At 45.4% G+C, this 281099-nt stretch overlaps 24 protein-coding genes, 1 long non-coding RNA gene and 1 pseudogene across 37 annotated transcripts; 10 read left to right on the forward strand and 16 right to left on the reverse strand.

Annotated features, from left to right (window-relative positions):
- The first annotated feature begins 594 nt into the window (after positions 1–594).
- LOC114785758 (B-cell receptor CD22-like) lies at positions 595–5090 on the forward strand. The gene is made up of 8 exons (XM_028972328.1): positions 595–704; positions 791–1126; positions 1722–1973; positions 2523–2792; positions 2866–2950; positions 3025–3067; positions 3140–3354; positions 3428–5090. Exons 1-8 carry the CDS (start codon positions 650–652, stop codon positions 3477–3479), a joined length of 1308 nt encoding a protein of 435 aa, XP_028828161.1. The 5' UTR covers positions 595–649; the 3' UTR covers positions 3480–5090.
- Positions 4991–7861, reverse strand: LOC114785473 (CMRF35-like molecule 4). Its single transcript, XM_028971751.1, has 6 exons — positions 7258–7861; positions 6114–6443; positions 5933–6049; positions 5350–5517; positions 5232–5266; positions 4991–5161 (listed from the first exon to the last, which is right to left on the reverse strand). The coding sequence occupies exons 1-6, from the start codon at positions 7295–7297 to the stop codon at positions 4991–4993; spliced, it is 861 nt and encodes a 286-aa protein (XP_028827584.1). The 5' UTR covers positions 7298–7861.
- A 3269-nt stretch (positions 7862–11130) lies between these two features.
- Positions 11131–15472, reverse strand: LOC114785474 (polymeric immunoglobulin receptor-like). The gene is made up of 7 exons (XM_028971752.1): positions 15376–15472; positions 14943–15248; positions 14061–14402; positions 12791–13114; positions 12621–12713; positions 11305–11342; positions 11131–11235 (listed from the first exon to the last, which is right to left on the reverse strand). Exons 1-7 carry the CDS (start codon positions 15413–15415, stop codon positions 11131–11133), a joined length of 1248 nt encoding a protein of 415 aa, XP_028827585.1. The 5' UTR covers positions 15416–15472.
- Positions 15473–18664: 3192 nt separating this feature from the next.
- LOC114785778 (polymeric immunoglobulin receptor-like) lies at positions 18665–22711 on the reverse strand. Its single transcript, XM_028972361.1, has 7 exons — positions 22574–22711; positions 22227–22502; positions 21836–22147; positions 19652–19750; positions 19468–19545; positions 19323–19381; positions 18665–19196 (listed from the first exon to the last, which is right to left on the reverse strand). The coding sequence occupies exons 1-7, from the start codon at positions 22611–22613 to the stop codon at positions 18894–18896; spliced, it is 1167 nt and encodes a 388-aa protein (XP_028828194.1). The 5' UTR covers positions 22614–22711; the 3' UTR covers positions 18665–18893.
- A 24563-nt stretch (positions 22712–47274) lies between these two features.
- On the reverse strand, positions 47275–59439 carry LOC114785613 (zinc finger protein 658B-like; annotated as a pseudogene).
- An 8876-nt stretch (positions 59440–68315) lies between these two features.
- Positions 68316–84434, reverse strand: LOC114785475 (zinc finger protein 883-like). Its single transcript, XM_028971753.1, has 10 exons — positions 84399–84434; positions 83258–83389; positions 78646–79404; positions 78138–78317; positions 77397–77972; positions 71924–72181; positions 71648–71827; positions 69115–69156; positions 68577–68631; positions 68316–68322 (listed from the first exon to the last, which is right to left on the reverse strand). The coding sequence occupies exons 2-10, from the start codon at positions 83379–83381 to the stop codon at positions 68316–68318; spliced, it is 2181 nt and encodes a 726-aa protein (XP_028827586.1). The 5' UTR covers positions 83382–83389; positions 84399–84434.
- A 2364-nt stretch (positions 84435–86798) lies between these two features.
- LOC114785931 (uncharacterized) lies at positions 86799–88213 on the reverse strand. Its single transcript, XR_003749133.1, has 2 exons — positions 88173–88213; positions 86799–87763 (listed from the first exon to the last, which is right to left on the reverse strand). It is a non-coding gene; the product is annotated as an uncharacterized LOC114785931 (long non-coding RNA).
- A 1890-nt stretch (positions 88214–90103) lies between these two features.
- On the reverse strand, positions 90104–93560 carry LOC114785477 (zinc finger protein 501-like). Its single transcript, XM_028971754.1, has 4 exons — positions 93509–93560; positions 92044–93297; positions 91459–91638; positions 90104–90189 (listed from the first exon to the last, which is right to left on the reverse strand). Exons 2-4 carry the CDS (start codon positions 93278–93280, stop codon positions 90104–90106), a joined length of 1503 nt encoding a protein of 500 aa, XP_028827587.1. The 5' UTR covers positions 93281–93297; positions 93509–93560.
- A 2698-nt stretch (positions 93561–96258) lies between these two features.
- LOC114785671 (gastrula zinc finger protein XlCGF26.1-like) lies at positions 96259–116621 on the reverse strand. 2 transcript variants are annotated; one of them, XM_028972176.1, is made up of 5 exons: positions 106057–106113; positions 102584–103939; positions 98494–98835; positions 98224–98382; positions 96259–97720 (listed from the first exon to the last, which is right to left on the reverse strand). In XM_028972176.1, the coding sequence occupies exons 2-5, from the start codon at positions 103920–103922 to the stop codon at positions 97623–97625; spliced, it is 1938 nt and encodes a 645-aa protein (XP_028828009.1). In that variant the 5' UTR covers positions 103923–103939; positions 106057–106113; the 3' UTR covers positions 96259–97622. The 2 variants fall into 2 exon arrangements, with proteins under 2 accessions (XP_028828009.1, XP_028828007.1); XM_028972174.1 differs by lacking the exons at positions 96259–97720; positions 98224–98382; positions 98494–98835; positions 102584–103939; positions 106057–106113 and adding exons at positions 107073–108332; positions 108916–109074; positions 109185–109526; positions 111381–113057; positions 116568–116621.
- Positions 116622–118855: 2234 nt separating this feature from the next.
- LOC114785690 (zinc finger protein 883-like) lies at positions 118856–136731 on the reverse strand. Its single transcript, XM_028972206.1, has 4 exons — positions 136675–136731; positions 133469–134947; positions 132722–132892; positions 118856–122699 (listed from the first exon to the last, which is right to left on the reverse strand). The coding sequence occupies exons 2-4, from the start codon at positions 134928–134930 to the stop codon at positions 122311–122313; spliced, it is 2022 nt and encodes a 673-aa protein (XP_028828039.1). The 5' UTR covers positions 134931–134947; positions 136675–136731; the 3' UTR covers positions 118856–122310.
- A 3819-nt stretch (positions 136732–140550) lies between these two features.
- LOC114785775 (B-cell receptor CD22-like) lies at positions 140551–142776 on the reverse strand. The gene is made up of 7 exons (XM_028972357.1): positions 142756–142776; positions 142086–142427; positions 141713–141964; positions 141354–141623; positions 141175–141279; positions 141019–141071; positions 140551–140940 (listed from the first exon to the last, which is right to left on the reverse strand). The coding sequence occupies exons 2-7, from the start codon at positions 142351–142353 to the stop codon at positions 140713–140715; spliced, it is 1176 nt and encodes a 391-aa protein (XP_028828190.1). The 5' UTR covers positions 142354–142427; positions 142756–142776; the 3' UTR covers positions 140551–140712.
- Positions 142777–146260: 3484 nt separating this feature from the next.
- Positions 146261–148014, forward strand: LOC114785898 (guanine nucleotide-binding protein G(I)/G(S)/G(O) subunit gamma-10). 2 transcript variants are annotated; one of them, XM_028972555.1, is made up of 3 exons: positions 146261–146451; positions 147318–147444; positions 147532–148014. In XM_028972555.1, exons 1-2 carry the CDS (start codon positions 146362–146364, stop codon positions 147441–147443), a joined length of 216 nt encoding a protein of 71 aa, XP_028828388.1. In that variant the 5' UTR covers positions 146261–146361; the 3' UTR covers position 147444; positions 147532–148014. The 2 variants fall into 2 exon arrangements, with proteins under 2 accessions (XP_028828388.1, XP_028828387.1); XM_028972554.1 differs by having other exon boundaries at positions 146262–146451; positions 147535–148014.
- Positions 148015–148760: 746 nt separating this feature from the next.
- LOC114785704 (histone-arginine methyltransferase CARM1-like) lies at positions 148761–156252 on the forward strand. Of its 2 annotated transcripts, XM_028972226.1 has the most exons (16): positions 148761–149293; positions 150024–150149; positions 150233–150339; positions 150943–151047; positions 152026–152136; positions 152213–152390; positions 152470–152560; positions 152634–152715; positions 153419–153504; positions 153600–153689; positions 153791–153928; positions 154517–154606; positions 154715–154821; positions 154918–154995; positions 155079–155138; positions 155227–156252. In XM_028972226.1, exons 1-16 carry the CDS (start codon positions 149149–149151, stop codon positions 155364–155366), a joined length of 1734 nt encoding a protein of 577 aa, XP_028828059.1. In that variant the 5' UTR covers positions 148761–149148; the 3' UTR covers positions 155367–156252. The 2 variants fall into 2 exon arrangements, with proteins under 2 accessions (XP_028828059.1, XP_028828058.1); XM_028972225.1 differs by having other exon boundaries at positions 148762–149293; positions 154715–154995.
- Positions 156253–157055: 803 nt separating this feature from the next.
- Positions 157056–161695, forward strand: LOC114785757 (afadin- and alpha-actinin-binding protein). 4 transcript variants are annotated; one of them, XM_028972326.1, is made up of 10 exons: positions 157056–157581; positions 157782–157850; positions 158688–158805; positions 158890–158968; positions 159088–159208; positions 159290–159437; positions 159542–159645; positions 160376–160537; positions 160631–160715; positions 161123–161695. In XM_028972326.1, the coding sequence occupies exons 1-10, from the start codon at positions 157408–157410 to the stop codon at positions 161296–161298; spliced, it is 1236 nt and encodes a 411-aa protein (XP_028828159.1). In that variant the 5' UTR covers positions 157056–157407; the 3' UTR covers positions 161299–161695. The 4 variants fall into 4 exon arrangements, with proteins under 4 accessions (XP_028828159.1, XP_028828158.1, XP_028828157.1 ...); XM_028972325.1 differs by having other exon boundaries at positions 157056–157199; positions 157467–157581; positions 159088–159437; XM_028972324.1 differs by having other exon boundaries at positions 159088–159437.
- Positions 161696–163263: 1568 nt separating this feature from the next.
- Positions 163264–163753, forward strand: nanos3 (nanos homolog 3). The gene has a single exon (XM_028972541.1). The coding sequence runs from the start codon at positions 163332–163334 to the stop codon at positions 163710–163712; it is 381 nt and encodes a 126-aa protein (XP_028828374.1). The 5' UTR covers positions 163264–163331; the 3' UTR covers positions 163713–163753.
- A 580-nt stretch (positions 163754–164333) lies between these two features.
- Positions 164334–169594, reverse strand: LOC114785771 (uncharacterized). The gene is made up of 7 exons (XM_028972352.1): positions 169344–169594; positions 168790–168858; positions 168468–168556; positions 167605–168378; positions 167132–167235; positions 166955–167050; positions 164334–164451 (listed from the first exon to the last, which is right to left on the reverse strand). Exons 2-7 carry the CDS (start codon positions 168815–168817, stop codon positions 164340–164342), a joined length of 1203 nt encoding a protein of 400 aa, XP_028828185.1. The 5' UTR covers positions 168818–168858; positions 169344–169594; the 3' UTR covers positions 164334–164339.
- Positions 169418–184822, forward strand: cc2d1a (coiled-coil and C2 domain containing 1A). Of its 2 annotated transcripts, none has more exons than XM_028972073.1 (29): positions 169418–169609; positions 169789–169877; positions 169957–170092; positions 170795–170901; positions 171033–171245; positions 171877–172153; positions 173200–173309; positions 173403–173475; positions 173561–173641; positions 173710–173828; positions 174151–174223; positions 174322–174449; positions 175296–175410; positions 175500–175672; positions 177156–177278; positions 178626–178684; positions 178798–178914; positions 179127–179200; positions 180764–180822; positions 180911–180962; positions 181053–181152; positions 181237–181327; positions 181406–181558; positions 181642–181697; positions 182526–182595; positions 182673–182799; positions 182869–182945; positions 183612–183659; positions 183736–184822. In XM_028972073.1, exons 2-29 carry the CDS (start codon positions 169821–169823, stop codon positions 183763–183765), a joined length of 2898 nt encoding a protein of 965 aa, XP_028827906.1. In that variant the 5' UTR covers positions 169418–169609; positions 169789–169820; the 3' UTR covers positions 183766–184822. The 2 variants fall into 2 exon arrangements, with proteins under 2 accessions (XP_028827906.1, XP_028827905.1); XM_028972072.1 differs by having other exon boundaries at positions 169818–169877.
- A 713-nt stretch (positions 184823–185535) lies between these two features.
- mri1 (methylthioribose-1-phosphate isomerase 1) lies at positions 185536–193016 on the forward strand. The gene is made up of 6 exons (XM_028972412.1): positions 185536–185801; positions 186076–186299; positions 186731–186900; positions 188067–188243; positions 188309–188533; positions 191127–193016. Exons 1-6 carry the CDS (start codon positions 185670–185672, stop codon positions 191258–191260), a joined length of 1062 nt encoding a protein of 353 aa, XP_028828245.1. The 5' UTR covers positions 185536–185669; the 3' UTR covers positions 191261–193016.
- A 1599-nt stretch (positions 193017–194615) lies between these two features.
- c3h19orf53 (chromosome 3 C19orf53 homolog) lies at positions 194616–196071 on the forward strand. The gene is made up of 3 exons (XM_028972547.1): positions 194616–194770; positions 195217–195272; positions 195655–196071. Exons 1-3 carry the CDS (start codon positions 194683–194685, stop codon positions 195802–195804), a joined length of 294 nt encoding a protein of 97 aa, XP_028828380.1. The 5' UTR covers positions 194616–194682; the 3' UTR covers positions 195805–196071.
- LOC114785878 (regulator of G-protein signaling 5) lies at positions 196009–202394 on the reverse strand. 2 transcript variants are annotated; one of them, XM_028972525.1, is made up of 6 exons: positions 202348–202394; positions 198595–198717; positions 198447–198512; positions 197153–197205; positions 196896–197059; positions 196009–196511 (listed from the first exon to the last, which is right to left on the reverse strand). In XM_028972525.1, the coding sequence occupies exons 2-6, from the start codon at positions 198636–198638 to the stop codon at positions 196344–196346; spliced, it is 495 nt and encodes a 164-aa protein (XP_028828358.1). In that variant the 5' UTR covers positions 198639–198717; positions 202348–202394; the 3' UTR covers positions 196009–196343. The 2 variants fall into 2 exon arrangements, with proteins under 2 accessions (XP_028828358.1, XP_028828357.1); XM_028972524.1 differs by lacking the exon at positions 202348–202394 and adding an exon at positions 201903–201930.
- A 142-nt stretch (positions 202395–202536) lies between these two features.
- Positions 202537–208143, forward strand: slc25a23a (solute carrier family 25 member 23a). 5 transcript variants are annotated; one of them, XM_028972293.1, is made up of 12 exons: positions 202628–202906; positions 204676–204802; positions 204894–204981; positions 205060–205171; positions 205245–205403; positions 205522–205674; positions 206367–206480; positions 206690–206857; positions 206945–207095; positions 207171–207327; positions 207618–207645; positions 207846–208143. In XM_028972293.1, exons 1-11 carry the CDS (start codon positions 202757–202759, stop codon positions 207643–207645), a joined length of 1407 nt encoding a protein of 468 aa, XP_028828126.1. In that variant the 5' UTR covers positions 202628–202756; the 3' UTR covers positions 207846–208143. The 5 variants fall into 5 exon arrangements, 4 of the variants coding, with proteins under 4 accessions (XP_028828129.1, XP_028828126.1, XP_028828128.1 ...); XM_028972295.1 differs by having other exon boundaries at positions 207171–207303; XM_028972296.1 differs by having other exon boundaries at positions 202537–202906; positions 207618–208143.
- Positions 208144–210956: 2813 nt separating this feature from the next.
- Positions 210957–216455, forward strand: khsrp (KH-type splicing regulatory protein). Its single transcript, XM_028972214.1, has 16 exons — positions 210957–211162; positions 211642–211744; positions 212428–212529; positions 212676–212712; positions 212801–212856; positions 213020–213091; positions 213167–213224; positions 213316–213583; positions 213904–214002; positions 214083–214307; positions 214386–214685; positions 214766–214875; positions 214967–215052; positions 215137–215325; positions 215821–215993; positions 216072–216455. The coding sequence occupies exons 1-16, from the start codon at positions 211058–211060 to the stop codon at positions 216078–216080; spliced, it is 1992 nt and encodes a 663-aa protein (XP_028828047.1). The 5' UTR covers positions 210957–211057; the 3' UTR covers positions 216081–216455.
- Positions 216456–221805: 5350 nt separating this feature from the next.
- Positions 221806–226499, reverse strand: LOC114785723 (zinc finger protein 271-like). The gene is made up of 3 exons (XM_028972258.1): positions 226331–226499; positions 225733–225901; positions 221806–223823 (listed from the first exon to the last, which is right to left on the reverse strand). Exons 2-3 carry the CDS (start codon positions 225890–225892, stop codon positions 222373–222375), a joined length of 1611 nt encoding a protein of 536 aa, XP_028828091.1. The 5' UTR covers positions 225893–225901; positions 226331–226499; the 3' UTR covers positions 221806–222372.
- Positions 226500–231350: 4851 nt separating this feature from the next.
- Positions 231351–236372, reverse strand: eif4a3 (eukaryotic translation initiation factor 4A3). Its single transcript, XM_028972343.1, has 12 exons — positions 236095–236372; positions 235277–235349; positions 235130–235196; positions 234971–235033; positions 234768–234900; positions 234608–234688; positions 233307–233448; positions 233085–233223; positions 232287–232402; positions 232080–232187; positions 231649–231776; positions 231351–231566 (listed from the first exon to the last, which is right to left on the reverse strand). Exons 1-12 carry the CDS (start codon positions 236246–236248, stop codon positions 231550–231552), a joined length of 1221 nt encoding a protein of 406 aa, XP_028828176.1. The 5' UTR covers positions 236249–236372; the 3' UTR covers positions 231351–231549.
- A 1794-nt stretch (positions 236373–238166) lies between these two features.
- Positions 238167–258500, reverse strand: LOC114785770 (serum response factor-like). The gene is given in 8 exon segments (XM_028972351.1): positions 238167–239098; positions 241196–241239; positions 241242–241259; positions 241343–241531; positions 246324–246422; positions 249677–249803; positions 252491–252757; positions 257770–258500. Coding segments are annotated over 8 exon segments (1209 nt in total). The 5' UTR covers positions 258154–258500; the 3' UTR covers positions 238167–239017.
- Positions 258501–260021: 1521 nt separating this feature from the next.
- On the reverse strand, positions 260022–269746 carry LOC114785796 (EGF-containing fibulin-like extracellular matrix protein 2). Its single transcript, XM_028972411.1, has 9 exons — positions 269730–269746; positions 268748–268833; positions 268616–268661; positions 268276–268491; positions 263256–263375; positions 262600–262719; positions 262399–262522; positions 261607–261799; positions 260022–261534 (listed from the first exon to the last, which is right to left on the reverse strand). The coding sequence occupies exons 2-9, from the start codon at positions 268829–268831 to the stop codon at positions 261373–261375; spliced, it is 1065 nt and encodes a 354-aa protein (XP_028828244.1). The 5' UTR covers positions 268832–268833; positions 269730–269746; the 3' UTR covers positions 260022–261372.
- Between the last annotated feature and the right edge of the window lie 11353 nt (positions 269747–281099).

Consider the following 281099-nt stretch of genomic DNA (forward strand, 5'->3'; position numbering starts at 1 on the left):
TAATATAAAAAGTTCAACGTACAAACAAGCAAATAAATAGTCCTAGAGAAAGAGAAAAACTGCTAAAAAATTTTATATGGATACATATCATTATACACATAAGAAAAGTTTCACGAAACAGAAACGAACTTTCACAAGATCTGTAATGAAACGTCAAAGTGTCGTTTTCTAATGTTAGAGACTGGACTCAACAGCCTCTATCTCCATTTTATACGTGTAATCTGGCTGTGGCTGGAGTGTATGGACTTTCCCAGCATGCTCTCCTCCACCTGCCTGGTCCTGACAGGGTCTCCAGAGTAGACCGGACCTCCATTGTCACTGTTTCATGGTTCATATAATTTGATGTTTGAACAGATGTGAATAATCTGCTGCGGATGAGTAACATTTGGAGACAAAAAAACAAATACACACACACACACACACACACACATCTCAAAGGTCACTGAGGTAGAGTGTCAGCGCAGGACATAATGGGGGGAAATAAGCAGGAGGGAACCGATTCAAATAAGCCGTTGACAGAATTCAACGGCTGAATAGAAATATGGAGAAGTGAAAAAAAAAAATTAAAATTCCCTCTCGGCAGAGCAGGTGAGCGCGCGACCTTCTGAAAACGAGCGTACGGAGCTGCTGCAGTCAATAGTCCAAAACCATGGTCCAGCCAGGAGGCACCTTCTACTCCGCGTTGTTCCTGCTCACCCTCAAAGGTCTCCTTTCTTCACTTTGAAAAAAGTGACGCCAGGTACGAAACACCTTGAAGGTTCTCAGGTCCGAGCGTATCTCTCGGTTTCAGGTGCCGTCGGAGATACCTGGGGCGTGGCGTACAGCCTTCCGTCCCTCTGCGTGCTACGGGGCTCGTCGGCCGCGATGTCCTGCAACTACACGTACCCCAGCCAGCACGTGGTGACCCGGGCGTTCTGGTGCAACTACCCCATGGACACCGACCTCACCCAGCAGCCCAGATACGCAGGCCGCGCCCGGGCGGCCTGCAACACGACCGAGCAGCGCTGTTCTCTGATCATAGACGGGCCGAACGCCGGCGACGACGATCAGTACAACTGCAGAATCCTGGCGGACCAAACGCTGAACAAATGGACCGGAAGACCTGGAATCATGCTGTCCACGACAGGTGAGGCTCGGATTCCCGTTCACTGGGCGCCATTTATCGTACGACCTCCTGAAGGTAAAAGAAAGACGCTCATCTAGACTCTTCTCCGCCTTGGCACCTCGGTGGTGGAATGAACTTCCAGCTCAGTCACTGAGCACCTTCACACGGCAGCTCAAGACCTTCCTCTTTAGAGAAGATTTAGATGAACTTGTAACCTTCTTCTCATCTGACTTCTGTATAGAAACTAGAACAGAGTGAATAAAAAGATTGTATTCCTAGTTTGGGGTTCTAGTGAACCAGAACTGATCACTTCATCCATGGTGACATGGAAGCACGTTGTAAGTCGCTCTGGATCAGGGCGTCTGGTAAATACCGTAAATGTAAATGAATAAGATGTCGGTTTTTGCTCCAGTTGCTCTTTGCCACCGTCCGTTTCTTCATGCCGTAAAGTATTTGCGGGGGCAGATTCAGGGATCGGTACAGGTACCCCTGTAAAACCTGCTGGACGGTGCTGTTATAGACACGCTCGTATTGATGAATGAGGCCCACTGGGTGAACGTCCAGAAGAAGACAGTATTATTAATATTACAGAAGACCATTTTATTTTCTTTCTTAGATCTGCAGGTGGAAATTGTTGGTGCAGCAACAGAAGGAAATGATGTAAGACTTGTGTGTAAAACCTCCTGCTATCTGAGCAGCAGCCCTACATACTCATGGAAGAAGAACGGAGAACCTTTAGAGATGGAACCCACCAAGAACAATGAACTGCTGCTCCACCCAGTCAGCAGGGAGGATGGGGGCAGATACTCCTGTGCAGTTAAAGGCCATGAGGACCTGTCTTCTGCTGAAGTGGACCTCAATGTTACATGTAAGTACCAGGATGTCCTTTTGCGTGTCTTGCATTTTAAATACTGAATTCAGGTTGTGTTCAGGAAAGACAGATTAACTGGTTCACCAGTCATAATAACTAGTTCATCATGTATGGATCATATTTTTTCTTTACTTTACTTGACAGACGCTTTTGTCCAAAGCAACTTACAAGAGGACGACACCAGCAATTCTCGATTTCTGTAGATTTTGAGTTACAAAACTAAGAGTCCTGATAAGGCCGAACTTGTCAGGAATAGAACATACCAGGGAACTGTTAGGTGCTGGACGTATCATCTGTCTGTATGTTTGGTCTGGAGTGGACGTGGTCCTGAGATGATTTTAACAGTTGGCACCATTAAAGACTTTTATTATGAAAGGTTTTTATTGGCGGGGAATTGTCGAGCTCGGCATTACGCTAGTTTCAGATGCACATTATAACCCAGTAATATTCCTTTTAAAAGGGTGTTTCATGTGTATATTTCACGAGATCCAAGTTACACGTTCATAGAAACGTGTCTTTGTTCTTTATTTTACATTCTGGTTTCAGATTCGCCAAAGAACACCACGGCATTGGTCAGCATGCCTGCTGAGATACCTGAAGGAGGTTCGGTGACTCTGAGCTGCAGCAGTGATGCCAACCCTCCAGTGCAGAACTACACCTGGTTTAAGGAGAACGTAACATCTCCAGTAGCAGCAGGACAGAACTTCACCATCACTAACTTCACCTCCGCCGAGAACGGGCTGTATTACTGCCAGGCAGCGAACCCCCTCGGGTCCCAGAACTCCTCCGCCGTCCCGCTCAGAGTCTCCAGCCCAGGTCTCTTCACCCCAGAAGCTTTTGCTGTCGTGGCTTCGGATCTTGTGAACAAGCTGTTGTTGTATCTCCACAGCGGCCGTGACCCTCATCTCCATGTACGTTGGGGTCGCAGCGGCAGCGTTGGTGACCTTATCTGCTCTCTCGTGGTTCTTCGTATGGTGAGTAAGGATGGAACGGAATTCGAGCACGATGGTGGAGCTCCTCAGCCACGTCTGGCCTTTTTTAAATATAGGTTCTGTAGGAGGAACCGGGAGATGAAGAAAGATGGTTCCAAGGTGACGTTTTTTTTCTTTTGTTTTAAACAGCAGTTGAGTTTTTGCCGCGTAATTATCGTCTGCTCTCGACAGGACGTTCTGCCGAACTTCGCCGAAAAGGACGCTTCTGTAGATAACGTCCCTCAGGACGACGTCCAGTACAGCACCATCAGCGTCCAGCAGCCGAACGGGCGCCTGGACGCCGGGCCGAGCACCGTGGACGCCGTGCATTACTCCACCCTCAAGTTCGGCAGGGCCGCGCCGGGGGACGCCGCTCAGTACGCCAGCGTACACTTCCCGCAGACGGGGTGCGTGCGGGCGCCTTGAGGACGTAAGACGCGGCCGGACGCGCCCGGTAACGGTGTCTCCTCTCCACTGCAGGCCGGGGGACGGGTGCGGCGTGGTCTACAGCAACGTGGCGCACCGGAAATGAGCACCGGAAACGATCCTGTACGTATGAGGGCCGACCGGATCCCGGCTCAGAGCTTATTGGACCATTTGGACCGTCATCCGACGACTGGGCTGTCCGGGACCAGTTTGCCGGGTCGTATTAGGCCCGAATTTTATATCTCCGGTGTTGGTTTTGTTCAGGCGCTTTTGCTCTCTCGCGCCTTGACCGGTTTAAACTCTACGAACTTTATTCCGGCATCAGCAAAGCTCTCGTCTCTCGGCGGCTGACTGTTTAAATACGATGTTTTGGGGGTTTTCTTCTGTTCTAATCGTTGCTGGGCGATAATGGCTCTGATACAGACACAGTTCTTACAAATCTTTGGAAGAATATTTCCAAGACTTTTCGGTTACTCTACGGGCGCTCAGTACTTCGTTGTACTTTCATGTGTCAGTCAGACTTTTCCAGAACTTTATTTCGTGTTCCAGGGCCTGTAAGATTCTCTTTTCAAATTCCATGACTTTTCCAGGTTTTTCATGACTGTAGGAACCCTGTATAGATGCTCTTCAGGGGCAGTGGTGACCTGGCGGGTAAGCAAGTGGACTCGTAATCGGAAGGATTTCAGGTTCAAATATCGTTGATGAAGGTCCCGTCCCCACACGCTGGTCCCCGGGCGCCTGTCTTGGTGCCCACCGCTCACCGAGGGTGATGGTTATATGCAGAGGACACGTTTCGCCGTGTCACCGATGACAATCACTTTTTTTTCCTGGCGTTTTTAAAACGCTTCCAGGCATTGTGGACGAAGACAACTTCCCCTGTCCCACTTCGTGATTTACATTGATATTACATTATCCTATTATCCCCCGTAGTTCCACCTTCCGTACTCAATGCCGTGTCAATGCCGGGTGGTAGTGGCCAAGCGGTTAACACACTCGCCCCACTTACTACCATCGTGTCCCTGAGCAAGACACTTAACCCTGAGTGTCTCCAGGGGGGGACTGTCCCTGTAACTACTGATTGTAAGTCGCTCTGGATAAGGGCGTCTGGTAAATGCCGTAAATGTAAATGTGTATTTGTGGTGTCTGGGGTGAATAGATCCATGGCAACAGGAAGAACTGTTTTATATTCCAGCTGTGACTCTTAATAAAGTGTAATAAAGTCCCACAGTGAAAGGTGTTCACACACGTGGGTGTGTATCAAGGTGCAACGCAGGTTATCAGTCCTTCATTCCAACAGTGACTGCGTGTCGTTTTAATGTCTTAGAAACCTAGAATTACTTTTTCACGAATAAATACATTTTGTAAAAAAAACACCCACCATGTAAATTCTGTCAGTTGTTTATTTTAAGATGCTCCATCTACAGGTCATTTGGGGCAGTAAGGAAGCGGCCCCCGTAATCAGAAGGTCGAGGTGCCACTGAGGTCCCACTTGATGAAGGTCCCGTCCCCTGTCATGGTGCCCGCTGCTCACCAAGGGTCCAATGCAGAGACCACATTTCTCTGGGTGCACTGGGTGCTGGGCTGTGGTGTTATTTCATCGGTTTTCGACCTTGTGGTTCACATTAGCATAAATGTCGCTGGAACCGTGGTGCAGCTTCGCACCGATGGTGGTGTACACCGAGAGTAACGGTGGCACTCGCGCCGGAGACTCGGGCGGTCCCTCCCGTCCCCCGGGTTCCCGTAACGGTGGCCTTCCTGCGGCTGCGGGACGGCGGGGTGACTGGTGTCCTGCGTGTGTCCAGAACCGGATTACTACTCAATTCTAAAAATATCCTGTACTTAATAAGACAAGTCTTACCTCATTATTCTGAACGTGCTGTCCCGCACTGGAAACTGGATCGTTCAGAGGGGACAGTCAGAAGCACTGCATTGCTGCATGGTGTGTGTGTGTGTGTGTGTGCATGTGTGTGTCCTACCCCATTTCCTTTTGGGCCTCCTTTTACGTTTTAGGAGCACGGCCAAAGTCGACCCAAAAACCGCAGCCAGGACGGTCAAGCCGAGCGCCCAGTAAATCAGCAGCTCAGGAAGTGTGGACAGATGGGCTGTTTCACCTCGGGGTTCTTCCGTCCAAGATGTTCGGTTGGCTGGTGAGAATGCAGGTCAGGAAGGCCAGGAGGAGACGAACTCTTTTATCATCAGCATTGTGCGCACAAAATGTATTCACCCATAATTCCTTTTCTAACAATAAAGTACAGGGTGGGCCATTTATATGGATCCACCTTAATAAAATGGGAATGGTTGGTGATATTAACGTCCTGTTTGGGGCACATTAGTATATGTGAGAGGGCAAACTTTTCAAGATGGGTGGTGACCGTAGTGGCCATTTTGAAGTCGGTCATCTTGGATCCAACTTTTTTCAATAGGAAGATGGTCATGTGACACATCACATTTATTGGTAATTTCACAAGAAAAACATTGGTGTGCTTGGTTTTAACGTAACTTTATCACACTTTTATGTCTTTAACATGAAATATCAGCTACGTTGTTTTAACATTTCACCTGTTTGGGGTCGAGCACTCTGAGGAAGCAGCTCCGACGAACGAGCCGAAATGGAAGAAGTAAAAAAAGTGGCCGTTTCGGTGAAGAGTTGCGCTTCTGACGTGGCAGGAAGCTGACCTGCGGGGAGACGGGAACTGAGGAACAGTCCCGAGACCGGGAGACGGGATTCAGCCTCGCTTACCCCATGTAACGGTCAGCCGACCTTGCGAATAGATGTCTGGCGCTGCGATGTGTGTCCTAACCGCACACCAGTACTTTCCGGAATCTGCCGGAGTCAGGTTCCGGATGGTCACCGTGAAGACCCTGGCTGTGGCGTTGTCATACAGGAGGTACCTCTCTTTTTCGGCCCTGGCCTGACCCCCTTCCGTCTGGATCGGGATGTCTTTATTGCCGTAAGAGCACTCCCCGCGGCAGAGATATTTCCTCTTCCCTTCGTACCCAGCGTCATAAGAGCACCGGATCTCCGCCGTTCCTCCAGCCGGCGCCGTCACGGACCATTCTGGATCGACTCCTGCCGGGAAAACAGGACGAGAGTCTCATTGAAAGTCAGAGCCGTAGCCAAAGTCATCACCGTACTGGAACACAGAGACGTGGGGGATTCACGGCGTCCAAAATGCCAATGGACACGCAACACAAAACCCCCCACCCATAATACAGTGCAGGTTGAGTAAAGTATCAGCAACGTGGTACAATATCAGTGTATACAGCATAATACGATATAATAGTAATACTAATATGACATGAAAGTGTAATAATGATATTAATAATAATGTGAGGTGGAGAGAGAGGAGGCGCACAAACAGTCACGGACACGATGGGCAAAATCTGAATTCGATCTTTTTGTTTCGTCTTGTCTTTTAAAAAAAAAGAACAGAAAAAATTCAAACATGCAGCGGCTGAAACTGAAAGAACAAATGGCGCCCATTTCCTTTCAGGCATGAATTCAACCATGTCAACACTCAGCTGGGGCAACGCAATGAAGATTAAGCACTTTAATAATTCCATAAACGTCATAATAATATGTTAATTTAATAAATGTCCCTTTAAAGCATGTCGGTCCCAGGACGAGTGTGCTTTTTTCCAACGTTCTTCTCGGAACCACAGACACTTGGTGATAAAGAAGAGTGGTAGTAGCCTAGCACACTCGTCTAAGAACCAGAAGACCCAGGTTCAAATCCCACATCGTGTCCCTGAGCAAAGACACTTAACCCTGAGTGTCTCCAGGGGGGGGGACTGTCCCTGTAACTACTGACTGTAAGTCGCTCTGGATAAGGCCGTCTGGTAAATGCCGTAAATGTACGAGTGAAGAGCGTGGAGATACTCACCCGACAGCAGACTGCATAATATCAGCAAGCTGCCTCTCATGATTCTCACTACGACTCGGCCATTTTCTCTCTCCCAGTCCCTCCCGGTCTCTGTCTGTCTGTCTCGCTCGCTGTTACACTCAGAGGAAGGACGGCTCCACCCCTCAGCCCCGCGTCCAACCACAGGCTCGATGGAGCTTTCAGACTGAGGCCGACGTACATGTACAGGACGAGGGGGCCCTCACGCCTCTGTGGGTCTCGTGTTCGCCATGATAATAAAAAGGGACCCCGGAAACTCTGCTCCACTTCAATTTGACCCTCTAATCCCAATGCAGGGGAAATAATGAACCCTGACATGAAGGAAAAAGAGACACTGCAGGTTCGGCTGAGATAACCACTTCCTCTCTGGTGGTTAGAAGAGGGTGATTTCATCATCTTCAATTCAATTCCGTCTCTCAAGCACCACAGTACATAAAACAACAAAAATATCCAACACGGTCTAATACTTTACAGAAAATACAAAATACCACAATCTACAGTACAGGTCATTCAATGTGTTTTCTTTATCTCCATGACCATTTACGTTGGTAGATTCTCACTGAAGGCATCTAAACCATGAATGACCACATGAGGAGTTACGTACTTACAAGCTCGACTTGATCTTGAACACTTGAAGGTTGAAAGGGGTGCGGTTATTACAGGAAGTCACCATCGTGTCCACAGCGGTGTTGGTTTGGGCTGCTAAACCGCAGGCCTTTAACCTACAACCTACGAGATATTTCTGGAATATAATACAGTACACAGGTGTAAAAACCTCATGACCAACCACCCTCAATATATAATCAAACCTGCTCATACTCATGATTATAACTGAACATTCAGCTAAAAATTTACCGCATTTTTATCAGAAATATGCAAATCTGTTTTTGTAAATGAGGAGCAGGACCCTTAGAGACAACTTGTTATTTCGAGCTACTTGAATGGAAAATTTGCATGAACGTCACCCAAATCAAATAGTTTAACAAGCATTAGTCTTACGATTTAATCATGACGAGTTGTTTTTAAGACATTTTTGCAGTTTTGAACGGCTCAACATGCATATTCTGATTCCGAGCTGCCATCGACATGGACTGAATAAATCTTCAGACCAGATATAGTTTGGTTGGTGCTTTGAAAGTGAAGTGATTGTCATTGTGAAGTATGGCTGCAGTACGGTGACACGGTGAAACGTGTCCTCTGTATTTAACCGTCACCCTTGGTGACAGTGGGCACCATGACAGGCGCCCGGGGAGCAGTGTCTGGGGACGGGACCTTCATCAAGGGGACCTCAGTGGCATCTCGGCGGTTCGGGGTTCGAACCGGCAACCTTTCGATTGTGCTTATTACCTGTTAGGGCGCCACTGCCCTGTTTTCCGGGGTGCTGGCTGTAGGATGCAGTGTGCTTCAACTTTTTGCCATTTTCACTGAAAAAAATAAAACATCTACTCTGTCTTATTGTCTGACTTCTGTATAGAAACTAGAACAGAGTGAATAAAAAGATTGTATTCATAGTTGGGGGTCCTAGTGAACCAGAACTGATCACTTCATCCATGGTGACATGGAAGCACGTTGTAAGTCGCTCTGGATACGGTCGTCTGGTAAATGCCGTAAAATGTAAAATGTAGAATGTAAAATGTAAAATGTAAAATGTAAAATGTAAAATGTAAAATGTAGAATGCAATGTACTCTGTCACAGCTAATATTTTATAATATAGTGACAGCAGGTTTAGGTGTGGCGGATCACGTCAATTCTTCTAAGTTGAGCCGGTGTTCTCTATTCTCCTGTTTTCAACACGATGCGCTTCGCTGACGTGAGGGTGGGAGCAACATCTCAGCTGCTCTGGCTTCTCACCGCTAGACACAGCTGATCTGCTGTTGCAGATTAGAATCTTGTTCTCCGCTCATCGTTTGCACCCCGGTGTCGTTTCGGTGTCGTTTCCAGTACGGTGAAAGTGTTTCTTCATATAAAAAAGTGGCCAGTTGACATCTGAACGGACAAACATGACGCTACGGCTGCAGAGAAATGTGACGCTTTTAATGGTCCAGACAGCAGACTGACGATGATGACGATTTAATAATGATGCTGATGTTCTCATACAAAGGGGGACAGTGGTGGCCTAGCGGTTAAGGAAGTGGCGCCGTAATCAGAAGGTTGCCATTTCGAATCCCGATCCACCAAGGATCCACTGAGGTGCCACTGAGCAAAGCACCGTCCCCACACACTGCTCCCCGGGCGCCTGTCATGGTGCCCACTGCTCACACAGGGTGATGGGTTAAATGCAGAGGACAACTTTCACTGTGTGCACCGTGTGCTGTGCTGCTGTGTATCATAAGTGACAATCAAAAACATTTTTTAAAAATGCCATAATAAGTTGCCAGATTATACAGGCTTCCTTTTAATAACTTTATAGTCAGTCAGGCAATGTCTATATTTTCCAAAAAACGAATCATATTAATTCTCACTTTATTTAGTTATCATTCTTTTGGGGTAACATGATATAAAAATAAAAATGTCGGGGCTAGGGGTGTAAATCTATACCAAACTCAAAATATATCTTATTCTTCTAGATCATACAGGCTTAATGTTTTGTGTGTGATTCTGTCCCTGCATTGTCCCTGTCTTTTACACAGTAAATTATCGCCACTGACACTGGCAGGATCACCTCTCTGACCCATTTCATCTCATGGCGGCTGCCATCAGATGAGGACAGGCTAGTTGTCATATTTCATATTTTCAATTCGATTCAAATTTTATTTGTCACCTCAATATTGCAAATATTCCAGTGTTTCAAATATGCAAATATAAACAAATATTATCATACAATTATGTTCTGTCACAATGTCTTATTGCCTGTTGTTGTGTCCTATTGTCCCGCAGCTACGAGTCAAGGAAGAAAATAAGAATAAGATCCTCGCACAAGCCCCATCAGCCTTTAAAGTAGCATCACATGCATCACACAGCGTCTCTGAACTTCACGTCCTCCTGTCTTCTTCACTCTTTAAGGTTAAAGAACGGTCCTGTTTGTGTGGGTGCGGGCAGGAATGGCCCAGGCTCAAGCGTCCATCCTTTATTTTTTACCACCATTTTGACCTTTTTTAAAATGACTTTCATAGCATCGATGTCTCAGCCGATAATTTTTTTTTTTTTTTTTTTTTTACTTTTCCTTTCATGTCTGACGACTTCAGCGATGTGCGGTGCAGGTCGAGCGTCCTGTGGAGCTGCATCACGTCTCTGGCCTACTTTCACTCCACCATCCCACCATGGCAGTGGCAGGGGACCGTTGCCCGAGTAACGCCACCTCACCGCACAACAATTCTGTGATCAAGAAATATTATTGGGCCTGTCTCCCTGGAGATCATTCGGGCATGAAAAATCATCCAGCACGATTACACAAATAAATTCATTAATAACGCTCGCACACCCAAAATAACACGCACTCTCTGTTCTATGCCACACTTCCCAACATTTATTAACTTTCCGCTCAAACAAAATATGACCAAATCAAGACAGAGTAAATCTTTTATTTTCGTACCTTTTATGTTCATGCATACAGGGACAGGCTCAGGCGCTGAGGGGACGTTCAGGACGGTGCTTTTGTTTTACGTCGCTTACACACAAACGACACTTTTTTTTCTCCACTGCGTTTTGCTACTAAGCGGCATTAAAAAATCTATTTTTGGCCCGGTTGGCTTGCCATAGGTGGGGTTACTACCAGTCACCATTACTACTAATACTACTACTACTTAATAGGCTTTGCTAAGCAGATAAATTCATGCGAGCTCGTTCTTTTCTAATTAAGAGTCATTAATAAAAATCACTGGATGGATGCCGTCCTCAGAATTTGCTAATGTTGCCTACGTCACGGGCCAGCCGTGTCCAGGGACGGAACTTCGCCGTGTTTTTATATTTGAGCTTCTGGTGAAGCTTGGTGAGTTTTTTCCTCCATCGGTCAACTGGATCTAAGAACACAAACGAGGACATTCAGTATTCAGGAGACATTATGACGCATTCTTATACATCTTACTCACCTTTTCAGGGGTGTAAGGCTCAAGGGATGCAGCTCTGCCTGGAAAAAAGGCAACTCTTCATGAACAAGTTGGACAGTGTGTGTGGCCTTCATGAATAAGATGGACAGTGTGTGTGTCCTTCGTAAATGAGTTGGACAGTGTGTGTGATCCTTCATGAACAAGTTGGACAGAGTGTGTGTCCTTCATGAACAAGTTGGTCAGTGCGTGTGTCCTTCATGAACAAGTTGGTCTGTGTGTGTGTCCTTCATGAACAAGTTGGTTTGTGTGTGTGTCCTTTGTGAACAAGTTGGCCAGTGTGTGTGTCCTTCATGAACAAGTTGGACAGTGTGTGTGGCCTTCATGAATAAGTTGGACAGTGTGTGTGGCCTTCATGAATAAGTTGGACAGTGTGTGTGTCCTTCGTAAATGAGTTGGACAGTGTGTGTGATCCTTCATGAACAAGTTGGACAGAGTGTGTGTCCTTCATGAACAAGTTGGACAGTGCGTGTTGTCCTTCATGAACAAGTTGGTCTGTGTGTGTGTCCTTCATGAACAAGTTGGTTTGTGTGTGTGTCCTTTGTGAACAAGTTGGCCAGTGTGTGTGTCCTTCATGAACAAGTTGGACAGTGTGTGTGGCCTTCATGAATAAGTTGGACAGTGTGTGTGGCCTTCATGAATAAGTTGGACAGTGTGTGTGTCCTTCGTAAATGAGTTGGACAGTGTGTGTGATCCTTCATGAACAAGTTGGACAGAGTGTGTGTCCTTCATGAACAAGTTGGTCAGTGCGTGTGTCCTTCATGAACAAGTTGGTCTGTGTGTGTGTCCTTCATGAACAAGTTGGTTTGTGTGTGTGTCCTTTGTGAACAAGTTGGCCAGTGTGTGTGTCCTTCATGAACAAGTTGGACAGTGTGTGTGGCCTTCATGAATAAGTTGGACAGTGTGTGTGGCCTTCATGAACAAGTTGGTCAGTGCGTGTGTCCTTCATGAACAAGTTGGTCTGTGTGTGTGTCCTTCATGAACAAGTTGGTTGTGTGTGTGTCCTTTGTGAACAAGTTGGCCAGTGTGTGTGTCCTTCATGAACAAGTTGGCCAGTGTGTGTGTCCTTCATGAACAAGTTGGACAGTGTGTGTGGCCTTCATGAATAGGTTGGACAGTGTGTGTGTCCTTCGTAAATGAGTTGGACAGTGTGTGTGATCCTTCATGAACAAGTTGGACAGAGTGTGTGTCCTTCATGAACAAGTTGGTCTGTGTGTGTCCTTCATGAACAAGTTGGTTTGTGTGTGTGTCCTTCATGAACAAGTTGGACAGTGTGCGTGTCCAACGCGTCATGTTCATACCTCCAGATTTTTTTCTCTTCACAATCCCCAGCGTGACCAGAAGCATCGTCGATATGATCAACAGGACCAGCAGACCCACGAAGACTCGAAGAGCTGTCACATGGAAATAAAGATGTTCTGCTGACAGAGAACTCTGCAGAAGCACGTGGGCCATGAGGGTCTCGCGCTACCTGTGGAGTGGTGGCCGCCACTCTCAGGCGCAGAGGACGCGGTGGGGTCCACGCCGACAACCGCTGTCAGAGAAGTAGAGGGTCGGGGGGCGGCATGGCCGGGGTGAGACCAGGTTTTACCTGCAGAGGTGAGGAGACGCGTCTCGGTGGGTTGAGTCTGGTCACCTGCACGACAAACAGGGATCTTCAGAGGTCCATATGGAACGAGTAAATTTGACCTACAGGTTTCTCGCTCAGCAAAGTGACCACCTGCTTCTCCCAGAGAGCTTCGTGATGGTTTTGTTAACAGGTAACTGGTAACCGTCGGAGGGGAGACTGTAGGCTCTGAAAATCAGAATGAAAAGGTCAGATATTCGTAATCAACTTTGATCTCGTTTAGAAAGACAGTGAAAGCGAAAGTGAAAGTGAAGCGATTTTCATTGTGAAACACTGCGGCACAGCACACGGTGACACGGTGAAACGTGTCCTCTGCATTTGACCGTCACCCTTGGACAGGCTACTGAAAACGCACTTGTTACGGGTGTGAAATAGGATGTGTAGAAATAGCATTGTTCACGTCCACGAGCTGACGGGGGAAGGAAGGAGGCGGGACATTCTTTAGACTTTAGCTAATGAGCTAATTTCATCGTCATCGTGCTCTCTAAAGTCTATCACACCCATATATGTGGGATGTGAGTACGAGGTCCTCGGTGCGCCTGCTTGCCGCTGCTGTGTAAAGGGGAGGGAGGCGGGCCTAGCGGTTAAGGAAGCCGCCCCGCAATCAGAAGGTTGCCGGTTCGAATCCCGATCTGTCAAGGTGCCACTGAGGTGCCACTGAGCAAAGCACCGTCCCCACACACTGCTCCCCGGGCGCCTGTCATGGCCGCCCACTGCTCACTCAGGGTGATGGGTTAAATTCAGAGGACAAATTTCACTGTGTGCACCGTGTGCTGTGCTGCTGTGTATCACAAGTGACAATCACTTCACTTTACTTTACTTTACTTAAATAAAGCACATTTAATTCATAACTAATTCACGGTGGGCCGGTGGTGGCCTAGCGGTTTAAGGAAACGGCCCCCGTAATCAGAAGGTCGCCGGTTCGAATCCACACTGGGTGGTGACTGTAAAATACAGAGGACATCGTTGTGTCACCGTGTGCTGCGCTGCAGTGTTTCAGTGACAATCCTTTCACTTTCACTTCAGTTCATTTTGTCAATACAAGCTCATCGTGTCACAATAATTTTTTCCTGGGTTGTGCAAAATCGCAGAAAATAATACAAACACGACTGACCTGTCACTGTAAGGTGAACCTTCGTAATCAGTGACCTGTAACCCCCCGACTCCCAGTCCGAAGCCACGCCGCACCAGTATGTCCCAGTATCGAAGCGGCTCAGGTTGTTCATGGTCACGGTGAAGGTCCGCTGGTGCCTGCTGTCGTGGAGAGCCAGCTTCTCCGACTGGACCCAGGCGCCGTCGTCGGACGTGGATAATTTATACTCGCAGGTGCTGCTCCTGTAATACTTGCAGAGATATTTAGCTGTCCCCTGGTGGACGTCCATGTAGTGGCAGCTGATGTTCAATGTTTCGCCCAGATGGGTGGAGACGTAGATGGACATCTCACAGCAATCTGTCACTAGGAGGGAGCAATTTTTAAAAATTCCAAATGTAATGTACAAATTCCAGCAAATTCCAGCACAAATCTGAATAGTCACATGACTATTCATTTGCATATGGACCACCCCTGTTTACTCTCTAATTAACGTCATTTAGCCAACATAAATCAACACAAATAATATGAAATTAATAACTAATTATGCTCGGCATTCCTGTTGAACTGCTTTAAATGTACACAATTATAAAACAAACACCGAAATTAGTCATGTTAGTCTACGCAATAAAACCGCTATGGTCATTTGTATAATTGCCTAAATGACGTGAGATCTTTCTTCTGACCTTCACAATTTATTGGACATTTTCATGTATGGGTTGGACTGGTTTTGGTTCCCGTTTTCTCTACCTTCTGCTTAGTTTGCATCCTGGTGACCCCACAGGATGACCTCTGACCGGGTCTTTAATCGGTGGTGCCCTTGTTTTCAACATTCGCCCACGTTGCTACGGGGAAGGGACTTTTTCGGATGTCCACGTCACCCTCCATCAGTAGAGGAGGACTCACCCTCCATCACACGGAGCGACACCTCGGCGTCGTCCCCAGCGTCCGAGCAGCGGTAGGTCCCGGCGTCCTCCGGCCGCAGCTGGTCGATGGTCACCATGAAGAACCGACCCGTGGAGTTGTTGTACAGCGAGAACCTCCCTCGTCTCTCCCACTGGTTCCGAGTCCTGCCGCTAATTTTACTCGCACATTCGCCACGCCGGCCCTTGCAGAAGGACCTCTCCGCATTCTTCAGCTCGTCGTTGTAGTCACACTTTACGGTGACCGTTCCTCCTGAGTACCCCGCCACCACCGCCGCCTGAACCCCACCTGTCCATCAAATCCAGCTGTCACTTCTCACATAGATTCCCACTGTGACTATATTACAACCTCAACAATGATGTTTTGTGATTGTAATTTTTTATTCTAATTTTTGCTGTTATGTGTGGACACTCACCTACAAACAGACAGAGAGTAGAAACGATGAAGGTCTTCATCTTCACTCGACCCTTCTTCTGGCGATGCTGCTCTCCGTCTCCTCCTCTCGTTGGACCTTTTATGACGTTTCCTGTTTTTTTGTTGTTGTCAACTTGTATTGTTGCAATTTCCTTTGGAAAAATGATTAAATCATCTTCCCTTTTCTCACATGTGCTGACACTGGAGTTAAGAAATGTCACTTGTTTTTTAGCGCCGGGCCAGTGTCACTGCTCCGGGGATTCCTGCGTGTCTCAACCGTGAGCATTTTGCCACCAATTTCATTTACTTCACCGTCGGAAGAAGATGTGTCTGCAGGTTCATATTCATTTGTGCTCGGATTTCAGGGGTTAATCCTCCACGGCCGCTTCATTGCTTCATGCAGTACCTCAGCTCACGTGCTTTTATCCACAAGTAATGATCAGAGCTTTAAATTTGCTACTTATTACAGTCATTTTCATTTACGGCATTTACCAGTAGTTACAGGGACAGTCCCCCCCGGAGACACTCAGGGTTAAGTGTCTTGCTCAGGGACACAATGGTAGTAAGTGGGATTTGAACCTGGGTCTTCTGGTTCATAGACGAGTGTGTTACACCACTAGGCTACTACCAACCAGTAGTTACAGGGACAGTCCCCCCGGAGACACTCAGGGTTAAGTGTCTTGCTCAGGGATACAATGGTAGTAAGTGGGATTTGAACCTGGGTCTTCTGGTTCACAGGCGAGTGTGTTACCCACTAGCTACTACCACCCTACCACCACTGTCCTCGCAGAGACACTTACACAGTGGGATACACTCGAGTTACACTCGCGAGTTAAATCCTTTATATCCAGCTTGTGAAGGATGGGCATCAACACCCCACCTGTAGCCATACTCACACCAGCACGTAACGTAAATCATCATCGTCCTTGTACGATTGATTATTATTTTTTTTTAATATATTTTATTCCTTTTACATATTCTTCATAAATGTGTTTATTTCTGAGCTATAAAACATCCATGCAATGAAAAAAAATATCCTGGAAGATGTGAAGAGCGAAAGAGAGTTTGAGGACCTTGTAATGGACGGATAACGCTTGCAGGAAGCCAGCATGTCACACAGGAAGCGTGGGGAGAAGATTCTAGTTTTGATCAGGTGGGGTCCTCAGAACGTCGGACCGGAGGCCTGCGGCGTGGTGAACATTGATATTAAAATTTACTTTACTTAACTTTACTTTGCAGACGCTTTTATTCAAAGTGACTTACAGGAGGAAGACACCAGGAATTCTCGTTCGATTTCTATAGATTTTGAGTTTACAAAACTAAGAGCCCTGATAAGACCTAACTTGTCAGCGAAGACCATACTCGGAGATTGTTAAGTTCTAGACGAAGAAAAATTTTTAATTTGTGAGTGTGTGAGTATTAGATTTGTCTGAAATACTTTTTGAACAAGTGGGTTTTCAGCTGCTTCTTAAAGGTGGTCGTAGTCTCGGCTAGTCGAATGGAGCAGGACAAGTTGTCCCACCAGCCAGGGAGGACAAAGGAGAACAGAGTCGATTGGAAACGGAGACCCCGTGAAGAGGGGATTTTCCGTCTTGTTTCGTGTGCGGACCTGAGAGGGCGTGCAGGAGTGTATCTGGCTAGTAGTGTGTTGGTGTAAGAGGGAGAACTTCCATTTACAGCCCTGTAGGCAGCATCAAGGACTTAAACTCGATGCGAGCAGCTACCGGGAGCCGGTGGAGGGACGTGGGTGTATTTTGTCTGGTTGAAGATGAGACGGGCTGACACATTTTGACTGCAGAAAAAATGTATTATTGTACAGTACTGTACAACACAAACCCACCATCTATCTGAACTGCAAGCAAGCAATTTCCGTTGTTCTCCGGTTGCTCCTTGAGCAGCAGAAGTTAGTAGAAGATCACGCACTAGTTTGCAGAGTTGGGAGAGACCGACCGACACCCAGCTCCATCTAGTACATTGCTATATACCAACATTATCAACATCTTTTTCACCATTAATACCCAACAGGAGACAGAAAGAGTCCAAACTCCATCTGTTAGTCTGTGTAACCATGAGAAACTGTGACATTTGCACAGTTGGGAAGACTTTTGAAGATCTTGTAAAGTTTGATACTGAACAGAACCAGAACCCCAGCCCAGAATCTGTCCAGAACACAGCAGCTGATTTCTCCTACCCAGTGTACCAAAAAAAATTAATCAACGATCCGATGCTGCGCTGCCTTTTGCGTACATTTTCATAGTCATGCATGAACGTCGCTCCACGTCTCAGCCCAGGGACCCTGGGGACGGGACTATTTCTGTTCAGAGTGTTCTACGGAATTTTCTGTTCTCTTTTTTTCTACCCTTTTGAGAATTTTGATAAGCCATCACATAACCCAGTGGAGGTGGTGAGTGTCAGGAGAACGGTGGCTAAGCTGTGATTCCTGCTGGACAACATCTCCAACCCCATGCAGGAGACCCTGACAGGACTGAGCAGCTCCTTCAGTGGCAGGCTGCTGCACCACGATGTGGATGGAGATTCAGAAGGTCTTTCCTGCCAACCGCTGTCAGGTTCTACAACAGATGACCACACAAACACACACATCCAGTACACCATCTACATTTCTCATAAGTGTAATAGGTGTGTATATCTACCCATTCTGTACATATGTAAAATCTCACAAATCTATCTTTTATATATACATACCGATAGATTTTTTATTTTTAAAATTCACATTTACTGTTTTATTTTATACATATATTAAAATGTATATTAAATCTATACAGTTGACATAGTGTCTGTGATATTGTTTTTTGCTGCTCTAATCTTGTAAATTTCCCACTTCTAATAAAGGACCATCGCATCTTATCTTATCTTATCTTATAGACACTGGCGAACCAAAAAGAAATGTCTTTATTTGAACAATTAATGCAATTTATACAAACTGAGCAAAGATCATTTAACAACATACATTTGACTAATATAATCAAAGATTATTTAAAAAATGAAATCAGAATCTATATGATGAAACTATAGATAAAGCACACAAGCAGACCCAGATTCAAACCCCACTTACTACCATCGAGTCCCCGAGCAGGACACTTAACCCTGAGTGTCTCCAGGGGGGGACTGTCCCTGTAACTACTGATTATAAGTCGCTCTGGATAAGGGCGTCTGGTAAATGCCGTAAATGTACTGTGGCAATCATCCAAAATGAAAAAAAAAAACACAACGCTTTTAACGCCAAGAGTAGACCTGCGATGCGTTGTAGAGGAATATCATCAGCGTTTCTCATACGTGTTCGCAATAACATCAGTAAAGAAAGACAAATGTTATTTGTCACACACATACACACACACACACACACACACACACACACACTCAAACGTTTAAAAGATCCAGGCGCTTGTGCAGACCTGGTTGGTGGTCCTCCAGGCACACGGTTAGAAAAGAAACGGAGACCATTATATCTCAACTTCTCTGGTTTAGTAGCAATGTGTGAGAATGGGAAATGTGACATTTTTACTGAGGTTCTCCTGGTCTCCAGATCCTTGCATGGGTGCAAACATCTTCATTTTCCTCCACAGTGGCAGGCTGATCTGCCTTCCTTCGGAAATGTACCCTGGCATAGTGAACGTGAGCTCCGCCGGGACAGGGTCCTGTTGGCGATGGCGGCGAATCCAGCGGTGCCGCGGTGCCATTCGGGGAGGAAGCGAGAATTGTGGGTAATTTAATGGTATCGTAGATAGTGGTGATTGTGACTGGTGTCCTGCCAGGATCACTGGTGACTTTAATTTCCTCATAGTCACTGTCCGCACAAAGAACCTGATGGACAGAAGGAACAGTATTATGGGATGGAAACAGGGACAGGTGTATTGTAATCTGTAGAGAATCATTTACATTTTACTTTATAGACTTTGATCAATTTTAGATAACAGAGCAGTTCATAACCTGTCTGTGTCCTGTCTCGTGTGATGATGATGATGATGATGATGGGGACTTTACGCAAGCTTTAGGGTCACCGAAACATAGGACATTTATTTATACGGTTTACATTTCTAGACGATGAACGTTGTGTAAGAGACGTAAGACCTACCCTGCACCCGTCTCTTTCTGCACCAGTGAAATATAACGAATGCGGTTCCCAGCATGAACGCTGCAGCAGCAGCGGACGCTGACAGTACCAACACACACACACACACACACACACACACACACACACAGTAACCAGTCTGGCCGAGCACTGCTGATGCATGCGTTACGTCTGCAGTTCCTCCTACCTGGAAACAGTGCTGCTGAACCTGAAGGTGGTGGTGGTGGTGGTGGTGGTGCCGTTGACAATGATGAAACGCTCTGAGATGTTGCACGTCCATTTGGGTCTACATGTAAAAAATTATATTCTGTAATGTTATATGAATAAATATTGAATACTTTCACACTGCACTAGATGGGAGGATGCGGTTTGTGTTTGTTAAGCTAGGTTGTGCAAGATGCGCTGTTGTCCCGCCCCTGGTCTTACTCTCTTGGTGAGGTACAAATCTAGGGATGGTTACAGAAAAAACATTCTGCTGCTTTGAAGGTCCCACACAGTGGCCTCCATCAGTTCAATACCACCAGGACTCTTCCTAGAGCTGCTGGAGACCTAAACTGAACGATGGAGGGGAAAGGCCTGCCTGGAGTTTGCCAAAAGGCACCTGAAGGACTCTCAGACCAAAATTCTCTGGTTTGACAAAAATTGAAGTCTTTGGTGTGAATTCCAGGCATCACGTTTTGATGAAACCAGGCACTACTCATCACCAGGCCAATACCATCCCGTGGAGATGTTTTTCAGCTGCAGGACCTGGGAGACTAGTCAGGATAGAGGGGAAGATGACTGCAGCAATGTACAGAGACCTCTTGAACTTGGGTGATGGTTCATCTTTCAGCAGGACAACGACCCTAAGCACATAGCCAATATATCAAAGGAGGAGGCTTCAGGACAACTCTGAATGTCCTTGAGTGGCCCAGCCAGAGCCCAGACTTCAATCTGATTGAACATCTCTGGTGATAATTTAAAATGTCTGTGCACCGACACTTCCCATCCAACCTGATGGAGCCTGAGAGGTGCCACAAAGAGGAATGAGTGAAACTGGCCAAGCTTGTGGAATCATATTCAAAAAAACTTGAGGCTGTAATTGATGCCAAGTATTGAGCAAAGCCTGTTAATATGTACATGTGATTTTTTTTCTTCTTCTCTCAATTAAACCATTTTTAGGGGTCAGCGGTGGCCTAGGGGTGCCACTGAGCAAAGCACCGTCCCCACACATTGCTGCCCACTGTTCACTCAGAGTGATGGGTTAAATGCAGAGGACAAATTTCACTGTGTGCACCGTGTGCTGTGCTGCTGTGTATCACAAGTGACAATCACTGTAACATAACAAAATGTGATGCATTGTGAATACTTTCTGGATGCACTGTACATGTGTTTGCCAAGATCTCTGCTAGCCCATCATCTGAAACTCAAACCCAGCAAAACTTCCTCCCCGTAACAGGATCTTAAACTCTCCCTGGACAAATCTCCAATTTCTCTTACTGTCACTGCATGCCACCTTGAGGTAGCCTCACATTCTTTCTTGCTCATGTATATTAATGCTCTACAACATTAGAAAGATTCAACCATTTTCATCAACACATGCTGCACTGATTCCTGTCCAATCACTACTCACCTCCAAACTGGACTAATGTAACTCGCTCCTGGCTGGTCTACCCTTCACTGCTACTCGACCTCTACAGCTTTCTCCACCCAGAATGCTGCCTCTGGGACATATGGTTTCTGTGTCTCAGTTAACGCTTGGGAGGACTCGAGATCTCGCCCTTGTGCTCGCAATCACTTAATGTGCCCCTGTGTGTGTTTCAGCAACATTTTCATGTTTTTCCATAGCCCTTGGACGAGGGGTCTCGTCCTGATTCATTTTGATAAGTGTACTGTCCCCTCAATATAACTAAACACACAAACATCAATGTCTAAACTGCTGGTAACAAAAGTACACCCCTAAGTGAAGATGTCCAAATTATGTCATTTTTATAAAGTGTATGCACTTTTGTAAGATACAGTACATAGACAGATAATGTGGGTGAGACAAGGGACGTCTATATAGGATGAAGAGGAAAAATTCACAAGAGACACGAGGTGCCAAACCACAGTCAGTTCTGGGGTTCTGGCTCCATCGGCACCCCCTAGTGGCTAAGGCCTGCCAGGGACACAATGTGGACACAATGTTACGCTCAGTGTTCCAGTAGAGACATATTGGTTAAATCTGAGGCCGTCCGAGCTAAGGGATAAACCGAAGAAAAATAAAGCTTGACATGTGAAGGCAAAAAAGAAAAAAAAATTGCATAAATAATTTCACTTCTCTAAAAGTCTAGGACCATGAGAAAACAAGTTAACTGATCGGTTTTCTACATTTCTTACGTGTGAAACTCACCGCTGACTTGAAGTTGTACTTCTGTTAGGAGAGCAATATTCCCTCCAGATGTCCTTACTCCACACCAGTACCTGCCAGCATCACCACTGACCAGCTCATTAATCGTCACGTTGAAGATTCGTGCACTTTTGACAACTGTGATGGAAAATCGGCTGTTGCTCGTCATCGTTTTGGTTGTAATAATATAGGAAAAATTCCGGTATTTGACAAGATGCTTGCAGTTATTCTCCGATTCTTTGGGGTATTTGCATGTGATGATAAGACTGCTCCCCAGAGAACCAGTCATTGTGATGGGTTGACTGCAACATGGCTCTGTAAAGCAAATGAATAGTCTTTAATTCAAAAAAATGAAAAAACATCCGTTCATATTCTTTAATTCTTCTTTTCCCACCCTGTTTCACATTCAGCTTTACAGACAGGACGGAGGACTTGTTGACCGTACAGGAATAATTCCCAGCATCCGCAGTCGTAAGGTTAGTCATGAGCACCATGAAAAATCCATCAGTGACATAGTCATGCAGAGCAAATCTGCTTCTTTCACATGATGAAGTCCCCATCTTGCAGAAGTTGATCTGATTTTCTTTGCTTCTGTTTTTGTCGGTGTACGGGCATTTAATGAGGAGACCTCCTCCGGAGAATCCTTTCAGCTGAGGCAAGCTCAAGGCACCTGCATCACAAGAGAAGCATCACATCACATACAGTGAGGCCTGTTCAGGGCAGCAGATATTAATGTCTTACCAGAGATCTGGAGAAGGGCAAAAGTTAGAAGCTTCTCCATTTGTTTGTTCACCGTAAATGAAGAAAAGCCTTCTGCTTGAGAATGTCTTTATAATCTCCAGTTCTCCTTTTTAGTTTCTCTGCTACACACCAACGGTTACAGCTGGAGACACACACATGCTTGGCCTGGGAGAGATATTCAGTGCTGGAGATGTTATACTCTCCTCAAACACCAGGGAGATGTACACTTGGGTTACTGATGCAGATCCACTGTATATGATTAAGAATAAAGACTTAACTGTCATTGCTCAATCATACTTCCAATTGTGACCTTGACTGTGGTGTTGCTATGTCAATACACACACAAGGAAAGGCACTCGGAAACGGTAGGCCTGTATAGTAAAATGCAGGGCTGACAGTGAGCTGAGCAGGGGTGGGGGTCCTATGTATGCAACACACTTTTAACACATAACTTGTAGGCCCCTGGGCCCAGATATACAGTACAGGCCAAAGGTTTGGACACATCTTCTCATTCAATGTGTTTTCTTTATTTTCATTGGTAGATTCTCACTCAAGGCATCAAAACTATGAATGAACACATGTGGAGTTACGTACTGGAGTTATTTGATCATTTATACCCCCATTTTGTGATTTATCTTACATCCCCTTTTCTGCCATATACATGTGATAAACGAGGCTCTATGTGTATATGAAGATGAGGAGCTGTGGGCGTGTGTGTATGTATAGTATATATGGCTAACTTTCATTTATATACAGATCACTTTAAACATTAATACTGGTATATTACAATTACATTACAGTAACATGGACAACAATAACAACAACCCACACTGTAACAGCTATTGTGAAACTATACAGATTTAACAGACAGAAAACATTCTAGCTTTTGCATTCTTTTAACAATTTATGTGTAATTTTTATATAGCCAATTTATTTGTCAATATGCATTTCAGATTTTTTATAAGATTTGGGGTATTGTGTATTCTTGCATGTTTATCGTGTGGTAAATTGTTTGAGTTGGCCTAATTTTGTAAAGCATTCAAAGCAAAAAGTGCACAGGTAGAGCGTCCATTATGTGTCCTCTTGTGTGTTTCATCCGAAAAATTCCTCCCACGTCCTTCACACTGATAGAGCTTCTCTCCAAAATGTTTTCTCCATCGTGTTTCAAGGTTTTTTACTTTTCTTAAAGCCATTGTCACACGTCTTAAAGCGCTGAATTTTAGACTCTTTTTCATATTTGATCAGTGAACGAGTTTCCATTTTCTGTAAAAATAAAAATAAAAAAAACAATTTAAAGCAATCAACACATGTCTGAATCGCACTCATCGCACTCAGATATTATAGCGGTAGCATTAAGGAGAGTTAATATTTAATACCCTCAAAATTCCCGATTGCTCAATGTACCAAATAATTGGATTTACCCAGAGGCGTGTAAAATAATTGTCTTATTTTATTTTCACAACATTGATCTTTTTTTAGACTGAATCTATATAATACAAAGCAGTTTGTTCACAAATGTTAGATTGAATATTTTACCCATCGAAATTGTGTCATTGCACCAATGGTGAAAAAGAATAAAACTTTACAGAATGTTCCAGGTAACTACTGCCTGGTCTGATGGCAGCATTGTGTTAATGTATCTTGCAAAAATTTCATTGTGATAAACACCAAGCACAGCACATGGTGCGCACAATGAAATGGTGTCCTCTCCAGTGAAAACATGCCCCACTAGGGGCAGTGGTGGCCTAGCGGGTAAGGAAGCGGACCCGTAATCGAAAGGTGGCCAGGTTGAATCACACACTGCTCCCCACCACTAACTAAGGGTGATGGTTAAAAGCAGAGGACACATTTCATTGTGTCACCGTGTGCTTGCTGCAGTGTTTCACAATGACAATCACTCCACTTTCATCGTAGTGAGCAGTGGGGAGCCATGAAAGGTGATACCTTGCACAAAAGACACTTTGACTGGTCTAAACCATGTTGTCAGTGGGGTCCAATTTAGCAAACTTGATCAAAATAACATAAAATACCAAAAATGCCAATAACTGGCAGACTGACCCAAAAAGACTTCACTGTCACCCAGAAAACAGTCACTTCTAATATCCAGATCACTATATGTTAGTTCTCCACTCACCTGAATATTCTTCATCATTCATCTCTTCCTTCACATTAATTCCTGTTGGTTCCAGCATTTTACTGCAGTTCAGAGATGTGATGGTATCTGATGATATTTCTGGTTTAACATGTGTGCTGCTCCGGTCTAAACTCCTCAGATCAGCAGGTAACAGAGACAGACTGTGGTCCATCATGGGATCTTGGAATGAAGCAGTAGTTATTTTAACAAATAGCAATTTAAACAATTATCATTCAATAAATATTTTTAATCCTAAATGAGATCTGAAATGATCAAATTTTACTTTTACTCACCGTAAGCGATCACATCTTGCTTCTCATCCTGCCTGGTTGGTATCAGAGTTTTTTCACAATACATAGGTGTGATGATATCTGATTTCTTCAGTTCAACGACTGCTATACACTTGTAGAGCTTTTCATCAGTATGTTCACATTGATGACATTTAAATGGACCCAATGTTGTTAAGTATTTAGAGCAAAGCGTGCACTGGTAGGGCTTCTCTCCAGTATGTATCCTCTGGTGTATTTTAAGATATGCGGCATCTGAAAAACTCGTCCCACACTGTCCACACCGGTAGGACTTCCCTCGAGAATAGTTTCGTATTTCATGTAACTTCATTACTCTTAAACTGTTGGTACATTTGCTGAACTGGTGCAGCTTTTCTTCAGATCCCCTTAGAAATCTTTCATCAGATAATTTCTTTTCACTTTCTGTAAAAACAAACAATTTGAAGCCATCAAAGACATGTTTAAACCCGACTCATTTAGTAACAAGTCACACGTGTGCTGTTCCATTTTATGAATCAGTAGGTAACAAAAAAGACTGGGATCATCTGGGGCAGTTGACCCTTAGTATCCCACAAGACTGAACTGGACTTAATCCTTTAGAGATTCTTTATTCTAACATAACCTATGTTATCTCACAAAATAAAAATCCAAAAATGATTATTTACAGAGCCTCTAGACCAGGAGTGGGTCAGGGGTCACAAACGAGTGTAATCCCTTTGTTCAGGCCTAGCGGTTAAGGAAGTGGCCCCATAATCAGAAGGTTACCGGTTTGAATCCCAATCTGCCAAGGTGGCTCTGAGGTGCCACTGAGCAAGGCACCGTCCCCACACACTGCTCCCCAGGTGCCTGTCATGGCTGCCCACTGCTCACTCAGGGTGATGGGTTAAATGCAGAGGACAAATTTCACTGTGTATCACAATGACAATCACTTCACTCACTTCACTTCATCATTGGCAGCGTAGGAGATCGGTCCTTCACTGGTCTGGTCTGACTTGTTGCATTACTGATTGAGTCCTGACCATTCAACTTTATTTGTTGTGAAGCGCACAGACCGTCCTGGGTAACGTGCGTTGGCGTAAAAAGCACTCTTGAGGGAGTGTTCACTACGACACTTTCACATGAACGGCATATTATCATCTCCTCTTTGAACCGTCACCTTATTGTGGTGGAGGAGTTTAAGAGCCCTAATGATCCTAGGAGCTATGTTGTCTGGGGCACTTGGTGTGCCTGGTAGGGTCTCCCATGACAAAATTGTCTTAGGTAAAGGGCGAGACAAAGAACGGTTCAGAAGACCTTTCATGAAAGGAAAAACTTGGCCTGGAGGGTTACCAGGGTCCCACCCTGGAGCCAGGACTGACCCGGATACATGGGCTCATCCAACTGTGGCCCCACCACCATCAGGAGGATCATGAAGGATACGGTGCAATGTGGATCAGGTGGCAGACCAAGGTGGGAGCTTTGGCGGTCCGATCCCCGGACAAGGAAACTGGCTATTGGGACATGGAATGTCACCTCTCAGGCAGAGAAGGAGCTGGAGCTTGTGGAAGAGGTTGAGCAGTAACTGCTAGATATAGTTGGACTCACCTCAACACATAGGATTGACTCTGGAACCCAAGTCCTTGAGAGTGTAAGAATGGACATCGCGGGAGCCTGCTTTGTCTTGCATAACAGATGTCTGCAGGGGGAGGTGTAACATTCCTGTGTCGACAGTTGTGGGTGAAGATTCGACACCCCGGTTTTTACATGTCTTTTGTCCGACATCAACGTGCGAAGTATCAGCCGTCAGGACCGCCCACCCTCTTTGTCTTCACCAAATGGGAGGCACCGGGGGCGTGACATCAGAAACAACAGGTTCTGATTGGTCAGTGACAACTTCCTGTAGGCCAGTGACAACTTCCTGTAGGCCAGTGACAACTTCCTGTAGGCCAGGGGTATAAAAGTCTGCGCACATGTGGAAAATGGGTCTCTGAGCTATCTTGCTCAGGGGGGTTTTCCCTCAGAAGCCGGAAGGCTTCTGGGACTTTTATCTTCCCTTCTCTTTCTCTTCTCCCTCTTTACTCTTTCTTCTCATGTTTACTTTCTCTATAACCTTGGTACCTTTTTACATTCAATATTCACATGTAACTACAACAATTATTTACCGGTGTTAATAAATTAGAAACTGTTCATTTTTAACCTCTATTGTGCCATGCCTCTTTCTGCCAGGTAACATCAAATTGGAGTGGTTGAATACAGTGCTTTGTGTGGAGGGAGAAAGAGTTTTTTCTACACACTCTATTCTCTTCTCCAACACCACATGGTCTTCATGTGTGCTTTTTTACAAATGGTGATCCCGACGTGATACCTTTGCTTGGATGTGGATCTGTGACCGTAAGTCTCTTTTATCTGAATTTTACAGCATAGGGAAGAATAGAATCTATGTGCTTTAATTTAAATAAAAAGGATCTACATATCCTAAAAGCCCAGGACCGTAGAAACCGAGGCATTTCTAAATCCAGATCCACTCCGACAAGGTATAAAATGAACATAGACTAATTACTGTATCACTTACAGTGTGGCATGTAGATATGGCTGGCACAATAGATGAACCCACAAACCAAACTGTAACCAGTAATAACCAGGATTTGTGACATTTTAGATTACTGGTATTACATTGAACATCATAAACCATGTCCCACGGTGAACAATTTGATAATAACTGATCAGGGATTGGAAATTGCACTGTTAAAATTCATTGTTTTTATTTTAAATTCATGTTCAGTATGATCAACATGTTTAGGATCAGAATTTAAATTTATGTGAAACTGTTTCTCTCTCTGAACACCTCAACAATGCCATAATCTCAAATAATAGCTTTTAGTGATAAAGGTGTAATTCTCTAATCACATGGCAACAAGCGGGATTTTATTTGTGTTTATTTTTCCCGCCACTGTTGTTGATTGAACTTCGTTAGCCGATGCAAATTCGCAGAGTTATGAATTCCCTAATAAAGGTGTAATTCTCCAATCACATGGCAACAAGCGGGATATTATTTGTGTTTATTTTTCCGGCCACTGTTGTTGATTGAACTTCGTTAGCCGATGCAAATTCGCAGAGTTATGAATTCCCTAATAAAGGTGTAATTCTCCAATCACATGGCAACAAGCGGGACTTTTTTTATTTATTTATTTGTATTTATTTTTCCGGCCACTGTTGTTGATTAGACTTGATAAGCCAGTGCAAATCTGCGGAGTTATGAATTCCCTGATATCATTTTAAGCCTCCCACTATATTTACATGTTTTTTTGCATTACAGTATCTGATCATTGTTGTCATTTGTTTTTCTGGTTTGGTTTTGATGTACGATGAACACTGTTTTTCTACATGCACAATCTGTATGCAAACCTCATCACACTCCAGACAAAGAACCCAACCAAGTGTGAAAAGCCCTGGATCAAGTTGAATATTCTATGTATGCTGCTGTGTTTGATCTATGTCAAGAAGGCAGGTTTCCCTACAAGGGTGACCTCAGATGCCTGAGGATCGCAAAGGACACAAAACCACAACTATCGGCTACATTGGAATTCCCGACTGACCAGGAAGCAAGCAGATACACAATCATGACCCAATTGTGATCCCCATGGACCCTGAATACTCGAGTGCCCCAGGGGATCAACCGGCCGTCTGTAAGAATGGACATCGTGGGAGCCTGCTTTGTCTTGCATAACAGATGTCTGCAGGGGGAGGTGTAACATTCCTGTGTCGACAGTTGTGGGTGAAGATTCGACACCCCGGTTTTTACATGTCTTTTGTCCGACATCAACGTGCGAAGTATCAGCCGTCAGGACCGCCCACCCTCTTTGTCTTCACCAAATGGGAGGCACCGGGGGCGTGACATCAGAAACAACAGGTTCTGATTGGTCAGTGACAACTTCCTGTAGGCCAGTGACAACTTCCTGTAGGCCAGGGGTATAAAAGTCTGCGCACATGTGGAAAATGGGTCTCTGAGCTATCTTGCTCAGGGGGGTTTTCCCTCAGAAGCCGGAAGGCTTCTGGGACTTTTATCTTCCCTTCTCTTTCTCTTCTCCCTCTTTACTCTTTCTTCTCATGTTTACTTTCTCTATAACCTTGGTACCTTTTTACATTCAATATTCACATGTAACTACAACAATTATTTACCGGTGTTAATAAATTAGAAACTGTTCATTTTTAACCTCTATTGTGCCATGCCTCTTTCTGCCAGGTAACATCAAATTGGAGTGGTTGAATACAGTGCTTTGTGTGGAGGGAGAAAGAGTTTTTTCTACACACTCTATTCTCTTCTCCAACACCACATGGTCTTCATGCGTTTTTTACAAGAGGTTGGACACTCTCCTTTGCTGGAGTTGCTCCGTGTGAGAGGCGGAAAGCTGGGGTTGGCTTTTTGTTAGCCCCAAGACTCTCAGCCTGTTTGTTTGGGTTTACCCCGGGGGATGAGAGGGTAGCTTCCCTGCGCCTTTGGGTCGTGGAAAGGGTCCTGACTGTTGTTTGCGCTTATGCTCCCTTTTCCTGCTGGGGGACTTTAGCGCTCATGTGGGCAATGACAGCATGACCTGGAGGGGCTTGATTGGGAGGAACGGCCCACCAGATCTGAACTCGAGTGGTCTTTCATTATTGGACTTCTGTGCAAGCCACAGTTTGGCCATAACGAACACCATGTTCACTTGGTACACTTGGTACCAGGGCAGCCTAGGTCGCAGGTCGATTGTTGACTTTGTAGCCGTATCATCTGATCTGTGACCATATGTTTTGGACACTCGAGTGAAGAGAGGAGCGGAGCTGTCAACTGATCACCACCTGGTGGTGAGTTGGATCAGGTGGCAGGGGAAAATGCCACGGAGACCTGGCAGACCCAAACTTATATTGAGGGAACACCTGGCAGAAGAATATGTCAATATGGTCTTCAATTCCCTCCTCTGGCAGAGCTTTGACCGCATCCCGAGAACAGAGGGGGACATTGAGTCAGAATGGACCTTGTTCTGCTCTGCAATTGTTGAGGTGGCTGTTGCTAGCTGTGGTCGCAAGGTGGCCGTCATGACGGTAACCCCCGTACCCACTGGTGGACACCATAGGTTAGGGGAGCACTCAGGCTGAAGAAGAAGGCCTACAGGGCATGACTGGTCTGTGGGTCTCCAGAAGCAGTAGACAGGTACCGGCCGGCCAAACAGGTTGCAGCAGTGGCAGTCTCGGGCATGGGAGGAGTTCGGTGAGGCCATGGAGAAAGTCTACCGATCGGCTCCAAAGAGGTTCTGGCAAACCATCTGACGCCTCAGGAGAGGAAGGCAGCAACTCACTCACACTGTTTACAGTGGGGATGCGGAGCTGCTGACATCGAATGGGGCTATAGTCTGGCGGTGGAAGGAATACTTTGAGCTCCTCATTCCCACATTCCCACCCCGGACAGTACTTAGAGGTAGACCAGCTAGAAGGGAGTTGCAGTAGTCCAGTCATGAGATTACTAAGTACTTAACCAGTATCTGGGTGGCCTGTGTTGACAGATAAGGGCAAATTCGTCTGATATTGTAGAGAAGGAATCTACATGAGGTGGAAAGATTGCTGGTGTGAGTCGAGAAGGAGAGTTGGTTGTCTATTGTTACTCCAAGGTTGAGGGCTGTAAAAAGAAAGACACTCATCTAGACTCTTCTCTGTCTTGGCCCCTCTGTGATGGAATGAACTTCCCCTTGCGGTCAGAACAGCTCAGTCACTGAGCACTTTCAAACAGCAGCTCAAGACCTTCCTCTTTAGAGAATATTTAGATGAACTTGTAACCTTCTTATTGTCTAACTTATGTATAGAACCTACAACAGAATGAAAAGTCGTTCTGGATAAAGGCGTCTGCCAAATGCCTTAAATGTAAATGCAAATGTAAATGCAAATGTACTGTCTAACATGTATGTAACTAAAATGACAATAAAGCTCAACTTGAACTTAAACACTTGAACTAACACAGTTACATGTAACTCATTAGTCCCCAAAACTGGGATTGGCCCATCCCGAATGAACTTCATTACAACGAAGAATCTCTAGACTACGGAATGAGGCCTGCATATAGAGGACCTTTTGTGACAATCTTACTGTAATAATCTTATTCACTTACCTAAAGACATCACCTCATTGAAGTCTTGCTTCTCATCATTCACCGGTGATTTCACTATTTCACAACAATTCAAAGGTGTGATGATGTCTGATTTTTTCATTCCATTTATGTCTGTAGACCTGTAAGTCTCTTCTCCAGTATGTATCCTCTGGTGTTGTCTAAGTATTGATTTTCTTGTAAAGCTCTTCCCACATTGCACGCAATGGTAAGGCTTTTCTCCAGTATGTCTCCTCTGATGTTTTTTAAGGTTTGACATTACTGTAAAACTCTTTCCACATTGAATACACTGGTAAAGCTTTTCTCCAGTATGTATCCTCTGGTGAAATTTAAAGTATGATCCTGATGTAAACCTCTTTCCACATTGTGCACACTGGTAAGGCTTTTCTCCAGTATGTACCCTCTGGTGATTTTTAAGGTCTGGTCCTGTTATAAAACTCTTCCCACATTGCACACAATGGTAGGGCTTTTCTCCAGTATGAATCCTCTGGTGAATTTTAAAGTATGATCCTGATGTAAAACTCTTCCCACATTGCACACAATGGTAGGGCTTTTCTCCAGTATGTATCCTCTGGTGATTTTTAAGGTCAGATGCATGTACAAATCTCTTCCCACATTGCAGACATTGGTAAGGCTTTTCTCCAGTATGTGTCCTCTGGTGCTTTTTAAGGTCTGATGATTGTATAAAACTCTTTCCACATTGTACACACTGGTATGGCTTTACTCCAGTATGTATCTTCTGGTGCTTTTTAAAGCTTGATTTTTCTGTATAACTCTTCCCGCATTGTACACACTGGAAAGGCTTCTCCTTAGAATTGACTCTCTTTTGTATTTCATGATTCTCCTCTTTTTTTAAACTGTAGACACACTTGTTGAGCTGATCCAATTTGTCTTCTGTTTTTGTATTGCATATTTCATCCATATTTCCATATTCTGTAAAAATAAAAACCTGTTTATAAAAGGCTGTTCAAGTCAAATTTTGTAAGCAATTTCACAAGTTAAAGATGCAATGATCAGATAATGTGACATTTTGCGTAAGTCACATCCTAGTGGAATTTTGGAAGGACAGTTTTCAGTTTGCATGAGTTATGGAACCCTCACGCCAATCCACTCACCTGAAGATTCATCATCATCCAACTCTTTCTTCACATCAATTCCTGTTGTTTCCAGTGTTTTAGCACAGTTCAGAGATGCGACTGTATTTGATGATATCTCTGGTTTAATACTCCTCAGATCAGTAGATAAGAGATACAGGCTGGGATCCATCTTGGGACCTTGCAACAAAGTGACAGTTAATTATTTCAACCCAAATTAGATTAAACTAGAACTGACAGGAATAGGTGCAGAGGACACAATTTCCAATATTAGTATGCTACACTAACTAGACACAGTAGTTGAATACTTAATTGTTTTTGCAGTATTGTGGGTATTTTGGATGATTTACAGTTTAGCCACTCATACATCAGGCAACACTGCAGTAGTAAATGTTTAATAATTAAGCTATGGTCAAATATTATTTCACTTACCTAAAGACATCACATCGTCCATGTCTTGCTTCTTATCATTCACCGGTGATTCCAGTGTTCCACCACAATTCACAGGTGTGATGATATCTGATTTCTTCAGTTCAACTCCCTCTGTAGACGTGTAGGCCTTTTCATCAGCATGTATCCTCTGGTGTTGTCTGAAACTTGATATTCTTGTAAAACTCTTCCTACATTGTACACATTGGTAAGGCCTTTCTCCAGTATGAACCTTTTGGTGATTTGTAAGGTCTGATCTTTGCGTAAAACTCTTCCCACATTGTACACACTGGTAGGGCTTCTCTCCAGTATGTATCCTCTGGTGCTTTTTAAGGTTTGATTTTTCTGTAAAAGTCTTCTCACATTGTACACACTGGTAAGGTTTTACTCCAGTATGTGTTGTCTGGTGCTTTTTAAGGTTTGATTTTTCTGTAAAACTCCTCCCACATTGTACACACTGATGAGGCTTTTCTCCAGTATGCTTCCTGTGGTGCTTTCTAAGGCCAGATTTTTCGGTATAACCCTTCCCACATTGCATACACTGGTAAGGCTTATCTCCAGTATGTATCCTCTGGTGCTTTTTAAGGTCTGATGCTTGTATAAATCTTTTCCCACACTGTACACACTGATAAGGTTTTTCTCCAGTATGTATCTTCTGGTGTTTTCGAAGGTATGGTTTTTCTGTAAAACTCTTCCCACATTGTGCACACTGGTAAGGCTTCTCTTTAGAATGGATTCTCTGTCGGACTTTATGGTTCTTCTCTTTTATTAAACTGTAGACACACTTGTTGAGCTCGTGCATTTTCCCTTCTGTTTTCCTTTTACATTTTTCATCCATGGATATCGTTCCATTTTCTGTAATTATAAACACCATTTGAAGCTGTTCAAGTTTGAAAGAAATCCCCCACCCCCATCAAAAATATACACAATACTTTTTGGAAACAAACATTTCATAAATTAAAGATACAATAATCAGATAACGTGTTTACGTAGGTCACATGCTGGTGGAATTTTGGAAGTTTGCATTTCTCACTCCAATCCACTCACCTGAACAACATTCATCATCTGACTCTTTCTTCACATTAATTCCTGCTGGTTCCAGTATTTTACCGCAGTTCAGAGATGTGATGGTATCTGGTGATATTTCTGGTTTAACATGTGTGCTGCTCTGGTCTACACTCCTCAGATCAGCAGGTAACAGAGACAGACTGGGATCCATCTTGGGACCTTGCAACAAGACGAAAGTTAATTATTTCAACCCAGATCAAATTTTACTAGAATTGGTATTTTACTAGAATTCATTGGTATGAATACCAATACAATATTACCAATAACCAATATTAGTTTGCTAGCCTAACTAGACATGGCAGTTGAATACTTACTCATTTGTGCAGTATTGTGGGCATTTTGGATGAATCAATCATGAATCTGGCAACATTTCATTTAAGGCATTTGGCAGACGTCCTTATCCAGAGTGACTTACAACGTGCTTCCAAGTTACAATCAATGAAGTGATCAGTTCTGGTTCACTAGGACCCCCAACTATGAATACAATCATTTAATTCACTCTGTTGTAGTTTCTATACAGAGGTCAGACAATAAGAAGGTTATTCTAAATATTCTCTAAAGAGGAAGGTCTTGAGATGTATTAGAAAATGTGTAATTATGACGTAGGGCTCAACGATACATCAAAATCGAACCAAAATTGGGATTTGAAAAAAATGACAATAAATCACAACGACTGTGATTTTGCATCTCCTGACTCTGCTGCATCGGTTAATTTCAGGGCTGCTGTGGGATGACACATGCGCAAACATGCTGGGTTGGCTGGAGACAGACTGCGAGCGACTAGCGCATTGGTGACGCCCTGGGTTGTTGGGGATGCAGGCAGAAGAGCGACAGCTTCAGCGCCGCCCTGGTGGGGAGAACGAGAACGAGGCGAATGTCCCATGTTTTTGCATTTTGTGTAGCCCAGTATATCAAACATGTGCACTTTATGTCAGTATGTGACTTTATACAAATGTTACACGTACAGTAGCACCAGGTTCCGGAGAAACGTTTCGTTTCACTATGCGCGGTCTAATACATATGTAGCTGAAATGACAGTAAAGCTCAACTTGACTCGACTTGAATGGGCTCAACGCAAAAAGACTGCCGTGTCCTGGCCAAGTGTCCCCTATCCCCGCTGTATTTCGGCAGATCATCAGGCCAAGATGATAATTCAAGCCTGTAAAAACTACATTTCAGCTCAGTAAAATACTGTAAGCACCAACAAATTCTCATTAAGTTACATCTCTTGTAGAATTGCGCTTCAAATAAAGAACTTTATGTTAACCGGAATGTTAGGTAATCATTTACAAGTCAAAATCGGCTATATGGACAGTGAACCTGTAAAACTACGTTGTTAAATGCGATACGTCACAGATTTGGTGCGTCAAACTCTATAGCTGGTCAGGGGTCCTCTGCCCTTCCTCACCTCAGAACCAAGAATACCAGCAACCGTTCACTGTCAAACCAGCCCTGGCAGGCCTGCGGCATCCATGGTCACGGCGTACCGCCTGCCTCGGGATGTCGTCGTAAGAAGGTGTGGTTGAGTTAAATCGCTGTAATCAACTTCTCGTCCATCTCGCTTTCTGAGGCCGCTTCACTGCTAGTTTCTATTGGTCACACTACAACGCATCGCGGTGTACGGAGGTCAAGGTTCAACGAAACGTAGCTTTGTGCGCTGTATACCGATTATTCAACAATTATTTATTTCGTCGTCTATTTTTGTAATGCTGAATAAGACAATAAATACTATTCCCTGTCCCCTAACTTTAATATTGCAGACACTGACTGAACAGAGAGACGGGTTCGATGTCAGGACCGGTGACACATCACACTCAACTAGTGTCCCCTTCACAGAGGCTCTGAGCCTTGACTGGTGGACACAAATACTACTCTCACTCCCAACACTGCTCCCTATTATTTAACACAAAAAAAGTCATTTATTGTAGTTATTGGAGCAAAGGTTGTAATTAAATTACACAACTCTGCTACATGTAATTTGTTGGTCCCCAACACTGGGATTGGCCCATACCTAATAAAAAAACCTGGACTGGGGAACATAAGGCCAGTAAATAGAGGACCTTTTGTGAAAATAGTCCTGAGCTCCAATATTACAATGTGAAAAAAATGTGTGTTTGCGGGTAGGAAATACACATATTTAAAGAAATACTTGGACTATTTGAAATGCTGATATACTATTTCACTTACCCAAGAGCATCACATCATCCAAGTCTTGCTTTTCCTTATTCACCAGTAATTCCAGTGCTCCACCACAATTCAAAGGTGTGATGATATCCGATTTACTCAGTTCAGCTCTCTCTGTAGACTTTTCTCCAGTGTGTCTCTTCTGGTGTTGTCCAAGTATTGATTTTCTGGTAAAACACTTCCCACACACGTCACACTGGTAGGGCTTCTCTCCAGTATGTGTCCTCTGGTGCCTTTTAAAGTCAGACGCTCGTCTAAAACTCTTCCCACATTGTGCACACTGGTAAGGCTTCTCTTTAGAATGGATTCTCTGTCGGATTTTATGGCTCTTTGCTTTTATTAAACTGTAGACACACTTGTTAAGCTGGTGAATTTTCTCTTTGGTTTGCTTATTACATCTTTCCTCCAATAATTTCTTTCCATTTTCTGTAATTAAAAACACCATTTAAAGCTGTTCAAGTAAAATTCTGTATCAAATTTCCCCCTATATTTTATACACGTGACATATTACGCAGGTCACTTGCTAGAGGAATTTTGGAAGGACTGTTTTTGGTTTGCATTGGGTTATGAATCCCTCACGCCAAATCACTCACCTTCATCATCTGACTCTTTCTTCACAACAATTCCTGTTGGTTCCAGTATTTTACCGCAGTTCAGAGATGTGATGGTATCTGGTGATATTTCTGGTTTAACATGTGTGCTGCTCTGGTCTACACTCCTCAGATCAGCAGGTAACAGAGACAGACTGGGATCCATCTTGGGACCTTGGAATGAAGCAGAAGGTTATTTCAACAAGGATCCTAATTATTCAAGAATTATTTTCTTCAGGACACAACATTCACAGTATTTTTAACAGTGGTTGGCCTAGCAGGTAAGGAAATGCACTGAGGTCCCCTTGATGAAGGCATCATCAAGCACACTGTTCCCCGGGCGCCTGTCATGGTGCCCACTGCTCACCAAGAGTGATGGTTAAATACAGAGGACACATTTCACCGTGTCACCGTGTGCTGTGCTACAGCTCACTTTCTTTTTCACATTTATTACAATGTGTTCAATTAAACCATATGGAAATACACATAAATAAACATAAAGCAAATATCTGATATTACATAAAGACACACAGTCACCTTTATAAATGATTCCCAGGAGATTCCTCAGTTGCAGCTAATTCTACAGCGAACACAACCAACTCCAGCTTCTCTCTATTCACATAAAAAGGCTTGTAGCTCATGTGAGCTGCTGCAGTCTTTTACAGACAATCACAGCAGAGTGTTTTCTTGTTTAAACGTGATTGGGGATGTTTTAGGGCCGCTGATAAGAAATATTGGAGATGTGCAATTACGAGATTATAGCGTTGCGCCTGCGCAGTCCGAACCAGGTAGTTGCCGTGTGCGCCGGGTGTGTGTGTGTGTGTGTGTGTGTGGGTCGGGGGGCGTGGCTCCAGCCGCGTCATTTCTGACAGCTTCATGAACCTTCTTGATTATACTTGTAAACGACCCCTGCTTGCAAGTTCCTTTCCAACAAAGCCGAAAATTTCTCCCCAAATTTCTTCCACACTCGCTTCAGGGTCCCCATTTTTATCAGTGGCCCTTAAAAGGCGTCGTACTTAAATGTGTTGGATAAAGAACAGTGAAGGGCATTAAGTAAAATACGTTTAAATAAATAAAAAAAGGAACATTTTAAATTCTCACCCGAGTCTGTGAGTATAGTTTAAATCTCCCCGCTCCTCCCTCGCCAGACCAGAACAGTCGAAATTACACCTCGAATAAAATTACACGTCGAATAAAATATCATCACAAGCATAAAACATATAAACCGGTAACCACGTCAGCAGGGTGACTTGTTTCTGTTTTACCTGCTTTTCCTGCAGATGTAAACAGAAGCAGATTCGTCACACGGCAGCAGATTCGTCAATTTCAGAAAGCGACTCCAAGTGGTACAGGAACCTCTGGATAATCATCAAATAAAACGAAACGAAACAAGCGGCTGTCTTAATTTTAATAACACTATTTATATAATGGCACGTCAGGTAAACGTGTAAAATAGTCAATTATACGTTTTAAGAACGTAATAAGAATATTGAAATACTAACCTGATTAATCAGACCTTAGATATTTAGAGCTAGCTTATATTTAAGTCTTACATTTTAATCGAGTAACATCGATGTTCTTCTTCTTATAATAATAATTAAACTAAAATAATACAATAATTTTGTCCAGTCACAAACCGCCCTTGTTGGAGTGATGGATGTTTAGTTGAGAGGTCAGGTAGAGCTTCTAATGTCCGCTTTTACCTTTTCTGGTTTATTATGTTGTTTCTTTTAAGAAGTAAACTAGTGCAGAGGTAGAAAAGAACAATTTCTAGATTTTGATTTCAGTCATTCTGCAGTGATTGGACTTGATTGGAAAAGTAATGTGTACTTCTGCAACTATATATATATCTCAATAAATAATGTACATATACACATACGTATTTATTTTTACATATAAACCCAGACACGCTTCGCTCCAATAATGCTGTCCAGGCATGGCTCTTCTGCTCAAGGTACATTATTTATTGTTCTAAGTGCACAAAGTGTCCAGTCTACAAATAATAAACACAAAAAAAGCGTGCAACCATCAGCAATAGTGGTCAAAACCAGTATAATGGTCCATCCAGCAGCACCTGCCACCTGCCTGATGCTTCTACGTATATATATTACTTCCACCTAGTGGACCCAGTGAATCAGTAACCCTAGAATGGCTCTTACTGCCCATGATGCGAGAAGAAGCCAGAGGTTTCTTCCTGTTTGTTCCCTCCTTTGAAACATTTCAATATACAGTACAGGCTAACAGTTTGGACACCGCTTTTCATTCAATTTTTTTCTTTATCTCCATGACCATTTACGTTGGTAGATTCTCACTGAAGGCATCAAAACTATGAATGAACACATGTGGAGTTATGTACTTAACAAAAAGTGGAGACCTGGCCTCCACAGTCACCGGACCTGAACCCAATCAAGATGTTTTGGTGTGAGCTGGACTGCAGAGTGAAGGCAAAGGGGCCAACAAGTGCTAAACAACTCTGGGAACCGGTGACAACCTCTTGAAGCTCATCAAGAGAATGCCAAGAGTAATCAGAGCAAAGAAACTAGAATATAAAACATGTTTTCACTTATTTCACTTTTTTTGTTACGTACATAACTCCACACATGTTCCCCGCCTCCTCTGGAACAGGAGCTGGATCCCTCCCGTCCTTGGGGTTGGAGTGTGGGGGGCTGTTTTAGGGGCCTTAATCCTGGCTGATTTACATCATTTCAGCCATGGATTTCTGCACATCATAATTTTTGATAAATCACAAAATGGGGGTAGAAGTGATTGTACACCCACTATTCTGCCATACACAATTGTGATAAACGAGGCTCTATGTGTATATGAAGATGAGGAGCTGTGGGCGTGTGTGTATGTATAGTATATATGGCTAATTTCATTTATATACAGATCACATATAAACATTAAAACCGGTATATTACAGTTACATTACAGTAACATGGACAACAATAACAACAACCACCACTGTAACAGCTATTGTGAAACTATACGGATTTAACAGGCAGAAAACATTCAAGCATTTGCAGTCCTTTAACAAAGCCGTTCATGTGTCAACTATGCACTTCGGCAGATTTTTTACAAGATTTGGGGTATTGTGTATTCTTGCATATTCCTCATGTAGTAAATAGTTTGACTTGACCTAATGTTGTAAAGCATTTAGAGTAAAAAGTGCACAGGTAGAGTGTCTCTCCATTATGTGTCCTCTTGTGTGTTTCACTGTATGTTGCATCTGAAAAACTCTTCCCACACTGACAGAGCTTCTCTCCAGAGTTTTCTTAACCAAGTGCTGTATTTTATCTTCAGTTTTCAGTTTTACATCTTTAACCAGTGAATGTTTCCATGTTCTGTAAACGTAAAAACAATTTAAAGTCAATGCATGTTTGAAAGCGGATCATTTAGTAGTCAATTTATACTATTTAAAATATGTGAAACTAGTTGGAACTGGTATTTCTCCCATAGCATAGACAATTGAAAATGGATTAAAACATTTAAGAGAATGCAATCAGGTGACATGACATTTAAAGCAAGAGTTTTGGATAAAAACAAGAATTTAACATCTCCAAATAAGCAAAATGAAGAAAGACTAAGCGGTGAATATAGTGGGTATTAAAGTAGTGAGTATTTAACACACCTAATGTACCTATTTAATGTGCCAAATAATTGCCTTTATCCAGAGGCGTGTCAAATGATTGTCTTATTTTATTTTCACAACATGAATATTTCTTAGACTTAAAATTCTTCTTAGACTCTGGAGGATTTTTTAGATGAACTATATAATACAAAGCAGTTTTCGTTAAATGTAATATTTTACTGATCAAAATGGTGTCATTGCACCAATGGTGAAAAAAAAAAACCTGATAGAATGTTTACATTTACATTTGCATTTACAGCATTTATCAGACGCCCTTATCCAGAGCGACTTACAATCAGTATTTACAGGGACAGTCTCCCTGGAGCAACTTAGGGTTAAGTGTCTTGCTCAGGGACACAATGGTAGTAAGTGGGATTCAAACCCGGGTCTTCTGGTTCATAGGCGAGTGTGTTACCCACTAGGCTACTACCTCCTAGTAACTATTGCCTGGCCTGATGGCTGCATTGTTTCTCTGTATTCGATGAAAGTGATTGTTATTGTCATCACGCCAAGCACAGCACACGGTGCACACAATGAAATGAGTCCTCTGCATTTAAACAAACGCCCTTAGTGCGCAGTGCGGACCCATGAAAGGGGATACCTAGCTCAAATGGCACATTGACTGGTTTAAACCAGTCTTTGGTTAAGCCTTGGTTACGAGTGCTCTTCCTTAACCACAAGGCCACCCCTGCCAACAGTGTGTGTCAGCGTTGAGTGAATGGTTAAGGGTCAAGTTTTATCAGAACTTGATCAAAATGGCATACCTACACGTGGCATGATATTCTAATTAAAATATTAGGATATTTCTGTAGTACATCTGCATTGCTAAAAGTTTGTCATTCTGATATATATGTTGTTATGTCAGATCAAAGACACCACTGTCACCCAGAAAATATGGTCACTTCTAATATCCAGATCACTATAAACTCCTCCATTTTAGTTCTCCACTCACCTGAATATTCTTCATCATCCAACTCTTCCTTCACAACAATTCCTGTTGGTTCGTGTACACTCCTCAGATCAGCAGGTAACAGAGACAGACTGGGATCCATCTTGGGACCTTGGAATGAAGAATCTATCTCAACAAATATATTTGAAAAATTAGTATTCAAAAATTCTTTTAACCTAAATGAGATCTGAAATATTCAAATTTGACTCACCATAAGCGATCACATCTTGCTTGTCATCCTGCCTGGTTGATATCAGTGTTTTTTCACAATTCATAGGTGTAATGATATCTGATTTCTTCAGTTCAACAACTGCTATACACTTGTAGAGCTTTTCATCAGTACGTTCACATTGATGACATTTAAATGGACCCAATGTTGTTAAGTATTTAGAGCAAAGCGTGCACTGGTAGGACTTCTCTCCAGTATGTATCCTCTGGTGTATTTTAAGATATGCTGCATTTGAAAAACTCGTCCCACACTGTCCACACCGGTAGGACTTCCCTGGAGAATGGTGTTGTATTTCATTAATCTTCACATCTCTTAAACCGCTGGCACATTTGTTGAACTGGTGCAGCTTTTCTTCTTCATTTTCTGAAAAACAAACAATTTGAATCCATTGAAGACCTTTTTAAATCTGACTCATTGTGTGCTGTTTTGTTCTATGGATCAGTAGGCAACAGAAAAAGACTGGGATCATCTAGGGCAGTTAGCAGCTGAACCGTGGTATTGCATAAATGTAATTTATTTCAGATTCTTTGTACTATTAGAATATGTGTATACACACAAATAAAAATCGATGTATGCATCTCTCCTCCCTAATAGACAAGAACAAAAATAATCCCAGATTACAGTTAAATAGCATAGCCAAACTAACCAGGAATAAGAACAAAATGGATACTGTTACACAATATGACCCTAGTAGTGATGACTTTATGATCTTCTTTAATGCTAAAATTGTTACAATCAGAGACAAAACCCAAAACAATAACTATGGAAAATAATCTTCAGCCTCATTAAAAAGCCTGAATTCATTCAAATATATGATCATTATATCAATGATATCAAACCTACCGTTTATATCGAAAAGGTTTAGAAATGGTTGCAGCTCAGTAGTTGTGTGCATACCTATACGGCAACAACATTCATGAAGTATATCAGTTGGGATTTAGACATCATAGTACAGAGACGGCGTAGTTGTATTCTGATCAGGGCCACATTTCCCTGCTCGTTCTGCTTGACTTTAGGGCAGGTTTTGGTACTATTCATCACATTAATCTCCTTGACAGGTGAGAAAATATTGTTGGTTTAGGTAATTATTGACAGATTGGTGTCAGTTTGAAACCTCACCACCCTTTTAAATAAAAACACCCACTAAACATATCACCTATCACAACCATTGTCCTGCTTGATCTGAGTGCAGCGTTTCACACTATTGATCACGCTATTCTCCTTGCCAGGTTAGAGAATGTTGTTGGGATTAAGGGAACAGCCCTTGTATGGTTCAGATCATATCGTATCAGTTTGTGGACATCAATGGTGATTTGTCTTCATATAGTAAAGTAGAGTTTGGTGTTCCACAAGGTTCTGTCCTAGGTCTGTTACTGTTTTCCTCATACATGTTTAGGTGACGTCATTCGCAGACACGGTATTAACTTTCATTGCTACGCTGATGACACACAGTTGTATCTGTCAGCAATGCCAGATCAGAGGCAGGAGCTGAACAGAATAGAGAATTGTCTGGAGATTAGACAGTCGATGCTCACCAACTTCCTTCTGTTAAACCCTGATAAGACGAAAGCTCTTGTACTTGGGTCTCAAGAAGCCAGACATAAGCTGGCTGAATACATCTGGATAGCCTTTCTATCTCACCAAGTACTGAAGTAAAGAATCTAGGTGTCCTCATTGATGCAGGTCTCTCATTCGATCCGCATGTAGATAATATCACTAGGATAGCATTCTCTCTCCTTAGAAATATTGCAAAAATAACTCAATGCATGATGCAGAAAAGTTGGTCCATGCCTTTCTTTTATCAAGGTTTGATTAATTACTGTCTGGATGTTCTAGTAGGTGCATGAGTAAACTCCAGCTAGTACAGAATGCTGCAGCCAGAGTTCTAACTAGAACTAGGAAATTTGACCACATCACCCCAGTCTTACAATCACTGCACTGGCTACCCATTAAATTTAGGATTGACTACAAAATCCTACTTTTGACCTATAAAGCTCTAAATTGTCTTGCCCCACAATACCTGAGTGAACTTATTTATGACCCGCACCACCCCCTGCGATCAACGGTCACTACTGGTACCCAAAGTACAGAAGGTCACAGCTGGGAGCAGATCCTTCTCATATAGAGCTCCGCAGTTGTGGAACGGCCAGACTCCAGTGAAGAGACCAGCAGATAAATCCTGGTTCCTGGCAACTGCTAAACGAGGACATAGCATGAAACGAACCAGCCGCCACCACCGTAACAACTAAAGTTACAGGGATTTTTCAATGGACCTTCCCAAGGTTTCTTCCTTTATTTTTAACACTCTCCTAGAGTTTTTTTGTGTGGAGTTTTTCCTTGTGCGCAGAAGGGTCAAGTGTGGGGGTGTCAAAGCCCATTGAGACATACTGTATGTGATTTTGGGCTATATAAGAAATAAATGTTGTTGTTGTTGATGTTCCATTGGGTTCAGATCAGGAGACATACTTGGCCATTCAATCACCTTCACCCTGTTCTTCATCAGAAATGCAACAGTAGCTTTAGATATGTGTTTTGGATCATTGTTGTGTTGCACGACGACCATGTGCACAGAGTAATGCCAGCATCTTTTCCTTCAGTATAGAGCAGTACATTGTTCAGTTCATGATACAATCAATGAAATGCAGCTCCCCAACACCAGCAGCACTCATGCAGCCCCACACAAGGACACCGCCATCACCATGTTTCACTGTAGGCACCATGAACTTCTCTTTGAAATCCTCACCTTTATGACGGCATACAGTTTTGAAACAATTAGTTCCAAAAACATTGATCTTTGTCTCTTGAATTCAGAGTATAGAGTCCCAGTAGTCTTTACCTCTTTTTAGGCGGGCTTTTATGTGCACAGGCTTTAGGAGAGGCTTCCTTCGTGAATGATGCCCACTCATGCCATTCCTCTACACTGTGCGCTGTATGGTGTCACAAGAAACGGTCTCTCCAGTTTGGCTTTCTACTGCTTTAGCTAACTGCAGTGAACTTGCATGCCGATTTTCTTCAACTCCTCTCATCAGAAGACACTCCTGTGGAGATGTTAACTTCCGTGGATGGCCTGGACGTCTCCGTAAGATGGTGGCATTTCCATCATTCTTAAATTTTTGGATCACTTTTGATATGTAAAGCTTTGCTGATCTTCTTGTAGCCCTCACATGAAATGATTTCCTTTCTCAGATTTTGTGACATTTCTCTTCCGCGTGGAGCCATTGCTGACATCATGAAATGTTGAGTAATGCTCTTTTTATAGTCAACTGCCTGCTGGACACCTCTTAAATGAATCATTAGACTCACCTGTGGTTGAAATCCTGTTCATTCGAATTTTGTACTCTTTAAGTGTGGCTTTTCTCCAAAGACTAAAATTGGGGGGGTACTCATTTTTGCAACATGGGCTTGAATGGATCTTTTAGGAAAATCTATTTTTTGGTGTGTGCAAATGAACAAATCTTCTTTGCAATCAATGTCCCATATTTGTGGGAGTATTTTGAAGTATGCTATATCATAGAAAATTATGATTCTGAAAGGAAACTATAATTGTTCTGATAAATGTAGTGGGGTGTACTCATTTATGCTGAGCACTGTATGTAATAACGCTACTAACAAAGTGACCCACAATTTCACAATTAGACAAGTCGATAATGAAAGCTACAAAAAACGTATTGTTTGTAATTCTGAATCACAATAGGAAATATGTATTTACAGAAATTCTGCCACTATTTGAAATGCTCAATTATTACTTCACTTACCTAAGGGCATCACATTATCAAAGTTTTGCTTCTCATCATTCATCAGTAATTCCAGTGTTTCACCACAATTCATAGGTGTGGTATTTGATTTCTTCATTTCAACTCTCCCTGTAGACCTGTAGGCCTTTTCCCCAGTATGTCTCATCTGGTGTTGTCTATGACTTGATTTTCTTGTAAAACACTTCCCACACTCATCACACTGGTAGGGCTTCTCTCCAGTATGTGTCTTCTGGTGCATTCTAAGGCATGACTTTGCTCTAAAAATCTTGCCACATTGTACACACTGGTAGGGCTTCTCTCCAGTATGTTCCCACTGGTGTTCTCTAAAGATGGATTTTTCAATGAAACCCTTTCCACACTGCACACAGTGGTAAGGCTTCTCTTCAGTATGAATCCACTGGTGTTTTCTAAGGTTTGGTTTTTGACTAAAACTCTTCCCACATTGTACACACTTGTAGGGCTTTTCTCCAGTATGAATCCTCAGGTGGTTTTTAAGCTCTGTTCCTGTTGTAAAACTCTTCGCACATTGAACACAATGGTAAGGCTTTTCTCCAGTATGAGTCCACTGGTGAATTTTAAGTGATGATGCTCGTGTAAAATTCTTCCCACATTGTACACACTGGTAAGGCTTTTCTCCAGTATGTATCCTCTGATGATTTTTAAGCTCTGTTCCTGTTGTAAAACTCTTTGCACATTGCACACAATGATAGGGCTTCTCTCCAGTATGTGTCCTCTGGTGACTTCTAAGGTGTGATGCTCGTATAAAACTCTTCCCACATTGTACACACTGGTAAGGCATCTCTCCAGTATGTATCCTCTGGTGATATTTAAGCTCAGATCCTGTTGTAAAACTCTTCCCACATTGTGCACACTGGAAAGGCTTCTCTCCAGTATGAGTCCACTGGTGACTTTTAAGAGATGATGCTCGTGTAAAACTTTTCCCACATTGTACACAATGGTAGGGTTTCTCTCCAGTATGTTCCCACTGGTGCTTTCTAAGGTTTGATTTTTCTATGAAACCCTTTCCACATTGTGCACAGTGGTAAGGCTTCTCTTCAGTATGTATCCACTGGTGCTTTTTGAGGTTTGCGTTTTCTCTAAAACTCTTCCCACATTGTACACATTGGTAGGGCTTTTCTCCAGTATGTCTCCTCTGGTGACTTTTAAGGTCCGATGCTTGTATAAAGCTCTTCCCACATTGCACACAATGGTAGGGCTTTTCTCCAGTATGTCTCCTCTGGTGATTTTTAAGGTCTGATGCTTGTATAAAGCTCTTTCCACATTGCACACAATGGTAAGGCTTCTCTGCATTATGTTTCCTCTGGTGCTTTCTAAGATATGATGCATGAATAAAACTCTTACCACATTGAACACACTGGTAAGGTTTTTCTCCAGTATGTATCTTCTGGTGACTTTTAAGCCCTGGTCCTGTTGTAAAACTCTTCCCACATTGTACACAATGGTAGGGCTTCTCTCCAGTATGTGTCCTCTGGTGCTTTTTAAGATATGATGCTTGGATGAAACTCTTACCACATTGTACACACTGGTGAGGCTTTACGCCAGTATGTATCTTCTGGTGGTTTTTAAGCTCTGATCCTGTTGTAAAACTCTTCCCACACTGTGCACACTGGTAAGGCTTTTCTCCAGTATGTGTCCTCTTGTGCACCTTAAGATGTGATGCTTGTGTAAAACGCTTCCCACATTGCATACAATGGTAGGGCTTATCTCCAGTATGTGTTCTCTGGTGACTTTTAAGGTATGATGCTAGTGTGAATCTCTTCCCACATTGTACACAGTGGTAAGGCTTTTCAATGGTAGGGCTTTTCTCCAGTATGTTTCCTCTGGTGCTTTCTGTAAAACTTTCTGTTGCTTTTTCTGTAAAACTCTTCCCACAGTTTACACACTGGTGAGGCTTCTCTTTAGAATGTATTCTCTGTTGGATTTCATGGTCCTCCTCTTTTTTAAAACTGTAGAAACACTTGAGCTGGTGCATATTGTCTTCTGTTTGTTCATTAAAGCTTTCATCCAAGCATTTGTTTCCATTTTCTGTAAATATAAATAACTGTTCATGTTACATTGTGTAACTACACCCCCAATCAATATATAATAAATACTGTTGGAAACAAACATTTCACAAGTTAAATATACACTTTACAGACAGTTTTCAGTTTGCATTAGGTTAGGAATCCACTCACCTAAACTGACTTCATCCAACTCTTCTTTAACATCAATTCCTGTTGGTTCCGGTGTTTTATCGCAGTTCAGAGATGTGAAGGTATCTGATGCTATTGCTGGTTCAACATGTGTGTTGCTCTGGTCTACATTTCTCAGATCAGAAGATAACAGAGACAGACTGGGATCCATCTTGGGACCTTGTAACAAATTGAAAGTTAATCACTTAAATCCGGATGAGATCAAAGTGGAATTGGTAGAAAAGTGTGCTGAAGAATCAATTTCCAATTTTAGTATGCTACCCTAACTAGACACAGAAGATGAATAATTATTAGTTTTAGCAGTATTGTTTGCATTATGGGTACTTTGGATTGAACATTTGGCAACATTGCAGTAGAAAATGTTTAATAATTAAGTCTTTCCTGCATCAGAAATTTTCACCGTATGAGCCCTGCAAATAATGTGGCTCATAACATGAGTAAGAATTACATTCAAGCCAGTCAAATGCAGGTTACTGGTAGTGAGGAAGGCAAGAGTGGATGGCAAGTGTAGAATGTGCAAAGAAAACTGTGAGAGACTGCCCCCACTGCGATATCCTCCGAGCTTGAAGCCAGTGGGCCGCAGCACCACCAAGACCATGTGGCCGCCAAAAGCGCGGCAAGCGTGCCAGGACCCATGCTAGGCTAAAAGCTAGCCAACCCGCGGTTTCGTCGCTGCTCCTCTCCAATGTGCAACTCTTTGGACAATAAACTGAACTGCCAAACACTACTTCTAACCTCCCGGGAAGAGATAAGACATTGCTGTATTCTTATCTTCACCGAAACTTTGGCTGCACAATGGCATTGCTGACTCCGCTATCCAGCTGGACACGCTGACCTGCTTCCGTGGCAAAAGAGATTCCTGCTCATCAGTGTACATCCCGCCTAGCGCTAGCAATAATGGTAAAGATAGTGGTGCACTCGGTGAACTCTACATCAGCAGCAGCCTGCAGACAGTCTACCCTAATGGTTTCTTCATCTGCAAACCTCTAAACAGTACAGGCAAAATTCCACAAGAACATTAACTTTACAACACAAGGGGACAGCATGTTAGATCTTGTTTACACAAACCTCCAGCGTGCATACAAGGCTACACCCCTCCTCCATGTCGGACAATCAGACCATATCTCCATACTTCTCACCCCAGCCTACAGACCCATTATCAAGAAGTTCAGACCAGCCATCAGAGAGGCGAGAACGTGGCCCCAGAGGGCCATCTCCGCCCTCCAGTAGACTGTGTCAATCCAATTTCAATGACTTTTCCATGACTTTATATGTTTATTTAAAAATTCTCTTTTCAAATTCCACAACTTTTCCAGGCTTTTAATGACTATAGGAATTCTGCATTTTAGTCTTGCCAAGTTTCAGAACAAAACATTTTCTTTTAGTCAAACCAATTTCCCATTTAAACAAGGAAGATGCCAGTTCCATGAAGATATTTGTTCCATGTTTTTCAGCCACACATTTGGTTTTCTTTTTCACTACTTTGTAAAGAAAGTATGACCAAAGATCGCTTTGTAATTTTCTTCCAGCAATCTGCTTGTTTTCATCAATAAAAATCAAGAGACATTTCAGTATAGTTTTTTTTTTTGTAAACCACATTTACTGTCATTTTTATCAACAATATTACGATATATTTCATTAAAGCTATCATCACATGACAAGAACTTACATCTTGTCTCATTTCTGCCACGCCATAAAGGGTTGTTGCTAAAGATATTTTGATATAAATTTGGTTGACAAAAGGAACACTAGTGGCTCAGACTTTGGTTTTATGATTATGGTCTATTTCATGTTGGACAGCGATTTTTTACGGCTAGTTCCACGTAGCAGCTTCCTTGCGCACAAAGTGCAGAAGCATGCTCCTGGTTGCTGGAGCTTTTGGCACCAGCTTACAAAGGGCTGTTTATTCATTATGCTTTTATTGACATCTTTGAAAGTGAAGTGACTGTCATTGTGAAACACTGCAGCACAGCACACAGTGAAACAATGAAATGTGTACTCTGCTTTTAACCATCACCCTTGGTGAGCAGTGGGCAGCCATGACAAGATCTGTATATGTCTGTTTGGCCATGAATCAAGGCCCACACCCTAGTATGCCTATCATTGGTGTGGTTGAGTGTGAAATGTGTGCTCTGAGCAAATCTGATTTTTATTTTTTCACAGCCACATCGGTACACAGGAGATCCGGTGTGACACCTGAATGCTATCAACCCTGTTTAATGGTAGACACTGACGTTAACTATTTAGTGAACAGACAGATGGGTTCAGTGTCCGTACTGACGACACGTCACATTCAACCTCCATTTCACAGCGATTTTTATAGCCACTGAAAACTGTTTGGCTGACACAAATACCACTTCCATGATTCCGCTACAACATAATTATTAAGCATATCAACATATTAAGATGTAACAAAAATATTATCTTTACGTGTGTTTTTGTTTTTCTGCCACTATTTGAAATGCTCAAGTATTAATTCACTCACCTAAGGTCATCACATCATCTTGCTTCTCATCATTCACTAGTGATTCCATTTTTTCACAAATGAAAGGTGGGATGATATATTCTTCAGTATGTATCCTCTGGTGCTTTTTAAGGTCTGGTGCATTTCTAAAATTTTTTCCACATTGTACACACTGGAATGGCTTTTCACCAGTGTGTATCCTCTTGTGTGCTTTAACATGGAATGCTCTTGTAAAACACTTCCCACACTCATCACACTGGTAGGGCTTCTCTCCAGTATGTGTCCTCTGGTGGACTCTAAGGCATGATTTTGCTCTGAAAATCTTGCCACATTGTACACACTGGTAGGGCTTCTCTCCAGTATGTTCCCGCTGGTGTTCTCTAAGAACTGATCTTTCTATAAAACCCTTCCCACACTGTACACAGTGGTAAGGCTTCTCTCCAGTATGTATCCACTGGTGCTTTCTAAGGTTAGATTTTTGATTAAAACTCTTCCCACATTGTACACACTCGTAAGGCTTTTCTCCAGTATGAATCCTCTGGTGGTTTTTAAGCTCTGTTCCTGTTGTAAAACTCTTCCCACATTGCACACAATGGTAGGGCTTCTCTCCAGTATGTGTCCTCTGGTGTCTTTTAAGGTATGATGCTTGTATAAAACGTTTACCACATTGTACACAATGAAAAGGCTTCTCTCCAGTATGTATCTTTAGGTGATTTTTAAGCTCTGCTCCTTTTGTAAAACCCTTCCCACATTGCACACAATGGTAGGGCTTCTTTCCAGTATGTATCCACTGGTGCTTTCTAAGGCTTGATTTTTCTATAAAACCCTTCCCACATTGTACACAGTGGTAGGGCTTCTCTCCAGTATGTATCCAGTGGTGCTTTCTAAGGTTTGAATTTTGATTAAATCTCTTCCCACATTGAACACACTGGTAGGGCTTTTCTCCTGTATGAATCCTCTGGTGATTTTTTAGCTCTGTTCCTGTTGTGAAACTCTTCCCACATTGCACACACTGGTAGGGCTTCTCTCCAGTATGTGTCCTCTGGTGCTTTTTAAGGTCTGATGCTTGTATAAAACTCTTCTCACATTGTACACACTGGTGAGGCTTTACTCCAATATGTATCCTCTGGTGATTTTTAAGTTCTGTTCCTGTTGTGAAACTTTTCCCACATTCCTCACACTGGTAGGGCTTCTTTCCGGTATGTATCCTCTGGTGTCTTTTAAGGTATGATGATTGTGTAAAACTCTTCCCACATTGTACACACTGGTAAGGCTTTTCTCCAGTATGTATCCTCTGGTGCTTTTTAACTTCTGATCCTCTGGTAAAACTCTTTCCACATTGCACACAATGGTATGGTTTCTCTCCAGTATGTGTCCTCTGGTGTACTTTAAGATGTGATGGTTTTGCAAAACTCTTCCCACACTCTACACACTGGTAAGGCTTCTCTTTAGAATAGATTCTCTTTCGGATTGTAGAGTTCTTTTTTTTTAAACTGTAGACACACTTGTTGAGCTGGTGCATTTTTTCATTTGTTTTCTCATTACATTTTTCATCCAAGTATTTGTTTCCATTTTCTGTAATTATAAACACCATTTAAAGCTGTAAATATGTTTTTCTTCAATATATGCACGATTCTTGTCGGAATCAAGCATTTCACAAATTAAAGATACAATGATAATGTGACGTTTTACAAATTCCTCACTCCAATCCACTTACCTGAATAGTCTCCATCATCTGACTCTTTCTTCACATCAATTCCTGTTGGTTCTAGTGTTTTATCGCAGTTCAGAGATGTGATAGAATCTGATGCTATTTCTGGTTCAACATGTGTGCTGTTCTGGTCTACATTCCTCAGATCAGTAGATAACAGAGACAGACTGGGATCCATCTTGGGACCTTGAAACAAAGTGAAAGTTAATTATTTCAACCCAGATGAGATTATACTAGAATTGGCAGGAATTGGTGCAGAGGAAACACTAAGCAGAGACAGAAGTTGAATACTAATTTTTGAAGTATTGTGGGAATTTTGGATTTAGAGTTGAACCAATCACACATCTGGCAACATTGCCATAGAAAGTGCTTATTAATTAAGGATATGCTGCATCAGACACTTTTGCTGTGTGAGCCCTGCAAGTAACATGGCTGAAGTGGTCAAAACAGTGACCATGTGCTGAAGTGCAGCAACTGATACCAACAGGACAGGAATCCCGCAGAGAAAACGTTGACCCCAAGAAAAACAGATCACCAAAGGGGAAAACCTGAGGCAAGGAGCAAGGTTTCCAGTGATCTGTTGATCAGGTTGTTCCAAGCAGCTATATGTCACTCAGGCCATTTGTGGTCCTAAAATCAGACTATAAAGCAAGTGGTGCTAGCTTTATGGTAGGTCAGGGGTCCTCCACCCTTCCTCAGTCCCAGAATACCAGATCCTGTTCACTGTTAAATTAACTCTGGCAGGCCTGCTGCATCCACGGGATGGCCTAGTGGTTTAGAAAGCGAGTGACGTGGCCCCGTAATCAGAATCGAGGTTGTTTTGAGGTTGGCCAGGCAGCAGACTCTACCTACAGCATGGTGATGGAGGACAGTGACATCATCAGCAACCAATGTGTCATTAGCATACACCTGTACACCAAGTAAGCAGGATGTCCAGACGGCACTTCCGAACACCTGCTGCCCTGCTTTCAGGTGCGTTGACCACCATCTGTGTCCCTGGCACATTCCATGGTGCCACATGCTTTAAACTGTCCACCATCATCCCCATACCCAAGAACAATAAATGCTTGTACCTGAATGACTACATTGGCGGTCATGAAGGTGTTCAATACACTCATAAAGTCCATCATCTCCATCCCTCCATCCCTCTGCAGACCCTCTGCAGTTCACCTATCGACCCAACAGGTCTACAGAGATCGCCATCTTCCACATCCTGATCTCCACCCTCAACCATGTAGATAAGAAGGAGGGAAACTATGCAAGATTGTTGACTACAGTTCAGCATTCTACCCTATAGTTCCCAGCAGACTGTTCACTAAGCTGAAGGAGAAAGGACTCAACAGCTGATTGTGCGTGTGGGCATGGACCACAGACCACAGGTAGTGAGAGTTAGAAACTCCATTTGAAGCATCACTTCCCTAAATGGTGAGTTGGATCAGATGTCAGGGGAAGATACCATGGAGTTCTGGCAGACCCAAACGTATAGTGAGTAGAACCTATCAAGATTGTCTTTGATTCCCACCTCCGGCGGAGCTTTGACCGTGTCCCGAAAGCAGTGGGGGACATTGAGTCCGAATGGACCTTGTTCCGCTCTGCGATTGTTGAGGCGGCTGTTGCTAGCTGTGGTCGCAAGGTGGCTGGTACCAGTCATGGCGGTAACCCCCGTACCCGCTGGTGGATACCAAAGGTAAGGGGAGCTGTCAGGAATAAGAAGGAGGCCTGTGGGTCTCCAGAAGCAGTAGACAGGTCCCGGACGGCTAAGCGAGGTGCAGCTGTTGCAATCACTGAGGCAAAATGTGGGGCATGGGAGGAGTTCGGTGAGGCCATGGAGAAAGACTACCGATCGGCTCCGACGAGGTTATGGCAAACAATCAGGTGCCTCAGGAGAGGAAGCAACTAAGTCACATTGATTACAGAGTGGATGGGGACCTGCTGACGTCGACTGGGGATATAGTTAGGCAGTGGAAGGAATAATTTGAGGAGATCTTCAATCCCACAGAGGCGCATTTCGATGAGGAACCAGAGCTGGGATGCCTGGGTATGGACTGTCCAATCCCAGGGGCAGAAGTTGCTGAGGTAGTCAAACCGCTACACAGTCTGGGGGTGGATGAGATTCTTGACAAGAAAAGTGTGGCTTGCAAACTCCGGGTCAGGAGAGAAGTCCTGCCTCAGGTGGAGTATCTCGGGGTCTTGTTCACGAGTGAGAGAAGATACACGGAGATCGGCAGGAGATTGGCAATCTGTCATAGCGAAGAGGGACCTGAGCCCAAAAGAAAGGCTCTCGATTTACCATGTCCGGCCGTCAGGAGGCCCCAGGACTCGCTGGAGAAATTATATCTCCAGTCTGGTCTGGGAACGCCTTGGGGTCCTGCCGGAGGAGCTGGTGGAGGTGGCTGGGGAGAGGGCTGTCTGGGATTCCCTACTTGGGATGCTACCCCCACGACCCGGACCCGGATAAGCCGAGGAAGACGAGGACTTTATTTAATTACAGGTTTTGCTTCAGTAACTTCAAAGGATTAAAAAAAAATAAACTAACAAATTCATGTAATTTGTTAGTCCCTAATACTGAGGTTGGCCCATCCCTAATGAACTTACAATTAACATAACCGAGGAGATTTTGGAGACTAAAGAACGTGTCTATAAAGTATACAGAAGAAAATGAAAGCAAAAAAAAAAAAGTCAAAATAAAGTGATTGTCATTGTGATACACAGCAGACAGTGACACAACGAAATGTGTCCTCTGTATTTAGCCATCACCCTTAGTGACCAGTGGGCAGCCAAGACAGGTGCCCGGGGAGCAGTGTGTGGTGACGGTGATTTGCTTAGTGACACTTTAGCAGACCGGGATTAATACATGCAACCTTCTGATTACGGGGCTACTTCCTTAACAACTAGGCCACCACTGCCCAGAGAAAATAATCCCGAATTACAATATCACAGTGTGGAAAAAAATTAGAGGTGGTCATAGATTCATTTTCTTAATCTGGATTAATCTCACTGTAATCTTGGAATTAATCTAGATTAATCTAGAGTAAGAAAAAATAATCTAGATTCTATCTTAATCTACATTAATCTAGATTAAAATGGCTCATTTGAATTCTGCCGAAGGCATTCAGAATATGTGTGCTACCCAAATAATGACTAAAAGTAAGTCTTTGAGAACGGATTTCTCAAGCCAGGTGGCGCATTAGACCAGGGGCTCATCTCCTGTTTCCAAAATGCATCACAAACTGCTTGAGAAAGCTGTTCTACTATGATAATTGGTGATGAAAATAAATTATGTTCAATAATATGTACTTGTGTTTACCAACTGTTTATTCAGTTAAATAGCTGCATCCATGTTACCACGTCACGTTTGATGTGGTAATTTCACAGTTCGAAGACTCGTTCTCGCCCCCTACAGTGCAATTCGGCTAGGTATACATCCGCGCTAAAAAATCAAGGTGAAAGTCATCATAGTGTAGTGCTTCTTCTTCTGCGTTGTGTAACTTTTTGATTTCGTTTCTTGAACCACAAATGATGAGCTGACACCCAAGAGATTTTCTGTGCAAAGTGTTTTCTGTACAAAAAGCAACCTCACGTCAGAACATCGCGTCAGAACATCGCGTCTTTCTGCACCTCTCTCTACAATTTACAGTATTAAAAGAACATAAAAAATATTCACAAAATAACACACATGCAAAATATTCCTAATATGTACATAAATTAAAATGAAAGAAATAACTTTTTCCACACAAACCCCACGCACCCCTCACAGCTCACGCCATGTGTCCAAGAGACCAGAACCGGGTCTCAAAAACAAAATAAAAGTCTTTATGAAATAAGAAACTAAAAGCACAAGAAAGAAGAAATATACTTATAAATCTAGTGTAACCATTTAACTCTGGCACAATAGCTTGCGTAGTATAGACCCAGCTCCCAACCCAACTTTGTAAAAAGATTAACGACAATATTTTTTTATCGCCCAATAAGAGTCTCACGTTAACACAGCACGTTAACGCCGATAACGGCCCACCACTAAAAAAATGTATGTTAGTGAAAAGGAAATACATATTTACAGGTATTCTGCCACTATTTAGATGCTCAAATACTACTTCACTTACCTAAGGACATCACATCATCCATGTCTTGCTTCTCATCATCTACTGGTGATTCCAGTATACCACCACAAATCGAAGGTGTGATGATATCTGATTTCTTCAGTCCATCTCTGTCTGTAAACTTGCAGGTCTTTTCTCCAGCATGTATCATCTGGTGCTTCTTAAGATCTGATCCTGTTCTAAAACTGTTCCCACATTGCACACAATGGTAGGGCTTTTCTCTAGAATGTATCCGTTGGTGCTTTTTAAGCTCTGATCCAGTTGTAAAACTCTTCCCACATTGTACACACTGGTAGGGCTTTTCTCCAGTATGTATTCTCTGGTGCTTTTTAAGGTCTGATGCTTGAATAAAGCTCTTTCCACATTGTACACACTGATGAGGCTTTACTCCAGTATGTATCTTCTGGTGCTTTCTAAGGTACGGTTTTTCTGCAAAACTCTTTCCACACTCTACACACTGGTAAGGCTTCTCTTTAGAATAGATTTTCTGTTGGATTTCATGAATCTTCTCTTTATTAAAACTGTAGACACACTTGTTGAGCTGGTGCATTTTCTCTTCTGTTTTCTCATTACATCTTTCATCCAATGATTTGTTTCCATTTTCTGTAATTATAAACACCATTTAAACATGCACATGTAAAATGTTGTAACTATTTTCCCCCTCAATATATATTTGCTGAAAAAAAAATACAACGATAATGTGACATTTTGCGTAGGTCACTTGCTGGTGGAATTTTAGAAGTTTTCAGTTTTTTTTGATTATGAATCGACTCACCTGAATAGACTTCATCATCCAACTCTTTCTTCACATCAATTCCTGTTGGTTCCAGTGTTTTATCACAGTTCAGAGGTGTGATGGCATCTGGTGATATTTCTGGCTCAATATGTGTGCCGCTCTGGTCTACAATCCTCAGATCAGTAGATAACAGAGACAGACTGGAATCCATCTTGGGACCTTGCAACAAAGTGAAAGTTAATTATTTCACCCCAGATTACATTTTTCTAGAATTAACAGGAATAGTGCAGGTCAAGACAACTAAACAAACCATGTGGACAAGTAGCAACAAAATGATAAGTGCAGTTCGCAAAAAACTTTGTGGGAGTTCTGAGATGAATGTGGCTGCTACTTATGTTTAAAGTCCCATCGTGGAGTCTAAAAATGAACCATGAGCTAGTTTCTGCTCAGTAGGCTGGGCCTGCTGAAGAGCATTAGTAGTAGGGCTGCAGTTTTGATTAATCTGAGAAAATCTTATTTTTTTTTTAAAAAGCATTAATAAATCTTTATGGTTCAGTTGCCTGTCTATGCAACCTGGACGGTAAAGCTAATGTGAACATGGCCTTCATCTTAGCCAAGTCCCGTGTGGCACCAAAGAAGTGCCTTTCCATGCCCCACTTGGAGCGGAGAACAACACTTACCGGAGCTCAGCTAGCCAAAATGGTCTGGACAGAGCTGACAATTCCTATTAGATCATCTGTTGGTCAGACTCTACTACCATGCTAAATTTGCTAAATTCAGAGTCCTGCCGCTACAAGGTCTTTGTGGGGACACAAATGGCCGATATCCAGAGCCTAACCAACGTGGCTTTTATTACTCAAGTCACCTGCCCAGTGGCCTCGCGAGACAGGGGCCTACCATGATAGGCACCAGACCAAGGTGAGATTCGGAACCTTTGTTTCCAACCTTTGTTGGAACTACTTCAGTAGACAGCACGAACAAGGCTTCTTACTACATTGCTGCCGAAAGGAGCCTCTTAGCACAAGCTCAAGAGGATTCATTCCCACATGAAGTCAAAGCCCTCAAGGCCAACCACAAGGTCAAAATTCACTTTCAGTTGAATTGCCCAGATATTACTTTATCTGGTATACGGTTACGCTATATGTTGTAGTATCTATAAAAAGTTTATCATACAACTTCCTGCTGCAGTGCCTTTACTATGGACATGTTACCCTTTAAAAAAAGTTACAATTAAATTTACTTATCAGATTATATACCAGCTTCGATGTCAGAATTCACATTCAACTAATGTCCACTTCAAAGCAAATTTTATTGCCACTGAGCACTGATTGGCTGACACAAATGCTACTCCCAAGATATTATACCAATATTAAGATGCAAAGAACAAATTAAATAATTAATCTTTTTCAGTTTTAAACATGATTTGTAAATAAATTATGTAAGAATGTTACATGTAATTTGCTAGTCCCCAACACTGGGACTGGCCCATCCTTAATGAACTTCATTGCAATTACCATACCCTGGACGCAGCATATAGTGTACCTGAATATAGTCTGGATGATACAAATAATAAAGGTATTACTAAAGTATGTGAAAAAAAATCTGTGTGTTTGTTGTTAAAAAAATACTTGTGCCACTATTTGAAATATAACTTCACTTACCTAAAGACATGACATCATCCAAATCTAGCTTCTCATCATTCACCGGTAATTCCAGTGTTTCACCACAGTTCAAAGGTGTGATGATATCTGATTTCTTCTGTCCAACTATGTCTGAAGACCTGTGGGCCTTTTCTCGAGTATGAATCCTTTGGTGTGTTCTAAGGCTTGATTTTTCTGTAAAATTCTTCCCGCATTGTACACACTGGTGAGGCTTTTCTCCAGTATGTGTCCTCTGGTGCTTTTTAAGGTCTGACCCTGTTGTACAACTCTTCCCACATTGTACGCACTGGTAAGGTTTCTCTCCAGTATGTGTCCTCTGATGCCTTTTAAGGTCTGATGCTTTTATAAAACTCTTCCCACATTGTACACACTGGAAGGGCTTCTCTCCAGTATGTGTCCTCTTGTGATGTATAAGGTTTGTTGCTTGTGGAAACCTCTTCCCACATTGTACACACTGGTAGGGCTTCTCTCCAGTATGTGTTCTCTTGTGTCTATTAAGAACTGATGCTTTTGTGAAGCTCTTTCCACACTCGACACACTGGTAAGGTTTTTCACCAGTATGTGTCCTATGGTGCTTTTTAAGGTCTGATGCTTGTTTAAAACTCTTCCCACATTGTACACACTGGTAAGGCCTCTCTCCAGTATGTATCCTCTGGTGATTTTTAAGGTCAGATGCATGTAAAAAACTCTTCCCACATTGCACACACTGGTAAGGCCTCTCTCCAGTATGTATCTTCTGGTGCTTTCTAAGGTAGTTTTTTTCTGTAAAACACTTCCCACATTGTACACACTGGTAAGGCTTCTCTCCAGTATGTAGCTTGTGGTGCTTTTTAAGGTCAGATGCTTCTCTAAAACTCTTCCCACATTGCACACACTGGTAAGGCTTTTCTCCACTATGTATCTTCTGGTGGTTTCTAAGGGTTTTTTTCTCTCTAAAACTCTTCCCACATTGTACACACTTGTAAGGTTTTACTCCAGTATGTATCCTCTGGTGCTTTTTAACATCAAAAGCTTCTCTAAAACTCTTCCCACATTGTACACACTGGTAAGGCTTTTCGCCAGTATGAATGCTCTGGTGCTTTCTAAGGTATGGTTTTTCTTTAAAACTCTTCCCACACTCTAAACACTGGTAAGGCTTCTCTTTAGAAAGGATTCTCTGTCGGATTTTAAAGTTCTTTTTTTTAAAACTGTAGACACGCTTGTTGGGCTGGTGCATTTTCTCTTCGGTTTTCTTATTACATATTTTGTCCAATGATTTGTGCCCATTTTCTGTAAATATAAACATAATTTAAAGCTGTTCAAGTAAAATTGTTTAACTATTTTCCCCATCAATATATACACAAACATTTCACAAATTAAAAATATATTGATCAGCTAATGTGCCATTTTATATAGGTCAGTTTCTAGTATCATTTTGGACAGGACAGTTTTCAGTTTTCATTGGGTTATGAATCCCTCACTCCAACTCACCTGAATATTCTTCATCATCCGACTCTTTCTTCACATCAATTCCTGTTGGTTCCAGTATGTTACCGCAGTTCAGAGATGTGATGGTATCTGGTGATATTTCTGGTTTAACATGTGTGCTGCTCTGGTCTACACTCCTCAGATCAGCAGGTAACAGAGACAGACTGGGATCCATCTTGGGACCTTGGAATGAAGCAGAAGGTTCTTTCAACAATCATCTTATCACCAATAATCATTCTAGAATAATTTTCTGTAGGACACACAACATTCATACTACTCCTAACAGTATTTCTATAAAACAAAAATAGACAAAGCAGATTTCTGATATTACATACAGACACACAGTCACCTTTATAAATGATTCCCAGGAGATTCCTCAGTTGCAGCTAATTTTACAGCGAGCACAACCAACTCCAGCTTCTCTCTATTCACATAAAAAGGCTTGTAGCTCATGTGAGCTGCTGCAGTCTTTTACAGACAATCACAGCAGAGTGTTTTCTTATTTAAATGTGATTGGTGATGTTGGAAATGCGTTGGATAAAGAACAGTGAAGAAAAAGTCTTCACATTAAAAGTGACTGAATGAGCCTTTAGCTGCTAACGCAGAAAACTGTATTTAGGGCGTTTAAACATCTTCAATAGCCGACTAGGCATTAAGCAAAATACGGTTCGATAAAGAAAGAAAATAAAAAGAAAAACATTTTAAAATCTGTCCCAGGTCTGTGTGCAGAGCGTCTCGACAGCTGCAACGTTCGGCGCCGGTCTGTTTACCATAGACGCGTTTAAATCCCCCCGCTTCTCCCTCACCAGACCGGCAATTTGTTTTTAAAAAAAAGCGTTTCTAAATGCAGAAAAACGTTTAAACCATCAATTCAAAACCATAAAAACGGATAAAACCCGTAACCATGTCAACAGCGGGACCAGCGCGTGCACTTGTTTGTGTTTTACTTGGTTTTCCTGTAGATGTAAACAGAAGCAGATTCGTCACACGGCAGCAGATTCGTCAATTTCAGAACTCAATTAATTAAATAAAACGAAACAAACCACCGTGTGTATTCATTTTATTGGCACGGTTTGTTCATTCGAATAAAGCTTGTTGTCAGGTAGGCTTTTAGTCTTGAACTGATGTGAAATAATCCATTTGAAAAATGTTATAAGAATACTGAATTTGATATACTAATAATACATTTTCATAAACATTAAGTTGATTAATCCGAGCCTCCTCCTCCTCACTTAAAAAAAACATTTTTACAATTTTGGTCGTGAATTAACCAAGTAACAGCCATCTTATTATTATTATAATTATGACATTTACATGATAAAATAATTTAGTTTAGTTGCAAACAACATTTGATTTTTAGTCTGCAGTGTTTGGAGTGGAACCTCGTTGGACAACTCCTGTCCCGTAAAAAATCCCGTTTTAATCCCGTTTTAACGTAAAAAACATTTTAAATAAATACAATTGATGAATAAAAAAAAAAAGACAATTGCAAGGAAATGTCATATTACACATATTATAGAACATTTAGAACAAGGACTACATGCCCAGGACAACAGACAGTATAAAAGGGGGGGGCAAAGTACAAGAACAAAACCCGCAAACTCATTCATCGATTTATCTCACGTTTGCTGTAAACTGTTTCCTGGATTAACCTCACTTCAAGCCGATGTCCTTCTACCCGACCATGCATTTGGATTGCTCTTCTGACTCTTGTTTTCCCTGATGTAACCAACTCACATAGCAGGTGTGACACTCAAATTTCAAAATTCAAATTTTATTTGTCACGTACACAGTCATACACGATATGATATGCAGTGAAATGCTTTAGCGACTGTGCAGACTACAGTATTGCAAATATTGCAAACATAACCAAATATTTCACTTTTATGTTTTTAACAGGTAGGGTGAATGTGTGCAAATGAGTAAAGTGAAAGAAAAAGTAAAAAAAAAATACTGAGTCAAGAAGTAATTGAAAGTGAAAGTGCTGGAGTGTATTGGTGTTCTGTCCTATGAAGTGTTGTGGTTGTTGAGATACCATGAATGAAAGAAAGAAAGAAAGTGATTGTCATAGTGAAACACTGCAGCACAGCACATGGTGACATAATGAAATGTGTCCTCTGTATTTACCCTAGGTGACAGTGGACAGGCGCCCGGGGAGCAGTGTGTGGAGACGGAGCTTTGCTCAGTGGCACGTCACTCGCACCTTGGTGGTTTGGGATTTGAACTGGCAACCTTCCAACATATTAATTTTCAATTAAATAATTTTTCCACAATCCACATTGGTTTGGAAACATTTATTTATGACTACATGAGTAGAAAATCACGTGATGCAAAATAGATAAACACAATGACAAGGCAAGCTGATATAAACGGTGCATATACAGTATTTCAGGGTGTAAAGCTAAAAACAAACCTCGGGTGACATTAAATCTACTGTAATGATCTGATAAGAAATTTCTCATGTAATTACTTTCTATCAGCCCACACTGTGGTACAACATTTATTATTTATTCTTTACTTAATTGGATGACATGCACAATCAGGAGAAATGAATTAAAATGACATTAAATCAGTCAGGGAATGTGAGTTTTTTTCTTTGTGAGAATGTACCCTGTATGGCTATTTTATGTCTTTTGCTGCAGATGTTCACAGATTACTCTCTTCGCAGGTACGCATCATTTATTACCATAAATCGCATCCATTGCCCTCCATTACAACCATAAACTTATTTATATTCTATATTCATACATTACATAACATAACGTGTGTGTGTGTAATTTTTTTTTTTTCTACACAAATATTCAAGTTCATGGTTGTAACATGACAATATAGAAAGGTTCAAGAGCTATTTTTTTTTTTTTATATATCTCCTCCTTTCTTCACTAAACACCTTGGCCAGCAGGTAAGCACAGTCTCTGTGGGCCAGCTTTTTAAATCAGGAATATTTGTATTGACCAATGAAACAAACCATTGTGAACACAGTTATAAAATAAGTGCATCATACCCATAACCCTGCAGATATTGTGTACGAAAATAACAGAACTTCAAATAGAAAGAAGGTCCTGTTCTTTTCCCACAGTTTCAAAAGGAAGTAAAAAGGTCACATGTCTCAGCCACTGCACAATGGTGGGCAAGTCGGTGCCCTTTCATCTTAGAAGTACTGAACATCTGGCAAGATAAGATAAGATGATGCTTTATTAGTTGCACAAGAGGGAAATTCACGTAGTCACGGCAGAAAGTGGACAGTACAAGAAAAAAATAATTAGCATAAAGACTAAGCAGAGAGTATAATATAAAACGTTTGCTATACAAATAATCTGGAAAAAAATAAGTATACAAAAAAAATGTGTATATGAAATTATGTATGTATGTATAGAATATATGTAAGTGTACATATGTACAGAGTGGATACATATAGACATATTGCACAAAAAGAGTATGGTGTGTGCTTGTTAGCCACCACTAGGGTGGTAGTAGCCTAGTGGGTAACACACTTGCCTATGACCCAGGCAACCCAGGTTCAAACCCCACTTACTACCATTGTGTCCCTGAGCAAGACACATAACCCTATGTTGCTCCAGGGGGGGGGACTGTCCCTGTAACTACTGATTGTAAGTTGCTCTGGATAAGGGCGTCTGATAAATGCTATAAAAGTAAATGTAAATGTTGTTAATCTATGTATGTATGGTCAGCTGCAGGCACTTTTTTGTAGAGTCTGACAGCGATTAGAGGGAAAGACCTTCTGAATGACTCAGTCACACATTGTGGGTGCCACAGCCTGCCACTGAAGTGAAAGTGTAAAGTGAAGTGATTGTCATTATGATGCACATCATAACACAAACAGATATAGAGATATTTGATTCAAAGATTAATATATGTCCCACGCAGCTTTTTATCTTCTAACCTTAGAAATATTTTTTCTATGATTATACAACCCCATCTCCCATGAATCTGTGTAAAACTTAAATAAAAACCAAATACAGAGATTTGCAAATCCTTTTCAACCTATATTCAGGTTTTTTTTACGTTTTAGACAAAGTCCTAACTTCATTGGAATTGGAGTTGTAGAACTGGCATCTGCGGATCAGGAGGTGACGTTCTGGTAAATGTGTGGAAAAAAGATTTGTTTAGTTTCAATCTTGACTATTGAGTAAAAAGTGATTGATTTCTTTGTTTTGCCAATTCTAAGCATTCTTGATTAGCATTTATCTTCTTGGCCGCAGTAAAAGAAATAACCTGTCCACTAGGACACGCCTTCGTGGGTTCCCAGGTTAGAAGTTCTATTTGTAAAGGGAAAAAAATAGTTGGTCCTTCAAAAAATAAATGTAAATGATGCCAAATATCCAATAGACAATATACGAAGCAGCAAAGGGCGTCCCATTCAGCAAAAACAATAACTACGGAGGTCCTCAATCTGGAAATGGTGCAGGCAAATTGCCGTGGTCTCTGACGCACTTTCTCGATGGACTAGGCTGAGTATACTTACTACCAGCAGCTTGGTGTTGCTCTAGGTCGGGGTTGAGCACATGGTTTCCAGATCAACAAATTTTTGTTTGTTTGCGAGTTTGATGGGAGCACAATCCAGAACTTCTGAATCCAACTGGTCACAGTGTTGTTCCAGGTTTAGGCTGGGTGTCTGGTGCTCCATTTCAGCAGATTTTGTGCTTTTTGCTTAAATTTGTGATAGCAATTCAATTAAGAATTATTGGGATAAAGTAGTGGAGTGGGAGCTCCTACATCTTCTCATATTCCCCTGCTGGGAATGCCCTTTTGGTAGTTTTGTGAGCACTTTGGCACATTTTAGATGATTTGTGGTATTGTGTATTCACAACTTATGATGTTTCATAATTTCAAAAGAGTCTCTCCATTCTGCACCCTCTTGTGTGTTTCAATGCATCTGGGAAAAAAAACTACCCACGCTCTTCACACCGATGTTGTAGTGTTTCAAAGTTGTTCACTTTTCTAAAACTTTTGGTGCATTATAGGTTTTACTGACCTTTGTTAAGTGAACATGTCTCCGTTTTCTGTAAACACAAACACAATTTGAAGTCATCAAGACTAGTTTGAACCTGACTCATTTAGTAAAGTCAATTTACACTTTATTTCCAATGCAATTCTTACTGGAAACAAGATTCAACTGACATTTTTTTAAACAAAAATTCAATGATCAGGTGACATAACTATTTTAAGCAAGGGGTTTGGACAAAAAGTCATTGACAGATTAGCTAAATGAGACCATCATACCACTGTAGTGTAAATTTATTAAGCCTAATTTAGCATATTTCTGTGGTACATGTGTCTTTTGACTCACCTGAATATTCTTCATCATCCGACTCTTCCTTCACAACAATTTCTGTTGGTTCCAGTATTTTACCACAGTTCAGATTTGTGTTGATATATGATGATGTTTCTGGTTCAACATGTGTGTTGTTCTGGTCTATGTTCCTCAAATCAGTAGATAACAGAGACAGACTGGGATCCATCTTGGAACCTTGGACTGAAGCAGAAGTTAATTTGAACAATGATCACTGCAGCTTTCTTTACACCAAAATGAGATCTGAAATGCTCAAATTTTGCTTCACTCACTGTAATAGATCACATCTTGCTTCTCATCTTTCCTTGTTGGTGTCAGTGTTTTTCCACAATACAGAGGTGTGATGATATCTGATTTCTTCAGTTCAACGACAGCTTTACACTTGTAGAGCTTTTCATCGGTCTGTTCACATTGATGACTTTTGCATTGGTAAAATCCAGCATGTATCCTCTGGTGTATTTTAAGATATGCTGCATCTAAAAAACTCGTCCCACACTGTCCACACTGGTAGGACGTCTCTCCAGAATGGTGTTGTTTTTCATGTATCTTCACTTCCCTTAAACTGTTGGCACATGTGTTAAGCTGGTGCAGCTTTTCTTTACATCCCCTTTGAAACCTTTCTACAGAGGATTTCATTTCATTTTCTGTAAAAAAAACAAACAATTTTCTTTAGAATCAACAGATTCAGTTCCATTTTCAACAAACAGACAACAGATCATTCCATTACAAAGTCCCAGGTTCAAACCCCACGTACTACCATTGTGTCCATGAGCAGGACACTTAACCCTGAGTGTCTCCAGGGGGACTGTCCCTGTAACTACTGATGGTAAGTCGCTCTGGATAAAAGCTGTAAAGGTAAATATAATGTAAATGTAAAATATGCATATGCTGCTGAAAAAGGTCCTCTGTCTTTATATTCTGCATCATGTCTCTTGATTATGGGTTAAAGGGTAGGAATCGTTTAAATTTACAGCATTTGTCAGAAGCTCTTATGCAGAGCGACTTACATGAATGCTTTGTCCTTGAAGGAATTCCCTTCATGTGGTTCACAAGGACCAGGGTTCTCATTTACAAAACTTTGTGTAGAACTCATACTAAAAGTGTATGTCCAATCAAAAACAAAAGATTTATGAAAACATCCTGACAGACATACCGCTCCCATTATTCCCGCTACAAAATACCAGCAAAGTTTTTTTGTGATTAATTTACATAACCCTGTTACAACTTGTTAGTCCCCAACAAATTGGCCCACCCCTAATTAACAAATCTCAAACTGGTAAACCTGAGGCCTGTATATAGAGGACATTTTGTGAAAATAGTCTGGATGAATTCATTGGCAAATTACAGTATTAATGTGAAAAAATACATATTTAAATTTTTTTTTTTGTTAATGCTCAAATGTTATCTCACTTACCTAAAGGCATCACATAATCCAAGTCTTGCTTCTCATCATTTACCGGTGATTCCAGTGTTCCACCACAATTCAAAAGTGTGATGATTTCTGATTTCTTCAATGTAACTCTCACTGTAGACGTGTGGGCCTTCTCTCCAATATGTCTCCTCTGGTGTTTTCTAAGGTTTGATTCTAGATAAAAACTCTTCCCACATTGCACACACTGGTAGGGCTTCTCTCCAGTATGTGTCCTTTGGTGCTTGTCAAGATCAGACGCTTGTATAAAACCTTTGCCACATTGTACACACAAGTAGGGCTTTGATCCAGTATGTATCATCTGGTGCCTTCTATGGTTCGATTTATGATTAAAACTCTTCCCACACAGCACACAATGATAGGGCTTCTCACCACTATGTGTCATCTTGTGTGCTTTAAGGTTTGATGATTTTGTAAAGCTCTTCCCACATTGTACACAGTGGTAAATCTTTAGTCCAGTATGCATCATCTGGTGTGCCCTAAATTTAGATTTTTCTTTAAAACTGTTCCCACATTGTACACACTGGTAAGGCTTTACCCCAGTATGTATCTTCTGGTGCTTTCTAAGGTCCGATTTTTGATAAAATCTCTTCCCACAATGCATACAATGATAGGGCTTCTCTCCACTGTGTATCCTCTTGTGTGCTTTAAGATTTGATGATTTTGTAAAACTCTTCCCACACTCTACACACTGGTAAGACGTCTCTTTAGAAGGGATTCTCTGTCGGATGTTACGGTTCTTCACTTTATTTAAACTGTAGACACATTTGTTGAGCTGGTGCATATTCTCTTCAGTTTTTTTATTACTGTTTTCATCCGTGGATTTGTTTCTATTTTCTGTAAATATAAAAACCATTTAAAGCTGGTAAAGTAAAATTGACTTTTCAAATTTATAACCCCCCCACACACACATACATTTATATATACAATAATTTTATTTGACAAGTTAAAGATACAATGATCAGATAATGTGACATTTTACGTAGGTCACATTCTGGTGTAATTTTGGAAGGACAGTTTTCAGTTTGCATTGGGTTATGAGTCTCTCACTCCAATACTCTCATCTGAATAGACTTCATCATCCAACTCTTTCTTCACATCAATTCCAGTTGGTTCCAGTGTTTTACCGAAGTTCAGAGCTGTGATGGAATCTGATGATGTTTCTGATTCAACAAGTGTGTTGTTCTGGTCTACACTCCTCAGATCAGTAGATAACAGAGGCAGACTGGGATCCATCTTGGAACCTTGCAATGAAGTGAAAGTTAATTATTTTAAATTCTATTTGGCAGGTATAGTGCAGAGGAACCAACTTCAAATTTTAGTATGCCACTCTAACTAGACACAGCAGTTGAATGCTGGTATACAGGGCCCTGGTACTGAGTGTTCTAGGTACTGAGTGTATTCATGTGCTCTGATGAGATACATTCGATAACCAGATGCAGACTAGACACAATATGGCAGTATTTTATACACAGAACGTCAGGCGCATACAATCAGGAAATTGGGACCACAACTTTGACCCCATAAAACTTCAGACCAGAGCCCCCCATCCTACTCCAACCCCCCCTCTGTGTATTTACATGTTTGTTTGTTACCCTCCGTTTGTCTGCCCGGCTTTATGCCATGGCTCAACCACTGTGTTTGGGCTGTTTGCTTGTTCTCTATAGTTTGTGTGTGTTTAGTTCAAGGATCTGGTCACATTGTACAAATCGTTGGTTTGGTTACTTGTATCACTTATCGCACTGTAAATAAATACTCTATTATTGCACTTTGTTTTGACCCATTTGTGCATCTTTCCCAACTTCCACCATTCCTAAATTGTTCCCATTCTCACCCCCTAGATGGGTAACACTGAGGAAGGGAGGAGTGGATGACAAGAACAGCTTGTAACCTGGCTGGCAGCAGTAGACAAGTCAGGGAAGTACAAGAAATGGATATACCAGCATGGCAATACATTTGTAGACTCCACTCACCTGAATAGTCTTCATCATCTAACTCCATCTTCACAGTAATTCCTGTTGGAAATTTTAAAATGTTATTGGGGATTTTGAAAAACGGGTTGAACAAATCACTGAAAAGGTGTTTGCATATCAAGTGTGAAGTGGTGAAAAAAATGGAAACGGCGGCATTTACATTAAACATTTTCATTAAACATTTTCATTGCATTGTTCACATTTGGTTCTTCTTAGTAACTACAAACAAGTTAAAGATACAATAATCAGATAATGCAACATTTTACGTAAATAACATTCTTGTGGAATTTTGGAAAAACAGTTTTCAGTTTGCATTGGGTTATGAGTCCCTCACTCCATTCCATTCACCTGAATATTCTTCATCATGTGACTCTTCCTTCACAACAATTCCTGTTGGTTCCAGTATTTTACTGCAGTTCAGAGATGTGATGGTATCTGCTGATATTTCTGGTTTAACATGTGTGCTGCTCTGGTCTACACTCCTCAGATCAGCAGGTAACAGAGACAGACTGGGATCCATCTTGGGACCTTGGAATGAAGTGGAATTTAATTATTTTAAACCAGATGAAATTCTACAAGAATTGGCAGGTATAGGGCAAAGGAACCAACTTCAATTTTTTAGGATGCTGCACTAACTAGACACAGCAGTTGAATGCTGGTATACAATGCCCCGGAACAGAGTGTTACTTCACTGGGCATCTAGGGCCATAATATTATGTGTCCACGTGTCCTGACGAGATATATTCAATAACCTGATGCAGACTAGACACTATATGACAGTATTTTATACACAGAACGAATCAGAAAATTGGGACAATGACACCATGAAACTTTAAACCAGCTCATGAAGCGGAGCGCCCGTTGTCACTCCCTAGATGGGAAGGTGACACTGTGGAAGGGATGAGCGGATGACAAGAACAGCTTGTAACCTGGCTGGCAGCAGTAGACAAGTCAGGGAAGTACAAGAAATTGATATACCAGCAAGGCAATATATTTCTAGACTCCACTTACCTGAATAGTCTTCATCATCTAACTCCATCTTCACAGTAATTCCTGTTGGATATTTTAAAATGTTATTGGGATTTTGAAAAATGGGTTGAACAAATCACTGAAAAAGTACCAACAATATAGGCTTTATTCTCTGGCCAATATTTTATCAAAGGTTCTGGAAAAAACTTTAAATAGAGTGCCAAATGACAGTCAGTTTTGCATCACAACATGGTACAGAGAAGTATTTTTGCTATGAAAGAGATTGACCGTGTAAACTACAAGAAGTTAAGAGTAAATGGGGGTTCCCAAGCCCTTAATTAGGATTTTGTCCTTTGTCTATGTACGTTAAATGGGGTAATTGTGTGTCCATTCCTTTATTGTCTGAAATGGAGTTTGAAATAGTGTTTGGGATGGACATGGAAGCATTCTGTCACTTCAGGGGCAGTGATTATTGTACAAATCATCCCCAACCCTGCACTGACACCATTTGCAGGCTCACTCTACCCTGGAAGGGGGTCCCTCTCTGTATCACTCCTTCCCAACGTTTCTTCCTTTCTTTTTTCTCTCTCTCTCCTTGAGTTTTTTTCTGTGAGTTTTTCCTTGTGTACAGAAGGGTCAAGTGTGGTGGGTGTCAACTGTAGGGCCTGTCAAAGCCCATTGAGACATACTGTTTGTGATTTTGGGCTATATAAGAAATAAATGTTGTTGTTGTTGTGGTGGTGGTGGTGGCCTAGCGGTTAAGGAAGCATCCCCTTAATCAGAAAGTTGCCGGTTCGAATCCTGATCAGCCAAGGTGCCACTGAGGTGCCACTGAGCAAAGCACCGTCCCCACACACTGCTCCCTGGGCCATAGCTGACCACTGCTCACTCAGGGTGATGGGTTAAATGCAGAGACCACATTTCACTGTGCGCACTGGGTGCTGTGCTGTGTCACATGTGACAACTAATCACGTTCACTTCACTTTCTTCTTTTTAATGTTTACTTGGATGATCTGTCAAAACAGTGACTGTGGAACAGGATTTGTAGTCAGTGGGACAATCTACCGCCTGATGTGTGCAGATAATTTAGTTAATGTAGTTGAGTTTTTGGGACACTGCATATCTGCTGATCTGACTATGTGGACATTTACAGACACTGCGACATATTGTTTGCACAAGCTAACATGCTGATACGTAAGTTTGGTATGTGTTCAGTACCTGTGTAAACTGCATGTTTTACCCCTATGCACACCGCCTATCTACGGAAGTGCTACAAACCAGCATGCGGAAACTTACTGCTGCGTACAATGACAGATTGGTGCTGATGCTTAAAATGGTGGTGCAATGCAAGGTAATGTTTGTTAGTGTTGGTGTGCCCACAGGTAATGCTGTGTTACGGAATCTCATGTACAGTTGTGGCAGTGGTGGCCTAGCGGTTAAGGAAGCGTCCCTGTAATCAGAAGGTTGCCGGTTCTAACACACTGCTCCCCGGGCGCCTGTCATGGTTAAATAATAAAGTAAATAAAGTGAAGTGATTGTCACATGTGACACACAGCAGCACAGCACACAGTGAAATTTGTCCTCTGCATTTAACCCATCACCCTGAGTGAGCAGTGGGCGGCCATGACAGGCGCCCGGGGAGCAGTGTGTGGGGACGGTGCTTTGCTCAGTGGCACCTCAGTGGCACCTTGGCGGATCGGGATTCGAACCAGCAACCTTCTGTTTACGGGGCCGTTTCCTTAACCGCTAGGCCAGTTCGAATCCTGATCAGCCAAGGTGCCACTGAGGTGCCACTTAGCAAAGCACTGCCCCGGTATCTGGTATCTGGTGCCCACTGCTCACTCAGGGTGATGGGTTAAATGCAGAGGACAAATTTCACTGTGTTCACAGTGTGCTGTGCTGCTGTGTATCGCAAGTGACAATCACTTCACTTCATCTGCACAAAGTTCTGTCATGTTCTGTTTTATTATCTGTAGTTATTTTCAACTGCGGTAGTCGGACATTGTTAGCGCAGACGTGAATAGAGAATGCCTCGCAGAGAGCGGAAAAACATTTCTGAACTGGTGTGTGGCGCCCACTCACCAGGTAGAAGGATGCACATCCAGAGCGAAAAATAAATGTAGGAAAATTTATGGCTGCCTAATCTCATGTTTCAGAAGCACTCCTCTAACCATGCTATTTTGAACCAACACCTAAATATTGGAAGAAACGGGTACCTGCAGAGCAGAGTTAGGATCTTTTTATGTGCTGTTTCTTCAGCACCAACATCTGGCCTCTGATTCATCTGGGTTTCCATTCGATTGTTTTTTGCACCTTTACCACAGGGTGGTGGTGGCCTAGTGGGTAATACACTTGCCTATGAACCAGAAGGTGCGGGTTCAAATCCATTGTGTCCCTCAGCAAGACGTTTGACCTTAGTTACTCCAGGGTAGCCCCTATAACCACTGACTGTAAGTCGCTCAGGATAAGGGCGTCTGATAAAGGCCGTAAATGTAAACCACAGTCTCTATTGTTGCAGATTCCTACTGATCTCCAGATCATTTTAAGCCCCTCTAATCGTTATTGTTCCACTCACCTGAATAATCTTCATAATCAGACTCCTCCTTCACAACAATTCCTGTTGGTTCCAGTATTTTACCGCAGTTCAGAGATGTGATGGTATCTGCTGATATTTCTGGTTTAACGTGTGTGCTGCTCTGGTCTACACTCCTCAGATCAGCAGGTAACAGAGACAGACTGGGATCCATCTTGGGACCTTGGAATAAAGCAGAAGGTTATTTTGAACAGTTATAATTTAAGAATTCTTTCAACCAAGATGAGATCTGAAATGCTCAATTTTTACTTCACTCACCGTAAACGATCCCATCTTGCTTGTCATCATTCCTTGTTTCTATCAGTGTTTGTCCACAATACATAGGTGTGATCATATCTGATTCTTTCATTTCAACAATGGGTATGCACTTGTAGAGCTTTTCATCAATTTGTTCACATTTGCATTGGTAGGGCTTCTCTCCGGTATAGTTCCGCATTTCATGTATCTTCACTTCTCTTAAACTGTTGGCACATATGTTGAACTGGTGCTGCTTTTCCTCAGAAAATTTTTCATTTTCTGTAAAAAAAAAAAGGAAAAAAATTTGAAGCCATCAAAGACATGTTTAAACCGGACTCATTTAGTAACAAGTCAAATTTACACTGTTTCTGGCTGAACATGTGTGCTGTTCTGGTCTACGAATCAGTAGGAAACAAAAAAAGACTGCGATCATCTAGGGCAGTTGGCAGATGATTACATATCAGTCCTTGCAGGGCAGTGGCCATTTTTGATGATTTGGGGTTGAATCTTGCAACACTGCAGTAAGAAATTTAGCATTGCACCCAGTATCATGGCAAACCGGGAGCTTCTATGCACTGTACACTGAGGTTAAACATTAAGAAACGAAGCATCGAAGCGGGCACTAAAACAACGATGGTGGAGAGGCTGATTATATGCAAGGAAAAGCCTTTGAGTCCTAGTGAACCAGAACTGATTACTTCATTGATGGTAACATGAAAGCATGTTGTAAGTCAATCTGGATAAGGACGTCTGCAAAATACCATAAACGTAAATAGCAGTGGTTATACGTTAATTATATGTCAAGTTGTCGTGTGTTTTTTTTTGTGCAGTTCCTCCCAACTTGAAAAGAGCAACACATCACAAGGCGACTTTCCCTGATTTTAGTCATTGACCATTTTATTTAGTTGTCTTGGCCACTTTCAGGTAAGAAACCTTTAGACAAAATAAAAATAAAAAAAGGAAACCAAACCTTTTAAATCCTCATACATAACATACTCATATACAATCACACATGTACACAGTAAATGTAAATGCAATACAAATCTCTACCTTTAATTAAATTTTAATTTGATTTGTACATTTAATTCAATTATTTTAAAATTTAATCATTTTCCCTATTCAAACACCTATTCCAATACAGTGTTCTTTACTACAACTAACCATTCACAGGATAAAAACCTTCTCTATATAAAATACATGACAACTTTCATATGTATGCCCAACACCCACTCATACCACCAGAAAAACGTATCAAACACCAACGACAATGTTGCATAAACTGACTAAGAGAGTGATGAGGAAACGCCATTCGGCAGCAATTACGGCAACGTTCAAATGGAGCTTAGCGTGTCGTTACTATAAGAAAGCTCTGTCGAAGATAACACCACACAGTACCCGAACAAGCCACCACAAACACAGCCGCTCAATCACCCATTGGACGCATCGGCCCTCCTCTGAAGCGTGTATGTATTTACTACACTTTTTTTTATCATTATAAATAGTGATATAGTAATCAGAGAAAAGGGCAGCAATTTTGAAGAAACTAGAATATAAAACATGTTTTCAGTACGTACTGAAGTACTGAAAGTACGTGACTCCACATGTGTTCATTCGTAGTTTTGATGCCTTCAGTGAGAATCTACCAATGTAAATGGTCAAGACAGAGAGACATTTATAGCCACTGCAGAACCACAGACAGGCTAGGGGAACTAGTATCCATGTTAAATAATCTCACAAAGGGAAATTTCACAATAGGCGACCTTTAAGTATAAAACCTTTATAAAACACGTTTCTCTGATGTATATATGTTAATACAGTTGTGAAATCAAGTCACGTAAAATAATTTAGAGAATCCTATGACAAAAACGTATAATTGTTGCAATCCTATCAACATGTAATTTTACTACTTATTCTGGAGTCAGATGTTATGGTCCTGGTTGTGCTGTCTTTATATATATTTTTTTAAATTGCAGACTGGTGAAAGTCTGAGGTGTAAAAAAGAAATTTGACCATGAAAAATTTCAGTCAAAAAATATAGAAATTTGTAAAACTTGTAACGCACAAGGCAAATTGGCCGGCATCCACCACCACAAGAACATCAGGTTCAGGCTTTTAAAAAGCTGTACTTGTCAGGCGTGGGTCTAATTTTTATTGCATGATTAAAGGTCTACATCCACGCTGTCTATCTGACTGTTTCAGACTACTCACCTCTCTCTGTCTGACGGCAGCACAGATACTTTTAAATGCTCAGGAAGATCTGGACGTGCAGGACCCGCCCTTCACGGTCTCTGATTGGTTTAGAATAGGATACGTTCCTAACAGGGGTCTCTTGCTTTAACCACTGAGAGGTTACAAACTTTTTTCCCCTGAATGGCTGTTGCACCGGTGTGGCCTTTGAATTTTTTTTTAAGTCACACTACTGAGAATTTATTGAATGCACTCTAGAGCACTGCAAATTCTATAACCAGCAACACCATGACACATAAAAAGACTCACAAAAACGAGGGGGTATGAATCATGATACATTTTGGGTTAGATGGAACAGATAGATAACAGATCAATAAAGTATTATTTGGAGGGAATAATAATAAAAATGTTAGCAGATTAACTAGTCTTAAACATTTAGTGTCTGAGCACCTACATAATATTAAAGCAAAACATTCATTTGAATCGGAGTCTGTTAAATAATGCAGTAAAATATCGGGATTGTATTAGAAAATACAGGGAGTGCAGAATTATTAGGCAAATGAGTATTTTGTCCACATCATCCTCTTCATGCATGTTGTCTTACTCCAAGCTGTATAGACTCGAAAGCCACCAACCAATTAAGCATATTAGGTGATGTGCATCTCTGTAATGAGAAGAGGTGTGGTCTAATGACATCAACACCCTATATCAGGTGTGCATAATTATTAGGCAACTTCCTTTCCTTTGGCAAAATGGGTCAAAAGAAGGACTTGACAGGCTCAGAAAAGTCAAAAATAGTGAGATATCTTGCAGAGGGATGCAACACTCTTAAAATTGCAAAGTTTCTGAAGCGTGATCATCGAACAATCAAGCGTTTCATTCAAAATAGTCAACAGGGTCACAAGAATCGTGTGGAAAAAACAAGGCGCAAAATAACTGCCCATGAACTGAGAAAAGTCAAGCGTGCAGCTGCCAAGATGCCACTTGCCACCAGTTTGGCCATATTTCAGAGCTGCAACATTACTGGAGTGCCCAAAAGCACAAGGTGTGCAATACTCAGAGACATGGCTAAGGTAAGAAAGGCTGAAAGACGACCACCACTGAACAAGACACACAAGCTGTAACGTCAAGACTGGGCCAAGAAATATCTCAAGACTGATTTTTCGAAGGATTTATGGACTGATGAAATGAGAGTGAGTCTTGATGGGCCAGATGGATGGGCCCGTGGCTGGATTGGTAAAGGGCAGAGAGCTCCAGTCCGACAAGGTGGAGGTGGAGTACTGGTTTGGGCTGGTATCATCAAAGATGAGCTTGTGGGGCCTTTTCGGGTTGAGGATGGAGTCAAGCTCAACTCCCAGTCTACTGCCAGTTTCTGGAAGACTCCTTCTTCAAGCAGTGGTACAGGAAGAAGTCTGCATCCTTCAAGAAAAACATGATTTTCATGCAGGACAATGCTCCATCACACGCGTCCAAGTACTCCACAGCGTGGCTGGCAAGAAAGGGTATAAAAGAAGAAAAACTAATGACATGGCCTCCTTGTTCACCTGATCTGAACCCCATTGAGAACCTGTGGTCCATCATCAAATGTGAGATTTACAAGGAGGGAAAACAGTACACCTCTCTGAACAGTGTCTGGGAGGCTGTGGTTGCTGCTGCACGCAATGTTGATGGTGAACAGATCAAAACACTGACAGAATCCATGGATGGCAGGCTTTTGAGTGTTCTTGCAAAGAAAGGTGGCTATATTGGTCGCTGATTTGTTTTTGTTTTGTTTTTGAATGTCAGAAATGTATATTTGTGAATGTGGAGATGTTATATTGGTTTCACTGGTAAAAATAAATAATTGAAATGGGTATATATTTGTTTTTTGTTAAGTTGCCTAATAATTATGCACAGTACTAGTCAACTGCACACACAGATATCCCCCTAAAATAGCTAAAAATAAAAACAAACTAAAAACTACTTCCAAAAACATTCAGCTTTGATATTAATGAGTTTTTTGGGTTCATTGAGAACATGGTTGTTGTTCAATAATAAAATTATTCCTCAAAAATACAACTTGCCTAATAATTCTGCACTCCCTGTATGTGGATTGTTGGGAAGAGATACCTTGGAAATGCAATTTGTTACAATTACAAGTTAACATATTTAAAATGTAATGCAATTGTATCAATTGCTATATTAAATATATCTAATCATTTGTGATTGCTTTTGTAAATTATGAATGAATATTACCGTTAACCAATGAATATTACCGTTTACCATAGTGGTGGGTGGTAGTAGCCTTGTGGGTAACACACTCGCCTATGTCCCACTTACTACCATTGTGTCCCTGAGCAAGACACTTAACCCTAAATTGCTCCGGGGGGGGACTGTCCCTGTAACTACTGATTGTAAGTCGCTCTGGATAAGGGCGTCTGATAAATGCCGTGAATGTAAATGAAAAAAAAGTACTAAACATTGATTCAATTCCACTCCATTCAATTCATGAATACACCACAAGGTCAGAGTTCATGTCTCATTTTACTATACCTTTTTGACGTGACGAAAACGAGACCAGACGTAAATGCTGGTCATGTGATGATAACTATAATGAAATATAAACAATACTACAATGTCTTAATTGTTTTGATGAAAACAAGACCAAACGTTATCTCATTTGATTACGATATTATATCATGGTTTGTTTGCTGTATCTCCCATTCAGTCACACAGATGACGTCACTTCCGCAATCACAGCATCAATTACATTTCAGGAAGTTGCAAATGTAGTTTTGGTATTTGGTAGCTAGATACTTTTACACTTGTACTGTATTAACTGGGCTAAACTAGACAAAAATGTGATCAGTTTTCATTGACTAAAACTAAAAATATGATTTAGAAAATACACAGTTGATAAAATGGCAGAAGTTAGTATCTGTTGTTTGTATCTTTACATTACTTTTACACAGAGACACACGTCTGCCAGATCTTAATTGCGGCTCCCTGATACCTGCAAATTGCATAAAATATCCTGAAAGCAAGAGCATTAACGTTGCCATCAAACACAATAAAGACAACATGTGTATTTGTGGATCACTGCATGCTTCTGATTCCATAGACAAACAGCCACCTGATTAGTTGAATAATAAACTGATTAGTTTACTTAGCAAAATAAGCCAACCAGGTTTCAGTGTGGGGGCGGGCTCTTGTTTAACTTCTCGAGAAGGTTATGATAACCTCGAGAACCGGGAAAAAAAAGTGTGTGCATATGTGGGTGGGAAGTACATATTTACCAAAATTCTGACATGAATGCTATTTCACTCACCTAAGGACACCACATCATTCAAGTCTTGATTCTCATCATTCATTGGTGATTCCAGTTTCTCACCACAGTTGAAATGTGTGGTGAAATCCGACTTTTTCAGTTCAACTCCCTCTGTAGACTTTACTTCAGTATGTCCCCTCTGGTGCGCCGTAAGGTTCGATTTTTCTGTAAAACTCTTCCCACATTGTACACAATGGTAAGGCCTTTCTCCGGTATGTATCCTCTGGTGCGTCGTAAGGTTTGATTTTACTGCAAAACACTTTCCACATTGTACACACTGGTAGGGCTTTTCTCCAGTATGGATCCTCTGGTGCATTGTAAGATTGGATTTTACTGCAAAATTCTTCCCACATTTTCCACACTGGTAGGGCTTTTCTCCAGTGTGTATCCTCTGGTGCCTCTTAAGGTCTGATGCTTGTGTAAAACTCTTCCCACATTCTACACACTGGTATGGCTTCTCTTTAGAATCGACTCTCTGTGGTATTTTATGGTTACTCACTTTACTTAAACTGTAGACACATTTGTTGACTTGAATTTTCTTATTACAACTTTCATCCATGGATTTCTTTCCATTTTCTGTAAATATAAAAAAAATCATATGAAGCTGTTAAAGCAAAACTGATTTGTATTTCTTTTCCCCTCAATATACATACAATGCTTGTTTGATTAGTTTGGTTATAGACACCAGCAACAGTACAAATTACTTTGGATTACTGTGGTCCCTTGCTCCACTCTGCTCACCTGAATTTTCTTCATCGTCCATCTCTTCCTTCACAACAATTCCTGTTTGTTCCAGTATTTTACCACAGTTCAGTGATGGGATGGTATCTGCTGATATTTCTGGTTTAACTTGTGTGCTGCTCTGGTCTACACTCTTCAGATCAGTAGATAACAGAGACAGACTGGGATCCTTTTGGGGACCTTGGAATAAAGCAGAAGGTTATTTCAACCCATATAAGATTATACTAGAATTGGCCGGAATAGGTGCAGAGGAACTTCAAATTTTAGTGCACACAAAGAAATGTGTCCTCTGGCTATAACCAATCACCCTTGGCAGTGGGCAGCCATGAAAGGTGCCCAGTGAGCAGTGTGTGGGGACAGTGCTTCGCTCAGTGGCACCTTTCCCGCTTGGCCAACCACTGCCAGAAAAATACAGCATGCCAGGACTCGTATGTATGATACAACACACATACAGAAATTTACTGAAATTCTGCCACTATTTGAAATGTTCAAATGTTATTTCACTCACCTAAGGACATCACATCATCCAAGTTTTGCTTCTCATCATTCACCGGTGATTCCAGTGTTTCACCACAATTCATAGGTGTGATATTGGATTTCTTCAGTTCAACTCCCTCTGTAGACGTGTGGGCCTTTTCTCCAGTATGCACCCACTGGTGCTTTTTAAGGTCATATGCTTGTATAAAACCTTTCCCACATTGTACACACTGGTAGGGCTTTACTCCAGTATGTATTTTCTGGTGTTTTCTAAGGCTTGATATTTCTGTAAAGCTCATCCCACATTGTAAACACTGGTAGGGCTTCTCTCCAGAATGTCTCCTCTGGTGCTTTTTAAGGTCATATGCTTGTATAAAACTCTTCCCACATTGTACACACTGGTAGGGCTTTACTCCAGTATGAATCCTCTGGTGTTTTCTAAGGTTTGAGTTTTCTGTAAAACTCTTCCCACAGTGTACACACTGGTAGGGCTTTACTCCAGTATGTGTCCTCTGGTGCATTGTAAGGTTTGATTTTACAGTAAAACTCTTCTTACATTGTACACACTGGTAGGGCTTCTCTCCAGTGTGTATCCTCTTGTGTCTTTTAAGGTCTGATGCTTGTGTAAAGCTCTTCCCACACTCTACACACTTATAAGGTTTCTCTTTAGAATGGATTCTCTGTCGGACTTTATGGTTCTTCTCTTTTTTTAATCTGTAGACACATTTGTTGAGCTGATGCATTTTCTCTTCTGTTTTCATATTACATCTTTCATCCATGGATTTGTTTTCTGTAAATACAAAATCCATTAGAAACTGTTATAGTAAAATTTACAGTTTTCAATTTTGTAACAAATTTTTCCCCTCAATATATATAGACAATATATAGACGATGATTAGATGACTCGACCTTTTTACGCAGACCACAATTTTTGAAGGACAGTTTTCCGATTGGTTTGATTATAGACAATAGCAGCAATAGAAAATAACCTGGGTTGTCAGCAGAGGTGGACATGCTGCTATCCCTCTCCATCTCTTCTCTTGTCCAACATTTAAAGTGACTCTCTCAACCCTGCTCTCGGAACAAGGAAACCATCATTAACTGGTGTCTCACCGCTATTTAAACAATTTTCTTGAAGAGAAACCCAGGTGCAAAGGAACCTGAGTGTCCTGCTGGAATCTATGCTGGTTACACGATGGAAGGATGGAAGAGGTGAAGGGTCATGTGCCCGGCTGCTCTTTGATTATCAATCGCAAACTTGACCACATCTTGGATAGGCTCGCAGCTTTGCACAGAAACCTGGACAAAGTAGACCAGGACTTTAGAACATCCCAACCAATCCTATCTTATCTGCATTTTGGTCCCTTAATCAGCACCTCGGACAAGGTCGCTGCGGAATCTCAGGTCAGTTTGACTCTCTCTCATTCTTCTACCAAACTCAAGGACAACTGGATACACGTACAGAAAGTATTCAGACCCCCTTAACGCTTTGTTATATTGCAGCCATTTGCTAAAAACATTCAGGCCCTTTGCTCAGTGTTTAGTAGATGCACCCTTGATCTAATACAGCCATGAGTCTTGCCATGAACTGGTTTTTCACACCTGGTTTTAGGGATCCTCTGCCATTCCTCCTTGCATCCTCTCCAGTTCTGGCAGGTTGGATGGTAAATGTTGGTGGGCAGACATTTATAGGTCTCCCCAGAGATGCTCAACTGGATTTAAGTCAGGGTTCTGGGTGGGCCATTCAAGAACAGTCATGGAGTTGATGTGAAGCCACTCCTTCGTTATTTAAGCTGTGTGCTTTGAGTCACTGCTCTGTTGTAAGGCCCTGAGGACTCTGGAGAAGGTTTTTATTCAGGATATCCCTGTAATTCATCCCTGCAGCTGCAAAAAAAAACCCACAGCATGATGCTGCCACCACCATGCTTCATTGTTGGAACTGTATTGAACAGGTGATGAGCAGATTTCTCCACACATACTCCTTACAATTAAGGCCAAAAAGTTATATTTTGGTCTAATCAGACCAGAGCATCTTTTTCTCTTCATCATGGAGTTCTTCGGGTGTTTTTTAGCAAACTCCATACTTGTTCTCATGTGTCTTGCACTGAGGAGAGGCTTCCGTTGGGCTTCTCTGCCATAAAGCCCCAACTGGTGGAGGGCTGCATTGATGGTTTCTCCCATGTCTCGACTGCATCTCTGGAGCTCAGCCACAGTGATCTTTGGGTTCTTATTTACCTCTCTCACCAAAGCTCTTCTCCCCGATAGCTCAGTGTGGCCGGACAGTCAGCTCTAGGAAGGGTTCTGGTCGTCTCAAATGTCTCTTAGGAACCTTAAGTACAGCAAAAACGTTCTTGTAGCGTTGGCCAGATCTGTGCCACAATTCTGTCTCTGAGCTCTTCAGACAGTTCCTTTGACCTCATGATTCTCATTTGCTCTTTTATAGACAGGGGTGTGGCTTTCCTAATCAAGTGTAATCAGTATAATCAAACACAGCGGGGCTCAAATGAATGAAAAGAACCATCTCAAGGATGATCAGAAAAAATGGACAGCACCTGAATTAAATATAAGGGTGTAAAGGGTCTGAATGCTTAGGACCATATGATATTTCCATTTTTCTTTGTTAGTAAATCTGCAAAACTGTATAAACACGTATAGATATGCACTCACCCCACCATCACCCTTCCGCACCACCCCGCGCCTCCACTGATTCATACTGGCAGAGTCAACTGGCGGATCTGTGTGGGTGCCTGAAACATGGCTGCGGAACTGGACTGATGCTTGTCTACACTGGATTACCTCGACCTCCCCTTTTCCCTCACCTGTTGCGAGTCATGACTTTTTATATGTTGTATTAACTATCTGCTTATGGTTGTACTTTTTTTATGATGTTATCATACAACAACAGGTGCATACAAAATGATTTTACCAATTGCAGTATCACAGTTCAAATGCTAGAGGGTACTTGGGGATATGTAGGACCTGATCAAGACCCTACAAGGTGACATTATCACTGCATCACTGTGTGGTTTGGAGCCTGCAATGCGTCCTGCCATAAAACTCTCCAACGCATAGTCAGAGCAGCTGAGAGAATCATCGGTGTCCCTCTCCCCTACCTCCAAGACATCTATAGCACACGTCTCACAAAAAAATCCCTCGGCATAGCAGCTGATCCCACCCACCCAATGCAAACCTTCTTCAGCCTGCTGCCATCAGGGAGGAGACTGCGGAGTCTCCAGGCCAGGACCAGCAGACTGAAGGACAGCTTCACCCATCAGGCGGTCAGGAAGCTCAACCTTCTCCCAGCTCTGCCCCCACTCCCCTCACTTCCCTCTTCTGCTCCACAAACTTTTTGAATTCTAACACACACACACACACACACACACACACAAACTGACCTGCACCAGTCACTCTGTGCAGCATTGGTCTGCCAACTACCTCACACTACTCATAGTCAGTTACAAGACTGCTCTGACACTTTTACACTTTACAAGCTCTATTGCACTACATTGTTCACATTGTTTACATGAATTGCACTCTCCACCATGTGCCCTTACTTGTATATTGTGTTTTTAAATCTTATATATTAGGCTTAATTTTATACCTTTGTATTTAATGTTATTGTTGTATTTAATGCTACTGTTTGTATTTTAATTTTACTTGTAAGAAGCATGGGTCTGAGAGTAACACAATTTCAATTCTCTCTATGTCCTGTACATGTGGCAGAATTGACAATAAAGTTGACTTTGACTTATGTAAAATGATTTCAGACACCTCTAATGTGGACCATACCATTTTAACCCCCTCGGCACTAGAAACAGCTTAGCCATTCAGTTGAATCTTTGATTCTCATTAAGTGACCTGTTCATTGTGGTTGTCTGTCAGTCTTGCCTGTTGAAAATGTTATTTTACAACATTAAATTGATGCGTTTAAGTGTTTCATCTACTAATGCAAGCTGACGTCATTAGAAGATCAATTACACAGTATCGTCCTTCTGAGGCAGGTGTAGTAAATAGTAGTAGCATAGTGCGTAACACACTCGCCAATGAACCAGGAGACCCAGGTTCAAATCCCACTTACTACCATTGTGTCCCTGACCAAGACACTTAACCCTGAGTGTCTCCAGGGGGGGACTGTCCCTGTAACTACTGATTGTAAGTCGCTCTGGATAAGGGCGTCTGATAAATGCTGTAAATGTAATGCCATCAAAATTGCCACCTTCAGCATTTCAAGAATATACATACACCACACACTCATGTCAACATTCTCTAGTTTTCATCTGAATCTGTAAAATCTACTAGAAAAAATATTGCTCATATTCCACAACTCAATCTGCCCAGTTGAGCACATTTCTGCTCATCAGTTCTCTGCGAAATTGTGGATGATATCACTTCTATCAGCTTCAGATTAATATATTCAACTAGTTTCATTATTCGATTGCTTTCTATTTGTCGATTGCTTTCAATTGCAGTTGACCTTGTACAGTGTTTTTTTATTCTGATTCTAATTACAAAAATAGTTTTGGGTCTGCAGTATTTTAAGACCTTTAGATTTAAAGACTGTAGATTTAAGGATTTCTAGTCATTTTAATAATATTTAAGGCCTTAATGATCTGTGAATAGCCTGCTCACGCCACTCAACTCACCTGAATATTCTTCATCATCCAACTCCTTCTTGACATCAATTTCTGTTGGTTCCAGTGTTTTACCAAAGATCAGAGATGTGGTTTTATCTGATGATATTTGTGGCAGAAACCGGCTGGGATACATCTTGGGACCTTGAAATGAAATAGAAATATGAAATGAAACAGTAATTTCAACAAAGAGAAAGTGCAAGTGAAGTGATTGTAAAACACATCGCAGCACAAAACAAAAATGTGTCCTCTGTATTTAACCATGACCCTGAGTGAGCAGTGGGGAAAGCAGTGTGGGGGAACAGTGCTTTGCTCAGTGGCACCTTAATGGCACCTCAGGGGCACCCTGGCGGATCGGGGATATGAACCAGCAACCTTCAGATTACAGGGCCGCTTCCTTAACAGCTAGGCCACCACCGCCCACCATTATTTATCACCAATATACATAGTAGAATTATTTTCTGCAGGACACACAACTTTCATTATATTCTTAACAGGGAAAGTACAGATAAAGCAGATTTCTGATATTACATAAAGACACACAGTCACCTTTATAAATGATTCCCAGGAGATTCCTCAGTTGCAGCTAATTTTACAGCGAGCACAACCAACTCCAGCTTCTCTCTATTCACATAAAAAGGCTTGTAGCTCATGTGAGCTGCTGCAGTCTTTTACAGACAATCACAGCAGAGTGTTTTCTTGTTTAAATGTGATTGGTGATGTTGGAAATGTGTTGGATAAAGAACAGTGAAGAAAAAGTCTCCACATTAAAAGTGTGAATGATCCCAGACATCAGCCTGAATGAGCATTTAGCTGCTAACGTGAAACTACTTTAGCATAACTGTATCTGTTGCTGTTAAACCTGTTCACCAGCCCGCTGGACACAAACTACTTACATTTAAGCTTTTTAAAAACCAATAAAAAAGTGTCAGAAGAACATTTGGAAGTCTGGCCCGAGTCTGTGTGTGGAGCGAGTTTAAATCAGCTCGCTCCTCCCTCACCAGACCGCCACTTTAAACAGTCCAAATAACACACGTTTCTACATTTATATTACTTCATCAATACCCCAGATCATACAAAAAAAAACTCAAAATACGGATCAACTCGTAACCACGACAACAACGGGACCTGCGCGTGCACTTGATGGCTTTACCTGCTTTTCCTGCAGATGTAAACAGAAGCAGATTCGTCACACGACAGCAGATTCGTCAATTTCAGAAAGCGACTCCAAGTGAAAGAAGAGGCGCTGGGTCATATAAAACGAAACAAAACGATCGTATGTGTTCATCTTAATAACACTGTGTCTTTATGGGTTGTGAGTTCTTTAACTGACCACGCCGAGAGTTGTTGAACAGAATTACCTTTACTTACGCTGTTATTTCCGGGTCACTTGCGCATGCGCCTCTCACATTTACACGCCATAACATTAAAAATTGCTCATATCATTACACACTATTTGTTCATTCATATATTTGCAGTTGTCAGTTAGGCTTTTAGTCTTGATTTGCTGTGAAAGTCCATTTTTATGAAAATACTGAATTTGAAATACATAATAAATTAACCAGATTAATCAATCAACATTTATTGATACAGTGACTGTGCCCCCGCCCACAACAATGACAAAGTTATTCTGATTTCACCATGTACATTGTCACCCATCGGCAAAAAATAGAGAACCGAGGCTCAGCAAGGGGAACCCATCCTCCTCTGGTTAGCACAGGATTATCCTGAGATGTTGAGTTAGATCTATCCTGGAAATGTGGCAGAAAGTGGTTATTACTGGCAGGTGGTACAGGTCAAGGAAATCCATGAGGATCAAACCCATGTGTCTGAATCCCGAATGTTCCTTGGAAGGTTGTTCCACAGTTTTGGGGCTTTGTAAGCAAATGCTCTGTTTCCAACAGTGACTTTGTGTACTCGGGGGAGAGCAAGTAGTGCACCCTCCTATATCAATACACTATTAGCTAGCTACACTCCTGAACGCCCTCCCAGATCTGCAAATGAAACGAGACTGAAAATTCCCTCTTCACGGGGTCTCCGATTCCAATCAATTCTGTTCTCCTTTATTGTCCCTGGCTGGTGGATCAACTTGTCCTGCTCCATTCGACTAGCCGAGACTACCACCACCTTTAAGAAGCAGTTGAAAACCCACTTATTCAAAAAGTATTTCAGACAAATCTAACCCTTACACACGCACATGCACACACACTACACAAAATAAATGATTTTTTTTCTTCGTCTAGCATTTAACAATTTCCGAGCATGTTCTTTTTCTAACAAGTTAGGCCTTATCAGGACTCTTAGTTTTGTTAACTCAAAATCTATAGAAATCAAACAAAAATTGCTGGTGTCTTCCTCCTGTACGTTGCTTTGGATAAAAGCGTCAGGCAAAATAAAGTCAAGTTAAGTAACGTAAAGTAGTAGGTTACTAATATAAACTGGAGCAAGACCATGAAAAGCTTTATAGGTGAGAAGCAGAACCTTATATATAAACTTATAACCTTAATTGTAATTTATATGGTGCTTCATTGTAAGCCAATGCAGAGACAATAGTCTTGTGCATGTAAGAACCCTGGCTGCAGAGCTTTGCACAAGTTGGAGCTTATTCAGGAAAAAAGCAGGGCAACCAGAAAAAAGGGTTACAGTAGTCCAGTCTTGATGTTATAAATGCATGTAATAATGTCCCTATATCAGAGACCAAGAGGAGCTTCCTAACAATATTTCTAAAGCGGAAGTATACAGTTCAGGAAATATTTAGAATATGACAGTCAGATCTGCATCAAAGTTTTTACTGGTGTAGTAGGAACAGCTAACTGTTATCCTGCGTCTTGCTCCATTAGGCCCAATCACCAAAAATTCAGACTTATCCGAGTTAAGCATATGGAAATTGCAGGTCATCCAGTCTCTGATGTCCTTTATACAATTTTCCATCTAATAAAGGTGGTGAATTTAATCTGGCATTGTCAGAAATGTACACTTGGGTGTCGTCCGGATAAAAATGAAAGTTTACTCCATGTCTATGAATCAAAATGTGGCAGCATATACAATGGAAACAACAAAGGGCCCAGTACTGAACCCTGTGGAACCCTGTGAAACCCTGTATCTCACTCTGGTTTTTGCAGAGTAGTTATTGCTCAGTCCTACAACCAGAATGCTAAACTACATATATCTACTTCCCAGTAGTAATATAAGAAATTTGGAAGTTCCAAACAATTTGCCTTGGATTTTTGAAGGTGGGTTTTATTTAGTTTAGTTAGCTATTCCAAATATGGTACCAGCTCATATTTATTCAGATACAATGTAAACCCAGAGAAGTCAAAGTGAGTAGTAATTGTTTAATTGATTTTGGGGTAATTTGAAGTAACTCCACCCCATTCTAATTTTGGAAATATGTTTTTTTGTCTGGCCAACTGGGTTTTATTGCTGTGGGAAGTAACTCTTTCCTACATCTTCTCACATTCCCCTGCTGGCCGGAAGTCAAGCAAATTTTTTCGTTGGGTTAGTATGCTACAGTGTCTAGTTATGGCAGTTGAACACATATTTCTTTTGATAGTTTTGTGTTCAATATGTTTATTGATTTTCAGAGTATTTTCCCCACAAGTGGTAAATAGAACAAAATGTACATTTTATCAGATCTGCAGTTACTGTAATACACATGTAATCTAAACATTAAAGCACTTTACAAAAATCCTCCTATACCACCCTTAAAAATAAATTACTTCCTGAGTAAAGACTTAATTTACAGTGACCTAACAAAGACTCCCTGTAAGGAGTCAAAGTAAAAAAAGTGCCTGCAAATCTAACCAGAATGTGGAAAGATTAGGACACAGCCAAAACATATGTATTAATTTTGTTGCTTGGCCACAGCATTGAGGGCATAATGGACCAACTCCAAGATAAATTAGTCAGATGGGCGCTATGCATCACTTTCAGTTGTATCAGGCTATGCTTATCAGAGGAAGACAATGTGTGAATTAAGTCTAAAATCGGCACTGGCCCATTTTAGTTGATTTGGGGTATTGTGCATTCCAAGATCATGATTTATGTATTAAATTGAAAGCCCAACAAATGGACTGCAGTGCCATGAGGTGAGGGTCCTGTGGGGGGGTGACCACTGCATTGGGCATCACATCATCCAAGTCCTGCTTCTAATAATCACTTTTTCACCATAGTTATGATTATATCAGATTTCTTCAGTTTAACAATTGTTGTAGAGCTTTTCATTAGTGCGTTCACTTGGATTATGATTGAATTGACCTAAGGTTGTAAAGCATTTAGAGCAAAAAGTGCACTGGTAGGACGCCTCTCCATTATGTGTCCTCTTGTGGGTTTCAAAGAATGTGGCATTTGAAAAACTCCCACGCTCTTCACACAAATAGAAAATATTCTGGAGAGAAGCTCTATGTTGTGTCGGAAGGTTATTCACTTTACAGAAACTATCATCACACATGTTGAACTGGTGATATTTATCTTCAGTTTCCTTTTTACCTCATTAATCGGTGAACATCTTTCCATATTCTGTAAACATAAACAATATGAAGCCATCAAGACATGTCTGAACCTCACTCATTTAGTAAAGTCAAATTACACTGTAGAACTGGTATTTCTAGCTGGTATTTCTCCCAATGCAAAACTTTCATTTGAGACTAAGATGGGGATTGGACAACAATTTGTGCCCATTTTGTGCAAGATATATATTCAACACAAAGCACTTTGAGTGAAATCAGTAATGTCAGATTTAATGTTATACAGATCATTATTATAATAACTGATCATAATGGTGCAACAGAATAATACCAGACAGAATGTATCAGGTAACTATTTGCCTGGCCTGATGACTGTATTGAGTTTATATATCTGGGAAGTGGTGGCCTAGCGGTTAAGGACGCGGCCCCGTAATCAGAAGGTTGCCAGTTTGAATCCCGACCTGCCAAAGTGCCTCTGAATTCCCCTTGATGAAGGTACAGTCCCCACACGCTGCTCCCGGGTGCCTGTCATGGCTGCCCACTGCTCCCTAAAGGTGATGGGTTAAAATTAAAAGCAGAGGACACATTTTGTCGTGTCACTGTGTGCTGTGCTGCAGTGTATCACAATCACTTCACTTTCACTTTAGGTCACCAATAGTGTCTTTCAATAGTGTGTGTCAGTAAACCGGTAGTGGTCCAGTTTTGGGGTTCAGCTGACTTGATAAAAATATCAAACATATAACATATGGCATGATATTCTTATTAAATACATATATATTTAACTATGCCTATAATTTTATAGTCTTATTTATTTAGCCTAATTTAGCCTATCTCCGTGCATCAGAGAAAACCAGAATAGTCACTCCTAATATCCAGATCACTAGAACCTCGTCCAATCTTTTTGACTCTCACCTGAATATTCTTCATCATCGAACTCTTTCTTCACATCAATTCCTGTTGGTTCCAGTGTTTTACCGCAGTTCAGAGATGTGATGGTATTTGATGATATTTCTAGTTTAACATGTGTGCTGCTCTGGTCTACACTCCTCAGATCAGTAGGTAAATGAGACAGCCTGGGATCCATCTTGGGACCTTGGAACGAAGCAGAAGGTCATTTCGAGTAATTATTCGAAGCATTCTTTCAACCAAGATGAGATCTGAAATGTTCAAATTTTACTTCACTCACCGTAATCAACGAAATCTTGCTTAGAATTCCTTGTAGGTATCAGTGTTTGTCTACAATTCATAGGTGCGATATCTGATTTCTTCAGTTCAACGACTGCAATGCACTTGTAGAGCTTTTCATCAGTTTGTTCACATTTGTACTTGTAGGACGTCTCTCCAGTATGTATCCTCTGGTGTATTTTAAGATATGCGGCATCTGAAAAACTCGTCCCACACTGTCCACACTGGTAGGACTTCCCTTGAGAATAGTTTTGTATTTCATGTATCTTCATTTCTCTTAAACTGCTGGCACATTTGTTGAATTGGTGCAGCTTTTCTTCACATCCGCTTTGAAATCTTTCATAAGAGAATCCTTTTCTATTTTCTGTAAAAACAAACAATTTGAAGCCATCAAAGACATGTTTAAACCCGACTCATTTAGCAACAAGTCAAATTTACGTGTGTGCTATTATAGGGGCAGTGGTGGCAAGGAAGTGGCCCCATAATCAGAAGGTTGCCGGTTCGAATCCCGTTCTGCCAACGTTTTTCCAGAACCTGGTGCACCATTTGAACAATTAAACAAAGTTACAGGGGTGTGTTAGAGTGGTGTGTAGAATCCTTCACAAATCTGATGGCTTTCCTGATGCAGCATTTGTGGTAAATGTCCATTATGGCAAACTTGATGATGTGGTTGGAGCTGTGTATCGCTGCACAGTCGTGGGTCAGCAGGGTGAACAGCATTGGACTGAGCACACAGCCCTGGGGAGCTCCAGTGCTCAGTGTGGTGGTGCTGGAGATGCTGTCCCCAATCCGGACAGACAGAGGTCTCTCAGTCAGGAAGTCCAAGATCCAGTTGCAGAGGGAGGTGTTCAGACCCAGCAGGCTTCTCGACCAGGTGCTGAGGAACGATGGTGTTGAATGCTGAGCATTCAAGCGTATGTGTCCTTATTGTCCAGGTGGGTGAGGGTCAGATGCAGGGTGGTGGCGATGGCATCGTCCATGGCATCGTCCAGCAAATTGCAGTGGGTCCATGATGGAGGGCAGCAGGATCTTCATATGTTTCATGACCAGCCTCTCGAAGCACTTCTTCATGATGAGTGAACAGGACGGTACACGATACTGAAGACTCCTCGGCATGGGCATGATGGTGGTGGCCTTGAGACACATTGGATTGTCATTGTAACAAGTACAACGAAATTAGGTGCAGTCCCTGAGCCAGAGAGGTATCTTAAATATTGTCTGTAAAAACAGTGTTTTTACACCCAGCCTGTAGATTCACAACATCCTTGTATATCCTCGCAGATGGACAAAGTTCTGTGGATGCAGAATGAAACGTCTCTACATTAAAGAAAGAAAGTCCAGTTCCCATGACTCAACTTTCAGACAAATTCACCTGGATGACTGAGAATCTTCACAGACAACATCCTTATCTAGTTGAGATGCTTCCTTCTGTCCACTGTTGGATGCTTTTGACAATCTGCTTTGACCGGTGTGTATGGTGGGGCGAGCGGGATGGTATGATGATCAGCAAAGCTGATGCGTGTGGTGCCTGTGACGTACTGCTGCGATCATACAGGGACTGGAATCCTTCAGGGGGTTGACGTGATTGAATAATGGTGATAACGGTTCAAATTTATTTACAGTAGCAGTGGCAGCATTGGCTCTGGGGTGGATGTAGACAAGAATAAGGAAAAGCTGCAGAAGACGGCCAAAAGCTCGATGTCTGTGGTGCACAATTTTTCCCTCACAACAACTGTAGAACGCCAGTGTGTGTTTACATAAAGACACATGCCTTCTCTGTGTTGCTTAGCTCGCTAACATTGTAGCGGGGTGACGTCAGTAAATGCAAGGATAAAGTGAAGTGATTGTCACTTGTGATACACAGCAGCACAGCACACGGTGCACACAGTGAAATGTGTCCTCTGCATTTAACCCATCACCCTTGGTGAGCAGTGTGTGGGGACGGTGCTTTGCTCAGTGGCACCTTGGCGGGTCGGGATTCGAACCGGCAACCTTCTGATTAGGGGGCCGCTTCCTTAACCGCTAGGCCACCACTGCCCCTGTGTACATGCATATGTCTGCTATCTTGTCCGTTTTGTTTGTTTGCGTTCCTTCTCCACTGGCCTACCGGTGGACTGCACAAGCAACGGCCCCGAAGTATAATTACATGTGTTAATTATTTAAAAAATACTTCATCCATTCATGCATGTCTGCCTCTGCTCCTGGACTCACTCAGATTCTACATTACCTCCTGACCGGAGCCCTCCAGCATACAGGGGAGCAATATTAATCCAACACAATTGTGAGAATTAATCTTTTGAGAAGTAACTGAAATTTAATAACAAAGTTTCCTACAGTAACTGAAATGGATTACATTTTTTTGTAATTAAATTACGTAAAGTGGTTTAATGTAAATCGTTAGTCCCCACACTGGTACTGGCCCAATCCCTGATGGACTTCAATACAATGAGTATACAGAGGATCTTTTGAGAAAATAATCTACTGCAATTTCAGATTGTTTTTTTATAGACACCAGCAACAGTACTAATTATAGTGGAGTTATGAGTCCCTCACTCCACTCACCTGCATAGACTTCATCATCCAACTCCTCCTTCAAATCAATTCCTGCTGGTTCCAGTGTTTTATCACAGTTCAGAGATGTGATGGTGTCTGATGATATTTCTGGTTCGATTTGTGTGCTGTTCTGGTCTACATTCATCACATCAGTAGATAACACAGACAGACTGAGATCCATCTTGGGACCTTGCAAGGAAGTGAAAGTTAATTATTTCAACCCAGACAACATTATATTAGAACTGACTGAAATAGGTCCAGAGGCATTTAAGGCATTTGGCTGAGGAAACCATTTCCAATTTTAGTAACTAGACACAGCAGCTGAATACTCCCATTTTTGCAATATTGTGGACATTTTGGATTATTTAGTGTTTAACCACTCAAACATCAACATTGCAGTAATAAATATAGTATAATTAAGGCTTCTGCCATGTGACCCTTGCAAATGACATGAGGCCTGCATATAGAGAACCTTTTGAGAAAATAATCTGGATGAATTAAATGACGAATTACAGTATTACAGTCTGAGAAAGTGTGTGTGAATGTGGATGAAAAATAGATATTTACAGAAATGCTCCAATGTTATTTCCTTACCTAAGAACATCACGTCATCCAAGTTTTGCTCCTCATCATTCACCGATAATTCTAGCGTTTCACCACAATTCATAGGTGTGATGATATCTGATTTCTTCAATTCAACTCTCTCTGTAGACATGTAGGACTTTTCTCCAGTATGTTTCCTCTGGTGTTTTCTAAGGTATGATTTATCTGTAAAACTCTTCCCACATTGTACACACTGGTGGGGTTTTAGTCCGGTATGTATCCACTGGTGTTTTCTAAGGCTTTTTTTTTCTATAAATTTCTTCCCACATTGTACACACTGGAAAGGCTTCTCTCCAGTATGTATACGCTGGTGTTTTCTAAGGTTTGCTTTTTCTATAAAACTCTTCTCACATTGCACACACTGGTGGGGCTTCTCTCCAGTATGCGTCTTTTTGTGTATTGTAAGCTTTGATGCTTGTGTAAAACTCTTCCCACATTGTACACACTGATAGGGCTTCTCTCCAGTATGTATCTTCTGGTGTCTTTTAAGGTCTGATGCTTGTCTAAAACACTTTCCACATTGTACACACAGGTAGGGCTTCTCTCCGGTATGCTTCCTTTGGTGTCTTCTAAGGTTTGATTTTCCTGTAAAAGTTTTCCCACATTGTACACACTGGTAAGGTTTTTCACCAGTATGTGTCCTCTGGTGTGTTCTAAGTACTGATTTTTCTGTAAAACTCTTCCCACATAGTACACAGTGGTAAGGCCTCTCTCCAGTATGTATCCTCTGGTGCGCTGTAAGGTTTGATTTTTGATTAAAACTCTTCCCACATTGTAGACACTGGTAGGGCTTCTCTCCAGTATGTATCCTCTGGTGCATTCTTAAGTTTGATTTTTCAGTAAAACTCTTTCCACATGGTACACACTGGTAAGGCTTTTGTCCAGTATGTTTCCTCTGGTGCGTTGTAAGGATTGATGTTTGATTAAACCTCTTCCCACATTGTACACACTGGTAGGGCTTCTCTCCAGTATGTATCCTCTGGTGTTTTCTAAGGCTCGACTTTTCGGTAAAATTCTTCCCACACTCTACACACCTGTAAGGCTTTACTCCAGTATGTGTCCTCTGGTGTGCTCTAAGTTTAGATTTTTCTGTAAAGCTCTTCTCACACTGCAAACAATGGTAGGGCTTCTCTTTAGAATGTCTAAGTTTATGGTTCTTAACTTTTTTTAAACTATTCATACACTGATGTGATTTCTCTTCTGATCTTTTATTACATCTTTCATTCATGGATTTGTTTCCATTTCCTGTAAACATAAAAACCAAATGAAGCTGTTAATGTAAAATTGACAGTTTTCAATTTTGTAACTACCCCGTCTCCTTAATATATCCACAATGTTGGAAACAAAAATTTGACAAATAAAAGATACAATGACCCGATAATGTTACATTTTACGTAGGTCACTTGTTGGTGGAATTTTGGAAGTTTGCATGAATCCCTCACTCCAGTCCACTCACTTGAATAGACTTCATCATCCAACTCTTCCTTCACTGATTCCAGTATTTTACCGCAGTTCAGAGATGTGATGGTATCTGGTGATATTTCTGGTTTAACATGTGTGCTGCTCTGGTCTACACTCCTCAGATCAGCAGGTAACAGAGACAGACTGGGATCCATCTTGGGACCTTGCAACAAAGTGAAAGTTAATTATTTAAAACCAGATGAAATTATCCTAGCATTGGCAGAAATCGATAAATTAATTTCTAATTGCCTATTCCACAGGCTGGCCCTGACTTTTAGACACAGTAAACATACCAGTCTTTCCCCGTCTCCAACCATAGTCTCAATGAAGCCAAACACTACATACTAGAGCCGTAATACTCCCTCAGTAAACTGAACTGGGGCATGAGTCACTCGAGTCAGTATTTCTGAACTGCCAGAACTGACGTGGGTTAGCAGCGCTAAACTGAGAGTGATTCAGATTCAGATGGTGCTAATAAACTGTAAGATATTCAAGTTTTATGGTAACATATGGTGTTTTATTATTATAATAGAGATGGTGAGATGGTGTTTACAATTTAGACATGGTGTAGTTAGGACTCAAAGGATTTGGTTCAATGGAGGCCTCAGATTCATGTCTTATGATTATGAGTTATTCAAGATTAGTTTATTGTCAGTACAACAGTATACACAGTATACTGTTGAAATAATGTTTCACACAGACCCCCCCATAGTGCAATCATAAAAGAAAAATATTTATTTATATACACACTAAACTATACTAACTAAAACTAGAACTTAAATACTGTACAGTATCTCTACAAGAGAAAAGTAAAAAAAAAAAAATTAACAGCTCGAACTGGACATAACTGGACAACATCATGTAGGATGTTTGTAAGTGGATATGTTGGATATTTAAAACAGGACACACAGGACAAACGTGCAAAAATGAATTGAGATGTGCAAAATAATCAGTGCGTTATCAGGTGGAAAAGGCTGGAAGTGTTTTGGTAATGGCGGTGCATTGAGAGCTCTGCCTGCTTGTAAGAAGTTCTACAGTTCTAATGCTGCAGATGGTAGGAGGGAGAACAGGGCATGTGAGGGGTGGTGAGAGTCCTTCATTATGTTCCAAGCTCATGTGGTGCCTCAGTACCAGCCTCTCAAAGCACTTCATAATGATGGGTGTAAGCGCTATGGCCTGGTAATCATTGAGGCAGGTCACAGTTGACTTCTTTGGTGGTTTTGAGGCAGGTAGGTACCATGGCTGAACTCAGCGATGTGTTGAAGACATCTGTGAAGATCTTTGTAAGCTGGTCAGCACGCTCCCGTAGCACCCGACCAGGAATGTTTTCTGGTCCTGCTGCTACCCCCCCTCCCCCCGGGATAGATAACACTCACCTGAATATTCTTCATCATCCGACTCTTTCTTCATACCAATTCCTGTTGGTTCCAGTATTTTACCGCAGTTCAGAGATGTGATGGTATCTGGTGATATTTCTGGTTTAACATGTGTGCTGCTCTGGTCTACACTCCTCAGATCAGCAGGTAACAGAGACAGACTGGGATCCATCTTGGGACCTTGGAATGAAGCAGAAGGTTCTTTCAACAAGGATCTTATCACCAATAATCATTCTAGAATTATTTTCAGCAGGAAATAGCATTCACAGTATTTCACTAAGACATGAAAGAAATACAGTAACATTTACAAATAATTCCCAGGAGATTCTTCCGTTTCAGCTAATTTTACTGTTATAAAATTATTTAACAGTATGGTGATGTTGGATAAGAACAGTGAAGAAAATGCTCATATTCAGTCTGAATGAGCATTTAGCTGCTAACGTGAAACTACTTTAGCATAACTGTATCTGTTGCTGTTAAACCTGTTCACCAGCCCGCTGGACACAAACTACTTACATTTAAGCTTTTTAAAAACCCAATAAAAAGTGTCAGAAGAACATTATGAAGTGTGACATGAGTCTGTGTGTAGAGCGAGTTTAAATCAGCCCGCTCATCCCTCACCAGACCGCCGCTTTAAACAGTCCAAATAACACGCGTTTCTACATTTTATGTGGAATAATATTCAATGACCAATGTCCCAAATTATAAAAAATGAATACCTCCAAATACTGATAAACCGGTAACCACGTCAACAACGTCACTTGCGCGTGCACTTGTTTGTGTTTTACTTGGTTTTCCTGCAGATGTAAACAGAAGCAGATTCGTCACACGGCAGCAGATTCGTCAATTTCAGAAAGCGACTATAAGTGAGACAGGAAGCTCTGGATAATCATCAAATAAAACGAAACGAAACAATCGTGTCTGTTCATTTTATTAACACTATTTGTTCATTTATATAATGGCAGTTGTCAATTAGGCTTTTGGTTTTGATTTGCCGTGAAATAGTCCATTTGAAAACGTTTAATGAGAATACTAAAATTGACAAAGATTAACTTCATTAATTTGCTTCTCACCTTTGTTTTAAATTTTTTTATCTTGTCTAAAAAAAAAAAAGACAAGGAAAGGTATTTTTTTATTGAATAATAGCCATGTTCTTTATCTTATTATTTTTAAATCTAAAACAATAAATTAATTTAGTTTAGTGACAAATAGCAACTCTTGTGAGGTCATCTGTTATACATTATATATATGGTATATGATTTTTTTAATAAATATTGAAACATTATGATAAAATTATCATTAAATAGTAACATCATGATCATAATGTTATTATTTAATTAATGATGTAATCTTCTCAATTTGACTGTTGCCTATTAATGAATAAATTCTACATGTTGTATTGTATATAATCATTTATATAAGATAGCACCACATGAATAAAGGGAAAATAATCAGGACTCCATCTTGGCAGTGGTTACTGTGACAATGACCAAAATGAATCTAGTCACTGATTTGTTCTCTATACATCTACTATTATAATATTTTAATTTTTACACGTCTTTATATTTGACACGAATCTCAGTGTGCTACAGGATAAAATCAATACACTAAAAGTCATGTAACCACTGGCAATGTTAAAACCATGTAAACGTTATATTATAAGTCTTCCCAAAAATAAATGTTTTAGTCAGTGAGCTGTGTTCCACTGATAAATGCCCCACCATCCATGGCACTGAGCTTAGTAGGTGTAGGTTAGAGGGTGCACAATGGAGGGTATTAGAGAGTATTGGAGTAGTCCAGCCTGGAGGAAACAAATGCATGAACCTGTTTTCTTGCAGAGGTTGTTGCTATTGGCTTGAAACTTCAGTTATGGGTCCGATTTGCAGCCACAGACAGCAATGCTTAATATGGGTGAAGATCACTTTGGAAATGTCATTTGTTTAAAATGAAAGTAGTAGTAGAGTAACTATTTCCATGACTATATAAAATCATGTAACAGTAAACCGGATTGCGGCCGATGACGCGCCCCTGAGACTCTGTGCTGTGGATGGTTTGGTGAGGAGGAGCAGGAAGGAAGAGACACGGCAGACATGGGCAGCTTTTCTTTGCTTGATTGTAATATACAGTCGCAGGTCTCACACCCCAAGCAAGTCTTCCAGAAAAGTGAAAGCAAGTAAAGGCAAGATGGCGTCCCACCCGGAAATTACCACAGAACTTCCCAAATCCTGCATTAGAGTGCCACCCTGTGGTGCACTCCAGCCACTGATTATCACAAAAGTAATCAAAGAGTAAATTATGACTGAGACCCTTAATATTCCATCGTATCACGTTTAGGTGATTACCCATAATCTTTAGGAATAAACCTGGAGTGGTAAGCTCTTGGACCAAAAAAATAATATATGTATTAAAAAAGTAAATACAAAATATAAGGAAACAAAATTAATTGTTTAAAAAGTTCCAAGTGAATTGAAATCACCCATTGGGGCCTGGAGTGCCTTGAGGGGATGGTCCTATGGGGGGTGGGTGACCACTGCATTGTAGAGCTTTTCATCAGTGTGCTCACTTTGATAAGGTTTGGATTGACCTAATGCTGTAAAACATTTAGATCAAAAAGGGCATTGGTAGAGCGTCTCTCAATTATGTGTCCTCTTGTGTGTTTCAGGGTGATACATCTGAAAAACTCTTCCCACGCCCTTCACACCGATAGAGCTTCTCTCCAGAATATTTTCTGTTTTAAGGTTTCTCTTCACCATTGTCACACGTGTTGAACTGGTGCATTTCATCTTCAGTTTCCTTTTTACATCCTTCATTAGTGAATGGGTTTCCATATTCTGTAAACATAAAACACAATATGAAGCGATCAAGACATGTTCGAACCTCGCTCATTTAGTAAAGTCAATTTGCATTATTTAAAATATGTGTTGTAGCTGGTGTTCCTCCCAATGCATAGACAATTCTTACTGCAAATAAACATTTGAAAAGTTTGACATTTTATGAGACAAAAATGCAATGATCAGGTGCACCACAAGGTTGTGGATGTTGCCGCTGAGGTGAGCGACTGAGCAAAATACTGCCCACTGAGCTGCCCACTGCTCACCAAGTGATGGTTAAATACAGAAGACACATTCTGCTGCAGTGTTTCACAATGACAACCACTTCACTTTCTGCTTTCGTTCATATATGACATTTCACATGACATTTCAACCAGGGGTTTTAGAAAAAAATACAAGTGGTATGATATTCTGATTAAAATAGCTATAGATTTATGTATGCCTATAATTCCTACTAATATCCCGATCACTATAAGCCCCTCTGATCTTTTTGCTCTACACACCTGAATAGGCTTCATCCTCCAACTCTATCTTCACATCAACTCCTGCTGGCTCCAGTATTTTACCACAGTTCGGAGATGTGATGGTATCTGGTGATATTTCTGGTTTAACATTCCTCAGATCAGCAGGTAACAGAGACAGACTGGGATCCATCTTGGGACCTTGGAATGAAGCAGAAGCTATTTCATCAAATAATCATTTAAACAATGATCACTCAAACATTTTTTCAACCATAATGAGATCTGAAAAGACTCATAATTGACTTCACTCACCACAAGCAATTACATCTTGCTTCTCATCCTTCCTCGTTGGTAGCAGTATTTGTCCACAATACATAGGTGTGATGATATCTGATTTCTTCAGTTCAACGACTGCTATACACTTGTAGAGCTTTTCATCAGTGTGTTCAAATTGATGACATTTAAATTGACCTAATGTTGTAAGATCTGAAAAAGTCCTCCCACCCTGTCCACACTGGAAGGACTTCAGTCCAGAATGGTTTCGTATTTCCTGTATCTTCACTTCTCTTAAACTGTGTGCACACTCGTTGCACTGGTGCAGCTTTTCTTCAGATCGCTTTTGAAATCTTTCATCAGAGAATTTTATTTCATTTTCTGTAAAAAGAAGCCATGAAAGTCATGTTATTTAGTAACAAGTAAAATTTTTAACATTTTACATTTCTGATTGAACATGTGAGCTGTTCTGGTCTACAGATAATGAGTTAACAGAAAAGGTCTGGAATCCATCTAGGGCAGTTGGTTACAAATCAGTCCTTACAGTATAGCGGCCATTTTTTGAGGATTTGAATTTGAATCAGACAGACAGATTCAACAGATTTGTCAGAAGACCTTTCGTGGGAGGACCAACAAAGAGCCAGTGTACCTGGCCCAGAGGGCATGGGGCCCGTGAGGTGGCGCATGGTGGGGCCCATGAGGGGCGCCTGGTTTCGCCCATGGGGCCCGCCCCTGCCCAGCCCAAACCGGATACATGGGCTCAACTGTGGACCCACCACCCGCAGGAGGAACATGAAGGGTCTGGTGCAATGTGGATCAGGTGGCAGACCAAGGCGGGTGCTTGATGGTTCAAAATCTTCGGACAAGGAAACTGGCTATTGGGACATGGAACATCACTTCTCTGGCGAGGACAGAGCTGGAGCTTGTGGAAGAGGTTGAGTGGTACCGGCTAGACATAGTCGGACCTACCTCGACACATAACATTGATTCTGGAACCCAGGTCCTTGAGTACAGTTGGACACTCTCCTTTGCTGGAGTTGCTACAGGTGAGAGGCGGAGGGCTGGGGTTGGCTTTTTGTTAGCCCCAAGACTCTCAGCCTGTTTGTTGGAGTTTACCCCGGGGGACGAGAGGGTAGCTTCCCTGCGTCTTCAGGTGGGGGAATGGGTCCTGACTGTTGTTTGCGCTTATGCGCCGAATAACAGCTCAGAATACCCACTCTTTTTGGAGTCCCCAGAATGAGTGCTAGATAATGCTCTGACTGGGGACTCCATTGTCCTGCTAGGGGACTTCAACGCTCACGTGGGCAATGCCAGCATGACCTGGAGGGGCGTGATTGTGAGGAACGAGCCGCCAGATCTGAACTCGAGTCGTGTTTCGTTATTGGACTTCTGTGCAAGCCGCAGTTTGGCCATAACGAACACCATGTTTGAACATAAGGATGCCCATTGGTACACTTGTTACAAGGGCAGCCTAGGTCGCAGGTCGATTATTGACTTTGTAGTCGTATCATTTGACCTGGGGCCATATGTTTTGGACACTCGGGTGAAGAGAGGAGCGGAGCTGTCAACTGATCACCACCTGGTGGTGAGTTGGATCAGATGTCAGGGGAAGATACCATGGAGTCCTGGCAGACGCAAACGTATAGTGAGAAGAACATGTCAAGATTATCTTTGATTCCCACCTCCGGCAGAACTTTGACCGCATCCTGCAAGCAATGAGTCTGAGGGGCAGTGGTGGCCTAGTGGTTAAGGAAGAGGCCCTGTAATCAAAAGGTTGCCGGTCCAAATCTCGATCAGCCAAGGTGCCACTGAGCAAAGCACCATACCCACACACTGCTCCCTGGTCGCCTGTCATGGCTGCCCACTGCTCACTAAGGGTGATGGGTTAAATGCAGAAGACACATTTCACTGTGCGCAACGTGTGCTGTGCTGCTGTGTATCACAATGACAAACACTTTTGAATGGACGTTGTTCTGCTCTGATATTGTTGAGGCTGCTGTTGCTAGCTGTGGTCACAAGGTGGCCGGTGCCAGTCATGGCAGTCAGGCTGAAGAAGCAGGCCTATAGGGCATGGCTGGTCTGTGGGTCTCCAGAAGCAGCAGACAGGTTCCGGACGGCCCATAGGGGTGCAGCAGTGGAAGTCACTGAGGCAAAATCTCGGGCATGGGAGGAGTTTGGTGAGGCCATGGAGAAAGACTACCGATCGGCTCCAAAGAGGTTCTGGCAAACCATCTGACGCCACAGGAGAGGAAGGCAGCAACCCACTCACACTGTTTACAGTGGGGATGGGGAGCTGCTGACATTGACTGGGGCTATAGTCAGGCGATGGAAGGAATACTTTGAGGAGCTCCTCAATCCCACCAATGTGCATTCCAAGGAGGAACCAGAGCTGGGATACCTGGGTATGGACTGTCCAATCTAAGGGGCAGAAGTTGCTGAGGTAGTCAAACAACTACACAGCGGCGAAGCCCCGGGGCTGGATGAGATCAATCCTGGGTCTCTCATGGCTATGGATGTTGTAGGGCTGTCGTGGTTGACACGTCTCTGCAACATTGCGTGGACATCGGAGGCAGTTCCGGTGGACTGTTAGACTGGGGTGGTGGTCCCTGTTTTTATGAAGGCAGACCAGAGGGTGTGTTCCAAATATAGGGGATCACACTCCTCAGCCTCCCTGGAAAGGAGGAGGGGGCATGGGAGTTTCCCAAACCAATCCACATGTGTTGTGTGGATTTGGAAGAGGCTTATGACCGTGTCCCCAGGGGCCCCCTATGGGGGGCGCTCCAGGAGTATGGTGTGGATGGCCTTTTGTTACAGGCCATTCAGTCCCTGTACCAGAGGAGCGTGAGTTTGGTCTGCATAGCCGGCAGTAAGTCGGACCTGTTCCCAGTAAGGGTTGGACTCCGCCAGGGCTGCTCTTTGTCACCGGGTCTGTTCATAATCTATATGGACAGAATTTCTAGGAGCAGCCGTGGTGTGGAGGGTGTCGAGTTTGGTGGCAGGAGAATCTAGTCTCTGCTATTTGCAGATGATATGGTCCTCCTGGCTTCATCAGCCTCTGACCTTCAGCTCTTGCTGGGTAAATTCGCAGCCGAGTGTGAAGTGACTGGGATGAGGATCAGCACCTCCAAATATGAGACCATGGTTCTCGACCGGAAAAGGGTGGCTTGCGAACTCCGGGTCGTGAGAGAGGTTCTGCCTCAAGTGGAGGAGTTTAAGTATCTCGGGGTCTTGTTCATGAGTGATGGAAGAAGGGAGCAGGAGATCGACAGGCGGATTGGGGCATCGTCTGCAGTGATGTGGACGCTGAACTGATCTGTCGTGGTGAAGAGGGAGCTGAGCCAGAAAGCAAGGCTCTTGATTTACATTTGCATTTACCAGACGCCCTTATCCGGAGTGACTTACAATCAGTAGTTACAGGGACAGTCCCCCCTGGAGCAACTTAGGGTTGAGTGTCTTACTCAGGGACACAGTGGTAGTAAGTGGGATTTAAACCTGGGTCTTCTGGTTCATAGGCGAGTGTGTTACCCACTAGGATACTACCACCCTATTTACTGGTCGATGTACGTCCCAATCCTCACCTATGGTCATGAGCTTTGGGTAATGTCCACAAGAACAAGATTGCTGATTTAAGTGACCAAAATTAGTTTCCTCCATAGGGTGGCCGGACGCAGCCTTAGAGATAGGGTGAGGAGTTCGGACAATCTGGAGGGTCTCAGAGTAGAACCACTACTCCTCCACATTGAGAGAAGCCAGTTGAAGTGGTTTGGGAATCTGGTCAGGATGCTTCCTGGACGCCTCACTGGGGAGCTGCTTCGGGCATGTCCTGTTGACTCAGGACAGAAATTATATCTCCAGTCTAGTCTGGGAACGCCTTGGGGTCCTGTCGGAGGAGCTGGTGAAGGTGGCTGGGGAGAGGGCTGTCTAGGATTCCCTACTTGTGATGCTGCCACCGCGACACGGATGAGAGGAGGAAGACGATGATGACAAAATCAGCACCAGCAACTCAACTAAAAGTTAACAGATTACAGTTTTTTTGTATCAAATTAAGAAACGCCATCACATGTAATGTCTGGACCAAGATGGCCACACTTCTTTTTCACAACTTCAAAAGTTTCAAAAGCTCACTCACCTAAGGATATCACATCATCCAAGTCTTGCTTCTCATCATTCACCTGTAATTCCAGTGCTTCACCACATTTCAAAAGTGTGATGATATCAGAGTTCTTCAATTCAACTCTCTCATTAGACTTGAAGGCCTTTTCACCAGTATGTTTCCTCTGGTGTCTCTTAAGGCTTAATTTCTTGGTAAAACTCTTCCCACATTGTACACACTGGTAATACTTTTTTCCCGTATGAAATTTCTGGTGTCCTACAAGAGATGATTTTATTTTAAAGCTCTTCCCACATTGTACACACTGGTAAGGCTTTTCTCCAGTATGAAATTTCTGGTGTGTTCGAAGTTTTGATTTTACTGTAAAACTCTTCCCACATTGTACACACAAGTACGGTTTTACTCCAGTATGAATCTTCTGGTGTGTTCTAAGGTTTGATTGTTGTGTAAAACTTTTCCCACATTGTACACACTGGTAAGGCTTCTCTCCAGTATGAATCTTCTGGTGCGTTCTAAGGTTTGATTGTTGTGTAAAACTCTTCCCACATTGTACACACTGGTAGGGCTTCTCTCCAGTATGTATCTTCAGGTGTTCTACAAGAGATGATTTTATTGTAAAGCTCTTCCCACATTGTACACACTGAAATGGCTTCTCTCCAGTATGTATCTTCAGGTGTTCTACAAGAGATGATTTTACTGTATAACTCTTCCCACACTTGATACACTGGTAAGGCTTCTCTCCAGTATGTATGATCTGGTGCCTTGTAAGGCCAGATTTCTTTGTAAACCTCTTCCCACATTGTAGACACTGGTAAGGCTTCTCTCCAGTATGTGTCCTCTGGTGGTTTCTAAGGCTTGATATTTCTGTAAAACCTTTACAACATTGTACACACTGGTAAGGCTTCTCTCCAGTATGTGTCCTCTGGTGCCTTGAAAGGTCTGATTTTACTGTATAACCCTTCCCACATTGTACACACTGGTACGGCTTCTCTCCAGTATGTATATTTTTATGTCTTCTAAGTTGTACTGCTTCTGTAAAACTCTTCCCACATTGTACACACTGGTAGGGCTTCTCTCCAGTATGTATCTTCTGGTGTGTTTTAAGGTGTGATGCTTGTGCAAAACATTTTCCACATTGTTCACACTGGTAGGGCTTCTCTCCAGTATGTGTCCTCAGGTGAGTTTTAAGGTCTGATGTTTGTGTAAAATTCTTGCCACACTCTTCACACTGGTAAGGCGTCTCTTTCGAATATTTTCTCTGTTGCGTTTCAAGGGTCTTCAATTGTCTTAAACTGTTGTCACGCTTGCTGAACTGATTAATTTTATGTTCCAATTTCTTTTTACATGTTTCATGCATGGACTCATGTATATAGTCTGTAAATAAAAAACAATTAAAAAACATTAAAATAAAATATACAGCATTTATAATATTTGTAATTAGCTGCAAACAAACATCTGAGTGGTTAAAGATCTATTAAACTTTGCATAGAACTCATAATAAAGGTGTGCAATCAAAAGATGAAAATGAGGTGTGCAACGTGCTTCCATGTTACCATCGATAAAGTGATCAGTTCTGGTTCATTAGAACTATGAATACAATCTTTTTATTCACTCTGTTGTAGTTTCTACTTCTAAAAGGATTATTCGAATAATTCGATTACAAAAAATGTTCGAGGAAAATTCTTTGCAAAGCCCAACTATTATCGCTTCACGCCCGCGGAGCTGCGCAGCACCGGTCTCATTGTTCTACACTGACTGTTTTAACTGACACGCATTACAAAGATTTAAGGCGGTGTGATTTATTGGCGGAAAATAAAGATACCGGTGTACGTAAAAGGCATAAAATGTCTAAAGTGTGGGACCATTTTACGCTGCATAAGGTGGACAACTTAGTGCAGTGTATACACTGTAAAACAGAGCTTCTACAAGGTATCGTATTTTTATGATTGCTGACATTAGCGCTTCTTAGAACGTACATTATTTGTAATTATTTGTGTTATGAGTCGATAGTGACGAGGCATGATAAGGCATGAGATCTCACTCATGTAATTCAACCCTCCTCATCTCTCCGCACACACACACGCACACTGATAGGTTACATCTCAAAACACGTCTTCCCCTTACATGAGGTAGTAAATAATAAATGCAACAGATGGACTAATATACATTCATTAGCATATACATTTACTTTTGAAGTGAAGTCACTTGTGATACACAGCAGGCGAGTTTATAGCATTTGTTGTACATCACAGCGGCGCAGGCTTGCACATGCATTGCACACACATGCACTAATCCAAATTCTCTCTCTCTCTATTTTGCACATAACATTGCACAAAGACAAACATTCCACCTACCTACCTCATCTGGATATAACTGGAAACTGAACTGTATTGTTTAAGTTGGATTATAAGTAATACTTCAATTGTTTATTTATATTTTCTTTTTACTATTTTGTACCTTTATACTTTTTTCTCTTTATTCTCAGATGGGCTATAGCAGGGGGTACACCCCTTTTTCCTTTTTTTATTTAAAATAAAACATATAGGCTAACCTATATTTCAAAGTTTCAAACCTTTGAGCCAGTTACGGCTCAAAGGTTTTAAGCTTTGATCTAATAAAACGATTGAGTTTTAATAAAAAACTTTTTTGTGAGGAATAACAGCCAATTGCTTGCTCATTTTAAGAGGATTTTCATGTTGCATAACACAATATTGATAGAATTGTTTAAAAACGTATGATTTATACGATTACTCAATTAATCAATGAAAAAATCAACAGAGTACTCGATTCCAAAAATATTAAATAGTTGCAGCCCTAGTGTGCTGTGCTTGCTGGGTACAGAGTTACTGAGCGCTCGCCTATATTGAGGACTGAGGCAGAGTACAAGTACAATAACACATAAAATGGAAAGTTTAATAGAATTTGTAGTTTACCTTTTGTGTATATGTACTTTACTTAAGTCTTTATAAATTTTAATAGTTATCAGAATAGACATTTACAGAGACTGTTCCGCCACCTGAACATCTAAATGTTGTAGCCCCAAGATATTGGCCAATCTTTCTTTCTCTATCCTTGAATAGTTCAGCCGATGTCAGTTCAACTTTTTAGAACCGAAAACAGACCACTCTCATCTGTTAGCGTATGTACCGTCCCTGTCCAAACGTGATCTGCATCTACTTGCATTTAAAATGGTCTAAATAAGGAGTCATCAGCAGTGGGCGACGTTAATACCAACTTCACATGATCAAATGCTGCTCGAATTTTACACTTGCTTCAAAATATGTCATAATAATGCAGTAATAAAATTGCTTAGCGCTCTGAGATTTTGAAGGGACAGGTACTTGTGGAGCAGGGTTTTGATGTGTTCTGAACCAAAATCAGGCCCCCAATTCTGCAGAGATTAAAATTGATTGTTCTTTTGCTTCTTTGTACAGATTTGTAGTAATATCCAGATCACTAGAACCTCCTACAACCTTTATGACTCCACAAACCTGAATATTCTTCATCATCCGACTCTTTCTTCACAACAATTCCTGCTGGTTCCAGTATTTTACTGCAGTTCAGAGATGTGATGGTATCTGATGATATTTCTGGTTTAACATGTGTGATGGTCTGGTCTACACTCCTCAGATCAGCAGGTAACAGAGACAGACTGGGATCCATCTTGGGACCTTGGAATGAAGCAGAGGGATATTTCAATAATCATCTTATCACCAATAATCATTCTAGAACCAACTTCAGCTTCTCTCTATTCACATAAAAAGGCTTGTAGCTCATGTGAGCTGCTGCAGTCTTTTACAGACAATCACAGCAGAGTGTTTTCTTATTTAAATGTGACTGGTGATGTTGGAAATGTGTTGGATAAAGAACAGTGAAGAAAAAGTCTCCACATTAAAAGTGTGAATGATCCCAGACATCAGTCTGAATGAGCATTTAGCTGCTAACGTGAAACTACTTTAGCATAACTGTATCTGTTGCTGTTAAACCTGTTCACCAGCCCGCTGGACACAATATACTTACATTTAAGCTTTTTAAAGACCAATAAAAAGTGTCAGAAGAACATTTTGAAGCCTGAGTCTGTGTGTAGAGCGAGTTTAAATCAGCCCGCCCCTCCCTCACCAGACCGCCACTTTAAACAGTCCAAATAACACGCGTTTCTACATTTTATGTAGAATAAAATTACTTACAATACACGAAATCATCAAAACTCAAAAAACGGATCATTTACGTCAGCAGGGTGACTCGTGCGTGCACTTGTTTGTGTTTTACTTGGTTTTCCTGCAGATGTAAACAGAAGCAGATTCGTCACACGGCAGCAGATTCGTCAATTTCAGAAAGCGACTCCAAGTGAGACAGGAAGCTCTGGATAATCATCAAATAGAACGAAACGAAACAATCGTGTCTGTTCATTTTATTAACACTATTTGTTCATTTATATAATGGCAGTTGTCAGTTAGGCTTTTGATTTTGATTTGCCGTGAAATAATCCATTTGAAAAGGTCTAATGAGAATACTAAAATTGACAAAGATTAACTTCATTAATTTGCTTTTGTTTTAAATTTTTAATCGAATAATAGCTATGTTCTTTATCTTATAATTATTAAATCTAAACAATAAAAAAATAGTATTGTGAAAAATAGCAACTGTTGTGAGGTCATCTGCAATATATTATATATATTTTTGAATATTTTAGATTTTTTTTTATAAATAATCGAAACATGGTTGTCAGGCACACTAGGGGAATTGGTGACTGAACTGTCTGTGGGTCTCAGTGTGTGTGCAGTTTTTGCCTTTATACAGCTTACCAAATAAAATACATTTACATTTACAGCATTTATCAGACGCCCTTATCCAGAGCGACTTACAATCAGTAGTTACAGGGACAGTTTCCCCCTGGAGACACTTAGGGTTAAGTGTCTTGCTCAGGGACCCACTAGGCCACTACCACCCCGTATATAAGATAGCACCACATGAATAAAGGGAAAATAATCAGGACTCCATCTTGGCAGTGGTTACTGTGACAATGACCAAAATGAATCTAGTCACTGATTTGTTCTCTATACATCTATTATTATGATATTTTTATTTTTACTTGTCTTTATATTTGACACGAATCTCAGTGTGCTACAGGATAAAATCAATACACTAAAAGTCATGTAACCACTGGCAATGTTAAAACCATGTAAACGTTCCACTGATAAATGCCCCACCATCCATGGCACTGAGCTTAGTAGGTGTAAGTTACTAATATTCCATCGTATCACGTTTAGGTGATTACCCATAATCTTTAGGAATAAACCTGGAGTGGTAAGCTCTTGGACCAAAAAAATAATATATGTATTAAAAAAGTAAATACAAAATATAAGGAAACAAAATTAATTGTTTAAAAAGTTCCAAGTGAATTGAAATCACCCATTGGGGCCTGGAGTGCCTTGAGGGGACGGTCCTATGGGGGGTGGGTGACCACTGCATTGTAGAGCTTTTCATCAGTGTGCTCACTTTGATAAGGTTTGGATTGACCTAATGCTGTAAAACATTTAGATCAAAAAGGGCATTGGTAGAGCGTCTCTCAATTATGTGTCCTCTTGTGTGTTTCAGGGTAATGCATCTGAAAAACTCTTCCCACGCCCTTCACACCGATAGAGCTTCTCTCCAGAATATTTTCTGTTTTAAGGTTTCTCTTCACCATTGTCACACGTGTTGAACTGGTGCATTTCATCTTCAGTTTCCTTTTTACATTCTTCATTAGTGAATGGGTTTCCATATTCTGTAAACATAAAACACAATATGAAGCGATCAAGACATGTTCAAACCTCGCTCATTTAGTAAAGTCAATTTGCATTATTTAAAATATGTGTTGTAGCTGGTGTTTCTCCCAATGCATAGACAATTCTTACTGCAAATAAACATTTGAGAAGTTTGACATTTTATGAGACAAAAATGCAATGATCAGGTGCACTACAAGGTTGTGGATGTTGCCGCTGAGGTGAGCGACTGAGCAAAATACTGCCCACTGAGCTGCCCACTGCTCACCAAGTGATGGTTAAATACAGAAGACACATTCTGCTGCAGTGTTTCACAATGACAACCACTTCACTTTCTGTTTTCGTTCACATTTCACATGACATTTCAAACAGGGGTTTTAGAAAAAAATACAGGTGGTATGATATTCTGATTAAAATAGCTATAGATTTATGTATGCCTATAATTGTATAGTCTAATATATTTAGCATATTTCTGTAGTACATGTATGTCATTCTGATAGATATGCTGTTGTCAGAGATTCCTACTAAAATTCCTACTAATATCCCGATCACTATAAGCCCCTCTGATCTTTTTGCTCTACTCACCTGAATAGACTTCATCCTCCAACTCTATCTTCACATCAACTCCTGCTGGCTCCAGTATTTTACCACAGTTCGGAGATGTGATGGTATCTGGTGATATTTCTGGTTTAACATTCCTCAGATCAGCAGGTAACAGAGACGGACTGGGATCCATCTTGGGACCTTGGAATGAAGCAGAAGCTATTTCATCAAATAATCATTTAAACAATGATCACTCAAACATTCTTTCAACCATAATGAGATCTGAAAGACTCATAATTGACTTCACTCACCACAAGCAATTACATCTTGCTTCTCATCCTTCCTCGTTGGTAGCAGTATTTGTCCACAATACGTAGGTGTGATGATATCTGATTTCTTAAGTTCAACGACTGCTATACACTTGTAGAGCTTTTCATCAGTGTGTTCAAATTGATGACATTTAAATTGACCTAATGTTGTAAGATCTGAAAAAGTCCTCCCACACTGTCCACACTGGAAGGACTTCCGTTCAGAATGTTTTTTTATTTCCTGTATCTTCACTTCTCTTAAACTGTGTGCACACTCGTTGCACTGGTGCAGCTTTTCTTCAGATCGCGTTTGAAATCTTTCGTCAGAGAATTGTATTTCATTTTCTGTAAAAAGAAGCCATGAAAGTCATGTTATTTAGTAACAAGTAAAATTTTCAACATTTTACATTTCTGGTTTACATGTGAGCTGTTCTGGTCTACAGACCAGTAGTTAACAGAAAAAAGTCTGGGATCCATCTAGGGCAGTTGGTTACATCAATGGTTCTCTCGCGGGGGAGAGAACCATCCACCAAACCATCTCTCCTGACCTCATCCCTTTCATTTCTTATATCATAAACAGCTCAATCCGGCCATGTACCATCCGCCTTTTAAACAGCCAGGGTTCTTCCAATCCTAAAGAAACCCACCACTGATCCTACAGACATCAACAATTACCAACCTGTTTCTCTCCTCTCATTTCTTTCTAAAATCCTTGAGCGGTGTGTCTGCAATCAGCTATTACTTCATCTGTCACAGAACAACCTCCTGGATCCTAACCAGTTTGGCTTCAGAACAGCTCATTCTACTGAGACTGCCCTTCTGGCTGTTACAGAGCAGCTACATGCAGCCAGATTGGCAAAACTGTCATCTGTACTCATTCTCCTCAACCTATCTGCTGCATTTGACACCGTTAACCACAAGACTCTCTTGTCAATCCTGAAGAGGCTTGGAATTCGGGGCTCAGCATGGCAGTGGTTTGTTTCCTACCTCGATGAGCGATCTTACCAAGTAACTTGGAAAGGATCCACCTCTACCTCACGTAGACTCTCCACTGGTGTCCCTCAAGGCTCGTTGCTAGGTCCTCTCCTTTTCTCCCTCTACACGAGATCACTTGGTGAGGTCATTTCCTCACATGGATTATTCTACCACTGCTATGCTGACGACACACAACTCCTCTTCTCCTTTCCTCCCTCTGATCTAAAAGCTGCTTTCACAATCTCTGCATGTCTAACTGACATCTCATCTTGCATGGTAGCCCATCACCTCAAACTCAATCCCACCAAAACTGAACTAATATTCATTCCAGCAGATTCCTCACCACATCAGGATCTTGTTATTTACCTAGACAACTCACAGCTCTCTCCTTCTACAACAGCCCGCAACCTTGGACTAACAATAGACAACCAACTCTCCTTCTCGACTCAAATCAGTAATCTTTCCCGCTCATGTAGATTCCTTCTCTACAATATCAGACAAATCAGTCCTTATCTGTCAACAAAGGCCACCCAGATACTGGTTCAGTCCTCAGTAATCTCATGACTGGATTACTGCAACTCCCTTCTAACTGGTCTACCTCTATGTACCATCAGACCACTACAACAAATACAAAATGCAGCAGCACGACTGATGCTACGTTCCCTCCACTGGCTCCCAGTAGCTGCATGCATCAGGTTCAAAATATTGATGCTGGCCTACAAAGCCAAACATGGAGTAGCACCATTCTACCTCAGCCCTTATTACACCTCGAACTGCACCTTGTATATTCCGAGCCTCCAGTACTGCTCGGCTGGTCCCTCCATCTCTGAAGGTAAAAGGTAGACATTCATATGGACTCTTGAGGTCAGAACAGCTCAGTCACTGAGCACTTTCAAACGGCAGCTCAAGACCTTCCTCTTTAGAGAATATTTAGATGAACTTGTAACCTTCTTATTGTCTGTCTTAGGGCGGGGGGGCAGCTTGCAAAAGGTTGAGAACCCCTGGGTTACATATCAGTCCTTAAAGTATTGTGGCCATTTTTCAAGTTGAATCAGACAGACAGATTCAACATCAGGACTAGCAACTCAACTAAAAGTTAACAGATTACAGTTTTTGTATCGAGTTAAGAAACGGTATCACATGTAACGAACGTCTGGACCAAGATGGCCTCAGGATGGCCACACTTTGCTTTCAAAACTTCAGAAGTTTCAAAAGCTCACTCACCTAAGGACATCACATCATCCAAGTCTTGCTTCTCATCATTCACCTGTAATTCCAGTGCTTCACCACATTTCAAAAGTGTGATGATATCAGAGTTCTTCAATTCAACTCTCTCATTAGACTTGTAGGTCTTTTCAGTATGTTTCCTCTGGTGTCTCTTAAGGCTTAATTTCTTGGTAAAACTCTTCCCACATTGTACACACAGGTAGGGCTTTTCTCCAGTATGAAATTTCTGGTGTTCTACAAGAGATGATTTTCTTGTAAAGCTCATCCCACATTGTACACACAGGTAAGGCTTCTCTCCAGTATGTGTCCTCTGGTGTAATTTAAGGTGAGATGTTACAGTAAAACCTTTTCCACACTCTTCACACGTGTAGGGCTTCTCTCCAGTATGTATCGTCTGGTGTAGCTTAAGGTACGATGCTTGTTTAAATCTTTTCCCACACTGTATACACTGGTAAGGTTTTATTCCAGTATGAATCTTCTGGTGCGTTCTAAGGTTTGATTGTTGTGTAAAACTCTTCCCACATTGTACACACTGGTAGGGCTTCTCTCCAGTATGTATCTTCAGGTGTTCTACAAGAGATGCTTTCATTGTAAAGCTCTTCCCACATTGTACACACTGGTAAGGCCTCTCTCCGGTATGTATCCTCTGGTGTGTTATGAGGTGTGATTTTCCTCTAAAACGCTTCCCACATTGTACACACTGGTAGGGCTTCTCTCCAGTATGTATCTTCAGGTGTTCTACAAGAGATGATTTCATTGTAAAGCTCTTCCCACATTGTACACACTGGTAAGGGTTCTCTTTGGTATGTATCCTTTGGTGTGCTACAAGAGATGATTTCATCGTAAAGCTCTTCCCACACTTGACACACTGGTAAGGCTTCTCTCCAGTATGTATCGTCTGGTGGTTTCTAAGGCTCGATATTTCTGTAAAACTTCTCCCACATTGTACACACTGGTAAGGCTTCTCTCTAGTATGTGTCCTCTGGTGCCTTGAAAGGTCTGATTTTAATTTATAACTCTTCTCACATTGTACACACTGGTATGGTTTCTCTCCAGTATGTGTCCTCTGGTGCCTTGAAAGGTCTGATTTTACTGTATAACTCTTCTCACATTGTACACACTGGTAGGGCTTCTCTCCATTATGTATCTTCTGGTGCTTTTTAAGACTTGATGTTTGTGTATAACTCTTCCCACATTGTACACACTGGTAGGGCTTCTCTCCAGTATGTATCCGCTGGTGTGTTCTAAGGTTTGCTGCTTGTTTAAAACTTATTCCACATTGTACACACGTGTAGGGCTTCTCTCCAGTATGTATATTTTTGTGTCTTCTAAGGTGTTCTGCTTCTTTAAATCTCTTCCCACATTGTACACACTGGTAGGGCTTTTCTCCAGTATGTATCATCTGGTGTAATTTAAGGTGTGATGCTTGTTTAAAACTTTTTCCACATTGTACACACGTGTAGGGCTTCTCTCCAGTATGTATCCTCTGATGAATTTTAAGGTATGACATTTGTGAAAAATTCTTGCCACACTCTTCACACTGGTAAGGCTTCACTTTAGAATATTTTCTCTGTAGTGTTTCAACGATCTTCACTTGTCTTAAACTGTTGTCACGCTTGCTGAACTGATTCATTTTATGTTCCAATTTCTTTTTACATGTTTCATGTATATAGTCTGTAAATAAAAAACAATTAAAAGCCATTAAAATAAAATATACAGTATTTTTAATATTTGTAATTTGCCGCAAACACCTGAGGGGTTAAAGATCTATTAAAATTTGCATGGAACCCATAATAAAAGTGTGCAATCAAAAAAAACTTCAGATTTATGAGCAACGCACATCTACCTATACAATATAGGCTTTATAAATTGCACTTTACAATATTTATATATAAAAAGCTTTTCGAGTCATATTCAAATGTAATTGCTCCCAAAGGTGCATCAACAAAGTATCTGAGCAAAGGCTGTGATTACTTATGTAGATGTGATTTCTCAGTTTTTTTACTTTTACTTTTTTCATCTTGTCATTATGGGGTGTGGTGGGTAGAATTCCGAGGGGGAACATTTTGGAATAAGGCTTTAACATAAAAATAATATGGAAAAAGTAATGCGCTGTGAATACTTTCTGGATGCACTGTATCTGCGTGAGAAGCATTGTACACAAGAATTTCACTCATATGCACTATACCATGTATGGGTGGTATATGATGTGATGATAGCGATTGTGTGGTATAGCGATTTTATAAAACATTTTGTATGTAGGTTTGGTAAGCCGTGTAAGTTAATTCTACACTGTGGCACACCGCCTGGTACACACAACGCATTTGGTGAAAAATATCAGCAATATATTTAATGAAGTGAAGTGATTGTCATTGTGATACGCAGGAAGCACAGCACACGGTGACACACTGAAATATGTCCTCTGTATTTAACCATTACCCTTAGTGAGTCCGGGGAGAAGTGTGTGGGGACAGTGCTTTGTTCAGTGGTACCTTTTGCAGCTCTGGATTCAAATCGGCAACCTTCCCGAACCACGAAGGAACCACTGAGCAAAGTACAATCCCCACACACAGAGGAGACATTTCATTGTGCTTGCTGGGTATCAAAACAACAATCACTTCACATGTGTATTTCACACTTCATATTATACAGTAACACATAAAATGGAAAGGTTAATAGAATTTGTAGTTCGCTACTGTACTTAAAGAGGCCTTTTGTGTATATGTACTTTACTAAAGTCTTTATAAATTTTAATAGTTATCAGAAAAGACATTTACGGAAACTATTCCGCCACCTAAGATAGCCCCAAGATATTGGCTAAACTTTCTTTCTCTATGCTTGAATAGTTCAACCGATGCCAGTTCAATGTTTTAGAACAGAAAACAGACCACTCTCATCTGTTAGCGGAGTCATCAGCAGTGGGCGACGTTAATACCCACTTCACATGATCAAATGCTGCTCTGAACTTGCCTTCAAAATATCTGTCATAATAATGCAGTGATAAAATTGCTTAGCGCTCTGAGTTTTTGAAGGGACAGGTACTTGTGGAGCAGGGTTTTGATGTGTTGTTTCTTCTGAACCAAAATCAGGCCCCCAATTTTGCAGAGATTAAAATTAATTGTTCTTTTGGTTCTTTGTACCCTTAGTCTTAGCCTAGTGGGTAACACACTCGCCTGAAAACCCAGGTTCTACCACTTACTACCATTGTGTGCCTGAGCAAGACACTTAACCCTAAATTGCTCCGGGGGGGGACTGTCCCTGTAACTTATTACACCTCGCACTGCACCTCGTATACTCCGAGCCTCCAGTACTGCTCGCCTGGTCCCTCCATCTCTGAAGGTAAAAGGAAAACATTCATCTAGACTCTTCTCCGTCTTGGCCCCTCGGTGGTGGAATGAACTCCCCCTCGAGGTCAGAACAGCTCAGTCACTGAGCACCTTCAAACAACAGCTCAAGACCTCTTTAAAGAATATTTAGATTAAATTGTAACTTTCTTGTTGTCGAACTTGTGTACAGAATCTACAACCGAGTGAATAAAAAGATGTATTCATAGTTGGGGTCCTAGTGAACCGGAATTGATCTCTTCATCAATGGTACATTTACATTTACATTTACAGCATTTATCAGACGCCCTTATCCAGAGCGACTTACAATCAGTATTACAGGGACAGTCTCCCTGGAGCAATTTAGGGTTAAGTGTCTTGCTCAGGGACACAATTGTAGTAAGTGGGATTCGAACCCGGGTCTTCTGGTTCATAGGCGAGTGTGTTACCCACTAGGCTACTACCACCCTATGGTAACTTGAAAGCACGTTGTAAGTCGCTCTGGATAAGGGCGTCTGCCAAATGCCGTAAATGTAAATGTTCCCATGTAAATTAATCCCTTTGTTTGTTGCACCATCACTACAGATTTGTAGTAATATCCAGATCACTCATCAGTTCGCCGATGTGACAATGTCCGAACCCTTTCCAAAAGTGCAGAGGAAAAAAGCAGAGGAGCACCAGGAAGAAATCAGCCAGTTGGGGTGAGTGCGTGCGCCAGCGGGGAGCACTGGAAAGACGCCCGTGGGGTCGGGGAGATCCACAGCGAGACACGCTGGGACCGGGATACGACCCCCACGTACTGGTTGAGCAGTTTCTTCCTGGCGATACGGAGGCCAAGCTGTGGCAAGCAGTACCGCGTTATGATGTTGACCCGTGGAGAATCCATGAAACCCGGAAGCAGAAACAAAGGCATTCCGCTGGTGGGCCAGCTCATGCCGGAATGGCGGAGTACTGCCCGTGGGATCTGATAGCGCCTTGGCTCAAGGGGGTAAAGCAGGGTTTACAACCCACGGGACCGCCGGTGAGAGGACACGGATTACGACGAGAGCGATGATGACGTGAATTGATGGCTGGTCCACGATCATCGCGAGGTCTGTGGGGACCCACGTCACTTCCGGGGATGCAATGAGGACTGCGAGAGACAGCAGGATAGCGAGGAGGAGACTGCGACATGGGGGTAAGCTGGTGGAAGCGGGCTAAAGGATGTCGCCAGCAACCTCGCTGTTGGGACTGCCTCGCGGGGAATCCGCCTCTCCAGCTCCAATCGCAGACACGCCCAGCCCTGTGTGGGACATAACCATGGTCCCAGGACCCTTCTGCGGAGCAGCAGGTACATGCCAGCCCTTTTTAACATCCTGTGGTGTGTACTCTTCCCTCTCTCTCAGACGCAGACCAAATCACCACCATTCTCACGCGTCTGACTGGGTCAGCATGGGGCTGCGGCACAGACCTTTGGCAGCGAGGAGAGACAGACTGAATGGGTTTTCAGGACTTCCTGGAGAGACTGAGGGCAGAGTTTGATCGGCCAGAGCTTGAGTCAAGGATCGAACCCTGCCCCACCACCACACACAACACCAGTCAGGATCCAGAGACAGGTCCCGCATGTACCCCGCATGTACCCTGATTTTTTTCTGTGTGCAGGTTGTGGTTCTGCCCACCAGGGGCTCCAACATTCTTTCGTGAACTCTTTGTGGACCTTGCAACTGTCCTGTTTGGTGTTTTGAGTTCTGGCAATCGCCACACGCCTGCGGGTTAGTTTATGTTCCCCTTTTCAGCCATCCTTGTTCCCATAATGCGCTTACTTCCCTCATCAGCTCACCGACGTGACCAAACCTCCTTCAACCTTTATGACTCCACTCACCTGAATTTTCTTCATCCGACTCTTTCTTCACAACAATTCCTGTTGGTTCCAGTATTTTACCGCAGTTCAGAGATGTGATGGTATCTGCTGATATTTCTGGTTTAACATGTGTGCTGCTCTGGTCTACACTCCTCAGATCAGAAGGTAACAGAGACAGACTGGGATCCATCTTGGGACCTTGGAATGAAGCAGAAGGTTCTTTCAACAATCATCTTATCACCAATAATCATTCTAGAATTATTTTCTGCAGGACACACAACATTCATAGTATTCCTAACAGTATTCATATAAAACACAAATAGACAGATATCTGATATTACATAAACAGTCACCTTTATAAATGATTCCCAGGAGATTCCTCAGTTCCAGCTAATTTTACTGTTATACAGTTATTTAACAATATGGTGATGTTGGAAATGTGTTGGATAAAGAACAGTGAAGAAAAAGTCTCCACATTAAAAGTATGAATGATCCCAGACATCAGTCTGAATGAGCATTTAGCTGCTAACGTGAAACTACTTTAGCATAACTGTATCTGTTGCTGTTAAACCTGTTCACCAGCCCGCTGGACACAAACTACTTACATTTAAGCTTTTTAAAAACCAATAAAAAGTGTCAGAAGAACATTTTGAAGTCAAACCCGAGTCTGTGTGTAGAGCGAGTTTAAATCAGCCCGCTCCTCCCTCACCAGACCGCCGCTTTAATAATAAAATTACTTACCAATACCCAAAATCATAAAAACTCCAAAAAAGGATCATTTACGTCAGCAGGGTGACTCGCGCGTGCATTTTTACTTGGTTTTCCTGTAAACAGAAGCAGATTCGTCACTCGGCAGCAGATTCGTCAGGAACATAGATTACAAATATTATAACTATTATAAATAATCAATCTAACCAGTCTAACGCTCTTACAATTTCATGCATGTTCCAATCTTCCCCTCATATGGGGTCAGTTTGAAAATGTGGATGGCTGAGCCTTCGTTCCATTCAAGGTTTCTTCTTTTTTCAAGGACATTTTCCTTGTAAATGTTGACTTTGCCTGCTCACTAGGGGCTTTCAGCACTGTTTTATTGTGAAGCACTTTGCCAATACACATTGTAAAAAGCGCTGTAGAAATAAAAATGGTTTGAATTGATTGATGTCCTGCAGCTATCCTGCACAGTGGACTTCAAGTTGCAGAAACATTTTAGTCCCCAAAATACCAACTGCTTTTAACCCAGAGAACTTCATGAAATTAATAATAATAATGATGAATTTATTTTAAAATTTTACAAAAAAATCTCAAAGTGATTTTAGTGACAAGAAACAACTAATCCGAGAAACACTTTGGTCATATCAACGTTGAGCATAAGGAAGCAGGCCATCTAGTCTCTGATGTCTTTTATTCACATTTCCACACTTTTTTTCCGGCCACTGAGGTGCACCTTCCCCACACACTGCTCCCCAGGCGCCTGTCGTGGCTGCCCACTGCTCACCAAGGGTGATGGTTAAATACAGAGGACACATTTTGCTGTGCCACCGTGTGCTTTGCATCACAATGACAATAACTTCACCTTCTGTTTTGAGATGGGGTGAACTCATCCGTCTTGACAGAGATATAAATCTGGGTGTCAGCATGGAAATTTTATTCCATTACTCCGAGGGGCAGCATGTACAGTGTGAACAACAAAGGGACCATCACTGAACCCTGTGGAACTCTGTATTTAACTGTTTTTTTGCTAAGTACTCATTGCTTTATCCAACAAACTGATAGCGGTCCAATAAGTAGGATCTGAAACAGGAGATGGCTAATTCTCGTTCGATTTCTGTAAATTTTGAGTTTACAAAACTAAGAGCCCTGAGAAGGTCGAACTTGTCAGAAAAAGAACATACTTGGAAATTGTTAAGTGCTGGATAATTTTTTTTATTTTATTTTGTGAGTGTGTGTACACGTGCGTGTGTAAGTGTTAGATTCGTCTGAAATACTTTTTGAACAAGGTGGACCTTTAAAAACCTTTCCCATGCCCGAGAGGGTAGCAGGGGCGGCGGTGCTATGTATGCAAAAAAGTAACACACTTTTTTTTTTCATTTTTAAAATGTTTTATTTGTGTTTAAATGTTTTCAATTAGTCAAAAACAAACAGATAACAGCTGTTAACCATTATCCACCCTCAGCCCCACCCATCAAACAGCAAGGAGAGGAAAAAATACATTCAATACTAAATAAGTTTAAAATAAATAACATCATCAACAACAACATTTATTTCCTATATAGCCCCAAACACATACAGTGTGTCTCAATGGGCTTTGACAGGCCCTACAGTTGACACTGCCCCGCATGTAAATTAAAAAAATTAAAAATAAAAAATGGGGTGGGGAAGCAGTCTCCTCTAAGTGTTATAGCATTTTACTTTGTATATGCCTTAGAAAATTTGTTAAACTGGATGATTAAACATAATCAATACATGGTGACCATGTGAAGGAAAAAAATGTTTGGGTCTGGACTTTTCACATGTTGTTTGACCATCACCTTTAGCCAAGGCAGCTGACGCACAAGGCTGCAATGTTTTCCTAACATGACGTGTTATGCTGCGCAAAAGCTGATAACAAGAAAGAATCTGGCGCCTTTGTCCAAACCGGTCCGCGGCTGCTTTCCTGCCCTGCGTCATACAGAGCGGGATGAATATGCTTGTGAACTTACTAACGGGTGGGAGTTCTTCTTGCAAGTTCCCCCCGTGCGCACGTTAAATAAACTTGACTGGACCCAGTTGACCTTCTACTCTTTGCAAGTCCTCAGATGCTTTGCTGCTATAAAAGATTTCCACAACAACCCTATCTTCTTGAACTTTTCCTGACAATTACCTTGACCGCATCGCAGTTTTTCTAACTGCAACACGGAGAGCATTTCCTTCGTTTATTTCCTTGAATAAGTCTTCTGGCCATTAGTGAGGCGAAAGCTACCACCTTGGCTTGAGATAACGTAAGAATTATACATGGAGGGGGGAACCCCCCAAAAAAAAAGATGTATGGTGTAGGTTCAATCGTTCTATTACATAAAGATGTCAAGACTATGAAAATATTTTCCCAGAAATTGTACAATGGCTGGCAGTTCCAGAACATGTGGCCTAAAGTAGCTGGCCCTTGGTGACATCGTAGGCACTCCGAGCTGGTATTAGGAAAAATTTTTGCTAGCTTATCTGCTGAGTAGTGTCTAATACAGACCCTGGAGGTACGAATAGCTCCTAGGCACTGTTGCCAGTTCTCCCGGGTAACTACAATGTTAAGATCCTTTTTTCTCCCATGAGGGTGAACTTACAATCAGCAGTTACAGGGACATTTGGGAGGCTCTTAAAGCAATTCTTAGGGGACAAATAATTTCATATACAGCCCATTTGAGTATAATGCATTATCGCCAGCTAGTGGACCAGTCCAAAAAAAGTCTGGAAATTCCTCTTGTTGGCGCATGAGCGCAAACAACAGTCAGGACCCTTTCCCCCGACCCAAAGGCGCAGGGAAGCTACCCTCTCGTGCCCCGGGGTAAACCCCAACAAACAGACTGAGAGTCTTGGGGTTAACAGAAAGCCGACCCCAGCCCTCCGCCTCTCACCTGGAGCAACTCCAGCAAAGGAGAGTACTCAACGCGTTTTTGACATCTTTTATATATTTTTAACACTTTTGATATATTTATGCATACTGCTTCATCCAGGCCATGTAGGCTTTTATGTTAAAATACCATGCAATTACATTACACAAGCACAAAACCATCCAAGAAGGCAATTCAACAGAAAATGTCCAAATCAAATCAGAATCACGTATATTGGCCAGGGGAAGCAGTGTTGGACATCTCCTGAAGCCCACTCTAAAGTCTTGAGCATGTTCAGCTTCAGGTTGTGCTGACTGCACCACAGAACCCGCCGCTCAACGTCCTGTCTGTATGCAGATTTGTCACCTTCCTGAATGAGTCCAATGATGGTGTTTTCATCTACAAAATTCAGGAATTTTACACTAGAGTTCCTGGAGGTGCAGTGATTGAATAATTCAAAATCATTATAATATAATGTATGTTATTACACTAAGCATTATGAAGTGAGATGATTTGTAACTAATCATTGGCAAAGCAAGTTGGATGATCAGCATTACACCAACTTTAGAATAAAACAAAGCAATGTGGTTAGAAGACCATAAACATCCAAAAAAAATGTAGATCAGCAAATTAAATGTACTTTATAAAACAGTAAATGATCAAAATTAAAACTGTTTAGCGAAACAAGTATTAATCTTCACGGCTCACAAAGACATGGAAGTAACCTGAGAATACTGTCAACGAATGAGAATCTGAGAGAGGGATCTGACCAATCAAGTACGAGTGGGCGGGTCTGGCCGTGGGCCGGGCTGGCTGTCTAGCGAACTTCCAATGAGACATAGTTGCTCTGAGCTGCGCCTGTCAGGTCTAGTCTCAGGTCAGTGGGCGAATCTGAAATTCATTTATTTATTTAGGCGTGGCGCCTGAATGCTATCAGCCCTGGGTCTAACAGCACAAGTACAGAGATTTAATCCTGGTCAGAAGGTAGGAGGAGGTCATTTAGTACTTTGAGTAAAGCAGTTTCTGTACTGAATTTAGTCAAATCACCAAGATTTTAGATAACTAGTTATGGCTGGTAACAGAGTCCAATCAGAAGTGGACAACAAGGAATGAATTCCTCCATGCAGAGGTTCATCGACCCACAGGCACAGAGACCTTTAAAAAGACCTGTTAATCTCTGAATCATTGATTAAGTGGAGGATTCCATTAAATTCATATTTGTGTAAAGGTACACATCCCAATACGGTTGGCGGTATAATGTATTTATTTTTAGTACCCCCCAAGTTAAATTCAGTGTCTGAATTTTGACCTTTGTGCACTGTCACACCACCAATATGAAAAAAAGCCGTGAAGCAGTTCTGAATCCAAGATGACAGGTTGTCTATAGCAGTGATAAGTTTGATTAATTTAAGGGAAAAAAAAAGTCATCAAATGTAATTACTTGACATAATTACACTTTAAATAGTGTACCTTGAAACCAATTGAATTAGTAATCTTCCCATCACTGATGTTAACTATAATTAAATAAATCACTTTATACTGTTGACAAATAAAAACGATATTAAATATGGCTTACAAAATAAACCTGTACAAAACTGTCTCATCGTTTTAATTAATTTTCCACTCAGATGTGTATTCTTGAGTTCATAAGTGAACAATAATATCATAAAAAATGTTTCTGTCTATACTACTAGGTACTATATAATAACAATACTATACTGAGTGGGTTAAATATTTTTGGCATTAATGGAAACAAAAAGAGTCTACAATACAATTTTCATTGACTAAACCTAGACTGAAGTATTAAATGATAACTCTGATTATAATAAAATTACATGCTCAGACTTTTAATCGACTGAAACTTGAGTATGGCATATGAAATGAGTATGGACATTAGCAACACTAATAAAAACTAAAATGACATCTTGACTCAAAGACAGGCCACCAAAAACAACTATAATGCTCACTTTCCCCTGCTGACCAAAAGCATAGCTAATGTTTTTTGGGGGTTAGTATGTTACAGTAACTAGTTACAGCAGTTGAACGGATATTTCTATTGGTAGTTTTGTGAGCATTTTGGCACATTTTAGATGATTTGGGGTATTGTGTATTACAGGAACAGGACTTATGTGACAAATTGCCTGAAGTGCCATGAGGGGAGGGTCCTATGGGGGATCACATTATCAAGTCCTGCTTCTCATAATCACTGTTTCACCATAATTCATAGGTGTGATGATATCTGATTTCTTCAGTTTAACTATTGCTGTACACTTGTAGAGCTTTTCATCAGTGTGCTCACTTTGATAATGTTTGAATTGACCTAATGTTGTAAAGCATTTAGAGCAAAAAGTGCACTTGTAGAGCGTCTCTCCCTTATGTGTCCTCTTGTGTGTTTCATCCGAAAAACTCTTCCCACGCCCTTCACACTGATAGTGCTTCTCTCCAGAGTATTTTCTCTGTCGTGTTTCAAGGTTCTTTACTTTTCTTAAACCATTGTCACACATGTTGAAATGGTGCATTTCATCTTCACTTTCCTTTTTACATCCTTCATCAGTGAATGGGTTTCCATATTCTGTAAACATAAAACACAATATGAAGCGATCAAGACATGTTCGAACCTCGCTCATTTAGTAAAGTCAGTTTTCATTATTTAAAATATGTGTTGTAGCTGGTGTTTCTGCCAATGCATAGACAATTCTTACTGCAAATTAACATTTTACAAGTTGAATTTGATATTTTATGAGACAAAAATGATCAGGTGACATGAAACTCCATTGGAGATATTTTGTGTAATACAAAGCACTTTGGGTGAGTTAACTAGTGTCAGATTTAATATATTACAGATCAAAATTGTGTCAATTGCACCAACGGTTCAAGGTAACTATTGCTTGACCTGATAACTGCATTGTGTTTCTGAAACTGGTTGTTTTTTGTCATTGTTATACACAGGAAGCACAGCACAAAATGCACACAATGAAACGAGTCCTTTCAGGGTTGTTAGAAAATGTCAATGCAATATTTTACATGGCAATATTGTATCAAAACTTTATGAATATATATTTTATATTGCACCAGGGAGAGGGGGGTCTTGGTCAGTACATTTATTGCTGCATGTAATGTGTTTTATACAGCGGTGTTACTCACATTTAATGTCTCAGATAATCAAAAACTAATAATTAGTCACAGAACATAAGTAAATACCAAATGTGTTATTTTAAGTGAAGGGTTTAATTATCAAGGAAAAAATATATCCAAACCTACATGGCCCTATGTGACAAGTCGATTGGGCTACCCTTATTGTTTCCTATAACTTGCAATGAGTCTTTCACAGCACTGTGGACGAATTTAATAACCTAAAAGTGGTTCATCACTGAGGTCTCGGTTAATTTAAGTGTTCTTGACTCCACATTAAGCCCTGTCTCAATTTTGCCAGAAAAAAACAGAAAACCAGACTTTTGGGAAATTAACAAATCACATAGGGCCATGTATTAATTTTTCTTCCATAATAATAGAATCCTTCACTTAACTGCATTTTGCGTTTTAGTTGTGTTGTCATGGACTTATATTTAAACTTGTTTGATTATCTAAAATATCTAAATGAAAAAATAAGACAGGGGCAAACACTTTTCGAATCCCGATCCGCCAAGGTGCCACCGAGGTGCCACTGAGCAAAGCACCGTCCCCACACACTGCTCCCCGGGCGCCTGTCATGGCTGCCCACTGCTCACTCAGGGTGATGGGTTAAATGCAGAGGACAAATTTCTCTGTGTGCACCATGTACTGTGCTGCTGTGTATCACATGTGACAATCACTTCACTTTACTTTACACATATGTGTAGCGTCTGCGTAGGATCACAGATGGTTGATCTTCAAAGAACCTTTTAACCTTTGACATTTACATACCAATTACAACCCTGGACCCTCACTCTGATCGTCCCGTCTTCCCCCACTGTCACAAATGTAGCGTCTGCGTAGGATCATAGATGGTTGATCTTCAAAGAACCTTTTAACCTTTGACATTTACATACAAATTACAACCTGGACCCTCAGCCTGATTGTCCCGTCTGCCCCCACTGTCACCAAGACGATGCGAAGCAGACGGGGTCTGCAAACTGCTCATCGGGGCTCCAAGCTTCAAAGCATTCCAAAGACCTCCTGCCTGGCCCCACCTTCGCAATACACACTCACGCACACACTTAAAACATATTGTCTGTATCTTGTGCTAGGAATATGTGATTATAAGTGGATCCCGTATATGCACGCGTTGTGTGTACGTTCCCTTGTATGAATTATACTAGTTACAACTTTCTATTGTGCATTAGGTAAACTTTAATTACCTATAATTAAGTGTATAAGTGTATCTCTACTTTCCTACCTCCTAAAGGTCCCTTTCTTGGTGTCAGAAGGAACTTCTCTTTACTACTGGAACAGTGATGCATACCATGTGATCACAAAATACATCATACAATTTCTATAAGGTAGAAATTGTAACTGCAACAAACTACAGTCTCTCTCTGGACCAGCCCTAAAAATTCTGGTCAGTTGTAAACCCAGACAAAGGGAACTTCTCCCGCCAAAATGTCACACTTGTGATTGGCTATTCAGGCCACATGATGGGCGTGCCAGAAAGCATTCAAAAGGGAGCGTCACACAGGCACGAATGCTCAGAACTTCCCTTCTCCCTCCCGAGACACCTCTTTCAACACTTTGTTACTCTTTGGCAAAATTTACCTTCAAGAAGAACTTCCAGCGCCAGACCTAAGGATCGAGGATCGTGACCCTACCGCATCAGGACTCCCTTACATGAAACAAGGACCAATGCAAGTAACTATTTAGATGCACGTGTAAACCCCTTTTTAAGGTGAACTTAAGAATTCTCTGACGATTCTCATTAGGCTGTGGTTAATTGATGTGTAATACTGCCATTCTCTTTTCATCACTTTCCTTTACCCTGTATGTATATGTTTGTCTAATTGTTGTATGTTACCTATAGCCGTGTTTATTAAATTCCTTAAATTCACAATCGTTTGTTTTTGTGTGCTGCTCACATCTGGAGTCACTGAACGTTGACCTTTTAAGCTACATGCTAAAGTTACTGCTAGTGGGAAAGCTACCTTTCCTGACAAGAGGGGGAATAATCATTCCCAGAATTGATAAATAATTATATTATCTGCTCCGTGGACGGACAGATCAAGTAATTGTAACATTAATTCTGCTACAGTTTATCCCAAAATCTAATCTAAATGTTTATTGTTAATTATAACCAGTTATAATTAATTCTAGATATTTCCTCTTGAGCTAATTCGTTACATTTAATGGTGGAGAATGCGGGCACGTTCAAACTTATTTTGTGAGCAAACTCTTTTTGTGTTTTTATGCAAGCTTAAAGTGAGGCAAGACTCACTCTCGTGATTGGTTGGTTCAAGACCACCTCCATATGTGTATTTCAACAGCCATTGTCTGTTAAAGTACACAGCCATTAGTTCATAATATTAAAATTGTGCTGTAAAGACGAAGAAATCTCTTTGCTGTACATTTTAATATTATCAGATCGCCTGTTGGAACGAAGAAATCTTCCTTCATCGCGATAAAGATTGATTTGAGCGACGTTCCTCTTGTCATCTTTTTATAGGCCTTATTCGTAAATGAGAGCCCTAAATGCATATGTGTAGAAACAGCTAAGGAACCCTGTTTTTAATTGTTAGTGTGTAAGAGGCGGCGAAGAAATCCTGCCCACACATTGCTGTGCAACTAACTGCATTTGTGTAAAAACGGCGAAGAAATCCCGTTTTTAATTTTTAGTGTGTAACAGGCAGCGAAGAAATCCTGCCACACACCCCTTTTGGTGCAGCTAAATTGCATTTGTTTTAAAGCAGCGAAGAATTCCTGTTTTTAATTGTTAATGTGTGAAAGGCAGCGAAGAAATCCTGCCACACCCTGTCTAACACTCCTAAATTCCAACTCCACCCCCTCTGTTCTAACCCTTGGGGCTCACCCACGCCACCTTGTGGCCGGTCTCAGTAGGTGGGTTTTCTTGGTTGGTTGGCCTAAGCCTGCCAGTTTATCTGAAAGGCTTAGTCTGACTTTTTGCCTCTTAACTTGATTCTTGTTATTACTGAGTCAAGCCTCTCTCCCTCCTGTTTGGATTTATTTAAATTTTAGTCTAAACAGTGTTTGAATTTAAATTTAGAATCGATTTCTATGTTCTACACCTGTGTGTTTACTTATAGGTAGTGCTCCTACCAATCCTATACCTCTCCTCTGTGTTTGGCGTATTTGTTTGTTTGTCTTCACCTGGTTTCTGTTTGTTTACCAAACCTTTGAGAATCATCAGGGAAGGCTGAGTAATACATTGACAACCCAAGCTGCCAAAGTCTTAAGACTGTCACGCGGTCAAATCTAAGTACTATAGGCGCAGTCATTAACACTGGTAGGACTTGCATTGGTTTTGTTTTGTGCTGTCCCTCCCTCTCGCTCCCTTTCTCTCCCTCTCTCGCCTGACCAGCAAGCCAACATGTCTCGATCATCCAGCCCTGAGGCCCACTGGGATCGTCTAGAAGTCTGGCTGAACGCCCTGACTAGCAATCTTCTTCCTGAACCCACCGGGGACCTGCAGAACCTGAGCCAAGAGCAGATTGACGACAACCTGAGCATCTTGATGGCCCGCGATCCGACGCAGGACTACAGCCACAAGGAGCTGGCCAAGATCACCGCGTCACTGGCTCACAACCTCCTCGGCCAGGCAAAGCTGAGTGAAGCAACAATCCACCACCAGGAACGACAGACTGCAGCACTAAAGCTTCAGGATGAGAGATCACAGAGGAATCTGACGCTCGTTCGAAGACAACTGGAGCAACTGGAGACTCAGGACAGGACAGCACACAAACAGCACCCAGAGCTACAGGAGGAATTGGAGAGACTCCAGAACGCCTTGACTGATCTCCGCGCGGACACAGCACACCGGGAAGAGCAGGAAAAGGACGCCAGAGAAGAGCTGAGGGAAGAACTCAACGAGGCTAAGACCCTCCTAATGAGAGCAGAGACTGAACTTAAAGAAAGAGAAGCCAGGGCAAGGGCCTGTGAGGGCCACCTGCAAACTGCCCGGGCCGAGGTCAGTACTCTGTCCCAACAAAGAGATTATCTGAAAGATGAACTTGACACAGTTCGCAGAGAGCTCAAACACTCATATAGCCTGCAAGGTGACCCTGAAAGAGAGATGCACCCCACAGAGTTTCCCCTAACCAGCAGCAAAAGGGAGGAGAGCCCAGTGCACAGGACATCACCTGCCAGCATCCCAAACCCCCCGCCAGCAGCAAGGGGGTGGGAACCCTCTCAAAGACTACATTCCAGTCATGGTGTGTCAACCAAGGAACTGGATAAGCTGGCGAGGAACATTCCCATTTTCACTCCTAACCCTGCAGGAGGCCATGATGTCCACTCATACCTCGATGATGTGGACTTCCACTTGCAAACTGTTGCTAACGTTACCACACGCGACAGGCTTTATCTGCTCAGAATCACTGCTAGCCGTGAGGTGCGCAGTTTCCTGGACCGACAGCCAGAGAGCGTCAAAATGGATCATCAGCAACTGCAGCAAGCGCTAATCAGGGAGTTCTCTGACCCAGAGTCAGAGCATGGACTGATCACTGCCATGGACCTTAAACAGGGCAGACAGGAAACCACGCAAGCCTACTACAACAGACTCCGACAGGCCTACTTCGGAGCACGCAACGAGCCAGGAATGGAGGACGATTTCAATTTCAGATCCCTGTTCCTCCGGAACCTGCACCCCACAGTAAGTCACTATCTGGGGGTTCTGGCATGCCCACGGACGATGTCCACCCAACAGCTGAGAGACTTGGCCCACAAGGCCTTCGCCAAACAAAGAGCTGTTTCGGAAAAGACAGCGAAAACCCACACCATCTATCCTGTCTCCACTCAGAGTGCAGAACTCACTCTAGAGGGCGCCGAGCAAAGCCACCATGACAACAGATGGTCACGAACCTTTCCAGCCAACAGGGGGCAGCGTGGACATGACGGGGCCCGACGCAAACACCAAACTGGTCATTCCGGAAGATCCTGGGACAGGTCACAACCACCCTCCAACCCAAGGGATGAAGCCACATGGGAAGGAAAGAGACGACCCAGAAGGAGCCAATTTTCAGCAACACAAGCGTCAAGATCAGATTGGCAGCAGCCGAACCCTTCTCAACACTCTCTGGATCAGTCCAGATTTAAATCACCAGCAGGACCAAACTGGGAAGCCACATCTGAAGCAGCAGAGATTATGAGAGTTTTGAAGGAACTCCTCCAGGAAAGGCACCACAGGGGGGACAAAAAGGATGAGTCAGATCAGGCATGACTAAGCGTGCAGTCTGACCCTATCACCCAATCAAAGTCCCCTCAACATAATCCTCCCAACCAACTCAAACATAATCCTCTGCTGACCACAGAACGAGAGGCCCCACCACCAGGTGATGACATCACGCGACCACCGCAGATGATTACAGAACCACCAGAGCCAGCCAATTTCCAGCATCACGCCTCAAGCCAGGACCTTGATGTACCTGGGAGTGCTGTCTTGGTGATCTGCCTTCCGGAAGAGTCACGTGAGACGGGTCCTGACTGCTTGCCGATCACCACGCAAGCCCCAATGCCAAGACTGTTGGGGAACCTAATTGAAAGGGGGGTGGCCAAGAAACTCTACCTGACCACCACTTTGGAGAGTGAGTTTAAGCTAGAGGCCCTGGTGGACACAGGAGCAGACCTGACTCTGATGTCAGCCCAGCTTTTCGACAGACTTCAGATTGCTGCCAAGAGACAGAATCGAACTCTCGAATATAAGAACTGTGTGCTGAACGTACAATCATACAGCCAAAATGATGTACAACTAGAACAACTAGCTCCCATTCACCTAACCATCGGCCCTATGACTTTAGTACACCCTGTGTACATCTCTCCATTTGACACATACCCTCTCCTTATTGGAAAAGACCTGCTAGACCGCTTTGAGCCCCTATTGGACTTCAAACATCTAAAAATTTGGGCTCAAGTGCGAGAACCTCTGCCTCCTCAGTCACCAAGATCACGCCAGACAGACCGCCAGGTCACAAAGGCCACAGAAGGTCTCGCCAACAACTGCGGGAACACACCGACCCAAGAGCAAGGTTCAAGGTCATCACTATGCACTTTCCAGCTAGCTACAGCAGGTGCACTACACGGCGAGTTATGGTATCCACCTGCCCACCCACCCACCCTTAATGTGGCTGCCATAACCCGCAGCAAACAGACTCAGCCCACTTCAATGACCACCTCACAGCCGCTTACGCTGGCTCCTCAAATCACCACCATGGACATTGCTGACATGCAGGCCTCTGACCCAGCTATACACACTATCCCTCACCACCTCTCTGACCCCTCCAACCGCCCTATCACAGCTGCACAAATGGCCAATACGCCAACCCTCAAAGCACTACTCAACGTGAAACCTATGCTGTGTGTGATGCACAATATTCTTGGGTACTGCCCTGATGACATCACTGCGCCAAGGCTTGTGGTGCCACAGTGCCTAAGGGGGGTCATGCTAATATATGCTCACGACACACCAAGCGCGAGACACCACGGCACAAGTACCACGTATGAGACACTAGAACAAGCGGCATACCGGCCCAGCATGCAGCAAGATTTGGCAGAGTATGTGAAAGAATTCTTTCCTTGTTACCAATTCCAACCAACAAAAACAAACCACAGAGCCTCACTGCAGCGCAGAGGAGTCACATCTCCTTGGTCAGACCTCCAAAGTGACTGGGTTGGACCCCTGCCTAGGTCAACTAGAGGCTACAAGTATTTCCTCACAGTCGTATTCCAGTTCACAAAGTTCGGGCTGCCACTGAGAGTCAACTCAGACAAGGGCACCAACTTCACAGCTGAGATTATACAGCAAACCTGGAAACTTCTGGGAATACAAGTACACCTGCTATACCAGCCAGGAGACACCAACTACACCACTCACCAGTACCTTGAGGAACCGCACCGGCATTTGAGAACCGCATTTGCTTTTGCCCAACAACGACTCCAAAAGAGTGCAGACGGCCAGAAAGCATATTACAACCGGAAGGAATCACACCAAGAACTGGACGTGGGTGACAAGATCAAGCAAAGCCGTGGACAGAAAGAACCAGCGTTTAAATGGTTCCATCGTAACCAGATCAAGAGACATGTGGCTTCTGGCAGGGAAAGACAAAGGGGGGTGCTTCTGTGGCTGTCCTTGCTATGCCTCCAGCTAACCAGAGGACAACCACAACCTGAGATCACATCCCCAGGTCCAGCATCCGGCATTGCACTGAGGGACCAACATGGACTTCTCATCACCAACGACCGTAACCCTCAAGTATACCTGCCGTTGTACCACCTTCCAAGCGACGAGTACCAGTCTGCGGTGGAACTTCCATCTTTCTTCAAGGATCACAGCCTCACCCTGGAGCCCGAACTGGAACAGAGCATTGAGGAAGGGGGGTCTCAGATAATTGATATCACCCCAATCGACACAGCCCTCCAAGCATTGTCTAGGCAACCTGTCCAGACCAACTTTCCTGTTGCCCGATCCTGGACTGCGGCCGACACAGCTCTTTGCCTCGCCACAGCGATCAGTTGCACCCTAACTCTCGGCCTTGCCTCCGTCCTGTTTAACAGAGTAAATTTGGTGCAAAGGTCCATGAACCGGTGCACGGCTGCATTTCCCCGGACCTTTCAAGAAAAACCGCCGTAGGAGAGTACCCCAGGCGGAGGCAGTGCTGAACTTGACCAAGGGGAACACCCGGATGGAAGACCCAAAGGCTTGCTGATCCACCTGCTATCTGACTTACAGGATCCATCTGTCATCCCACCTTCATGATCCAATGTGTCTGATAAGGTTTCTAGTTGAACACTTTTCAGCCACAAGGGGGGATTTGTAGCGTCTGCGTAGGATCACAGATGGTTGATCTTCAAAGAACCTTTTAACCTTTGACATTTACATACCAATTACAACCCTGGACCCTCACTCTGATCGTCCCGTCTTCCCCCACTGTCACAAATGTAGCGTCTGCGTAGGATCATAGATGGTTGATCTTCAAAGAACCTTTTAACCTTTGACATTTACATACAAATTACAACCTGGACCCTCAGCCTGATTGTCCCGTCTGCCCCCACTGTCACCAAGACGATGCGAAGCAGACGGGGTCTGCAAACTGCTCATCGGGGCTCCAAGCTTCAAAGCATTCCAAAGACCTCCTGCCTGGCCCCACCTTCGCAATACACACTCACGCACACACTTAAAACATATTGTCTGTATCTTGTGCTAGGAATATGTGATTATAAGTGGATCCCGTATATGCACGCGTTGTGTGTACGTTCCCTTGTATGAATTATACTAGTTACAACTTTCTATTGTGCATTAGGTAAACTTTAATTACCTATAATTAAGTGTATAAGTGTATCTCTACTTTCCTACCTCCTAAAGGTCCCTTTCTTGGTGTCAGAAGGAACTTCTCTTTACTACTGGAACAGTGATGCATACCATGTGATCACAAAATACATCATACAATTTCTATAAGGTAGAAATTGTAACTGCAACAAACTACAGTCTCTCTCTGGACCAGCCCTAAAAATTCTGGTCAGTTGTAAACCCAGACAAAGGGAACTTCTCCCGCCAAAATGTCACACTTGTGATTGGCTATTCAGGCCACATGATGGGCGTGCCAGAAAGCATTCAAAAGGGAGCGTCACACAGGCACGAATGCTCAGAACTTCCCTTCTCCCTCCCGAGACACCTCTTTCAACACTTTGTTACTCTTTGGCAAAATTTACCTTCAAGAAGAACTTCCAGCGCCAGACCTAAGGATCGAGGATCGTGACCCTACCGCATCAGGACTCCCTTACATGAAACAAGGACCAATGCAAGTAACTATTTAGATGCACGTGTAAACCCCTTTTTAAGGTGAACTTAAGAATTCTCTGACGATTCTCATTAGGCTGTGGTTAATTGATGTGTAATACTGCCATTCTCTTTTCATCACTTTCCTTTACCCTGTATGTATATGTTTGTCTAATTGTTGTATGTTACCTATAGCCGTGTTTATTAAATTCCTTAAATTCACAATCGTTTGTTTTTGTGTGCTGCTCACATCTGGAGTCACTGAACGTTGACCTTTTAAGCTACATGCTAAAGTTACTGCTAGTGGGAAAGCTACCTTTCCTGACAAGAGGGGGAATAATCATTCCCAGAATTGATAAATAATTATATTATCTGCTCCGTGGACGGACAGATCAAGTAATTGTAACATTAATTCTGCTACAGTTTATCCCAAAATCTAATCTAAATGTTTATTGTTAATTATAACCAGTTATAATTAATTCTAGATATTTCCTCTTGAGCTAATTCGTTACATATGCAACCAAATTAGTTGCACTGCTATGTCATTCTGATAGATATGCTGTTAGGTCAGAGCAAAGGCAGAAAGAGACTCCACGGTCACCTACTATATATGGTCAATACTAAAATTCCTCCTAATGTCCAAGTCACTATAAACTCCTCCATTTTAGTACTTCACTCACCTGAATAGTCTTTATCCTCCATCTCTTCCTTCACAACAATTCTTGTTGGTTCCAAGGTTTGAGGAGATGTGATGGCCTCTGATGATATTTCGGGTTTAATTTCTATGTTGTACTGGTCTACATTCCTCAGAGCAGTAGATAACAGAGACAGACTGGGATCCATCAGGGGACCTTGGAATGAAGCAGAAGGTTATTTCAACAAATAATTATTTGACCCATTATCATTCAAGAATTCTTTCAACCCAGATGAGACTGCTGCTGGAGCTGCTCTGTACAGGGGTAGCGTAGAATCATACCCATCCACAGGACCTTGGTGGTTTCAACAGGGTCCTGCTAACTTTAAAGCCAAAAAGTTAACTGGTATAACAACTGGCATCGGAATGAATTTCGGTATCTGCAGTAATGTATTAGGCTTGATTCAGAAAAAAAAATATTGAGCTTAACTAACTAAACCTAGACTGGGTTACATGGGTTCATTTTTACAACTCACATTCACTGTTTTATTTTGCTATTCTAGAACTATTCATTTGCTTATTTTGTGCCGTGACAATGTAAATTTCCCACGTGGGACTAATAAAAAATCATCTTATCTTATGAGGCCTGTATATAGATTTGTGAAAATAATAAAATGTATAAAACACCAAGTTACAACACCACAGTCTAAAAACAAAGTGTTTGTGGGTAGGAAATACATAATTACACAAAATTTTACCATTATTTGAAATGCTCAAGTGTTATTTCACTCACCTAAAGACTCTAGTGTTTCACCACAATTTAACGATGTGATGATTTCTGATTTCTTTGAGTCAACTCTCTCTGTAGACATGTAGGCCTTTTCGCCAGTATGTCTCCTCTGGTGTTTTCTAAGGCTTGATATTACTGTAAAACTTTTCCCACATTGTACACACTGGTAGGGCTTCTCTCCAGTATGTGTCCTCTGGTGCATTTTTAGGTCTGATGATTGTATAAACCTCTTCTCACACTGTACACACGTGTAGGGCTTCTCTCCAGTATGTATCTTCTGGTGTTTTCTAAGGTTGGATTTCTGGGTAAAACACTTCCCACACTGGACACACTTGTAGGGATTTTCTTCGGTGTGCATCAGCTGGTGGATTTTAAGGTCTGACGCTTGTGGGAAACTGCTGCCACATTGTACGCACTGGTAAGGCTTTTCTCCAGTATGTATCCTCTGGTGGTTTCTAAAGTTGGATTTCTTTGTAAAACCTTTCCCACACTGGACACACTGGTAGGGTTTTACTCCAGTATGAATGCTCTGGTGGTGTCTAAGGTTGACTTTTTCTCTAAAGCTCTTCCCACACTGTCCACACTGGTAAGGTTTTTCTCCAGTATGTGTCCTATGGTGCATTTTAAGGTCTGATGCTTGTGTAAAACACTTCCCACATTGTACACATAGGTAGGGCTTTTCTCCAGTATGAATCCTGTGGTGTTTTATAAGGTTGGATTTTTGTATAAAATTCTTCCCACACTGTAGACACTGGAAAGGCTTCTCTCCAGTATGTGTCCTATGGTGCATTTTAAGGTCTGATGTTTGAGTAAAACCTTTGCCACATTGTACACACTGGTAGGGCTTTTCTCCAGTATGAATCCTGTGGTGTTTTATAAGGTTGGAATTTTTTGTAAAACTCTTCCCACACTGTAGACACTGGTAGGGCTTTAGTCCGGTATGTATCCTCTGGTGCTTCCTAAGGTTCGATTTTTCTGTAAAACTCTTCCCACATTGTACGCACTGGTAGGGCTTTTCTCCAGTATGTATCCTCTGGTGCCGTTTAAGGCCCGATGTTTCTGTAAAACTCTTCCCACACTCTACACACAGGTAGGGCTTTAGTCCAGAATGTGTCCTTTGATGTGATTTAAGATCTGATGCTTGTGTAAAACTCTTCCCACATTGTACACACTGGTAAGGCTTCTCTCTAGTATGTATCCTCTGGTGTATTTTTAGATTTAATACTCGTGTAAAACTCTTCCCACATTGTACGCACTGGTAAGGCTTTTCTCTAGTATGTTTCCTCTGGTGTCTTTTAAGGCTTGACGTTTCTGTAAAACTCTTCCCACACTCTACACACTGGTAAGGATCCTCTTTAGAATGCATTCTCTTCTGTATGTTCAGGTCATTCACTCTTTTAAAACTGTAGACACATTTGTTGAGCTGATGCTTCTCTTCTTTTTTGTTATTGCATCTTTCATCCATGGATTTGTTTCCATTTTCTGTAAATATGAAAAACATTTAAAGCTGTCAAAGTAAAATTGACTTTTTTGACACCCTCACCATATACACAATACAATTTTATTATGACATTTATGTATTAGATATTTTATGTGAGTCACATTCTGGTGGAATTTGGAAGGATTTATTTTGTTATAGACAGTTTTGCCTTTGTATTAACATTATTTAATAATGAATTAATAATAAAAATAGTCAAAACTTTTTTTCAAATATAAACAGTAATACTGAGTGTAAAAAATCCGACCATGAACAGTATTCTTTACAGAAGTTATGACAAAGCCATACAAGCAGTTTGAAAACTTATCATGTGATGCACAGGAAACTAGTCTCACTAGCATTCAGGCAAAACTATTGCACCAAGTATTTCAATGTATAATTTGTGTCAAAGCTGTGCACTGTGCATAAAATAATGTTTATGCAATAACATGCAAAATGGTGTGATGCACAGGACGTGATGCTTGGGACCACAATGTCACTGGTCTAAAAGCTACACAAGAGCTGTTAAGTTTAATGGCCATATGATGGCCAGTACTAAGAATAAGAATATTCAATATAACGTATATAAACTGAAATTTGAATGTCTGGGTTAGATAATAATTTGCTTTGATTTGCTTCAGTTTTTAAATACTATTAAATGAAATGTTCCACATTATCGGAGTACCCATCTTAAATATTAGGAGAAGTAAAAGTGCAAATAAAACTGAAATATTTTTAGCATTTAGGTTTCATTTTCCACATATAAGATGATAAAATAAAATCTATTTATGAAATGTTCCGCATCAATTCTTTGTCCGCTTGTTATAGTTCTGCATCTTCGCTTGCGCGTCAGAGAATGAGCTTGGAAGCCCATCCACGTCTGGCTGTGGCATTGATGCAAGCCAAGAGGCTGAATGCGACATCTATACCTCATTTCCACTACGCCGGTGCCGGTTTTGGTGCTTAACCGGTGCTGAACTGGGAACTAGTCTGCATTTACACTAGACAGTAGCTCGGCGAGATTATATGTCACAGGTCAATTTTATGTTACTGGGTGGTAGTTAACTAGTGGGTAACACACTCGTCCCTGAGCAAGACACTTAACCCTGAGTGTCTCCAGGGGGACTGTCCCTGTAACTACTGATTGTAAGTCGCTCTGGATAAGGACGTCTGATAAATGCTGTAAATGTAAATGTAGGTCACGCCCACTTAACAGAAATCCATTATCACCGAATCCATACTCCGTAAAATTGGCACAGGAACCAGGGCAGTGGGAAAAAGGTACTACTCGACAATCATATTAATTTACATTTACAGCATTTACCAGATGCCCCATATCCAGATTGACTTACAATCAGTTATTTGTGTTAAATCGTGATTGTGAAATTCCATTAACCCTTCTTCAAATGGAAATTCTCGACTACATCCTGCCCAAATTTCACATGATTTTGATAAACTGTATCAGATCATGATATGGGAAACTAAAAGCTCACATTTTCTGCAAAAGTGTGAGTAGGAATTGTGTTGATGGAGAAGTACAGAGAAGGTTAGAAGGAGCTGCACTGTCTTCGTGGATTTCGCCCATCTCACTGTCAGACAGCAGTCTGTCTTAATAAAAAGCAGATGCAAGTACATTCACTTTATGAAAATCCCTTCCATTTTTGCACTACGCTCTTCAAAGCTCAGGCCCTAATTACACTGGGTTATAAGACCCTCAATCCAGTCCACTCACCTGAATATTGTTCATCATCTGACTCTTCCTTCACAATAATTCCTGTTGGTTCCAGTGTTTTACTGCAGTTCAGAGATGTGATGGTATCTGCTGATATTTCTGGTTTAACATGTGTGCTGCTCTGGTCTACACTCCTCAGATCAGCAGGTAACAGAGACAGACTGGGATCCATCTTGGGACCTTGGAATGAAGCAGAAGGTTCTTTCAACAATCATCTTATCACCAATAATCATTCTAGAATTATTACATAATTACACACAGACACCTTTATAAATGATTCCCAGGAGATTCCTCAGTTGTAGCTAATAAACACAACCAACTCCAGCTTCTCTCTCTAAAAAGGCTTGTAGCTCATGTGAGCTGCTGCAGTCTTTTACAGACAATCACAGCAGAGTGTTTTCTTATTTAAATGTGATTGGTGATGTTGGAAATGTGTTGGATAAAGAACAGTGAAGAAAAAGTCTCCACATTAAAAGTGTGAATGATCCCAGACATCAGTCTGAATGAGCATTTAGCTGCTAACGTGAAACTACTTTAGCATAACTGTATCTGTTGCTGTTAAACCTGTTCACCAGCCCGCTGGACACAAACTACTTACATTTAAGCTTTTTAAAAAAACAATAAAAAATTTCAGAAGAACATTTTGAAGTCTGACCCGAGTCTGTGTGTAGAGCGAGTTTAAATCAGCCCGCTCCTCCCTCACCAGACCGCCGCTTTAAACAGTCCAAATAACACGCGTTTCTACATTTTATTATATTTTATGTGGAATAAAATTACTTACCAATACCCCAAATAACCACGTCAACAACGTCACATGCGCGTGCTGTTGTCTGTGTTTTGTCTGCAGATGTAAACAGAAGCAGATTCGTCACACGGCAGCAGATTCGTCAATTTCAGAAAGAGACTCCAAGTGAGACAAGATAGTATTTTAGTCACATTTTGTTAAGACTATTTCATATAGTTCATATAGCTGTCAGTTGGCCATTTATTGTTGATTCGGTGAGAAAGAGTCCATTTTAAAGATGTTTTATAAAAACTATTTATATGAAATACATGAAATTGCAGATATTTCCATAAAGTGAAAGTAAAGTGATACACAGCAGCACAGCACACGGTGACACGGTGAAACGTGTCCTCTGTATTTAACCATCACCCTTGGTGAGCAGTGGGCACCATGACAGGCGCCCGGGGAGCAGTGTGTGGGGACGGTGCTTTGCTCAGTAGAATTAATCTGATTAATTATTATCTTATTATTATTGTTTTATTAATCAACTCGAATATAAGAAATACAATACAAAACATTGAAAAAAAAATATAAGAGATAATTAAATCATGGTTGTCTGGGTGTAGAGGGGTTAACGCAGTGTTGTTAACGCAGATGCCACTACAACTTAATAAATGTTATAACCATCTACTCATTTTGGATCACCTGCATAATTTGACCTTTAATAATAATAGTAATAATAATAATAATACATTTAATTTATAGTCACCTTTCTGACACACAAGGACATTGAACAGAAATATAATAAAATTAGGTTATAAGCATAATAAAACAAGATTAAGAAAATTAAGGAGGAGTTCAGTAATTACAGGCTCCTCCTACTAAAAAGAAAACACAAACAAGATACATAGAACACAGGCAGCACATCACACGAGACGTAACACCGAGATCTTGCATTGATGATATGGCCTTCAAAGTTGTCGGTCAAATTTTATTCCAAGGCTCCAGACTGTTGAAGAGGTGAAGTAATGGTTGTTCTGGTTGATGTCTGAACCTGGCGAAGAGTGCCAATCAGCTGAATTAAGTGCCAATCAGCTGAGTGTTTCATCCACTCCTTCAGTGGGCAGCCATGACATGCGTCCGGGGAGCAGTGTCGGTATTCGAACCGGCAGCCTTCTGATTACGGGGCTGCTTCCTTAACCGCTAGGCAGTTAGCTGCCTATTCTCACAAGTTATGAGAATATGTGTAACGTTTATTTATTTGTTTTAATTACAGAAGATCCTTGTTCCTGCCTCCATTCCTGTACTCAGACAGAACAACACCCTTCAATCATTCTGAGAGGATGGAGTGTCCAGTGAGCCATCACCATACCCCCACTCATCTGGAGGATTACATCCTTGACCACGGACCTCAGCGACCTGCCCTCAGTTCTCGTACAGCTACAGCAGTGATTGAGGAACAGTGAGCAGCAGTGCCATTAACCTACAGTACAGGCCAAGAGTTTGGACACGCCTTCTCATTCAATTCTTTTCTTTATTTTCATGACCATTTACATTGGTAGATTCTCACTGAAGGCATCAGAACTATGAATGAACACGTGGAGTTATGTCCTTAACAAGAAAAGGTGAAATAAGTGAAAACATGTTTTATATTCTAGTTTCTTTGCTCTGATTACTGCTTTGCACACTCTTGGCATTCTCTCGATGAGCTTCAAGTTGCTTCTCCAACAGTCTTGAAGGAGTTCCCAGAGGTGTTTAGCACTTGTTAGCCCCCTTCACTCTGCGGTCCAGGTTGCAGTTCCACCTTAAATGCTGCTCAGCAGGCTGATAAACAAGGACATACCATGAAACGAACCAGAGGGTCACCACAGCCACCACCACCGTTACAACTACAGCTTCAGGGAACTTCAAATGGACCAGTAACATCATTATGGACACGTAATCTAGACCATGACACTGACTACATCCTGGACTTCTCCAACCCCTGTCGGACTTATTATTATATCATCCCCAACCCTGCACTGACACCATTTGCAGGCTCACTCTACCCTGGAAGGGGGTTCCTCTCTGTATCACTCCTTCCCCAACATCCCCAACACCAGACTGTATTTAAGTTGTAATTCTGACAGCAAGAGATGCAAGTCTTCTCACTTCGTGCTGCTACAGAAGTCCTAACATTTACAGCATATATATATATATATATATATATATACCTTCTCTTAATTGAATGAACATGCTTTTCCCACGAATGAGGAATGCTGGATCAAGCCTGCAGTCAGTATTTACAGGCAAAGCCAACTTTAGGATTTACTCCATCCCGCCGGTTAGAAGTTCTGGGGCCTACCAAACCCCAGCCGGTCCACAGCCAGTTGCTTTATGATTGATGGGTGCCTCTACGCAGTTTCCACGCATCTCGTTCATTGATCATTTTGCACATTTGTAAATCTCAAGCATGTGGACATAATAAACCATCAAAATGAAGACCCGGGTCTGGTTCAGTGTGCGGCCCTCCGGGTCCCTTTCACCCGCGGACTCTAAAGTACCTAGAAACGTTCAGACCTCGGTTTAATTTTAACTTCCAAGTACTTTTCATATTTTATTATGTATTTTGTCAGTGGAAAAAAAAAAAAGGACCGAGCATATGTTTGTGGAGTCAAAGCTGCATTGGTCTCAACCAATGGAAAGAGGCGATTTATAAACAGGACCGTAGCAGCCCCTATAGGGGGACAAATGGAAATGTCCCGCGAGACATCTTTAATAGCAGGTATCACAAAAATGAGAATCTCACATCACAATGCATTTAAAACTGAACATGAAAGTTAATGAATTCGTAAACGTATGAAAAGGGTTTAATCCAAAGGATCAACACGAACGGGTAGGAGTTTTACGCTGCATGTATTTTCACGTGACAAATTTGGACATCACACGTACCAAATATTACTGCTTTCATGTAACACAAAATGAAATAATACAAGGACCTCCGTTCCTCTGCTTGGTGGAGATGTCGATCTGCATCGATTAACTCCGCCCACAACATAGTGCCGTGTGCATTTAAAGGAGAACTACCAGTATATACAACTGTTAAAAGGTGAGTGCGGACGTAACAAGTGTTTTTTGCTCTGGAGCAAATCAGAGCGTCCACACAGGCGCACGAGACCTTAACATCGTGTGACCATGTAGAAAATGGCTGGGATGCATCGCGATGCATCGATGTCGAGGCACTGCTAATCGTAATCGAATCGAATCGTGAGACCAGTGAAGGTTCACACCTCTACCTGCCAGATCTGAGATTCTATTCCGATTTGTGCTCATCGTCACTTGTAATGTTGACCAAGTCCTGGTTTTTGAGGGCCGACGTTCACATTTTGGTAGATTGATTCGCCGGACGGGACCTGGCTTTGCTGCTCAGTGTGTGCGGAGGCTCTTCTGGTGAATAAGGTGTGATAAACATCATGCTGAATGGCGTTGAGGTCCAGGCTCTGGTAGACCGAGTTCCTCTGGTTGCTTCCGTCGTCCTCACAAACGTCATAACGGTTGTTCTCCTGAAAGCAGATGCGTGCCAATAAAGGGTCCCATCGATAAAAAAAAAAAGAATAAATCCCGTACGGCCGTTCCCTCACCTTCACTTCAGGAGCGGAACATCCTGCCGGGCAGAAAACTCCCAGTAAACTTTCTACAGTCGGATCCAGAGATATTTCACTGACACGCAGGTTGTGGAATCAGATTATTTATTACTGCGTAATTGTAATTATTCTCTATGAAGGAAAGATGGTCACCTGCCCCCGGGCGTTTTCTGCAGCAGAACATGGTGAGGAGGACGCCGCAGAACACGACCAGCGGCACGGTCACGGCCAGAGTCACGGCGACGATCGTCCAGGTACCTGACGGAACAGAAGACACCAACTCTGAAGCTGGAGCAGAACGTTGGCTGCCGTCATGCGGAGGACACGGTCACCTCGGCCTCTGGGTTGGAGGGACACGGCAGCGGAGTTCTGGACTCCGACGTCGTTCCTCGCCTGGCAGTGATATGACCCTTTATCACTAAACGTAATGCTGATGATGGTGAAGTTCTGTCCTGCTGCTACTGGAGATGTTACGTTCTCCTTAAACCAGGTGTAGTTCTGCACTGGAGGGTTGGCATCACTGCTGCAGCTCAGAGTCACTGAACCTCCTTCAGGTATCTCAGCAGGTGGAGCACCCAGTACTCTGGTGTTCTTTGGTGGGTCTGATATGATAAAAACAAAATCCAATCATTTAAACACACTCACTAATTCTTATTAACGAACGGGACCATGTAGAGAATGTCATACTTACATCTAACATCGAGCTCCACTTCAGCAGAAGACAGGTCCTCATGGCCTTTAACAGCACAGGAGTATCTGCCCCCATCCTCCCTGCTGACTGGGTGGAGCAGCAGTTCATTGTTCTTGGTGGGTTCCTTCTCTAAAGGTTCTCCGTTCTTCTTCCATGAGTATGTAGGGCTGCTACTCAGATAGCAGGAGGTTTTACACACAAGTCTTACATCATTTCCTTCTGTTGCTGCACCCACAAGTTCCACCTTCAGATCTAAGTTTTTTTTTGTTTTGTTTTAAATGAAAAAGATAAAAATTCGTGTCACACGTCCAGCTTGGTGACCAGTTGTAAGATATATATTAGCGGGGCTCAGTAAAAAAGACACTGGCTGTACCTGTGACCGAGAGAATGGTTCCTTCTGCCCCCAGCCATTTGTGCACGTCCACATTTGTGGTGACCCTGCAGTGATACCTGCTGCCGTCGCTTCTCCTCAGGTTCGTTATCCTCAGAGAACACCGCTTGGTTTCGAGCTCGCATTTGGCACCGACTCGCCCCATCAGGTTTTTACTTTGAAGCACGGGCTGTACGGTCCCGCTGACATATTCGCACCAGAAAGCGTTCTGGACGGTCAGGTTGCTGGGGTGGGTGTATCTGCAGGACATCTCGGCCGAGGAGCCCCGCAAGGCGCAGATGCTCGAGGCTCCGTACTGAATGGTCCACGGCGTTCCAGAAAGACCTACAAGGCGACATCAAAACACGACCATTCTTTCAAGTGATGGCACGGTAGGATTCTACTGAGATGTGATTTTATTGTCACTCATCTTAAAATCTAAATGTTGTGAAAAAGGTCACGTTGTTCCATGAAGCTCATGAAAATCAGAAATCCAGGGTCCCCTCAAACAACACTGAAAAATGAAAGGAACGGAAACAAACGAATAACCTTGAACCATGAGCAGAGTGACAAGTGAACAGCAGGCTGGTGTCTTCATGATCCTGAGGAAGAGATGGTGTCCCATCAGTGAGGACAGAAGATCAGTAAATGAAGTTCTCCGGAACCTGCTTACCTGCGTTCGGTTTAACGAGTCTTCACGCGAACAGATGAGGAAGTCACACGTTTTTTCGAACAGCCTGTAAAGACGATGTTGCAACGGAAGTTCCCACTTCCACAAACGCTTAAAATCGCCAGTAGCTTCTCAGTCCCTGACGAAGGTCTTGTCGCTTATCTATTTTGTAGAAACACCTCAGATGAGTTTTTATTCATCAATTGGTGTTAGGAATAGCTCATATGAGAAGCTAAAAGCCTACCAAATGATGTTTAATGCATTAAAATGAATTAGTTTCACTGAAAAAAAAAAGATTTATCATTTAATCAAGACAGAAAGGTCCAATTTTGTCAAGGCAAAAGTTTTGTCGCTTATTTATTTTGTAGAAACACCTCATATTAACTTGATTTTTTAATGATGATGTTGTTTAATGATGTTTAATGCATTGAAATGAATTAGTTTGCTGGAAAAAAAAAAAGATTTATCATTTAATCAAGACAGAAAGGTCAAACTTTTTCAAGGCAAAAGTTTTGTCGCCTATACAGATATTGAACAAATTTGCTGCAAGTACAAATATATGTCATCAAATTAAGTAGTGTTGCTACAAGATCCAAATGTAATATCTTGTATGACTTCCATGAGCTTGAAGGACTGCATCCATGCGGTTTGGCAAGGATTCATACAATTTATTGATGAAGTCATCAGGAACAGCAAAGAAAGCGGTCTTGCATGCCTCCCAGAGTTCATCAATATTCTTTGGTTTCGTCTTCCATTCTTCCTCTTTCATCCTACCCCACACAAGCTCAGTGATGTTCATGTCTGGTGACTGGGCTGGCCAATCCTGGAGCATCTTGATCTTCTTTGTCTTGAGGAACTTTGATGTGGAGATGGAAGTATGTGATGGAGCACCGTCCTGCTGCAGAATTTGGCCTCTTTTATGGTTGGGAATATAAAAGGTAGCTAAGATTTCTTGGTATTTCAGACTATTGACTCAGACACTCCCATACTGGATGTAACACCAGAACACGATTTTCTAGGCGGATCCATGCGGGCTCCAGTAGGTCTCTTGAAATATTTGCGGTGACTGTGGTGTAATTCAACAGAAGATTCATCTGAAAAATCCCCCTTCCGCCACTTTTCCAGCGTCCATCCTTTTTTGCAGGCTCTGGGTCTTGGCAAATGCCACACGGTTTTTCAATTGTCTTTTGTTTAGTTCTGGCTTCTGGGCACTGATTGGACCATGGAGGCCATTTCGAGACAGAATCCAACAAACTGTTGTGGTTGACACAGGGACTTCAGGTGACCTGGTCTCATGGAGCTCTGCTGCAGTGGAAAATGGGCTGGTCTTGGATTTTCCAGCCAACAAATGGTCCTCTCAAGCAGTTGTCTTGCGGGGTCTGCCTGACCTGGGCTCGTCAAAAACGTCTCCAGTCTCTTCGAATCTTTTTTTTATCCTCTGTACTTGACGCTGAGAGACACATTGAAGGTCTTCAGCCTCTTGATAATCAACACTTTATTCTCAGGGTGAATGTTAGGCAGGTTTGCAGAGGTCTAGTTGCAGTTGATGTGAAGGTCTAGTGAAGGCTTCTTTTTATGCATTTGACCCATTATTAGTCACAAGAGAAGCTCATATGACAAGATGACAACATTTATGTCTTTGCAAAAATGGACTCAATGGGCTTTACCAAGCTTTGAATATTAGAAAACTTTTTGACAGTTTCGTTTCGCACTGAAACATTATTACAAAAGCTGTTGGGAATAAAACGAGCCGTTTCTTGTAAAAAAAAAAATCTGAAATATATTTCAGCGGCACTTGAGGTCAATTTGTACACAAGCGACCAGACTGTAGAAGGTCCGTTTGGATTATGAAGCTCTGTGGTTTCAGTCTGTCTCTGGGCAGACTGTGCGTGTCATCGACATCCAGGAAGTGGACGATAAGGCCGTAAATACACCGGGGGTGAGAATCTCGCCTTTTGCGCGGAGGTCGAGGTCAACGTGTGAAGCAGCGCGACTTCCTCGTCTGTGTATACAGGTTGGACCTTTCTTTTGAGGGCATTCAAAAAAAAAAAACTTCATTTGATGATCTTTTGTCCTCGCTGATGGGACGCCGTCTCTTCCTCAGGAAGACGCCAGCCTGCTGTTCATGGTTCCGTCCCAAGCGCGCTTCTACCTCCAGGCCAGAACACGTCGTGAAAGAAAATTTCAGGGTTCTGCCTGGAGGTACTAGAACCTGATCTAACAGACGTGTGAAAAGGGAGGGGCGATGGAGTTTGGACAGGGTTCTCTGACCCTGGAACTGTGGCCACACATCTCCATTTCCATCTACGTTCACAGCGTCTCGTCCAGAGACGACTTACAGAAGCGCTTTAAATATCCACCGCTGGTTCACCACGACCCGATCTGTAGATACGTAAGCAGGAAGGTTTTCGGCGCGACACGGTGTTTAGTGATGCCGTTTAGTGGAAGTTCGTCCCACCGTCTCGTCTCCAACACAGGGACGAGTCCAGATGAACGCTTCCCTCGTACCTCGTGAGATGGCTGCACCAGTGGAGCAGCGCTGGAGGGTCGGAGAGATCGAGGTCCAGAGCGAGGTGGGGCGAGAAGCGATTGGAAGTGGTGGCCTAGCTGTCAAGGAAGCGGACCCGCAATCAGAAGGTTGCCGGTTTGAGTCCTGACCCGCCAGGATGCCGCTGAGAAGAGCACCGTCTCCACTGTCATGGCCGCCCACTGCACAACCAAGGGTGATGGTTAAATACAGAGGACACATTCAAAGTAAAGTGATAAAGTGAAGTGATTGTCACTTGTGATACACAGCAGCACAGCACACGGTGCACACAGTGAAATTTGTCCTCTGTATTTAACCATCACCCTTGGTGAGCAGTGGGCACCATGACAGGCGCCCGAGGAGCCGTGTGTGGGGACGGTGCTTTGCTCAGTAGCACCTTGGCGGATCAGGATTCGAACTGGCGACCTTCTGATTACGGGGTCGCTTCCTTAACCGCTACTGCCCCTAAAAAAAAATCATGTCACAGTGTCACCGTGCTTCACAATCACCTCACTTTCACTGTAGCATAGGGTGGTAGTGGCCTAGTGGGTAGCGCACTCGCCTATGAACCAGAGGACCCAGGTTCAAACCCCACTTACTACCATTGTGTCCCTGAGCAAGACACTTAACCCTGAGTGTCTCCAGGGGGTCGACTGTCCCTGTAACTACTGACTGTAAGTCGCCCTGGATAAGGGCGTCTGGTAAATGCCGTAAATGTAAATGTCACAATGTCACAATGTCACCGTCTATCTTTCACTGTAGAGAGACCTGAGGACAGAGAGACCTGTGGCAGCTACAGGAGTCCAGTGGAGGGCGTGGGAGAACTTGAGAAGGTCGGAAGCCACGTTTTCAATTCGAGAGGGTTTATTTGATATAAGGCGCGTTTAAATGTTCCTTCTAAACGTTTAAAACGCCATTATGGAGGCGGGGAGTTGTACGACGCGACGTTGTGAGTTTGTGGGAGTCTCCCGGCGGCGCGGGAGGTGGGAACTCGGGTGTCGCTCTTCCCCGCAGACGCTTCCGGCTCCGCGGAACCGGATGACAGCGCGTCCGCGTCCGCGTCCTCCTCCTCCGTCGCCGTCATGTCCAACAACAACGCCGTCGGGAGCCTGGCCGTGGCGCAGAAGGCCGTCAAGCAGCTGCGGCTGGAGGCGAGCGTCCGCCGGATCAAGGTGGGTGCGACGGGCTCGGCGCGGGTTCGAGGCGTCGGCCCGATGACGTCACGGGCCAACGCGCCGTCGCTCCGCTGTCCCCCTTTTCTGGTCCCGGTCGTGTCCTTCTGATCCCGCGTCCTGCTTTTTTTTATTTTTTTATTCTGCTGCTTTGGCGGTCACGTGACGCTGCGCGGTTCGGAGCAGAGAAGATGTCCACCACGTCTTCCAGCCTTTACCAGACGCCCTTATCCAGAGCGACTTACAGTCAGTAGTGACAGGGACAGTCCCCCCCCTGGAGACACTCAGGGTTGAACCTGGGTCTTCTGGTTCACAGGCGAGTGTGTTACCCCACTAGGCCACTACCACCCTGGTACCACCTTGGTCATGAACCTCGGGTTCTCACCCCATGCATGCCTCCATAATGGCCCATCGGAGCACAAGAAGCAAAAGACGCATAGCCGCTAAATGCAGAGCCGACCGCCACGGGAAATCCTCCCTACCTGGAGCTATCAGATGGTAGAACTCGTCCTTGCTCTGTAGGTCATTTTTTCAGGGCTACTCAAACACAGATGTTTCTCACTCAGATGTGCAATACTACTCACCTGTATGTCTTTACCCCCCACACGCCGCCACTTGTACCCATGGCAGAATCATTATGTCACTTAGCACTATCTCTCCACTGGATATAGTAGTATCATTATTGTGATTGAGCCTTTAAGCTATTTTTGATAACTGCTCATATTGTACTATTTTTTGTAAATATAATTTATTCCTCTTGTTTCTCCTTCTGCATTGAGCATGTTGTTGACAAAAGAATTTCCCTCGGGATAAATTAAGTTCTTCTTATCTTATCTTACAACGTTTCGTCTTGGTTTATTTCCCAGGTGTCCCAGGCTGCCATGGACCTGAGGAACTTCTGTCTGCAAAATGCCACCAAGGACCCGCTGCTGATGGGGGTCCCGTCCGGGGACAACCCCTTCCGTCCGCCCAAGTCTTGCACCATTTTCTGAGGTACAGTTTCCGTCTCTTGATGCAAAGTTCGGTTTTATCGTTCGATAAAACGTCACCTGCGTGATGACAAAACGATTTGTCTCCCAGCAGCGCCGCCGCAGGTGATGTCATGGAAGGGCAGGAGACCTTGTGATGGACACGTCTCCCCACTGGAAAATTCCAAGTATACCCACTCAGAGACTTTGCTGTTGAGCCCTGAAATTGTTTAATTGAAGCCTAAACTAATTTCACAGTATGACTAAATGTACTCACACACCTTCGAGAGATTGTAATTCTGCCCTTTTCTTTTTATTATTATCCTCATTATTATTATTAATGAGATGAATCACCTCGTTCGCTCCATCCACCCAGACTCTTTCCTTCCTGCCCTCCAGTGATATGTTTGGCTATGTGAACTCATGGAAAAGTGTGACCGCGCTCCCGACTTACCTGTCCTGTTTTTCCGAGGTTTTCGCACACAGTGCCTTAGTATTTGCGGACGACCTAACACTGTTAACATGCCGCGCCCGAACGACGGGACGTTTGGCATCACTACCTTTTTACCAGTAAAAGTGGTTTTATTTCTGCCTACAGGCCTGTCTGCGTTCTTCTTTTCTGCGTGAGAGGTAAACGTGGCCGTGGTCCCGTCGGGTTTTTACTTCCCCCTCCCGCCAGTGGCCTTTAAACTCATTTGGTTATTTGGGCTTGTCGCGTCCTGCCAGAGGATGCAAACGAGCAGAGATTTGCATAAAATGGCATGACCACTCTGATCATCACCCACGTCCCGCCTCTTCTCACCTCTCTCCACAGGGTCCCGGTAGCTGCTCGCATCGAGTTCAAATCCTGTAAATGGAAGTTCTCCCTCTTACACCAACACACTACTATGGGACAGTGGTGGCCTAGCAGTTAAGGAAGCGGCCCCGTAATCAGAAGGTTGCCGGTTCGAATCCCGATCCGCCAAGGCCTGGCATGGCTGCCCACTGCTCACTCAGGGTGAAGGGATAAATGCAGAGGACAAATTTCACTGTGTGCACCATGTATCACAAGTGACAATCACTTCACTTTATACTAGCTACACCCTCTCAGATCTGCAAACGAAATTAGACTGAAAATTCCCTCTTCACGGGGTCTCTGATCCCAATCAACTCTGTTCTCCTTTGTTGTCCCTGGCTGGTGGGACAACTTGTCCTGCTCCATTCGACTAGCCGACACCACCACCACCTTTAAGAAACATCTGAAAACCCACTTATTCAAAAAGTAGTTCCGACAAATCTAACACACATAAAAATATATATATATATATATATATAGTCTAGCACTTAACAATTCCCCAGCATGTTCTATTCCTGACAAGTTACTCAAAATGAGAATTGCTGGTGTCTTCCTCTTGTAAGTCGCTTTAGATAAAAGCGTCTGCCAAGTAAAGTAAACTAAAGTAATAATATCAAAGATAATATATAATAACGCGAGAACGAAGAATTGAATTCTGCCGTGACGGTCCACGCGAGACACGTTTTAGTCTGGCAACGAAGTAAAATGACGAGGGAGAAACGCGACAGCCGCCGAGCTCGGACGAAACGACTCGTTCGCGGAGGATAGCTTGGCTCCCGAAATGACTCGTTCGCCGAGTCGACTCGTTCGCCGTTCGTTCGCGGAGGACACGCCCCCCGCCGCCGCCGCCGCCGCCGGACGTACGTGCGCGCCGCGCGCGCCCCCGTAGTCTCGATGATGGCGGTGTCCGTGTTCACCGGCGTGCGGCTGCTCTCCATCGGCGACGCCAACGGGGAGATCCAGCGCCACTCCGAGCAGCAGGCCCTGCGGCTGGAGGTCAAGAGCTCGCCGGACGCCGCCGTGATCAACCTGTCCAACAGTGAGTGGTTCGGTTCGGCCCGACTCGGCTCGGCCCGCGGCGCATGAATGGACGCGCGTTAGCCTAGCCGGCTAGTTAGCCAAGCTAGCCGACGTAAACAAAGACAAAGGTGGCCGCCCGGCCGCGGGCTCCGGGGCCACCGCGGGGTCGTGCGCGCCGCCCGGGCCGCCGCGGTCCCTCCCGCGGGCCGACGAGAACGGCCCGGCCGGCCACGTCGTTCGCTGGAGCGGCCCGGCGGCGCGACTGGCGCCCGCGGCGGCGTGCGTGTCTCCGCGGATTAGCATGGCCGGCTAGCGGGGCACCGTGCCCTGGGTCCGACGTGGAGAATAATAAAAATGTATTTTAATAACCGAATAAACACGACGAAGGGCGGCAACACCGCGAAATAAAGGGTGTAAAGAGACATTGACGCAGTTTTTATTAAAAATAACAGCAATAAACGGGAGATTTGTGGCCATCTTTCTCGGTATGAATGGATCAGTCTTGTCTGTGGTGTATTAAAAGGGTTTGGAGTGTCATACACACATTTATATTGTACACACGTAATAAAAACAAGAGGAAATGGCATTTTGTCGGGCGACTGTGGATAACCATCCGATTATCCGCTCGTCTAATTAAACCCATCAGATTACGGGGGTTAACCGGGCTATATCGGACGTTCCGGCCTGACCGGTGCGAGGCGTGTCCGTCTGAACGCGTGTGTCACTCACGGCCCTTCGCTGTCCCGCAGACGAGGACACGAGCGTGTTCAAGTGCTCGCTGTCGCACGAGACGGAGTGCAGCCGGGTGGGCAAGCAGTCCTTCATCGTGACGCTCGGCTGCAACAGCGTGCTGCTGCAGTTCCCCACGCAAGCAGGTGAGGCGAAGCGCCCTCTCCATACGCGCCGCGCGGGATCTGACGTTATTTATATCTGTCTGGGTCTCTCTCTCTGTCGTTAGATTTCTGCTCGTTTTATAACGTGGTGAAGAGCTGTACGGGCCAGAACTCGGCGCCGTCGGTGTTCAGCGAAAGGACGGAGGAAGCCTCTGCTGTGCAGTACTTCCAGGTAACGTTACACAACGCAGCAGCACCTCCTCAAGTTCTCCACACCGCCCCTCTACTACGTTCCCTCCACCGGCTCCCAGTAGCTGCACCATCAGGTTCTAAATACTGATGCTGGCCTACAAAGCCAAACATGGAATAGCACCATCCTACCTCACAGCCCTCATTACACCTCGCACTGCACCTCATATACTCCGAGCCTCCAGTACTGCTCGCCTGGTCCCTCCATCTCTGAAGGTAAAAGGAAGACGCTCATCTAGACTCTTCTCCGTCTTGGCCCCTCGGTGGTGGAATGAACTTCCAGCTCAGTCACTGAGCACCTTCACACGGCAGCTCAAGACCTTCCTCTTTAGAGAAGATTTAGATGAACTTGTAACCTTCTTCTTGTCTGACTTCTGTATAGAAACTAGAACAGAGTGAATAAAAAGATTGTATTCATAGTTGGGGGTCCTAGTGAACCAGAACTGACCACCTCATCCGTGGTGACATGGAAGCACGTTGTAAGTGGATCTGGATCAGGGCGTCTGCCAGATGGCACAAGTGTAAATGTTACACAGACACACACGTTCTCTCGCACGCCCCCAACACCTCATCTCTCTCTCCCCAGTTCTATGGCTACCTCTCCCAGCAGCAGAACATGATGCAGGACTACGTCCGGACCGGAACCTACCAGCGGGCCATCCTGCAGAACCACACGGACTTCAAAGACAAGGTACCGAGCCGCGGAGCTTCGACGCGTAACGGAACGGCCGTGCGGTCACCGGCCGCTGCGTAAGGTGACACGGGCGTAGCGGGTAAGGAAGCGGCCCCGTTGTCGAAAGGCTGCGGGTTCGAATCCCGAGGTCCTCTCATGGTGCCCACTGCTCACCAAGGGTGATGGTTAAATACAGAGGACACGTTTCACCGTGTTTCACTATGACTGAAACACCCACTTTCACCTGGAAGGTCTGAGCTACCACAGGATCCTGATCCGTGGGAAAGTGAAAAGTTGTCACAGCACACGGTGACACGTGTCCTCTGTATTTAACCCTCGGTGAGCAGTGGGCTGCCAGGTCAGGCCCTGGGGAGCAGCGTGTGGGGACGGTACCATCATCTAATGGGGCAGTCCGTCTTGGCCCCCCGTCATCAGTAGGTTGACTGATCGAATTCCGAGTGGCACCTTGGCAGTTTGGGATTCAAAGTGTCCCTGAGCAGGACACTTAACCCTGAGTGTCTCCAGGGGGGGACTGTCCCTGTAACTACTGGGTGGTAGTAGCCTAGTGGGTAACACACTCGCCTGTGAACCAGAAGACCCAGGTTCAAACCCCACTTACTGCCATCGTGTCCCTGAGCAGGACACTTAACCCTGAGTGTCTCCAGGGGGGGACTGTCCCTGTAACTACTGGGTGGTAGTAGCCTAGTGGGTAACACACTCGCCTGTGAACCAGAAGACCCAGGTTCAAACCCCACTTACTACCATCGTGTCCCTGAGCAGGACACTTAACCCTGAGTGTGTCCAGGGGGGGACTGTCCCTGTAACTACTGGGAGGTAGTAGCCTAGTGGGTAACACACTCGCCTGTGAACCAGGAGACCCAGGTTCAAACCCCACTTACTAACATTGTGTCCCTGAGTGTGTCCAGGGGGGGACTGTCCCTGTAACTAACTGGATAAGGGTGTCTGGTAACTGCTGTAAATATTCTCCTTCCTCAGGTGGTGCTGGACGTGGGCTGCGGCTCAGGGATCCTGTCCTTCTTCGCCGCCCAGGCGGGCGCCAGGAAGGTCTACGCCGTGGAGGCGAGCACCATGGCCCAGCACGCAGAGGTAACCACGGCGACGCGGCGCGCTCGCACGCGCGGTGGGGTGGAGGTTCTCACGCCCTCTTCCTCTGGCCTCCCAGGAGCTGGTGAAGAGCAACGGCCTGTCGGAGCGGGTGGTGGTGGTGCCCGGCAAGGTGGAGGAGGTCGGTCTCCCCGAGCAGGTGGACATCATCATCTCCGAGCCCATGGGCTACATGCTGTTCAACGAGAGGATGCTGGAGAGCTACCTGCACGCCAAGAAGTTCCTCAAACCCGGAGGTAAGCGGCGCGCGGCGTTTCACCCGCCGCCGCGGAGTCAAAGGTCGACACCAACGCGGTTCTCTTACCGGTTTCCCAGGCAACATGTTCCCCACCATCGGCGACGTGCACGTGGCGCCCTTCACGGACGAGCAGCTGTACATGGAGCAGTTCACCAAGGCCAACTTCTGGTAGCCGAAGCTCCGACGTCTTGCGGGACAGCCCGTCCTCGTCCTGAACGCTCCCCTCTGTCTCCGTCCGCAGGTATCAGCAGTCGTTCCACGGCGTCGACCTCTCGGCGCTCCGCGGCGCGGCGGTGGAGGAGTATTTTAAGCAGCCCGTTGTGGTGAGCTGTTCCTTTTTTTTTACGAAATACGAATGTCGTGTTTGTTGTAGCAAAATAAGCCAATCGGGTTCCAGCGTGGGCGGGCTTTTATTCAACTTCGCAAGTTCACTGTGGTTCATATCCGAAGATTCACCTCAGTCTCCTGGATTATTAATAATAATCAGAATCGCCACATCTTCGTCATCGTAACACGAGTACAACAAAATCCGGCGTACTAATACGATACAGGATATAAAACTTAAATTAAAGGTTGAGGTCGAATCCTCATCGGAGCGGAGGCGGGAACATGGGTCATTATGGGGGCGGTTGGGACATAAAGCGGTTTGAGGTCCGTCTCCTCTTTGGTTTCCGTACGGCAATATCAGGAAAAAGTTGTTTTTTATTTTCTCACGTACACAGTCGTACACGGTACGATACGCAGTGAAACGCTTTAGCGACTGATACAGACCACCGTATTGCAAATATTGCAAGTAAACAATGAACCAATATTGCAAACATAACCAAATATTACGCTTTTACGTCTTTAACGTACAACATAAAAGGTATCACGTGAAAACATTTGCGAGGAAAAAAAAGTCCAGACTGATTGAAAGTTTAAAAGACAAAAACAAAACAAACGGGGTCGGGGGGGGGTCGCGACAGCAGCCATCTTGTTCGTTTCCATATCGCCCGGTGTCTCGTATTGACCGCTGTCACCCCACAGGACACGTTTGACGTGCGCGTCCTCATGGCCAAGTCTGTGAAATACACGGTCAACTTCCTGGAAGTGAAGGAGGCGGACCTGCACAGGTGGGTCACGTGACCTCCCGAACTTGCGGATTTGTCTTCGTGTGTGTGTGTGTGTGTGTTTTTTAATAAATGCCCCGCCCTCGCTCCCTCTGCAGGATAAAGATCCCGTTTAAGTTCCACATGATGCAGTCGGGCCTGGTGCACGGTCTGGCCTTCTGGTTCGACGTGGCCTTCATGGGTTCAGTGTGAGTCTCTACACCCTGTTTCCCGTCCGACCGGTTTTCCTGCATATCCTGATGTGTGTGTGTGTGTGTGTGTGTGTGTGTGTGTGTGTGTGTGTGTGTAGGATGACTGTGTGGCTCTCCACGGCTCCCACGGAGCCTCTGACTCACTGGTATCAGGTTCGCTGCCTGCTGCAGTCCCCGCTCTTCACTAAAGTCGGAGACACTCTGACCGGAACCGCCGTGCTCATCGCTAACAAGAGGTATAAACATGCGTCCGCACACACACATACACACACACACACACACACACACACACATTTACATTTCCAGCATTTACCAGACGCCCTTATCCAGAGCAACTTACAGTCAGTAGTTACAGGGACAGTCCTTCCCTGGAGACACTCAGGGTTAAGTGTCTTGCTCAGGGACACGATGGTAGTAAGTGGGGTTTGAACCTGGGTCTTCTGGTTCATAGTAAGTAGTTACAGGGACAGTCCCCCCTGGAGACACTCAGGGTTAAGTGTCTTGCTCAGGGACACGATGGTAGTAAGTGGGGTTTGAACCCGGGTTTTCTGGTTCATAGTTCCCCTCTAGGCTACTACCACCCTACTGATCGTAAGGCGCTCTGCATAACGGCGTCTGGTAAATGTAAGAGCACAACGTCCCAGGTTCAAACCCCACTTGCTACCATCGTGTCCCCAGGGGGACTGTCCCTGTAACTACTGATTGTACGGCGCTCTGGATAAGGGCGTCCGATCGATCCTGTAGATGTAACTGTTGGTAAAATCTGCTGTTGCCATGGTTTCGGCCAACCAACCCATCTTCCTTCTGTCCTCTGGCTGGTCCAGGCAGAGTTACGACATCAGCATCGTGGCTGAAGTGGAACAGACTGGCTCGAAGGCCACCAACACTCTGGACCTCAAGAACCCCTTCTTCAGGTGAGGTCCTCCCTCCCCGTCCATGCCCTGGTCTGATTGGCCGGCTCGGTCACTAGCCAGCTGGGATTGGGTGATCTTGTCGCTGATTGGATGCCGTGCGCTTTGCAGGTACACTGGGTCTAGTCCGGCTCCGCCCCCCGGCTCGCACTACACGTCTCCCTCAGAGAACATATGGAACACGGCGGGGACGTACAACATGAACCAGAACGTCACAGGTACGGTGACGCACACACACAACGCTTGTGTAGAAAACGCCGCGTGGACCGCCGAGAGACAAGAGAACACCATGTGGCGATCGTTCCCGCCCACAGGCGTCCCGGCGGCGTACGATCTCAGCGCTGTCATGGGGACGGGCGCCGCCGTCCCTCAGAACAACCTCATCCCTGCCGGTACGTACACGCGCGGCGTCATGTCTACGTGCGCGTCCTGCGTTGTGTAACTGACCCCTCCCCTTCTCCTGTGTGCGGCGCAGGTGGCGTGAACCACACCCCGTCCCGAGTCGGCTCCATCATGAGCACCGGGCTGATGCAGGGTCAGTCGTCTCCGACGTCCACACGCGACCGCGTCTCCCCTCAGTATGTCCCCCTGCGTGACTAACCGACCCCGATGTTCCCACACAGGAAACGCGGCCGACCAGCCCGAGGCCCCCGCCGCCGGCGTCCACTACCCCATCAGCGGCCAGTTCCCCATGGGCGGCTCGTCCGTCACCATGGCGTCTCCCGTGGCGATCTCCGGCAGCACCATCCACTACGGAAGTTAATGGCGCCGCGCCGGACTCTCGGCTCTCTGACTTTGGACAAGAAAAAAGCAACTCTGCCATATCCTAGGATCTTCTGTCACGCCACGCCCTGGTCACCCATCCGTCCCCCCCCGATAGGAAAACCCGTTCTGTCCCTCCTCCTCGTCGTCCCGCGCCGGAGAACCAGCTGCAGCGGCCGCCCGGCGCCAGGAGGTGGCAGCGCGGGGCCAGAACTCGGATTTACACACACATATCTGCGGCGCCCTCGCCGAGACGGCGTCCACGTCCGTAGTTCTAGTCTCCACGTCCTTTTATTTTACTCTCCGGCGTTTTTAACCAGCGCGGGGACGACTTTTTCCCCCTTTTTCCCCGCGCTGCTGGGCTTTTCGGAAGGAAAGCGGAATGTTGGACGTTAGAGGAGTAGCGTAAGTAGACTTTTTAAACGCACGGCATCATGGACGCCCACGGCGAAAGGTCTCCGCCTCCGCGTTGGTTTATTTTTCCGCTGATTTCCGCATTAAAATCCGTGTGTGTTTTTTCGTCAGGAGTTTGTTTACTGGTCCTCAAACCACCGGAGATTTTACAGAAGGACTTTTCGTTCGAGCCTGATCACGGATGAGTTTTAACGCGCGAAATCGCCGCACCCTGTGTCCCCGTCCCCCCCCTCTCTTTTTAGGGGGGCGACAGTCACCCATCGTGTCCCAACATTCCACCACGTCACCTGGCCTTGTTCCGAACCGCGCCGCCGTTCCGCTCGGAACCGAGCGCAGCCCCCTGCTGAAGTGTTACATCACTCCTCCGTAGAAGCAATTATTTTATGTTCTGTCTTTATTTTCGTAATAAAATAAAAAGGTGAAAAAAAAAATTACCAAATTAAATGTTGGTGGAGAATAAAAAGCGAAGTGTGTGGGTGTGTAGTTAGTTTTTTTTTAAGTGATTGTCACGTGTGAAGCACAGCACATGGTTCACAGAGTGAAATGTGTCCTCTCCATTTAACCATCACCCTTGGTAACAGTGGCCTCCATGACAGGCGCCTGGGGAGCAGTGTGTGGGGACGGTGCTTTTGCTCAGTGGCACCTCGGCGGATCAGGATTCGAACCGGCAACCCTCTGATTATGGGCCCCGCTTACTTCACCGCTAGGCCACCACTGCCCCCGCAGGGTCAGGTTTTGTGCTGCGCTGTGGGGTGTGTTGATGGAATTGGTGTGAAGTCTTGTCAGAAGCAGGGCTGTTGGAGAAGTTCATCTGGGTCCTGGATCACATCGAGGGTTATTCCACGCTGTGGTAATAAAACGAGGGGCGACATCCAATCAGTCGTTACAGGGACAGTCCCCCCCTGGAGACACTCAGGGTTAAGTGTCTTGCTCACTTACTGAGCTGAACTTACTACGATGGTAAGTGGGATTTGAACCTGGGTCTTCTGGTTACATTTACAGCATTTATCAGACGCCCTTATCCAGAGCGACTTACAATCAGTAGTTACAGGGACAGTCTCCCCCTGGAGACACTCAGGGTTTAGTGTCTTGCTCACTTACAGAGCTGAACTTACTACGATGGTAAGTGGGATTTGAACCTGGGTCTTCTGGTTCATAGTAAGTAGTTACAGGGACAGTCCCCCCCTGGAGACACTCAGGGTTAAGTGTCCTGCTCAGGGACACGATGGTAGTAAGTGGGATTTGAACCTGGGTCTTCTGGTTCACAGGCATGTGTGTTACCCACTAGGTTACTACTGTCTGATGTTCACCAGAGCTGTCCGGTTCCTTCAGTCGGCCAATCGGAACCGGAGCTGAACTGATTAATCGATCAATTGCTGAATTGGCTCCAGGTTCCTCACACCTGGTTCCAGTAAACGAGGTACGTGCACCTTAAAGAAGTTCTGGTTTTGCGTCCACAATAAACCTGGAGGGGAACTTGTTCTGATCCAACTTCTTGGTTCCTGACCTGCTTTTCCTGGAAACCACACACTAATTAAAGATCTCTGGTAATATGGAGCAGTCACAGAGTCTTGGTTTAATTTGTTTCTTCTGGACTCTTCCCTTCCTCGTTCAACCTTCTCCATGTTATGGAAGATGTGCTTTCTTGTCGTTGTAACACTGATGTTTCGTCGTACCCGACTTCTAGAACCCAGATGGCTCACAGGCAGGGCCGGGCGCCGCCCAAATCCCGCCGGGCTGTGCAGGAATGCACAGGTGGCACCGTGAGCCACGCCCACACCCAGCCACACCCTCTTCACACGGTGAGACACACCCGCCTTCTACCTTCTCTTCTCAGGCCTGAGCACAGCCCACCCCGCGGCGCCCTCCCATGGTCACGCCGGGACGGGCGCCAGGGCAGAACTTGCAAATTGCTCCTCTAAATCTACAGGAAAAAGTTGAGGGTAAAAAGTAATTTGCTGAATATATATATTTTTATTTTTAAAGAAATTCTGTCTTTCAGGAACAGCTTGCTGAAAGGGACCAGGATGTCGCCAGGCTGCAGGAGTCTCTGAGGAGAGAACGGGAGAAGGTCTCTCCCTCCACCTCTCACAGAGTCCAAAAAATCTGAAAAACTTCAATTTATCCCAGAGATTTTATCCACAGAGAATAATATAATTACAATAGTAAAAATAGTACAATACAATCTACAATAATAACTTATTGTATATAAATAAAATAAGGGTACAAATACAACCATTATTATGAAATATATATAAAGCACTTTGTGTGCTAAATTTCTTAAAATTGTCATTGTGAGACTGCAGCACAGCACACGGTGAAACGAGTCCTCTGTATTTAACCATCACCCTTGGTGAGCAGTGGGCACCATGACAGGCGCCTGGGGAGCAGTGTGTGGGGACGGGACTTTCATCAAGGGGACCTCAGCGGTTTGGGATTCGAACTGGCGACCTTCTGGTTGCGGGTCGGTTCCCTCGCCCGCTTGTTTGGGGTATAAATGGCGTATATCCAGTTTGTATAGAGACATCTCAACATGTAGGTGGAGCTGAAACCGGTCACTGAAGCTCCGCCGTTTGTGTTTTTGTCTCGTGGTGGCCGCGCCCTGTTTTGTCTGGCTGTGGGCGGTAACTTCAGCTACGTAAAATATATATACGTAATGTGCATATTCCAGAGGGTGGTATGGTCTGCTGATGTTATTTATTCAGATGGCCTACTGAATTAGTTGTGTTCATAATGGGTAACAAGCTCGTCTATGAACCAGAAGACCCACATTCAAACCCCACTTACTAGCATTGTGTCCCTGAGCAAGACACTTAACCCTGAGTGTCTCCAGGGGGGGACTGTCCCTGTAACTACTGATTATAAGGGCGTCTGGGGAATGCTGGAAATGTAAATGTGTGTGTTGCAGTGTTCGCATCTGCAGTCCCGCTGCAGCCAGCAGGGGGCGGAGTTGAAACGCAGAGAGCAGCAGAACGGCAGGCTGAAGGACCGGCTTTTCTCGGACAGGTACAGGGAGAGGGCAGCAGGTGAGGGACCTTCCAGACAAGGAAGTCCTGCTCGTGGCCAGTGATGCTCCTCTGACCTCCCGTCACGCCTACTTTTGCCCTCAGCCATTGAGGTTCTGAATGGTCAGCCCAAAGCTCTGGCGAAGAAGGACCTCGCTGCTAAGATCCCGCGGTCTGATGGCAGGTGTGTAGCCTGATCCCGGTGGCACCTGTTGCATCATACATGGGGTTTTGGAATCATCTTCTAAATACTTGTGAAGTGGGAGAGATGATGAATAAGGGTGAACTGTGTGTGTCTGTCAGAAGAGATGAAGAAGCCTTAAGTTTGATGCTGGAGAGACGAGAGGCGGAGCTTCGAGAGGCAATGAAGTTGAGACACGCCCTCACCACACTACTACATGGGCTCAGAACAGACATGGAGAAGGTCCACCATTACTGTTTCATTCCACAGTTTATCCTCCAAATCACGTTTCAGACCTTTCATATTGTACGCCGGACTGGACAGGTTTCCAAGGGCGACTGTGACGAGCAGGAGCCAGACAGCAAATGGCTCGTCGAATCAGAGACTGCGCTAGGTGATCATGTGACCGGCGGTGTGGTCCAGGAGTGGATAAAGGTGCGAAACATTGGGCTGAAGCGGTGTTTCATGCAGAGTAAGGACAAGTGTGTGTGTGTGTGTGTGTGTGTGTGTGTGTGTTGACTGGTGAGTAAGCATCCAATAATCCCCCTCCGGTGTGTGTGTGTGTGTGTGTGGTAGGCATTACAGGAACTGGAACGGATCAGGACAAGCTGATTGCACAGTTGGAAGCCGAACTGGACCAGAGTCAGAACTTGGTCAGATTACAGCAGCAAATGCTACAGGTCAGACACACACACACACACACACACACACGGCTGTCATGACCAGCAGAGACCGCAACTCACCAAAACTGACCATCCAGGATCAACCAGTGAACACACAGGTCTGAATAGAGCAGTGGTGGCCAAGCGGGTAAGGTAATGGACCCGTAATCAGAAGGTTGCGGGTTCGAATCCCGACCCGCCAAGCGTCCCCACACGCTGCTCCCTGGGCGCCTGTCATGGCTGCCCACTGCTCAAAAAGGATGACTGTTAAAAGCAGAGGACACAATTCATTGTGTGCACTTCACTTTCACGAATAGAGGGTAATTAGACCAGCATGGCGAGCAGCGCATCCACATATCTGCTGACTCTAAAGCATCTTAACAGATTTTGAACACAAGTGTAGGAACAAATGAGGGCGAAACCGGTGAATTTTTGTTGTTTTGAAGACTCCATCCACACATCTGTGCCATGAATGAGGAGGATAGGCGGTTTTACAAATGAAACTGCTTCTTTGCATTCAGCCAAACCAACTGTGCTATATAAACGGTACAGATATTGTATTTATGGGCTTTCAGAACGCAGCTTTGAGGTCTGTGGAGTTTTGAGGCCAACTCAACACTTACTGTATGTTCCTCCAACCATTCCTGAAGAATGGCAGGGTTTAAATAAACAAAATAAAAGATAATGTCCTCCTTTCAGACCAGGGCATCTTCTGTCGTTGGTCAAGTTCCGATGTAATCTCTCTCAGGACAGCGTGGCTCCACCCCTTCCTGGATCTCTTGCCGATTCATATTATCTGGAGGAATGGGAACGGCTTCAGGTAAAGTGGGCGGAGTTTGAACGTCAGAGGCGGAGCTTTGAGAGGGAGAGGCAGGCCTTCACCGACGCTGCCATCCGGCTGGGCCATGAGGTACGGGACCTGATGTAAGCGAGTGCTTTGGCCCATTATGCCCAGATCATGACCAAATGTGCATTTTTATTTTATTTATTTTTTTCGTGCCAGAGGTGCCAGTTTGAGCAGCAGCGAGCGTCTCTGGTGAAGTGGCAGTATCTGGGTTTCACCCCAGGACCAAAGCCGTCCACCCTCAGTGAGTCTGTTCCCTTCTCGACCTCCACGACTGGCGACTGGGGCAGTGGTGGCCTAGCGGTTAAGGAAGCGGCCCTGTGATCAGAAGGTTTCCGGTTCGAATCCCGAGCCGCAAAGGTGCCACTGAGGTGCCACTGAGCAAAGCACCGTCCCCACACACTGCTCCCCATGGCTGCCCACTGCTCACTCAGGGTGATGGGTTAAATGCAGAGGACAAATTTCACTGTGTGCACCGTGTGCTGCGCTGCTGTGTATCACATGTGACAATCACTTCACTTTGTTGTTGTTTGACTGTTGCAACGTTCAAAGCGAGCAATCTATTAAATTCAAGGTTCACTTTTAAAAAGGTTGTTTGGTTAACTATATTGAACCGAAACGTTACAGCTTTTTTGTTGTTTTTGCCGTCAGTTACAGTTCCTGGTCACGTGACTCCTCCTCCACCCAAGTTTCCATCCACTCCGTGCTTCCCAAGGTTCGACCCGAACCCCTGGTCCCCCCAAGAGGACGTCGTGACCCCTAGCACTCCTGAGCTCTACTCTGCCCTCAGACTGCCCTACTGCCCCAACAGGTTGGTCACACGCTAATTAACACGAGTAAGAGCCAAACGGGCTCCGTTCAGAATGCGGACATTCGTTCGGCACGGAACCAGCAGTTCGCACGACCCGTTCTCATACGTCGCGCGACCCAACGTGCTTTAGAGAGACGAGAAGGTCACTTTTCCATCCGTATTGATTCTGTTGGTCTCCATTGGTTTATTTTACATTCATGCAACTGTAATAACTCTCTTTATCACTCCTCTCTCTAGTCCCCCGGTGTCTGAGAACCGAACGGCAGTGTCAAAGAAAGTTTGTCTTGCGCTGGACATGCATGATCTTGAATGTTCCTTTTAGTATTTTCTTTTTATTGATATTTAAGTATTTAATTTTTTTTTTTCCAATAAAAGTTTCAACCCTGTGCCTATGTGCTTCATCCTCCTTGAAGAAAGACATGGATGTTGCAGGAGGCTGATGATGTGCATGGATTACCAACATGACCACTGGGTCCATGTCTGGGATCCATATTGCCGCTATCAGAATCGTTTCGATGTACGGTTGTTACTTCTCCCCGGCTAGGGTCAGGGGAAGGATGAGATGTTCCACACTCCGCGACAGGATGCAGATGCAATGTGGGCTATTTTCAAATTCTAAATGTTCATGCATATACAGTGACCGAACCACTGCTGCCGTGAGGACTCTCTTACATCAGGTGCTAAAGAAAAGTGAATAGAGTGGTGCTAGCGGGTAACACACTCGACTACGAACCAGAAGACCCGGGTTCGAACCCCACTTACTACCATCGTGTCCCTGAGCAAGACACTTAACCCTGAGTGTGTCCAGGAGGGGGACTGTCCCTGTAACTACTGATTGGATGCAGAAGGTAAATCGAACAAAGGAAGTAAAGACCAGACACAATGACAACCAGTTACTGACACTACTGATTGAAAGACGTCCTGAAAAAGGGCGTCTGATCTGATGCTGGTGGAAAATGCTGGTGGAAAAGGACCGATTTGATGACTGCACTTCACACTTCTTCAGTCACCTCAGGAAATGAACTTGAACGTCTCCACAGTTGACACAGGTCTTCCAGATGTGATGAGGTGAAGTTTGGCAAAGTTCAGTCATCTCCGCTGACCTGAGTGTGTTCAGCTTTAAGTGGGTCTGTCAACATGTCACCATCCGTTCAACCTCCTGTCGATACGCAGACTCCATGGACCATGGAGTGGGAGAAGAGTGGGGCAGTAATGGCCTAGCGTTTAAGGAAGTGGCCCCGTAATCAGAAGGTTGCCGGTTCGGTGCCACTGAGCCTCTGCAGGAAGTAAACCTGCAACCTGTACGTAGCTGAAACGGCAATAAAGCTCACTCGAACGTGAACTCGAGTGAATCAGAGCATTTTCATCCCAGGAGCGTTCTGTTCACGTAGACCTGCGGTGGGAGCGGGTTTTTAAAAAATGTTTAAACTGAGATGGTTGGGCGCATGTTTTACATGATGCAATATCTTGCTGGGACAATAAGCAAAACATTTATGCTGAAAATAAAGTTCTGCCAAAATCAGAACCAAATTATGGGACGGTGGGAACATGTCCAGACACCAGTCAGACCTTTTTTCCACATGTCAATTTACTGACGAAAAAATCCCAGGCAGCAGGAACATTAAAATGTATTTGGTGATTTTGTAGTTGTTCGATTGGAAGGTGGGGTGGTAGTAGCCTGGTGGGTAACACACTCGCCTATGGACCAGAAGACCCAGGTTCGAACCCCACTTACTACCATCGTGTCCCTGAGCAAGACACTTAACCCTGAGTATCTCCAGGGGGGGACTGTCCCTGTCACTACTGATTGTAAGTCGCTCTGGATAAGGGGGTCTGGTAAATGCTGGAAATGTAAAATAACCCCCTTGGGCTTGAGTTCGACTGGTCCATTTTTCCCCCGCCGCCCCGGCACCTGTGGATTCTTCCCGCACCCACGGGCCACGCCGAGGGCGCGTGCTGGCTCCGTGCGCTGCTGTTAGGGCATCATCATCATCATCATCATCATCATCATCATCAGCAGCAGGGCCGGTGGGGTTCCGGGCGGCTGACATGGCGCCATTTGGACACATGGAGCGCAGGACGCAGGACTTCCAGCCCTGGCGGGACTACCTGGGCTTGGCCGACACCCTGAAGGGGATCCAGGGCGGCGGCGTCGCGGCCCCGCCGACCCCGCCGGCCGCCGGAGCCGAGCCCTCCGACCGCGGGCCTCCGGCGAGGAAGTTCTGCAGCTTCTGCAAGCACAACGGCGAGTCCCAGGCGGTGTTCGGCTCCCACTGCCTGAAGGACCGCGGCGGGGAGGTGGTGTGCCCGTACCTGCGGAGCTACGTCTGCCCCCAGTGCGGAGCCACCGGGCCGGCCGCCCACACCAAGAGGTTCTGTCCGCTGGTGGACAGCAGCTACACGTCGGTGTACACGCGTTCTGCCCGCTGAGCCGAGTCGAGCCGAACGGAGCCGAGTCGTGCCGAACCGAGCCGAGCTTTTAAACGTTTTAATGAAGGGTCGCACACGTCGGAGTCGGGCCGCGGTTTAACCTTTTTTTTTTGCCTTTATTTATCACTTTTGCATGCTTTTCAGCACTTTACTTAACTTTGTTTTGCGTGTGGGTGTGTGTGTGTGTGTATATATTGCGCTGTTTTATTCCCCTCTTTGCTTAACGATCACTTTGCACGCTTTTAATTTCGGGTCTGAACCGAGCCTGAGACCCGCGACGGGCCGTCGTGCACGAACACGCCGACGTTTTAAACATTTTGTACGTTGAGCCGATTTTTCGACATCGGCGTGCAGAAAAATGTGACAAAAATGTGAAAGTTTGCTCCTGTTTGGATTTTAAATACCACTTTTGTATTAACGGGCATGTTGCGTGTTGCCAATAAATAATAACGAGGAGCCTTAATCCGCCTCCTGTGATCTTTACACATTATGAAGACGCGGGGAACTTCTTACTCTTTATTTGTTTAGTTTTTTTTTTTCAAACAGCATAAAACCGAACTTATTTGCATTTTTTTAAGTTAAAGACACAAAACGAAGGCGCGTCTAGAACTTGTGAAAGCAGCGTCTTCAGTACTGGCAGGAGTGGTGGGGACCGCATGGCCGATGGCCGGACGTCTTGGTGGCTTTGCTGCCCCGACGGATGTTCTCCACCTCCCGATGTGCAGCCATCACGATCCGACTGGAGAGACCCAGACGCCACGTTACACAGAGATCATGAGGTCCTGCTCTTCCACAGATGGAGATCGTTTTACAACCACTACTCCGCATCTACTCTGCTGCTACTATGTTACATTACACTACAATTCATAGCAGTACGCTACCTCCCTCCACTAACACGTAACCTGCAACATACACGCTGCATCTACTCTGCTGCTACTACGTTACGTTATACTACAATTTACACCAGTACGCTACCTCCCTCCACTAACACGTAACCTGCAACATACACGCTGCATCTACTCTGCTGCTACTACGTTACGTTATACTACAATTTACACCAGTACGCTACCTCACTCCACCAACACGTAACCTATAACATACACGCTGCATCTACTCTGCTGCTACTATGTTACATTACACTACAATTCATAGCAGTACGCTACCTCCCTCCACTAACACGTAACCTGCAACATACACGCTGCATCTACTCTGCTGCTACTACGTTACGTTATACTACAATTTACACCAGTACGCTACCCTCACTCCACTAACACGTAACCTGCAACATACACGCTGCATCTACTCTGCTGCTACTACATTACACTACAATTCATAGCAGTACGTTACCTCCCTCCACTAACATGTAACCTGCAACATACACACTGCATCTACTCTGCTGCTACTACGTTACGTTATACTACAATTTACACCAGTACGCTACCTCCCTCCACTAACACGTAACCTGCAACATACACGCTGCATCTACTCTGCTGCTACTACGTTACGTTATACTACAATTTACACCAGTACGCTACCTCACTCCACCAACACGTAACCTATAACATACACGCTGCATCTACTCTGCTGCTACTATGTTACATTACACTACAATTCATAGCAGTACGCTACCTCCCTCCACTAACACGTAACCTGCAACATACACGCTGCATCTACTCTGCTGCTACTACGTTACGTTATACTACAATTTACACCAGTACGCTACCTCACTCCACTAACACGTAACCTGCAACATACACGCTGCATCTACTCTGCTGCTACTACATTACACTACAATTCATAGCAGTACGTTACCTCCCTCCACTAACACGTAACCTGCAACATACACACTGCATCTACTCTGCTGCTACTACGTTACGTTATACTACAATTTACACCAGTACGCTACCTCACTCCACTAACACGTAACCTGCAACATACACACTGCATCTACTCTGCTGCTACTACGTTACGTTATACTACAATTTACACCAGTACGCTACCTCCCTCCACTAACACGTAACCTGCAACATACACGCTGCATCTACTCTGCTGCTACTACGTTACGTTATACTACAATTTACACCAGTACGCTACCTCACTCCACTAACACGTAACCTATAACATACACGCTGCATCTACTCTGCTGCTACTACGTTATACTACAATTTACACCAGTACGCTACCTCACTCAACTCGCACGTAACCTGCAACATACACACTGCATCTACTCTGCTGCTACTACGTTACGTTATACTACAATTTACACCAGTACGCTACCTCACTCCACTAACACGTAACCTATAACATACACGCTGCATCTACTCTGCTGCTACTACGTTATACTACAATTTACACCAGTACGCTACCTCACTCAACTCGCACGTAACCTGCAACATACACACTGCATTTACTCTGCTGTTACTACGTTACATTATACAATTCATACAAGTACCACACTCCTGTACAGATTTGTATTTTATACGTATTTACTTTGCGCCATATGTATCGTCTTTTGGTGTTACAACCTTTTAGGTCTGATCCACATCAAATTGATTTTCTCTAAAACGGGTTTTCGGTTTCTAAAACTCTGCGTCCACACGGAGATGCAGGTGACGGTCCAAACGCTGTCTTAACCCCCTCCACAAGACTGCTCTCGAGTCTTGTTTTTAAGTCTAGTTTTGTTCTGTTGTGGGAATCACCTGCTTCCGCATTCCGAGGGTGTCCCCGGTGAGTTACTTGAAACGAATACGTCAGCACTTTCACCAAAAAAAAAAAGCCACTCTGCCGTCCACACGGAAACGCGGAAAAGAAAAATTCACCCTGGAACCTGTTTCAGAACATAACCGTTCTGGGTCCCCTGAAACGCCGTCTCCGTGTGGACGCAAGGTCAGATATTTTACCGTTTCCGTGTGGACGGGCGTTAATCATGTATTCTTTATTATGGCATTTTACACTCGGGGGTGATGGGCAGGACCTCGATCTCGTTGTACTGTTGCACTAAGTCTTTAAACTCAAGCTTTAATAGGAGATCAGAGTCTGTTTCTAAACACACAACGCTGTAGCTAAGTCTGCATTTGGTCCACATTAGCCATGTTGCTAGCAGCTTTGATCAACAGTGGCTTTGCTTTGACTGGTTTGTACTTTTCTGTATTTGTGTGGATTGTTACATAGCGACATAGAGTCTACGGTGACTAATTGAGCACGAAAGGTTCTAATTGTGATGTCCTTCCAGAGGTTCTCACTTGAGGGAAGACAGCTCCCTGATCAGCCCGCACACCAACTGAGTGCCGTCCTCCAGATCAGCAGGGCATTCTGGGATACGGTGCTCCTTCAGCTCGCTTTAAAAAACGTAAAATCACAATCAGTTTTCAAATCCTTGGCAGCGTGTACCAAAACACACATTTACTGATGGCACCTACGTCACTGTGATGAGTTGGGAGTCAGAGATGGAGGTGAAGGACACTGGATGGAAATCCTCAGGCTCAGGGGTCGTCACCCCAGGGTCACGACCTTCTGCTGGAGACTGAGCAATAAGTGAAGTGATTGTCACTTTTGATACACAGCAGCACAGCACACGGTGCACACAGCCAAACTTGTCCTATGCATTTAACCCATCACCCTGAGGGAGCAGTGGGCAGCCATGACAGGCGCCCGGGGAGCAGTGTGTGGGGACGGTGCTTTGCTCAGTGGCAACTTGGCACCTGATTACGGGGCCTCTTCCTTAACCGCTAGACCACCAGCTGCCCAAATAGGGGGGCTGCATAAGGTGCCATAAAAATATCAAGACAGAACTGAATTCTGACGTAAAATAAGGCCCTGGAATAACGAGCAATAAAATGAAAAAAGCAACCAGAATAACGGATTATAAAAAGCTCTTCACCATAACACTCACAGTGGAATCGTCCTCCAGGATTTGTGGTGGATCTCTAGCTTCCCTATCACTGTCTGGTTCTGAGGTGGTTCCCCAAGTCATCTTCTCTGCCTCATCTCTGTCCTCAAACTGCTTGGTTTTGATGGTTATTTCTGTGGCCAATGAACCTGGTTCGGTTTGCGTCTCAGGGGGTGTTTTCTGAACATCTGCACTGTTCTCTACCAGGGTGTTGGTAGGAGGGAACACTTGCTGATCTTCTAGGTTCTTGTGCTCTGAACAGACTCCCTCCAGCTGCTCCACCTCCGCCAGCTCAGGATCCAGGATCTGAGCCGAGATCGCCTTGTCTCTCTGCTCGGTACTGTTCCAGGCGGTCTCGAAGGAAGAGTCTGAGGAGCACGACATCACGGTACCATCAGAACCCGGGCGGATTTTCCTCTCCCTCTCTCCCAGGCCACACATGCCCATTCTCCTCCTCGCTTTCTTCCTGGACTCCATCAGATCTGGCTGCTCCTCCCTGGGCTCTTCCTCACGTGAACAGAGTGCTTGCGACTCCGGGTACAGTTCAGGCAACGGAGGACGTCCAGTTCCCTCCGACACACTTTCACGTTCCTTTTCTTCTGCCCAGTCATGCGTGTTGGTGACCAGTTGCTGGCCATGACTGCTTCCTGGGTTTTTGGAGGCCGATCTCAGCTCATTGCTTGAGGCGTCAGTGGCATCTGGCAACGAGTTCATCGGCACCAAAAATGGACTACGCGTCTCTGCAGCGATGCTTCCTGCGCTCGGGTCGTCTATTTCCTGAGGAACAGAAATGCGTTTAATTTTCGAGTACCGGCACAGATAAAAGCCAAGTGATGAGAATTAAGAGTAAAACTAGTTTTGGACACCTGCATGTTGGAGTGTGGCGAGGCCGACTCGGCTCCTGGGGATTTGCGTTTTGTTGACCGCAGAGTTCTTTGCTGTGGCGCCCTGAAGCCTGGACACGAAACGGTTATATAACTATTCTTGACAAGTTAGGCTTTATCGGGGCTCTCAGTTTCGTAACTCAAAATCTATGGAAACCCAACGAGAATTGCTGGTGTCTTCCTCTTGTAAGTCGCTTTGGATAAAAGCTTCTGTCAAGTAAAGTAACAGCAACACTAATTCCCTGTACATTTCCCACTTGGGGGGACTAATAAAGGGTCACCTTCTCCTCAGTATCCAACGTACCCGCAGACCTTGCCCACTTTCTGGTCATTTTCAATCCCGAAACCACCGGATTTCCTTTTTGTCTGAAGTCTGTAAATAAAAAGACATCTTCTGGTTGTCGCATTCACTCCCATTGAATAGATAAAGAGTGTTAATGATATTTCAGCATCTCTAAACTGCACGTGTGTAAGGGACTGGCCGCCGGCTAGTTAACTAAGCTAAAGCTAAACTAGTCTAGGCCTACAACAAATACAGAGAAAGAACGAGAGAAACGCATCGTGTGTAAAACTAACATGCTACCATGAACTGGCTTCGAAAAGCAAGTTTACATTTTTACTGTGAATGTAAAAACTTGTATTTTATCTCGCTGCCGAAACGCAGAATCCGCGGCTTCCGTCAGAAATATAACACAAAACCCGAACAACATTTGGCTTGTTTACCCCCCGTTGCATTTCTTAAATTATCATGACGTAAAAAGTTTATATTTTTATTCGCACATATGTTAAATGTGACCTTTTTATTCGGTATTTTATCGTGTGTGTGTGTGTGTGTGTGTGTGTATTTTTTATTCACACGTCGCGAGCAGGTGTGCAGTTGCCCCTGGTGACGCCGGGCTGCGCCGGAAGTGACGCGCCCTCTTCCGGGTACGAGGCAGGATTTGGCGGCGCTGTTTTTTCCGTCAGCACGCAGGTAGCCGCCTGCCTGCTCGTCCACCGGACGGCCAGCTCGCCCTCCTCTTCGGACGCCGACGCGGACCCGGAGCTCGGCGACGCAGAGCGGAAGCCGCGGTGCGGCCCGTCCCAGCCGCGGCGCGGCGAGGCGGGTTCGAAACTCCGGGCAGGCAAGTGAAGAACCTGGCGGCCGAGTTATACCTGCAGTGGAAAAGCACCTTTAAATCGTTTGATGTAGTAGGATGAACCGCTTAAATATTATTTTGATGATGATGGCGTTTTTTCTTCTTTGCTGGTGATTAGCGTATATGTATAGGGGCTGATCTTGACCTTTGACCCTCTGTTGCAGTTTCAGGTGCGTTTTTTTTTTTTTTTAAGACCATGAACCGCAGTAAGAACCCCCCACCCCGGGGTCAAGGGGCAGCCCGGGCCAAGCAGGTATGAGTCGGCCAGGAGGTCAGCCAGAAGGCCGATGTGGTGCTGGTTTCCTCTAAATCGTGTCATTCCCACCGTCCAGATGGGCCTCCTGTTGGACCTGGACCCCGATGGTGGCCTGGATTCTGCTGGAAATGAGGAGGAGCTGGAGGCGGAGCTGTTGGCCCTGATTGGCGGAGGAGGCGAGAAGCGTTCCCCGGCCAACAAGGCAGGCAGAGGTCAGAGACGACCGACAACGGGCTCGGCCGCATTCCTCCTTTCACGTCGGCCTGTCAGGTTTTGTGACTATGGAAGGATCTCGTTACCACGCTTCTACCATGAAATTAAATGAAAGTGATTGATTGTCACAGAAGTACCGCGTGGTCGTACTGAGGACGTGATGACCAGTAAACTACAGAAACTTACGCCAAGCCTGTGTAGGAGATGTACCACTTACTACCATCGTGTCCCCGAGTGTCTCCAGGGGGGGACCGTCCCTGTAACTACTGACCATAAGGCGCTCTGGATGGAGCAGCAACATTTTAATGGTGGAGTTGGCGCGTGGCTCCGGTGGCTGAGTGGTGACGTTGCCACTTGGCGTCTAGTCGTATTTCCCCACGTGGGTCTCTGGAGGGCGTCATGTCTCCTGGGAGACTAGAATTAGAACAGAAAACCGGCATCACAGCACAAAATAACGTAATTTAAAAAAAAGATTATACATGGAAAACTCACACGTTATTCATACGGTGTAAAGTAGCGATTAAAATGGTATAAATAACAAAATAGAACCCGTATTAAACCTAAAAATGTTTGAAACAGTGATGTGGTGACTGAAGTGCGTGAAGCGGCGATGTCCCTGTTGTAGGAGGGGGCGTGTCCTGTCAGGCGCTCTGGATGAGGGCGGAAATGTCGTTAACCACGTCCGCTTCCCTTTAATCCAGCCGCTTTGCCGATGGAGGACATTGAGCGCATGGCCGCCCTGTGCATGAAAGACCTTGATGAGGAGGACGGAGGTGATGAAGGCCTGGAGGACGACGCAGACCTTCTGGTAAGCTGGAGTCTTTTTCGCTTGTGTGCTTTGACCAGTTCCACCTAACCCGGTTCCACTTGGTTCCGTTTTTATTGGCTTCGGCATTTGCAGCATTGTCTCCATTTCATGCTTCTGTTCTCCAAACCCAGGCAGAGTTGGATGAGGTGCTGGCGGGTGATGGTGAGGGACGGGTCCACAGGGCCCTTCCTGTGGCCCCCCATATCACTTCCTCTTCTCCTGCCGGAGCAGGCGGGCTCGAGTCGCGTCTGCTGGAGCGCGTTGACATGTACCAGACGGCCATTTCCAACGCCACGGCTGCGGGCGAGTCCAGCAAGGCCAGGCGCTACGACCGCGGCCTCAAGGTGAGAGAGAGATGACCATGAAGAAGAAGTCTTATCCAGAGGGCCTTACAATCATGAGACAGTGAACTCTCAACTCACTGCCACAACACTTTCATTTCGCTGTATTTGCACACTTAATAACGTGCAGATGTCTTTATCTGGTCTTGTCTTCAACATCCTGATCATAAACCTGTTATTACCGTCTTCTCAACTCTCACTATACTGTAACAGCACATGCTCACCTGTGACCTCCGTTCCTCTCCCGTCCTCTCCTGTCTTCTCTTGTGTTCTCTTGTCCTCTCCCGTCCTCTCTTGTCTTCCCCTGACCTCCCCTGTCCTCTCCTGACCTCCCCTGTCCTCTCCTGACCTCTATTGTAGTTCGTATTAGTACCCATTTACTTTTTTTTTCCTCCTCTATCCACCTAAGTTTTAATTTATTTGTACCTTCTGGATTTATATCCCTTGAACCATGAATGCAGCATGGGGGTCTTGGACACGCCGTATACTGTCTGGATATGGTAGCATCTTGAATTTGTTCACCGTGGGGTTTGAACCTGGGACTTTGTGGCCTGCTGTTGGCTAGTAATAACTTTACAACGGTGCGGTATCGTCAGCTTTTTAGGGGTTTTGATTTCAACCGTTTGGGTTTTAGACCCTGCAGTCCATGCTTTCCACCGTCAGAAAAGGCAAACCCATCAACGAGGAGGACATCCCACCCCCCGTCGCCGTGGGTGGGGCAAAACAGGCTCCCGCCCCCCAGGCTCAGCCCATCAGAGAGCAGGAGGAGCCTCCGGCCTACACCCCTACCGCCGACGAGACGCCGTCCAAACCCCAACTTCCACCGGCCCCTCAGAGAAACCGCGTCCTCACACCGGACACGCCCGTAATATCTCCCGTCACGCCCGTTCAGGCCAACGCACATCACTCAGGTACATTCGCACACACGTTATAAATGTGACGATTCATCTAAAATCTGTGTGTTTATGGAGCGGATGTGAAAAAAGCACAAATCCAGTATGACAAATCACAGTTCAACAAAGTGCTTGTCTTTTGTAAACCATTTACATTTCCAGCGTTTATCCAGAGCGAATCACAATCAGTAGTGACAGGGACAGTCCCCCCCTGGAGACACTCAGGGTTAAGTGTCCTGCTCAGGGACACAATGGTAGTAAGTGGGGTTTGAACCTGGGTCTTCTGGTTAATAGTAAGTAGTTACAGGGACAGTCCCCCCCTGGAGACACTCAGGGTTAAGTGTCCTGCTCAGGGACACAATGGTAGTAAGTGGGGTTTGAACCTGGGTCTTCTGGTTAATAGTAAGTAGTTACAGGGACAGTCCCCCCCTGGAGACACTCAGGGTTAAGTGTCCTGCTCAGGGACACAATGGTAGTAAGTGGGGTTTGAACCTGGGTCTTCTGGTTAATAGTAAGTAGTTACAGGGACAGTCCCCCCCTGGAGACACTCAGGGTTAAGTGTCCTGCTCAGGGACACAATGGTAGTAAGTGGGGTTTGAACCTGGGTCTTCTGGTTAATAGTAAGTAGTTACAGGGACAGTCCCCCCCTGGAGACACTCAGGGTTAAGTGTCCTGCTCAGGGACACAATGGTAGTACGTGGGGTTTGAACCTGGGTCTTCTGGTTCTGTGTTACCTACTAGGCTACTACCACCCTTATTTACATGTAAATAATATGTGCGTTTCATGCTAATAATTATTTCACAATTTTACACAATCTTCCTTTTGTAAAATTATAAAACGTATCAAATATACATTGGGGAGACCTGGAATAACAAAAAAAACCAGTGCCCACTTGTATAATGAAGTGGAACCACGTTTTAAATCAGCTGACCAGTTTGCTGACCAGCGGAGTTTTATCTTTTTTTTTTTTTTTAATCTGTAATTTTGCGTTTAGAAATGAAAAGTAAACGGGCCGTTGCGTTGTAGAACGAGCAAATGATGTGTCTGTGTCTGCTGCGGGCAGAGCTGGAGATCCTGGTCACGACCCGACAGCGGCAGTACAAACAGGCCGCCGTTCGGGCCAAGAAGTCTGGGGAAACGGACCTCGCCGTGCAACACCTCCTGGTCGTCAAGGTAACTGCGCACGCACACACTCACACACACACACACTCACTCCACATTAACTCTAACATTGTAACTCTATTCCTTGAATTCCCTCTTGGTCAGAAACTGGGCTCGGTGGTGGAGGCCCTGGACCGAGGCGAGCCGGTGGACGTCGGCGCTCTACCTCCCCCTCCTGGTCAGTGGGGGGCGTTACCGCCCGCGGGCGCTCGCCGGGCCCTCTTCTCTTTACAGCCGAACTGAGTTTCCCTGTTCTTCTCCAGGTGATCCTGTGGTGAGTAGAGCCGGTCCTCAACCCGCACCCGCCCCGTCGCCCACCGCGGCGCCCCCTGTGGCCGAAGCTGGTAAGTGCCCGAATCTGCCGGCGCGTTGCGTCCGCGTCGATATCAGAGATGCTGTCTGTATCTCCCAGCCCCTCGTAGCTTAGAAGAAGCCCTGCAGCAGCGGATGGACAAGTACAGAGCTGTGGCGGAGGGATCCAAGACCAAAGGAGACGACCGCAAGTTTCGCATGCACCAGCGAATCGTCAAGGTGACCCGAAACGCCCGCACCTTGTAACCTATAAACACAAGTGGGGTGGTGGTGGCCTAGCGGGTAACACACTCGCCTATGGACCAGAAGACCCGGGTTCAAACCCCACTTACTACCATCGTGTCCCTGAGCAAGACACTAAACCCTGAGTGTCTCCAGGGGGGGGACTGTCCCTGTAACTACTTACTATGAACCAGAAGACCCAGGTTAAAACCCCACTTACTACCATCGTGTCCCTGAGCAAGACACTTAACCCTGAGTGTCTCCAGGGGGGACTGTCCCTGTAACTACTGATCGGGATCTGCTGTTTGATGTTTTTCAGCAATACCAAGACGCCATCAGGGCTCACAAGGCCGGTCGCCCGGTCAACCTGGCGGAGCTTCCTGTGCCCCCAGGTGAACACGGCTCCGCCCCTGTGTTGTGTGTATGGTACGGATCATCACGGAAGTCTTTCTTGTAAGATTTTAATAATCACATTTCTTCTTCTTTCTAGGCTGCCCACCTCTCCAGGGATCCGAGAGCGGTGAGCAGAACTTTGCGGGGATTCTGGATACAGCCATGAAATTAGCCAATCAGGACGCAGATGCCGAGGAGGACAGTCCTGACGAGGACGCAGCAAAGGTGCCACAAGCACACAACTCTACTGGGCAAAATATGGGCATAGATCTGTGCCAGTAGAAACTATAATCGAATTGCGTATATTTTAATCTGAATTAAACAAACTGAATCTGAACGTATTATATTGCATCTGAATTCCAATGAAATTGAAGCTGCATTTTTACTTCCCTAAAAATGTAACTCAGATTCTCTTCTCCAAATTCAGTTTTCACAATTTCAGTTTTTTCGCGACGCACAATTCGGGTCCTTGAGAACTTTACACCGTTACTACCACAACACACTACATGGGAGGACCTGGGTTATATTCATGACTTTTTGTCCTGTTCAATTTAATGAAACCGTATCAGGTAGAATTAAGTTCTGATGTCAGACTGGTGACTAATCGAGCAGAAACAGACCCCTTTCTGGGGACAGTGGTGGCCTAGTGGTTAAGGAAGTTGCCACTGAGCAAAGCACCGTCCCCACACACTGCTCCCCGGGCGCCTGTCATGGCCGCCCACTGCTCACTCAGGGTGATGGTTAAATGCAGAGGACACATTAGTTTGAGATGAATTTTTGCGGAATCCTGATTCAATTGGATACGTCCAGATTCAGTTTGTGCAATTCAGATCTAAATATGTTGAATTCGATTTCAGTTTCTGCCTCGGAGTCGGAAGCCTGTGGCTTGTGTCTGAAGATGATTTCGTGTCCTGTAATCCTGATGCATGCTGGTGGCTTCGGTTCTATGCACCTTCATCAGAAGATGCTCCGCTCGGTGTCTCGGTGGCGGTAGCTGTTGTGTCCGCGGTCGTGTGGACCGTTGTTTGTGTGTTTGTCGTGTGATTTTTTTTAACGGTTGCTTTTCTCCAGCCTGCGGTGAAAGCTGCTGCTGCTCAGAAGCCCCGAGCCCCTGCGGCTCCTGCCGCCAGTCCTCCTGGTGGGAACTCCACCGCCACCACTCCGGGGACCAAACTTGGCCCTAAAGGTTCGGGGTTTTTTTTTTTTTTATAACTTCTTGGTGTCCGGTACGGCGTGTGTGCTGACGGCGTCTCTTCCCGACATCGCGTCCCGTAGCCCAGCAGCAGCTGGACTTCCTGGAGAAGCGCCGGCAGCAGTTCGTCAAGGCGGCTCTGCGCTCCAAACAGATGAAGGACATGCAGGGCGCGGCCCAGCACCTCCGAAACGCCAAGGGCCTGGACACCATGATCACGGCAGCCAAGGGCGGCCTTCCTGTAGACATCTCGAAGGTCAGCGGGTATCACGCCCACGCGCACGCAGGTCGTTCGTCAAAAGTGCGGCCGTATAAATAAGCCGTTGCGTAATTTGTGCTCGATGTCGGATTTAGGCTGTAAGAGGAAGCCGGGGGCGGGGTGTAAGCATGCCAACGACGTGAGGAAAGTTTCATTAGCTCCAGAACTTGGGCAACTGTTAAAAATCCCGGCCTCATCAAGTCAAGTCAAGTCAAGTCAACTTTATTGTCAATTCTGCCACATGTACAGGACATGCAGAGAATTGAAATTACGTTACTCTCTGACCCATACAAGTAACATTAAATACAAAAACAGTAACAGTAACATTGAATACAGAGTATAAATACGCACAATATACAATTTTAAAAACACCATATACAAAAACACCATATACGTTATGTTTCAGGCTGCAACTCATTTTAATTACCCGTTAATTCATTAAGTCTTTTTTTTTTTTTTTTTTGATTAATCGTAGAATCAGATTAAAAAAATAAAAATTGTCATTGTCACTGTCCGAATTCATAACACTCTTAATCTGCCCCAAATTACGACGATGAGGGATTCCCGATCTGTCTACACACTTTTTCTAATATTTGGGGGCGACTTCAATTGCCGGCTTGATCCCCACTTGGACCGCTCTTCTTCTGCAGTTTGTGCTCCTCCTAGACCGGCTACGGTTATTTGATCTTTTATGAAAGAATCTGCTGTTTCTGATGTCTGCCGCTTCTTTAGTCCTACTAAACGTGAAATACTTTTTTTTTTTTTTTTTCCCCTCAAGTTCACCAGACTTTTACACATTGATCCTTTCTTGGTGGATAGTAGATTACTCGCATCTACATAACACTGTAAATATGATTAATACATTTTATTACACTAGAACACCGTGGCGACTTAATACTCTGCTTCTTTTGAACGAAGAGTTTAACAAGTTCCTTTCACGACAGATTGACTCACTTGTTCCACGTTGCCTTATGCCAAGAATAGGGTTTTTAAAACTTCGCAGAATTTGGGCGCAGTTTAAACGTTTCTTTGGGTTACAAACTTCTTCCACCTACGCACTGCTGGCTGCAAAGCAGCAGTTCCCTCCATCTTTGGTTGGTCAAAAGCTGGCCTTCACGGTTCTAAAGACCTATACATAGACAACGTTTTTGCCTCTTTCTCACATAATAATGACAAACTGGAAATCCTCTAAACCTCCCAGCCAAACTGGAAAGGATAAGACGTTCATTTCGGGGTTCCCTTAAGACATTTAATTTGGGGTCCTTTTCTCGATCTGGTGAAGTGTAAGAATTTCCTTTCTGTTCCTGGGAGATACAGTTCATGTCTCTTTTCATGATGCTTGCCACCATGTATAAATTGCTATAATAATCCATAAATGGTGTTGGTCAAATTTTTTGGTTTTCTTAAAATTTTTTTCTGCTTTATATCAGTGACCGTAGCCCAATCCCACCTTCACCCAGTTCGCTCTCTCTCTCTGCAGGTGCCCAGTGCTCCGGTGAGCGAGGAAGACTACTCCCTGTCCCGCTCGCGGGCATCGCCTCTCTCGCCACGCGCCTCGGAGCAGTACTCCCAGCTCATGGATCTTCTCAAGAAGCAGCACGAGGTCCGTTACGCCCCTACTACATCCGGAATCCCACAATTCCATGCTCTCAACGTTGGGATTATCCTGAATCGGCAGTCCAAAACTAGACATGTGACCCCCTTATTACCATGAAATGTGGAAGTTTGTGTGTGATATGCATATATTTTATTTACGATAAATGATTGCCTTACAGTCAGCAGAGACAGGGACAGTCAACAATAACATTTATTTCTTATAAGGGGCTTTGACAGTTGACACCCCCCACACTTGAACCTTCAGCACACAAGGAAAAGAAAGGAAGAAACGTTGGGAAGGAGTGATACAGAGAGGGACCCCCTTCTAGGGTAGAGTGAGCCTGCAAATGAAGGGTTTGTGATTGTCCAATAAGACAAAATGTCCTACAGTTGTAGAGGTGGAGAAGTGCAAAGTGTAGTACAGACTATCTGTCCATGTTTGGAGGTGCTGGACAGGGCAGAGTAGGTTTTAGTCCAGTGTCATGGTGGACATTACATGTCCATTATGATGCTACTGGTTCATTTGAAACTCCCTGAAGTTTAGTTGTTATGGTGGTGGCTGTGGTGACCCTCTGGTTCGTTTATCAGTTTCCTCCTGGAATTTACCAGGATTTATCTGCTGGTCTCTTCACTGGGGTCTGCTAGTAGTCTGTACGCTTGATTCTGTGTCTCTGAGAGAACAAACAGAAGCAGCAGCAGATGGTGGCACTGTACGACTGATACTGAAATATGTAGTTATGGTGGTATATTGGTGCTACAGTGGCCCGGTACCCTAACTAGGACAGCCTAACTATGGAGAATTTAACACTGTCTGTGTCTAACAGGGGGACTGTGTGATAAAGTGGACTTAATAATTGACGCTGTGTCTGGGACTTTAACAGTTTAGATTTAAACACTGAGACTGAGTCTGAGTCCCGGACACTGACAGGCAAGCCGTTCCACAACTGCGGAGCTCTATAGGAGAAGGATCTGCTCCCAGCTGTGACCTTCTGTACTTTGGGTACCAGTAGTGACCCCGCACCCGTTGATCACAGGGGTCTTAAAGAACTAAAAGTTCACTCAGGGACTGCAGGGTGAGACCATTTACAGCTTTATTGGTGAAAAGTAGGAAGAGTCCCCTCCTGGAGACACTCAGGGTTCAGTGTCCTGCTCAGGGACACAATGGTAGTAAGTGGGGTTTGAACCTGGGTCTTCTGGTTCATAGGCGGGCATCTCACCCACTAGGCTACCACCACCCTGATTTAGAACACTATGTAATTATATTGATTATTACAGCTCATCAATACCAGATTGGAGGCCCGTTTTCCGTTCTCTACTTTACTTTCGTCTTCTGTTCCCGTCTCTCACGCTGCAGAAGTGCCTTAACTACTCACAGCAGTTCACTCACATGGGCAACGTGGCCGAGACCGCCAGGTGGGGAGCTCTATCTACATCACTGTAGATCTGCATCTCTCTCTCTCTCACACACACACACACACACACACACACTCAGAGGATGGCATTAACTATGGTGTGTGTGTGTGTAGGTTTGAGAAGCTGGCCGAGGAGTGTATGAAGGATATCGAGCTGTTGAAGAAGGCTCACGCTAAAGGATGTGCCACGCCCAAGTACCACACAGAAGAGCGCACCTTCAACACAGTCAGGTGAGCGTTGGAGGAGGTCCCACCTTCAGAACATCTCTGTGTGTGTGTGTGTGTGTTACGGGGGTCGGCCCTCAAGCCGCCGGAAAATGTCGCTGTTATGGGGCATTCTGGTCCATAGTTACCCCACTAGGCCACTACCACAATTAAAAAGCAGAATTAAAAGCAGTTTTTCCCCCATTTCACTTACTGTTATTTTGCTGTATTTTTTAAAGGATGAACTCCAATCTCACGGCCAACGACCTGCAGTTGATAATTGTGAAGGGCGTTAACCTACCTGCACCGGCAGGTAAGTGTGTGTGTGTGTGTGTGTGTGTGTGTGTGTGTGTGTGTGTTATTCCTGTTATTTTCTTTATTTATCAGACGCTTTTATCCAAAGCAATTTACAAGAGGATGACACCAGCAATTCTCATTCGATTTCTATAGATTTTGAGTTACAAAATTAAGAGCCCCGATAAGGCCGAACTTGTCAGGAATAGAGCATGCTGGGAATTGTTAAGTGCTGGATGAATTTTTTTTTGTGAGTGTGTGTGTTAGTGTTGGACTCATCTGAAATACTTTTTGAATAAGTGGGTTTTCAGCTGCTTCTTAAAGGTGGTGGTAGTCTCATCTAGTCGAATGGAGCAGGACAAGTTGTCCCACCAGCCAGGGACAACAAAGGAGAACAGAGTCGTTTGGGATCGGAGACCCTGTGAAGAGGGAATTTTCAGTCTCGTTTCGTTTGCAGATCTGAGAGGCCTTGCAGGAGTGTAGCTGGCTAGTAGTGTGTTAGTGTAAGAATTATTTCCGAGTAGGACTTTTTTTGGGGAAAAAGTCATATTGCGATTATTGAGATCAATATTGCGATATGCGATTGCGATATGATAAATGGCACTTGCTTGTATATCAATGAAAAGTCGCATACAAATTACTAATAGTGAAATGTTTAATTTCAAAGTGAAGCATACAAACTACTTATAACAACTTGAAATGCCCTGTGCTTTCAAAATACAATATTCTACAAAATTAAATAATCACTAAAAACTCTTTACTTTACTGTCGAACGACAAACCCTGGTAAGGCTGAACAACTGTTTTGATTATATTTGGCCATTATAAAATCCCGTATTATAGTTCTTACGTTTAACCAAAACGTTGTTTGGAGGCTGACTTGAACACAGGGATGCATAGCTTTGCTAGCTTAGCTAAGGTTAAGATTTGTAAACTGAGGTGAATTTCTTTAGGAAACCTTCAAAGTTTGAAAAAAGTTAACTAAACAGCTAAGAACTGTGTAAATAGTTAATGCCTACGTTTAGCCAAAACGTTGTTTGCAGGCTGACTTGAACATAGGAATGTATAGCTTCGCTAGCTTAGCCTAGCTTAGCTAAGGTTAAGACTTATAAAACGGGATTTTATAATGGTCAAATATATTCAAAACAATTGTCCAGCCTTACCTATGAAATGTAATCCCCCGGGATCTGGTTTGGAGCGTACAGCGGTTTGTACAGCCCCAAGCAGCACAAGAGTGAGGCATTTTTATACACTTCTCTCCATAGACATGTATATGCTTCACGCCACAGCAGAGCCTCTCGCAATATGGCGGCGACGTTGACGTACGATGCAGCACGTCATGTGACGTCGACCCACGAGTCATGTGACCAAACACGTCACATCCGACTGAAGTGAGACTTCAGTCAGCTCGCAAACTTTGAGAGAATGGATAGGATATGTTGCCGATCCAATCCATGTACTAATCATTTAAATCGCAGCTTTTTGCGATCATGTAATCGCACAGACTGACATTGCGATTACGATTGCGATTAGATTAATTGTGCAGCACTATTTCTGAGGTTTGAATGTGTTCTTTCCATTAGGATGTTCACCCGGCGACCTGGATGCCAGCGTACGTTTCGAGTTTCCGTTCCCCAGTGCGGTACGTCACGCTCAATTCACGACTGTGGAGCTCTGGAGACGTGGGGGTCAGAGCTGCTCCTTGAATCTGTGCGTGTGTGTTTCTCCAGGAAGAAGCTCAGAGGGACAAAACGAGCACCGTTAAAAACACCAACTGTCCAGGTACGTAATCTCCACGTTGCGAGAAACCGCAGACAGACGGCATGATGGGAAAAAAAACCCACTCGGCCTCTCCTGTTCCCCGGTTCTCAGAGTTTAAGGAGCAGTTCAAGCTGAGCATCAACAGGACCCATCGCAGCTTCAAACGCGTGGTCCAGTCCAAAGGCATCAAGTTTGAAGTGATACATAAAGGGTGAGGCGACGAGTCCACAGCCCTACCAGCGCCCGCGCGGTGCGGTGATTTAAACGTGTGTGTGTGTGTGTGTGTGTGTTGCAGCGGTCTTTTTAAAACCGACAAGGTGGTCGGAACGGCGCAGCTGAAACTGGAAGCTCTGGACAACCAGTGTGAGATCAGGGACATTATAGACGTGAGTTACAACATCCCGGCGTGCTGACGTCACATTCAGCCTGTAGTAAAGCGTGTGTGTGCGTGTGTGTGTGTGTAGGTGCTGGACGGACGGAGGCCCACCGGTGGGAAGCTGGAGGTGCGCGTGAAGGTCCGTGAGCCGCTGTGCGGGGTGCAGCTGCAGCCGGTCACGGAGAAGTGGCTGGTGCTCGACCCGGTCGGCCTCAGCCCCCCCGGGCGAGAGAGAGGCGGGGTAAATGGACGCTGTGGAGAGAGAGAAAGAGAGAGTGTGTGTGGTGAAATAAATTCCGAACACTAATTTTGATTGTCTTCAAGGGTCCTTCGCCCAAATCCAAACCCAGGAGTGATCATCACAGCACACATCCGTCCAGGTAACTGGGGGACTGGGACGTGGCGCTTTCATTTGGTTTCCAAATCGGTGAATTTATCCGTATGAACCCGGTCTTCGACCCAGCGCTGTTGGTAATCCAGCGTCCCACTGGCGATGGTAATCCAGTATTAAACCGCCACTGGGAGGGTCCATCCCGTGTCGGATCTTATCCAGGATGGAGCCTTCAGTGTCCATCCGGCATCACGTCCTCTCTGTGTAAGCCGTTGTCCCCGGACCGGTCTCTTCCAAGTACTTTGAAGTGGAGTGATTGTCACATGTGATGCACAGCAGCACAGCACATGGTGCACACAGTGATATTTGTCCTCTGTATTTAACCATCGCCCTTGGTGAGCAGTGGGCACCATGACAGGCGCCCGGGGAGCAGTGTGTGGGGACGGTGCTTTGCTCAGTGGCACCTCGGCAGATCGGGATTCGAACCTTCGACTGAGTCATGATAAAGTAGAGGCAGGACGCAAAACTGGTAGTAAGTGCAACCCCACTTACTACCATTTTTTTGCTAGAACAAATACAACGTGGGTTGTGGGTGCAGAGCGTGTCGCACCGGGCTCCCCTGAAGAACCAATATGCAAATATTGCAAACATAACCAAGTATTACACTTTTATGTCTTTAACATAAAATATGTGTAACAGGTAGGGTGAAGGTGTGCAAATGTGTGAATTCAATATATAAGATATAAAAAAAAAGAGCAGAGATTTTGTGCAAAGAACACAGAGTACTTGGAAGAGATCGGTCCAGGGACAACGGGTTACATCTACATCTTCATAACCGGCGTGAAACGGTGGTGCAGTAAATCTGTTCTGCTTTCAGTCCCTCCCCCCAGTTCAAGCTCCACAGCTTCAGTCTCCTCAACTATGATAAAGAACGTCTGGAGCGGAAGGTTGGTGGAGGAGAACAGAATTTCGATTGGTCACAGTGTGTGAGATATTTCGTGGAACATCTTATGTGCCTCCTCAGCTCGGAGAACTCCGGAAGAACCGGCGGGAGCCTCCCTCCGACCTGCTGGGGCAGCATAAAGAGGTCTGTCAGCGGCTGCAGTGGCAGAAGGCTTACCTGGAGAGGGCGTCGCCCACCGTCCTGGCAGGTAACTGCTCGAAAAAACGAGCCCGGAACGAGAAAAAAAAGTGCCGACTCTCCTCTCTTCGTCCGGCAGAGTACGAACACGTCCTGCAGAGGTTCGTTCAGGGCCTCTCCGACTCGGTGAAGAAATTCTCCAGCCAGGGCAACAGGGTGAGTTTGTGCGGTGCTCCCTCCACGATGCTCCTCCTCCCTTTATTGCCTTTAAATGCAGTGAGTGGAACAACGGTGGCCTAGCGGTTAAGGAAGCGGCCCTGTATTCAGAAGGTTGCCGGTTCGAATCCCGAGGCACCGCCACTGAGGCACCGTCCCCACACACTGCTCCATGGGCGCCTGTCATGGTGCCCACTGCTCACTCAGGGTGATGGTTAAATACAGAGGACACATTTCACTGTGTGCACCGTGTGATTGTCATTGTGAGCAACATTGCTGAGAAAGGTGCTGCCATTGTTGTCTGGGTGGGAACGGGGAGAAGGCCTTTCAGCACAGCACACGGTGACACGAGGAAATGTGTCCTCCGTATTTAACTATCACCCTTGGTGAGCAGTGGGCACCCATGACAGGCGCCGGGGTGACCGTGTCACTTCAGGCCTCAGTCCAGCATGACGGCAGTAATGGTGTCCAGGCTTTCTACCTTTTGGGGGTACAGGAGCACGCCTACAGACAAGCGAGAGGTGCTCCGTGTTCTAATAAGGGTGGTAGTGGCCGAAAAGTCCCACATTCAAAACCCCACCATTGTGTCCCCGAGCAGGTTGCTTCACCCCGAGTGTGTCTGGGGGGGGGACTGTCCCTGATAAATGCTGTATATGTTTGTTGCAGGACGCAGCTAAAGATGCTCTGGGGAGGATGAGGATGGTCGAGCAGGAGGTACGACGCCGTCCAAGGTCCATCTTGAGTCACGTGCAGCGGTCACCTGTCCAACGAGACCTTCTCTCTGTTTCAGATCGATTCGTTAAAGAGAAGACTGGTGTGAGAAGATGCCTGAGTGTGCACACACACACACACACACACGTAATGAAGATCTAAAGCGCTGGGCACCTTCCTCATTCAGCACTCCCTTTTTAATTGACCCTTCCTCCCTCCGTCCTCCGCGTCTCGGCTTCACTTCCTGTACGAGGTGGCGGGGATCTGTAATCCCGGCTCTCGGATCCTGGTAATCTGTCTGCGCAGGGTCTTTGCGGCGCGCGGAGACGAATAATCCCGGAACGATAGGCGGCCCATAATCGGGGATTTGCCATGCCGTACGAGGCTCCGTTCCGGATCGCCGTTTTTCAACACCAACATACTTATTTGTTCCCTGTGGAGTGTGTGTATAGGACTGTAGTTTGGTAACGTCTTCCCCGCTCCAGGCTGCTTCCGCCGGGACTGTAGAGTACGGCACGTTTTCAGGCCTCTTGGGCTTTTTTTGGCATCATGGAGGAACGCAATCACAGATCCGTTAATATTATTATGTTATTATTCCAGTTCCGCTGTCATTCATTATCGCTCCATTTCCTTTAACCTCGACGCGTCTCTGCATCCAAGCTGAGGACCAACTGTGTCACGGTTGCCGACGTACGGTGCACGAAGGGCTATATTAAAATGCCGGGGCGCTGAGAAAGGCGCCGCCATTGTCGTCCGCGTGGGAACGGGGAGAAGGCCTTTCACTGCCCGGTCCCAGCCCGGAGAAGAATGGCCCGCGTCCCCCGTCCCCCCCGGCTCCATTGTCCGGTCGCCATCCTCGCCCTCCGCTTATGCTAATCCCCGCCGCGGCGAATGGGGGACGCGGAGCCCGGGGGGGGGGCGACGACAAAAGAACAAAGGCTGACTGGCCCGAGGCCTCCACCCCGCCGGGCCGAGTTCTCCTGGTCTGGGAGGGCCGGGCCCTACCTGGTGAGCCACCGGCCCGTTCTACCTGTAACATGTGCAGAGAAGAAAAAAAAGGACCCGACACGAGACTGTAGTGCAGGAATGTCGGGGAACCTCCAAATTCCCCCAGAACACCCCTGAACGGACACAAATATGAGGTGGTTGGGTTTGTGTGTGTTTTTTTTTTTTGCTGGCATTAATAAACTGGGTATGAAACTACACTGTGAATTTTATTCTGTGTGCAAAACATATTTTTACTAAACAATTCTGTGGTAATAAAATAAAATGTGCATTTCCAGCCCTTATCCAGAGCGACTTAGTCAGTAGTTACAGGGACGGTCCCCCCCTGGAGACACTCAGGGTTACGTGTCTTGCTCAGGGACACGATGGTAGTAAGTGGGGTTTGAACCTGGGTCTTCTGGTTCATAGTAAGTAGTTACAGGGACAGTCCCCCCCTGGAGACACTCAGGGTTACGTGTCTTGCTCAGGGACACGATGGTAGTAAGTGGGGTTTGAACCTGGGTCTTCTGGTTCATAGTAAGTAGTTACAGGGACAGTCCCCACCTGGAGACACTCAGGGTTACGTGTCTTGCTCAGGGACACGATGGTAGTAAGTGGGACTTCTGGTTCACCCACCAGGTAAATGTAAAACTAGACATCTGCTGTATTGAAGAGAGAGAGCTGGTCCAACAAGGTTCAATTCTAATTTCGTTACTTCTTCATATATTCGGTCCAATTTCCTGTCGAATTCGACACGTTTCGTAACCGCGACGAGACACGAACAATAACAGGCGGGTTTTTGTTGGCGTTCGTGGCGCATTTCTGATGTAAAATATCCGCCATAATCCGCGGGAGCGCGCGCGCGAGCCGGGGGGGTGGGGTGGGCGTGGCCAGCGGGCGCGCGCGCGCTCCCGCGTTTCCTGTCACCGCGGCCACGTGGTTGCCCGTCTCCGTGTCCCTCCGTGCGCGAGGAAGACGCTCCGCGCTCACAGCCGCCGCCGCCTCGACGTCACGCCGAACCGGGCCATCATGGCGCTGGAAGCGATCCGGTACCGGGCCGGCAGCCTGCAGGTCCTCAACCAGCTGCTGCTGCCGCACCAGACGGTGTACGAGGAGGTCCGCTCGGTGCAGGACGGATACGACGCGATCAAGAGCATGAAGGTGCGGGCCCGGCCTGGCGTGACGTCATTACGCGCGTTTAATTAACAGCCTTCGCGCTAACGAGCGGACGAGGCGAGTCTCCGGCTGCCGGTGACGCCTCTGGCTCCGCCCCTCCGCGCGCGCGCGCACACACACGCGGGGACGTGGTCGGAAGTTCAGCGCCGTGATGGTTCGTCTCCATGGAGAGAGATGACGTCATGGCGATCGCATCTGTACCTTGAAGTGTGTCTGTGTGTGAATTCCAGCTGCTGACAGATGTTTTCACCTCCTCCAGGTCCGCGGCGCCCCGGCCATCGCCATCGTGGGCTGCCTGAGCCTGGCGGTGGAGCTGAGGGCGGGCGCCGGGGGCGACGACCCCGTGACCTTCATCAGGGAGTCGCTGTGCCGGCTGATCGCCGCGCGGCCCACCGCCGTCAACATGGGCCGGGCGGCGCGGGAGCTGATGGAGTTCGCGGAGAACGAGAGCATGGAGAAGAACATGGAGCAGCTGAGGGAGAGGTGAGGCGGAACCCGGACGTTTTTTAGAACCAAATAAGGGAGGTCACAGGTCAAAAAAAGCGCGCCAAGGGCCCCACCCACAAATACATTTACGGCATTTACCAGACGTCCTTATCCAGATCGACTTACAATCAGTAGTTACAGGGACAGTCCCCCCCTGGAGACACTCAGGGTTCAGTGTCTTGCTCAGGGACACGATGGTAGTAAGTGGGATTTGAACCTGGGTCTTCTGGTTTGTAGGCGAGTTTGTTACCCACTAGGCTACTACCACCCAAACACAGACGTCTTACGTTATTTAACGTTCGTTTTACGTTACGTTTAAAATCGATCTTTGTCCTCGGCTCAGCGAACAGAGATGACATAAGAATCTGGACCGTGTCATGTCTGGCGACCTCTAACCCCGGCCTGTCTCCTCCCCCCCTTTGCTGCAGCGTGATTGGCTGGATCGAGGAGATGCTGGAGCGGGACGTGAGCGACAACAAGAAGATCGGCAACTTCGGCGCGCAGCACATCCTGTCCGGCGTGCCGAGAGACTCCGTCACCATCCTCACGCACTGCAACACCGGCTCGCTCGCCACGGCGGGATACGGCACCGCGCTGGGTCGGTCCGCCCCGCCCCTCCGTCCGTGAGATTGGCGTGCGGAATGTTGTTAGATGGCGGTGTGTTTCGGCGAGGACATCACGATATACATCACGATTGTGATATTCTACACGCCGCCAAAATACAAAAAAAAAAAAAAAGTGAAGTGATTGTCACATGTGATACACAGCAGCACAGCACACGGTGCACACAGTGAAATTTGTCCTCTGCATTTATCCCATCACCCTGAGTGAGCAGTGGGCAGCCATGACAGGCGCCCGGGGAGCAGTGTGTGGGGACGGTGCTTTGCTCAGCGGCACCTCAGTGGCACCTTGGCAGATCGGGATTCGAACCAGCAACCTTCTGATTACGGGGCCGCTTCCTTAACCACTAGGCCACCACTGCCCGATGCTGTACGATCTGCGTCCGTCACATTATATCCATAATTCACGCAAAACGACGTAACTCGAAACGGAATTTTCAGACTAAATTTGTATATAGAAATATTGATATTTGATGTCGGCGTATTGATACAATATCGCGATATGTCGATATACGTAACCCCTCGAGTGTTAAATGTCGTTGCCCACGGCGGGATACGGTACTGCGCTGGGTCGGTCCGGTCACCTGGAGAGTGTCGCGTAGATATATTGAGATATTGTTCACAGCGGCGAAATACAAGATTATTAATATTACTATTATATTAATAATCCAGGCAAAACGACGCAACTGAATTTTTAATATAAAAATATCAATATTTGATGTCGCCATATCGATACAATATCACGATATATTGTGATATTGTACACGGCGGGAAAATACAAGATTATTAATATTATTATTATATTAATAATCCAGGCAAAACGACGCAACTCTGAACGGAATGTTTTTATATAAAAATATCGATATTTGATGTCGCCATATTGATACAATATCGCGATATATTGTGATATTGTACACAACAATATTCTACACGCCGCCGAAATGCAAGATTATTAATATTATTATTATTATATTAATAATCCAGGTCAAAACAACGTAACTCGGAACGGAATTTTTTTTTATATAAAAATGTTGTTATTTGATGTCCCGTATGGATACAATATGGCGATATGTCGATATACGTGTGTTAAATGTCGTTGCCCATATAAGGAATGTTTTTGTGTGTGTGTGTGTGTGTGCGTTAGGTGTCGTGCGCTCGCTGCACGCCCTCGGCCGCCTGAAGGGCGTGTTCTGCACGGAGACGCGGCCGTATAACCAGGGCGCCCGCCTGACGGCGTACGAGGCCGTGGCCGAGGGCTTCCCCGCCACGCTCATCACCGACAGCATGGCGGCCCCGGCCATGCGGGAGAAGGAGATCACCGGTGAGCTGGGCGTGCGAGGGGGCGGGCGTGCGAGGGCGAGGATCGTGAACTCTGTCTCTTTTCAGCCGTGGTCGTGGGGGCCGACCGGGTCGTCGCCAACGGCGACACGGCCAACAAGGTGGGCACGTATCAGCTGGCCATCGCTGCGAAGCACCACGGCATCCCGTTCTACGTGGCGGCGCCGAGCACGTCGTGCGACCTCAGCCTGGAGAGTGGGCGGGACATTGTGATCGAGGAACGCCCCCCAGAGGAGCTGACCAGCATCAACGGCGTGCCAGTCGCTGCTCCAGGTAGCGCGTGTGTAGCGTGTGTTTAATGTGTGTGTGTGTGTAGTGTGTAGCGCATGAGTGTGAGTGTGTTTAATGTGTGTGTGTAGTGTGTGTGTGTGGCGTGTGTTTAATGTGTGTGTGTAGTGTGTGTGTGTAGCGTGTGTTTAATGTGTGTGTGTAGTGTGTGTAGCGTGTGTTTAATGTGTGTGTGTAGTGTGTGTAGCGTGTGTTTAATGTGTGTGTAGCGTGTGTTTAATGTGTGTGTGTAGCGTGTGTTTAGTGTGTGTGTGTAGTGTGTGTAGCGTGTGTTTAATGTGTGTGTGTAGTGTGTGTAGCGTGTGTGTGTGTAGTGTGTAGCGCATGAGTGTGAGTGTGTTTAATGTGTGTGTGTAGTGTGTGTGTGTGTAGCGTGTGTTTAATGTGTGTGTGTAGTGTGTGTGTGTAGCGTGTGTTTAATGTGTGTGTAGCGTGTGTTTAATGTGTGTGTAGCGTGTGTTTAATGTGTGTGTGTGGCGTGTGTTTAATGTGTGTGTGTAGTGTGTGTGTGTAGCGTGTGTTTAATGTGTGTGTAGCGTGTGTTTAATGTGTGTGTAGCGTGTGTTTAATGTGTGTGTGTGGCGTGTGTTTAATGTGTGTGTGTGTAGTGTGTGTGTGTAGCGTGTGTTTAATGTGTGTGTGTAGTGTGTGTGTGTAGCGTGTGTTTAATGTGTGTGTGTAGTGTGTGTGTGTAGCGTGTGTTTAATGTGTGTGTGTGTGTAGTGTGTGAGTGTGTGTGTGTAGTGTGTGTGTGTAGCGTGTGTTTAATGTGTGTGTGTAGCGTGTGTGTGTAGCGTGTGTTTAATGTGTGTGTGTAGCGTGTGTTTAATGTGTGTGTGTAGTGTGTGTGTGTAGCGTGTGTTTAATGTGTGTTTGTGTGTGTGTGTGTAGCGTGTGTGTGTAGTGTGTGTTTAATGTGTGTGTGTGTGTAGTGTGTGAGTGTGTGTGTGTAGTGTGTGTGTGTAGCGTGTGTTTAATGTGTGTGTGTGTGTAGTGTGTGAGTGTGTGTGTGTAGTGTGTGTGTGTAGCGTGTGTTTAATGTGTGTGTGTGTGTGTAGTGTGTGTGTGTAGTGTGTGTAGTGTGTGTGTGTAGCGTGTGTTTAATGTGTGTGTGTAGCGTGTGTTTAATGTGTATGTGTAGCGTGTGTTTAATGTGTGTGTGTATCGTGTGTTTAATGTGTGTGTGTAGTGTGTGTGTGTAGCGTGTGTTTAATGTGTGTTTGTGTGTGTGTGTGTAGCGTGTGTGTGTAGTGTGTGTGTGTAGCGTGTGTGTGTAGTGTGTGTGTAGCGTGTGTTTAATGTGTGTGTGTGTGTAGCGTGTGAGTGTGTGTGTGAGGGGTGATGATGTCAGGTTAATTCTGGTCGGTGGGTTCGTAGCTTCTGGGTGGAAGCAGAGCTGTCACTTCACCTGCCTCGGGGCGTGATGAGAGTGTGTGTGTGTGTGTGTGTGTGTGTGTGTGTGTGTGTTACATGATTTAAATAAAGATGTTCAGTGCAGATGGCTGCAGATTGTGAGAAGTGTAGACTTTTTAGACGTTTTTTCACTTTTCATTTCTTCTTTAATCGGCGGTCTGTAGGCGTTAGTCTGACGTTCAACCGTTTCTTCTGCGCAGCTTTAATCAGGATAAGTGCTCATATCTGACTGTACGGATTACTGTGACGTGATCCAGCCGTTCTGCAACGGCTGCTCACATAATGAAGTGAAAGTGAAGTGATTGTCGTTGTGATACACAGCAGCACAGCACACGGAGCACACAGTGAAATGTGTCCTCTGCATTTAACCACCACCCTGAGTGAGCAGTGGGCACCATGACAGGCGCCCGGGGAGCAGCGTGTGGGGACGGTGCTTTGCTCAGCGGCACCTTGGCGGATCGGAACCGGCAACCTTCTGCCCCGTTTGAATTCTGTATCTTTTTAGCCGTGGTTGTGGGGGGCGACCGAGTTGTTGCCAACGGCGATGCTGTGACCTCATCAGTGTAGTGCAGTTGTTTTTGGCTCAATTTTAGTTTTTGCATCCAGCTGTTATTTTAGTCTTTATTCGTCTCAGTCACGTCCAGACTCATTTTAGTCAACTTTCAGTCGTATTTTAGTCAGAAATGTTACCCAGTAAATATAGTACAACTACCGAGTAGAACAAACACAACATTGTCTTTCAGTCAAACCCATTTCATAACTAAAAATAAGGTTCTTATCTTATTAATAAAGGATTGTTCGCTTATAGAATAGGCATTTCTCCCCGTGTTATGTTTTCATTATAAAGAACCTTCATTGTGAAGAAAGAGGCGCTTCGTCTTTTCCGGAAATATAAATAACGCACGAATCAGGTCGAGGCGACCGAATAATAGCAATGCAATTAAACAAAAGGAAATAACGTTTTTATTTTGTAAATGGTCTAATTTTTATTCATTATATGTATTGCATGATATATTTGGAAAAACGAGGCGAGGCGTAGTTATGGTCACGTGACCGGTCTTTTGTCCATCGCGCCATGAAGGTTAGTCGTTCCACGATGCGGAAGGATATAAAGCGCTGGTTTTGTTTATAATCTCTCTCTCTCTCTCTCTCCCCCCCCCCGCAGGGATCGAGGTGTGGAACCCGGCGTTCGACGTGACCCCCCACCAGCTGATAACGGGGGGCATCATCACGGAACTGGGCGTCTTCCTCCCGTCCGAGCTGCAGGCCGCACTGACCGGCCGCCTCACCGCGCTGTAAGAGGCGTGGCCGCCGCTGCGGGGTGGAACTCGCACAGGACTCCACTTTAACTCACGTGGTGTATTAACACACACACACACACACACACACACACTCATTCATCGTGCGCTGTTAGTGTTGCACACTCTCGTCCTATAAACACACACAGAGGCGTCATGCAGCATATCCCAGGGAAGCATCTTCTCATTCGTTCCCGCTCACGGCCCCGCCCCCCTCATGACCTCATCGCCCGTCCGAACCCCCCCGAGTCCCTCATACCGCCACGAAGCCAGGCCGCACCGCTCCGTCTTTCAATCGCGGGGGAAATCGCTCCGCTCCACAGGCGGCCCGAGCGCGTTAACTAGCGGGTGTGGGGGCGGAGCTTCGGCCCGCAACTGTACATAGGTGCGAGTTGTTTTTAAGTGTACATATGTACAAACCGGAACATTAGTGCAACAGGTCGCTCCTAAACTGTGTTAGAAATGCAATCAAACCGAAATGTTATATTAACATTTTCTTTTCCGCTTTTAATAACGTGCATCCTGGTCCGGACAGCGCGGTGCTCCAGGCGCGAGGGCGTGGCGGCCCCGCGTCGGTCCTGTCCGTCTGGCGTCTGTTCGAAGGTGAACCCGAGATTTAACACGGACCGTAAAAAGCGAAGGTTTCTGGAATGGATTCTGGAATGGATTCATCAGGCTTGAATCCGGACGGATGTAGAATTCGGATTTTTTTTTTTTTTATTTGCCGTCGTTTCATTACGAAAAAGACTCGTTTTCAGCGTTTTGAGCCGGAATTTCCTTTCCCGGAGCTGTGAAGGCGCCCGTAGGCTGCAGAGTGCCCGGACGAATGCCTTACGCGCTACGGGCCCCAACCCAGGTGCAGCCTCTCCGTCTGTCAGTCCCCCTCGCCCGTCACCCCTGCATCCCTCACTCGGTGTCCAAGCCTCGTCCCCTCGCCGGCCCTCCTCTCTCTCTCTCTCTCTCTCTCTCTCTCTCTCTCTCTCCTCTTTTTACTGGTTGAAGATGAAATGTAGCAGCTTCTGTGGTCGTCCGTGTTGTACGTAGACTCGTTCTGTTGTGACGCTTTCGAGAAATTCACTTCGTTTCCGACCATGATTCTCGGCTGTGATTTTTTTTTTTTATCTTTTTTTTTTGTTCCTTTTTACATTTTTTATATGTTATGAATAAATCGTGGTTCGTAGTGATTGTAGTGTTGTTGCAACCTTGACCGGGGAGGCCATCTGTATCATACACGCTCACGCCACCGAAACAAAGTGCCACGGCAGCGCAGACGCTCTTTAAATCCAACTGCAATATCGAATGGAGCGGCCGTCGCAGGCAGAACCGTCAGACGTTGCCTTGGTTACACTCGTTACGGTCCCTCGGGTTTTGGCCTTCCGACGAACCCCAGCCGACGTTTTGGATCGTACATATCAGAAGGTGGTTTGGAGCTTTTCTAGGATGAAGGGTGGCTCTCCAAAATCCCCAAATCCAAAGTTACCTCGCTGGTGCCAAACTCCTGCAGAACACCATTGTGGCCCTTGCTGTTGTTCGCGGTGGCTCCGTAGCCAATCAGAAGAAGCTGGTGGCAGTGTCCGGTGGAGAAGGCCTCTCTTCGTCTAGGTGTGTTCTTCTGATAACCAGAACTAGGTTCAAGTTTTGTATTATATGGAAATGCTTCAAAGAAAATGGAAAAAAAAAAATCCTGGATGTTTTTTTTATACATATGCTGTGAAACAAAGTACACTGCTCAAAAAATAAAGTGAACACAAAAACAAGACGTCCTGAAATATTCTTATTAAATACTTTGTTCTTTACATAGTTCAATGTGCTGATAACATAATCACAAAGGAACTATCAATGTGAATCAAATTTATCAACCCACAGAGGTCTGGATTTGAAATGAAAGAAGTAAAACACACTACAGGCTGATCCAACTCTGATGTAATGTCCTCAAAACAAGTCAAAATGAGGCTCAGTAGTGTGTGTGTGGTCTCCACGTGTCTGTATGACCTCCCTACAACGCCTGGACATGCTCCTGATGAGGTGACTGAGGGATCTCTTCTCAGACCTGGACTAAAGCATCCGCCGATCCTGGACAGTCTGTGGTGTAATGTGGTGTTGGTGGATGGAGCGAGACATGATGTGCTCAGTTGGATTCAGGTCTGGTGGGCCAGTCCATAGCATCACCACATTCATCTTGCAGGAACTGCTGACAAACTCCAGCCACATGAGGTCAAGCATTGTCTTGCATCAGGTTGAAACCAGGACCAACCGCACCAGCATATGGTCTCACAAGGGGTCTGAGGATCTCATCTCGGTACCTAATGGCATTCAGGCTGCCTCTGGTGAGCAGATGAAGGGCTGTCCGGCCCCCCAAAAGAAATGCCACCCCACACCATTACTGACCCACCTCCAAACTGGACATGCTGGAGGATGTTGCAGGCAGCAGAACGTTCTCCACGGCGTCTCCAGACTGTCGCATGTGCTCAGTGTGAACCTGCTTTCATCTGTGAAGAGCAAAGGGTGCCAGTGGCAAAATTGCCAAACTACCAAACGTGCTGCATGGTGTTGGGGTGTAAGCACAACCCCCGCCTGTGTACGTCGGACCCTCATACCACCATCATGGAGTCTGTTTCTGACCGTTTGAGCAGACACATGAACGTTTCTGCCCTGCTGGAGATCATGTTGCAGGGTTCTGGTAGTGCGGAGGTAGCGGTGGGTCCTGCTGCTGGGTTGTTTCCCTCCTACAGTCTCGTCCACGTCTCCTGAGGTACTGGCCTGTCTCCTGGTAGCGTCTCCATGCTCTGGACACTACACTGACTGAAACAGCAAACCTTCTTGCCACACCTCACATTGATGTTCCATCCTGGATGGGCTGCACTACCTGAGCCACTTGTGTGGGTTGTAGACTTGTCAGCATTCAAAAGTGACCAAAACATCAGCCAGAAAGCACAGGAATTGACAAGTGGTCAATGGTCCCCACCTGCAGGACCACGCCTTTATTGGGGACGTCTAGCTAATCGCCTATAACGTCCACCTGACGTCTATTCCATTCATACAACAGCATGTGAAATTTACTGTCAGTGTTGCTTCCTAAGTGGACAGTTTGATTTTACAGACGTATGATTGTCTTGGGGTTACATGTGTTGTTTACGGGTTCCCTTTGTTTTTTTGAGCAGTGCACAATAATTTGGAAATCGTTCTTTCACGTGAGTAAAATAAAGAATCAGAACAGTTGGGGTCTATTGTAATGAATGTATTCCATCCCGCTCTGGTTCCAGATGCGGTGAATTAAAAAAATTTTTTGAACCCTCTGTTGTTTCATGAAGACGGTCATGTTGCGTCTGAGCTCTCGTTTCCCACAATCCCACGCGTTCTCCCGCCCGCGCCGAGCCGGAAGTCGCCTTCTTATCCGACGAAAAGGTGGCACAGGCGGGCGACATGGCGCAAGGGAAACAGAAATTTAAAGGTCAGCGTCCGGGCGGGGCTAAAAAGCAGCCGCCGAAACAGAAGGGGCCAAAGAAAGGGGGTAAGAAGTTCCGCTGTGTCCAGCATGTGAGGACAGGCCCCGTTTAAAAACAAATAGCGCGTTGCGTCGCTGTAATTCGGCCATTTTGGCTCCGAATCTGCTCCTGTGGCGAGGATTAGGGTGCGCGCATGCGCAGTGCAGCTGTCGAGCTGTCCGTGTTGCCAAGTCCGCTAATTATAAACGCTTTTTTACGCAATCCCTATTAATCCTGGTATAGATTTTATAGGTCTTGCTTTAGAAACGAACATACTAACGTTTTTATTTAAAAATGTTTTCTTGACCACTTGATAATCATAAGAGGGATTATTTTGTGTTTAATGCTTTTATTTATGGTAAACTGACCGTTTTGCAGATTGAAACCAGGCCAATTTGACGTGATAGCCACTGTTTATTTTTACCTTTTCAATGGCACAGTCATTTCTCAATACCAAACGTTTCACTTGCAGGAAGGATTATTGCCCCCAAGAAAGCACAGGTGGTTCAACAGCAGAAACTGAAGAAAGTAAGTCTGAATGTAATTGGTCAGAACTGTTTTATCAGCATAATATAATGTGTGTGTGTGTGTGTGTGTGTGTGTGTGTGTGTGTGTGTGTGTGTGTGTGTGTATATATATATATATATATATATATATGCATCCCTTATTGAAGCATAAATAATATTTCCTCTGAGTGATTTCAAATGACCTTCACTCGTCTGCTGTCCAGGAGTGTGTAAAAATATCACTCCAGCTATTTTCACGCTCCCAGAGCGGTGGTTCACACGAACGTGACTCCTGGATCGTGCTCCAGCCGCCAGTTGGAGATTAATCGCGCTCTGCACTGGCCAAAGAGCTTATGCAAGGTGAGACTTAAGAGGTTTTCATGGACCGCGTGTCTCCGCCGCAGGGCCTGGAGGTGGCGATCAGGAACAAGATTGAGCAGGAAGTGACGCAGAAGGCGAGCTCCTCGCTCCACAAGAAGCTCAGCGTGCTGAAGGGCCCCGAGGGGAAGGGCCAGGCCGGACCGGCCCGCCCCGCGGCTGGACCGTCCAAGTAGCCCCCCGTCCACCTTCCACGGTCCCGCCCCCCACCGCTTCACTCTAGCCGGCCGGCCTCCCTCGACAACGAGGGAGGCTTGAACTGCAGTGACGATTTCATGCAACGGTAGATTATCACCTTTAGGGGGCAGCAGAGAATAATTAGCTCATTCAAGGCCATCAATGAGCAGGAAGCAAAGCGGCTTTAATGTATTGTTTCTCTCTGGTCTTTGTACTATAGACGTGTTTTCTATTGTTCTATTTAAAATAAATGCTGTATTTAGGTATCTTTGTTAAAGGCGTATGTTTTCCAGGTCTGGAATGCAGAAACACGAATGCGAAAGCGGGAAAAACGTGATGCATGGCCCATAGAACGTGGCGTGCAGTAGGTAACGTTGGACCGATTCCCACCACTGCAGTGTCTAAATAATTAAAGAGTGTTTACCCGCAGTACTGCCATGACCTGGCAACGTTTAATTAAAGTAAAACGGAGGAGGGTATACTAACAGAACCATAAATGTCGTGGTGCAGCACGGCGTGGTGTTTATGCAGCCGGCGCTCAGGAGGCCCTCGAGGCTTCCTGCCGGACCTGGGAGCGCAGGAAGCGGGGAAACGAGTCTTTGGCCATCAGCGCGTAGATGCTGCTCTGGGCCCGGGCGAACGCGTCGGCGCCGGGCCTCTCCAGCGCAACGCTGAGGCTCTCGCGGGTCTCGGCGTCCAGGTTCACCTGAGAGAAACCACAAGACCAAGTCGGGCGATCCAAGATAACTGCAACTGAAATACTGTCTTCCGCTTAAGACAAAGTGACGAAAAATTGGTGTCTAGCGGCCAAAATTTGAACCATCAATTTGCTAAAAGCCACATTGCAATTTGAACACCGAGAACATCACAGTTCATCTGTGATGGAAATCATATCAATAATGCAGTGAAGTGAAAGTGAAGTGATTGTCACATCAGCACAGCACACGCTGACATCGACTATATTTCTATATTGATATTTTTTGCCCCGCCTCTAGCTATAATGGAGAAGGCGGGCCAGACAGGTTTCTTTGGGGGGGGGGGTTCTAGGCCGCAGGTTCTACTACAGATGTAAGAACCAGGCTCTCGGTACCTCCTGCGGGGCGTCGGCGTTGATGAACTGCCTGTAGATGCTCTCGGCCTTGCTCCCCAGCATGCACCGTGGTGTGCTCCTGTACTCCTGGCAGGCCAACCAGAACTCCAGGTTCTCCTCTGAGAACTCGGAACGCAGGAACCAGCGGAACGCCTGCAAACCCACTGAAGAGAGGACAAAAGGAGTTAATGCAGAAAACGTTCTCATTTCAGCGCTTTTACTCGTGCTGAAGCAAGAGAGCCGGCGAGTCCTCTTACTCTTGTTATTGAGCAGCGACTCCAGATCCTGAATCGCCGTCTCTTCTTGGGGCCTGTGGAGACACAGAACATTAGAACATTGACAGCTTTTATCCAGAGCGACTTACAGTCAGTAGGTACACTCGGAGACACTCGGGGTTCAGTGTCCTGCTCAGGGACACAATGGTAGTAAGTGGGGGTTGAACCCGGGACTCCATGGTCGCCTGGTTCACAGGCATGTTCAGGTTTCACTATGTGAACACACCATGCACACCACAAACAGTAAAAAAAATGAACAATTATCATTTGGTCCCAATCAAAATCTGAGTGAAATTGATAGCAGTACAACACGCAGTGAGGTGCATCCTGAACCCCCCTGTTTTGACTGCATAGTTAAGTAAAAAAAATGTATAAATAAATAAAAGGTTGTATAATTAGATTAATAACATTTATATTTACTGCATTTATCAGACGTCCTTATCCAGAGCGACTTACAGTCAGTAGTTACAGGGACAGTCCCCCCCTGGAGACACTCAGGGTTAAGTGTCCTGCTCAGGGACACGATGGTAGTAAGTGGGGTTCGAACCTGGGTCTTCATAGGCGAGTGTGTTACCCGCTAGGCTACTACCATCATAAATAAAAAATGTAAAAAGTGGGCAAGCTATAACACAACCAAGATACGTTCAACGAGAACACGAGACACAGGCATCGTGGGTAGTGGACATGTATTCTGCTGTTGAGCAATAACCAGTGTAACAGTAACTCAGTAATATGACAGTAACAACAGTAATATGATTCCGCGTTATTTTTTTATACTATCATTTTTATTCCTCTGTTGTGCAATTACTATATTACGAAATGCCTGTGATCGGTCCCGTATTACGTAGCTAGCCGATGTTATCATTACACCGAACGGTAAATGGTGCCAGCGCGTCCTCACTGGTCACTGGTGACTGGTCACTGGTGGTGGTAGTAGCCTAGTGGGGTAACATACTTGCCTATGAACCAGAAGACCCAGGTTCAAACCCCACTGACTACCATCGTGTCCCTGAGCAGGACACTTAACCCTGAGTGTCTCCAGGGGGGGACTGTCCCTGTAACTACTGGTTGTGAGTCGCTCTGGATACGGGCGTCTGGTAAACGCTGTAAATGAATCTGTGTGGGAAGGGCGGGTCAGGAGACGGGTTCGGGGCAACTTATGAGACGTACCCCGTCTTCTGCCTAACGGTGGGTGAACGCCCGTCAGCGCCCCCTGCTGGCCGCGCAATGCATGCCGGTACTAATCCACCCTGAACTACCAGCGCTGCCGTCTTACTTGTGTTTATGAGTCCAGTCCTGCTTGTCCGCCAGGTGGCTCAGCTTCACCCGCATGCCTTTGGCCCTGAAACACACACACACACACACACACACACACACTCAGACACTGTCCAGGGTCCGCGGTCTCACAGACAGACAGTACTCACTTCTCCAGGCATGATGCTGGTAGGTGGGACAGTCCCTTGCACATGGGGACGACGACTCAAGGACAAACTTCAGCGCCAAAAGCCCAGCAGTCGATTGGGAGTTCCTGTCCTGTCCAGTCCCTCCTGCTCATTATATACACAGGGCGCAGCAGAAGAAGAGGACAGCGTGAAAAGACGTCGCCACGGAACACTGCAAACTCCGAACGAGTCAACAAACACAGCTGCCTTCCACAATCGGCCAATCAGGACCGACGATGGACGCCAACAATGTGGGGGCCGCGTCCACAGGCAGCTGAGGCGGTGTGTTTATCGGGGAGTGGTGAAAAGTGGCCAGGTGGGACATGAAGGTAGGACAGTTCATCAGGGGGACGGGGTTTCAGGGTGGTGGATGACCACAAAGTCGCCGGTTCAAACCCCGCTGTGGCCCCTGGGGACCTGAGCTGGCGTTGCCGCCCCTGGACAACCGAGCAGGAGACCAGCAGTAACGCTGCATCGGGGTTCATTCGTTCGTTTCAGCGCCCACACAGCGCCAACGGAACATCACGAATCACTTCCCCTTCAGGTCCGCCGTGGTTTTACTGATGTATTTGAAACATTCTGTTCTGGTGCTCAGTCTGAAGTCCTTTCACACCCAAAAACTGCTGATCACCTTTGGTGTCCCGCCTTCTACACGCTACATCGTCACACGGATTAAAAATACCGTTGAGAAGCTATGGAATAATTATATGACATTTGATGCTTCGGTAGCTCGACCAGCTCATCATGAAGCTCGGACACTACTGAAGAACACTGAGATGTTCTTCAGTTCTTCACTCAAGGTGCCATTCCTGGTGGTCCAAGCGCATGGAGAAAGTGAGAAAGAATTATAGTTCTGAGAAAGCGGTCTTTTTTTTTTTTTTTGAAGAAAGTGAAGTGATTGTCACTTGTGATACACAGCACACGGTGCACACAGTGAAATTTGTCCTCTGCATTTAACCCATCACCCTGAGTGGGCAGTGGCACCTCGGGATTCGAACCAGCAACCTTTTGATTACGTGGCCGCTTCCTTAACCGCTAGGCCACCACTGCCTTCCCGTTGGCAGCTTCACTGGTAAATGTACACCAGCAGCAGGGTCACGATGGGGCACTGAAAGCCACCAGGGAAGGTCATCTCTCTTCTCCAACAATTCATTGTACATCTGAACACACAACCACCTCTTTCTGTTGCCTCTCTTGAACCAGTTAGCCACGTCAACACAGAGTCCCATCCAGTAGATCTGGTCTGGGGAGGATCTCCACAAAAGACTAGATTTTTCTGGAACGTGAGTGAAAGGGCGTGGTGGCCTAGTGGGTTCGACAAAGCCCCAGGTTCAAACCCCACTTACTACTGTAATAAGTCTTCTTAATAAAGAAGACCTTACTGATCTGAATGGTACCACTGCCACCACCTTTTAGAAAAAATTTAATAGCACCGGGGAGGAAACAGTGGAAACAAAGCTGAAGAAAAGAAAGAGCCACTTTTATTTTTAAACTGCCGCTGGTTATAGTCCTTCCCTGAGGGCCAACACATGACCATCCAGGGATATAAATATGCATAAAAATGTAAATTCATCTACCAAACATCACACTGCAAACACAGCATTTCTGTACACGTCAAGACAGTTAATATAAGAAAGTTAATATTAGAAATCACAGCGAATCACATCACCACATTCCCAGTCTACCTTTTAACCACACCCCCGTCCTAACACACATTACCAGTCAACCTTCTAATCCCGCCCACCTTCTAACACATATTTCCTGCCTAGCTTCTAACCCCGCCCACCTTCCAACACATATTTCCTGCCTACCTTCTAACCCCGCCCACCTTCTAACTAGGGCTGCAACAACGAATTGATTGAATCGCTAAAAATCGATTACTAAAAGAGTTGGCAACGAATTTCCTAATCGATTCGTTATGTCGCGCGACGCGGAGACATTTGATAAATAAAAAAAAAAACTTTATTTGAGCGCGGAGTGAACACACTCGGTCTCTCTCGCGCACAGATGCTAGCAGAGTTTGGCGCCTCACAGACAGCGCGGAGCAAAAATAAAAAAAACGAGCGGAGGTAGAGCACAGATACATGGCGGAGGCAGAGAAATCTGCGCGAAAATATGCAAAAGCGACATGGCACGGCACGGGAGCACCACGGCAATGATCCAGCACCTGAAACGCAAACATGTTGGAGTGTTTGAGGAGGAAGAAGGGAGTTCAGCAGCAGGGTAACTCGCTACAGAATCCTACTTTTGTTCCGTTTTGAAGTGAGGAACGTAATGTCCCTGGTGCTGGTGTTTAACTCGCCGCGGTGGACGGGGACCTACAGCGCCACCTACAGGTGTGGAGGGGGGATGGAACAGCGTTCATACTGTTCTCTGCGTCTCCGCGTGGACGACTCGCCTATTGTGTCCCTGAGCAAGACACTTAACCCTAAGTTGCTCCAGGGGGACTGTCCCTGTAACTACTGATTGTAAGTCGCTCTGGATAAGGGCGTCTGATAAATGCTGTAAATGTAAATGTTTACCCGTCATCCAGCTTGACAGGCATGACAGGTTAGCGTTAGCGCGTTAATAACAGTAGTAAAGCAGGGTGCTATAGTTACTTTGCATTAAAAGACTAAAGACATGTTTTTATTTGGACCATTCATTTGTTGTCATGTATAGCTACACTGCAAAAAAAGCTTTTCTTACTTTGTAATTTTTTCTCGTTTCCAGTCCAAATATCTAAAAAAATCTTAAATCAAGATTACTAGACAAGAAAAATGGCATGAGTAAAGGGTTGGAAATAAATGCTTTTCTTTCTTTTTTTTTTTTTTTTTAAATCCGATTCTACGATTAATCAAAAATTAAAATAATCGTTAGTTGCAGCCCTACTTCTAACACATATCCCCAGCCTACCTTCTAACCCCACCCACCTTCTAACACATATCCTCAGCCTATCTTCTAATCCCGCCTACCTTCTAACACATATCCCCAGCCTACCTTCTAACCCCACCCACCTTCTAACACATATCCTCAGCCTATCTTCTAATCCCGCCTACCTTCTAACCCCACCCAATTTCTAACACATACTTCATATTTAAGGTGTGGTAGTAGCCTAGTGGGTAAGACACTCGCCTATGAACCAGAAGACCCAGGTTCAAACCCCACTTACTACCATTGTGTCCCTGAGCAAGACACTTAAACCTAAATTGCTCCAGGGGGGGACTGTCCCTTTAACTGATTGTAAGTCGCTCTGGATAAGGGCGTCTGATAAATGCTGTAAATGTAAATGTAAAATATCTCCAGCCTACCTTCTAACCCCGTCAACATTAAAACCTGTTACTTCCCTACACTCCATTACAACCAGGGTGCAGCCACGCCCCCGTACCGCCCACTTACAACCATCGCGTCCCTGTCCCTGTCCCTGTCACTACTGCTTGTAAGGCGCTCTGGATAAGGACGTCTGGTAAATGCTGTAAATGTAAAGAATGTTGATTTGAACCGGAGTGCTCATTCCACAAACTTTAAAACCGACACACAACAAGTCACTACTTTCCAAATGCTTCATTACGCTGAGAACTACGTGGGTACTGAGGACGGGAAGGAGTCGGGCCGAGTGGAATTTAGGTGAAACCGGACTCGGTAGAAGGTCGTGTTCCGTATCGGATGACCGCCAGGCCGCGCCAGACAGCTGCTGTTGTGCATAAACGACGCACGTCCGGCCCCGAATACCGACACGGAGCGGAGTAAACACACACGAGCCGTTTCCTGTGGTCCAGACGTGTCTTCACGCGTTTAAGTGCGTTGTTCTGTGTAAAAAAAAAAGAAGAAGACACGCCCCTGTCCAAAAATGGCACGGGAGAAACGCCCCGTTCGCCGACGCGAGTTCTTTAAGGCCAGGAGGCCACGCCCAGTGACCGTATATGGACCGCAGGCCACGCCCCCTCGGCCGTCGGCGAGCTGCGGCGCCTCCGTCTCGCGTGAACCGCAGCGCCGCTGGACGTGGGCCGACAGGAGCGTCTCGGAGCCGCCTGTCCCCGACCAGAAGCGTCCCGCGGCGGGGTTGGGGTGTGGCCGCTTCCTGCTCCGGCTGAGTAGGAAGAACGCGCGTCGCCGCGGCATCGTGGCTGACGTCCTGCCCCCCGGCGGGACCCGCGCCCGGTGCATGGACGGCGGCGTGGACCCCGAGCGCCAGAGGCGCTGGGCGGAGCTGTTCGAGCAGCTGGACCTGAACAAGGACGGACGCGTCGACGTCAACGAGCTGCGGATCGGACTGGCCGCTCGGGGGCTGCTGTCCCACAGCTCGGTGGAGGAGGTGAGTCCCCGCAGGGACGGTGTCCTTTAGCATGACAGACGTCACGAGTGGAGATTCGAACCCTCTTCCACCTAAATTTAGCCACCGTGCAGGACTCGACTTTTAGGAGACCTGGGGAGGGTGAGATGTTTAAAAAAGTGCACACAGGGAAATGTGTCCTCTGTGTCCTCGGGATTCAAACCGGCAACCTTCTGTCTACGGGGCCGCTTCCTTAACCGCTAGGCCACCACTGGCCCTCCAGTTTGGACTGGGTCACGCCCTTCGGGTCGTAAGTCTTCTGATGGAGCCTCCAGCTTTAAAGTGTAAACTCTCCCCTATCAATGATTAGACCGGCTGGAGACCAGATTAGAGGACCGTGCGAGATGTCTTCAGGTGAGCTGGGGCAGAGCTGGACCCCTATCAGCACGCGGCGCTGCGAAAAGCAAACAGGCGGGGAGATTCTGGTCCGTTCCTGCACGTTCCTGCAGGACCCCAGATCTTGCTGTGGTTTACACCACAACCAGCCGAGCGGTGTGAGAACAGCAGCTGTTCCTGAATCAGTTCAACACACACACACACACTGTGTGGGGGGGCGAGACGTGTCTGTGTGGGTTTACATGTCAGTACCTGCGTGGAGCTGCCAACCTACACCAGACACACACTCACTCTGATGGGGCTCACACACTCGAAGAGTAGGAACAGCACCTTTTCAAGCATTTATGCCATTTAGTAGTGACAGGGACACTCAGGGTTCAGGGACACGATGGTTGTAAGTGGGGTTTGAACCTGGGACTTCTGGTCCATAGGTCTACTACACATCTGGACATCCTGTCCAGCAAGCAAGAGCCTTTGTGGCTAAATAATGCCTAACTGTGGACTATCAATTATGAGTTTGGTTTGACTTTTTTTAAGGTCAGAACTCCTGGCCTGTAGTGGGTGGTAGCAGCCTAGCAGGTAACACACTGAACTATGAAGCAGAAGTCCCAGGTTCACGACCCTTAACCCCCGAGTGTCTCCAGGGGGACCGTCCCTGTCACGACTGACTGTAAGGCGCTCTGGACAGGGGCGTCTAGTAAACCGCTAATGTTAATTAGAAAGTTGTGAAGTTGAGCGTGCTCCTGTAGCCTGAACACGTAAAAAAAGCGGCGTTGGCGCCTTGCACACAAATATTGTGTATCGTGAATCTGGCTGATTATTGGCCCCGCTGGCTTGCCGTAGTAGAGGGGGGCGGGGAGGGTGCGCAGCAGTGGCCTCACGGGAAAGTTACGAATTATTATTATTATTATTATTATCGCTGCTACTGCTTAATGGGCTTTGCCACGCAGGTAAGTTCACGTGGGCTTGATCTTGTTATACTAAGACACCGTAATGCCAAGTTTACCGGTATTAATAATCCCGATCCGCCAAGGTGCCACTGAGCAAAGCACCGTCCCCACACACTGCTCCCCGGGCGCCTGTAATGGCTGCCCACTGCTCACTCAGGCTGATGGGTTAAATACAGAGGACAAATTTCACTGTGTGCACCGTGTGCTGTGCTGCTGTGTATCACAAGTGACAATCACTACACTTTTAAGCAGGTGTTGGTCTGTCAGGCTCTAACAGGTCACGGTCACGTGACCTCCGTGTAGCAGCCTGGTCTCCTCCATCGCTGCTCTTGCAACGTGTGTTTCTGCTCCTCCCCTGCTCCTCCATTCCTAATTATTTTGGCTCCTCCCCCCTTGGTTTTTCTTTGCCCCCCCCCTTCGTCCTCCATCTTCCCTCCCCGTCCCCCCTCACGCCCGTCCTCTCAGCAGATCGTCCGCGCCGGAGACACGAACGCGGACGGCCAGCTGGATTTCGAGGAGTTCACGCAGTACCTGCGCGCCCACGAGAAGCGGCTGCACCTCATGTTCCACAGCCTGGACCGCAACAACGATGGTGTGTGTGTGTGTGTGTGTGTGTGTGAGAGAGAGAGAGAGAGACACAGCGGAGGGTGCGGAGGGTTCTTACCTGTACTTCACCGTGACAGGTGAGATTGACGTCGGGGAGATCCAGCATGCTTTGCACACGCTGGGAATTGACATCACGCTGGAGGAGGCGGCCAGGATCCTACAGAGGTGCGTGTGCACATGTATACCTGTGTGTGTTTGAGAGTGTGTGCGTCTATAACCGTGTGTGTGTGTGTGTGTGAGCAGTATGGACCGGGACAGCACCATGACTATTGACTGGAACGAGTGGCGAGATCACTTCCTGTTCAACCCGCTGCACAACATGGAGGACGTGGCGCAGTACTGGAAACACTCGGTGGTCAGTGTGCCGCCCCGCACCCCACTCGCTCATGCCTACGTGAGTTCGTGTTTAACCCCGCCCCCTCTCGCAGATGTTGGACATCGGCGAGCAGCTGACCGTCCCGGACGAGTTCTCGGAGCGGGAGCGCAGCGCCGGGTTTGTGTGGCGGCAGCTGATGGCGGGCGCGGTCGCCGGGTCCGTGTCCCGTACCGGTACCGCCCCCCTGGACCGCCTGAAGGTCTTCCTGCAGGTGAGTCCCAACAAGTCCCCCTCGCCCGGGCGCCGCGGAGCTCTTCCTGAAAGATGGGCGGGGCCAGGAGCATCTCTGATGGGCGGAGCACGTTCTCATCCCGCGCGCGTGTCCCCAGGTTCACGGCTCCAGGTCGGACAAAGGCAACGTGCTGAGTGGCCTGCGGGCGATGGTGAAGGAGGGCGGCCCGGCGGCGCTCTGGAGGGGGAACGGGATCAACGTGCTGAAAATCGCCCCGGAGACGGCCATCAAGTTCCTGGCGTATGAGCAGGTGTGGCCCCGCCCGGTTCTGTTTGTTGGTGGGAATGACTTCGTTTATAGGCCCTTATGCACGATTGCATGATTGTTGATGTATAGGTAGCTGTGATCACTTAATCACCGCACTCTCAATACGGATTAAAACTGTCATTTGTATCATGGACCGAGAACTTCCTTGACCACGCCCACTAACAAGTTCAAGGAAAGATCGTCAGAACTTTATTTCAAACACTCTGATAGGGGAACTGATGAGTTAATGAACAAACCATGTGCCACGTTGTATATTACGTGGGGTCTCTGTCTCCTTCTGTCTTTCGTTCTTCTTGCGGTTGCTGTCTGAATTCTCTTCTTCCGCTTTTATCATTTCCTGAATCTAAGATTGACTCATGGTGACGTGTCTCACTGTCCCTTTTTCAAAAAAAAAAAAAAATTTACATTTACGGCATTTACCAGACGTCCTTATCCAGAGCGACTCACAGTCAGTAGTTACAGGGACAGTCCCCCCCTGGAGACACTCAGGGTTAAGTGTCTTGCTCAGGGACACGATGGTAGTAAGTGGGATTTGAACCTGGGTCTTCTGGTTCACAGGCGTGTGTGTTACCCACTAGGCCACCACCAGAAGACCACAAACCCCACTTTCTAGCACGGTGAACCCCACTGTCCCGTTCCAGAGGTACAGGTGATGACGTCTCTCTCTGGCTGCAGATAAAGTGGCTGATGAGGGGCAGTAAGGACGGGGCGCCGCTGCGGGTGCAGGAGAGGTTTGTGGCGGGGTCCCTCGCTGGAGCTACAGCGCAGACCATCATCTACCCCATGGAGGTGACACACACACGCACGCACACACACGCACACACACACGCACGCACGCACACACACACACACACACACTTAAGAAGTCAGAGACCAGTGACCGTTGTTATGTAACGGACCTGTACTGCGGCGGAGTTCTCCACGGGGCGCGGTTTTGCGGGGTGAACCCTCGCTGAACCCCTGATAAGAGAGACGCGTTCACCGGCGCGTGTCCGCAGGTGCTGAAGACGCGCCTGACGCTGCGCAAGACGGGCCAGTACTCGGGCGTGGCCGACTGCGCCAAGCAGATCCTGGTGAAGGAGGGGGTGCGGGCGTTCTACAAGGGCTACGTACCCAACATCCTGGGCATCATTCCTTACGCCGGCATCGACCTGGCGGTCTACGAGGTGTGTGTGTGTGTGTGTGTGTGTGTCGGTACCCGCCGCCGGTTCTGCCGTTGAGGGTGCGTCCTCAGCTCTCCCTGTTCCTCCCAGACTCTGAAGAACTCCTGGCTGCAGCGGCACCGGGACGGCTCGGCGGACCCGGGCGTGCTGGTGCTGGTGGGCTGCGGGACGGTGTCCAGCACCTGCGGCCAGCTGGCCAGCTACCCCCTGGCCCTCATCCGCACGCGCATGCAGGCGCAGGGTAAATGCGGGGACGCAATTAACGTCCAAATAACGTCCTGCCTGGACGCTGAAGTTCTCTCGTGCTTTATTCCAGCCTCGGTGAAGGGAGCGCCACCGGTCTCCATGGCGACCCTGTTCCGCAGCATCGTGGTGCAGGAGGGGGTGATGGGATTGTACCGCGGCATCGCCCCCAACTTCCTGAAGGTCATCCCAGCCGTCAGCATCTCGTACGTGGTGTACGAGCACATGAGGAAAGTCCTGGGGGTGGGGTCCTGAGGACGGGGGAGGGGCGGGGTCTCACCTTTTCAGACAATCACACCTTACGCTCCGACACCCCGATGCCATGAAACAACCGAGCGCATGGTGACTCGAGGTAGAAAGAGGGACAGGAGACCCCCTCCCCGCCCAGTCGGACCAAATCGTGGACGTTCTTCAGCAGTACAGACGATGAACATTCTATGCAGGGTGCTCCCAGCTGTAAATGGCAGGCTGCCGTGTTAATCTTCTCCTTTATTTATTACTCTCCCTTTGTGGTCTACAGGGCCCAGATATTTCGCATCACCGGATAGGTAAATGTGGTGCATGTGGAATTGTAACCTGATGTGAATAAAACCGCTCGCTAATAATGGCCGTGTCATTAACAGAGGATAACGTGTGAAGAGCATGCGTTTATGCATCTCCGCTGTCTGCATGGGAGCGGTGGACTAGTGTGCTTGCATGTTTGAAACGGCGTGTTGACATGTGCCTGATGAGATCCTCATGTCTTCAGAACGAAGGACGACTCGAAGCCAAAAGTGACCAGACCAAATTCAGAGACGGGCCCGGCAAGATTCGTTTTTTTTTTTCTCTCTCTCTCTTTTGCTTTAAATTAAATTTGTGTTGGATGGTGTATTTTTTGACGAATGCTATATCATATGATTTCAAAGACATTTGTTGTTTTTAAAACCAAAGTAACGTTGGGTTTTAGCTCATTATTGATGAGGAATGTCTACTGTACAGTGCGGGTGGATGCATGCATGATAAATTACTGAGAATTTAATAAAGAAAGTGATCATATTTAAACTTAACTGCCTTGTGCATTTTTTTATTAATAGAAATGTAAATATGAAACGGAGCTAACTTCAGGATGTTTAGGGATGTTGGGCATCTTAGCATGCAAATGGAAATGAAGTTTGGTGAAACTTGGGACATGTTGGAACGTTAGTATTTTTACGCCAATTACGATAAATTAGACATGTGACATTAGTAGTTTTAGCTGAGGGTCTCATTTGCAGACGTATCTGGCGCTAATATTCTTTCCCGCTGACTTTCTAATTTTGGAATCGATTAAACGTCGCGACATCTGTTCACTATTGGCTGTTATGCCTGTCTGTTGTTATGCGCTGGGACGTGATTGGCTGGTCTCTCAGCTCTGATTGCGTCTCATTGGTCGTTTCGATGGGAGGGAAAAGAAATTTGCTGCGATGTTTTGACTGCTTTGTGCAAGTGAGGGGGCCCTGAACCCGCAAAATGCTCAGTAAAATCTATAAAAACGTGACTGTGAAATCATTTTTAAAACATACAGTAATAAATTACATACCCTGGGCTGCTCTAAAATTGGACGCTTTGGATAAAAACGTCGGCAAAATAAAGTGGTGACGTCATTCATATGCAAATTAGCCCTGGAAACCACTCTGGAAGGGGCGGCATGGCGGACTTGTTGTAGAGACACGTCAAGTAAATATCTCTATATTCACAGATTACTGATGTCTGTATATACTATAGACTATAAACGCGACATGAGCTCAGCCACACTGCACTATATAATTACACCTCATTATGCTACATAACATACTGCCAATAACAAGCAGCTTCACAGTAATGCGCCTGGCAGGTCACGTGGTGCACAGAGGTCAAGAGGTCAAGATGACAGCCTCAGAACTTTATTACAGCAGCACAGCAAATCACACTGTACAAAAGTTAAAAAGATGTCTTTTAACAAAGTAAAACTGCCAACAAGATGTCCAGTTTTTATTGTCCTCTCCCCTCGCCTGCAGACAGACCTAAGACCATCTCGAACTCACCCACTGACAACGTGTCACAGCCGCTGTGGTCCAAATTGAGCAAAATTCAGTCTTTAGTGCGTTTTTTGGGACCCCATAGTGATGTTCGTTCGGATCGGCCCATCCCTAATTCGAACCGCTGAAAAGCCCTGTAGGACGAGGTTGATTCTGGGGTTAAAAATTCATGACAACAACCCCCCCCCTAGCGAATCTCCATACGCATTGAACCTCCTGATGTACACATACTGTACTCAGCACCAAAAGAAGGTGAGTACCAAAACACGTATCCTGCTTTTTATTAAACACTTTCCATTTCCATTTTTTATTTTACCCGGAGTCATGTGCACATTTCCTGTGCACATTTTAGAAGAAGGATGTTCTCTGTTCAGGCTTCTGGCTTCTGGTTTGATCTGTCCTTTTTTATGTCTAGATTGCAACTGTAATGGAATATTATAATGTTTAATGCAGGATTTTATTAGAGTATAATGACAAATTAGATTATTTAGAATTCTTTTGAATGCAATTTGTCGTTATTCTCTAATAAAATCCTGCAAGCACAGCCAAAATTGGAGGAGATGCTGGAGCCCCCCATGAGTAATAATGGAGGAGCAGAAAGCTACCCCTTGGAGGACGGTGATACCTTCAGCATCAACCCCTCAGAAGGCCTGAAGTCCCCTGGTCACAGATTACGCCTGGTCCTAAACTAAACTCAACCAGCGTCCTCATTAACAACAAGACTAGGTAGGGCTGAACGATTTATTGAATTTCAAACTGCACTTTGAATAAATGCCAAAAAAAAACAAAAAAACGCAGTGACGGGCTTCATCATTTAATGTCAGCAGGAAGACACATTTGAGGACATGCTGTGTTGGCTGGAGACAGTCAATTAGATTTTCTAGACTAGACTTAATCTATGAATGGGAAACTGACCCAAAGTGTCTAAACCATAGAGTTTTTTATAAATTAAACTCTACTACCTTTGTTTCATTGGGCATGTAGATGGCGAAGGAATTTCCCTTCGGATTAATTGTCTTGAATTAAACTGAAAGATGAAACCAAGATGAAAATGGAACTTTTTAGAAGTTTTGTTTGTCTGGTGCAGGGGTGGCCACATATAGAATAATATATTAATGGCTGTGCCACCCAGTAGAAGTGGTGGGTGGATTTTTAGCTCATTATTAATGAGGAATTTCAGTTCCTGTACTGTACAGTGCTGGTGGATGCATGCATGATAAATTACTGAGAATTTAAAAAAAGAAGTGTTCATATTTAAACACAACTGCCTTGTGCATACTTATTAATGGCCACGGATGGGGGTTTATAGCTGAAATTCTGAAACACGTCTGAGTTAATGATCACCTTGTTTTAATGAAGCAGCGTTGAACGGCGACCGCCAGAGGGTGCTAGAGCTTCAAACGACATTGTTCGGTAAAACGCTAATACTTTTATCAGGTAGCTGAACGACGTTTTAGACAAAGTGATCAGTTTATATTGAGTGTGTGCATCAAAGATGACGTCTAACACCCGTAATGTGGCCACATTTGTTGCGTGGCTTTGAAAAGCCACCTTCACTCTTTCCTGGCAGCTCATTGGCTGAAGGGTCTCGTCTGCAAATCTATGTAGCGCCAATAACGGCCCATTGATTTTCTTTACTTTTGGAAGCGATTAAAAGTCGCGAAACCCGCCGACCATTGGCTGCTGCGCCTGTCTGTCGTTGCACGCAGCGATGCGATTAGCCGTTCTCTCCGCTTTGCGCGGTAGGAGGGAAACGGAACGCTGTGATTGGCGCTTGGCCCCGGATGTCCCGCCTCCCCGCCGGACCGTCACGTCCTCTTCCCTCCCCGCACTCGCCCGCTCGTCTTCCCGCTCCTGCGCAGCTCGGCCCGGCCTCGACCTCCGCCTTCTCTCCCGCAGTCTCACGTCGCGATAGACCCGCAGCATGTCGGATTACAGCTCGGTGCCGCCGCCCGTAGCCGGAGCCGCCCTCGGGGCGGGCGGCCTGAAGAAGGACGCCTTCGCCGACGCGGTGCAGCGCGCCCGGCAGGTAGGAAGGAGCGCGGCCGGCGCGACGTCGGCTCAGGCCGGCGGGGCTAGTGGTAGTACCGCCGGCATGGCGGAGGCGCCTCCGGCGACTCACCTCCGTCCGAATCGGCGCCGACTTCTTTCATTCCCTTCCCCGCGCGGAGCGCGCCGGGTCCCGGATGGCCGACGGAGACGCGCCCGGTCCCCGCCTCACACGGCGCTGTCCACGCTGCTAATGCTAACAAGCTAACGCGCTAACTGTCGGTCCAGCTCACCCCGCCAAACCGGCTACCGGCGGCCCGGAGCCCGTGTCCTGGCGGTCCGGACCTCCCGCCGGAGGCGGGATCCTCGTCCCGCTCTTTATTAACCACTGTCCGCGCACGTTTAGCCAGGAGTCGCTCTCCTGAGGTCATTTCTGTTCGTGTTGGGACCCGTTCAGGCTTCTGCTGGATTTTAGTTTGATTTTTGTCTCTTGTTTTTATTTTTTTTTTTCGTCTCTAGATTGCAGCCAAAATTGGAGGAGATGCTGGAGCCCCCATGAGCAATAATGGAGGAGCGGAGAGCTACCCCTTTACCCCACAGAAGCGTGCGCTGGAGGACGGTGGTACGTCCGGCGTCGACCCTGCAGAAGGCCCGAAGTCCCCCGGTCCTGGTCCTCCTCTGACCCGGGAACCAGATGTTTTTTTTAACCAGCTCGACCGTGCATTCGTATTCTCTGGTTTTTAAAACCGCCCTCCTCGCCGCCGTAGTACCAGCAACGTTTAAGATGTTGCTTTGGTTTGCCTTCCTTCTCGCTCTGTTGTCCGGAGCGAATTAAAGCCGGTTCCCCGGCACCCGGTGTGTCCTCACCGTTCTTTTTATCAGTTTATTTGAGCGTTTTTAAAATTGAGGTTCACTTGTTAGAACAGCCGTCATTGGGAAGTTATCTCCCCTAAAACATCATCTCCACCGACCGCTGTGGCCTCGCTCGATGTAAAAAAAATATATATATTTTTAGTTCAGTCACACCAGACTCTGTAGAATTAGCGGGTTCGTTTTTATTTATTTATTTTTTCCATTTAAAACGGCGAGTCGACTTCCTGTCTGTGCCAAACATTGTGTTTGGTGAATGCCGTTGACGTCCCCTCTACTCCTATAGGTCGCTCTCCTCTTCATTAGCATTTAAAGCTACAGTGAAATGGTGCATCCTGGGAGATCTCACAGTGGGACTGGATCAAAGTGGCCGTAATTCTGCGTGTTTTTGAAAGGGACGTGCACCCCGTTCTCATCGACTGTCTTGTGCCTCAGATCAGCCGGACAGTAAGAAGCTGGCGACCCAGAGTGACCGGGACTCGGCGAGTGCCATGGGTGAGTGGCCCTCAACGGACCACCTCATTCACCAAAACCAAGGTAGTTCCCGCCCAAACGCAAAAAGACACTTGTAAATCGTTTTTTTTTTTTTGCGGGTGACCGTCCACCCGCCGCCGAGCCTCCGGCCCGGCACTGTTCCCCTTCCTCTGTGACGAGGCTCTGACGCCACTTCCTGTCTCTCGCAGCCTACGGCGCCCAGATGGCGGCCCTGTCCCAGCAGAGGTGAGCGGCGGCGGCGGCCTCCTGCGGTTCGGGAGAATAACGGGCCGCCCGGAGGACTCTGACCGCTCTGCTCTTCTCTTTATTACAGCCGACCCTCCAGCGCCACGGAGGAGTTCAGAGTCCCGGACGGGATGGTCGGACTCAGTAAGGGGCTTTTTATTATTTCCGGTCGCCATCAGCGGGTGAGGATCCAGACTCGTGATCGAAGGGTTGCGGGTTCGAATCCTGAACGCGAATTAAAGCCGGAGACGGTGTTTCGTCATAAATTTTTCGCTAATTTTTTCCTCCTTTTTCCGCCGCCGTGCAGTCATTGGTCGAGGAGGAGAGCAGATCAACAAGATCCAGCAGGAGTCGGGATGTAAAGTTCAAATCGCACCAGGTCGGCGACCGCATCACATGTTTATCGGACGGGCGTTAGTATGAGCGAGGTATTAATTTCTCGATTCGCCCGCAGACAGTGGCGGTCTCCCCGACAGGAGCGTCTCGCTCACCGGCTCGCCCGACTCCATCCAGTGAGTGTAAATGTTAAAAAAAAAAAAAATGGCCGAATGCACCACTTACCTTCCGGTCGTAGGTTCCAACTCTCGTCCCTCTCTCGTTCAGGAAAGCCAAGATGCTGCTGGACGAGATCGTGTCCCGGGGGCGGGGCACGCCCCCCTCGTTCCACGAGTCCACCAATGGCCAGGGAGGGGCCATGCAGGAGATGATCATCCCGGCCGGGAAGGCGGGACTCATCATCGGGAAGGGCGGGGAGACGATAAAGCAGCTGCAGGAGCGCGCCGGGGTCAAGATGATCCTCATTCAGGACGCGTCGCAGGGGCCCAACATCGACAAGCCGCTGCGAATTATCGGGGATCCCTACAAAGTGCAGGTTCGCAGCCAACCAATGGGGTTTCATGGACCGCTGTCCCGTGTTGCCGGATTGGTCGCGTTCGGTATTTCAGGGAAAGATAAGGAACAGGTACCATAGGGTGACTTCCAATCAGTAGTTACAGGGACAGTCCCCCCCCCCCTGTAGACTCTCAGGGTTAAGTGTCTTGCTCAGGGACACGATGGTAGTAAGTGGGATTTGAACCTGGGACTTCTGGTTCGTAGGCGAGTGTGTTACCCGCTAGGCTACTACCACCACACTACCATTTTTTGCCCAACAGCTTCATCCAGGAGGGTAAAACTCGCTCCTCTCTCTTCCAGCAAGCTCGTGAGATGGTGCAGGAGATCCTGAGGGAGCGGGACCACCCGGGCTTCGGGGAGCGGGGGGAGTACGGCTCTCGGATGGGCGGAGGCCTGGAGGTGTGTGTGAGTGAGGCGGATTGGAGTAGAGTGCCTTCTCGGTCTGGAACGCTCCTGAATTCTGGCTTGCGATCGGGCAGGTTCCCGTTCCCCGGCACTCCGTGGGCGTGGTGATTGGCCGGAGCGGAGAGATGATAAAGAAAATCCAGAACGACGCCGGCGTCCGGATCCAGTTTAAACCCGACGACGGGAGCGGGCCAGATAAGATCGCCCACATCATGGGTCCGCCGGACTGCTGCGAGCACGCCGCCAGCATCATCAGCGACCTGCTGCAGAGCATCCGAGCCCGAGAGGAAGGAGGCGGGGTGAGTCCATGTCACGTGGTCACATAATCGCTCGTCCTAGTCTAGTACGCTGGGGACACCGATTCTTTGTGTTATCAGGGACCCCCTGGGCCGCCTGGCACGGGTATGCCCCCGGGTGGGCGTGGCAGAGGGCGTGGCCCAGGCAACTGGGGCCCTCCTGGTGGGGAGATGACCTTCTCCATTCCTGCCCACAAATGCGGACTGGTGATTGGCAGAGGTGGCGAGAACGTGAAGGCCATCAACCAGCAGACGGGGGCGTTTGTGGAGATCTCCCGCCAGCCGCCACCCAACGGGGACCCCAACTTCAAGCTGTTCGTCATACGCGGCACGCCCCAGCAGATCGACCACGCCAAGCAGCTCATCGAAGACAAGATTGAGGTGCGAGCGGAGTCCCGCACCGCCTCTACTCCGTCCCTCGCCCCAGCCTGTACTCAAACTGGACCCATTTGTCCTTTCAGGCTCCACTTTGTCCAGTTGGACCTGGTCCTGGCGGTCCAGGCCCAGCGGGCCCCATGGGTCCCTACAACCCAAACCCCTACAACCCTGGGCCACCCGGAGCACCACCCCAGTAAGAGCTGCCGTTCGTACTATCACTATGCTCGTCCCTTAGTCACCGACGTAATTCATTTGTATCTTCTGCCCTGCCGTTGATGTCACAGTGGAGGACCTCCTGGTGGTCAGTACCCTCCTCAGGGCTGGGGAAACACTTACCAGCAGTGGCAGCCCCCCGGCCCCCACGATCCGAGTGAGTGTGAGGCCCGACCGCCGATATCTCCTGACACACGCGTGTGTAAAGTGTTGAGTAACTGACGGTCGCGCCCCTGCCCAGGTAAAGCAGCCGCGGACCCCAACGCCGCGTGGGCCGCGTACTACCAGTACTACCAGCAGCCGGGCGCCGCCATGCCCGGCCAGGCCCCCGCGGCCGCGCCCGCCCCGGCGGAACAGGGCCAGGTAGCGCCGGGCGCCGGCGGCCAGCCCGACTACACCAAGGCGTGGGAGGAGTACTACAAGAAGATGGGTGGGTTCCCGCAGGTCCTCCAAGTGGAGTTTTAGGCCTTAAATATCACTAAAGCGACTAGAAATACGTAGTTTCAAGGTCTTAAAAATAAACATTTTATAAATGTACACATTTGGTAAATTTCTCATTTATTTTGCATTTTGGTCCGAATTAGGGGAAGTATGCGGCTAGACGGCTAAATTCCGAGTTCGCCTTATTAAAAAAAAAAAATTTTTTTCTAAATCGAATGAAACAAGCCATGGAAACGAGTCACAAAAAATAAACTGAAAGTATTGCAGCTGCCCCCTAGTGGCTTGGTGCAGTACAGGTACTGAGTGTAAACTTGAACAAAAAGCTGTAGAATAATAACACAAATTAATATTGTATTTTAGAAGAGCGTCTGCCGAGAAACTCGGACGAATGTAGTTTTGCGACCCCGATTCGGCTTTGTTAAACTTCGTTTGTATTTCCACTTGTTTTAATGGTTCCGAGCTTACCGTAAGGTCTCGTCTGCAGCTCAGACCGGAACTCCGGCAGCCCCGGCGGCGGCGGCGGCAGCAGCGGCGGCTCCGGCGGCCGGCGGACAGACCGACTACAGCGCGGCCTGGGCGGAGTACTACAGACAGCAGGCGGCGTACTACGGCCAGACGGCGCCCAACCAGCCCGCTGCTCCGCAGCAGGGACAGCAGGTACGGCGCCGGCCCGAGGGCGGGGCCACGAGTTGTTCCTCGACGCGCGCTGACCGCCGCGGCGTTTTGTCTTTTCAGGCTCAGTGAGGATGAACCCAGAGGCTCCGCCCAGCTCCCCCGCCCCGTCAGCCCTCTGCTTACCGGACCAGCGAAAGCTCCGGCTGCTGTGTTTTCTGTTCTGGTTTCTGAGGAGAACTGAGGAGAGATTCTTGTTTCCCATGAGCCTCTGCTCCCAAAACAAGCAACTCATCTTTTACTTTTTTTTTTTTTTTATTATTATTTTCCCTCCCCCTCCACCCTTGATGAAATGACTGTAAACAAGGACCGACTGCGTCTGGCGAAGCGCCCCTCCGCCCCGCGGGCATCGCGTCAGCGCAGTCTCCGAGGAGACGAAGCTGACGAAGGGAACGTTCCGGATTTCACGTCACTTCCTGTCCCCACAGACTGGCACCTCGGCCGTGTAGTTCCGCTTCCTTTTTTTTTTTTTTTTTTTTTTTTTTTTTACGAGAAGACGACGGTCCGTTCCACAGCACAGTGATACTACTGCAACCAGGAAACTACATTTGTGTTCGTACGTGGTTCGTTTATGGTTTTTACTTTGCGAGCCCAGGGTGTGTGGGGTTTTTTTTTTTTTTTTTTTTTTTTTTATTAAATCTGTAGTGAAACATTCCTAGTGTTTAACTTTCCCTGCACAGTTGCCCCCCCCCCTGTAATTACTTTTCCTGTTCGAGACGTCTGTCCCGGAGCGAGAGAGAGTGAGAGTGTGTGAGAGAGAGAGAGACACACGGTACTTAATTCGTAATCAGACCTCCATTTGACTAGCGTTCTTTGGTTCGTAGTTTTTTGCTTTTTAATTTTTTCCCCTTACTGTTCCAGGAAGTCATGATTGTTATATAAATATATATTTTAATTTTTTTTTTTTTTTTTTTTTTTAATGCTTGTTTTTAAGAACTTCATAATAAAAGAAGATACAAATGTCTCATCAAAGGGCTTTTTTTGGTCCATTTTCTGTTTCTTAAAGTAGAGTAACTGACAGGGAATTGTACAGAATCTTTAGACATTGAGTTTATCATGTGGGAACCTGAAACTGTAAAGCTGTGAGGTTTAAATTAATTTACACCATGGATTTCACAGTGTGTGTTGTTGGCTAATAAAAAAAACAAAAGAATTGGATCACACTAGCTGAGGAGGTGTGGTGAATGTAGTGGATGAATTTCTTCCAACCTTCAGGTCAGCTGGTCCACAACGTCTTGGCACTGATGCGGAGATCTCTGGTCACATGACCAGCTGCTCCTGAAAGGCGTCGCCAGGTAAGTTTTATTAGCGGTTTTATTAAAATGATCACAAACTACTCAACTTTCTGAGTGGTGATTATCACAGTGCCATGTTCTAACTGAACTAGAACGTTTGATGCTGCAATAAAAGTGCAAGTGAATTTCATTTGATTTTATACAAGTACATGCAGCGAAAACCCATAATACATCGCAGGTCGAGACAATATGGTATAATAGGTATCATTCTATAATAAAACTAGACAAGGGAAGTTTGTGAACAAACTTCGATTTTGGCTTGGATAGCCGTGTAAAGGTTAAAAGAGAACAAGACAAAAAGGAAAAGGGGCGTGTTTTTTTCCAAGTGGTGTTGACTGGTAAAGTTTTTTTGGCTATTTGTGATTTACTGGGGGCGTGGTTTGTCAGAGGGTGTGGCCTCTCATGAGGGGTGTTGATTGTTGACCAGCAAAATGAATTTGACCATGGTTAATTTTGAAGGGACTCCGATGAAAGTGTGTACCAAGTTTCATGTCAATAGGTTGAAGTGTGTGGATCTGAGAATGGGTTTAAGTTCGGGAATGGGTTTAAGTACGGGGAAAAAATTGCACAAATAGGGACTGAGTGTGAATAGGAGGAGTGTGGGCGTGGCCACTGGGGAAAAAAGGGGTTCAACGGAAAAAGGGTGTCATGGAGATGCTGGATATTGAGTTTCAGGTGTCTAGAGTGAAAATTGTGGTCGTGTGAACCTGTCAAAAAGTGGTCCAATGTTAAGTCAATGGGAAAAATGGGTCAAAAACTAGGTGTGGCAGGTGGACGGAACCATATATCCTTTAGAAAAGCACAAGCACACCCCACGGCCATAGGCCGGATACATGTGTGAAGTTTGGAGGTTGTAGGGTGAAAACTGGAGGAGATGAAGAAAAACAATAAGAAGAAGTGGAAGAACAAGATTTTGGCTTTCCAAGCAAAAATAATTATTACGGTAATAATAGCTATATATCAGCCACTTGAAAGGCATGATTGGAGTAGGAAGTGTGTGATGTACCTTTCCATGACAGTCAACTACACCACAGAGAGACGAGATTCACAGTGCGCAAAACACGACAAAGGACATTGTGCACCGACCAATAAAATAGTGCAGATCAAGCCAAACATTTACATTTAAGGCATTTGGCATACCAGAGCGACTTACAACGTGCTTCCATGTTACCATGGATGAAGTGATCAGTTCCGGTTCACTAGGACCCCCAACTATGAATACAATCTTTTTATTCACTCTGTTCTAGTTTCTATACAGAAGTCAGACAAGAAGAAGGTTACAAGTTCATCTAAATCTTCTCTAAAGAGGAAGGTCTTGAGCTGCCGTGTGAAAGTTCTCAGTGACTGAGCTTGAAGTTCATTCCACCACCGAGGGGCCAAGACGGAGAAGAGTCTAGATGAACGTCTTCCTTTTACCTTCAGAGATGGAGGGACCAGGCGAGCAGTACTGGAGGCTCGGAGTATACGAGGTGCAGTGCGAGGTGTAATAAGGGCTGTGAGGTAGGATGGTGCTACTCCATGTTTGGCTTTGTAGGCCAGCATCAGTATTTTGAACCTGATGCGTGCAGCTACTGGGAGCCAGTGGAAGGACCGTAGTAGAGGGGCGGTGTGGGAGAACTTGGGAAGGTTGAAGATTAGTCGTGCTGCTGCATTTTGTATGAGTTGTAGAGGTCTGATGGAACATAGTGGTAGACCAGCTAGAAGGTAGTTGCAGTAATCTAGTCGTGAGATTAGGACTGGACCAGTATCTGGGTGGCCTGGGTTGACAGACCTGTCGCCTTGACATCTGTGGTCATGAAATCCTTTGAACGCCCGGTTTTAACCCATCTGAAGAACATCACGGGACAGCAGCTGGAGCCCCTGCAGTTTGCCTACCGGGCAAGCAGGTTGGTGGATGATGTAGTGAATATGGGGCTGCATTACATCCTGCAACATCTCGACCGCCCGGGAACCTACGGCAGGATCCTGTTTGTGGACTTCAGCTCGGCGTTCAACACCATTGTGTCTGAACTCACCTCCAAACTCTCCCAGCTCAGCGTGTCACCTGCTACCTGCCAGTGGATCACCAGCTTCCTGACAGACAGGAAGCAGCAAGTGAGGCTGGGGGAGATCACTTCTGGAACACGGTCCCTCAGTACTGGTGCCCCTCAAGGATGTGTCCTCTCCCCACTGCTCTTCTCCCTGTACACCAACGACTGCACCTCCAGAAACTCAACTGTGAAACTCCTGAAGTTTGCAGACTACACCACTGTCATTGGGCTCATCCAGGATGGTAATGAGTCTGCATACCGACAGGAAGTTGAGCAGCTGGTACTCTGGTGCATTCGACACAACCTGTAGCTGAACACGCTCAAGACTGTGGAGATGACGGTGGACTTCAGGAGACATCCCTCAACATTGCTCCCCCTCACCATATCAGACAACCCGGTGTCTATTGTGGAGACCTTCAAGTTCCTGGGCACAAATATTTCCCAGGACTTGAAGTGGGAGACCAACATCTCCTCCATCCTCAAAAAGACCCAGCAGAGGATGTACTTCCTGAGGCAACTGGGGAAGTACAGTCTTCCACAGGAGCTGCTGATCCAGTTCTACACTGCGGTCATTGAGTCTGTCCTGTGCTCCTCCATCACCGCCTGGTATGGAGCAGCCACTAAACAGGACAGGATCAGACTGCAGAGGAATGTACGGTCAGCAGAAAGGATCACCGGTGCCTCCCTGCCCTCCATCCAGGACCTGTACCTCTCAAGATCCAGGAAAAGAGCAGAGAGAATCTTCTCAGATCCCTCACACCCTGGACACAGACTTTTTGACCTGCTGCCCTCTGGCAGACGTTATAGAAGCCTGCAGACCAGGACCAGCCGACACAAGAACAGCTTCTTCCCCCTCGCCATCTCCCTCCTAAACAGCTGAAACTGTCACACTGCAAATCCCCTTCAACATTGCACACTGCACTTTATGTACTCTGTATATAGGATTTAGGTTTTCCCAGTAGATATAGTTATTTATAAACAGTACAAACAAATTCCACAACTTGTACAGGGAGTGCAGAATTATTAGGCAAGTTGTATTTTTGAGGAATAATTTTATTATTGAACAACAACCATGGTCTATGAACCCAAAAAAACTCATTAATATCAAAGCTGAATGTTTTTGGAAGGTTCTCAATGGGGTCCAGATCAGGTGAACAAGGAGGCCATGTCATTAGTTTTTCTTCTTTTATACACTTTCTTGCCAGCCACGCTGTGGAGTACTTGGACGCGTGTGATGGAGCATTGTCCTGCATGAAAATCATGTTTTTCTTGAAGGATGCAGACTTCTTCCTGTACCACTGCTTTAAGAAGGTGTCTTCCAGAAACTGGCAGTAGGAATGGGAGTTGAGCTTGACTCCATCCTCAACCCGAAAAGGCCCCACAAGCTCATCTTTGATGATACCAGCCCAAACCAGTACTCCACCTCCACCTTGCTGGCGCCTGAGTCGGACTGGAGCTCTCCGCCCTTTACCAATCCAGCCACGGGCCCATCCATCTGGCCCATCAAGACTCACTCTCATTTCATCAGTCCATAAAACCTTGAGATATTTCTTGGCCCAGTCTTGACGTTTCAGCTTGTGTGTCTTGTTCAGTGGTGGTCGTCTTTCAGCCTTTCTTACCTTGGCCATGTCTCTGAGTATTGCACACCTTGTGCTTTTGGGCACTCCAGTGATGTTGCAGCTCTGAAATATGGCCAAACTGGTGGCAAGTGGCATCTTGGCAGCTGCACGCTTGACTTTTCTCAGTTCATGGGCAGTTATTTTGCGCCTTGGTTTTTCCACACGCTTCTTGCGACCCTGTTGACTATTTTGAATGAAACGCTTGATTGTTCGATGATCACGCTTCAGAAGCTTTGCAATTTTAAGAGTGCTGCATCCCTCTGCAAGATATCTCACAATTTTTGACTTTTCTGAGCCTGTCAAGTCCTTCTTTTGACCCATTTTGCCAAAGGAAAGGAAGTTGCCTAATAATTATGCACACCTGATATAGGGTGTTGATGTCATTAGACCACACCCCTTCTCATTACAGAGATGCACATCACCTAATATGCTTAATTGGTAGTAGGCTTTCGAGTCTATACAGCTTGGAGTAAGACAACATGCATGAAGAGGATGATTTGGACAAAGTACTCATTTGCCTAATAATTCTGCACTCCCTGTATAATAACACTTACACACGTCCTTGCACATTGTTGTTGTTCTTGTTGTCTTCTTCTCTGTACTTGAGACACCATCTACCAGAACCAAATTCCTTGTATGTGCCTGCAATTACTTAGCCAATAAATTCAATTCTGATTCTGAGATAAGGGCGGATTCGTCCAATATTGTAGAGAATAAATCTACATGAGCAGGAAAGATTGCTGATTTGAGTCGAGAAGGAGAGTTGGTTGTCTATTGTTACTCCAAGGTTGTGGGCTGTTGTAGAAGAGAGCTGTGAGTTGTCCAGGTAAATAGCAAGATCCTGATGTGGTGAAGAATCTGCTGGAATGAATATTAGTTTAGTTTTGGTGGGATTGGGTTTGAGGTGATGGGCTGCCATCCAAGATGAGATGTCAGTTAGACATGCAGAGATTTTGGAAGCAGAATGTAGATCTGAGATTTGGCAGCATATCAATGGTAGAATAATCCATGTGAGGATCTTGTGTAGAGGGAGAAAAGAAGAGGACCGAGTACTGAGCCTTGAGGAACACCAGTGGAGAGTCTATGTGAAGCATAGCATCAATGCCTTCGTCTTGCAGGAACTGCTGATACACTCCTGCCTCATGAGGTCTCATGGTAGTGCCTCCATGCTCTGGACACAACGCTGACAAACACAGCAAAATCAGTGTTGCTTCCTACATGGACAGTTTGGTGTTTACCGAGGTGTGATTGACTTGAAGTTACACTGTGTTGTTTAAGTGTTCCCTTTATTTTTTGAGCAGTATAGTAAATATGTGATTAATAATCCTATAAGAATAAATCGTACATTTACACATATATTATTATACAAGTATATTTTGTTCTATTCTAAACAAATACAGAGATTGCTCTTCTCTCAGTTTTACTTGAATCCAGTATGTTTACGTTTATGTAATTTTAGGTACGATGCGAGTGCGAAGTTCATCCCACACTGTTCACAACGATAGGGTTTCTCTCCAGTGTGTAGCACCTGGTGTGTTTTAAGACTAGATGACTGTGAAAAACACCTTCCACACTGGACACATCGATAAGGCTTCTCTCCAGTATGTCTTCTCTGGTGAGAAATAAGATTTGACAGTTGTGAAAAACTCTTTCCACACTCTGTACACTTGTGCGGTTTCTCTCCAGTATGCACATGCCGGTGGGTTTTAAGTTCACTTAATGTTGCAAAACTCTTAGTGCAAATAATGCAGATATGGGGCTTCTCTCCAGTGTGCTTTCTCTGGTGAGCTTTAAGATTTGACAGTTGTGAAAAACTCCTCCCACAATCTGCACACTTGTACGGTTTCTCCCCAGTATGTCTCCTCTGGTGTATTTTAAGGTCTGTTGCCTGTGAAAAGTTCCTTCCACACTGCTCACACTGATAAGGTTTCTCTCCAGTGTGTATTCTCCGGTGTTTATTAACACTAGACGATCGTGAAAATTTCCTCCCGCACTGTTCACACTGATAAGGTTTCTCTCCAGTGTGTGTTAACTGGTGTGTTTTAAGACCAGAGGACTGTGAAAAACACCTGCCACACTGGACACAGCAGTAGGGTTTCTCTCCAGTATGCACCCTCTGGTGCGTCTTAAGGTGTGTTGTTCTTGAAAATTTCATCCCACATTGTTCACAGTGGTAGGGTTTCTCTCCAGTGTGTATGGCCAGGTGTTTTCCAAGACTTGAAGACCGTGAAAAACACATGCCACAATGGATACACTGATATGGCTTCTCTCCAGTATGTCTTCTCTGGTGAGAAATAAGATTTGACAGTTGTGTAAAACTCTTTGCACACTGGTCACACTGGTACGGTTTCTCTCCAGTATGCACATGCTGATGGGTTTTAAGTTCACCTAATGATGCAAAACTTTTAGTACAAATAAAGCAGATGTAGGGCTTCTCTCCAGTGTGCTTTCTCTGGTGTCTACTGAAATTTGATGCTCGTGAAAAACTCATTGTACACTGGTCACACTGGTAGGGCTTCTCACCAGTATGTGTCCTCTCGTGTGCTTTTAGAGAGGCAAATTTTGAAAAACACACTCCACAATGCTCACACTGGTAGGGCTTCTCGCCAGAATGTGTCCTCTGGTGTGTTTTAAGGCTTGATGCATGTGAAAAACGCATCTCACACTGTCCACATGGGTAGGGCTTCTCTCCAGTATGGATCCTCTTGTGTGTTTTAAGGCTTGATGCGTATGGAAAATGCATCCCACATTCATCACAATGGTAGGGCTTTTTTCCATTACGCGTTCTCTGCTGTGTTTCAAGGTCACCACACTTGCGTCTTTTTTCAGTTATTTTCTTTCGTCTTCGCTCAGTGAATTGGTTTACATATTCTGCAAGAAAAAAATATGTAATGCATTAGTATTTAGTCTGAAGCACTGTATCACAGTTTATTGGGCATTAAGAGAACTAGTTACTGAGATTATGTGTCTTATGTGTTTATTTTTTTTAGCTGATGACTACTTTTATTAATGTGAATTTTAGGGCTGCAACTAACGATTATTTTAATAATCGATTAATCTGTCGATTCTTTTTTTTTATTAATTGTAGAATCGGATAAAAAACCAAAAACAAGAAAAGCATTCATTTCCAACCCTTTATTCAAAAACAGAACAAAAATCTTTAGAAAGTGCACAAACATGTTGCTCCTTGAGCTGTTATAATAATAATAAAATAAAAATGGACTAACACAAAAAAATACACATGTATGCTTTACATCTGCCAAATATAGACTTTTTTTTTTTTTTTTAAATAAAGTGCCACCTGAGCTGCCAGAACGATAAATAGTTTCTAAAAAAAATACACAATACAAAATCAGAAATTTTAACAGGATTTGTTTGAATGTCAGAACTTGTTCTCTAATCTACACTGCAGATGGACACACTCACAAACTCACATTCACAAACTCTCACACAAACACACACACACTCTCTCAAGCTCACTTATTCATTAAATTATTACCATCAATGTAGTAAGTACAACGTTCATTTATACACCACATTTAAACACAGCTTAAGAAGACCAAAGCACAGAATATACACTGCAAAAAATGCTTTTCTAACTTAGTAGTTTTGTCCTGATTTCAGTTCAAATATCTAAAAAATCTTAAATCAAGATACATTTACTAGACACATGAAATAGCATAAGAAATTATGTCTTGTTTTCTGAGAAAACACCTCAGAATTAAGTGATCGTTAAAACAAGCAAAATTATCTGACAATGGGGTAAGAAAACTAATCTTAATGAGATATAATCTCAAACAGAAGTTAAGCATCACTTAATATTCTCATGCTATTTTTCTTGTCTAGTAATCTTGATTTAAGATTTTTTAGATATTTGGACTGGAAACGAGACAAAATTACTAGGTAAGAAAAGCTTTTTTTGCAGTGTAGCTATACATGACAACAGATTGAAAAATTAATGGTCCAAAAAAGGCTAGTGAATAAAAACATGTCTTTAGTCTTTTAATGCAAAGTAACTATAGCACCCCTGCTTTACTACTGTTATTAACGCGCTAACGCTAACTTGTCATGCTTGTCAAGCTGGATAATGAGTAAACACCAGCACCAGGGACATTACGTTCCTCACTTCACAGCGGAACTAAAGTAGGATTCTGTAGTGACTTCCCCTGCTGCTGAACTCCCTTCTTCCTCCTCCTCAAACACACGTTTCAGGTGCTGGATCATTGCCGTGGTGCTCCCATGCCGCGCCATGTCTAGGCTACTACCACCCGTGTGGGTGGTAGTAGCCTAGTGGGTAACACACTCGCCTATGAACCAGAAGACCCGGGTTCAAATCCCGCTTACTACCATCGTGTCCCTGAGCAAGACACTTAACCCTGAGTTGCTCCAGGGAGACTGTCCCTGTAACTACTGGTTGTAAGTCGCTCTGGATAAAGGCGTCTGCTAAATGCTGTAAATGTAAATGTCGCTTTTGCATATTTTACTGTTTATTAAGTGTGAAATGCTCCCACACCTTGGATGGCGCCAAACTCTATGAGGCGCCAAACTCTGCTAGCATCTGTGCGCGAGAGAGACCGAGTGTGTTCACTCCGCTCCAGCTCAAATAAAAAAAAATTTTTAATAATCAAACGTCTCAGCGTCGCGCAACATAACGAATCGATTAGTAAATTTGTTGCCAACTCTTTTAGTAATCGATTTTTATCGATTTAATCAATTCGTTGTTGCAGCCCTAGTGAATTTTGGTTGAACTACAATGTTAGAGTCACTTTGCTCTGCTCACCTGCAGAAATGACATAATCCATGTCCCGGGTCTCATCATTTGTGTCTGGTTCAGAACAGTCCAGGACTGTACTGATATCTGAGATCAACATGAGATCATTTTGTGAGGAATTCTGATCCGCATTCCTCAAATTAGTCGATGGTGACAGACTGGGATCCATCCTGGGATTCTTGATATGAAAGAAATCTGGTTTCAGTTATTGAATTAAAATATCTCAACAGCTGCAATATTTATTAATGATTGTTTTGTACTGGACACACACCAAAGGGCTTTACTCAAACTTACTGAAAAACATAAATAAATGAATGGCATTAAAAAAAGAAGAAGAAGATGGGACCCTGGTTCCTGTACTCAGTTCAGGGACCTTTCAGTGCAGGACTGGAGCTTTATTAGGCCAATAAGAAACCGCGTCGTGTGACTTGGCGTGAATGGTACCAGATTCTGAACTGGTATTCGCTGATACTAATACGTTATTAGAACTATTCCCCCTATTAGCTTTAAATTAGGTTAAAGCAGAAACTATTCTGTCTCGTCACAGCCAGGAAAAGCTCCTCAAATTCGCCCCCCACAACAGAACAGCAGGAGGAGACGGACTCACGACATATGAACTAGTATCAGGCAGCAGGGTCCAGGTTCAGTCAGGACGGATCTCGGATTCTCCTCTTCAGATGAATTGTCCGTAATTTAATCCGTAATGTTATATTCGCCAACCTCGCCTTGTCCAAACAGAAACACGATTTGATGAAAGGAGCGACCGGAAGTCGGCATCACGTGACACGGGAGATTTCTGGACCGCTGGTGAGGACTTTTGCGTCTCAAAATCAAAATAAAAAAAATCTAACATCCAGAACCCATATACATTTTATAATGTGTGTTAATACATTACATTGGCATTGTAATATAAGAGTACGTTTCATAGCAACTTCGTATGCCAAAATCCTGTATCTGTAAACACCTGAATACGCAACTTCCTTGGAGAGGTGAACACGTCACTGGACGTTAGAAAGAGGGCGGGGTTAGAATGTAGAGGGCGGGGCTAAAAGGTAGGCTGGGAAAATGTGTTAGAAGGAGGTCGGGGTTAGAAGGTAGGCTGGGAATATGTGTTAGAAGGAGGGCGGGGGGTAGATGGTAGGCTGGGAATATGTGTTAGAAGGAGGGCGGGGTTAGATGGTAGGCTGGAATATGTGTTAGAAGGAGGGCGGGGTTAGATGGTAGGCTGGTAATATGTGTTAGGAGGGCGGGGTTATAAGGTAGGCTGGGAATATGTGTTAGAAGGAGGGCGGGGTTAGATGGTAGGCTGGGAATATGTGTTAGAAGGAGGGCGGGGTTAGAATGTAGAGGGCGGGGTTAGAAGGTAGGCTGGGAATATGTGTTAGAAGGGGGCGGGGTTAGATGGTAGGCTGGGAATATGTGTTAGAAGGAGGGCGGGGTTAGATGGTAGGCTGGGAATATGTGTTAGGAGGGCGGGGTTATAAGGTAGGCTGGGAATATGTGTTAGAAGGAGGGCGGGGTTAGATGGTAGGCTGGTAATATGTGTTAGGAGGGCGGGGGTTATGGTAGGCTGGGAATATGTGTTAGAAGGGGGGCGGGGTTAGATGGTAGGCTGGGAAATATGTGTTAGAAGGGGGCGGGGTTAGATGGTAGGCTGGGAATATGTGTTAGAAGGAGGGCGGGGTTAGATGGTAGGCTGGTAATATGTGTTAGAGGAGGCGGGGTTTATATAGGTAGGCTGGGAATATGTGTTAGAAGGAGGGCGGGGTTAGATGGTAGGCTGGGAATATGTGTTAGGAGGGCGGGGTTAGATGGTAGGCTGGATGGTGTGTGGGTGATGTGATTCGCTGTGATTTCTAAATTGCCGTCTCTTTATAATAACTTTTTTGACATGTACAGAAATGCTGTAAATCATAAGATTGCTGTCTTTGAACATGATTATTTGCTGAATTTACAATTTTATGCATATTTATATCCCTGGTCGGTCGTGTGTTGGCCCTCATGGAAGGTCTATAACCAGCGGCAGTTTAAAAATAAAAGCGGCTCTTTGTTTATTGCAGCATTGACCTCCCCAGTGTTATTAGATAAAAATGGTGGTCGTGCCGGTGCCGGTACAGATCTTTATTAGGAACACTTGTGACAGTATTACTGATAACATGTATAACATGGTTGGTCTGTAACAGGTATGTGCAAGTCACCAACGAACCAGTCTAAAAGTGAACTGATTCAATGAACAAAGCGATTTGAATCACTACATACATGAGCGGAAGTTTGTATGTATGTAAAAGGTTACTCATCGGTCATGGGGGTTAAGATGTTCAGTGTAGTAACCTGTTACGCTGTTATGGTTTATGTGTTTCAGCCATGTCTGACCTCTGGTTGTCATGTTTAATGCTGGGCGCTGTGGGGAGCTAATTAGCTGTTAGCCGTTTGCATGCTAACAGTTGACTTAATGTTAATGGTGCAGCAGCAGAGTTAGTGTTAATATGTTAAATGTGTTATTTGGTTGTTGTGAGTGCCATATATGATTTTGCTGCCAGGTTGACAGACATGATGTCCCAGATGTGCTCAGTTGGATTCAGATCTGGGGAACAGGTGGGAAAGTAATTTACATTTTACATTTAAGGCATTTGGCAGACGCCTTTATCCAGAGCGACTTACAACGATCTTCCATGTTACCATCGATGAAGTGATCCATTCTGGTTCACTAGAACCCCAAACTAGGAATACAATATTTTTATTCACTCTGTTCTAGTTTCTATACAGAAGTCAGACAAGATGAAGGTTACAAGTTCATCTAAATATTCTCTAAAGAGGAAGGTCTTGAGCTGCCGTGTGAAGGTGCTCAGTGACTGAGCTGGAAGTTCATTCCACCACCGAGGGGCCAAGATGGAGAAGAGTCTAGATGAGGGTCTTCCTTTTACCTTCAGAGATGGAGGGACCAGGCGAGCAGTACTGGAGGCTCGGAGTATACGAGGTGCAGTGCGAGGTGTAATAAGGGCTGTGAGGTAGGATGGTGCTACTCCATGTTTGGCTTTGTAGGCCAGCATCAGTATTTTGAACCTGATGCGTGCAGCTACTGGGAGCCAGTGGAGGTAACGTAGCAGAGGGGCGGTGTGGAGAACTTGGGAAGGTTGAAGATCAGTCGTGCTGCTGCATTTTGTATGAGTTGTAGAGGTCGGATGGTATATAGTGGTAGACCAGCTAGAAGGGAGTTGCAGTAGTCCAGTCGTGAGATTACTAAGGACTGAACCAGTAGTTGGGTGGCCTGTGTTGATAGATAAGGACGGATTCGTCTGATATTGTAGAGACGGAATCTACATGAGGGGGAAAGATTGCTGATGTGAGTTGAGAAGGAGAGTTGCTTGTCTATTGTTACTCCCAGGTTGTGGGCTTTTGTAGAAGGAGAGAGCTGTGAGTTGTCCAGGTAAATAGCAAGATCCTGATGTGGTGAAGATGAACCAGGCGGACAAGCAGCAGTAATATGGCAGTATATCAGTGTATGGAATTATCTAGTATGTAGTGTATGTGATATACTATGATAATAAATGGTGGTAGTAGTGATATGACAGTGATAGTGATCAGTTGCGTTTGTTCAGTTTGTAAGTTCTGTGGATGCTTTAAGGCTTCGGAGGTGGTTGAGGTGATGTGGAAGATCTTCTGCATCACACTACTATGTAAAAATGTTGAGAGTGGTTATAAAAACTCTCTCTACACACAAAAGCACTGTATTAAAACCACTCCAATCTGATGTGACCTAGTAGAAAGAGGCACAATAGAGGTTTCTAATTTATTAACACCAGTAAATTATTATTGCAGTTAAATGTAAATATTGTAAAAGGTGTAAAAAAGGTATCAATGTTACAGAGAAAAACAAAATGAAAGACAGGAGGAAAAGATAGAGAAAAGACAGAAAAGCCTGAACCAAGCTTCAGAGACGTCACCTGATCCAGGAGAAAAATAGGTAGAGAGAAAAGACTCAGGAGCTGGAAGGAAGAAGATGAAAAAAGTCCAGAGACCTCAAGTGAACATTCTTTCATACATTTGACTGCCAGGAAGTTGTCACAGACCAATCAGAATTAGTTGTTTCTGTCCTGTCACGCCCCCGGTGTCTCCCCTCTGTGGCAGGCAAAGGCAAGACGGGGGTCTCAGAACACATGGCTGGCATTTCACACCTCTTGCCATTTGACACAGATATGGAAAACGGAGGTGATGAAACATCATGGCCCTGCGACGTCCCATCTTACAACTACATCATCTATTATTGCACTGGTGTAGATGTGTGACTTTGCAAGGTAGACTGGGTTTAGAAGGCCACGTCTCAGCCAATCAGAAGTAGTAGAATTGGAGAAACCTAAACCTCATGGCAATAGGTATAAACAGGGCAAGGTGTAAGAACGTCAAAAGTGGACAAAGAAAGCAGTGGAGGGAAGTGATCTGCTGTCCTTGAGTTGGAAGGACAGGGAAGTGGCGCTTGGAAAAAAATGTCAGATGAAAGTAAAAGAAATCACCCTATAAACCACAAAGTCCCAGGTTCAAACCCCACTCACTACCATCGTGTCCCTGCGCAGGACACTTAACCCTGAGTGTCTCCAGGGTGGGACTGTGTTCATATGTGTTACCCGCTAGGCTACTACCACCACCCACCACACTTTTGTGTGCCTGTATGACCTCCCTGCAACGCCTGGACATGCTCGTGATGAGGTGGCAGATGGTCTCCTCAGGGACCTTCTTCCAGACCTGGACTAACCGCACCAGAATATGGTCTCACAAGGGGTCTGAGGATCTCATCTTGATACCTAATGGCAGGCGGCCTCTGGTGAGCACATAGAGGGATGTCCGACCCCCCAAAGAAATGCCACCCCGCACCATTACTGACCCACTGCCAAACTGGAGGATGTTGCAGGCAGCAGAACGTTCTCCACAGCATCTCCGAACTTCAGGCCCTCATAAAGTCTGTTTCTGACTGTCTGAGCAGACACATGCACATTTGTGCCCTGCTGGAGGTCATTTTGTAGGGTTCTGGTAGTGCTCCATCTGCTACTCCTTGGACAAAGGTGGAGGAAGAGGTCCTGCTGCTGGGTTTTCACCCTCCTACGGCCTCATCTCCTGATGTACTGGCCTGTCTCCTGGTAGCACCTCCATGGTCAGAACACTACGCTGACAGAAACAGCAAACCTTCTTGCCACAGCTCACATTGATGTTCCATCCTGGATGAGCTGCGCTACCTGTTTGTCACTGAAGTTTGATTTTAAAAAGTGGACTGATTCATTTCAGTGTCAAATTGTGATTGACTTGGAGTTACATGTGCTAATTATAAACATTATATTTTTTGAGCAGTCTAAATTATTACCCCAACCCCAGAGTTCTTACACAGCGACTTCCATGACTCAAAGGCATTTTTTCCATGATTATTTGTTCTCTGAATAATTCTTTTCAAACTTACACAAAAAAAAAAAAAAAAAAAAAAAAAAAAAGTCAAATTTATGACAACTTGGAAAAATAAAAGCTTTTCGATGTTCTCGCAGTCCGAGTAAAACGGAGGCCACCAGGTTCGGGCAGAAAATCGGCTGTAACCTGCATTAAAACACTACAAAACTTTTCAAATGATCAGGACACGTCACAACTCGTGGGTAACAAGGGTTTTATTTACAAAAACAGATGAGACAGTGAGCCATACTTCAGGGGACGCAGTAACAACGCGCCAGGCTGACAAATATCTAATTAAAAAACTGACTAAAATTATTAAAGTAAATAAAGGTGGAGTCCAAATAAGCGGAAAAAAAAGAAAGAAAGAAAAAGGCGCCATCCCTCTTCTGCGGGAATTTAGATCAGGTCTGCCACTGTGGAGGGGAAGGAAAACAAGGGTTACAAACCAAAAGCGAAGCCCCTCCCCCCAACCAGAAGCTCCTCCCCCCAACCCACCATTCATGGGCATCTCGTCGATCTGTGTGGAGTAGTACTGCTCGATGTCCCGCAGGATACGGATGTCGTCATTCTTCACGAAGTTGATGGCCACTCCCTTACGTCCGTAACGACCCGATCGGCCAATCCTGGAAGGGGAACAAAGTGACACTGAGACGACGCTCCACCCAGAGGAAGTGAAGCCCCTCCCCCCAAGGGTAGTAGTAGCCTAGCGCATAACACACTTGTCTATGAACCAGAAGACCCAGGTTCAAACCCCACTTACTACCATCGTGTCCTTGAGCAAGACGCTTAACCCTGAGTGTCTCCAGGGGGGGACTGTCCCTGTAACTACTGATTTTAAGTCGCTCTGGATAAGGGTGTCTGATAAATGCTGTAAAATGTTAAGTATGTGAAGCGGTGCAACGTAACTGCGGCGCCGCCGCTCGTACCTGTGGATGTACAACTCTCTGTTGTTGGGCAGGTCGTAGTTGATGATGAGGGAGACCTGGGGCACGTCCAGACCCCTGGCCCAAACGTCCGTGGAAATGAGGACTCGGCTGTAGACACACACACACACACACACACACACACACACACAGTTAGCATGACCTTCACGCCGCAAGCACGGTGTAGATACGCGAGTGCCTCTCGGGTACCTGGCTCCAGAGCGGAACTCCTTCATGATGGACTCTCGCTCTTTCTGAGGCATGTCTCCATGCATGGAGGACACCGTGAAGTTGGCCTCGCGCATCTTCTCCGTCAGCCAGTCCACCTACAATGAGGAAACACGCAGGCGCGCGAGAGAGAAAGACCATGATTCGCACGTACCGCGTATATTAAGTATAAATCTGAACTTATTAGTTTGCATGCTTGTCTGATTTAGATGCGACAATCTTCTCCGCCTGCCGCGGTCAACAGAGAGAAGTGAAGATATGGAGGACATTTCAACGGACCCCCAACTATGAATACAATCTTTTTATTCACTCTGTTCTAGTTTCTATACAAGAAGGTTACAAGTTCATCTAAATCTTCTCTAAAGAGGAAGGTCTTGAGCTGCCGTGTGAAGGTGCTCAGTGACTGAGCTGGAAGGTCATTCCACCACCGAGGGGCCAAGACGGAGAAGAGTCTAGATTAATGTCTTCCTTTTACCTTCAGAGATGGAGGGACCAGACGAGCAGTACTGGAGGCTCGGAGTATACGAGGTGCAGTGTGGGGTGTAATAAGGGCTGTGAGGTAGGATGGTGCTACTCCATGTTTGGCTTTGTAGGCCAGCATCAGTATTTTGAACCTGATGTGTGCAGCTACTGGGAGCCAGTGGAGGGAACGTAGCAGAGGGGCTCACCATCACGACCTCTACAACTCATACAAAATGCATTTTGTATGAGTTGTAGAGGTCGGATGGTACGACATATCCTGATGTGTGTGTGTGTGTGTGTGTGTGTAGAAATACCGACCTTCCTCTTGGTGTTGCAGAAGATGACGGCCTGCGTGATGGTGAGCGTGTCGTACAGGTCGCACAGAGTGTCGAACTTCCACTCCTCGCGCTCCACGGCCACGAAGAACTGCTTAATGCCCTCCAGAGTCAACTCGTCACTGCGCGCACAGACACAGGGAGGGAGCGGCGTTAACGCGGGGAAAGACTCGCTCGTGGCGCAGGGGGCGGAGCTCTTGCTCACCGTTTGACCAGGATGCGGATGGGGTCGGTCATGAACTTGTTGGTCATCTCCAGGATCTCGTGTGGCAGGGTGGCGCTGATGAGGCAGACCTGGGTGGCGGGGGGCAGGTAGCGGTAGACGTCGTAGATCTGCTCCTTAAACCCTGCGGGATTCAGCGGGACCCGGCGTCAACCACGGCGCTCTCTCACTACCCACAATGCCCGGCGGTCGCGTTCCCTCACGTCTGGAGAGCATCCAGACGAGGAGGAAACGTACGGGTTTTTCTGCTTTTAAATCTGCCGGAGATGCCGGTTGTACCACTTTGTCGTGGTTATTACCACGTCATCGTTTGCCTGAACTTGAACATGATCTGAACGCTCAATTCTCCCAATTATCGGTGGGACCCAGCGGAGGTGGTGAGTGACAGGAGAACGGCGGCTAAGCAGTCATCCCTGCCGGACATCTGCCACCCCATGTGGTCAGACCTCACAGTTGACCACACACATCAAACACACCACGGTAGGTTCTCTCATGCGCAGTAATACTTTTGGCCAATTTTTCTGGTGCAATGTGCAATTTTAGGGGCGGATTATTATTATTACTGGGGGTCTTGTGCAATTTCTTTGGTGTATTACTACTTTTTTTTTTCCCCCAATGCCAGTCACTCCATTGTGTACTTGTGTGTCTCTCTCTCTCTCTGTGTGTATGTGTGTGTGTGTATATATATATATATATATACACACACACACTTCACACATTATATGTATAGATACATGTATAGATACATGAATTATCATACATATACACATTGTACATGTGTAGATAAATACATATACCTATTTAACTCCACATATACATATTCCAATAAATACATCCATATGCAATTTCCCACTTGTGGGACTAATAAAGGTTGATCTTATCTTGTCTTATTTTGTGTTTCTAGATTGTATGGTGTAGATTTTATACTTAATTGTTGTATAGTTTTTTTTTTTATTCTGTTCTATTGTTTTTTAATTTTCACTGATCTCACCTTCTATCCACTTTCTGCTGTGACTATGCAAATTTCCCACTTGTGGGACTAATAAAGGTTGATCTTATCATCGCCACATCAACTAATACCTGCAAAGGGTGGTAGTAGCCTAGTGGGTAACACACTCGCCTATGAACCAGAAGACCCAGGTTCAAATCCTGAGCAGGACACTTAACCCTGAGCGTCTCCAGGGGGGGACTGTCCCTGTCGCTCTGGATAAGGCCATCTGGTAAATGCTGTAAATGTAATATTGTAATTTACATGAAAGCTGCACACCCAACACCACGCCCACCTTTATTCAGCATCTCGTCAGCTTCGTCCAGAACCAGCATCTTGATGGCGCGGGTCCTCAGGCTCCTCCGACGAATCATGTCTATGGCCAGAGAAACCTGGTCAGACGGAGCCCGGTGGGACCCGGAACGCGGTCGTAAAAAAATTAAAACGCTGATTACCGAAGACCCTGCCCGGCGTCCCCGCCACAACGTGCTGCCCGTAGTCCAGCTTTCTGATGTCCTCGCCCACGTTGGTCCCGCCGATGCAGGCGTGGCACTGGACGTTCATGTAGTCGCCGAGCGCCAGCAGCACCTGCGTCCGAGAAGCAGTTAATACGGCAAAACCGCGGCCGTGGGGTGTGTGTGGGGGGGGGGGTTCGCACCTTCTGGATCTGCCCAGCCAGCTCCCTCGTCGGGGCCAAGATCAGCGCCTGGGTCTCCCGCATCTGGAAAAGAAAGACAAGGAGAGGACGGTCAGCGCGGGGCGGAGCAAATGGGCGGAGTTACGCGCACTTTAAAAAAAAAAAAAAAAAAACGGGCACCTGAACGTCCAGACACTGCAGCACAGAGATGCAGAACGTGGCCGTCTTCCCGGTGCCGGACTGGGACCTGGGCGGTGGGGAAAATGGCGGTTAAAATGGCCGGGAGGGCGGCGCCGGTCTTACGTTACCGCGGCGACGGACGCTCACTGTGCGATGACGTCTCGGCCCTTGATGATCTGCTTGATGGCTCGCTGCTGGATGGCGGACGGCTTCTCGAAACCTGCAGGGGGCCAAACCGGCACACGTTACAGCGGCAGGAGCCTGGCGGGTAACACACTCGCTGATGAACCAGACCCGGGTTCAAACCCCACTTACTACAATCATGTCCCTGAGCAAGACACTTAAGTGTCTCCAGAAGTGTATTAATATGACTCGATTTATTCATTTCTATTTTTATATATATAACGTTAATTATAATGACAGCAATTAAAAAAGGCAGAAAAAATGCTGTTTTTATTGTAGGGTAATAGTACCCTAGTGGGGTAACACACTCGCCTGTGAACCAGAAGAAACAGGTTCAAATCCCACTTACTACCATTGTGTCCCTGAGCAAGACACTCACACCTGAGTGTCTCCAGGGGGGGACTGTCCCTGTAACTACTGACTAAGTCGCTCTGGATAAGGACGTCTGGTAAATTCCGCGCAGCGCCCCCTACCGGGCGCCGCGCAGCTCCGTCGGCGCGAAAAGGCCGCGGGTTGCGGCGCCAAACCGGCTCGTTTTCCTGCTTTTAAAAACCGCGTTTGCCGAGCGGGCCGGGATATAAACGCCCGGACTGGACGGAGGAAGAGACCCGCCGCCGCGCCGAGGCTCCCCGCCAACAGGCCCGCGTTCGGCCGGAGTTTAAACTCGGCCCGTTTTGTTTTTTTATCGCATTTTAACCCCAGGCGGGCCGGAAGTGATTAAAAGTGCGTTTTGGACGAGAATCGGACGAGCGCGGCGCAGGCCCGCCGAGGCCCCGGCCTACCGTAGGCGTAGACGCCGCGCAGCAGGTCCTCCCGCAGGCCCATCGTGTCGAACGTCGGCGTCACGTCCACCTCCTCGCTGGTCTCGAACTCCACCTTGGTCATGTCCTCCTCCTTCAGGAGGCGCTTCCTGCCGCCCGCCTGCGCCGCAGCCATTCCTCACACGATCGCGGAAACCGGCGAAACAAAAAAACCGAGGCCGCGGTGACAACGACGAGCGTGGAGAGCGCCGCGTTTGTAGCCTGCGCGTCGCCGCGATGATGACGTAGGATCCGGGCGACGCGGTTCTGCTGACGTCACGCAGGAGCCCAGCCCCTCCCCTTTCCCTTTATCGTCGCTACAGCGAGTATAAAAAAGCCCAAAAAACATCACGACATGCGGGAGCCGTGTTGTTGGAGATGATCTGGCTTTTACCAGGAGCCGAGTATATAAACCAGGGTTCCAGGTTCAAACTACCTCACTTAATCCGGTCAAGACACTTTAGAATAGAATAGAAAAAAACACAATAGAATACAACAGAATAAATACAATAGAATAGAACACAATAGAATAGAATAGAACCGAATAACATAGAACAGAACACAATATAAAATAATAAAATAGAATAGAACACAATAAAATAAAATAGAACAGAATAAAATAGAATTGAACAGAACACAATAGAATAGAACAGAAACAGAATAGAATAGAACATACCAGAATAAAATAGAATGCCTTTTATTCTCACTATATGCATGTACAATGAGATTAAAAGCAGCTCCTTCAGTGCAGACATGTATGTAGAAAATAGCACAGAAAATACAAATATACAAAAAACCACAATTCAATACAATAAGGGGCAGGAATTACAAGGGAAGTGTCAGCATTATATACATATATACATACACATGTATATACATATATGTATAGTTTAAATCCTTGATGCTGCCTACATGGCTGTAAATGGGATGGTAGATGGTAGTAGCCTAGTGGGTAACACACTTGCCTATGAACCAGAAGACTACAGAGTCACAGGTTCAAATCCCACTTACTACCATTGTGTCCCTGAGCAAGACACTTAACCCTAAGTTGCTCCAGGGGGACTGTCCCCTGTAACTATTCATTGTAAGTCGCTCTGGATAAGATGGATAATAAATGCCATAAATGTAAATGGAAGGTCTCCCTCTTACACCAACACACTACTAGCTACACTCCTGCACGCTCGAATGCTCGAATGAGAATTGCTGGTGTCGTCCTCTTGTAAGTCGCTTTAGATAAAAGCATATGATATATATGATATTTTCTTTTATATATAATATTATGTATGATTACATATGAAGTAATGATGACCATGTGGTGTGTAGTGAGTGCTGGACGGTGAGAATAACGTTATACAGTATACAGATATTGCACAGTATTCAATGCTGATTAATATTGCCCACACGTCAGTGATTGGTCTGGCTCCACACCCGCTTTCCTGGGAATTAGGAATCAGACGCAGTTCCCATATTTAAAACCAGGCTAAAAAGCTGCTTCTAGCCTTTAATAACACTCGCCTCACCGTTAGTAACCCTGTAGTAGTTGGTGTCGCTGGAAATTTATCACTCGCTCTTCTCTTTTCTCCATCCTTCACCATCTTCTTTACTGTGGATGGTATATCGTGCCTGTGAGCGGTCACGTGACCTGGCCGACCTCCACGGAGTGTCCTGTTTGAGCCCATCTGACAGTCACCTGCTGGGACTCGAACACACTACCTGGACGCCGCTTCATTATACACTAGTGGACAGCAGTAACCTTCGTATTCCACCACTTCCTGGATGGAACCCAGTTCTGACCAGAGGAGTCCAGGTTCCTCTCGAGCTTTTCTTCTCGCCAGTCACCTCTGGCTTGGCCACCTGGGGACTTGAGCACCGTTCTGTTTGCTTTGTGACAAGATTCACTGTAACAAGATTGATTGATAGGTTCTAAATAAAATCAGACACGTTTATTGGCAAGTAAGTGATGTATCAAATTATATTATTAAAATTACATTCCGTAAATTTGAAAACCATTTTAAATTTGAACCGTAGCGACACATTAAACGTCCCATTCCACGTTCAGTACTTCCCGTGTGTTTAATTACAAAAGAAGCTCTGTACAGCAGAGTTATTAATACAGTATTTAAATGACAACAATCAAGATCCATTACTAAACCTAATCGAACAGCGCGGGGTCAGCAGTTGTAGGGAATAAAAAAAAAAAAAAAAAAAATCAACATAGTGGACTGGCAACAATAATTCAATTATAATAATAATCTGACCCGAAAAAATGCTCTTCTGATCGCTGGACGTCCACAGGTCTTTCCAAAAGCTGCAGGACACGCAGCGCCCGTTCGGACGCAGAATTATTGCCGCTTTCGCTTTTGAAAACGTTGTGTTGTGCCGTTTGTCCCCTTTTGATTAGTCCACTGAGCTTCAATTCGTTAAAATTCGGGGACCGCGCAGTCTACCTCGTTATTATATTATCAGAATATCTTAAAAATTTAATAATAGTAATAATAATAGAAAAAAAAAAAAAAAAAAAACAAACAACATGCGCCCCGTCTCTGACCCCGTACCCAGAGTTCAACTCTGATCAACAAGGTAAAATCACATTTATACAGTTTTACATTCAGGGTCAAAATCAGAAATATGTACATCAGTCTCATAAGACAGAAAACTGGAGGCGCAGAGACCAGAAGCAGAGGGACGGCGAGGGGACGGCTGTAGTCACTTACAGACCCCCAGCGCGCCTTTTAAAGTCACCCAGATGTAAAGAAGTGACGAACGGGACGGCCACAATGCCATTTACCGTACATCCACAATATTTCATAATAAAAACAATCCCAACAGGAGCGGCGGTGGCGCGGTGACGAGGCAGCGGTAGTAAATAGAGGACGGTGACGTTGTGTCTGTTGTCTCATTCCGCCTAGGCGTCGTCCAAGGTGACCACTCGCAGCTCGGTCAGGCTGGTGGCAGCGCCGCCGCCCGGCTGCTGACCGACCACCATCTGCCAGGGGGGGGAAAGAGAGACCGGGAACGAGTCAGAAACGTCACCACAACGCCCGTCCCGCGCCACTGGTCAAGGTCAGAGGTCACGCGCAATAGAACCTTTGACCTCTTACTGGCTGGCTCGAAATTGATGAGGAACAGACATTCCACCGACACAGACTCTGCTGGACATCTTCACCAGGGTGGTAGTGGCCTAGCGGGTAACACACTCGCCTATGACCCAGACAACCCAGGTTCAAATCCCACTTACTACCATCGTGTCCCTGAGCAGGACACTTAACCCTGAGTGTCTCCATGGGGGGACTGTCCCTGTAACCACTGACTAAGTCGTTGTGGATAAGGGCGTCTGATTAAAGCCGTAAATGCCCCAGAAGAGCTGGGAGAAGTGTTGGTTTTGTTACACCAGCCCGGATCGTCCTACGTCGCTGGAAGAGCTGATATAAAATTCCAGATGTTCCGGTATGGGCCGATTCTTTCATCTAGATGTTCGCCAAGTCTGTTCAGAAAGGTGATGGGGGAACATTTCCGGCTACATCTGAAAGTTAATCTTATATACTTTTTTTTAAATCTGTAAACATTTTTTTTTTCTCTAGGTCTCGTGATGTGATCTTTATACACTGTCAACCTAATAAAAACATTAATAAAACGTTTCAGTGTCAAATCGGAAAACTTTATTAATACCGAAGGAAATGGCTTCTGCTACAACTGCACAGAGGGAAAGACATTTTTTTGATACTGAGTGTGCAGTAATGGCTCGAGCAGCACTGCACACTATGGAAGAGTTCAGAGTTAAGAGTCGATACGTTATTGCACAGAAGAACAGCAGCAGAAGGATCATATTGCAGTGAGTGTACGGTAGAGAGTAGTGCTGCACAATTAATCTAATCGCAATCGTAATCGCGATGTCAGTCTGTGCGATTACATGAACGCAAAAACCTGCGATTTAAATGATTAGTACATGGATTGGATCGGCAACATATCCGATCCATTCTCTCAAAGTTTGCGAGCTGACTGAAGTCTCACTTCAGTCGGATGTGACGTGTTTGGTCACATGACTTTCGATTCGGAGACATTTGGTTAGACGCCGCATGACGCGCTGCATCGTACGTCAACGTCGCCGCCATATTGCGATAGGCTCTGCTGTGGCGTGAAGCATATACATGTCTATATACATGTCACTCTTGTGCTGCTTGGGGCTGTACAAACCGCTGTACGCTCCAAACCAGATCCTGGGGGATTACATTTCATAGGTAAGGCTGGACAATTGTTTTGAATATATTTGGCCATTAGAAAATCCCGTTTTATAAGTCTTAACCTTAGCTAAGCTAGGCTAAGCTAGCGAAGCTATGCATTCCTGTGTTCAAGTCAGCCTCCAAACAACGTTTTGGCTAAACGTAGGCATTAACTATTTAGACTGTTCTTAGCTGTTTAGTTAACTTTTCTCAAACTTTGAAGGTTTCCTAAAGAAATTCACCTCAGTTTACAAATCTTAACCTTAGCTAAGCTAGCAAAGCTATGCATCCCTGTGTTCAAGTCAGCCTCCAAACAACGTTTTTGGTTAAACATAAGAACTATAATACGGGATTTTATAATGGCCAAATATAATCAGAACAGTTGTTTAGCCTTACCAGGGTTTGTCGTTCGACAGTAATGTAAAAAGAGTTTTTTGTGATTTATTTAATTTAGTAGAATATTGTATTTTGAAAGCACTGGGCATTTCAAGTTGTTATATGTAGTTTGTATGTTTCACTTTGAAATTAAACATTTCACTATTAGTAATTTGTATGCGACTTTTCATTGATATACAAGCAAGTGTCCTTTATCATATCGCCATCGCAATATTGATCTCAATAATCGCAATACGTCTTTTTCCCCCCAAATCGTGCAGCCCTAGTAGAGAGCGAGACAGACAGCGAGACAGAGAGGGGCGAGTTAAAACACACGTTTTAAACTTGTTAAAAGTCGTCTGCTCCTCCACAGCGCCGTGTAGAAGCTGATCAGCATTTCCAATAACAGACTGCAGCTTTCCCAGCAACACATTTATTATAGAAAAAGCCAACAGTAAACAGAGTCGTCAGATGAAGGGGGATCATACCGAGTGCAGCGGAACGGGGATCTGCAGGGTTCCGGGTCCGGCCAAAACATCTGAGGAACCGAACCTGGAGACACACACACACACATTACAATACACACACACTTTACTATACAGACCTGACACACACACACACACACACACACGCACCTGCATCCTGGCCCTGTGGGTGCCCCGCAGCTTTGCCGTTGGCGGGTGAGGGCAGCGCGTTCAGCACGGTGAGGCCATCTGGCAGCGCTGAAGTGGGCGTGGCATACATGACCGCGTGCGTGCTGGGATACATCACATGACCAGGCCCCGAAGAAGGCACAGAGGTGACCACACTGGAGAGATGAGTCACTGCGGGGGGACAGACAGACGCACAAGTCCGACACTTTTACATCACGTCTGTTAAAAAAATGTAAAATGAATAACTCTGGGTCAGAAGCAGTGAAAACTGCACTTAAACACGCTGTTGGATGAGACCCTTTGTGAGCAGTGTGTGTGTGTGTGTGTGTGTGGTAACACACACTGACCCACAAACACATAATAAAATCCCGGATTCCTTACATAGTGGTTTTACCCGAAAAATCCAAACTTCTAACATCATTTCTAGTGCAGTGGACTTTATGTTAACTCTTTGTTCACCAGGCCTGGTTATTCTGGAGCTGACGAATTTTCCGACATAATGATAGTTCCTGAACGAGCAAACATGTTCAAATGCATACAAAATGTTTTTTCGGAATCAGAAAACTTTATTAATCCTGATTTCTTTTTTTTGTAAACCATTATCCAGAGCGACTTACAATCAGTAGTTACAGGGACAGTCCCCCTCTGGAGACACTCAGGGTTAAGTGTCTTGCTCAGGGACACAATGGTAGTAAGTGGGGTTTGAACCTGGGTCTTCTGGTTCATAGGCGAGTGTGTTACCCACTAGGCTACTACCACCCATACTTTGACTGTACATTTCCATTAAAGGTCATTTTGGCTTTAAACATATAAACCCTCCACCGGTTGTGTTTCAATCCGTGCTAAAAACTACGTTTTGCAGTTCATTAATGACCGTGCTGAGGTCGAGGTCCCGAACGGAATCCACGAGCACGTCCCCGACCCAACTTCGGGCCTCTGAATCCAGTCCTAGCTCCACGTAACACCTGGCAATGTGCCGCTTGAGGCTCACGGAGGAGCCACAGACGTTCTTGTCCGCCCGAAGGAAGTGCTCCAGAGCGTCATGCATTGAGGGCCACTTGAGTGTCACTGAATCTGCAGAGGTCTTCTCCAGCTCGGTTAGTCTGCACATGTTGTAGCACCAGTGACCCATCAGAAAGTGACAGACAGGATCAGTTCCGCCCAGAGTGAAAAATCGGTCCAAATGCTGCTTGAGGATGTGGTTGGTTTTGGTTTTGCCAAGCTGGTCATCAAATTGGAAGTTGAGGGCGGTGAGAATAGCAAACTGCTTGTGACAATCAGGGTTGAGACTCTTCTTCATCAGCACAGACTCAGCTTCATCACGGCCATCAACGGCACAGGACTTCTTTTTGTCCGGCTCCTCCGTTATGTTGTGCATGTCTATGTAGGTCCGAGCCAAACGGCACATGTAGTCAGGGTCTTCGCCAAACGTCGCCTTATAGCGCTGGAGGCAGCGCAACGCCATCTCGACCGAAGCGGGACGACCACAACGCAAAACGTCACACTGGAAGAGGAGCGATTGTAGGTCTACATCTTCATCCTTTTTGGAGCCTGTAATAATCCGCACCGTATTGGCCCGGGGTTCCTCGTCGTCGTGAACCTCGTTCTTGTAGTCCGGCTGCTCTGCGGCGTCGCTGCCTGTAATAATCCGCTCCGTATCGGTCCGGGGTTCCTCGTCATCGTGAACCTCGTTCTTGTAGTCCGGCTGCTCTGCGGCGTCGCTGCCTGTAATAATCCGCTCCGTATCGGTCCGGGGTTCCTCATCGTCGTGAACCTCGTTCTTGTAGTTCTTGTGGATGCCTTTAATAATCTGCACCGTTTCGGCCCACGTCCTGGATTCTTCGTGGTGAACCTCGTTCTTGAAGTCCGGCTGCTCTGCGGCGTCGCTGCCTGTAATAATCCGCTCCGTATCGGTCCGGGGTTCCTCATCGTCGTGAACCTCGTTCTTGTAGTCCGGCTGCTCTGCGGCGTCGCTGCCTGTAATAATCCGCTCCGTATCGGTCCGGGGTTCCTCATCGTCGTGAACCTCGTTCTTGTAGTTCTTGTGGATGCCTTTAATAATCTGCACCGTTTCGGCCCACGTCCTGGATTCTTCGTGGTGAACCTCGTTCTTGAAGTCCGGCTGCTCTGCGGCGTCGCTGCATGTAATAATCCGCACCGTCCTGGCCGCTTTGTCGTGGACCGGTGCTGCACCTCCAACCTCTGCCGTTTTGCTGCTTGTACTACTACATTGCAGTTGCAGCGTACGTGTCTGGGACTCTTCGTGTTGAACCTCTGCCGGCGGTAACTCTCGTCTTCTCGACATTTTCTTGTACCCGTAGTAACCAGCCAATCCGCTAAGAGCTGTGGCACCAACACAAACCAGCCCTTTGTACCCGATTGTACCAGGCTTCTTCATGTAATTCAGTAACCGTACTGCCACGTGATACATCTTTAAAGAAGATTTAGGACGTTCAGCATTTCTTATAAATACCCTCTTATACTTCTTTGACAAAAATTGATAATGCTGACTATTAGTATTAAAGAGGAAAAATTCTTGCCGTCAGAACCGCGTCCAGAACCACCTTTGGTCGCAGAAGATGATCTTCTGAGAGGGGGCCAAGCTTGTAGGAATACTGTTCACAGAGATGGGAGCATATCGAGGGTTTAAAATGTATAAGCCCTGGGAGGGAATTTCATCAGGGTTTAACAAATGGAGATTCATATTTCGGGGCAGTGGTGGCCTAGCGGATATGGAAGCAGCACCGAAGCAGGCACTGGCTCTGGAACCAGAAGGTTGCTGGTTCAAATCCAATCATGTCTGCCCACTGCTCACCAAGGGTGATGGTTAAAAGCAGACAAACATTTCTCCTCCTTGAACAGTCACCTTATCGTGGTGGAGGAGCTTGAGAGCCCTAATGATCCTAGGAGCTGTGTTGTCTGGGGCACTTGGTGCCCCTGGTAGGGTCTCCCATGACAAATTGGTCTTAGGTAAAGGGCGAGACAAAGAACAGTTCAGAAGACCTTTCATGGAAAAAACAACAAAGAGCCAGTGTACATGGCCCTGAAGGTTACCGGGATCCCACCCTGGAGCCAGGCCTGGGGTTGGGGCCCGTGAGCGCCCATACAACTGTGGACCCACCACCTGCAGGGGGAACATGAAGGGTCCGGTGCAATGTTGATTGGGTGGCAGACCGAGGCGTACTCAGCTCGACACATGGCACTGGCTCTGGAACCCAAGTCCTTGAGAGAGGTTGGACACTCTACTTTGCAGGAGTTGCTCCAGGTGAGATGCGGAGGACTGGGGTTGGCTTCTTGTTAACCCCAAGACTCTCAGCCTGTTTGTTGGGGTTTACCCCAGGGGGAGGAGAGGGTAGCTTCCCTGCGCCTTCGGGTCGGTGAATGTTTGCACTTATGCACCAAATAGCAGCTCAGAGTCCCTGGGACGAGTGCTAGATAGTGCTCCGACTGGGGACTCCATTGTCCTGCTGGGGGACTCACATGGGCAATGACAACATGACCTGGAGGGGCATGATTGGGAGGAATGGACCGCAAGATCTGAACAAGTGGTGTTTCATTATTGGACTTCTGTGCAAGCCACAGTTTGGCCATAACGAACACCATGTTCAAACATAAGGATGCCCATCGGTACACTTGGTACCAGGGCAGCCTAGGTCGATGCAGGTCGATGATTGACTTTGTAGTTGTATCATCTGACCTGCGACCATGTGTTTTGGACACTCGGGTGAAGAGAGAAGTGGAGCTGTCAACTGATCACCACCATTTACTTTCTCCATTGAATTTTATGACAATCTTCAATCGAGATCGTATAATCTGGATCTGCCATTGTTGCAGGATGGCAACTCATCAGCCCCTAATTGGACTCCTCCCCCTTCTCGCAATGATTGGTGGCCTGAAGCAGGGCAGAGGACACAACATGGTGGCTGTTTGGGACAGTGTGAGGGACAGTGGTGAGTGGCAGGAGCAAAAAAAAAAAAAAAAAAATGGACCTGCCAGCTCCTGAGTCTTTTCCTTCTTTCTCGGTCTTCCTAGCTTTTTCTCGCTTTTCTCCTTTTTCTTAAATTTTTGTTTTCTCTGTAACATTGGTACCTTTTTTACATACAATATTCACATGAAACTGCAATAATAATTTACTGGTGTTAATAAATTAGAAACGGTTCATTCTTTAACCTCTGATTGTGCCACGCCTCTTTCTGCCAGGTAACATCAGGTTGGAGTGGGTTTTAATACAGTGCTTTTGTGTGTATAGAGAGAGTTTTTATTCCATTCTCCACAGTTTTACAACAGTACAGGCCAAAAGTTTGGACACCTTCTCATTCAACGTGTTTTCTTTATGTTCATGACCATTTACGTTGGTAGATTCTCACTGAAGGCATCAAAACTATGAATGTTCACATGTGGAGTTCTGTACTTAACAAAAAAAGGTGAAATAAGTGAAAACATGTTTTATATTCTAGTTTCTTTGCTCTGATTCCTGCTTTGCACACTCTTGGCATTCTCTCGATGAGCTTCAAGAGGTCGTCACCTGAAATGCTTCTCCAACAGTCTTGAAGGAGTTCCCAGAGGTGTCCAGCTCACCCCAAACCATCTGGATTGGGTTCAGGTCCGGTGACTGTGGAGGCCAGGTCTCCACTTTTTGTTAAATACATAACTCCACATGTGAACATTCATAGTTTTGATGTCTTCAGTGAGAATCTACCAATGTAAATGGTCATGAAAATAAAGAAAACATGTTGAATGAGAAGGTGTCCAAACTTTTGGCCTGTACTGTACGTGTGTGTATTACTGTTTACAGTACAGGCCACACCAGGTTCCTGCAGATACTGTGACTCACGTTCAGACCAGCATTCAGACCAACATGAACCAGATTTACAGATGATTACTGTGCTCAGTAATCGGCAGAGTTGAGCGATGGCCACTAGAGGGCACTGAACCACTGAAACATGAGGGTTGCCGTAGTTACCGGTGGAGCTGCAGGCCACGTGGTTGCTGGATGGGATGGAGCCACCACCGCTCTGCTGAGGAGCTGCCTGGACCTGCAGCTGCAGCGGAATCGCGCCGCCTGGTGGAGAGACGTGGGATTGGGCATGTTAACATGACAAGACTACAAAACCAGCACCACCACACACTTCAGAGAGAAAAGAAACAGGCTGAACCTCGAAGCTCCATCTAAACATCTGGTAGAAGAGGCTTTTCCTGAACGGACTCGTTCCCCCTTGCACCCCGACTCTGAACTCTGAGCACGTCCTGGGTGGTTAGAAATTACCATATAAAACCATACAAAAGTAACGAGAGTGGCCGACCGTGTCGACAACCGCAGGGGACTTTGTGACGTCTGCTTGTCTCTTGCTCGTTACTGCAAGGCCATGATTTACATCAAGATTACTACCCAGTAGGTTTGTACTAATTTGTGACACTAATCCAGAATGACTTACAATCAGTAGTTACAGGGACAGTCCCCCCCCGGGAGACATTCAGGGTTAAGTGTCTTGCTCAGGGACACGATGGCAGTAAGTGGGGTTTGAACCTGGGACTTCTGGTTCATAGGCGAGTGTCCTTCCATCCAGGCTACTACCACCCTGTTTCAGTTACCACTTCCACATAATTTTAACCCCCTACAGTCATTTCTTCTTTCTATTTTCGTAAAATCCCAAAGACGCTGATGATCGGCAGCTTGGGAAAAGCGAAAGACCTGATCTTCAGCACAGAATGTGGACAAAACGCCTCCTGGATCCTGACTCAACCTGAACATTCAGCAATATGAATATGAAACTTCGGAAAGTTTTTACAATCAGAAAAGATCAACAATGTGAAGACAGACAGACAGACAGACAGACAGAGAGCGAGCGAGCGAGCGAGACGGACCGACAGACAGACAGACAGAGAGCGAGCGAGCGAGCGAGCGAGCCAGACCGACAGACAGACAGAGAGCGAGCGAGCGAGTGAGCGAGCGAGACGGACCGACAGCCAGCCAGACAGACAGCCAGACAGAGAGCGAGCGAGCGACGGACCGACAGACAGACAGACAGCCATACAGACAGCCAGACAGAGAGCGAGCGAGCGACGGACCGACAGACAGACAGACAGCCATACAGACAGCCAGACAGAGAGCGAGCGAGCGACGGACCGACAGACAGACAGACAGAGAGCGAGCGAGCGAGCCGGACCGACAGACAGACAGACAGAGAGCGAGCGAGCGAGCGAGCCAGACCGACAGACAGACAGAGAGCGAGCGAGCGAGCGAGCGAGCGAGCGAGACGGACCGACAGCCAGCCAGACAGACAGCCAGACAGAGAGCGAGCGACGGACCGACAGACAGACAGATAGAGAGCGAGCGAGCGAGCGAGACGGACCGACAGCCAGCCAGACAGACAGACAGAGAGCGAGCGAGCGAGCGAGACGGACCGACAGCCAGCCAGACAGACAGCCATACAGACAGCCAGACAGAGAGCGAGCGAGCGACGGACCGACAGACAGACAGACAGCCATACAGACAGCCAGACAGAGAGCGAGCGAGCGACGGACCGACAGACAGACAGACAGACAGAGAGCGAGCGAGCGAGCGAGCCGGACCGACAGACAGACAGACAGAGAGCGAGCGAGCGAGCGAGCCAGACCGACAGACAGACAGAGAGCGAGCGAGCGAGCGAGCGAGACGGACCGACAGCCAGCCAGACAGACAGCCAGACAGAGAGCGAGCGACGGACCGACAGACAGACAGATAGAGAGCGAGCGAGCGAGCGAGACGGACCGACAGCCAGCCAGACAGACAGACAGACAGAGAGCGAGCGAGCGACGGACCAACAGACAGACAGATAGAGAGCGAGCGAGCGAGACGGACCGACAGACAGACAGACAGACAGAGAGCGAGCGAGCGAGCCGGACCGACAGACAGACAGAGAGCGAGCGAGCGAGCGAGCCGGACCGACAGACAGACAGAGAGCGAGCGAGCGAGACGGACCGACAGCCAGACAGACAGACAGACAGACAGACAGACAGACAGAGAGCGAGCGAGCGACGGACCGACAGACAGATAGAGAGCGAGTGAGACGGACCGACAGATTGACAGACAGAGAGCGAGCGAGCGAGCCCGACAGACAGACAGACAGCGTGAGACAGCTGGACAGACAGGCAGACGGATGGACAGACTGTCTGACCTGTGAGAGAGACAGTGGCGGGCAGGCGTAACAGTGTGTGCCCTGTGGTGTGTGTTCGACAGCCGCGCCAGTCGCCACGGCGACGGGCGTTTGAGGCGCCGCCGTCTGGACGGCCAGAGAGCGCGTGGTGTGCGCGGCACGAGGAAGAGCAGAGCCTGAGACACACAAAGCAGCCGGTATAAACTAGAGCGGTGATGCATGCGTTGTGGTTCTGTAAAACACACACATACACAAACACACGTACTGAAGCCTGCAGGACACGGCACGGAGCGGCAGCAGTGACGGGATCATTCGGTTTTTCTACAGACGTCTCCAGCAGAACGTGCCACTACACGACCACAACACAACCGAGCAGGAATGCACAGCAGGACGGACTAATCTTCTCCATCCGAGTCACGTCTCCAGGGGTGAAGACCCACCGGAATATTCTACCACAACTACGGAACCGGTTCCTTCCAGTTCTCATAACAATACAGACAAATTCATGATCCTGTAGGCACTGGTTCCACAAAACGGGCAACAAGTAAATCCGATCTTAGTTGAACAGTAGCCGACATGTGAACCCGTTTAATCGGAACCAATCGGCAGACGGGAGGTGATCAGGAGACCCCGATATCGATTCGCTCAGTTCCTGTAATAGAGGCGAGGCTGCTTTTACCTTCCCAAGCGTCCCATAACGTACAGGACGGCGGTTTTTAAACAACCAGACGACAAATTGTTCATTTCATCCGCACGACTTCAGTAAAACGAGAAGCTGAGACTGAGTCGAGAATAAAGTCTTACAACTGGAGCTCGCTATAAGACTTAAAAACCGAGACACGCATGCGATAACGTCACTTGTCCGTACGTGATTATGTTGCCAACGGAAACGCTTCCCATTCACTTTAAAAAAGGCGTCATCATACGCCGCCAATCTGAGTTGTGGGTCTGTGGCTTTGCGGTAAAAAAATATGAAAGTTATAAAAAAATAAATCAATCTGCGCAATATTACCAAAGACCACGTGTTGGCTGATGGGTGGGGTTTATTGCGGGTTACGTAGCTACGTTGCGGTGTTGCTGATCCCGTGATCCATGCACAGCCGACACGGCCACCAGACCGCTCGACCGAGGAAGGACTCCGCCACTTCGGTGGGGAGTTGATGACATCGGGGAGAAATACCTGTCCAGGAGGGGGCGCCGCTGCCAACCAGGGCCGCACCTGAGGAGGAGGCGGACGGAGGGGGCGAGGACGAGGGAGGGGTGGAGCCACCAACTGGTACACCGGTGAAGCCTGGCTTCGTCATTTCCTGAAAGAGAGGGGAAAAGAGCCCATAATACCGGAACAGTTCCTCCACGTTAAACCACGCGAAGGTCATTGGAACTAAAACTGACCATCAGAAATGATTAAAAATACAATCATACATTCACGACTTCCCAGCAACCTGCTTTTTCCTTCAGGAGAGTTTAAGTGGAGATTTTCCTTGTGTGTGTAGAAAGGGTCAAAGTGCATGGGCGTCGACTGTAGCGCCTATTAAATCCCGTTAAGGCATAAACATTACTGAGTCCTTCATTCATAAGAAACACGCCCGAAACATTACTTATTCTATGCAACAGGCCATGCCCCCTTTAAGCCAATCATAACCATTTTCATTCAGTTCCTGAGGCATGAGCCTGATTATATGGCAGTGGTGGCCTAGCGGGTAAAGGAAGTGGACTTGTAACTGAATGGTTGCGGGGTTCGAATCCCGAACGATCCAGGTTACTCTCGATTGCTCGATTCTTCTCGACTGTTGCCAGCATGTGAGATTCCTGAGACCTCAGACAGGAATACAGTGGCCTCATGCTTACAGAGGAGTTTGGAGTGGAGTTGGGTGGTGTTGAGGTACTTTTTAATGTGCTTTCTTTGCGTATCTAGTCAGTCCCTCCAGGAACTCACGATGTTGAAAATTCGGCCAATCAGCGCAACTGTCGATTTTAAACTATCGCCACACTTCCTAACCGTAATGAGCTTTACTTTCGTGTTACCGAACATGCTGCTCATTTGGTGGTGGTAAACTATTGTTGCGTGTCCCTTACTGGGCTTACCGGGTAGGGGTGTCATTGCGGTCCAGAAAACAATCGATTATAATTAAAATTATGTGGCTTGGGGATTTTCTGGTGGCGGCATGAAAATTCTTTAAAAAGTTGCACTGGTAGTGACTGTGGATGCCTGATCTGAGAACAGCGCTGGTCTGTGTAGTAGTTTCACGCTGCGCCGTGCATATTTTTGCGGGTGAATGTCACTTCAAAACCCAGACACAAAGCAGGAATGGAAAAATCTGCTATAGGTATTCTCCAATGAGGAGAAAAAACCGTCTGTGTTCAGTCCGTGCTCGCCTTACGCCACGGACATCTGAGCCAGGCATTTCCCTGCCGCTTGAGGCTTTGGGTTGTAATGGGTTTGGGTCGTGTTGTGGAGGAAACTCCGGTGAAGCATGCAGAGAAAGGAGGCCCGCTAGGAAGAAAGTCTCACGCTGCTGCTGGGGTTTCCATCACGCTCTCTATTTATTATGCTTTCAGCACGTCAGTTCTGCCACTCCCAGGTAGATGTCAGTAACAGCATGTTACCAAATGATACTGTGTTTATCAAATACAAAACAAAATAAAGGGACCACAGGAGCTTGTACCAGTCTGCTTGACATATCCGTGAAGTGCTCCATATTTTTGGTGTTCCACAAGGTTCAGTCTTAGGTCTGTTGCTAATTTCTTTATACATTTTATTTCATTCATACACATGGTTTTAACTTTCCCTGCTGTGCTGACGACACACAGTTGTATTTATCAGCAATGCCAGATGAGAGTCAGCAGCTGAACCGAATAGAGAATTGTCTGAAGGACATTAGACAATTGGGAGCTCACCAACGTTCTTCTGTTAAACCCTGATAAGACAGAAGCTCTTGTTCTTGGGTCTCAAGCAGCCAGGCATAAGCTGGTTGACTACATAATAACTCTGGATAGCTTTTCTATCCAGTACTGAAGTAAAAGATCTAGGTGTCCTCATTGATGCAGGTCTCTCATTCGAATTGCTGTAGATAATATCACTAGGATAGCATTCTTTCACCAGAAATATTACATAGATAAGAAATATGATCTCAATGCACGATGTACAAAAAGCTATATTGCAAACTCAGCTATATTGCAAAAAACTCAGCTATATTGTGCACTGAGCAAAGCACCATCCCCACACACTGCTCCCGGGCGCCTGTCATGGTGCCCACTGCTCACTCAGGGTGATGGTTAAAATCACTTCACTTAAGATCAATACCTGGTCGTGCTAATGAAATAGCTTAGCCGCAAAATGAAGAGATGAAATTATCATACGTTATGGGACATCATATTTCTTATTATTAATCATACAGAGGGTAAAATGATACAAATACGATCATCATCATCATACATACGGAAACAGACAGACACACACAGACTGACACACAAAGTCAGGAGGTTCAGTATGTGAGCTACTACCAGCCAACAGTTCCTTCGCAGTTGGGACTCGCAGTAACCTACCAGGGTGTGGGCACCCACCGTGAGAAGCTTTATTAGTGAAACACACGCTTCTCCTCATACTTATCTCCTCTTATCTTATACGGCACATTACACAAAAAAAAAAGATGGTGGAAAACGACTGGCGTTCATCGACCAGCAGAGAACGGAAAAAAAGCAGAGGAAGCCTTACAGTTCCTAAAGCACTCTCTCTCTCTCGAGGAGAAGGGAGGAAAAGCCGCGGTAGCCGGAGAGGAATGCGCCGGTTTCTCTGCCAGGAGCGCGGCAGCGAGAGGGGAAAAGATCTATATAAGGCAAACCGCCGCCACCGCGCAGTCACGTTCATCAATGGCCGGTTATTTCTGCACGCGGACACGCCAACCAGGATCCGGCACGCGCACACACATTCCACCACGGAAATCGCGTCCAACGTCCCGTCACTCAAACCAAAGCAGACAGCGGAGTTGCTGACCTTGGGGTCGGCGGAGCCGTCGGCCTCGGCGACCTGGTAGGTGAGGTCCGTCTCCTCGAAGCCGGTGGCGCTCATGCGCTGGTCGGTGGACGGGTCGTGGCGCGGCGGCGAGTCCGGGGAGTTCAGGCACGTCTGGATCAGCGCCTTGCCCGTCTCGCTGGTGATCATGGGCTGCAGCTTGCGCGTGGCGAACGTGTAGACGTGGCCCGTCTCGCTGGCCACCAGCAGCAGCACCTGCGTGCCGGTCAGGGTGGAGAGCTCGTACGCCTGGAGGGACCAGAGGAGCGAGACCTTCGTCACTGTTAGCAAACCGGGGGGACATACGCGAAATACAGCAAACGCGCGAGGAGACCACACAGGCCAGAAAGAGACCTTCCAGTCCCAGCAGGAGAACCGGATTGGCCCTCCGGGTCTCCGTACATCCCACCAACACACACTCCCTTTATTACAGGTGGAATAGACTATCCAACACGTCGTGATGTCTTCAGTTGAGGAACATCGCAGTTCTGTGTTGGAGGGGAAACCTGTCCGGTACTTCCGTACAAAAAAATTCAGTGGACGTTTTTTTTTCCATGTATAAGGCACAACCAACGAAGTGACCCGCGCTCACACACTCTCCACACACTTGGACACCAGCAGGGACGGTGAGTGTCCCTGGGTGGAGAACAGCCGTTGGCATGGAAAGGGTGGAACTGCAAGGGGACAAAGACGAGGGCGCGACGGAATGACACAAACCATCCGGATCAGAGCTTCACCAACACGGACGATAAAGAAACACACAATGGACGACACCACCACCACAACAATACGTGCGATATTCTAGATACGGCCATGAGGAACCAGTAAAACGTGTACAGAACCTTCCATCCCAGAAAGTCCAGCGAAAGTGACGTGATTGTGAAACACTGCAGTACGGTGACGCGGTGAAACGTGTCCTCTGTATTTAACCGTCACCCTCGGTGAGCAGTGGGCACCAAGACAGGCGCCCAGGGAGCAGCGTGTGGGGATGGGACCTTCATCAACGGGACCTCAGTGGCACCTTGGTGGTTTGGGATCCGAACCCACAACCTTCTGATTACGGGGCCACTTCCTTACCAGTCTAGGCCACCGCCGCCTTCGGGAATTTAACCCCCATTCTTGGGTTACAACTTTGCTTCTTTACCGGCTACTGGCCAAAAATATCAAATCAAATGTAAAACCAACAAATAAGATGTTCGTAAAGCCAGCCAACAGGGATGCAGGTGACAGTGTTTCTCTGGTGGGGTGACGGGACTTTGGTGAGTCACTGTGTGCTGTGACAATCGCTTTCAGATCACAGCCATCTGTGAAGTCATCTGTGATTGGCTGTTCAGGGCGCTGGGTTCATCTAAAGCAGCTCGGATGGAGGAAACGAGAGAAGTCCAACTGGTGTCCACAGCTTTTAATTAGAACAAGAAACCAGGTTTTAGGTTTCCTGCAGAAGCACCACACTCAGACTCGTCCAGAATGCCATGTCCTCATGACCACAAAGACCAGAAGCCAGTCGGCCCACACCAGTACACTCATTCACACGCCTCCTCACCACTGGGATCCCACTTCTAATCAAACCATCAGCAGATCAAAAAGGAGAACAAGAAGCACAACCAAATTCCCCAAAACTGATTTATTCACAATCTGCATTACACAGAAACAGAAGAAAAATGTTATTTATCCAGCGCATCACATGATGTGTGATGTGGGCCAGTGGCGACCTAGCGGTTAAGGAAGCGGCCCCGTAAATCAGAAGGTTGCCGGTTCGAATCCTGAACCGCCGAGGTGCCTCTGAGCAAAGCACCGTCCCCACACACTGCTCCCCGGGCACCTGTCATGGCTGCCCACTGCTCACTCAGGGTGATGGTTAAATGCAGAGGACACGTTTCACTGTGTGCACCGTGTGCTGTGCTGCTTGGTATCACAATGATAATCATCTGTTCCCTCACTGAGGTGACGAGCGCAGCGTTGATTTGACGTCATCCGAACACGTCTGCGCTCACCTCACACCACGAACGGCCTTAACTCTCATCTCACTGACGGACTTGAAAGAATCATGTGAAGTCACGTAGAAAAATGTGTGGGATCGTAATCCAATCATGAGACCAGCAGAGGTTCACACCTCTAGCGACCAAGAATGTCCAGATCTTCTTCATCTGTCTGAATTGAAACACCACCAGGTTTCGTAGCCTGGGTGACGACCAGCTTTGGAGTAAAACCCCGAGTGGAGCAACTTCCACTCAGGGCTGATCAGAACCTAGAGAGATTTCGAACCTTCTACAAAATACACCTTCACAGCCAGGCCAGGTTCTCATGGTCCACAGAGCACCCGGCAGCGGCACTTCGGTATATTCCATCACTGGGGCAGTGGTGGCCCAGAAGGTTGCCGGTTTGAATCCCACACACTGCTCACCAAGGGTGACTGTTAAACACAGAGAAGCAAATTTCCTTTGGGAGTGGGGGAAAAAAAAAAAAAACAAAACCCCACCCTGATCACCTCGAATCGGCGTTACAGGCGACATTGTTGAGGACAGGACCAGAAAAAGCTTTTCTGTTTATTCACACCAGCACGACACCCAATCTTCACTCGAAGACCACCTAAACCAGGGGATTTTAACGTGGGTCCTTCACCACAAATAACCAACCGACCAACAACAGGCCAGAAAAACATGTGACGGGCCACCAAGATCGACCCGGTCCGTCCTCTGGTGGTCCAAATCGACATGTATTCTGTACGTAATGTATTCTGTACGATGATCTCGTGATGTTCTGCATCAGGGCCACTGCAGACCGCAGCCGCTGTTTTTTTTTTTATAAAGTGACCCGCACCTCCAGCAGCCGAGCAGGAAACGGCGCGCAACTTCAACGTTGCGTCAGCTGCACGGGAGCGGCCGCTCGGGTCCAAACGAACAAATACGGGTTCAAGAGCGCAGTTTAAAGCGCAACAGACCAGATAAGAAAACAGCAAAACGGTTTCCCAAAATAGCAGAGTACTAAATGTAGTTTTTTTTTTAATGAAAAAGGAGAAAATCTGCTGTATACACACGTACTGCTCAAAAACAAAGGGAACCCTTCAACATCACCTGTAACCCCAAGACAATCACACTTCTGTAAAACCAAACTGTCCACTTAGGAAGCAACAGCGACAGTAAATTTCTCATGCTCAGGTAGTGCAGCTCATCCAGGATGGAACAATGTGAGCTGTGGCAAGAAGGTTTGCTGTGTAGGTCTGCGTAGTGTCCCGAGCATGGAGGTGCTACCAGGAGACAAGCCAAGCCAGTCAATCAGGAGATGTGGAGGAGGCCGTAGGAGAGCAACAACCCAGCAGCAGGACTCACCGCTACATCAGCCATGTGCAAGGAGGAACATGAGGAGCACCACCAGAACCCTGCAAAATGATCTCCAGTAGGGCAGAAATGTTCATGTCAACACCATGCAGCACGTTTGGTAGTTGCCACTAAGATTGGCAAATTCGGCACTGGTGAATCTTCACAGATGAAAGCAGGTTCACACAGGGGCAGTGGTGGCCTAGCAGTTAAGCTCCCGGGCGCCTGTCATGGCTGCCCACTGCTCACTCAGGGTGATGGGTTAAATGCAGAGGACATATTTCACTGTGTGCACCGTGTGCTGTGCTGCTGTGTATCACATGTGACATTCACTTTACTTTATTATTATTACACTGAGCATGTGACCGGTGTCCGGAGACGCCGTGGAGAACGTTCTGCTGCCTGCAACATCCTCCAGCATGTCCAGTTTGGAGGTGGGTCAGTAATGGTGTGGGATGGCCTTTCTTTTGGGGGGCCGGACAGCCCTTCATCTGCTCACCAGAGGCAGCCGGACTGCCATTAGGTACCGAGATGAGATCCTCAGACCCCTTGTGAGACCATATGCTGGTGCGATTGATGCTATGGATTGGCCCACCCATTCCCCAGACCTAAATGGGGTGGTAGTAGCCTAGTGGGGTAGCACCTATGAACCCGAAGATCGAGGTTCAAACCCCACTTACTAGTGTGTCCCTGAGCAAGACACTCACACCCTGAGTGTCTCCAGGGGGGGGACTGTCCCTGTAACTACTGACTGCAAGTCAATTTGGATAAGGGCGACTGGTAAATACTGTAAATGTAAAATGTAAATCCAACTGAGCACATCTAGGACAACATGTCTCACTCCATCCGGCAACACCACAGACTTTATGCTTTAGTCCAGGTTTGGGAGGAGATCCCTCAGAAGACCATCTGCCACCTCATCAGGAGCATGTCCAGGCATTGTATGGAGGTCATACAAGCATGTGGAGACCACACACACACTACTGAGCCTCATTTTGACTTGTTTTGAGGACATTACATCAGAGTTGGATCAGCCTGTAGTGTGTTTTACTTTAATTTTTGAGTGTGACTACAAATCTAGACCTATGTGAGTTGATAAATTTGATTCACATTGATGTGTTTTTGGTGTGATTTTTGTTATCAGCACAGTCAACTATGTAAAGAACAAAGTATTTAATAAGAATATTTAATTCATTCAGATGTAGGACGTCTTATTTTTGTGTTCCCTATAGTTTTTGAGCAGTGTCTGTTACAGTAGAGTAGGAGAAAAAAAAAAAAAAAAAAACCACACACACACACAAAAAAAAGTTGCACACGGTTGCACCGTAAGCGGAGTTCTGCAGGATAATCCAGGTAAACCGAGGGAGCTTCAGCCCGGGGCCGGAGGGGCCCAACGGAGTGAACGGTCGTCCGGCCTCTCTGGTTATCTCGTGGTGGTCACCTGGCCTTCCGGTCCACCGCCCCAGAAACCAGAGGACCGCACCGAACCTGACCAACATCTCCAATCTGGCAGTGGGGCCTAGCGGTTAAGGAGGCGGCCCCGTAATCAGAAGGTTGCCGGTTCGAATCCCGACCCGCCAAATTGAGCCCCCGCAGTGGGGACGGAGCAAAGCACACACTGCACCCCGGGCGCCTGTCATGGTGCCCACTGCTCACCAAGGGTGATGGGTTAAATGCAGAGGACAAATTTCACTGTGTGCACCGTGTGCTGTGCATCACAAGTGACAATCACTTCACTTTAAAACTGTAAAACCAACAATCACCAGGGTACGACGCGAGGTGACAACGTGGCTCCAGTTTAAACAGAGGACAGAGATAAAACATTTTAGCTCCTCGCTCAGATGAAAGTGCGACAACTGTCGTTATCGTGAGCCACATACCGCGATAAAACCGATAAAAACTTATCGCGATAAAAAGACAGTAGTAAAGGTGATAGTAAAGGACCTTCTTCATGATGCCCGTCTTCCTCTTGCTGAAAGTGGTGTACCTCCGCAGCTTGTTGTCGATAAACTCCATCTTGATCTTCACCCTGCCGCGGGTCTTCTTGCCGGGTCTGGCCCCGGCCGCCCCGGCCGCCACCCCGCCGGGCGTCACGGCTGCGGGCGCGGAGCCGCCGATCTCCAGGTCGCCCAGCTCCCGCTTCACGCCTCGCCTGGCCGAGAGCAGCGCGTCGTCCTCGTCCACCGACTCCGAATCCGCGTCGGAGCCGCTGGCCGCCGCCGCCGCCCGGCCCGCGTACCCGCCGCCGGGCATCCCGGCCGGCTGCAGGGGCGTCAGTTCCGGCCCGTTTCTGGGTCGTCCGGAGCCCGGCCCGCTCCCCCCCAACATCCCGGTTAAAAAGCGGGCGAGTTCGGGTCAAGACGTCCGGTTCACCGCCGGTCCGCTCCACCCCGGCGAGCCGACATCGGACGCTCCTCTCCGGGATCCCGCCTGCGCGACAAGTGAACAAAGTTTACTGGAGAAGTGACGTTTCCGCCCGCGGATCCCTCCGCGAAGTGTCCCTGCGCCGCGCCAGCTAGTGCCGCCACGAAGCGGCGCGAACGCGGCCCGGACCCCGGCCGTACACCGGACGCGTCCGGACGTTCCGCGTCGCGAACTGTACCGACCGACCGGCGACTCGGTCCGGGTTCTCTCCTCGCCGATCCGCCGCCGTCCTGGCTGCCGCCGGATCTACTTTCCTCCATATAAAGAGAGACAAGATCTCCTTTTATGGTCTCGACTTATTTGGTGAGTCACGGTTCCGCGGTCCGATTGGTCGCCGGGCCGAGGCGCTGATTGGCTGGGAGGAGCGTCACTTTTAAAAACGCGCGTAGATCCCCACAGAGCCTGGATTTACACACTTCTCCTAGTCTGAAGAATAAAACGAGGGCGTCTAACAACCACTGCAATCTTCTAAATCGTGTTTGGCCGAAGATATTACATATATCATTTTTTCTGTGTTGCCACGTTTCGCCGCCAGGTGTCAGAAGAGTTCACCACATGCTTTTACATTTCCAGCATTTACCAGACGCCCTTATCCAGTGCGATTTTCAACCAGTAGTGACAGGGACAGTCCCCCCACTGGAGACACTCAGGGTTAAGTGTCTTGCTCAGGGACACGATGGAAGTAAGTGGGGTTTGAACCTGGGTCTTCTGGTTCATAGGCGAGTGTGTTACCCGCTAGGCTACTACAAACCCACATGTATCTATAAGCGGTGAGAATCACCCGGACAGGTCCCTGCTCAACATTCATTTGTCCCACTTGATGGTGTCCGGGCAGCCTGCTCTTTCTTCATAGCTTGGTCTGTACGTCGTAATGAAGTTTTTTACACCGCTTTATGTGACCAGTGTCATTTATAAAACATACTAAAGTTGTGCGTGCAAACACAAGACGAAAATGACGCACTCTACGTGGGACTGCCGCAGGCTCCGCCCTGTGCACGCCCCCTTCAACCATATAAGGTTAATGCAAACCAGCTCATGAATATATAAGCCATCGATGTAAAGCTGAAAAAACGGCATTACCGAGGGGAAAGGTAAGAAGAGACAGAGAAGAGATTCTGTGGTTGCGGGTGGAGTGGATGGAAAAGGAAAAAAAAAAAGAAAGGCAGCACATGGTGCACACAGTGAAATATGTCATCTGCATTTAACCCATCACCCTGAGTGAGCAGGGGGCAGCCATGACAGGCGCCCGGGGAGCAGTGTGTGGCACCTTGGCGAATCGGGATTAGAACCGGCAACCTTCTGAGTACGGGGCTACATCCTTAACCGCTAGGCCACCACTGCCCCCTGTGAATGTTGGGTGTGTGTCTGTGGATACCCAGGTGTTTGTGGGGTGGTGTCTGAGATAGAGGGGACGTGGCAGGAAAAATCACTCAGATCAGCACACATCGGTAAAAGAATTCGTTACAATCAGCCCAAAAATCTTCATGGTCCTTTAAAGCCCTTTCTCTTCCGATTCTCCGAACAAAGGCGGTGCACCATTACATTCCGTTACGCACAAGTGTGATTTATCATTTTCATATTAGAGGGTGTCCAGATGTTCGTGATAATCACAATTTATAATAATCACAAGTCACATTTCAATAGCTGCAACGCATTGATTAAAAGTGTAGATTAAGTGTAATATTAACTATATATATATATCTCCCAGCCACTCCCCCTTAATGGTGCGATTAAGCTGCCCCAACTTTTAATAATCACTCTACAAACAGAACTCGGCAAGATGGAAGAATAACTACACTTTATTAATTCACAAACTAAAAAAATTCAGAATTTACTGCCCCCAACACCCACAACAACGAAGCCGACAGGTGGCGCACTTTAATAAAACAGGATTCGCCTCCTCCGTGAAGACCCCCACTTTCCCACCTCATCACCCCACATCGGCAACTCCCATTACAGTGCATTTTACTAATATATTCACTATTTAAATGTTCGGTGTATTATTCACATGGAAATATGTGTTAAAGCCTCTCTCTTCGCCGCGGTCGCGTCCCCCAACCTTCTCTCTATAGATCATCTTTTAGCTCCCGTTTTAAATGAAACTTAACTTGGATTGGAAAAACACTCCTCTAATTGAACAAACTCTGGTGGGCGTGGTCAGGCCGGGCGTCCAATCAGATTTCAAGGGTGGCCACGACTCTGCTGTTAAATCTTTTTTTCCGTTACGCATATGCCTACGTATTTGGGGTCGTCATCAGAAGGTTGTGACAAAGCAGGATCCAACGTCATCGTTCGCCGTGCGATGTGGGTAAATCTCATCGAACGGCAGACTTCTGTCTTTCTTTTCAAAAAACCCGAAATGAACTTCAAATTATGTATTACACAATACATCACAACTGTTCATTATACATTTTTACAGAAATAAATGTAAAACGTCGTACGTGTACCAAGACGAAGCGATGGGAAGTGGTCCGGTCTGTCCAGCCGACACCAATATTCATAAACCAGCATTTTATTTGAAGGAGAAAATAAACCGAAGCCTTGAGGCCGGGTGTGGCTCGCAGCATGTACAGGGGCTCGCAGGTTCGATCGCCTTGGCAACCACACACACACACACAAGCGTGTAAAACACACCGGCATCCATTACAACAGAAAACAGGAAGGGAACATCGTTCCGGATTCTCACCGTCTCATAAGTCTGGTCTTCATGGTTGCTTTGTTTTGCCAATTGTACCAAATGAAGTTTAAAATGAAGAATAATAAAAAGGACCGAGAGCAGAAAGGAGTATTCATGCTGGAATATGAACCAGGAGATGGCCAGAAAAGGGTCCGTTTCCGTCATCGTGAGTTAGTGGAAAGTGTTCTTCTGGTGGAGAACCTATGGAAGCTATGGAGCCCTGCGTTATGCACCGTTGTTGCATCGTGAGCAGCCTCCTCATCGGGCCACGACTCCTCTGTCGGGAGAACTGGACTCAAGGCCGCTGAAGGTTGAAGACCACACACCATCCCTCCTTGGTCCAGGTCGGTCCATGGTGCAGACAGTGGAGCCGCCGTGATGGCCTGAAGCCCTCCAGATGTTCCCGAGATCAGCGCTGGTGGAGGAGAGTAGGGGGTAGGGGCCCGTCAGTAGGGGTAGGGTCCCACCACGATGGTGAGTCGGAGCAGGGAGCTGGAGCGGTAGTTCAGACCAGTGTTCTGGGTGATCATCTCCAGGTCCACCACCTGCTCCCGTGGTCCTTGCAGGGACTTGGTCATCACCAGCATGGCGCTGGTGTCGCCGACGCGCTGCGGGAGGCACAGGGTTGGAGATCAGGAGGACGTGGGGGGGGGGGGGACAATGCAACTGCCAACGCTCACCTTCAGGGAGAAGCCCTCAGCTTCGTTGCCGGCTTTGATCCGGAAGGTGTTGACCATGTTCGGGAAGACGCTGGTGGCCTGGATCTGGAAGATGTCCGAGGGCACGGCGCGGCCGGACAGGACGCTCATGTACCTGTAGACGATGGAGGACGGCAGCCTCTGACACTCGCTGGAGGACTGGCAGCTGCAGCGGCTGCAGAGGAGAAATGATCTGTCCAACTGTGTATATTAGCTGTAAAAATTAGCATTGCCGGTATCTACTCTACATAAAAATGTGGGCTCTTATGTCAAATGCAGTGTTAAAGTAATTAAATGTAATTACAACATTATCAGAGTGACTAGTTCCTCTGCATCAGCCGTGCTGACATCAACTTCCACGTACTTGGCTGCCAGTTTCGATGACATGTGAGACGACGAGATTTAAATTTCTTGTCAGCGAACATGAAGTGTTTGTCACTGTGAGACACTGCAGCACAGCACACGGTGACACGGTGAAACGTGTCCTCTGTATTTACGGGGCCGATCCTTAACCTTCCTTAACCGCTGGGCCACAGAGGACACTTTCCGTTGTGCCACCGTGTGCTGTGCTGCAGTGTTTCACAATGACAATCACTTCACTTTCGGTAACGGTAACTGCATTGTAACCATGGAAACAGTAGTTGGTTAGATTATCCTTTCTTTTTCCAGTCGCGGAAATGAATGTTGATGTAAATGATGGAAATCCGTCGGCAACTGTGAAATCGTGGACAAACAATGACACTGAAGAGGGAACGGTGACATCTGTCAACTTACCCATCCCCAGTTTTTACATACGGCCCGTGGCAAGGGTTTCTGGGATAGCACTGGTACCCTCCGTTGTAGTTCCAGCACATCTGGTCCTCGTGGCAGACCTGGCCCAGGTCGCACTCGTTCACGTCTGCAGAAGGTGAAAGGTCGCGGCAGCGCGTTTTACAGCACAGGCCCGCCCGAAGTGAGCGCACGGCGACACGGTACCTTTGCACGCCCGGGTTCCCTGCAGCACGTAGCCCGCCGGGCAGGAGCAGGCGTAGCGGCCTGGGCTGTTCGCACAGCGGCCCTGGCACACGTTTACGGAGAAGGAGCACTCGTCCACGTCTGTCGCGCACACACAAAGCACATCAGAAACCTGGTTTCTTATGGTCTGACTTCTTTGACTTCATTCATTTGACATAAAAGTGTAATATTTGGTTATGTTTGGAATATTTGCATATTGGTTCATCGTTTACTTGCAATATTTGCAATACTGTGGTCTGTACAGTCGCTACTGTGTATGACTGTGTACGTGACACATAATATTATTTTATAATAATGTTTTCAAATATTTGAATTTGAACATTTGAAACCGTACGTGTCTATGTTTGTTAAACGGCACTTTTTAAGTCGAGTCCTCCGTGTGGAATGGAACACAATGACCAGAAATAAAATTTATCCAGATCGAAACGGAGGCATTCGTTCAGGAAACAAACATATCGGCAGGTTGCAGCAGCAAAAAAATCCGAAATGCCATAAAGGAGACGTTGCGTTACTAAATCAATGGCAGCAATAGAAAAAAAACCCCGATGATGCCCAGACACAAAGAAACGGTTTTAATAACCGTTTGATTAACCGGGACGGCCGGGAGACTCGGTTACCTTCGCAAGTGACGAGATCCGAGCCGAGCTCGAACCCCCGCTCGCACCTGCATACGAAGGAGCCCACGACGTTGGCGCAGCGGTGGTGGCACGGGTTGCGGGTCGCGCACTCATCCACATCTGCGAAAAGGAGGAAGAGGTCGGCAGGGCTTCAGCGGGACCCCGAAAAATACCAGCCATCAATCAGGTTTCAACTTTCCAGACGTTATTGTCATTGTACAGTTACCTGGAAATGAGCTGGCAAGACCACAAAGATGCAAGAAAACAAGATAGAAAAAAAAAACAGTATAAAACACTACATACACAGTATTTAGGTACAAGAGACATGGGGGGGACATGCAAGAGCATCATAAACATGATAAATACACGGGGGAACGGCTTTGGTCAGTAGAGATAAGTGGAACTATTGGGTAAATTGGTAATTGCACATTGCCAGGATTTTGCACAGGCCCGTAGTCAATAGCAGCAGTGAGATGTTACAGGGACAGTCCCCCCCTGGAGACACTCGGGGTTAAGTGTCTTACTCAGGGACACAATGGTAGTAAGTGGGATTTGACTGCCCATGGGTAGAAGCTGTTCTTTAATCTGTTGGTTTTGCACCTTTTACCAGAGGGCAGTACATTGGTTAGGATTGAGGTGGTCTTTTATGATCGTCCCTGGCTCTGGAGAGACATCTAGAGCTGGCAATGGAGTCCGGGGAGGGGAGTGTGCAGCGGATCACCTTCTCTGCTGTTCTGGTGACCCTCTGGAGTCACTTCTTGTCGGCTACTGTACAACCAGCATACCACACACTAGATTGGGGCTCGGTAGAAGGAGTTTACAGAAGAAAAAACGTGCAGCTGTCCTTTATTAATATGCACGTGACTTATGCATAGACAGGATATTTCCATGGGTTCTAACTTTATGTACTTCACTGACTTAATATGCAAATTTAAGCACGAAAAATATTAATCTCTTTCAAAAATTATTCCGTTACAAAAAATGAAGTGATGCCTGTAAGTAAACAGTAATGATGTAAAAAAAACTACGAAACTGTATTATATTGTGTAAATGACTCTAACTCGGTCCAATTTTTGTACCATGTAAACGTGTATTACTATTAAATTAATGAATAAAATGGAATTCATGCACAGGCGTAACCGTAACTATTTTAGCACAGCTGCCCATTTTCTTTACCGTAAACTCTTTTTATTGTATCGTTCGCATATTGCGAGGTGTGTACGTGATGATTATCTTCTGATACCGTAGTTCCCTCTGAACTCCAGTAAACCCAGTTAGGTTTTTTTTGCAGCACTTCATCCAATTTTTTGCCATTGAAATATAATCGAACGCGAGGAACGTAGGAACATTCGTAGGGAACCGTGTTCTCAGACGTTGTGGAGAAGCCAACGCTGCGGTGGAGACCTGGGCGGACCTCACTCGGCGCGCTGTATATAATCTCTGATTATATACAGAGATCTGAAGACCTCGGCACGCTTCCCAGCGTCCAGGACATTATCAGGAGCTACAGCTGGCACACTGGCGTGGAAAACATGAAAAAACGGCGGAAAGAGCGCTCTTCCCGGCACAGTATTCCCGGCACATGTTTCTCAACCTGACTTCCAGCACCGGAATGAACTCTTGCTGAAAGTATCTGAAACTCCCCTGTGAGTGTTTTGGGGAGTGGTGGGGAGATAAATCTGGCACGGACCCGGCGAGCCCACACCCAGAAAGCGAGGCAGGAATAACAACATCACGCGCTTCACCGAAATACGTTCTGCTTCGAGAAGCTGTACGTAGTGGAACGTCCATCCGTCGACAGTCACTGGTTGCTGGTCACATGGGGTTCAGGTCGGTCCCCTGGCTGCAGGAGGACATATCGGCATGGATGTCTGGGTGACACCTCCAACTCAACCTGATCTTTCCGGGCAACAACTCCCCTCAGCAAAACCTCTCAATTCAAATCGGCTCGCTACTGTTAACACCCACGGCTTCTGCAAAAGCCTTGGAGTTTGGATTGACGACAAACTGGGTCCTGAACCATCACGTTGCTGCGATCTCCAGAGCTCTAGAACATTCGCAAGATTAGACCTTAGATTAGACAGGCCACGCAGCTCCTCGTCCAGGCAATGGTCATCTCTAAACTCGACTATTGTAACTCTCTCCTGGCTGGAGCCTTTGCAGTCACCATAAAACCACTCCAGATGGTCCAAAATATGGCAGCCCATCTCATCTTCAATCAGCCGAAACACACCCATGTCCCGCCTCTTCTCACCTCCCTCCACCCGGCTCCCGGTAGCTGCTCGCATCGAGTTCAAATCCTTGATGCTGCCTACAGGGCTGTAAATGAAACTGCACCCTCCTACATCAATACATACTACCTAGCTACACCCCTGCACAGAAGCTACAATACTACCTCCTACATCAACACAATAGTACCATAGCTACACTCCTGCACAGAAGCTACAATACTACCCTCCTACATCAACACAATACTACCTAGCTGACACTCCTGCACAGAAGCTACAATACTACCTCCTACATCAACACAATACTACCTAGCTACACTCCTGCACAGAAGCTACAATACTACGTCCTACATCAACACACTACTACCTAGCTACACTCCTGCACAGAAGCTACATACTACCTCCTACATCAACACAATACTACCTAGCTACACCCTGCACAGAAGCTACAATACTACCTCCTACATCAACACAATACTACCTAGCTACACTCCTCCTGCACAGAAGCTACAATACTACCTCCTACATCAACACAATACTACCTAGCTACACCCTGCACAGAAGCTACAATACTACCTCCTACATCAACACAATACTACCTAGCTACACCCTGCACAGAAGCTACAATACTACCTCCTACATCAACACACACTACCTAGCTACACACTCCTGCACAGAAGCTACAATACTACCTCCTACATCAACACAATACTACCTAGCTACACCCCTGCACAGAAGCTACAATACTACCTCCTACATCAACACAATACTACCTAGCTACACTCCTGCACAGAGCTACAATACTACCTCTACATCAACACAATACTACCTAGCTACACTCCTGCACAGAAGCTACAATACTACCTCCTACATCAACACAATACTACCTAGCTACACCCCTGCACAGAAGCTACAATACTACCTCCTACATCAACACAATACTACCTAGCTACACTCCTGCACAGAAGCTACAATACTACCTCCTACATCAACACAATACTACCTAGCTACACTCCTGCACGTTCTCTCAGATCAGCAAACGAAATGAGACTGAAAATCCCCTCTTCACGGGGTCTCCGTTTCCAATCGACTCTGTTCTCCTTTGTTGTCCCTGGCCGGTGGGACAACTTGTCCTGCTCCATTTGACTAGCCGAGACCACCACCACCTTTAAGAAGCGGTTGAAAACGCACTTATTCAAAAAGTATTTCAGACGAATCCAACACACGCACACACTCCCAAAAAAAAAAAAAATTAGTCTAGCACTTTCCGAGCATGTTCTTCTTCTGACAAGTTGGGCCTTTTCAGGACTCTTAGTTTTGTAACTCAAAATCTATAGAAACCGAACGGGAATTGCTGTGTCGTCCTCTTGGAAGATAAAAGCGTCTGGCAAGAAAAGTAAAGGAAGGAGAACAAGGGAAGGACGGCTGGCGGCGCCCGCATGTTCGCCCCCTCCGAGGTGTCAGGTTTCGCGGGACATCAGAGAGAAGCCCTGCGATGAGTCCCTGCCAGGTGTTGGACAGGCTTGTCTCGGGAGGAGAACAAAGTTGAAGGGTAGAAGGTACGAGGTTCGGGTAACTCGTGTCTCTGATGTTTGCGGCGATGTTACGGCTGTACCTCGGGACAGACGTGTCCCGGCCCGCCTCGCCGCCACCCAGTAATCCCCAGCGGTGGTGCTTTTCTCCAAAGTCCTTCCCGAACTCGAGCCTCAAAGCGATAACAACTCGAGGTGAAATATGTCAAGGAAAAATGCCCCGTGGTGGCTTCATCGCGGATTCGTTTTAAAACTCTTTCTTTCTCCCAGAATGCAATGCTGAGACTTCCACTCTTTCGCTGTCGGATCCAGTTTGGTAAAGACGTTCTACACGGGGCCTCACATCGTCACAACGTCGAAGGAAGACCGGCGTGACATGTCACTAGGGTCCGAGAAATCTCCTTTCATCTGTCAACTCAGAACGTTCTGGAGAAATCCGTCAATGGCAACGCGTCCAGAGGTTCTCACCTGCGATAGGTCCATTGCTTCCTGTGATTGTTTGATGGTTGTCAACACTGGAACGCGTAAAGATCTCAGACCATCGGCACCACGCCGTCATAGCAAACTGTCATGTGAATCAAACGAACGCCGGATTTTGGGGCTACATTTACATTTCCGGCATTTACCAGACGTCCTTATCCAGAGGGACTTACAATCAGTAGTTACAGGGACACTGGGTCAGTGGTGGACTAGCGGTTAAGGAAGCGGCCCCGTAATCAGAAGGTTGCCGGTTCGAATCCCGAGGTGCCACTGAGCAAAGCACCGTCCCCACACACTGCTCCCCGGGCGCCGGTCATGGCTGCCCACTGCTCACTCAGGGTGATGGTTAAATACAGAGGACAAATTTCACTGTGTGCACCGTGTGCTGTGCTGCTGTGTATCACATGTGACAATCACTTCACTTTACTTTTACTGAGGGCTAAGTGTCCTGCTCAGGGACACGATGGTAGTAAGTGGGGTTCGAACCTGATCTGCATGTCGGTCCTCCGTTGAACCTTCTCACCCAGAACCAAAATGCAGAAGACTAAAGAACACATTTCTGCAGAGCCTCAGTGGACATTCCACGACGGGACGCGGCTGTAGATGCCTGCTGCAGGACTGGAATGTGCTCCCGTCCCGTAACGCGGCGTGTCGCAACACGGCCAGACGTTCCAGCTGACGGCTACCCGGGGGGGCGGGTCTTTCCGAACGTTACGTCCCTGCATTACAGTCGGTGAGGAAACGAACGTCCCGCTTGGTGGGTCACGTGACCACTCTCACCTCGGCAGTAGCCGTGGTCGTCCGGCGCGAAGCCCGCCGCGCACCGGCCGGAGGCGGGGGTGTCCCGCTGGGCGGGGCCGGGCACGTCCTGGTCCTCCTCGCCGCTGTCCACCACGATCCTGGCGTTGTGGGGCAGGCAGAGGTAGCCGCCGTAATGGTTGACGCACCTCATGTTCCCCTTACAGGCGTCGGGCAACGTCTCGCACTCGTCAATATCTGAACGGTGACAACACAACATCGTCATCATCATCATCATCATCATCATCGTCATTGTCATCATCATCATCATCATCATCATCAGTTCCAAGAGCTTCTGTGTGGAACCAGGAAAACTTCTTGCCTCGGCAGATCTGTCTTTCGCTTTCAAACTCGTAGCCATCTGTGCACTGGGAGACGGAACAAGAGAACGTCAGGGTGAAGCCGCGTGTGTGTGTGTGTGTGTGTGTGTGTGTGTGTGTGTGTGAAGGCTCACTGTATAGGTGACCGGTTCCTCGGTGTCCTGCTGGGACAGCGCCGCACTGATCGCGGCCGCCAGGCAGAGGCACAACCGCAGCATGGCTAGAACACACACACACACACACACACACGTAAAATAATAGAACAGTAGAACCGGACATGTACCAACACCACCGCTACATCTGGAATATTAACGTGCACTTTCTCTAATGCAGCTCGCCCCTCTCGTCCCATCCTGGTCACTTTCCAGGCCATCATGACGTCAGCGAATGGCGAGAGATGCAACCAAAAAAATGAAACAGAACATAGAGCGCTGGCAGGATGTTTCAGAGAGGATATATAAGAGAACATATATAATAGAGTATTTTTAATATATATATAATAGAGGATGTTTAAAAGACGATATTTAATAGAGGATGTTTAATAGAGGATATATAAGAGAAAATATATAATAGAGTATTTTTAATATATATATAATAGAGGATATATACTAGCGGATGTTTAATAGAGGATATATACTAGCGGATATATAATTGAGGATATATAATAGAGGATGTTTAAAAGACGATATTTAATAGAGGACATATAATAGAGCATATATAAGTGAGGATATATAAGAGAGGATGTTTAATAGAGGATATATAAGAGAAAATATATAAGAGTATTTTTAATATATATATAATAGAGAATATATAGGAGAGGATGTTTAAAATACGATATTTAATAGAGCATATATAAGTGAGGATATATAAGAGAGGATGTTTAATAGAGGATATATAATAGAGGACATATATAAGAGAGGATATATAGGACAGGATAAAAGACGACATATAAGACACGATTTTAAATAGACGATATTTAAGTGTATAAGACGCCGCATGAACCGCGGACGACGACGCGCGTAAAGTTGGCCGCGACGCAACACTTTTACGCGCTTTATGCCGAAGTTGCGGCGGAATATAAAAGAATATAAAAGAGTCGCGACCTCGGTCTCTTACCTGGTCCTGAAGCGCCGGCTCGCAGCGCCAGACTGCCCGGCGGCCCGGGCCGGAACAGACGGGTTCGGCGCCGGGAACCTCGCGGGCGCCCCCTGGCGGCCGGTCCGAGCGCAACGTTTTTACAATTTACAGGTTGAAACACGTTGAGATCAGGATCAGGATCACTTTAACACCAATAACAGAAAACTGCACAACAGACACGCTACAGTACTAAAAACCAGTACCAGTGTCTGTAAGGTAAAACTATGGTAAAACTCTGAAATGATCTTGCTTTGTTCTAATGTCCTGTGTTCTGCTTTTGGACGCGTTGGGACATCTGGGACCTGGAGACATCTTCCAGTGAAGGTTCCATTTTACGAAATGCCACTGCTGCTGATGCAACATGACCGCATCATTGTGGTGTGAGTGATGAAGAAGGAAAAGTCAGCAGTGCATGGGGTCGATTTCGAGCATCAAATGGTAGAAGAACGACTGCAAAGCCAGTAATGTGTGTTTTGTCCATTTTATTCATCCTCATGTCATACAGACACATGCTCAGAGATCATTACAAAGCATGCAAATCTGTCTCAGCGGCGTGCATTTCGGTGCTGGGGGCAGTGCATCAAGAACTGATGGCTCCCGAAACAGCATCCAGTCAGTTCCTGATGCAGTATCACCAACATCATATAACATGAAATGATGTGTAATAACAAAACTGACAGCAAGGACCCACCCAGGCATCGTTCTCCGTTTGCACCGAGGCATTCTGGGGGATTGCTGCAACCTCAGCGGCAGCCGTGGGGGTGTCTTGCAACGCAGCGCACAGTTGCCAGCTGAGATTACACCAAAAGGCCAGAAGCTGCTCCACGTCTGGAGGAGACTCCTGAAGGTCCGGAGATGCTGGTGCTGCAGAATGACGGGGCCTTCATTGGAACCCGGTCACGCAGACCGTGCAACCCCTGCAGGAGAACGTGAGCGGTGACATCGCAAATCACAGTTGCCTGCAGAGATTACACGGTCAGCGTAGGCACTGCTCTCTACGCACAACGTGGGATCCATTCTTCTTCTTCTCACTTCGGCTGCTCCTGTTAAGGGACCCTACTGCAGTCAGACCTTCTTGACTCCACCCTCCCCATTTACCCGGGCCTGGAACCGGCAACCCAGTGGCTGAGTTGTGGACACCATATTTAGGGATCTACTAACTCCATGAAGAAACGTGTTAAAATGAGGCCTGTGTGGACCATTTCTCCCATGGGCTTCATGCCACCATTTATATTTAAATATGACTCAAATGTGACTCCTCTGACATTGTGTGTTCTAAGTTAAAGGGATGAAAACACCAGTTCTCGTCCTCGTAGCGCCTGTGCGCGCATGTGGAGCCCCGGCAGTGGACGAGCGACAAAACAAACCGCCTTTAATCGTCCCATTGCCCCACCAACCCCAGTCCCTTCCAGCTGGTACCCGCACAGAACCCCCCCCCCCCCCCCCCCATAGTAACATCTGCTGCATGCACACCCCCCCCCCCCCCCCCACCCCAAATCCCTGACCCCCGCCCCAGCACACCCCGATAAACCCCGAAAGCCCCATCCCCGCTCCCCCTGGGAGGGCCTGCTGACTGTTACCCCCGTGTCCATTGTCGGAGGTCCTTCCCGTGATGACGGGTCACAATTCGATGGCCGTCATCCTCCGGCCGGGTTCCTCTCCAGACGCTGAGAGAAGGAGGAAAAAAAACGGAAGACGACACTAAAACATTTTGGAACATTTTCATGGGGTTACCTGTTCATTTTTACAGCCAGGCGGGGTTGAAATCAGAAGGGGCGTGGACTGATTGAGACGGAGGCGGGTCCTTCAGTGTTATTTTTATTAAAATAATATAAGAATTTACAAAAAATATCATTTCTGATCAGGTGGCGGGTACCTTTAGGCTTTTCATAATCGTTTTCTCACAAAATTTACTTTGTTAATTTTTCACGGCACAAAAGATGCTGGGAAGTGTTCATGTTTTTTTCTTTCTAAACGTATTTAATTTGGGGGACCCGTGAAACAAATACGTACCATTTTATTAATATATAAAAAAAAATCCTCATTATAACGTTTATCAGCCACCCTAAAATATAAGCCAGGTAACATAGAAAACCTCTGCTAGTTATGGGAATAAGTGTTCGTACGTATTATGGAAGCCGAGAGAACGCCATAAACGTATGAACGCTGGTTCCCATAACTAGCAGAGGTTTTCTGTGTTAATTGATAATTGAGGAGATTTTTATATTAATAAAACGGTACGTATTTGTTTAAATTAAATTTTGTAAGAAAACGATTATGAAAAGCCTAAAGGTACCCACAACCACAGAATATATATATATATTCTCTACCAAAAAGCACGTCAGCTATAAAGTCAAATAATGTCAGCTAGCAAAATAGCTAAGACCAAGGAACGCCCTTCGCTTGCCCTAATTGCCAATAAACTGCCCTAATTGATAATGTTCGTTTCGTTAAAGTCGCGTTAGACAAGCAACCTGCAAAACGGTAACGGCAGGGACAATGTTGCGCGTGGGATTAGGAAGAGGGGACATTGAGAGAAACGGGGTGTGTAATATTAGCATTGCTAGCTTGTTTTAAAACGTTGTTTTAATGGATTCAGATTCGCTGCTAATAATTCTGAGGCACTTTGGTGGACGACTAGAATCCGGTACGCGTACCGTTTGGCACAATTTGAAAAATATTGTGTCTGACGGATGGAATTTGATGTAAACTGCACTTTAAATGCCTGTCCTGTCCTAAAATGACCTCGACTCTGGTCTACAGAGTCGGCCTGCTCTCCTAACGTCTCGCGTCAGGTCTTATAACTACACCCCTGGGTACCCAGGACAGGCTCTATTGTTGTGCTTTACGGGGGCATTTTTGGGGTGACCCCCCCCCCCCCCCCCCCCATGTCGTCCATTAAAAATGATCAGGAGTGACTGTCGGTCGGAGGCTACATTCCCAGTCGCGCTGTACAATGGCGCGTAAGCCCCATGGGGGTGCTGGTATTGTTTTCCGAAACGACCAGCAGTGGGACAGTAAGGAGACGGGCCCCGGCGTTCCGAGATGGAGTCCAGCGGTGCTGCCCCGCTCTCTCGGGCCAAACAGGAGACCCTGGCAACAACCGGTTCGCCATCAGACAATGGCGTCCGCTTGAGCGGGACTGACGTCCCATTAGTCTCGGTCCTGGAGGTTCTGAGCGTTTTGACAGAGAACACAAGGGCCCACGGCGCAGAGATGGGTGTTGGTTCATTAAGCTGTTCCCACTAAAGTCCCACTTTGTCCATTAACACGCGCAAAAAAACATGGCAAATTCTGAAAAACAAATTGCACACGAGGTTCCCTGACAATGTAATGATCTTTAAAAAAAAAAAAACATTTCCTTAAAGACTGAAACGGTCACAAAAAGGTTCGTGTGTAATGTTCTGTGTGAAAATAGGGTGAACAGGTTCCTGGTATCTGAAATTCTCCCCGAACCTACGGTACTTTTTTACGACCGATCGACATTTGTGCACCGAAACCCATTTCAAACCCACTTCTTGTCCAAATCATCTCATATTTTACGTTTTGTTTTTACCCATGAGATCGGCCTCGGCCCTGTGCCATATGGACAAAGCTGGACCATGTGGCTCTGAGCACAAACACGGCTGCTCCGCCACCCAAACATCTCAATAATGCAGGTGTTGTGCTCTGCGGTGGGACCGGACCAGACCCTCCACTTCGGTCGAGAAAAAGAAAAAAAAAAAATCAACTTTACAGAGCATGCGATCTGAATCTGTATCAACGTTCCTCTAACTTTCAATTTTGACCAGTTTGAAATCATTCATATAATTTATTGAGCAAAACATTCTGTATCCCAGAGCATTCATTTCCAAAGCACGCAGTGTCTTGAATGAGGAGTCAGGCAGGATTACGGCCTAATCGAAGTTACAATTCACAAGATCACCGAAAAACACGCCTTACCTCGTCCTTCCTCTATGCAGCCTGGACTTAAACACACACACACACACACACACACACACACACACACACGTGCGTATACGCATCCACATGCATGCTCCACTCGTCCTCCGAGCATGTGCAGTGTCGTGACGCTCTCCGGTCCGACATGGAGTGGCTTCAGCAGGTGGACACGCCCTCTTAGACATCTCAGAGCAGGAGACGGACCCTTCCACCCCATATTCGATCCAAATGTCCTGTCCAAAACTGCCAAAAACCCACAAAGAAGCAGAAGAGAGGCAACGTTGGGATATTATACTCCGTCTCCAAAACATATCACTTCTAACAATTACCAAAAAAAAGTACAAGTGTACAAGAACACAAAATTCTGATAAAAATGTTTTTGTTTCATACATCGATCCCATCATCTACAGGCAAAATGGTCATAATGTACCTTCAATAGCTGACCATGTCTTAAAGAACTTAAACAAAAGAAACGAAAGGAACTAAGTTAAACAGAATATTGGAGAATCAGACGCAGCGCTACATCGCACAGTTCAAAATGTCGGCGGATTTGTTATCAAAATGGACGCACAAGTTACAGTCTTATGCATCACGCATAAAAAACTCTACACACTCCACAGCATCCTTTTCAACATCTATTTCATTACAAAAAACAGTGTTTCAGGTATATTCTGTCCGTTTGCGTATTATCAGAAACTGCCTGCCTTGTTTACAATCCAACAGAAGAATTTTATATGTAGCCTTAGTAATATTTTAAATGTATTCTAATTAAACCGGATTCTATAAACGACGAATTAGACTTTAAACTGCAGAAGGTATAAAAATGGACGGAGTTTGGCTCTTATCAGTGGTGCCACGCTGCAGCTGTTAATTCTCTCTTGACTGAACACCGCTGATCCCAACAGTGCACCACACCAGACCGCTGCTGATCCCAACACTGCACCACACCAGACCGCTGCTGATCCCAACACTGCACCACACCAGACCGCTGCTGATCCCAACACTGCACCACACCAGACCGCTGCTGATCCCAACACTGCACCACACCAGACCGCTGCTGATCCCAACACTGCACCACACCAGACCGCTGCTGATCCCAACACTGCACCACACCAGACCGCTGCTGATCCCAACACTGCACCACACCAAGACCGCTGCTGATCCCAGCACTGCACCACACCAGACAGCTGCTGATCCCAACACTGCACCACACCAGACCGCTGCTGATCCCAACACTGCACCACACCAGACCGCTGCTGATCCCAACACTGCACCACACCAGACCGCTGCTGATCCCAACACTGCACCACACCAGACCGCTGCTGATCCCAACAGTGCACCACACCAGACCGCTGCTGATCCCAACACTGCACCACACCAGACCGCTGCTGATCCCAACACTGCACCACACCAGAACGCTGCTGATCCCAACACTGCACCACACCAGACCGCTGCTGATCCCAACACTGCACCACACCAGACCGCTGCTGATCCCAACACTGCACCACACCAGACCGCTGCTGATCCCAACACTACACCACATCAAACCGCTGCTGATCCCAACACTACACCACACCAGACCGCTGCTGATCCCAACACTGCACCACATCAAACCGCTGCTGATCCCAACACTACACCACACCAGACCGCAGCTGATCCCAACACTTCAACACATCAAACTGCTGCTGATCACAACACTGCACCACATCAAACTGCTGCTGATCCCAACACTGCACCACACCTGACCGCTGCTGATCCCAACACTGCACCACATCAAACTGCTGCTGATCCCAACACTGCACCACATCAAACTGCTGCTGATCCCAACAGTGCACCACACCAGACCGCTGCTGATCCCAACACTGCACCACACCAGACCGCTGCTGATCCCAACACTGCACCACACCAGACTGCTGCTGATCCCAACACTGCACCACACCAGACAGCTGCTGATCCCAACACTGCACCACACCAGACTGCTGCTGATCCCAACACTGCACCACACCAGACTGCTGCTGATCCCAACACTGCACCACATCAAACTGCTGCTGATCCCAACAGTGCACCACACCAGACTGCTGCTGATCCCAACACTGCACCACACCAGACCGCTGCTGATACCAACACTGCACCACACCAGACCGCTGCTGATACCAACACTGCACCAAATCAAACTGCTGCTGATCCCAACACTACATCACACCAGACCGCTGCTGATTCAAACACTGCACCACACCAGACCGCTGCTGATCCCGACACTGCACCACATCAGACTGCTCCTTATCCCAACACTGCACCACACCAGACCGCTGCTGATCCCAACACTGCACCACACCAAACTGCAGCTGATGGCAACACTGCATCAATGTCAAAGTCAACTTAATTGTCATCTCACTTTACACAAGTACACAGAGAGACGAGATTATGAAGCATTGGAAATTCACAGTGCACAAAAAGACAGAGTGCAAATGGAATAACACACAACACAAAAACATGACAAAGGACATGACAACAAGGCAGACAAGTAGCAGCAATATGACAGTATATCAGTGTGTGGATGTATTTAGTATAAAGTGTATATGGTATATGATATACTATGATAATAATGTCAGTAGTAGTGATATTACAGTATATCAGTGTGGTGATGTATTTAGTATAAAGTGTATATGGTATATGATATACTATGATAATAATGTCAGTATTTGTGATATGACAGTATATCAGTGTGTGGAGGTATTTAGTATAAAGTGTATATGGTATATGATAAGGTATGATAATAATGTCAGTAGTAGCGATATGACAGTATTATCAGTGTGTGTATTTAGTATAAAGTGTATATGGTATATGATATACTACGATAATAATGTCAGTAGTAGCGATTTGACAGTATATCGGTGTGTGGATGTATTTAGTATAAAGTGTATATGGTATATGATATACTATGATAATAATGTCAGTAGTAGTGATATGACAGTATTATCAGTGTGTGAATGTATTTAGTATAAAGTGTATGTAGTATATGATATACTATGATAATAATGGTAATAGTAGGGATATTACAGTATATCAGTGTGTGGATGTATTTAGTATAAAGTGTATATGGTATATGATATACTATGATAATAATGGTAATAGTAGTGATATGACAGTATATCAGTGTGTGAATGTATTTAGTATAAAGTGTATGTAGTATATGATATACTATGATAATAATGGTAATAGTAGTGATATGACAGTATATCAGTATGTGAATGTATTTAGTATAAAGTGTATGTAGTATATGATATACTATGATAATAATGGTAATAGTGGTGATATTACAGTATATCAGTGTGTGGATGTATTTAGTATAAAGTGTATATGGTATATGATATACTATGATAATAATGGTAATAGTAGTGATATTACAGTATATCAGTGTGTGGATGTATTTAGTATAAAGTGTATATGGTATATGATATACTATGATAATAATGGTAGTAGTAGTGATATGACAGTATATCAGTGTGTGGTGCAGAGTACAAACACATCAAAATGCTGCTCATTCCAATACTAAGCCACATCACTTTTATCACTTTATTTGGGTCAGGTTCGCTTGGTAAATGATCGGTCAGCAAACACAAACTACTGTTATATATTCGCTGCTTGTAAATCAGTGTACAATTCGCTGCTTATGAATTTGTTTCGCTGATTGTTAACGGGTTTTGCACATTGTACGTGCCTTTTATTAAATGTTAATTTTGTATAATGTGTTCATTTGATTCTCAATTCTGGGCCACCGTCGTCAGGTGATGCGTTTTAATTATTGCGAGAGGGCTGAAACGGTGGCAGTTGTTTCATGCCCGCTCATTTCCCCGCACATGCAAAGAAAGCCGGGATTGTAAAAATATGTACCACATCCCACCAAACAGCTGCTGATCAGGAGGCTCAGATGCTACAGAACAATTCTGTTCCCCTCTGTTCTGCTGCACGGTCAGGGATTAACGAAAGTGATGTTCATTCATCCATCTGCACTGTGAGGTCCTAGCTGTGGGGCTACAAACTGTGGGTCCTATGAATGAGTTCTGTCAATAAACATATAAAAAAATACGGCAAGGGCCTTGTCATTGCTGGGCCTTTGGAATCGTTATATTTCCCCATCCCCTTACGATGCCCCATCATGATCATCAGAATATGTGCAGAATAAATACTTGCAGATATATAAATATGAAAATTACAAATAAAATATTATAAGTGTACTCATCAACAAACTTGTGTCAAAAGCTACTTTTATACCAACTAATTAAGCGATTTGCCGAACAAAACCAAAGCATTGTTGAGACCTCGGAAGTGAGATAAAACAGCTCCAACATTCTCCAAATGGCCGCCAGAGAAGATCCGAGATGCCAGCTGGCGCCATTTTGCTTTCTACACAACTTCTTGTTCCCAGCCAACTTCACACAACTGGTACAACGGATTAATCCAATAAATATGATGTCATTTTATTATATCACGTTTAGAATGTGGAGTTGAGGTGAACGTTCAGGGTTTCGGAGGGTCCAGTGGAGTTGGAACGGTTTTTGATCGTGGCTTTGTGACCGGCCAAAAAAGCCAGAAAAAAACCACAGCAGCAGCAGTGTGTGTGTGTGTTTGTGTGTGTGTGTCATTGATCGGGCGCCTTCATCCATCCTTTCTTGAATGACCTTCCTCTCACAGGGGTTAAACTAATTAGCCCTTGACTCTGCCTGACCTCTGCTGACCTCTGCCTGAAAAAGGGAAGCTGAAGGATGACCACCGGCCTTCTGCCGACCAACACACAAGGACCTGACCCCCAACCTGAACCCTCCCCTACACACACACACACACACACACACACACACACACACACACACACACACACACACACACTGATTTCCAGCATGATGTTATTAAACAGTCAGTAGGAAAGATGAAGCTGGGGAGGGTCCAGTGTCAGGATTACAGAAGCTCCTCTTCCTCATGAATGATGGCTGAAGTGTGTCCTGCTTGAGAACCCACTCCAGAACAATCAAACGGCGGAACATTTTGTTCAGATTTAAATTTTCAAATTTTCTAATTTTAAATTGTATCTGGGAATATATATATAATAAGTTTACATATATAAACTTTTTATTTTTGGCTTGATTATTTTCATGATGGATCTGTTTCATTTCACTGACCTACATTATTTCATTATTTAATCACTCTCTCCACTTTTCTTACACCCTACTTATGCGCAAACACAAACTTATGCACCCCAAAAACAAAGTTGATCTCAGAGGGAGAAGAAAGGAGGTGTTACCTCTCAGACGTTCTGAGCTGGCCACGAGCGGAGATGGAGCGCATGGAGACTATGTCCAGTATGTTCTCCTTATTTTCAGTCTTTTCTGATGAGAGCCCAGGAGAGGAGAGACGAGTGGCCACGCTGTTCGCCCAGAGTGCTGCCGCTGCTTCGGGGCGGAGAGGAGTGGTGGGCGGGGACCGGCTCAACGCTTTTCCCTCCTCTGCTCCCCACGGTGGCTTCTTTCCCCGCCTGTCACTCCGCATTAGAGCAGGGAACGAGGGATTCGGCCCCCTCCTCCTGCATCTCCTCCCCCTTCCCTCCATTTCCCTCCCTCTTTCTCTCTCTCTCTCTCTCTGTAGGTCTGTGGAAGGGCAGGTGCAGCCTGTGGATCAAACCCCATTTTCTCTGATCCCTCCATCTTTTCATACTGTCCATCCTCATTCTTTTATTTCCCTCTCTCCACTTCGCACACACACACACACACACACCACACACTCACACTCACGCTTGGGTGTATTGTGCGTAGTAACAAAAGAAGTGGATATTAGCGTGACCCGGACAAAAAAACGCGGAGGGAAGAATGATTCCAGAAAATTCCATCCGAATGTTCTCTGCAGAACCTCTCCCCTTTCTGACAGACTAACACAAAGTGCTGCAGAACTGTCGTGGAAACGTGGAATAAAAAGAACGACACAGTTTACGCCCTCTTGGCTCATTCACGTCGTGATAAATGGAGCAGTGGGCACCGGATCCCTGCCGGGCTGCACTGGTGTAACGTTGGGTGAGGAAGCTGGTAAAAATGCACTTTTCTGAGAGGAGGAATGCATGAGTTATTTTAACATTAAAGAAAGTAAAAAGTTTGAATACAGTCTAAACATCAGTTCGTTTCACCACCACAAAATCTGCTCATTTGACTCCAGCTCGATTCTCACTCAGAGAACAGATCTTAACAACACAGTAACATGAATATTACATTAATTATGAAGATTGAATCTTTGAAAAAAGATGAAAATGCTCAAAAAGTTATTTCAGCATTTTTAACATACATTAGTATTTAGTTATGGAATAACACAACATTGACTACAAAGTAAAATAATATTCCAAAAAATATATATTTATATTTTTGCATTGTAATAAGAATAGATATTATAAATATAATGATATTGTACAGTACCATCTGACTGTCTATATATTTACAAAAATGCTGCATTTTGCAAATATATAATAATGAACTATAATATAATGAAATAAAAAATGTTTTGTGTTTTGCATATATTTTGGGAAATGGTCATTGAACAAATTTTGAATGATATGGAGAATAATAAAAATGTTGCTCCACATGGGCTTCTGTCAACAGAATAAGAAGGTAAAACCTTTTATTTATGATCAAAACATGTTAAGATCCTATCATCTATTTCTATATTTAATCAGTTTGAGCATTACATTTAATATATATATATATATATATATGTGTGTGTGTGTGTGTGTGTGTGTATGTGTGATAATAATAATCTATGGCTATAGAATGTGCTTTTATTTTGTTCCACAGATGTGGAGATCTCACCCAACCAATAGGAGTTCACTGCAGAGTTGCTAAAACCAACAGAAGGAAAAGCCTAAGATCCCCCAACCACCCTGAAATCGAATGAGAACAAACACCAGGGGCAGCGGCTGGCGTGTGCCATGTGACCTTTAGGGTTAAGCCCATCACTGGCCTCCCCAAACACCAACGACCCTGTCCACTCGGTCTCTCCAGAAGCTCTAACTGCCTCTCGTTAATGCCATGCTAATATAATCCAGAACTGACCACTGCCTCATCCCCCTTCCCTCCTCTGTGTCCTGTGACCTATGACCTCTGACCCCACAGCGGCAATCCACTGACCCACCCACTGACACGTGTGTGGGGGGCGGCCTCTTGGGTCTTCACCCAGGGGTTGTGTAAAGATGACTTCTGGGACATGGAACTCCCTCAAGCAGCATCCTTGACGCTCACGCACTGCCACGTCCACACACTACGTCCTCTGTCCACACACCAGCTCAACCGATCCAGGCTCACCGGGGACTTTTCCAGGTCACCTGGGCTAGGTCACCTGTACAGAAATCCCCTCGTGCTCGGGCGTATTAGC

This window comes from Denticeps clupeoides, chromosome 3 (genome assembly GCF_900700375.1).
Source record: "Denticeps clupeoides chromosome 3, fDenClu1.1, whole genome shotgun sequence".
Lineage (NCBI taxonomy): Eukaryota > Metazoa > Chordata > Actinopteri > Clupeiformes > Denticipitidae > Denticeps > Denticeps clupeoides.

Excerpts from the sequence above, each read along its gene's own strand:
- LOC114785671 (XM_028972174.1), bottom strand. The coding sequence starts at position 113,016 with ATGAATCAGTTCAGCAAGCGTGACAACAGTTTAAGACAAGTGAAGATC. Across the intron at positions 109,527-111,380 it reads GGATGATGTGATGTCCTTAG|AAAATGAAATACAATTCTCT; the intron begins GTGAGTGAGCTT and ends TTCTTTTTACAG. Across the intron at positions 109,075-109,184 it reads GCAAGATGTAATTGCTTGTG|GTCCCAAGATGGATCCCAGT; the intron begins GTGAGTGAAGTC and ends CTTCATTCCAAG.
- eif4a3 (XM_028972343.1), bottom strand. The coding sequence starts at position 236,248 with ATGGCTGCGGCGCAGGCGGGCGGCAGGAAGCGCCTCCTGAAGGAGGAG. Across the intron at positions 235,197-235,276 it reads GGCCGAGACGTCATCGCACA|GTCCCAGTCCGGCACCGGGA; the intron begins GTGAGCGTCCGT and ends CCCACCGCCCAG. Across the intron at positions 234,901-234,970 it reads TGGCTGGGCAGATCCAGAAG|GTGCTGCTGGCGCTCGGCGA; the intron begins GTGCGAACCCCC and ends TCTCGGACGCAG.
- LOC114785475 (XM_028971753.1), bottom strand. The coding sequence starts at position 83,381 with ATGTATCCCAGCCGGTTTCTGCCACAAATATCATCAGATAAAACCACA. Across the intron at positions 72,182-77,396 it reads GAATGATGTGGTGTCCTTAG|AAAATGAAAAATTTTCTGAG; the intron begins GTGAGTGAAATA and ends TTTTTTTTACAG. Across the intron at positions 68,632-69,114 it reads AGATGATGAAGACTATTCAG|GTCCCAAGATGGATCCCAGT; the intron begins GTAAGTGGAGTC and ends CTTCATTCCAAG.
- LOC114785775 (XM_028972357.1), bottom strand. The coding sequence starts at position 142,353 with ATGTCCTGCAGATACACCCACCCCAGCAACCTGACCGTCCAGAACGCT. Across the intron at positions 141,624-141,712 it reads AGTGGAGCTCGATGTTAGAT|ACCCACCAAAGAACACCAGA; the intron begins GTAAGTATGACA and ends TTATCATATCAG. Across the intron at positions 141,280-141,353 it reads CCTCCAACCCAGAGGCCGAG|GTACCTGGACGATCGTCGCC; the intron begins GTGACCGTGTCC and ends CTGTTCCGTCAG.
- LOC114785796 (XM_028972411.1), bottom strand. The coding sequence starts at position 268,831 with ATGCTGCGGTTGTGCCTCTGCCTGGCGGCCGCGATCAGTGCGGCGCTG. Across the intron at positions 268,662-268,747 it reads AGGAACCGGTCACCTATACA|TGCACAGATGGCTACGAGTT; the intron begins GTGAGCCTTCAC and ends TCCGTCTCCCAG. Across the intron at positions 263,376-268,275 it reads CGACCACGGCTACTGCCGAG|ATGTGGATGAGTGCGCGACC; the intron begins GTGAGAGTGGTC and ends TCCTTTTCGCAG.
- LOC114785878 (XM_028972525.1), bottom strand. The coding sequence starts at position 198,638 with ATGTGCAAGGGACTGTCCCACCTACCAGCATCATGCCTGGAGAA. Across the intron at positions 197,060-197,152 it reads GTCGCTGCTCAATAACAAGA|TGGGTTTGCAGGCGTTCCGC; the intron begins GTAAGAGGACTC and ends TCCTCTCTTCAG. Across the intron at positions 196,512-196,895 it reads ACGCCGACGCCCCGCAGGAG|GTGAACCTGGACGCCGAGAC; the intron begins GTACCGAGAGCC and ends GGTTTCTCTCAG.
- c3h19orf53 (XM_028972547.1), top strand. The coding sequence starts at position 194,683 with ATGGCGCAAGGGAAACAGAAATTTAAAGGTCAGCGTCCGGGCGGGGCT. Across the intron at positions 194,771-195,216 it reads GAAGGGGCCAAAGAAAGGGG|GAAGGATTATTGCCCCCAAG; the intron begins GTAAGAAGTTCC and ends TTTCACTTGCAG. Across the intron at positions 195,273-195,654 it reads AACAGCAGAAACTGAAGAAA|GGCCTGGAGGTGGCGATCAG; the intron begins GTAAGTCTGAAT and ends TCTCCGCCGCAG.
- mri1 (XM_028972412.1), top strand. The coding sequence starts at position 185,670 with ATGGCGCTGGAAGCGATCCGGTACCGGGCCGGCAGCCTGCAGGTCCTC. Across the intron at positions 185,802-186,075 it reads ACGCGATCAAGAGCATGAAG|GTCCGCGGCGCCCCGGCCAT; the intron begins GTGCGGGCCCGG and ends CACCTCCTCCAG. Across the intron at positions 188,244-188,308 it reads GCGGGAGAAGGAGATCACCG|CCGTGGTCGTGGGGGCCGAC; the intron begins GTGAGCTGGGCG and ends GTCTCTTTTCAG.
- cc2d1a (XM_028972073.1), top strand. The coding sequence starts at position 169,821 with ATGAACCGCAGTAAGAACCCCCCACCCCGGGGTCAAGGGGCAGCCCGG. Across the intron at positions 173,310-173,402 it reads AACACCTCCTGGTCGTCAAG|AAACTGGGCTCGGTGGTGGA; the intron begins GTAACTGCGCAC and ends CCTCTTGGTCAG. Across the intron at positions 177,279-178,625 it reads TTCTCAAGAAGCAGCACGAG|AAGTGCCTTAACTACTCACA; the intron begins GTCCGTTACGCC and ends CTCACGCTGCAG.
- LOC114785473 (XM_028971751.1), bottom strand. The coding sequence starts at position 7,297 with ATGAGAGGCAGCTTGCTGATATTATGCAGTCTGCTGTCGG. Across the intron at positions 6,444-7,257 it reads ATTATGCAGTCTGCTGTCGG|GAGTCGATCCAGAATGGTCC; the intron begins GTGAGTATCTCC and ends TTTTCCCGGCAG. Across the intron at positions 5,518-5,932 it reads GAGTGCTCGACCCCAAACAG|CCAACCGAACATCTTGGACG; the intron begins GTGAAATGTTAA and ends CATTCTCACCAG.
- LOC114785898 (XM_028972555.1), top strand. The coding sequence starts at position 146,362 with ATGTCCAACAACAACGCCGTCGGGAGCCTGGCCGTGGCGCAGAAGGCC. Across the intron at positions 146,452-147,317 it reads CGAGCGTCCGCCGGATCAAG|GTGTCCCAGGCTGCCATGGA; the intron begins GTGGGTGCGACG and ends TTTATTTCCCAG.
- LOC114785690 (XM_028972206.1), bottom strand. The coding sequence starts at position 134,930 with ATGGATGAAAGATGCAATAACAAAAAAGAAGAGAAGCATCAGCTCAAC. Across the intron at positions 132,893-133,468 it reads TGAAACACTAGAGTCTTTAG|GTCCCCTGATGGATCCCAGT; the intron begins GTGAGTGAAATA and ends CTTCATTCCAAG. Across the intron at positions 122,700-132,721 it reads GGAGGATAAAGACTATTCAG|AATATGGAAACCCATTCACT; the intron begins GTGAGTGAAGTA and ends TTATGTTTACAG.
- LOC114785474 (XM_028971752.1), bottom strand. The coding sequence starts at position 15,415 with ATGAAGACCTTCATCGTTTCTACTCTCTGTCTGTTTGTAG. Across the intron at positions 15,249-15,375 it reads TACTCTCTGTCTGTTTGTAG|GTGGGGTTCAGGCGGCGGTG; the intron begins GTGAGTGTCCAC and ends TTTGATGGACAG. Across the intron at positions 11,343-12,620 it reads GAAGAGAAAAAAATCTGGAG|GCAGAGCTGCATCCCTTGAG; the intron begins GTATGAACATGA and ends CCTTTTTTCCAG.
- nanos3 (XM_028972541.1), top strand. The coding sequence starts at position 163,332 with ATGGCGCCATTTGGACACATGGAGCGCAGGACGCAGGACTTCCAGCCC.
- LOC114785723 (XM_028972258.1), bottom strand. The coding sequence starts at position 225,892 with ATGGATCCCAGTCTGTCACCATCGACTAATTTGAGGAATGCGGATCAG. Across the intron at positions 223,824-225,732 it reads GGATTATGTCATTTCTGCAG|AATATGTAAACCAATTCACT; the intron begins GTGAGCAGAGCA and ends TTTTTCTTGCAG.
- khsrp (XM_028972214.1), top strand. The coding sequence starts at position 211,058 with ATGTCGGATTACAGCTCGGTGCCGCCGCCCGTAGCCGGAGCCGCCCTC. Across the intron at positions 212,530-212,675 it reads CCTCATTCACCAAAACCAAG|CCTACGGCGCCCAGATGGCG; the intron begins GTAGTTCCCGCC and ends TGTCTCTCGCAG. Across the intron at positions 214,876-214,966 it reads CCACCCGGAGCACCACCCCA|TGGAGGACCTCCTGGTGGTC; the intron begins GTAAGAGCTGCC and ends TTGATGTCACAG.
- LOC114785758 (XM_028972328.1), top strand. The coding sequence starts at position 650 with ATGGTCCAGCCAGGAGGCACCTTCTACTCCGCGTTGTTCCTGCTCACC. Across the intron at positions 705-790 it reads GTTCCTGCTCACCCTCAAAG|GTGCCGTCGGAGATACCTGG; the intron begins GTCTCCTTTCTT and ends TCTCGGTTTCAG. Across the intron at positions 1,127-1,721 it reads AATCATGCTGTCCACGACAG|ATCTGCAGGTGGAAATTGTT; the intron begins GTGAGGCTCGGA and ends TTTCTTTCTTAG.
- LOC114785778 (XM_028972361.1), bottom strand. The coding sequence starts at position 22,613 with ATGGAGAAGCTTCTAACTTTTGCCCTTCTCCAGATCTCTG. Across the intron at positions 19,382-19,467 it reads CAGAAAGAGACGGGTGCAGG|CTTGCGTAAAGTCCCCATCA; the intron begins GTAGGTCTTACG and ends GTGACCCTAAAG. Across the intron at positions 19,197-19,322 it reads ACGAGACAGGACACAGACAG|GTTCTTTGTGCGGACAGTGA; the intron begins GTTATGAACTGC and ends TCTGTCCATCAG.
- slc25a23a (XM_028972296.1), top strand. The coding sequence starts at position 202,757 with ATGGACGGCGGCGTGGACCCCGAGCGCCAGAGGCGCTGGGCGGAGCTG. Across the intron at positions 204,982-205,059 it reads GCGGCCAGGATCCTACAGAG|TATGGACCGGGACAGCACCA; the intron begins GTGCGTGTGCAC and ends GTGTGTGAGCAG. Across the intron at positions 205,404-205,521 it reads GCCTGAAGGTCTTCCTGCAG|GTTCACGGCTCCAGGTCGGA; the intron begins GTGAGTCCCAAC and ends GCGTGTCCCCAG.
- LOC114785477 (XM_028971754.1), bottom strand. The coding sequence starts at position 93,280 with ATGAATGAAAGATGTAATAAAAGATCAGAAGAGAAATCACATCAGTGT. Across the intron at positions 91,639-92,043 it reads GGATGACGTGATGTTCTTAG|GTCCCAAGATGGATCTCAGT; the intron begins GTAAGGAAATAA and ends CTTCCTTGCAAG. Across the intron at positions 90,190-91,458 it reads GGATGATGAAGTCTATGCAG|AACTTTGTCCATCTGCGAGG; the intron begins GTGAGTGGAGTG and ends CTGCATCCACAG.
- LOC114785757 (XM_028972324.1), top strand. The coding sequence starts at position 157,408 with ATGGAAGATGTGCTTTCTTGTCGTTGTAACACTGATGTTTCGTCGTAC. Across the intron at positions 158,969-159,087 it reads ATCCCGCGGTCTGATGGCAG|AAGAGATGAAGAAGCCTTAA; the intron begins GTGTGTAGCCTG and ends TGTGTCTGTCAG. Across the intron at positions 160,716-161,122 it reads ACCAAAGCCGTCCACCCTCA|TTACAGTTCCTGGTCACGTG; the intron begins GTGAGTCTGTTC and ends TTTTGCCGTCAG.
- LOC114785704 (XM_028972225.1), top strand. The coding sequence starts at position 149,149 with ATGATGGCGGTGTCCGTGTTCACCGGCGTGCGGCTGCTCTCCATCGGC. Across the intron at positions 152,391-152,469 it reads GAAGTTCCTCAAACCCGGAG|GCAACATGTTCCCCACCATC; the intron begins GTAAGCGGCGCG and ends CCGGTTTCCCAG. Across the intron at positions 152,716-153,418 it reads ATTTTAAGCAGCCCGTTGTG|GACACGTTTGACGTGCGCGT; the intron begins GTGAGCTGTTCC and ends GTCACCCCACAG.
- LOC114785771 (XM_028972352.1), bottom strand. The coding sequence starts at position 168,817 with ATGACCAGAAAGTGGGCAAGGTCTGCGG. Across the intron at positions 168,379-168,467 it reads CGCCACACTCCAACATGCAG|GAAATAGACGACCCGAGCGC; the intron begins GTGTCCAAAACT and ends TCTGTTCCTCAG. Across the intron at positions 167,051-167,131 it reads TCCCAACTCATCACAGTGAC|CGAGCTGAAGGAGCACCGTA; the intron begins GTAGGTGCCATC and ends CGTTTTTTAAAG.